Source organism: Papio anubis, chromosome 4, assembly GCF_008728515.1.
Source record: "Papio anubis isolate 15944 chromosome 4, Panubis1.0, whole genome shotgun sequence".
Lineage (NCBI taxonomy): Eukaryota > Metazoa > Chordata > Mammalia > Primates > Cercopithecidae > Papio > Papio anubis.
Window position 1 is genome coordinate 28,738,218 of NC_044979.1, and position 288,358 is coordinate 29,026,575.

The 288,358-nt window shown below is 45.3% G+C and overlaps 2 protein-coding genes across 14 annotated transcripts; both read right to left on the bottom strand.

Moving 5' to 3' along the window:
• Positions 1–80,901: 80,901 nt before the first annotated feature.
• NRF1 (nuclear respiratory factor 1) lies at positions 80,902–228,454 on the bottom strand. 13 transcript variants are annotated; one of them, XM_021936260.2, is made up of 13 exons: positions 228,346–228,454; positions 209,798–209,888; positions 180,317–180,548; positions 168,158–168,272; positions 162,288–162,414; positions 151,083–151,223; positions 131,697–131,855; positions 130,349–130,546; positions 129,352–129,453; positions 121,909–122,066; positions 111,817–111,941; positions 94,056–94,112; positions 80,902–82,967 (listed from the first exon to the last, which is right to left on the bottom strand). In XM_021936260.2, the coding sequence occupies exons 3-13, from the start codon at positions 180,537–180,539 to the stop codon at positions 82,804–82,806; spliced, it is 1,569 nt and encodes a 522-aa protein (XP_021791952.1). In that variant the 5' UTR covers positions 180,540–180,548; positions 209,798–209,888; positions 228,346–228,454; the 3' UTR covers positions 80,902–82,803. The 13 variants fall into 13 exon arrangements, with proteins under 13 accessions (XP_021791952.1, XP_021791954.1, XP_009202119.2 ...); XM_021936262.2 differs by lacking the exons at positions 209,798–209,888; positions 228,346–228,454 and adding exons at positions 195,367–195,456; positions 198,270–198,719; XM_009203855.4 differs by lacking the exon at positions 209,798–209,888 and having other exon boundaries at positions 228,346–228,451.
• LOC116274623 (translation initiation factor IF-2-like) lies at positions 226,595–228,539 on the bottom strand. Its single transcript, XM_031665850.1, has 2 exons — positions 228,422–228,539; positions 226,595–228,345 (listed from the first exon to the last, which is right to left on the bottom strand). Exons 1-2 carry the CDS (start codon positions 228,537–228,539, stop codon positions 227,633–227,635), a joined length of 831 nt encoding a protein of 276 aa, XP_031521710.1. The 3' UTR covers positions 226,595–227,632.
• Between the last annotated feature and the right edge of the window lie 59,819 nt (positions 228,540–288,358).

Genomic DNA, 288,358 nt, shown 5'->3' on the forward strand with positions numbered 1-288,358 from the left:
TGCCAAGTGCTACGCCTCCTGGGAGACGAGGACGGTGGGTTTTGCATGGGAAAACGCTTATCGCTGGATTAGACCAGCATTTCGATTGCTTTCTAAAGCGTTTGCTCTCGGTTACCACCAGATGGCGATACTGCTCAGTCTAATGGAGATGGTTTTGTTAGCAGGACCTTAAGACAAAGGAAATACTTTTGCTTTGTTCGTGTGTTCTCATTCCATCTCTTTTCCACTGTTTTCTCCTTGTTCATTCCCCTAAACTCCTTTTTCTCCTTCCCTACATCCTGATGCATTCTCCTCAGTTGGCCCGGCTTCATACCTACCTGCCAGATTGAATGAGGTGGGACTGCTGAGGAATGGTGTGCCAGTGCCTGCTCCCTCCCCACTGGCAGGGAACCCCCTAGCTACCCTGGATGCCTCCAGAGCCCAGAAGCAAAACGTTTAAGACCCTCTTTGTGGGTGGCACTCACGGGCCCTTTAGCCAAAGGACTGAACCACAGAGCCATGAGTTCAAGTCCCAGCCCTTCCATTAGCCAGCTGTGCAACTTCAGGCCCCTCACTGGGCTTTCATGGACCTTGGGTACTGAGCTGTAAAGCAACATCCCTAGACTAATAGGTTCTGACTCTGCCACCCTGTGACTCAACTCCACCCAGGCCGCAAAACAGTGCCCCGTCACAAGATAGAGTAACAGAGAGGATGCTAGATATTAACCACGAAACACCAAGGTTTGAACACAGGTTTAGAGTTTTTAGGCCAAAGAGCTTTGGGGGTGTAGAGCAGTTTCCATCCTAAACGGGACTTAAGAGGTACATAGGCCATGTGAACAGTCATTCCATTGATCTCACATAAGGCAGCTGCTTTTAACCCCCCCCCCCTCTCCCCCCACCAAGGAGAAGTCTCAGTGCAGTCGCTGGCACTTGGGTCTCCCAACCGCCCCCCTCCGCCAACCCTGGGAATCACCCAGCACCACTCACCCTCGGCCTCAGTCTAGCTGCTTCCCAAGTGGCAGATGGCTTGTCACTACCTGCCTGAGTCATCGTTCCTTTCCTGGGAAGGGGACCTGGGTTTCTGAGGCACATTGTCCTGGAAAAGAAAGCTGGTGGGCTCTGAGCCTCAAAACTTTCTTGCTGGCTCTGAAGGCTGCTCCGTCCCCCTGGGAATGAGTGCCTGTGACACTGGATTTGGGGGTGTCCTGCTCCCCACCCAGAACCAAGACAAAGGATTTTTCTGACTCCCACAATCCCTGGAGCTGCAGAGGCCTTGTAGCCTCCTGGCAGGCTGAAGCAGCCCTATTTGTAAGTGGCATCTCAGGGACTCACCCCCCGCTGAGCCCCAGACAGTGCAACTTGGGCCCAAGCCTGCTGTCTTGGGCCTCAGGGTGTACTGTGTGTATGCCCCCAACTTCTTGGAACTGAAGAGTTATCCTGACCAGGGATTTAATGTTAGAAGATAAAAGATAGGAGCATTTCCTTCTGTGTGTGTGTGGCGCGCGTGTGCCTGTGCGCGTGTATGTGTACCTACGTAGTGAAGGGTGTTTATTTTCGGAAAAAGGGCACTTCTGTAGACCTGAGCTCCTCAGAGCTCTTTGGGGCTCAAGACTTGGCTCCCAGGACCTGGTGTCAAGGGGTCAGAGGTGGCAACAATGGACTTGGACTCCCTAAGAGAAAACTACACCCTTCTGGCTGTGCCTGTAGTTGACAGTGAACCTAGAATGGGGTGCTGGACACCAGGTGCAGCTGGCATTCAGGCCTCCCTCAGCTTCCTCTCCTGGGGTCCTGGCCTCCAAGGCTGGCCAGCGCGCAGCAAGAGGCTCCTTGGAGAAGCTTCAGCCTCTTTGTGGGCAGCCTCGCCTCCGCTTTCCTCAGTTCTGTAAGCAGCCCTTCAGGACCTGCTGCACTCCACTCGTGTGTGTTCACACGCACAGGACAAGGCTTTTAAAGATGCATTTTTTTCTTTTTCTTTCTTTTTTTTTGGAAACACGATCCCACTCTGTTGCCCAGGCTGGAGTGCAGTGGCATAATCATGGTTCACTGCAGCCTCAACTGATCCTCCCACTTCAGCCTCCTGAGTAGCTGGGACTACAGTCACATGCCACCACGTCCAGCTAATGTTTGTATTTTTTATACAGATGGGGTTGTGCCCTGTTGCCCATGGCTGGTCTTGCACTTCTAGGCTCAAGCGATCTGCCCACCTTGGCCTCCCAAAGTACTGGGATTAAATTTTAAAACGAGTGTAAATTGTTCTGAAAAACAACTTTGTTTTGTAGGACCACGGGTCACTTTAAATGTTGAAAACGTAGCGTCCACATTGAGATGTGCTTTGTGAAATACTCCCTGGATTTCAGAGTTAGCACAAAAGTAAGAATGTTCTAATGAGCCACTGCGCCCGTCTAAACGATGCATTTCTGCCAATTTGAAAATTATGTGCTGGTAACAAATCAGGATTCCAGAAACATGCCCTCCTCCAGAGGGGACCACCATGGGCAGGGCTGAAGAGGGCTTCCCCTCGCGAGCCGCACTCACTGCAGTGAGCCCTTCGGTAAGTAGATCAGGACATTAACTGCTTATGCTGTGCCAGGTGACTTAGTCACACAGACAGTGGCATAACTGTGCTAGAACCTGGGTCCTCAGGCCATCCATATGTGTTCCCTCCAAGAATCATGCTGTGCCAAGCTTAATGCCTGCCCCCAATGCCCGCGGGGCTGTGGGCACCTGTGTCTGTGTGACCCTCATGCCGCCTGGGCCCTATGAGATGCTCCCTGGCTGACCTCCTGCCCAGGGCTCACTCTATGAGCATGGTCTCTGAGGATCAGGGCCTTTCCCCGTACACATCCCCATTTCCACTGACAATGGTGTCCTCGACCTCCGGTGCCTGCAGTAGGGTCAGAAAATAAAACTCTAGATTTACCTCAAACCCTCTTCCTAGTGCAGAAATATAGAAATAGAATGTGATCTACATTTATCATTTAAAACATTCTAGTAAATGTTTTTAGTTCTAGTAAATCTAGTTTTTAGATTCTAGTAAATCTAGTAAAAACATTCAAACCTTTTTTTTTTTTTTTTTTTTTTTTTTGAGACGGAGTCTCACTGTGTCTCCCAGGCTGGAGTGCAGTGGCGTGATCTCGGCTCACTGCAAGCTCCGCCTCCCGGGTTCACGCCATTCTCCCGCCTCAGCCTCCCAAGTAGCTGGGACTACAGGCGCCCGCCACCGTGCCAGCTAATTTTTTGTATTTTTAGTAGAGACGGGGTTTCACCATGTTAGCCAGGATAGTCTCGATCTCCTGACCTCGTGATCCGCCCGCCTCGGCCTCCCAAAGTGCTGGGATTACAGGCTTGAGCCACCGCGCCCGGCCTCAAACCTTTTTTTAAAAAGGTTAAATGTTTCATTTAACTCAATATATCAAAAATATTTCAGCGTGAGGTCGGGCACTGTGGCTCACGCCTGTAATCCCAGCACTTTGGGAGGTCGAGGCAAGCGGATTACCCGAGGTCAGGAGATCGAGCCCATCCTGGCCAACATGGTGAAAACCTGTCTCTACTAAAAATACAAAAGTTAGCCGGGCATGGTGGCAGGCACCTGTAATTCCAGTTACTTGGGGGGCTGAGGCAGGAGAACCAGTTGAACCTGGGAGGCAGAAGTTGCAGTGAGCCAAGATGACGCCACTGCACTCCAGCCTGGGCAACAGAGTGAGACTCTGTCTCAAAAAACAACAACAACAAAAATTCAGCATGTAATTCACAGTAAAAGAATAAGATAGTTTGTATTCTTATTTTTGTGCTAACTCTGAAATCCAGGGGGTATTTCACAAAGCACATCTCAATTTGGAAGCTACACTTTAAACATTTAAAGTGACACGTGGTCCTGCAAAACAAAGTTGTTTTGCAGAACAATTTACACTCGTTTTAAAATTAAATATTAATTAAAATTATATACCACGAAAAATGTGATGATAGCCACAGCTGGCTACCTATTCAGAAGCGGGGGCATAGCAGCCTCTCCGTGCAGTAGAGATCTTTAGAGAAGCAGGCCTGGCGCAGTGGCTCACGCCTGTAATCACAGCACTTTGGGAGGCGGAGGTGGGTGGATCACTTGAGGTCAGGAGTTAGAGACCAGCCTGGCCAACATGGTGAAACCCCGTCTCTACTAAAAATACAAAAATTAGCCGGGCGTGGTTGCACACATCCGTAATCCCAGTTACTCGGGAGGCTGAGTCAGGAGAATCGACCGAACCTTGGGAGGTGGAGGTTGCAGTGAGCCGAGATCGTGCCACTGCACTCCCGGCTGGGTGACAAAGCGAGACTCCGTCTCAAAACAAAACAAAAAACAAAAACCACAAAGCAGGCAAGTCACAAGAGCAAAGGAGCAACTTTGCTTGGGAATCTAGGGCAGAACCCAGAACCTCCCAATCCGCAGATCATGTTCCAGGGACTGGAAGGGTGGACGGCGCACCCAGTCCGGTCCCTGGGGGCGGACTGGGTGGCAGGGCCGGAGCTGGCAGTCAGGGGCGCCTGGGCAGCGCCTCGGGCCCTTAGAGGGCCGTGACTTCCGGGCCGTGAAACCGCGGCCGGCCCGGCCCCAGGGGGCCGGGTAGACGCGGGCCCCGTAAGGGAATCACTCTGTGGGTTACACCTGTCCTCCGCAGAATTCGAGCTGTCCCGGGCTCGAGGCGTGGACAGCGTAGCCCAGCAGGTGAGCAGAGCGGGGCGAGGAGGGCAGATTGGGTGGGTGGGATTGGGCGGGGCAGGCGGGGTGGGGCGAGGCTGCGGAGCCCCGCGGCCGTCCCCGCCTCGGCCACCAGGGGGCGTACGTGCCTCGTGCTTCGGCACCCGCTCGCGAGCGGGAGTCTGGGTGGGGCGGGGTCGGCCGGGGCGGGGCGGTCCAAGGAGCCCGCGGGCGTGGACCCCGGAGGCCTCTGGCATCTGCCCCACCCGAGAGGTGGGAACCGGGCAGGGAGGGACGTAGATTTCTCATCGACGTGACCATTGTAGGGAAAGAGCCCCCAAAACAGGGAGTTCGGTAGAGGCGTCAGAGCTGACATGGGCACTGCCGCAGTGCCAGCCACGGCTACCAAACCCTCCCAGCAGGGCAGGGCGGCCAAGGCAGGGGTGAGGACGAGAGGGGAGGTGGGCTGAACCGATCTGTCGGGAAAGGAGGAGGAAGGGTCATGAAAGCCTCACACATCGCTAGGAGAGGGCATCCTGGAGCAGGGGGCTGGATCAGGACCCGGCTGGATGGGAAGGAGCTGGTTAAAGGGAGGGCACCCGGGTAGGGCGTGGCCCGGGCTGTGCGGAGAGCGGGGAGTGGACTCGGGGAGGGGTCAGCGTTCTGGCTGGCCCAGGGGCACGTGACCGGGGGGCACGGTGGGAAAGGGGTGGGATGGTGGCGTGTTGGCTTGGGGCCAGGTCAGGCATCAGAGGCACAAAGCAAAGGATACAGAAAGAGGGAAAGAGAGAAAGGGAGAGGCAGAGACCTGAAGCGGGAGGGCGGGAGGCGAGGACAGTGGGTGGGGCTCGGGCTGCAGGGCTGGAGCCTGGGGGACCTGGAGCACAGGGGCAGGTGGAAGGGACGGGAAGGATACCTGGGCCTGCAGGGCGTTCCCTGCGGAGATTGATTGAGTGAAGACTGTGGCGTCCACCTTCAGGGCTCTCTCTAGCTCCCTCTTTCTGTCTCCTATCATTGCTCTGGGGGAAGCCAGCGGATTGTTTTGAGCTGCCCTCTCCTTTGGAGTGCCCCACCTGGCTGGGAACCGAAGCCCTAAACCAACAGCCAGCAAGAGTTGAGGCCTGGCGACAACCGGCGCGTGAGCCAACAGTGGATGCCCGGACCCGGTGCAGCTAGGAATGGCTGCAGCAGGCCGCATCAGCGATCCTGAGCCGCAGCAGCCTGGGAGCAGCTTCCCGGACTCCTGACCCTCGGAAACTGGGAAAAAGATGGGAATGCGGGTTTGCTGCTTTAAGCTTCTAAGTTTTGGGTGTAATCCATTATGCAGCAATAGATACCTAATAGTCTGGTTTTTCGGAACCACTGTATTTTCCCCATACTGCTTATCTCTTAACTAGGTTTATGTGAGATAGAAAAATAGGCCAGGCATGGTGGCTCACACCTGTAATCCCAACAATTTAGGAGGCCAAGGCAGGAGGATCACTTGAGCCCAGGAGTTCCAGACCAGCCTGAGCAACATAGGGAGACCCATCTCTACAAAAAATTTAAAAATTAGCCCAGCGTGATGGCACACGCCTGTGGTCCCAACCACAAGGGAGGCTAAGGTGTAAGGATCACTTGAGTCCAGGAGGTTGAGGCTGCGGTGAGCCAAGATCATGATATTACACTCCAGCCTGGGCTGCAGAACATGACCCTGTTTCAAAAAATAATAATAATTTGTAGCATATTTAAGGCACTGCTATAAATTTTTTAATTTTCTACTTATTACAACTAAACCTAATCTTAAACGATTCTATAATAAAGACTGGAAATAAGAATGGAATGGGAAATTCATTTCCTATTCTTTCTGTCTGTCATTCTAGCTTTGACTTCCATTTGCAAAGCCACTTCCTGGTTCAATATAGCTGCTGAGGCTCCAGAGAAAAAATGCTCATCTCAGCTGACAGTTCCTTTTTTTTTTTTTTTTTTTTTGAGACAGGGTCTCACTCTGTCATCCAGGCTGGAGTGCAGTGGTACAATCCCGGTTCACTGTAACCTCCACCTCCCAGGTTCGAGCGATTCTTCAGCCTCAGCCTCCCGAGTGGGATTATAAGCACCCACCACCACACTCAGTTAATTTTTGTATATTTAGTAGAGACGGGGTTTCACGATGTTGGCCAGGCTGGTCTTGAACTCCTGATCGCAAGTGAGCCACCCACCTCCACTCCCAAAGTGCTGGGATTACAGGCGTGAGCCATGGCACCTGGCCTGACAGCTCCTTTTAAGGAGTCTTGGAAGCCTCCCTCACGCTTCCACTTAAACCTCTTGGGCCAAACTGAGCCACAGGCCCACACCCTGCTTCAGGAATGTTGGGAAATATACTTCTTCACCTGGGCACACTGCCCCCTTGAATAACATTGGGGTTCTAGCGTAACGTGGACCTTGCATCTTTGGAACAAGTCAGCTCTTTAAAAAATTGTGAGACAAACAGTAAGTAGTATGTTATGATATGAATAAATTATTATTATTTTTAGAAAGGATCTCACTCCATTGCCCAGGCTGGAGTCCAGTGGCACAATCATAGTTCACTGTAGCCTCGATCTCTGGGGCTCAAGTGATCCTCCCACGTCAGCCTCCCAAGTAACTGGGGCCACAGGCGCACGCCACCATGCCCAGGTAATTATTTGGGGTTTTTTTTAGATGTGAGATCTCACTCTGTTGCCCAGGCTGGTCTCAAACTCCTGAGCTCAAGCCATTCTCCTGCCTCAGCCTCCCAAAGTGTTAGGATTATAGGCGTGAGCCACCGCACCTAGTAATTTTTTTTTTTATAGGTGATAAAGGTATTGTGTTTTGTGATAGTTATTGTGTTTTATATGATATTGTGCATATGTATATATTTACTAGCATATATGTTCAAAAATTACCTGTTGGAAATACTTACTGAATTTATGGATGAAATTATGTGTCCAGATTTGTTTCAGAATAATCCAATAATGGGGTGGGAAGTAATAGAAGAAACAAGGTTAGCCATGTGTTAAAGCTGAATGACGGCTACGTGGCTGTTCTTTAGACCATTCTCTCTTTTAAATAGGTTATACATTTTTCATAACAAAAGTTTATTTAGTCTGTTTTTTTGTTTGTTGGTTTTTGAGATGAAGTCTCGCTCTGTTGCTCAGGCTGGAGTGCAATGGCACAATCTTGGCTCACTGCAGCCTCTGCCTCCTGGGTTCAAGCGATTCTCCTGCCTCAGCCTCCCAAGTAGCTGGAAGTACAGGTGCGTACCACCATGCCCAGCTATATATATATATATATATTTGTATTTGTAGTAGAGAATGGTTTACTAGAGAAGAGTTTCACCATGTTGGCCAGGCTGGTCTCGAACTCCTGACCTCAAGTGATCCACCCGCCTCAGCTTCCCAAAGTGCTGAGATTATAAGCATGAGCCACTGCACCCAGCCTTTGGTCTGTTTTTAAGTAAAAGTCTTAAGGTCTATATTTGAAATTTTGCAATTCTAAAAAATCAGGATTCTATTAATATTACTAAGGAATAGGAGAGGTTGGCTTTGCCAACATATAGAACAGGCTCTGTCACAGTGATTAGCAGTGGACCCCAGTCCTTAACTGGCAGAAGTGGGCCAAATGCCCCTTGATCTGATGTCCTCCCTCCAGGCTTTGCCACCAGCTAGACCCCTCGATTGCCTGGGACTTACTGGATCCTGTGTGTGGCCAGATTTGCATTCCAGGCCTTGGAGAAAGGGGTTTAGCTGGAGGCATATGAGACCCTGGCCCCAGTCCCATGCAGTTTATAATTTATTTGAGCAACCATCACAAAGCAGCAACACCCACACTCCACGTAATCACTCCAAGATAGCAGCTAAGTACGTGGCAAAGTGCACGTGTGTTCTTTCAATGAGAAGGGTGAGGCCAAGGTGTGACACCTGGAGGAGCAGGCAGGGATGAACTGGGGAGTGATAAGGAGAGGAGACCCATCTGAAAGAAGAGCATGGGATCAGGAGGCTTTGCTGAGCCTCGCTGCCAACTGCATGGCCAGGGGGCTGAGGGAAACAGGCTCTGTGCCTGTTTCTGGCCCTAGCAAAGGAATGTGGTGTTCGAGATAAAAAGGCGAGCCACAGAGTCTCCCTGTTAACAGTGACAGTCATAACAACAGCAACAGCAGCTAGTGTTTTAATGTTTCAGGCACCCAGCTAAGGGTTTAACTGACAGCAAGGCCATGAGGCTGGTATGATTGCCCTGCAGTGGACACCTGTTATTTCTGCCTGCCCAGCATCTGTTCCCCCTTCTTCTGGTATCAGTACTGCAATGCTATTTGAGGGAACAACCCTGCCTCCCTCACCTCATCCAAGTGGTTTTTGGAAGCTAACTCCAAAACTCCCCGTCCCCGCAGTGGTGGAGCCCTCTGACCCAGCCAGCCAGTCAGGCCCCCTACTCAGTTCAGAGAGGAGCACGGGACTGGGGCTTCTGTTGAAACCATTGGGAAAGAGAAAAGCCTTTTCCCTCTGGGACTGCAAAGCTCCGAGCTGCTAAGACTAGAGCCAGGTTGCGGAGGGCCTGCCTGAGAACCTCCCTGGACTTCTCCTTTAGGGGAAAACATCAAGCTCCTTCCTGTCATTTGCAATCAATAATCCTGAGTAATACACATCTTTAGTATTCAAGTGCAGTTACAAGCCCAAGGTTACCATGTCCTCTTAGAGTCTGCGATAGCCAAAATGAGAAAGGCCGTATCTTGAGCCTTAGGAAGAGAGACTTCCAAAAGTGTAGATAAAAGAATTAATCTAGGCCGGGCGCGGTGGCTCACGCCTGTAATCCCAGCACTTTGGGAGGCCAAGACGGGTGGATCACGAAGTCAGGAGATCGAGACCATCCTGGCTAACACAGTGAAATCCCGTCTCTACTAAAAATACAAAAAATTAGCCGGGCATGGTGGCGGGCGCCTGTAGTCCCAGCTACTCAGGAGGCTGAGGCAGGAGAATGGTGTGAACCCAGGAGGCGGAGCTTGCAGTGAGCCGAGATCATGCCACTGCACTCCTAGCCTGGGTGACAGAGCAAGACTCCATCTCAAAAAAAAAAAAAGGGAATTAATCTGAACCTAAGCTTTAAATAGAAGAAGGTGGAACTACTTCAATTAAAAATGGTCAATGGCCAGGTACGGTGGCTCACGCCTGTAATCCCAGCACTTTGGAAGGCCAGGAGAGGTGGATCACTTGAGGCCAGGAGTTTGAGACCAGTCTGGCCAACATGGCAAAACCCTGTCTCTACTAATAATACACAAATTAGCCGGACATGGTGGCATTCACCTGTAATCCCAGCTACTCGGGAGGCTGAGGCAGGAGAATCACTTGAACCCAGGAGGTGAGGCTGCAGTGAGTCAAGATCACGCCTCTACACTCCAGCCTGGTGACAGAGTAAAACTGTGTCTCAAAAAAAAAAAAAAAAAAAGATGGCCAGTTGACCATACAGGTTAATCTCACTCCTCCGACACCAAAACTCCATTAAAATGACAGTAGAGGGTTACAAAAACAGGCAAGGCACATAACCCACAGACACAAAAAGTAAGGAAGAGTAGACATCGGCAAACCAACAAAGCACAACAACAAAAAGATTCTTGTTGTTTGAGCCGAGAAGTTCCAGGTCACCGTGAGCTATGATTGCGCCACTGCACTCCAGCCCAGCGGACAGTGAGACCTTGTCTCTAAAACAAACAAACAAATTGAAAACTGGAAAACAGGTGTACTTGTAGTAACTAACTTAATAGATTAAAAGCAAAACACTGCAAACCCCCACCCCAAAGATGAGTGGTTCCAGGTTCCTCTGATCAGTGAGGGGTAAATGAAGGACTGTGACAGGTTAGGTTGAAAGCTTAAGACAGCGTGTGCGGTGGCTCATGACTGTCATCCTAGTACTTTAGGAGGCTGAGGTGGGCAGATCACTTGAGGCTAGGAGTTGGAGACCAGCCTGGGCAACATGGCGAAACCCCGACTCTACAAAAAAATTAGCCAGGTGTGGTGGCGTAAGGCCTGTAGTCCCAGCTCCTTGGGAGCCTGAGTTAGGAGAATCACCTGAGCCCGGGGAGGTCGAGGCTGCAGTGAGCTGTGATGATGCTACTGCATACCAGCCTGGGTGACAGAGTGAGACCCAGCCTCAAAAAAAGAAAGCTTAAGACATTTTGGGGATCTAGAGCTCCTCCCCACCTTTGTGTACCCAGGCTACTGACCCGTTCCCAGCTGAGCAGAAGACTAGAGGATTCTGCTAGGAGGGGATATGGATACAACTGAGAGGAAATTACCATACCAAAAATCTAGGTTTCAAGTGAAAGTTAACGTGAGGAATGGTATCACAGTCTCCCTCCCCGACTCAGCTCCCACAAGCCTGGCAGCCAGGCTTATTCCATTCAGGCAGGAAATGGAAGGGCTCCTCTATAAGTGCTCAGACCAACTCAAGAGGAAGGACCCAAAGGTACTAACATTAGGAGTTTCCCAATGAAACAGCCCAATCAGATTACAATTGGTGAAGGTCACTGGTTGACAAGCTCACCCGTGCATGCAGCTTCTAATCAGCTTTATTTTCATTTTATTGATTGATTCATTTTATTTATTATTATTATATTTTGAGACAGAGTCTCGCTCTGTCGCCCAGGCTGGAGTGCAGTGGTACAATCTCCGCTCACTGCAAGCTCCGCCTCCCAGGTTCACGCCATTCTCCTGCCTCAGCCTCCCAAGTGGCTGAGACTACAGGCACCCGCTACCACGCCCGGCTAATTTTTTGTATTTTTAGTAGAGACGGGGTTTCACCGTGTTAGCCAGGGTGGTTTCAATCTCCTGACCTTGTGATCCACCCGCCTGAGCCTCCTAAAGTGCTGGGATTACAGGTGTGAGCCACCATGCCTGGCCTTTTTAAATAATTATTTATTTATTTATTTATTTATTTTTCAGACAGAGTTTTCATCTTGTTGCCCAGCCTGGAGTGCAGTGGCATGATCTCAGCTCACTGCAACCTCTTTCTCCCAGGTTCAAGAGATTCTCCTGCCTCAGCCACCCGAGTAGCTGAGATTACAGACCGCACACCACCACGCCCGGCTAACTTATGTATTTTTAGTAGAGACGGGGTTTTACCTTGTTGGCCAGACTGGTCTCGAATTCCTCAGGTGATCCACCTGCCTCGGCCTCCCAAAGTGCTGGGATTACAGGTGTAAGCCATCACGCCCATCCTTAATCAGCTTTAAAAAAATATGAATAAAGCAAGATTCAATTATATGCTATTTATGGGAGACATATTTTAGATTTAAGCATACAAATAGGTTGAAAAATTTTTAATGGAAAATGATACACACAGTAACCATAAGAAAGCTGCAGTGACTATACTAATATCAGACAAAATAGACTTTAAAACAAAATATGGCTGGGCGCAGTGGCTCAGGCCTGTAATCTCAACACTTTGGGAGACCAAAGCTGGCAGATCACTTGAGGCCAGGAGTTTGAGACCAGCCTGGCCAACATGATGAAACCCCGTCTCTACTAAAAATATAAAAATTAGCCAGGCATGGTGGCAGGCGCCTGTAATCCCAGCTACTCAGGAGACTGAGGAAGGAGAATCACTTGAACCTGGGAGGCAGAGGTTTCAGTGAGCCGAGATTACGCTATTGCCCTCCAGCCTGAGTGACAAGCAAGATTCCATCTCAAAACAAAGAAAATATGTCACTAGAAAATAATCGGGGACATTGTATAATGATAAAAAGGTCAATCCATCAGAAAAATATAACAATTATAAACATGTACCTAAAAACAGAGCCACAGAATATATAAAGCAGAAAACAGACGGAATTCAAGGGAAAAATAGACAATTCACAATATAGTTGCAGACTTTAATATCCCACTTTTAATAATAGATAGAGCTAGGCCGGGCGTGGTGGCTCAAGCCTGTAATCCCAGCACCTTGGGAGGCCGAGACGGGCGGATCACAAGGTCAGGAGATCGAGACCATCCTGGCTAACATGGTGAAACCCCGTCTCTACTAAAAATACAAAAAATTAGCCGGGCGAGGTGGCGGGCGCCTGTAGTCCCAGCTACTCGGGAGGCTGAGGCAGGAGAATGGCGTAAACCCGGGAGGCAGAGCTTGCAGTGAGCTGAGATCCGGCCACTGCACTCCAGCCTGGGCGACAGAGCGAGACTCCGTCTCAAAAAAATAAAAAAATAAAAAATAATAGATAGAGCTAAACAGGTAGATAGGCAGAAGATCCATATGGAAGCAGAAGACTTGAACAACACTATAAACCAACCAGAGCTAACTGACATCTGTAGAATACTCCACCCAACAACAAGAGAATAGACGTTCTTCTCAAATGCACATGGAACATTCTCTAGGATAGATTATACGCTAGGCCACAAAACAAGCATCAATATGTTTACAGGGAATGAAGTTGGACCAAGGATGTTTTCTGTTCATAATGGAGTGAAGTTTGAAATTAATAACACAAAGAAATTAGGAAAATTCAAAAATATGTGGAAATTAAACATATACTCATAAGTAATCAATGGGTAAAAAAATAGACCACAAGAGAAATTAGGAAATACTTTGAGATGGATGAACATAAAAACTCAACATGCCAAAATGAATGGGATGCAACTAAAACAGTATTTGTAGGGAAAATTATAGTTGTACCTGTCTATATTTAAAAGGAAGAACAACCACAAATCAATACTCTTAAGTTTCTGCCTTAAGACACTCGAAAAAGAGGAAGAAACTAAGCCCCCAGCGAACAAAAGAAAGGAAAGAATAAGGATTAGAGCATAAATTAACGAAATAGAGAATTTAAAAAAATAGAGGAAATTAACCACACCAAAAGCTGATTATTTGAAAAGATCAACAAACTTGACAAACCTTTAGCTAGACTGACCAAGCAAAATACAAACTAACTAACTAACTAAAGGGGGGAAAAAAGAGAAAAGAAAAAAAAATTATGAAAATCAGGAATGAGAGGGGGGACATTACAACCTCACAGAAATAAAAAGGATGACCTATAAAGAACTCAATCAAATTTACAAGAAAAAAACAAACAACCCATCAAAAAGTGGGCAAAGAATATGAACAGACACTTCTCAAAAGAAGACATTCATACAGCCAACAGACACATGAAAAAATGCTCATCATCACTCTCCATCAGAGAAATGCAAATCAAAACCACAATGAGATACCATCTCACACCAGTTAGAATGGCAATCATTAAAAAATCAGGAAACAACAGGTGCTGGAGAGGATGTGGAGAAATAGGAACACTTACACTGTGGGTGGGACTGTAAACTAGTTCAACCATTGTGGAAAACAGTGTGGCGATTCCTCAAGGATCTAGAACTAGAAATACCATTTGACCCAGCCATCCCATTACTGGGGATGTACCCAAAGGATTATAAGTCATGCTGCTATAAAGACACATGCACACATATGTTTATTGCGGCACTATTCACAATAGCAAAGACTTGGAATCAACCCAAATGTCCATCAGTGACAGACTGGATTAAGAAAATGTGGCACATATACACCATGGAATACTGTGCAGCCATAAAAAAGGATGAGTTCGTGTCCTTTGTAGGGACATGGATGCAGCTGGAAACCATCATTCTCAGCAAACTATTGCAAGAACAGGAAACCAAATACCACATGTTCTCACTCATAGGTGGGAATTGAACAATGAGATCACTTGGACACAGGAAGGGGAGCATCACACACCAGGTCCTATTGTGGAGAGGGGGGAGGGGGGAGGGATAGCATTAGGAGATATACCTAATGTAAAAGACGAGTTAATGGGTGCAGCACACCAACATGGCACATGTATACATATGTAACAAACCTGCACGTTGTGTACATGTACCCTAGAACTTAAAGTATAATTTAAAAAAAAAAAAAAAAAAAGGACGGAGCTCAGTGCAGTGGCACATGCCTGTAATCCCAGCTACTCGGAAGGCTGAGGCAGGAGGATAGCTTGAGGCCAGGAGTCTGAGACTAGCCTGGGCAACACAGTGACACGCTGTCTCTAAAATAAAAGGAAAAAATGAAAAGCGAATACTATGAACAACCATATGACAACAAATTAGACAACTTAGATGAGCTTGAGAATTTACTGGAAAGGCATAAACTAACAACTCAAGAAGAAATAAAATATCTGGATAGACCTATAACAAAAAGCTTGACTTAGTAGTTTGAAAACTGTCCACGAAGAAAAGCTTAGGCCAAACCAGTTTCACTGGTGAACTCTACCCAAAATTTAAAAAGGAAATAATACCAAATTTTGACACTCTTACCAAAAAATAGAAGATAAAGGAGCACTTTTCAATTCATTTTATGAGGCTAATAGTATTGTAATACCAAAATCAGACAAAGATATCATAGGAAAAGAGAACCACAGACCAGTATCTCCTATGAATACAGATGGAGGAATCCTCAGTGAGATACTGGCAAACCAAAACCACTAGCACGTGAAAACCATGACCAAGCAGGATTTATCCCAGGTATGCAAGGTCGGCTTAACATGGGAAAATCAATTAATGTAATACATGTATTACTAGAATAAAGGACAAAACCCACATAATCATCTCAATAGATGCAGCAAAAGCATTTGACAAAATTCAACGCCCTTTAACGATAAAAACACCTGACAAACTAGGAATAGAAGGGAAATGTCTCAACCTGTAAAGAGCATCTACAAAGACCATCTTTTGTAGATGTAGATTTTTTTTTTATAGCAGAAAAAAAACAGAAAAAAAAATTCTGTTAGAATGAATGAAGAAGTTTAGCAAAGTTGCAGGATACAACTAGCATCATGCTTACTGGAGAAAGACTGAAATATCTCCCCTACATCAGGAACAAGACGAGGATGTCTGCTCTTACCGCTTCCTTTTTTATTTTATTTTATTTTCATTTTTTGAGATGGAGTTTTGCTCTTATTGCCCAGGATGGTACACAATGGTTTGATCTCGGCTCATTGCAACCTCTGCCTCCCCAGTTCAAGTGATTCTTCTGCCTCAGCCTCCCTAGTAGCTGGGATCACAGGTGCCCACCACCACACCTGGCTAATTTTTTGTATTTTTAGCAGAGATGGGGTTTCACCATGGTGGCCAGGCTGGTCTCGAACTCCTGACCTCAGGTGATCCACCCGCCTCGGCCTCCCAAATGAGCCACCACGCCTAGCTGCTCTTATCACTTCTATCTAACATTGTGCTAGAGGTTCTAGCCAGGGAGGTTAAGCAAGATAATTAAATAAAAAGCATTCAAATTGGAAAGGAATAAATAAAATTGTCTGTATTTGCAGATCACAGTCTTGTATATAAAAAGTCCTAAGGAATAGATTGATTAAATATCTATTAGAATGGGCTGGCGGAGTGGTTCACACCTGTAATCCCAGCACTTTGGAAGGCCAAGGCAGGTGGATCATCTGAGGTCAGGAGTTCAAGACCAGTCTGGCCAGCATGGTGAAACCCTGCCTCTACTAAAAATACAAAAAATTAGCCAGGCGTGGTGGCAGATGCCTGTAATCCCAGTTACTTGGGAGGCTGAAACAGGAGATTTGCTTGAATCCCGGAGGCCGAGGTTGCAGTGAGCCAAGATCTTGCCATTGCACTCCAGCCTGGGCAACAAGAGTGAAACTCCATCTAAAAAAAAAAAAAAAAAAAAAAAAAAAAAATTCACTAGAATGGCTATAATAAAAAAGATGGACAATAACAAGTATTGATAGAGATGTGAAGAAATTGGAATCCTCATACATTGCTGGTGGGAATGTATAATGTTGCAGTCACCTTGGCAAACAGTCTGGCAATTTCTCAAAAGGTTAAACAGAGTTACCATGAGACCCAGAAACTTCATTCCTGTGTATATGCCCAGGTGAACGGAAAACATGAGTCCACACAAAAGCTTGTATATGAGTGTTCATAGCAATAGTACTCATAATAGCTCATTAAAAAACCCAAATGTCAACTGATGAATGGATAAATAAAATAAAATTTGTCCATATGATGAAGTATTATTCAGCCATTAAAGGGAATAAGAAATAGTGCTACATGCTACAACATGGGTGGACCTTGAAAACATTATGCTAAGTGAAAGATTCAGACACAGAAGCCCACATATTTGTATGATTTCTTTTATATGAAGTTCAGAACAGGCAGATCCATAGAGACAGAAAGTAGATTAGTGGTTGTCAGGAACTGGGCTGAGGGGAGAATGAGAAATGATGGCCAATGGGTAACAGGTTTCTTTTTGAGGTGATGAAAATATTCTAATATTAGATAGTGGTCACAGTTGTATGACTTTGTGAGTACAGTATACGAAAATCACTAAATTGTTTGCTTCAAAAGAGTGGATGTTGTGGAATGTGAATTATATCTCAATAAATCTGTTATAAAATGTTATTAGAAGGCCGGGCGCGGTGGCTCAAGCCTGTAATCCCAGCACTTTGGGAGGCCGAGACGGGCGGATCACGAGGTCAGGAGATCGAGACCATCCTGGCTAACACGGTGAAACCCCGTCTCTACTAAAAATACAAAAAAAACTAGCCGGGCGAGGTGACGGGCGCCTGTAGTCCCAGCTACTCGGGAGGCTGAGGCAGGAGAATGGCGGGAACCCGGGAGGCGGAGCTTGCAGTGAACTGAGATCCCGCCACTGCACTCCAGCCTGGGTGACAGAGCCAGACTCCGTCTCAAAAAAAAAAATAAAAAATAAAAAATAAAATGTTATTAGAAATGTTTCTGTGCCAGGCATGGTGGCTCACACCTGTAATCCCAGCACTTTGGGAGGCCGAGGTGTGCGGATCATTTGAGGTTAGGAGTTTGAGACCCACGTGGCCAACATGGAGAAACCCCATCTTTACTAAAATACAAAAAATTAGCCAGGTGTAGTGGCACGTGCCTGTAGTCCCAGCTACTTAGGAGGCTGAGGTGGGAGGATTGCTTGAGCCAGGAGGCAGAGATTGTAGCAAGCCGAGATCACGCCACTGCACTCCAGCCTGGGAGAGAGAGTGAGACGCTGTCTCAAAAAAACAAAAACAAAAACACAGACAGAAACGTCTCTCTTAATGAAAGGATTGGGGTGTTTGTTTTGTTTGTTTGCTTGTTTGTTTTATTATTAGTTTTTATATCCATGGTTTAATAGGACAAAATTCAGGAATAATTTTAATCTTATTTATTATTTTTTTATTGTTTGTTTGCTTGTTTTTTTGAGAAGGAGTCTTGCTCAGTCACCCAGGCTGGAGTGCAGTGGCGTGATCTCGGCTCATTGCAATCTCTGCCTCCCAGGTTCCAGCGATTCTCCTGCCTCAGCCTCCCGAGAAGCTGGGACTACAGGCACCTGCCACCATGCCCGGCTAATTTTTTGTATTTTTGTAGAGACAGGGTTTCACCATGTTAGCCAGGATAGTCTCAATCTCCTGACCTCGTCATCTGCCTCCCTCAGCCTCCCAAAGGGCTGGGATTACAGGCATGAGCTACCGCGCCCAGCCTATTTTTTTATTTTTAAAGATGTGTGCATTGAGAAACTTTGTTCACATAAATAAGGAGATGGGAATAGAAAGCACTTGAATACAGCAATTTCAATCAATTCCTGGAATTTTTTTCTGAATTATAGCCAAAATCATAACATAATCTATCAGCACAAACTATTTTTAATGATCTACCTGCTGACAAATGTATTCAGTTCTCTTCTAATTTGCTGAAAGCTAAGAAGTAGAACTCATCTGACTTGCAAAACCATTTTTTTTTTTTTTTTTACTCAATCACTAAAGTGAATTCCCTTCATCAATTTCTGGCAAGTATACCAAGAAAGCTTAACTAAGACTTATCAAGTAGCTGTAATTTATACATGTTATTTTTTTCACTTACAGGAATCTTGCTTAACCTAGCATATTCCGAAGGGTTAGGAAACTAAGGTATGCGAGGTGACTCACACCTGTAATCCCAGCACTTTGGAAGGCTGAGGCAGGTGGATCACTTGAAGTCAGGAGTTTGAGACCAGCCTGGCCAACATGGTGAAACCTCGTCTCTACTAAAAATACAAAAATTAGCCAGGTGTGGTGGTGCGCACCTGCAGTCTCAGCTACTCGGGAGCCTGAGGCAGGAGAATTGCTTGAGCCTGGGAGGCGGAGGTTGCAGTGAGTCGAGATCATGCCACTGCACTCCAGCCTGAGTGCAGTGAGACTCCATCTCAAACAACTGTAATCTTTGAGGTTACCTTCTCTACACAACAGAAATAATTTGCATCTGTCCTGAGCAAACATACACAAGTTCACAAGTACCTTCACAGAGTGTGGTCCCTAAGCAACAGTCAAGCAGTCAAACACAGACACCTTCTCCTAGAGAACTGAGTAATCCCATGGCGGACGCGGCGGCTCACACCTGCAATCCCAGCACTTTGGGAGGCTGAGGTGGGAGGATTGCTTGAGCCCAGGAGTTTCAGACCAGTTTGGACAATAAAGTGGGATCCCATTTCTATTTAAAATTTTGTTTCAAGGTGGCAGGGGTGAAAAGACACATAGCCATGCTGTTGCCTTATTTCCACATTTTGGATAATTTGTCCTTACACTCATTATTTATTGTGTATCTATGTAATTCAATGTGTTACTAAGATGGTAAATAATTTATGACTTGAAGGTTATGGGAAGAAGGTATAAAATTCCTTCAATAAATGTGTGCTCCGGTGTGTTTCATACTCCAGCGTTTCCCTTTGGGGAATAATTAACAAGAATCTTGTATTAGAAAATCAGGGGGCCAGGTTGGTGGCTCACACCTGTAATCCCAACACTTTGGGAGGCTGAGGCGGGAGGATCTCTTCAGCCCAGGAGTTTGAAACTAGTGTGGGCAACCTAGTAAGACTCCCAACTCTACAAAAAATTAAAAATTAGCTAGGCGTGGTGCACCTGTGGTCAAGGGGCTACTGTGGGAGGATAGCTTGAGCCAGGGAGGTCGAGGCTGCAGTGAGCCGTGATTGTGCCACTGCACTCCAGTCTGGGAGCATGATCCTATCTCAAAAAACAAGACCGGGTGTGGTGGCTCATGCCTGTAATCCCAGAACTTTGGGAGGCCGAGATAGGAGGATCACTAGATTCCAGGAGTTTGAGACAGGCCAGCCTGGGCAATGTGGTGAAACTCCATCTCTACTAAAAATACAAAAAAAATTAGACGGGCATGGTGGTGCACTTCTGTAGTCCCAGCGACTCAGGAGGCTGAGGTGGGAGAATTGCTTGAATCCAGGAGGCAGAGGTTGCAGTGAGCTGAGATCACACCACTGCACTCCAGCCTGGGCAACAGAGCAAGACCCTGTCTCAAAAAAAAAAAAAAGAAAGTCAGAAAGAATGCCATTAATTTTGTTAGACATCATGATCTAACTTTTACAATAACTTTAATAAAAAGAAAAGCATAAGAACTAATTAGATAATTTTATTTTTCCTGATGGGAGAAAATATTAAACACTTTATTAGACAAAATAAAATGAAGGTTAGTTATAATTGGAACAGTATTTTCAAGTCATATTTTACGACATGAGAAGATAGGTTTTAAAATATGTCACTTATCAAAGCACATGTTCATTTAAAAAACAAAACCCAGCTGGACACGGTGGCTCATGCCTGTAATCCCAGCATTTCAGGAGGCCCAGGTAGGCAGATTATGAGGTCAGGAGTTCAAGACCAGCCTGACCGACATGGTGAAACCCCGTCTCTACTAAAAATACAAAAATTAGCTGGGCATAGTGGTGGGCACCTGTAATCCCAGCTACTCAGGAGACTGAGGTAGGAGAATCGCTTGAACCCAGAAGGCGGAGGTTGCAGTGAGCCAAGATTATGGCACTGCACTCTAGCCTGGGCAACAGAGTGAGATTCCATTTCAAAAAAGAAAAAAAAAAAAAGAAGGAAAGAAAACCCAATCATATAGAATTTACAAAACTGAGTTTTGGCCAATCTATCTTGAAAAAATGTGCTAGTCTCCCAAAACATTGCAATTACGTTTAGAAAAATAAGTGTCTCTAACGTATATTGTTCCAATTATTTTAGGAAAATTTTCTTCTCAGACAATGGTCTATGTTAAGAATGGATACTGAGACGAGCCTAAAAAGAATTTCTTACATTTAAACATGGCTGGGTAGTGGGGTGGGGTGGTGTGGAGGGGAAGCTATTTTTAATATTCAGTCTTTGTTACTGATGCCAGCTTTGCCCTGGCCTCACAGAACTTTTGCTTTTCTTTTTTTTTGAGATGGAATTTTACTCTTGTCGCCCAGGGTGGAGTGCAGTGGTGCAATCTCAGCTCACTGTAACCTCCACCTCCTGGGTTCAAGCAATTCTCCTGCCTCAACCTCCTGAGTAGCTGGGACTACAGGCGCATGCCACCATGCCCAGGTAATTTTTGTATTTTTAGTAGAGACGGGGTTTCACATATTTTGGCCAGGACCTCGTAATCTGCCTGCCTCAGCCTCCCAAAGTGTTGGGATTACAGGCATGAGCCACTGTGCCCAGCCAGACTTTTTCTCAAAAGCAGTAACACTAGAGTATGAAAGAGGCGAAATGTCATCATCCCCACACCTCCCACCCCCATTCTACAACGTACCTGAATTCTGAAACCCCAACAAGGACCAAAGAGCAGGTTCTTTTTTAGAGACGGGGTCTTGCTATGTTGCTCAGCCTGGTCTCAAACTCCTGGGCTCAAGCCATCCTTCCCTCTCAGCCTCTCAAAGTGTTGGGATTATAGGCGTGAGCCACAAACTACAGGTTTTTGATGTTGTTGTTTTTTGTTTTTGAGACAGAGTCTCACTCTGTTGCTCAGGCTGGAGTACAGTAGCATTATCTTGGCTCACTGCAGCCCCCGCCTCCTGGGTTCAAGCGATTCTTGTGCCTCAGCCCCCCAGGTAGCTGGGATTGCAGGCACCGCCACCATGCCTGGCTGATTTTTGTATTTTTAGTTGAGACGGGGTTTCATCATGTTGGCCAGGCTGGTCTTGAAGTCCTGACTTCAAGTGAGCCTCCTGCCTTGGCCTCCCAAAGTGCTGGGATTACAGGCGTGAGCCACTGCGCCCTGCCAAAAGTATAGTTTTTAACCCCTGCTTCACCCTTAACAGATACACAGAAATGACAAGGAAAGGCCCAGAAGCCAGAGACTTATTTGGCCTGATTAAGCTTTTGGGAGGCATCCCCAAAGCAGATTTTCAAAGTATGCGTTCGTATGCATCTCTGAAGGTTTTTGTACCCAGAGGCAGTGAACCTTCAGAATGCCATAGATGGGAGCGGGGTTCGGCGGGGAGGCAGGCCAGGTGAAAGTGGATGTAAAAAATATTTTATTTTATTTTTAAAATTTATTTTGAGACAGTGTCTCGCTCTGTCATCCAGGCTGGAGTGCAGTGGTGTGATCATGGCTCACTGCAGCCTCAACCTCCTGGGCCCAAGCAATCCTCCTACCTCAGCCTCCCTGGTAGCTGGAACTACAGGCACGCACCACCGCAGCTGGCTAGTCTGTTTGTTTTAATAGAGACAGGATCGAGGTCATGCTATGGTTGTCCAGAGGGCGGTGCTCTTGAATGTCTGGGCTGCAGAGGTGATGGCCTCCCGCCTTGGCTGTCCCAATGGAGGGTGCTGGGATTACTTAGGCAGTGAGATACGCTTGCCTGACTGAAAGATAGTTTTAATGATGTAGTCTCCAGCTGCCATATGGAATATGTATTGGCTGGGTGCGGTGGCTCACGCTTGTAATCCCAGCACTTTGGGAGGCCGAGACAGGTGAATCACCTGAGGTCAGGAGTATTGAGAGTTTCAGAGCCTGGCTCAACATGTGCAAAACCCCATCTCTACTAAAAATACAAAAATTAGTCCAGGTGATCGGTGTCATGGGCCTTGTGGATATACCCAGCTACTTGGGAGGCATTTGCAGGCAGGAGAATCGCTTGAAAGCCTATGGAATTGAATGAGGTTACCGAGGGACCTAGGGAGAGAGATGGATAGAGATCCACTTTTCCTACCTCCCTGCTTTCAAACGTGCTTTCTCTCACATCAAATATTTATGTTCATTAGCTCCACTTCCAAACTCTTCATTTTGTTTCAATTATTGAAGCTTTTATTTTGCTGGGCACCATACTGTTTAAAATACTGCTATGGTTTGAATGTGTCCCTCAATGATCATGTGTCAGAAACTTAATCCCCAGTGCAGCAATGTTGAGAGTGGGACCTTTTGCGAGGGCTCTGACTTTGTGTGTGGATTAATGTCCTTATCAGCGGAGTGGGTTTATTATGAAAGCAAGTACTCTCTTGCATTCTCTCTCTCTCTCTCTCTCTCTCTCTCTCTCTCATATGCTTTTTTGCCCTTCCACCTCTTGTTATGGGATGACAGACACAGCAAGAAGCCCAGATGCAGGCCTTTCAGCTTTGGATTTTCCAGCCTCCAGAAATGTAAGAAATGAATCTCTGTTCCTAGCTGGGCATGGTGGCTCACGCCTGTAATCCCAGCACTTTGGGAGGCCAAGGCGGGTGGGAGGGGAAGGGAGGGGAGGGGAGGGGAGGGGAGGAGAGGGGAGGAGAGGATCGAGGGCATGCATGGAAGCCAGAGGGCAGTGTCACAATCCAGGCTGGAGAAGTGGTGGCCTGGGAAAGGGTGGGCCAATGGAGGGGGCTGGTCCACCTGAGGTTAGGAGTTCGATACTAGCCTGGCCATCATGGTGAAACCCCATCTCTGCTAAAAATACAAAACATTAGCCGGGTGTGGTGGCAGGCACCTGTGATCCCAGCTACTTGGGAGGCTGAGGCAGGAGAATCGCTTGAACCTGGGAAGCAGAGGTTGCAATGAGCTGAGATTGTGCCACTGCACTCCAGCCTGGGCAACAGAGTGAGACTCTGTCTCAAAAAGAAAAAAAAGGAAAGAAAGAAAGAAATGATTCTCTGTTCTTTATAAATTACCTGGTCTCAAGTATTCTCTTACAAAATAGACTAAGACGAATACTGTTGCTTTCTCATACATCCTGATGGTACATCCTGATGGTGTGTGCCTAGACACCATTTTGTCATGATACATGAAATGATTGCCTGGTTAGATTTCTTTTGTTGTTGACTCTGTCGCCCAGGCTGGAGTACAGTGGCAGGATCTCAGCTCACTGCAGCCTCGACCTCCTGGGCTCAAGCAATCCTCCTGCCTCAGCCTCCTGAGTAGCTGGGACCTCAAGCACGTGCCACCATGCCCTGCTAGTTTTTACATTTTTTGAAGAGATTAGTCTAGCTTTGTTACCCAGGCTGTTCTTGAACTCCTGGGCTCAAGTGATTCTTCCACCTTGGCATCCCAAAGCACTTGGATTACAGGCATGAGCCACCCCGCCCAGCCATTATTTTTAAATACTATTTTTAAATAGGTAATACATAAACACAGTACAAAATTTCACAACGAGGTCAGGCTCAGTGGCTTGTGCCTACACTGAGCACTTTGGGAGGCTGAGTTGAGTGGATTGCTTAGCCCAGGAGTTCAAGACCAGCATGGGCAGCATAGGGAGACCCCAACTCTAGAAAACAAATACAACAACAACAACAAAAATCAGCTGGCCAGGTTCGGTGGCTCACACCTGTAATCTCAGCACTTTGGGAGGCCAAGGTGGGGAGAATCACTTGAGGCCAGGAGTTCAAGACCAGCCTGGCTAATATGACGAAACCCCGTTTCTACTAAAAATACAAAAATTAGCTGGGTGTGGTGGCACGCACCTGTAATCCCAGCTACCCGGGAGGCTGAGGCAGGTGAATCACTTGAGCCTGGGAGCGGGAGGTTGCAGTGAGCTGAGATGGTGCCACTGCACTCCAGCCTGGGTGACAGAGCAAGACTCTGTCTCAAAAAAAAAAAATTATCTGGGCGTGATGGTGCATGCCTGCTATCCCAGCTACTTGGAAAGCTGAAGCAGGAGAATCGCTTGAACCCAGGAGGTGGAGGTTGCCGTGAAATGAGATCATGACACTGCACCCCAGCCTGGGCGACAGAGCAAGACCCTCAAAAAAAAAAAATGTACTTTTTTCAAAAAGTTGCAAAAAATTCTACAGTGAAAAGCAAATCTCCCTGTCCCCACTACTCCTTCATGCTCAAATTCCTTTCCTAGAGACAGCCAGTATTTACGGCTTCATAGATACCCTCCTACAGATGAGCTTTGTGTATACAAGCATATAGTAACAGATTTTTTTTTTTTTTTGAGACAGAATCTCACTCTGTCGCCCAGGCTGGAGTGCAATGGCGCAATCTCGGCTCACTGCAACCTCCGCCTCCCAGGTTTAAGCGATTCTCCTGCCTCAACTTCCCAAGTAGCTGGGATCACAGGTGCCTGCCACCACACCCAGCTAATGTTTTGTATTTTTAGTAGAGATGGTATTTCACGATGCTGGCCAGGCTGGTCTTGAATTCCTGACTTCAGGCGATCCGCCCCCCTCAGCCTCCCAAAGTGCTGGGATTACAGGTGTGAACCACTGCACCCAGCCAGTAACAGATTCTTTATGTGCAAATGAAAACAAATCACACATACTGCGTTGCATCTTGCTTTGTTTTACATAGTAATACTTTTATATCAGCACATATAGAGCTGCCTTGTTCTTTTTAACAGCTGTATAATATTCCGTTGTGTTAGATATATTTAACTAACTCTTTACTGTCTTGATGCACCATGTTAAGACTAACCAATCTTTTGTGGACTCAAATATTGTACACCAATTTACATAGCAGCCTTATTCACAAGAGCCAAAAGGTAGAAACAACCGAAGCGTCCATCAACAGATGAATGGATAAACAGAATATATATACACATGCAATGTGATAAATATACATACACAGTTATTATTTAACCTTAAAAAGGGATGAGGCTGGGCACAGTGGCTTACACCTATAATCCCAGTACTTTGGGAGGCTGAGGCAGGCGGATCACCTGAGGTCAGGAGTTTGAGACCAGCCTGGCCAGCATGGTGAAACCCCATCTCTACCAAAAATTTAATAATTAGCTGGGTGTGGTGGCACATGCTTGTAATCCCAGCTACTGGGGAGGCTGAGGCAAGAGAATCGCTTGAACCTGGGAGGTGGAGGTTGCAGTGAGCCGAGATCGCCCCACTGCACTCCAGCCAAAAAAAAAAAGGAATGGGGCCCGGCACAGTGGCTCACACCTGTAATCCCATCTCTTTGGGAGGCCAAGGCGGGTGGATCACCTGAGATCAGGAGTTTGAGACAAGCCTGGACAACATGGTGAAACCCTGTGTCTACTAAAAAAACACAAAAATTAGCTGGGCCTGGTGGCAGGCACTTGTAATCCCAGCTACTCAGGAGACTGAGGCAGGAGAATCGCTTGACCCCGGAGGTGGAGGTTGCAGTAGCCGAGATGGTGCCACTGCACTCCAGCTTGGCGACAGAGAGAGACTCTGTCTCAAAAAAAAAGAAAAGGAATAAAATTCTGATACCTACTACAACATGGATGAGCCTTGAAATCATTATGCAAAGTGAAACAGCCGTATACAAAAAGACGAATATTGCCTGATTCCACTTATATGAGGTACTTAGATAGGCAAATTCATAGAGACAGAAAGTAGAATAGTGGTTACCAGGGGCTGGGGGAGGGAGGAATGGGGAGTTACTGCCTAATGGGTAAAGCATTTCTGTGTGGGATGATAAACTCTGGAAATGGATGTGGTGATGGTTGCGAATAGAGCAAATGTACTTTATGTCAATGAATTGTACACTTAAAAATCATGAAAATGGTTTATTTTTGGTTATGTGTATTTTACCAAAAAAATTATAAATGTAAAAAAAGGTAGAACATCTGATAAACTCATAATATAAGAATAAGTTTGAAAAGTTAAAAAATAAAATAAAATAAAAAGCACATACCCTGGTGGGCAAGACAGACCCCGGACATTTATAAACACCAGTGGGATAGGGAAGGGCTGGAATAGAGTTGTGAGTAGGGCAGGGGGAGTGCTAACGCTCCGGGAGGGCTCCTTGAAGGAGGGAGGCCTTAACTGAGAAGCAGCAGTTGGGCAGGCAGAGGGCAGGGGTTGGGGGAGTGGCAGGCAAATATCCCAGGAGATCCAGGGAACAGGAAGTTGTTCCCAGCTCCTGCAGTGGGAGGCAGTAAAAGGAGGTGGAGGGGCCAGGTATGGTGGCTCACACTTGTAATCCCAGCACTTTGGGAGGCCAAGATGAGTGGATTACCTGAGGTTAGGAGTTTGAGACCAGCCTGGTCAACGTGGCAAAACCCCATCTCTACTAAAAATACAAAACTTAGCCAGGCCTGGTGGTGCACACCTGCAGTCCCAGCTACTCAGGAGGCTGAGGCATGACAATTGCTTGAACCCAGGAGGCAGAGGTCGCAGTAAACCAAGATCGCACCACTGCATTCCAGCCTGGGAAACAGAGCAAGACTCCACCTCAAAAAATAATAATAAATTAATTAATTACATTTAAAAAAAAAAAAGGTGGTGAAGGACAGGCAGGTCCAGGTGCCAGGTAGGGGCTGCAGAGCCAGGGTGGGAAGTGGGGAATGAATCCTGAGGCCTGGGAGCCAGGAATGGGCCTGCGGCAGGAAGGAGATGGCCAGACCAGGTCCTAAGCCATCATGTGCAGAGCAGATGGTGGGCGACTCTGCAGGCAGGGAGTCCAGCTGGGGCTGTCTCACGGTCCAGGAGAGGAGATTTCAGGCTTGGACCAAGGTAGAGGCCAGGATGGAGAGGTGCAGAGGATCAAAGGGCTTATTGGTGGAACTAGAAAGGCCTGGTGGTCAGGAAGTGGGAGAGGCAGACGACAACGGTGGCAGCGTCTTAACTATAGGGAATGCAGAGGTGTGGGGAGCAGATTTGGACATGGTCCAGGGTGGAGCCTGTGGGGTGTGACAGCTTGGGGGAGGCTGGAGATCTACCTCACCGCCCAGGTGGAGGCTACAGGCTGCCAGTGGGCCTCCCACGAGAAGTGAAGCGACTCAGCCCTTCTGAATTATCCAGCCACTGCCTCTCAGCTGTGACTGCCATTGGGCAGGTGCTGGGGAGGTGAGCTGCTCTTGCTGACTGCCAGGGATGCAGAAGACAGGGGACCCCGAGCCTCCATGGAGAGTCACCCGTGGCCTGCCTCAGGGCCTCTGAGCTGGGCTGAGATGCACCATGCCCTCCTCAACACCCTCCCCTCATGCCCACTTCCAAAGCTCTGAGGGCAGCTTGTGCCCTCACTCTGGTCCAGGGCTCAGCTCCCACCCTCCGTCTGCCCATCTGAGTCCCAGTCCTGCCACCACTGTCCCAAGGGTCAGATGTGATGCTGAGCAACTCCAGGGACTTGACAGTGTGGGGCACTGGGGGCAAGGTGGCCAGGTGCAGCAGGTCACACCTGGGGACCTGGCATCAGACAGTCCATCAAAACTCAAGGCCCTTGTGAAAACTTCAGCTGGAGAAGACCGTTCCAGTCCCCGTGCCCCTCAGACACTGGCCCTGCCTCCTGGCCGCCACCCATCACTGTCCTCGTACCAACCCCACGCCCACAGAGAGAGGCAGCCCTGTTCAGAGTCATCTTGGGCCACACGCAGGACACAGGTGGGTGAGCAGGAAGTGGTTTGTGCTGTCCCCCTTCCTGGGGATCGTGGCCTCTCTGAGGTCACACAGCAGGCCACCCCCACAGCCTGGGCTGGGCCCACCCTCCCATGAAGACTTGGTCTTCGCCACTGTCTCAGTGCCCTCGGCTGCCCCACACCCCCACTTCCTCCAACTGAGAGGCTGCCCTTCCTACACAGGCCTGCCCATCCCGTGGCTGGTGGCCTAATTCCTGGAGGCGCTTTCTCTGCAAGTGTGATATGAGTTCATGTAACCATGCCTTATCTCTCCGGGGAGAATTACAGGCTCTTAGGAAAAACATCTGGGGCCAGCCAGGACCTTCCCACCCAAGGGCAGCTGCCGGAGACAGGATACAGGCCCAGGACAGAGCCTGGGTCCCTCGGGGGACACCCCAGAGCTGCTGGGAGTGAAAGGCCTGTCAGGTGGGTGCAGGGGGAGAAGCAGGGCTGAAGGCCCTTCCCAGGAAGGGAAGAATAACTGCCTCTAGGCCCAGGCCAGACAACTGTCCCAGGGCTCCCCGCATCCCGCAGGCCTGCCCCCTGAGCTGAGGCCCCCGCAACTTGCCAGTTCTCTCTACATCCAGCCATCCTCCATGCCTGCTTCATCCTGAATGCCCCCACCCCCAGGAGCCTCTGCCACTGGGCCGTGTTGCTGTCACCACACACGGTCTAGTCTGCTATGGTCTGACCAGGTCCCCTCCAACAGGATGACCCCCTGCATTAGGGCAAGAACATCAGAGCCCCAGAACATCAGTGCCAGTGATGGCGTCAGAACAGACCTGACCACCCCCAGTGAGGAAACTGAGGCCTAGCCAAGGATGGCCTCACATCTGCGCAAGGTGTCCTCAGAGGCCTGCCTGGGTCTTTCCTAATGCTTCCCATCCAGAAACGTCTCTATGAAGTGACGGTGGGAACAGCTAATGCCCAGGACATTGAGGAGACATCACTGGTTTGTGTTTCTCTTCATTTCGATGCAGAGCTGAGAACAAGGAAAAGTAGAGGTGTTCAATGGCCCCAGCAACATAGGGTGGAGCCTGGGGGGCAGTGGGCACCCAGGCTCAGATTACTGCCCCACTCTGGAAACAGGGCACGGGGCCAGCAGGATCGGTGGCCATTACTAATGCATATGCTGGCTGGGGCCGAGCGGCCATCTCAGCCTCCCCAGCTGGGCCACTGGGAGGGGCCTGGAGGCCTTAGGGCCTGGGGTCAGCCCAGGACCCCCTTTATGCCAGCCCTGGCCCTGGCGCAATGCCGAGAATGACCTGGGGGAGAGGACAGTCAGTCCTTGAAGCCTGAGGGCTCAGAGTCACAGGAGGGAGGGGTCAGGCCAAATCCTGGTCTGGTGCTCTCATGTGACGTGATCCGCTGCCCCCAGATCCTCCCAAGACACATCTGTGCCCAGCTGCCTCCCCTGGCACTGATGCCACCTCAGATTTGAATTTCATCTTTGCAAGGGAAATGGCCTGTGTTCCTGGCAGGGCCTCCACCTGGAATGTCTCCTTGCTCTTCCCAGGCTGCTCTACCCTAGATGAGTAGCTTGCTTTTCCCTAGAGGCAGGATGGAGACAATCCCCAGATTCTTGGGCACAGGGCTTTCCCAGGCTGGGCCTCAGTTCCCCACCAGGATTTCTGATGCCTTCAGTTTTATTGATAGGTCTGTCTATGCCCTGCCTTGCTGTGGAAAGGACTTCAGGCATTTTGTACCTTGCAACCCACTCAGTCTCGTGAGGTACAGAGGCCGATCTCTGGCCTGTTTTCCATGTGAGGTCACATGCTTCGGCACAGAGAGCTTAAGCGACTTGCTCGAAGCCAAACAGAACTCACCCAAGGTCACAGGCTGATCTCCTTATCACCAGCCCAGGGTTCTTTCCACCAGACTTGTATACCTTCCCATGAATTATTTGCACCTGGCTGGCAGGGCAGTCATCGACCACATCCCTCTTCTCACTTCTCTGGAACATCGACACCAGCCTCTCTGCACTCCTTCTAGCTGCTGTCTAACCTCTCCCGTGAGCTGGAGGACCTGAGTGTTTAAAATTCTTAGCCAAATCCTCACCCTCCGGAAAGAAGACAGCCAAATAATGTCTCTGTCCTTCTCCGAGGAGGTCTCATCCCTTGAAAGCTGCCTGTGTCATCGTCATTAGAGTCTCATTCTAAAGTCATTCATTCAGGTCCGGCCTAAATGCAAATATGAGACATTCACTCACCGCCCCCCCCCCCCCACACACACATTCACATTGCAAGAGCAGCTACAATAAAACATCTTTAATTCATAATTTGACATTTGTGATAACAAAAGCGGGAGAAAATGTACCTTTGCACCCACTATGCAAAAAAAAAAAAAAAAGGCTGGGTGCAGTGGCTCACACCTGTAATCCCAGCACTTTGCAAGCCCGAGGCAGGCAGATCCTCACCTGAAGTCAGGAGTTCAAGACCAGCCTGGCCAAGATGGTGAAACCCCGTCTCTACTAAAAATACAAAAAATTATGTGGGCAAGGTGGCAGAGGCCTGTAATCCCAGCTACTCGGGAGGCTGAGGCCTGATAATTGCTTGAAACGGGAGGCGGAGGTTGCAGTAAGCCAAGATTGCACCACTGCCCTTCAGCCTGGGCCACAGAACGATACTCCATCTTAAAAAAAAAAAAAAGTGTTGAGTAAATAAATAGCATGACTGAGAAGAGACGTATTTAATATCCTACAAGAATCATTTCCACTGGGTTCAAGGTTGCATTCCAGAGTTATGGCATGGAGACCCAAGGACAGGAATCTGTCTCCTCAGCTGAATCCTGGCCTCTGAGACTCTTTGTATGAAACAGACCTGAGCACCATTTGGGCTCCTGCAGAGCGCTTATGAGCTTCCTCTGTGTGTGCTAACAGAGTCACACTTCCGAAATCCCAGGCTCAGACTGCCTCATGTGTCACCTTCCAAGATCAAGAGCCTAATTAGGTGGCAGGACTCCAAACCTCCTCAAAGGCTGTGGGCCTCCCTGAAGTGCAGTTTGTGGTTGAATGTCTGGCTCAAGCATCAGTTCTTGGTGCCCTCGATCATGGACAGGATGGTGGGAGAATTTCTCTGCAATCGGGGCATGTTCTGAAAGAGACGCCCAGGAGGCTTGCACAGAACACGCCTGCGGGTACTGAACCTCTCTAAAACGCCAGAATTCACTGTTTCCAGGTGCTTCAAAATAGACCTGACAGCCCAAATGTCCACCAAAAGGGAGTAGTCACAGGGATACTCCTTGAGAAGTGCATGCTTAGGTGATTTTGTCATTGTGTGAACATCATAGGGTATCCTTACACAAACCTAGATGGTGGAGCCTACTACACACCTAGGCTGCTACAAGCCTGCACAGCACTGCACCGAATACCGTAGACAAGTATAACATCATGGTTAAGTATTTGTGTATCTAAACGTAGAAAAAGTACAATAAAATATGGTGTTATTAATACAATCTTATGGGATCACCATCTTATACACAGTCCATCATTGACTAAAACATTATTTTGCAGTACATGAATGTATTTACATAATGCAATACTATGCCAGCTGGTTTTAGAAAATGGAATGAGGAGGCCAGGCGCGGGGGCTCACGCCTGTAATCCCAGCACTTTGGGAGGCCGAGGTGGGCGGATCATGAGGTCAGGAGATCAAGACCATCCTGGCTAACACGGTGAAACCCCATCTGGACTAAAAATATAAACAATTAGCCAGGCGTGGTGGTGGCCTGTAGTCCCAGCTACTTGGGAGGCTGAGGCAGGAGAATGGCGTGAATCCGGGAGGCGGAGCTTGCAGTGAAACGAGATCACACCACTGCACTCCAGTCTGGGCGACAGAGAGAGACTCTGTCTCAAAAAAAAAAAAAAAAAAAGAAAAGAAAAAGAAAAAGAAAATGGAAAGAGGACTCAGGCTATTTACTTCTAAGGAGTGACTTCCCAGATATACTAAATAAAGCTAATCAATAGGTAGAGCACTTTATTTTCCTCTTCTTTCTCATCCCTTCCCTTTCTGAACAGTTCATTCCATAAGCCATGAAGTAGGCTGAACAAGGCAACTATCCATGCTGTGGCGAAGGTGGGGGCCTGAGCCAGGTAAGGAGACAATGGTGAAGGAGGGTTGACCTGGGGTTCAGAGTTGGAGCAGGTAAGGAAGGCATCACTAGCCAGTCCTGCCACCCACTACAGGTGCCAGAGTCCAAACAGGATGAGAAGGGCATCCCTAAGGGAAGCTCACCCAGCATGGAGTGTCAGAGGACAGAGTGAGGAAGGTGCCCACATGGGAGGGAAGAATCAAATGGATTCTGAAACCCAGTAGAAGTGAAGAGGCCGGGCAAGGTGGCTCATGCCTATAATCCCAGCACTTTGGGAGGCTGAGGTGGGAGGATCACTTGAGGTCAGGAATTCGAGACCAGCCTGGCCAACATGGTGAAACCCCATTGATACTAAAAATACAAAAATTAGCTGGGCGCGGTGGCACACGCTTGTAGTCCCAGTTACTCGGGAGGTGAAGGCAGGAGAATCGCTTGAACCCAGGAGGTGGAGGTTACAGAGAGCCTAGATCACACCACTGTACTCCAGCCTGGGCAACAGAGTGAGACTCTCTCTCTTTCTAAAAAAAAAGGTAAAATATTTATAATAGTAAACTATATGAAACAACCAAAACGACTGTCAGCAATGAACTGGTTAAATAACTTACACATTTGTAGAATGATTACTATGGGGCCGGGCTCAGTGGCTCACACTTGTAATCTCAGCACTTTGGGATGCCAAGGCAGGTGGATCACTTGAATCCAGGAGTTTGAGACCAACCTGGGCAACATGGCAAAACCCCATTTCTGCAAAAAATACATATATTAATTAGCCTGAGAGGTGAAGGTTGCAGTGAGGCAAGATCGTGCCACTGCACTCCGGCCTGGACAGAACAAGATACCATCTCAGAAAAAAAAAAGAAAAGAAAAAATATTATGAAGCTATAAGAAAGAATGAGGACTTTTTTTAGAAATGACAAAGAAACAGAAAACGCTAGGCCGGGCGCGGTGGCTCAAGCCTGTAATCCCAGCACTTTGGGAGGCCGAGACGGGTAGATCACGAGGTCAGGAGATCGAGACCATCCTGGCTAACACGGTGAAACCCCGTCTCCACTAAAAAATACAAAAAACTAGCCGGGCGAAGTGGCGGGCGCCTGTAGTCCCAGCTACTGGGGAGGCTGAGGCGGGAGAATGGCGTGAACCTGGGAGGCGGAGCTTGCAGTGAGCTGAGATCCGGCCACGGCACTCCAGCCTGGGCGACAGAGCAAGACTCCGTCTCAAAAAAAAAAAAAAAAAAGAAAACGCTGACAACATCAATTGCTGGTGAGGATGTGGAGCAACAAGAACTCTCTCATTCATTGCTGGTGGGAATGCCAAACGGCACAGCTGCTTTGGAAGACAGTTTGGAAGTTTCTCACATGACTGAACTTACTCCTACCGTATGATCCAGCAATCATGCTCCTTGGTATCTATCCAAAGAAACTGAAATGTTACGTCCGCACAAAAAACTGGCACATGGGTGTTTATAGCAGCTTTATTCGTAATTGCCAAAACTTGAAAGCACGCAAGATGTCCTTCAGTAGGTGAGTGGATAAATGACCTTTGGTAATCCAGACAATGCAATATTATTCAGTGCTAAAAAGAAATGAGCTATCAAGCATGAAAAGGCATGGAAGAACTTTAAATGAATAGTACTAAGTGAAAGAAGCTAATTTGAAGAGGCTACATACTGGATGATTCCAATATATGGCATTCTGGAAAAGGTGGGCCAGGCGCGGTGGCTCATGCCTGTGATCCTAGCACTTTGGGAGGCCAAGGCAGGCAGATCACCTGAGGTCAGGAGTTCGAGACCAGCCTGGCCAACATGGCGAAACCCCGTTTTTACTAAAAATACAAAAAAATTAGCTGGCGGTGGTGGCATGTGCCTGTAATCCCAGCTACTCAGGAGGCTGAGGTAGGAGAATCAATTGAACTGGGGAGGCAGAGGTTGCAGTGAGCCGATACCATGCCACTGCACTCCAGGCTGGGTGACAGAGCAAGACTTTGTCTCAAAAAAAAAAAAAAGAATCCAGACATTACATTAATGGCTCACTCCTGTAATCCCAGCACTTTGGGAAGCTGAGGCAGGCAGATCACCTGAGGTCAGGAGTTCAACACCAACCTGGTCAACATGGTGAAACCCCATCTCTACTAAAAATACAAAAATTAGCTGGGCACGGTGGAGCGCAACTGTAATTCCAGCTTCTCAGGAGGCTGAAGCAGGAGAATCGTTTGAGTTTGGGAGGTGGAGGTTGCAGTGAGCCAAGATTGTGCCACTGCACTCCAGCCTGTGTGACAGAGCAAAACTTCATCTGAAAACAAACAAAAGGAATCCAGACATTAAAGAGACCTGTGAAAGTATAAGACAATGTCACTCTTCTTGTTAAATAAAAATCTTTGTTTTTTAAAAGTTATTTTCTTTTTTTCTTTTTTTTTGGACTGGAGTCTGGCTCTGTGCCAGGCTGGAGTGCAATGACGAATCTCAGCTCACTGCAAGCTCCACCTCTGATTCGCCATTCTCCTGCCTCAATTCCAGGCAACTGGACTACAGGCGCCATCACCCAGCGCCCGGCTGAACCTGAGAAATGAAAACGGGGGTTTCCAGCATGAGATGGTCTCGGTCTCCTGACCTTGTGATCCGCTCGTCTCGGCCTCCCAAAGTGCTGGGATTACAGGCTTGAGCCACCGCGCCCGGCCAAAATAGTTATTTTCATAAAGTGTTATTTTTGTTAACATTTAATGGTTTTACTATTGTTATTTTTCTTTTCTTTTTTTTTTTTTAAAGACACACAGTCTCTCTCTGTCGCACATGCTAGAGTACAGTGGTGCAACCTTGGCGCACTGCAACCTTGAAGCCCTGGATTCAGGCCATCCTTCTAAGTCAGCCTCCCATGTAGCTGGGACTAGAGGCACATACCACCACACTCCGCTATTTTTTAAAACTTTTTTTTGTTGTTTTTGAGAAAGGATCTCGCTTGTCACCCAGGCTGTAGTGAAGTGTGATCTTGGCTCACTGCAACCTTCGCCTCCCAGATTCAAGTGATCCTCCCACCTCAGCCTCCCAAGTAGCTGGGACTACAGGCATGTACCACCATGCCCAAGTAATTTTTGTATTTGTTCGGTAAGGACAGGGTTTCACCACATTAGCCGGGCTGGTCTCAAACTCCTGACCTCAAGTGACCCACCTGCCTCAGTCTCCCAAAGTGCTGGGATTACAGACGTGAGCCACCGTGCCTGGCCAATAGGGGCACGTTCTGAAACCAGGGCATCTTCTGAAAGAGACACCCAGTAGGCTTGCACAGAACAAGGCTACAGATACAGAACCTCTCTAAAATGCCAGAATTGACTGTTTCCAGGTGCTTCAGAAATAGACCTGACAACCCGAATGTCATTAACATGATGTTCATGTAATGACAAGAAATGCGTCGTTAGGTGATTTCATCGTTGTGTGAACATCACAGGGTGTCCTTACACAAACCTAGATGGTGGAGCCTACTCTAATTCATAATGAGGTCTGGCTGTTTCGTCCAGGCTGGTCTCGAACACCTGGGCTCAATCCTCCTGAGGTAGGAGGCAGGACTCCACTCAGGAGGCGAAACTTGATTCCAGAGGCCAGGCTGGGACACCACACCGAATTGACTTGATGACTCTAGCTACAATAGAAATGGGGTGAAAGCACCTCCCCCTATGACACACCCACAGATGCCATGGCAGTTTACTGTTGCCGTGGTAACAGCCGGAAGTTACCACCCCTTTCATGGCAAGATCCCCAAGTTACCACCCCTTCCCATGGCAATGACCTGATGACCTGGAAGTTACCACCACTTTTCTGGAAATGTCTGCATAATCTGCCCCTTAATTTGCATATACTTAAAGGGAGCATCCATAGGAGTGCAGAACTGCCTCTGACCATAAGTCACCTCATTAGCATAAACTCAAGTGGTATGGAAAGGGCTTTTTATCAATAACAAAAGAGGTTTCCATCACTCAGAAAATTCCAAGGGTTTGGGAACTCTGTGCCAGGACCCAGGGACAAAGACCAGATATTTTTCATATTATACCACACTGCCCACGAGGTCACTGGGAATAGAGAACTGAAATGTGGATGGACACCATCCTGGAGCGACAGACTTGCCATCAACAGTTTATGGCGGTCGTGGATGTTGGGGGTGTGGGTGACATCCCAGAACACCAGCTACATTCGTTTCCCGAGGCTACTATGACATGTGACCACACTGAGGGGCTTCAAACAACAGAAATTGGTTCTCACAGTTCTGGAGGCCAGAAGTTCAAAATCGAGGCATGGGCAGGGCCTCCCCCACCCACTGAGAACATCTGTTCCAGGGTCTCTCCTGGCTGGTGGGAGCTGTGGCACTCCCTGGCGCTCCTGGTAGATGCGTCACTCCAGGCTCTACCTGCACCGTCACTTGCCTCCTGCTCTACTGTGTCCACCTCCCCATGTGTCTCTTCTAAGGACACTTGTCATTGCACTTAGGGGCCACCTGATAATCCAGGGTGACCTTCTCATCTCAAAATCCTTAATTTAATTACATTTGCAAAAGGCCCTTTTTCCAAATAAGGTCCCATTCACAGATTCTGGGGATCCAGATGTGGATGTGTCTTTTGGGGGACACCATTCACTCCACTACACCAACGTTGAAGAAGAAGAACCCGGGCAAAGACCCTGGCTTCCCAGTAGGGAAAGACTCTGCAGGGACAGGGACAGGGACACTGTGGCCTGGTGTGATGAAGGCAAGGGTGTGGGAGACGGAGCTGGGAGGCATTGGGGTAATGATCTGCCTCTCTGAGGTCCCTCGACCTGGGGAAATGGGAGTCTGGGTGCTGAAAGCAGAGAAGCCCCTTGATGGAGGAACATCTTAGTGGGTTCCCCTACTCAGGCCATTGGAGGGTGTACAGATGAGCACATGCCTGGGGCAGGAAGGCCCCCTTGTCCAGTTCTGATTCCCCAGGCCTGACACTGCTTTCCCAGTGAACTGTCGGGAAGAGAGTGCACACCCCGCCTCATGCTGCAGATGCTAGTCATCAGGAAGTCCTGCTTAGCATCCCTCCTCATGCCCGCATGCTGCAGCCCTGGCAGATGGCCCTGTGTTGGGCTGGGAGACATGGGCAGAAGGTCTTTTGTTTTATTTTTACTTTGGGGACAGGGTCTTGCTCTGTCACCCAGGCTGTAGTGCAGTGGTGCAATCTCAGCTCACTGCAGCCTCGACCTGGGCTCAAGCGATCCTCCCACCTCAGTCTCCCGAGTAGCTGGGACCACAGATGCATGTCACCATGCCTGGCTAATTTTTTACTTTTTGTAGAGATGGGGGCCTCCCTGTGTAGCCCAGGCTGGCCTTGAATTCCTGGGCTCGAATGATCCTCCTGCCTCGACCTCCCAAAGTGCTGGGATTATAGGTGTGAGCCACTGCACCTGGGCAGCAGAGGGCCTTTTGGAAAAAAACGCACGTCAGGATTGGAGGCTGCTGCCCAGCTCCCTGATGACAACTACATGTCTTTGGCTTTGGGGACAGGTGGGCGGGGAGGGACCCAGCTGCCGCCTGGAAGAGACGGGCCAGTCAGTCTTGGAGCTTCATTCCCAGCCTCTGTGAACTTCAAAAGCAATTTCCTTTATTGCTGGCGCCATGGGCTGCAACTCTGGATAAGCGAATCAATGGCAGGAGCAGGTGGGCACAGTTAATACCTGTGTTCAGCTTTATGTTTTCTCAGCGGTAAACAAAGATAACCTGAACTCTAAACAGTCAGTTCCAGGCAGCCCACAGAGCTCGCCACCCACACTCCCTTCTCCCTCATTAGATGATGGGCTCATTTGAGCAAAAGGCCTCAGAGCCTTTCCTGGATGCCAGGACTGGGTCTGGGTGGGAGTGCAGGGTTTCAGGATGAGGATCCTGCCACCCCAGCTGGTGGGACAAGCAGCTCTGCCTGCGGAAGCTTCCTGCTACCTTCCCAGCCCCCTGCCTGCTCCAGCATCTCAGTGTCCCACAAGCAGGGAGTCCTGCGCCACTGCAATTGTTGCAACTGTCTTGTAACTCCTGGGGCCTCCAGGCCTGGCTGACAGAAGGGCACAGGGACACCTGGGCACCCCTACCACTTGCCCCCCTCCACTGGGCAGGGGCTGCTTCTGCATCCTGCTGAACCCAGGGCTGGAAGCTGGGGGCAGCTGTCGGCTGGGTGGGCACCTGGGCCTGTGTTCAGTCTCCTGAGGCTGCTAGAGGCGGGGTCCCTCCCCTCCCAGCCTCCTCCCCACCCATGTCTCTGAGGGCAGGACATCATCATAACTCAGCAGGCCCTCCCTGGCTGACAGTGCACAGCCCCTCAGAAGGCGCCCCTGCAACATCCCAGATGTGAACCCCAGGCCGACCACGGGGGCCCCGCAGCTGTTCCCATGGGTGTAAAGAGTAAGCCCCCTAATTACCAGGCTTTTGAACTCTTTTTTTTTTTTTTTGAGGCGGAGTCTCACTCTGTCGCCCAGGCTGGAGTGCAGTGGCGCGATCTCGGCTCACTGCAAGCTCCACCTCCCGGGTTTACGCCATTCTCCTGCCTCAGCCTCCCGAGTAGCTGGGACTACAGGCGCCGCCACCACGCCCGGCTAATTTTTTGTATTTTTAGTAGAGACGGGGTTTCACTGTGTTAGCCAGGATGGTCTCGATCTCCTGACCTCGTGATCCGCCCGCCTCGGCCTCCCAAAGTGCTGGGATTACAGGCTTGAGCCACCGCGCCCGGCCGGCTTTTGAACTCAACCCAAATGTGCTGAATGCTTTCCATACCTGGGCCTGCAAGGCAGGCAAGTTAGCCTCATCTACTCCAGGTAAGGAAATAGACTCAGAGACTGGTGGGGCGAGCCCAGGGCACTGAGGGGTTCCCTGAATTTTCCACCCATGGCTTTGACCCCATGCAGCCCCTTGAGGCGGGTATGCTTGTTATGCCCTGTGCGTAGGTCAGGAAATGCGGTGCCTTGCACAAGGTCAGCCAGCCAGGGCATGGCCGCCACCACGGTGCCACGCTGCATGGACCCGAAGGAGGTTGATTTGAATCCCACGTCTCCAGTAAGGACACCTGGACATTGGACTTTTGACACTTCTCTCAGCCCTGACCCCACTGTCAGCAGAACAGTCAATTCCGGAAGCCGCCTCTATGAAGCCCCACACACTCTCTCTCCCGTGCTCACACGCAGCATCCTCTCTGGGATTTCCAGCTCTCTCCTCCCCTCCTGCCCTCGGCTCCTGTCCATCCTCACTGCCTGTCACTGCCGTCCCCCACCGCCTACGGGATCACATGGAAAGTTCTTACCCTCCAAGACCCACCTTAATGTGACTTCCTGGGCCTCCTGCCCAGAGAAGGAAGGGTCTCACCAACCCAGGCCGCTCCTCTCCCACTTCAAGCCCCCGGCCCATCCCGCAGGAGGGAGGGGTCTCCCCCATCCTCAGTGAGGGGTCTGTCCCAGGTACTGCAGGAGGGAAGAAGCACTTCTGGCTGAGGGTCAGAGAAGCTTTCAGTAAGAAGCAGCTTTTCAGATGGGCCTGAAGGTGGGCTGGGGGTGGGACGGGTGGGTCAGGGCAAAGCTGAGGTAGGAAGGCCGGCTCTCTTCTGCCACCCAGCCCAGCTGGCCCCAGGTCCCTAGATATCAATATTGAATCGTCCATGTTTCGGTGGGTGTGGGACCCCTGCAGCCTGAGGTCGGGGGATGGCCAACGTTGAACCTGAGGACAGACAAGCAGGGCAGATCCCACCTCTCCTCCCCATGAAGAATCTTCTAGGCTCCCTAGGCAGCAGGCCCAGACCAGCCTAGCCCGTCAGCCCTCCTCGAGTCTCCGCTTGCAGCCATGGCCCAGCGCCTGCTGGAATTATGACACAGTGTGTTGCGTGTGTGTGTGTGTGTGTGTGCACGCACACACGCGGCTTCTGTAATATGAACCGATAAATGTTTTCGATTGGCACACCTTTGACCCGAAGACACCACTCATCAGAATGTATCCTAAAGAAATTCTCTCTTTTGCAACAGCCAGAAATTGGAAACTGCTCAGCTGTCCTTAGGATGGGCTTTGAATCAATCAGCCAAAGCCAGAAGATGAAACACTGTGCAGCTGGTCATTGTCATAGAATAGAATTTTCCCAAATGGGAAAAGGTTACGCAGTGAGAAAAGGAAGACACAAAAACAGTCTATACAAAATGGTCTCATTTTTATTCAAACGAAGTGCACGCTGGAAAAAAGATGCAGGAACCTGCAGCCAACGGCAGCCAGTGCTTTTCTGGTGCTTGTGTTGTCTGCCGTGGGCTTCTCTGCGATAGGCAGGACTTCTGTGATGGAGGCCAAACATACGTTTCCAAAGGAAATTAGAGAAAAAAGAAAAATAAAGTCCCAAAGCATCCAACAAATTCTGCTGGGCCACACACCCAAGGCACACAGGCATGCATGGCCTGGCACCACCCCCAACACCCTCCCACCCCCGCCCCCAGCTTTTTCCCGAGCTTCTCTCACTCAGGTAATGTGATCCCCCCCGGGAGGGTCTCCTTCCCCAGACTCCTCTCCGCAAGGCCAGCCTGTTTCCTGGGCTCAGGCCCAGAAAGGGAAAGACCTCCTCAGGCCTCGTCTAAGAGCAAAATTGTCTCTGCTTCCCACACATGGTACTTTCAGGAGTTGCAGTGGGTCTGCAGGACCCTCTGAGATTGGATGGGGGGTGCTCCCTGCCTCCCCATTGGTTAATTATTGTGTAATAAGATATGGAGTTGGCTCCTGGCCAGCAGAGACAAAGAGAAGAAATATGCCTCAAGGGTGTCCCATTTCTGTGCACTGTGCTAAGAGCTTGACCTAGGTGATTGAATTGAAGCCCAACATTCTCATGAGGTAGGTATGTTTCTAACCCCATCTTGCAGGTGAGGAAACCGAGGCTCACAGAGCTTAGGTAACTTGTTTAAAGTCACACGAGGCCAGGCATGGTGGCTCATGCCTGTAATCCCAGCACTTTGGGAGGCTGAGGCGGGCAAATTGCCTGAAGTCAGGAGTTCAAGACCAGCCTGGCCAACATGGTGAAACCCCGTCTGTACTAAAAATCCAAAAAACTAGCTGGGCATGGTGGCGCGCCTGTAATCCCAGCTACTCTGGAGGCTGAGGCAGGAGAATCACTTGAACCCGGGAGGCAGAGGTTGCAGTGAGCCGAGATCACACCACTGCACTCTAGCCTGGGTCACAGAGCAAGACTCCGTCTCAAAAAAATAAAATAAAAATAAAATAAAAATAAAGTCACACGAGCCAGGAAGCCAACACAGTGCTGGTCTCCCAGGTTTGTTCCAAGCGGTGCCAGGTCCTAGCCCCTTTCCTGGTCATCAGGGAAGAGGGACGTCACTTCTGTTGCTTAGCTGAGGGCCATGGGTGGGACAGGTCTGGTGAAGCCCTCTGTTCCCAGCCCTCGTCAGCCCTGCCACAGGCAGGTGGGACCTGGGAGCCCAGCCACGGACGGGCTGTTCCTGCTGCCTGCCCTTCTGCCAGGACAGAAGAGACAGGGCTTACCCCTTTAGGGCATGTGCCTGATTGCCCTCTGGATGAAAGAACCTGTTCCCAGGTGAAGCGGGCTCTCCCAAAAGGCTGGAGTGGGAGGGGCTGGAGCTTGGAGTCCTGGGTTTTCCCCATATCCAGGGGAGCAGGGACCAATCCCCCACGCTCCTCTCACCCCCAGGGGACCCTCTTTGGCTGTGCAGACTGGCCCTTTCGGGGGGTCTGAGTCCTCAGCACCAGGTGTGCTAGTCATGCTGCTCAGCGTCACCTCGCAAGACAGCAGGGAACACGGTGGGAGGCTGAGGAGGGACTGTCTCAGGTAGACAGTAGGGGACAGGAGGGCGAGACTCAAGCAGACAGAAGTGAGAGAGACAGAGCCCACACAGAGATTCACAGAGACACTCAAAGCTTGGGAGGGCGCCCACTGGGCACCGGCAGCCTCTGTGGGACATTTTAGCAGCAGGGACTGAGGGGTGAGCCAGGGGATAGGACCAAGGTAGAGTCACCAGACTTGGAAATAAAAATACAAGGCCAGATGCCATGGCTCATGCCTGTAATCCCAGCACTCTGGGAGGTTGAGGTGGGCAGATCTCTTGAGGTCAGGAGTTCAAGGCCGACCTGGCCATCATGGCGAAACCCCATCTCTACTAAAACTACAAAAATTAGCCGGGCATGGTGGTGCGTGCCTGTAATCCCGGATACTTGAGAGGCTGAGGCAGGAGAATCGCTTGAACCCGGGAGGTGGAGGTTACAGTGAGCCGAGATCGCACCACTGTACTCCCAGTGTGGGCAACAGAGAGAGACTCCGTCTCAAAAACAAACCAAGAAAAAGAAATAAAAGTACAAGATTCCCAGTCAAATTTGAACTTCGGACAAGCAACCAATACTTCCAGTATAAGTATATTCTGTGCAGCATTTGGGACATACTTATACTAAAAAGTTATTCATTGTTTTTCTGAAGTGCCAATCTGAATGGTGTCCTGTGTTGAACTCGGCACCCAAGACCCAGGGCCTTTTTCGTCAGCTGCAGGGGGCACTTGGAGGGTGTCTTATTGCTCCTTTGGGCCAGGGACATCCATCTCCATGTGGCTGGGAAGGGACCTCCAGTCCTGTGCATGCACAGTGGAGGCCAGGCCTTGCCCCAGTGTGGGGAAATGCTGAGCCCCATTTCCCCCATCAGGACTCCGCCCTCGAGTGCCAGCTCAGACCTAGAAGCCACTCTACACGACCTGTGCCGCACTGTCCTACGGTCCTGGAAATGTGTCAAGGAGTTTGGGTGTGCTGAGGGACTAAGCCTGTGGGTTCCTCAAGGGGTGGGACAAGTGCTCAGAGGAGACGCAGCCTCTGCTAAGGGTGTCCAGGGGCCCAGGCCCGTGGGGGAGTGACCAGGGAAATATCACCACCCCACCACCCATAGGCGGCTTGGAACAGCACAGAGTGCCTGGCTGGAAGGGAACTCCGGCCCTGTGTTTTCATAGATGAGCATCCGAAGGCTTCCAGAGGCCACTGAGGGTCTAGAGGCCAGGCCCTGGGGCCCTCGGGGCAGTGCTGTCTGCTTGTGGCATGGTGGGCTTCCTTACCTCGGTGGCCTCTGGCCATGACATGTGACTGCCCCTCATGGGGGTCTAGCATTTTCTTTCTTTTTTTGAGACGGAGTCTTGCTCTGTCGCCCAGGCTGGAGTGCAGTGGCATGATCTCGGCTCACTGCAATCTCTGCCTCCAGGGTTCGAGCAGTTCTCTGCCTCAGCCTCCTGAGTAGCTGGGATTACAGGCACCCACCACCACGCCTGGCTAATTTTTGTGTTTTTAGTACAGACGGGGTTTCACCATCTTGGCCAGGTTGGTGTTGAACTCCTGACCTCATGATCCACCCGCCTCGGCTTCCCAAAGTGCTGGGATTACAGGGTGTGAGCCACCGCACCTGGCCAGATCTAGCATTTTCTACTTAGCAAAGTTCTCTCCCCTCCTCTGTCCCATTTGAGGTGCATAGCCACTCCAGACAACAGATGAACCAGCCAGCACTGCCGTGATGTACAGCTGGAAACCGAGGCACACACGTCTAGCCCAAAGTTGTACAGAGAGATGGTGCAAGAGCTCCAACCAGAAGCAGAACCCATCTTGGCTGGGGGCAGAAGGAGGAACCCAGGGCGACGTGTTGCTCATTCTTCAGCCAGTCGGGGGTGGCCTGGGAGCCCAGAGCTCAGAATTTCCCAGTGCCTGCTGAGCTGAAATGGATTAATTTTCAACCTCTCCCTCACCTCAGTTTCCCCACCTGTGAAGTGGGTGAAACTACGCTGTCATCTCAGGCTTGTAGGGGCCCAGAGAGATGCCCTGTTTGATTACAAAATGGATTAAAAGTATTGGTGTACTTGATACAAGTAATTCTATCCTGCACACAGATAGTTTTGTTGAAAAGCAGGCTCAGGTGGCCTTTCACCGGCTTCCCTTCCCCCTGCTCAAGCCCCTACAGAATGGGCTGTGAGGGAGAGAGACAGAAAGGCGATAAGCTCCTCCTGGAGCCCCGGAAGTATCGCTGCGGCTGTGCGTTCCTACTGAGGGTTTCCAGCTGGGCAAGGGCTTCCAGGCTGGGCCCTGATCATGCCCTGCTCCTGCCCACTCTGGGAGCTGGTCTCTGTGGGAAGAGCCATGGTGGCCCTGGCAAAAGGGCTGCAGGTCAGAGGATAGGGTGCCTGCAGGACACAGGGAAACACTTGGGTACCAACCACCTGGCCAGTGTTCCCAAATTCCACTTATACTGGGCACCGTTGCCAGAGCCTGTGTCTCTCCATGCGAGAGAATCATGAGTGAAACGTGCTCAGATCCGGCATCTGGCCAAGACCTGGTCCCCTCATGTCCCCTGGACTAACAGGTGGAGGAAAAGTGTGAGTCACCCCAGGGGAAGCAGCCACGCTGCTACAAAGGCCACCTGAAGACTATTCCTTGCCACGTGTATTGCAGGGGGGCTGCTGGGTCAGCACATATGTAGGTGAGCATTTAATCACCACCATTTGCTTGAGGTTCCGTGTAACTCTGTCCCTTCCTTCAAGAGGGTTTTGCTATTCTTTTTCCATGAACAGTTTTTTTTTCTTTTTTTTGAGACCCAGTTTCTTCATCATTTTTTTTTTTTTAGATGGAATCTTGCTCTGTCACCCAGGCTGGAGTGTGCAACGGCACGATCTTGGCCCACTGCAACCTCTGCCTCCGAGGTTCAAGCAATTCTCCTGCCTCAGCTTCCCAAGTAGCTGGGATTACAGGTGCCTGCCACCATGCCTGGCTAACTTTTTTTGTATTTGTTTTTTGTTTGTTTGTTTTTGAGACGGAGTCTCGCTCTGTTGCCCAGGCTGGAATACAGTGGTGTGATGTCTGCTTACTGCAAGCTCCATCTCCTGGGTTCAAGTGATTCGTATTTTTTTGTGTGTTTTTAGTAGAGGCTGGGTATCACCATGTTGGCCAGGCTGGTCTCAAACTCCTGACCACAGGTGATCTACCCGCCTGGCCTCCCAAAGTGCTGGGATTACAGGCGTGAGCTGCTGCGCCTGGCCCGTGAACAGCAATTCTGTCGGTGGCCTTTCATTGTCTGCTCCTCAGAGCCCCTCTGGAAGCAGGCCTGAGATAAACAAGCACATAAACGAAATGTGTCCTGGTGGTTTTCAGGAAGTTGGACATTCATGGAGCAGCATTATCATCTCCACAATGACCCCCTCTCCTCCTCCCTGGGGGTGGCTGGGAACCATCGTGCTGGTATCTGGGCCTCTGGTGACCTTGGCCAGTAGCAACCACAGGCTGCAAATGGCTGCTGAGTGTGGCCTGAGACAGGCACAGGCTGGGATGGCAGGGGCTGGACTGCTGATTTCAAAATGGTTGGAAAGTCCCCTGGACTAGAGACTGCTACTTTGGAGCAGAGCGGCTTTCTCTGTTGTTCGACTGATGCTGGATTGGAACACAGCTCTAGAGTGAAGTTTGAAATTCATAGTTTGTGACCAGAATCTGTGACTGACATAGTCAGCCCAACAAGGCCAAGGTGTCTCTAGAGCCCGGGATCTCAGGCTGGTTCCCTGTCCACTGGAAGCCACTGGGCTTATCCAGGGACACCCAGACTTTCTCTCCTCACATACAATGGACAGAGGGTCAGTGTGGCATTCAAATCCTGGCTCCAACCCATCCTAGCTGAGTAACCAAATTATTGAACCACCTCAAGCTTCCATTTTCTTTCTTTTTTTTCTTTTTTTTTTTCTTGAGATGGAGTCTTGCTTTCTCACCCAGGCTGGAGTGCAGTGATATGATCTCAGCTCACTGCAACCTCCGCCTCCTGGGTTCAAACGATTCTCCTGCCTCAGCCTCCCAAGTAGCTGGGATTACAGGTGTGCGCCACCACATCTGGCTAAATTTTTTGTATTTTAGTAGAGACGGGGTTTTGCCATGTTGGTCAGGCTGGTCTTGAACTCCTGAGCTCAGGTAATTTGCCTGCCTCAGCTTCCCAAAGTGCTGGGATTACAGGCGTGAGCCACCACACCCAGCCTTAGCTTCCATTTTCTCATGCATAAAATGGCATAATAATGCTAACCTCACACAGCAGAGGTGAGGAGTGGAAAGACCTACCCAATAAGACCACTTCCATCCTCTTGGGTTTTAAAATTAATCACAGTTCAGGATAAGGAAGCTGTGTTCATTGACAAATCCCATCATTCATTCATTCAACAAACATTTAATGAATGCCTACTATGTGTCAGACAGGTACTGTCAACTCATGGGCTTTGTAAACAGCAAAGTGGCACTGTGGAGGCCGGGAGCGAGAACGCTTGGGTCTGAGCCTTCATCTGCCAAGTGCCCTCTGAGTGAACTTGGAAAATGCATACTCCCAGGAAGCCTTAGATCTTCCCGCCCTTCAGAGATCGAGGGGAAAAATGAAAAAGTGTTTGGGGCCGGGCACAGTGGCTCATGCCTGTAATCCTAGCACTTTAGGAGGCTGAGGTGGGCAGAGCACTTGAGCTCAGGAGTTCAAGACCAGCCTGGCCAACATGGTGAAACTCTGTCTCTACCAAAATACAAAAATTAGCCCAGGCAGTGGCAGGTGCCTGTAATCCCAGCTACTCAGGAGGCTGAGGTAGGAGAATCGCTTGAACTCAGGAGGCGGAGGTTGTGGTGAGCTGAGATCACCCCCCTGCACTCCAGCCTGGGCAACAAACATCTCAAAAAACAAAAAAAAAGTGTTCAGGGAAGAATTTTGTGAACTGTGACCCATCTGGCCTCAGTCGAGGTTGCTTGCTTCCTTGGCCCTCTCTTGGTCCACCTGTGCCCAGTTTCCATAGTGGTTCCAACATGCCTGGAGCCCTTCATTGTGGCACCTCACTCTGCAACATTCCCCTAACACTCCAGAGCCAGGCCTTTCTTGTCTCCCTCACACTCAGTCACACAGGCACGTAAGCCCATGGAAAGATGCTCACATCACTTGTCATCAAGAACATACAAATTAAAACCATGATGAGATTACTACACACGCACGGGAATGCCCAAACTAAGACATGCTCTCATGTATGTGATACCAGTGAATTCACATGGTGCACACCCCAGTACCAATCCAGGATGTACACCATAGCAGTGAATTTGCATGGTGCATACTCCAGTTCCAATCTTAGAGAAAAATCAACCCAACGGTTGTCTCTATAGGATAGGCAATGGGGGAAGCTATTTTGAAGCAGGAAGTTACACTTACTCCAAGATAGGCCAGGGCCAGCTGGTGTCAGGGATGGCAAGAGTGGGCAGAGGCTACTGCCCACCTCAGAGACCACCCTCTCCACTTCCAACCCTCCCTTGAAGAAGTTGGCACCCTATCGATGCTGACTGACTAAAGCCTTGTCATTTCCCCCAAAGGCTGGTGGAACAGAGATAACTAGGGTCATTGACGCTTAGAGGAAAGATGATGGGCGAGGGGGCTCTGAGTGCAGGAGGGACCAAGAGCACGCTGCCATTCACCATGTGTGCTTGGAGCGGGAGCATATGGCTAACAATGACCAGCTGTTCCAGATGGAATCAGAGAAAAACAGGCTTCCCCAGTAGCAAGAAACATTTAGGTGGGCCATAATGATGAACTTCCTGAGACGGTGTTTGAGAACAGTGGATGTGTGTGTGCATGTCCATGCAGGTGCATGTGTGTGTTGCGGGGGTGGTGTGTGCTGTCACTGGAGCAAGGGAAGATGGCACTCAGTGTAATTCTCCAGAGCACTTTAGGAATTGGAAAGACAAACCTCGAAGTGACATGAGCCTGGGTCCCTCTGGGCTGGGGACAGAGAGATGGACTCGGGCCCTTTCTTTAGGTACCTCCGAGGACAATTAGCTAGCTGGTCCATCAGTAAGACCCCCAAACCAGAAATCTGTGGAGCCAGATGGGTACTTACTTTCATGGCCTGACCCCTCCCAGACAGCCTGTTCATTCTCCTCCCCATTAGGGCAGAAGAGTCCATCCATCACCATTGCAGCTGTGATGTCACCACTGCAGGCCTCCACTGCACAGGAAGACGGTTCCAACTCCTCTGAGGCGCTAAATCATTCATGGGCCAGAGAGCCTGGGTGGCAGGAGATTTACCGCTGAAGAAACACTTTAGGGACTTGTGGAAATCAATTCCTTAAAGAGACCCCATCAACTGGCAAGTGGCCTAGGGCTGAGGCTTGGGTTTGTGTTGGGGACCCAATGAAGTAGGGTTGGAGGGGGGCAGCTCCCTAACTCCAAAACCAAGGATGGAAGGGAGCCCAAGGCTAGGCCCAAGGTTAGGATAGATTCCTGACACCCTAGCTTGGGGAGGTGGGAGGAAGAGGAAGAGCAGGGTTCCCAGAATCCAGCCCTGGCCCAGCTGCTCCTCCCATCACCTGATGGCTGCACTTATACCTATGGGGGCTCTGCTGGTGAATAAGACCGAATGAGGAGGATTGTCAGCATGTGTTTGCTGAGTCTGTAGGCTCCTCAATCTCGGACCACCCCACTCAGTCTCTGCTGGCAGGGGAGCAGGCCAGCTTTGGTTTCTCTGCAGCGGAGGCTGGGAGCATTGTCCAGCATGCTTCCTTTTCATCTCAAGGAGAATGTGAGCTCCTCAAAGGCCCACGTGGTGTCTGCTTTAAGATCCAGACCAGCTGGGTGCAGTGACTCAGGTCTGTAATCCCAGCACTTTGGGAGGCTGAGGCGGGCAGCTCACTTGAGGCCAGGAGCTCAAGACTAGCCTGGCCAACATGGCAAAACCCTGTCTCTACTAAAAATATAAAAACTAGCTGGGGTGTGATGGCATGTGCCTGTAATCCCAGCTACTTTGGAGGCTGAGGCACGAGAATCACTTGAACGGAGGTTGCGGTGAGCCAAGATCATGCCACTGTACTCCAGCTTGGGTGACACAGAGAAGACTGTCAAAAAAAAAAAGGCTGGATGTGGTGGCTCACGCCTGTAATTCCAGCACTTTGGGAGGCCAAGGCGGGCGGATCATGAGGTCAGGAGATTGAGACCATCCTGGCTAACACGGTGAAACCCTGTCTCTACTAAAAATACAAAAAAATTAGCCGGGCGTTGTGGCAGGCACCTGTAGTCCCAGCTAGTCAGTAGGCTGAGGCAGGAGAATGGCATGAACCCAGGAGGCAGAGTTTGCAGTGAGCTGAGATCCCACCACTGCACTCCAGCCTGGGCGACAGAGCAAGACTCTGTCTCAAAAAAAAAAAAAAAAAAAAAAAAAAAAATCCAGACCAGTGGGACTTGATGATTCAGTTCTTGGCGTAGCATATGCTAGTTTAACCAGTTAGAAGAGCATGTGACATCCAGAAGCAGCCTGGGACGTTTGTTGTCCAGTGCATATCTAGCAGTGGGCTCCGTTGTTCCAAGAGCTTGTCTGCCTCTGTTTCTGCCTCAACGTGTCTTAGAAAAGAAAAATAAAGGGATGAAGGAAGACAGGAAAGGCTTTTCCTTCCAGCCCTCACTTTACAAATGAGGAAACTGAAGCCTAGAGGTTGAATTGGCTTACCCAAAGACCAATATCCGTGAGACAGGAAAAAGGGAAGAGGAGAATACCCCTGAAATCATACTGAGGAGTTTCTGCCTCCCTTGAAATGACCTCCCAAGAGGAAGCTCAGGCATGGCCATTGCTAACTAAAAGGAGTAGCACAGAGCAGGTGGCTGTGATGGACAGAAAGAGCTCCAGGCCAGCATGTGCTGCCTGGCCTGCCTGAGCCTTAGTTTCTCCTCTCACTGTCCTGCAGGGAGAATCCCGCTGGCCCCTGGTTGTGACTGCACGCTGTACAGCCCTTGCTCATTAACTCAAACACATATTCATGGAGTACCTTCCGAGAAAGTCAGGCAGGGGATACCGCAGTGTACAAGGCATATGTGGCCCTTGCCCTAGTGGGGCTTGCATTTTCCATTAAGAGGGACTCATGCTAAAGGCTAGGCAGGAATTTCCCCAAGCTAGCCCATCTGGAGGCTGAGGCCCAGCATCTGCAGGGAGCTCACAGCAGCTCCAAGTCCTTGACGCAGGCCACAGGCTGCTTCCCTTAGGGCAGGGCCTGCTATTGCTGTGGGAGCTCCATCCCCGCTGCCTTGGCCAGACTCTCCCCTCCACTGGGGGCCCAGCATGTTCCCACAGCAGGTATTGCTGAGAGACTGCTGGATTTTTGTTATTGGGGGAGGTTCCTAAAGAGCAGATCAAAGGGCTGGGCACGGTGGCTCACGCCTATAATCCCAGCACTTTGAGAGGCCGAGGCGGGTGGACCACTTGAGGTCAGAAGTTCAATACCAGCCTAACCAACATGGAGAAACCCAGTCTCTACTAAAAATACAAAATTAACTGGGCATGGTGACTCATGCCTCTAATCCCAGCTACTCAGGAGGCTGAGGCAGGAGAATCTCTTGAACCCAGGAGGCGGAGGTTGTGATGAGCTGAGATTGTGCCACTGCACTCCAGCTTGAGCAACAAGAGCAAAACTCTGTCTCAAAAAACAAACAAATAAACGGCAAAGAAAAAAAAAAAAAAAAAGAAGAAGATCAAAGAAAGACCAAAGCGCTTCTGGGATTCTTGATTCTTGATCATTCTTGATCAGCCCCCTCAACCCACACACCCCCTCCCCTCCCAACAACCCAAACCACCTGTGGTCTTTCTCCTCCTTCCCCTTTTCCCACACCCGTGCATTCCCTACCCTCTGCCCTGCCTTTTCTCCAAGCAGGGGTGGCTGTCAGCCTGCAGCCAGGGACCCCATGATAACCCTCTTTCGAGGTATCCCACCAGGAGCTTCGTACCTACCCCTCAGGAGTGTCGCCAGGAAATCTCTGCAGCTTCCGAGGCCTCTGCTGCCCCACTGGTCCAGGGACTGGAGCCTGCCTAGGGGACCAGGGTGGCCCCACTCCCCAGGGCGTCTCTCTGTATTTCTTTATCTTCCGGCTGCGGGAGTTCTCTCCAGACCCACCCAACCTGGCCCAGTGAAAAAAGCCCCAGGAAAGCATCCAGAGAACTGGGCTCCGTGGGGGCTCTGTCTGGAATTAGGAGCCTAGCTGGGCTTCAGATCCCTCCTCTGAAAAACGAGGGTTGGACCACGCGACTCCCGACCAGGGCCCAGACACGAACGCAGATGCCCTGCCCCTCCTCCCGCGCGGAGCCCTAGGAGGGTCGGAGGCGGTGTGGGGTAACCCGGAGGGACGCCAAGGCAGACAGCAAGAGCGGATATTCGCGAAGATGCCGCGGCAGAAAGCAACCCCAGGAGGGCCGGCGGCGTGCAGAGAACAGAGGAGGCGTCCTGGGGAAGAGCGCACTGCAGGCTGGGGGCAAAGAGGCGGTGCGCGTCGGCGGAGCTGCCCGCTGAGAGCCGAGGGTGGAGGGAGAAAGGGACTCTCCTAGGCTCTGGACAGAGCGCATCGCCCCCTCCACAGCGGACTCCCAGCAAGGAAAAGACTGTCCCATCCCCGCGCTGGAGCCGGGCATCCTCATCCAAGAAAGGATGAGGATCCAACTATCTCCCGAATTTGGGTGGTGACTGCAGGGCTAAAAAAAATTGACCCCTGAAGTAGCGCTTTGCTGCTTACAAAGCGCTTAAAAAAGCATTTCCTTATTCGAATATTTCCAATTCCAACAGTCCTCCGACCTTGGCAAGCTACCAATTTACAGACGAAGAAACTGAGGCTCAGAAAGGTCAGGCAGCCAATCAATAAATAAATGTTAAGTGGTTAATAATGCAGATTATTCTAACTTGCGACAGAAAAATCCCAACTCTCCGAAGAATCCCCAAACGGAAATAAGAACGTTTTGCTTGGTTTGGGGTCTGAATTATTCAGCTAAATTCTGCTTGGGGCACAGGAAGTGAAACATGGCCCGCGGCCAAAACCATATCTGGGTCACTGACCTTTGGATAATCTGCTGAAGGCTGCGGGGCCCCTCCCCCAAAGACCGCAGACACAATCTGCGAGCGAACCTCGCTGGAGTCTTCTGAGCCCTGAAACCTGGTCCTTAGGGCTGGGACCCGGGGCTCCACGCATGTGGTGCGTCGAAGGCCGGCTCTTGGGTCTGGGTGCAGAGGGTTGGGGGAGCGTTAAGGGGGTGCAGCGCGGCTCCCTGCTGGGTGGTGGTGGGGAAGCTGGGTTTGTAACCCTGGAGGGACCCAGCCCGTGCAGAGTTCCGCAGGGACTGGAGGGGCTCCTCGCCAGGGCCCGCGCGCAGTTCCTCTCTGGTATCCTCCCACCCTTCTCCAGAAAGAGGCGCGGATGTTCTCAGTTTGTTTTACAGATGAGGAAACCGAGGCTGAACTCTGTCCTCTAACCTGGCAGGCCACCTTCTCCGCTGACTTGGGTAGGGGACACCTCTGGAGTGGAGGCTCATGTTTCACCTGCGCGGGGTTCAAACTCGACCCGGGTGTAAAAAGCAAGGGCCGCGCCCACGCGCTACCCTCTCCCCTCTTCTTCGCTCTGAGCGAGGATTCTGGACTCATCGAGGATTCATGGGCACCAAGAGCCCTGGCAAGTCCCGCTGCCCCAATGCCTCCGCTCTGCAGCTCGCCCTCTGATTCAACTCCGCCAGGCGTCGAATGCTTTTTATTTTATTTTATTATTTTATTTATTGAGACGGAGTTTCGTTCTTGTTGCCCAGGCTGGAGTGCAATGGCGTGATCTCGGCTCACCGCAACCTCCACCTTCCGGGTTCAAGCGATTCTCCTGCCTCAGCCTTCCGAGTAGCTGGAATTACAGGCGAGTGCCACCACACCCGGCTAATTTTGTATTTTTAGTAGAGATAGGCTTTCTCCATGTTGGTCAGGATGGTTGGTCTTGAACTCCCGACCTCAGGTGATCCACCCACCTCGGCCTCCCAAAGTGCTGGGATTACAGGCGTGAGCCACTGCGCCCGGCCCAGGTTGCTTTTTAAAAAATCAATTCCTTGGCCGGGCGCGGTGGCTTACGCCTGTAATCCCAACACTTTGGGAGGCCGAGGTGGGAGGATCACGAGGTCAGGAGATGGAGACCATCCTGACTAACACGATGAAACCCCGTCTCTACTAAAAAAAAAAAAAAAAAAGGAAAAAAAATTAGCCGGGCGTGGTGGCACGCGCCTGTAGTCCAGCTACTCCGGAGATGAGGTGAGGCAGGAGAATCGCTTGAGCCCGGGAGGCGGAGGTTGCAGTGAGCCTAAATCGCGCCACTGCATTCCAGTCTGGGCGACAGAGCGAGACTCCGTCTCGAAACAAAGAAACAAACAAATAAACAACAACAACAAAATTCCTGCAGTTTCTTTTTTTTAATTGAAAATTCAATGCAAGAATATGGTAGGCAACACATATCGGCTTCAAACAGTCCCGAAAGACATACAATGAAAAGAAAAATCTCCAACCCTCTTCGCGGAGACCTTTCGTGCAGAAAAAAAACTGATGTTTAAACCCCTGCTCCATTTATATTTTTTACACAAACAGGAATCCTCGTGCCCTTTACGTTTTTCACTGAAAGCCTAGGCGACTTTCCAAGATATATAACGACCCCATGTTTTCCTCATTCTTTTAAAGAGCTGGATCGATTCCTAAGACAGGATCTCCTTTCATTTGACAGTCCGTGTTTCTCCTTCTTTCGAATCTCCCACTGCATCCTCCGCCCCCGCAGCCGGGGCGGAACCACTCCAGCCTCCCGTCCAAACAGAACCCTACAGGGCCCCGCCTCGATCGGAGGAAAAACGCACAGAAGCACACGCATACTGTTGTTCGAAAAATGTCGGGAAGTTCGTTGGTTTTCCAGTGACTTTGCTGACCCACGAGAATCTAGATGCTAGAGCAAAGGAGCGAGGGCTAAGGGCTGGGCCAAGATCGAAAGACTCCCGCTTTGGCTTCCCCGGCACGTGGTCCTGGCAGAGGAAGCACCAGGAACACAGTGGCTGGGGCGGGCAGCCAGTGGCAGTCGCGCGGGCAAGGGTGCAGGTTGTGCTGGGGCCATCTCGCTGGGCCTGCAGTTTGCAGAGATCCCCGGGTCGCCAATTACCCGCATGCTCACACGTGCATTTTCTAGATCCCCAGAGTTGAGAGTCATTCTGCCTCAACTCCCATTTTGCAAATGGGAAACTGAGGCTTAGCGAGGTGAAGTGAATCCCTCGAGATCGAGATCACACATAGAGGAACTGGAGCAGGGGAAGACTGGAACTCTGGGTTCCTCTCACTGGGGTTATACTAGTTATGCCATGGGGCCAGGGTTAGTAGGAGAACCTCACCATTCCGAGAGGGGCCAATGGCAGAACTACCGCCGCATCAGTGGGCCTGCGTGAGGGGCTTGTATCCCGGGCACCCTTCCCCCAAGCCCCGTCTCCGGACGAACAGAAAGGGAGGGGAAGACCGATGGTTACTTCTTCGCCCAAGGTCTTCAGCACGAGTGGGATTGTCATGGAGCTGGTGAAGGGAGCCGTGTGGGGTAGGGACTAGGAGGGAGCAAGCCAGAGGGACAAGCCGCGACACCAGAAAAAAAGACGGAGCGCAAGGCTCCGAGTCTCCTAGGTGGGGGTAGCAAGGAAGACGGCGGGTCTTTCCTAAACCGGGCCGAGCGTCGAGGAACCCAAAACCCCTCGTCCCGGGGCGCACGACTCCGGGCAGCACGGGACGCCGGCGGCGAGCGGGGAAGGGATCTATCCAACGGGAGGGAATGCGGCAGCTGCCAGAAGGGCGTCGGATCTGCAGAAGAAAGGTAGGATAGATACACGCGGGCTTAGGGTGCGCCGGACAGGCCAGCAAAGTGAGGACCCGAGGTCGGCCCGAGCCACCTCGTCCCCCGCCTGAGCCCTGAGCCGTAAGGGATCCAGGGTATCAGGTCCCCGGGGGCCGCCCCCTCACCGTCAGAGTCCAGCTTCAGTTACCTGCCGGGCCTGCTCCTTAAAATATGTATGAGGCCCTTACGGGTGAAGTTTCGCGGCCCCTCCCGGAGTGGGGCTGGGGGACTCGGGGTGCGAGCGGAGCTGCGGGGGGAGGAAGCGACGCGAGCTCCCGGGCCGGGGCCTTCTCGACTTTCAGCAGCGCATTTAAGAAAAGGTGGAAATCGGATCTGTCTCGGCTGCGCCCCAGCCCCGCCCGCTCCGACGGCCGGACTGCGCGGCCCAGCGGCTAGCTTTCTGCTGCGCGGTGTCTGGTTCTCGACAGCAGGTGAATGGGCCGGGGCGGGGCGCGCGGAGCGCGGGGGGCGGGGCGCGCGCTATAAAGGGGAGTAGCAGGCCGCTGGGGCCACTCGCAGTCCGCAAGGCCTGCGCTTCCTGCTTTGCCGTCCTGGGCACACCCGGCCCAGGCTGCCCAGCATCCCATGGGTCTGAGGACCAGGTAGGGCGTGGGTGCAGAGAAGGCCAGGGAGGCTCAGGGCGACCTAGATGGGCAGGGGAATGCTAGTAGGACGGGGAGGGGTTAATGTGGAGCTATCACACCCTTTTGGCCCGTTGGGCGCTGTGACATGCTCATTATCTCCGCTGTCCGGGTTCTCGCTCAGCGTGCCCATCCCTGGCTGCATGGGGAGAGGGGCCCCGAGGCCCTGAGACTCGTTCAATTATCCACTTGGGGTGGGAATCTTGCTGCCGGATCCATCTGGCTGCGACATCTACGGCTTCAGCAGGCCCTGCCCGGGGAGTCGGGCATATTGAAGGGTTCGTATCCTTGCCGTCGCCCCTCCCGACAATGCAGGAGCGGGGGGTGGGGGACCTATAGATTCCCCGGGCCCCGCTTCCACTGCCTCACCCCCTTCTTTTGCTCGAGCCTAAGACAAGGTGTTAACGGTCTTCGAGTGCAAGGGTTAGATTTGGTGGGAGCATCGGCTAAGCACCATCCCCATTTTATAGGGGCTTCCAGGGTGTCAGATCTGCGGGGGTCGATTGGGAAGAACTAGGAGCTAAAAAGGAGAAGGGCGGATTAACGTTTTATTTTAATCTGGTTTTGAGCTGCCGTTGCCGTCTGGGGCGGCCGGGCGGGGCGGAGCTGGGACTGGCAAGGGCAGCCAAAGCAGCAGGGAGGGAGGGGGCGCTCCGGTGCTCAGGATGCTGGGGAAGAAGGAAGAGGCCACCCGAACGCTGACAGCTTGGAGGACCCTAGCCCTGCCCCTCGGCCCCCTCTGAATGCTCCGGGTGGTGTCCGATCAAAGGACGGTTGAGAAGGATCTAACCCGCGTCCGCGCCACAGCCCTGGCCGGTCCCGCCCCCTCCCTAGGGAGCCACTGTCGCAGTGGGGGGAGGGGGAGATGAGAACGGGTCTGGGGGCGGCTCCCCTGCCCCCCCTCTCGGGACAGACAGCCTTTGTTCCCAGCGGCAGCGGCCCCGGTGGCCAGACACCTGTGAGGCCGCAGAACTGGCCGAGGGTGGGCGTGTGAGGACTTGGAGGCCCCTTGTCCCCATTCCAGCCCTGCGCCCCTGGGTCTGGGTGAGCCCTCTGAGACAGGTCAGCCTTGAGCACCTTCCTGCGGGGAGACTGCGGAGATCCGTCCAGTGGCCCCACGGTGCGTCCCAGCTCCCAACGCACCTCCCCTCCCCCCTCCCAGGGTCGGATTTCCAAGCACGCCACGCCACACACACCTCGGCTAGCTCCGGGCTCAGAGGGCGCTGGGGTGGCAGAGCGTCCGGGCGCCCCTCGGCTAGCGGCACCCTAGCCCGAGGGCAGGAGGTGGGTATAGAAGGCGGGTGGCGGGACCCCTTGGGGCCAGACCGGGCCGGGTTGGGCAAGCAGGCGGGGCTCCAGGCCTCTCCGCAGTCCCGGACGGGCGTGCCCTGCGCCGCGCACCAACCGGAGCCACATTCAAGGTGAATCATCCCTGGCCCGCCTCTTTCCCCTCCCCGCCTCGCGGCACCTGAGCCAATGGCGCGGCGCGAGGGGCGGGCGGGGCCCGGTGGGGGCGGTAAAACCCTCCTGGAGTCATTCTCTCCGCACTCCGTCGAGCCCCCGCGCCGCTGTGCTGGAGCCGCAGGGCCTCCCTCCAGCCGCCTGGTCCCAGGCGGCCCGCGCCCCCTGTTCTTCCGGCCCTGGGGCCCCGGTGCCCCTCTGGCCCTCCCCCTCCTGCCGCGCGGAGTCGGATCCTCTTCAGGTGGCCCGGCCGGGGCCTTCCCCTGCAAACCTGTCACCCGACACCCAGGAAGCGCGCGGCCGGGTCCCGGCTCCCCTTTGTTCCCCCGCTGGGCTCCGCGCTCGGGCGCCGCCCCCTCTTGCGGGGCAGCGGAGGTTTTGGCCTGGGCCGGGCGCGCTTCAGGTTCTGTCCATGCGGCCCTTTCCGAACCTGGGCCCTTTTTCTCTGACTTCTTTGGTGTGGACTCCCCGCGGAGCTGGGAGGCGGCAGTGCGCCCAACCTGGAGCCGGCGCAGGTGAGTGTCTGGGGCAGTGGCGGGGGGGCCGGGCGGAGCCAGAGCCGGGCTCAGGAGAGGAGGTGGAGGCGGGCGCCCGGGGCCGGCCGCACTAGAACCCGGGTGCAGGGCGAGCGTCCCGGGGCGGCTGGCCTTCGGGGATGACGCGGCAGTGCCGACTGGCTCTTCCGCGCCTTCAGGTGGAGGCGCCCACGGGGCGTCTGGGTCCTGGGTCCCTCAGTGGCGTCTGCCCAGCGCCCAGCGCTGTTCCCGGGCGGGGGCGGGGGCGGGGGGCGGGGGCGGCCGCCATCCGAGTGCGGCCGGTGTTTGCGAGGTTCCTACCCGAGCGGACCCGAGCGCCTCCCCGAGAGGAGTTTGGCCGGGGTCGGGCCGGCGTTCCGCCTCCCTGGTGGGCCCAGGCGGAAGCGCCAGGCTGGGAAGGGGCTGCGGGTAGTGTCGGGGCCCGGGAGCTGGCTCCTCCAGCGCCTTGTTAGGGCTGCGCGGCAGGTTCGAGGCTGCTTCCGTGGCCCAGAGCCGCCCCGCCCAGTCTCTGGGGGAAAGCGGCTTTCAGACCTCCCGCGCGCCTCCACTTCACGGCCACTCATCCCGGGAACCTGGGCGCACGCGAATGAGACACCGTCCCCGCCCGTGCCTGCCCCATTCCCGTTAATAGCGCTAGCGGCACCTGGGCTCCCAGCCCTTCCCCAAGATAGGCGGCTGGACGGCGTGCCTCAGGCGCCTCACCGGTCAGCGCATCCTAGGACTGTGGGCAGTGAGGGTGTCACCCGGGGTCAGGGGTCTCCCGATTCCGCGGAGCCCTGCAGGCTGAGCCATTGTTTTGCTCTTCCAGCCCCGGCTCCCCGACACCGTGTATACCCGCCGGGGGCAGGGGCACTGAGGCCGGCTCAGAGCGATTAGGGCCGAGGGCGGGCGGTGCCCTAATCGACCTCCCCACCCCCACAGGCGAGGTGCGGCGGCACCTCCCAGGTTTGCGCCCGTCTTCGCAAAGCTTCTGAGGGCGAAAATCCTGCGAGCCAGGTGGCGGATTCTCGGGCCGGGTCACTCAGCTCTACCGGTGCGCATCACCCTCCGCCTGTCACCCAGTGAGCCCGACCGATGGGCACCGAGTCGGCGGATCTCTGATCCGAGGCCGAGACTTCGGAGAAATCTGTCCTGGTGGCCTCGTCGTGGCCTGAGCCAACGCAAAGGAACCTGCCCCAAGCCCAGCTCTCAGCCTCGACCCCCACATTCCCTGCGCGGCTCTCGGTTCGGACCTGGGCTGGGACCGGCGCGGCAACCTCCACCACTGCTCGTTTCTTTACCGCTCACGGTCGCCCCTTCATGCTCCTGCGGGGGAGTTAGCGGGACCTCTGGAGTTGGCCTTACGCAAAGAAGAGAAAATTCCAGGATGACGGCCTCACTTGTGAGGATTTCGTTTATTCGTTTTCTCCTACCGAGGCCCAGTGGCTCTTGGAGTGAGCTCCGCACCCCAGACACCTGAGTGTTTAATGGGTCTGTAGAGGCCTGGGCTTCGGGGAAAGCAGCTCTGGGCCCCTCTCCCGGCACCCATGGGGACACAGGGCGACAGGCGCAGCGTCCAGGTCATGCCCGTTCAAGGGCCCCAGCAGCCCCTAGCCCCTGGGACCTCAGGGGCATTTGATAGAGACTGGAGGGATCAGGACCAGGCCGGTTGTGGGTGGCGCGGCTGGGACTCTGGACTCCAGATTCGTTGTGTAGAGGTCGAGAGGAGAGCCGGGGGTCGAGGGGTGGGCTATGAGATGTCGAAGGACCCCGGAGTACCCACAGCCCAGAGTCCTGCAACACTCACCTCTAAAAATGTAAGGGATTGGGGGCCTGCCCTTTGCATTGGGCACCAGTGCCCAGGGAGGGACACCCCTAGGGGAAAGAGTTTTAAGAAGGCCCAGGTAGAGTTCAGGAGAGTGAGGCTGAGAGTAACCGAAGGTGGGAGGGGGAGCTTAGCAGAGACCTCCTAGGATTTGTAGGACCCCCACACCCTGTGAGTCCCTGGCTGCCCAGCCTGGCCTGCAGGTTGCCTGTCTTTTGGTCCTCTTCCATTGCCAGGCACTGACGCCCAGCGGGTGTGGGAGACCCTGTCTTCATCTTCCCACTCCAGAAGCGGATTTCTGTGCCTTTGATCTCAAGGTCAGGGCTGTGTCCTGCAGGGAGGGCAGAAGAGGCAGCTATCCCGACTTGCCCCAATCCATAGGCCTGTTTTCCCTTTTGAGATTCCAAGTGGGGATTCTGCTACTGATGTCGGAGAGCTCCTTTCACCCCCTTTTCACGAGATCTGGGAGACCTTGCTTCCCTAGGGCCCAAGCCCCAGCCTGCCTCCACCGGGATAGAGAGGCCCCAGCAGGCGTGGCATCCCCCAGGCACTGCGGCACTTGGGCTTCCTGTCGCATTTGGGTTAGGAGGGGCGAGGCAGGCGCAGGGGAGGAGCCTGACCCAGCAGACTAGAACTGGAAGCTGGAAGGGGATTTGGCTTTGTGAGCTGCTCCCTGTATTCCATCGCATGTCAGTTACAAAGAGGAGGAAAACGGACCAAAGAGTTCCACAGAGATGCCACAATTAGAAGGAGCGTAGTGTTTTGCTGCTTCCTTACAGGGCTCTCTCCTCTACCTAGGGTTCCTTTTATTCCTTTCTGGGCTGGGGAGAGCAGAATCCCTGGCTCCATCCTCTCCAGCTCTGAGGCCTCTGTGGCTCCTTGGTTGCAAGGTGCTGCGTGTTCCCCTTCACTAACACCTGCCTCTCTCCATCCCTGGCTGCCCCCAAAAGAAGAATGAAGAATTCTTTTTTTTTTTTTTTTTTTGAGACAGAATCTCGCTCTGTTGTTGCCCAGGCTGGAGTGCAATGGCGCAACCTGGGCTCACTGCAACCTCCGCCTCCGGGTTCAAGCGATTCTCCTGCCTCAGCTTCCGGCGCTCGCCACCACACCTGGCTAATTTTTGTATTTTTAGTAGAGATGGGGTTTCATCATGCTAGCCAGGCTGGTCTCAAACTTCCAACCTCAGGCGATCAACCCATCTCCCCAAGTGCCCTGGGATTACAGGTGTGAGCCAGAAGAAAGAAGAATTCTGCATTCTGTTTAATTATCCTGGGGTGAGACTTCTTGGGAAAGATTTCTCAAAGTAGACCCTTCCTACCCCCACCCCATGCTGAGCTGTGAGGATGCTATTAAAATGCAGATTTCCAGGTAGGCTCAAGAATCTACATTTCAACAGGCTTCCTTGGGTGATGCTTATGGCTACACCCTAAGCAATGTTGATAACTACCCACCCCATACCCTTTGGTAACCCCCTGCCATCACCCCTTCCCCTCCCCACCCCAAGGCTGGGAAGTCTGGTCTGTCTTCCTTACAGAGTTCAGAAAACTGTAGTAGGGGAGACTGAGGCAGAAGGCTGAGGAGTGACTTCCCGAGATCACCACCTCATCAAGCTGTATTGTCCTCTGGGGAGATGGACCGGCTAGAAGAGCAGAGCCCTGTAGTGGGGGTGTGTGGAAACAGGACAAAGAGTCCTTGGGAACAGGAAGGGTGGGGCATTAAGCAGTGTCTAGAGGAGAGCGGATGGCTTTGGCCAAGGTACCCAGATAGAGCTCTGAGTTCTGCGGGAGGTGGTTCCTGAGGGTAGCAACGCCAAGAGGACTGCATAGTTTCTGAGCCAGGGCACTTGCTCTGACCCTTCCAGGATGTTTTCTAGCCACCCTGCCTTCTGGAACAGCTGACCTAGAGTAGGCTGAGATTTTAGTGACCACTCTGCGGAGGCCCTAGCCTGCCTCCCCTGGGTGCTAGCTCCCCAGAGACCCTCCCTCCCACCCTCTCCCTTCTTCTCATCCTTCCCCAGGGCCTGTGGCACCAGAGGCAGGGCCTCCACAGCGACTTCTCTCTAGGCAGCTGCTCTGGCAACCACTGATGCAACCTTCCCAGCCCCTCCCTTGCTCCTGAGCCTCCACTTTCCTCCGCAGTCACTCCAGAGCCAGCCAGGAGCCACTCCCTTGCTAGAGTGCATCCGTGCCTCCGGCTCCCTCTGAGCCACCTCTGTGGCTGCAGAACTTCCCTTCTGCTCTCCTTTCCTGGCCTTTTCCTACCTTAATCCTAGGCCAGCAGCAGAGATGCGCAGCCTCGGCGGTTCACGATCTGGCCCAGTCTGGTCTGGTTTGGGACGGGAGTTGGGGTGAGAAGCAGATTTGGTTTGTTCCCCAGGGCTCTGTTTCTGCCACAGGGCAGGCTGGGGGGTGGGGGATAATGGAGACCAAAGCGCCTAGGAGCCTGGGCTGCTGGTGTCTGGGCTCAGAGGCTACGAGAGGCATCTTGGATGTCCTGCTGGTCACTGCCCCCGGGCAGGTTGGGTAGAGAGGAGGCTCTGGCCAGTTGCCTGCCTCTCTGAGCCAGAGTTACTCTGGCAAGGAGATGGATGGTCCTGACCCACTCCCTCCCAGCCTGGAGGGGTAGGCTGGATGATGTGGAAGGATGTGGGCCTTCAGATGGAGACAGGAGACACCTTGGTATGGTCTTCTCCCTCTACCCTCTGCAAGGCCAGAAGGTCAGTCCCTCTCCCCTACTGTCCCTGTGTCCTTGAAGGTCATCTTGGGCTGATGGGGCATGTGGAGCTTGTGAAGAGGTGGGTGGGGTGGGGGGTGGAGACCGTAGCAGCTGCTGCTGAGGGCCTGCTGGGGAGCCCCCAAGGGGGTGGGCAGGCTGGGAGCAGGGAACGGGCATCGTGGGCCACTGGTCTCTCCACAGGGTCGGCAGGCCGCAGAACGTGACTCCTGTTCTGTGTATGGCACTGGTAGAATTCACTGTGAACAGTCTCGGTCAGTGAATTACCGAAGGGCCATAAACAGAGCAGAGACAGATCCACGAGGGCCTCTGGAGCACCTTACCTACTTCTGCCTTGAGTGCTCCTGGATGTCAGAAACAGGCTGCTTCCAAGGGTGCAGGCCCCTCGTCCAGTGTGTCCCCAGAGAGCCCACACCAGTGCCATCTGCTTGGCCGATTTTGGCACTAGCACATTTTTGCTTGTGTCTCTCCGCTCTGAGCAATCATGTGCAGTGCCAATATGGGAAAAGCAGGACCTGCAGCTGCGTCCGCCTCCCCTGCATCCTTGTGTCGGGGCCCCAGCCTGCTCCTCCTCAAGGCCTCCTCACCGCCTCCCCAGCCCATCTGGCTCAGCTGCTGTGTGAGGGCCCAGCGCTGGTGGGCAGCCAGATCGCCTTACACTGCCTGGGGCCACAGTGGAGCTGGGAGCCCAGCAACCTGAGCTGGACCAGCAGATGGGGCCGCCCAGGGCAGAGGTGGGGGAGTCTGAAACCATCTGTAGGGCCATCCTGAATGGTGCTGTGGGTTGGAAAGGCCCAGCCAGGCTCACAGCGCACACTTGGGATGAGACCTGGGCTGGCAGCACAGGGCCTGGCCTTCTGCTACAGGTTCTGAAGGGGGGCAGCTCCAGGCAGGTGGGGTGCCCTTGAGGTCAGCCTGGGTGTTTCCGAGGGGGCTACCATCCCTGGAGCTGGAGCCTGCTGTGGAGTGGGTCATCTCTGAACAGCTCCAAGAGGAGGAGGACACTTAGTGGGGCTGGGAGTCGGAGGGCATGTTTCAGAGCTGCCCCTGGAAGGTTCTGAAGCAGAGGCCAGTGTTCCCTTTCACACACCACACCCTGGTAATGTAGTTTCCTGGGTCCCTGGATCTGGGCTATGACTGACTGGCCTATGCTGTCCATCTGGGTGTCAGGTGACATTACATATGTAATCCCAACAGTTCCCACCTCAGCCCTGTGGGGCTTGTAATTTTTTAAAATAGTTATCTCATATATGGGGAACCTGAGGTTCTGAGAGGAGAGGCTGAAGAGGTTGGTGAGTGGTAGAGCTGGGTCCCTGTGGCTCTTCTGCCACCAGCCACACCTTCCATGGAGGCCCCCAGGGCCTGGAGTTGTCTCAGCTCTGAATCTACAGGCCTGGGCTCCCAAGGATGCCCCAGATGGCAGAGACTGAGGCTGGGAGGCCTGGACCTAGTCTGTCAAAGCTGGGGAGAGCCTGACCAGCCAGGCTCGCCCCATGTAAAACCTGGTGGTCAGCTATCAAGCAGGAGGCCAGTGGCCGACTTGGGATACTGACCAGCTGGGAGCTGTCCTTCCCTAGGTCACTGGGCCAGCCCCTGATGGGGCTGCTTCTCCCCAGGGAACCTCAGGCAAGGGCTGGCGGACTTAGCCCAGATCAGTGAGAGTCATTTTAGGTGTCTGAGCCGGGAGTGCCAGGGTGGGGGATGTGTGCGGTTGAAGCTGGCAGCTGGAGGATGACGGGTCCAACTGACTGAGCAGCAGGAACATGGCGACCAATGCTGCCTGCCTGGGTGCCCTGGGGACTGCCTTGGGTGGGTTGGGCCATTTTTTTTTTCTTGCCAGTTTACTATCACCAAACAGGGAGGAGCCCCCAATAAATTCCCTCTGGGGTGTGGTCCCTGTGTTTCTCTGTAGAAGCTCTCCAAGCCCCTGCAGAAAAAAGGAGGTGCTTGTTTATTTCAGGATAGAAGGGGACTTCTGCCCTGGTGAGGTGTCCCTATAGCTGGGTCTCCCTTCTGATGGCCCTAGCTCTCCCTCTGCCCCTCAGAACCTGGCTGACCCATGCCCCACCCTGTCTCTGCTCCAGCTCTCCACCCCGGGTGCTTCCTTAGGGCGCCCCGCTACAGGTCCCATGGGATAGGAAAGAAGGGAGTTCCTGGCCTGAGTGAGAATGAGCCCTGGAGGTGGGGTGGGCACAGAGACCCAGCAAGTGGGGTTGGAAGGCCCCTGGCAGTGACCGGTGCTAGAGCTTGTCCCTAGAGCCTCTGAAGTGTCTGGCCAGGGTTCTGCTCCTTCCTGCCTAGCAGGGAAGGCCGGATGACAGAAGCTGCCCTCAGCCCCTGGGTGGTCTGCAGCTGGGCTCTACCCCCTCACACCTGCCCAGGTGGGCACCTTTGCTGAGCCCGGAGTGCAGGCACTGGTGTGGGGGCGTGCCTCTGCCAGGCGTCAGGCCAGGCTGCTCTGGGGCCCTGCTCCAGGAGGACCTCAGCCAAAACTAATTTCTAGTTCTCCTAATTTACCTAGATCCGGGCCAGGCCTGGGTGGTGAGTTCCCCCACAACAGTGACTATCCCAGAGAGTGGGGGCCACTGCAGCTGGCCCTCCTCCCCAAAGATGCAATTTCCCACCACCCATGCTGGGGGCACTTAGGATAGGAGAGGGCCCCTCTTCACCTCCCCACCCTGCAGAACAGGTCCTGGATCCTCCCTTGTGTGGTTTCCAGAAGGTCTGTGAGATTGGCAAAAGGTTCTGTCCATGATCTGTCCAATGGTGTCCAGTGTCAGTCAGGAACGCTGTCCTGCTGCAGCGACAGCCTTTCTTCTGGAGTGAGAGGGTCCCTGAGAAGCACGTTTTGCTTTGTTTTTCTGTTTGTCAAAAGCGTCGGCTCCCAGGTGCCCGGGTTTAGGGCGTCCCCCATGTCGGGCATCTTGTTTGGTCTGAGTGTGTGGAGCCGCAGGAGGGGCGGCTCCCTGGAAGGCTATGTGAGTGGGTTTTCCAGACTCCCAGTCCTCCCCCATCACTCCATTTGCTTATTCAATCCAGGCCATTATCCCAGTCTCTGCCTGGCCTCAGGCGGGTCGAAATGTGATCCGGCCCCATTGATCGCCCGCAGCCCCAGGCTGCCGATGGAGCCTGACTGGTGCGGCCACAGCTGGGTGGGGAGGAGGACAGGACCCCCCCCACACAACACTGGAGGAGGGTGGGAGTGGCCTCCTCACCAAGTTCCAGGCGTGGGGCTCCATGAGATCAAGAGAGTCCAGTGTTGCTGATGTCCCAAAGCAGGCCTGCCCACCCTCAGAGAGGCTTCCAGGGTTGTGCCTCTGCTCAGAGGCCAAACCTTCCCCACCAGGCCTCTCCTTTCGGGGCAGAGGTGTCCTCCCCAACACCCAAGTCTAGGCTGCCGGTCGGTTTGGGTGCCACTGAGGTCCTGGACTTGGCCCTGGGGATGGCCTGAATCTGTTTGCATCTTTTTTTTTTCTTTTTTTTTTGAGACAGAGTCTCGCTCTGTTGCCCGGGCTGGAGTGCAGTGGCGCGATCTCGGCTCACTGCAAGCTCCGCCTCCTGGGTTTACGCCATTCTCCTGCCTCAGCCTCTGAAGCAGCTGGGATTACAGGCGCCCACCACACGCCCGGCTAATTTTTTGTATTTTTAGTAGAGACGGGGTTTCACCATGTTAACCAGGATGGTCTCGATCTCCTGACCTCATGATCCACCCGCCCTGCCCTCCCAAAGTGCTGGGATTACAGGCGTGAGCCACCGCGCCCAGCCATCTGTTTGCATCTTAAGCCATCATCCCATCTCACTCCACCCTAAAGGGCAGGGAGGATGCAAGGGGTGGCGGCGGCATCTCAGTGGTACTGCCAAGTCAGCTGCTCCCCCAGCTGGGGCTTGTTTGGGAATGAGCCTGCTTATGGTGGGCTCATACTGCCCAGGAGGCTTGAGGGCAAAGAGTTCCTTCCAGGTTGCAGGGGAGGCATGGGGGTGCAGGGTGGGGGCAGGCAGCCTGCACCCTTACTAAAGACTTGAGATGCCTTCAGGGGGCTTCAACACCCTTTGGGAAAGGACCTGGCCTCATCAGGGGAAGTGGGAACACAGAAGTGTGCTGTCCTTGGGTAAGCGACTGGTGGTCTGGGGAAATGCCACTCCGAGAATCAGATCGCAGCCAGCCCTCAAAGGGTCTGGGTGTGCATGGGCAGCTGTCTGTGTACAGTGGGTTCTGTGGTCAGGAGAATGCCCTCTGGATGGGGAGGTATTTGGTTGGTTTTAGCTTGGCCCATTCCTGGGTAGAAGGTCCCGGCCCCACTGTTTGTCCACTGCTTTTAGAGAAGAGGCCTTGGCAATGGAATGCTCTTCCTCCCTTGGACTTGATAGGGAGGAGGAATGTTTTGTGCAGCACCTCCCCTCTCTCCCTTTGGGGTGGGCAGCCTGTGAGCTTTAGGCTCTGGGGAATGGCTTGGGAGCATCTCCCGGGATTAAATGGGGCAGTCACATGGGCTTAGTAAATAGCAAAACCCAGCCCACATTAGCCGTCTCTTCCCCAGTGCCCGGGGGCAGGGCTCTCTGGCCTGGCTTGTGCTGGTTCCCAGAGTCCCTGCAGTCAGGTGCTGGGAGTGGAGGTGCCCTCGGGTTCCCCTGGGAGTGGTGACCACAGCTGGGGCCTGGGTTGGATCCTGGTTGTTGCCCTAGGGATGGTGTCTGGCCATGCCTGCTCACAGGGACTGCAGGTTACAAACATGAGGGGAAGGGAGAAGAGGGGGCTGAGGAGGGACCGGGACCAGCAGGCAGGGGGACCGTGGGGTTTGGCCTCCACACCAAGGCGACCCTGCAGGAAGGACCTTGTCACAGCTGCGGGGATGGGTGCGTCTGCCCTGGCCCTGCCTGGGCCATCCTAACTGTCTCTGTCTCTTCCTTAGCACAGACCGAGGCCTCCTCAGCTCCCTGGTCCCACAGCTGCTTGCCTCCCCCTGTTTTTGGCAATGGTAGAACTCACACTGGTGAGGTAACGGGATCCGGTGGTTCTAGACTTGCCAACTACGGGGCGAGGGCTCAGCCGGCACCCTGTGAACAGCTGCCTAGGGAAAGGCCGGCCGTGCTGGACCTGCTGCTCCGCGAGGAAGGAGGGGACTCGGGTCCCAGGACTGCTGGGTAGTGGCAGAGGGCAGGTGCAGCTGGAAGTGGCACTCGGTGTTTCCCTGCATCCCCCTGAGGTCACAGGTCCTCAAGTCAGCTGGGAAGCTGTTCTCTGGCCCTCAGGTGGTGCTGCCAAGAGGAGCTGGGGTCCAGCTCTGCTCCAGGCTATGGCCCTTGAGTCTGAATTGGGGAGTGAGGGAGCTGGGGGATGTTTGGTTTCAGGGCTCTGACCTGGCTCCTCTGGGTGGTAAACCTTCTCACCTCCTCCCCTGGAAGGCCTTGTTCAGGGTGGGCTCTAGGGCCCTGAGGGAGGGTCTCCTAACGTTCCACAGGTCACCAAGAGTGGTTCCTTCCTGGGCTGCTGACTGGAAGGATGAGGGCAGGGAGGGCACGCCGTGCATCACGGACATCCGGCCATCCTTCTAAGGCCATGGAGGGCCAGATGGGATGAGCCTCCAGAGATGTGCGGGAGGAGACTGTACAAGTCACTTGTGTAAATGCAGGACTGGCCCCCTGGGGTGCAGGTGGCCCATGGGCTGGACCTCTGTGCCTCCAGCTCTCTGCTTCATGGATGGGCTCCTGATGCCTCAGAGCCTGTGACAAAGCCTCCACTCACCTTCCCAGAGTCTGTGTTTGCAGTGGGAGCTCCCCTGAGCCCAGCCACGAGGTGATGGGACCCAGCTCTGGGGTCGGAATGAGTGGCAGTTCCCAGAGAGTTGGGCTTGGTGGGCAGAACTGCTGGGGAAGCCCGGCCCTGGAGCCTTTCCTGTGCCTGCAGGTGGCTCAGGAGCCAGTATGGGAGCTGCACGTGTGGTTGAGAGGGTGTGTGTGCAGGTGGAAGTGTGTGTGTGAGTGTGACCTGACCTGCAGTGCATGGTGCAAACGCAAATGTGAAGGCCTGCCCCCTGCTCCCCAGCCCTCGGCCTGCCAGCCTTCCTTCTCTGGTGCTCCCCATCCCCCAAACCCCTCCTATCAGCCCCCATCAGCCCTCCTTTCCCCTCACCTGCCCTCAGAGGGTCATGTATGGTTCCATAACCCACCAGCCCCTGTGACGGGGCAGGGCGGGCAGACGTCCGTCTGGTGGCTCCAGGCTTGACCAGCTCAATGCAGCTCACTGCGCTCTTTTGGGAAGACACAGGCCGAGTAGGGAAGGTCTGAGCCCGCAGCTGTTGAGACAGAAAGAGAAGGGAACTGTCCTCCCGCAGGATGCACCATGCATGTTATATGCTGTGGGCACACGTGGACGCTGTGTAAATAAGCTGGCTCTGCAGGGCATGAAGAAGGCTGCCCTGAGCCAGGGCCACACGGCACCTGCTGGGACATGGGGAGGGGTGGGGAGTCCTGGAAGATGAGTGACCCTCAGGGAGAGGAGGAGACTCCTGTTGGAGAGCACACAGATTTCCTGGGGTCCATGCCGGGCTGGAAGACTGGCCATCTTAAGGCTGCATTTGTTCCCGAACCTACGGACCATGGGAGCCACACAGGCAGAGGGGGTGTGATCAGATGTGTGTTGTGGCAGGATGGCTCTTGCGGCTGTGTGCAGCATGAAAGGAGGGGTTGGACTCCGCCATTAGGTCCACGATGGCAGAGGCAGCAGGCGCCATGGGAGAAGGACCTTGGATACATGGCCAGGAAGGTGAGTGGGGGTCTGCTGGAGTCCAGGGCCTGAAATGGCTCTGCTCTCTGTTCTTAAGCTTGTAAATAACAAAACCAGGAGACGTGGGCTGAACGGTTTAGCCTAGTGATCAACAGCAGTGTAATCGCGGTGCCCAAGTGCTACTGATAAGTGCTAAGCATGGAGGAAAGGTCAGTGATTAGAATGCGTTTTACAGTCCAAGCCGGCGTGGAGGAGCCCTGCGTCATCATCGTCCCCCCACCCACATAGCCTCATTCGGCTGGTGCGGCTGCTGGTGTTCCATGCTGGCAGGAATAGAATTATTATGTGGCCTCAGCAGGGTGGGCGCTGAAGAAGAAATCGGGGGCTTTGGCAGATTGAGTCATAGTAAAGCTACTGATCTTTGAGCATGGACTGTGCTACATTTTCTTGATTTCAGTGAATCCTCACAACCACGGGCAGAGCACAGATGAGCAAACAGGATCAGGACGCTGAAGTCTTCAGCCAAAGTGACTGGTGGAGCAGGGAACTCGGGCCCTGGCAGCTGCTCCCAGAGGCTGCAGGCCCCGTGCCACACAGCCAGGGGAGGGGCTGCACTGTGGCCAGTGGACCCTGACCTCCCTGGTGTGCCTTTAGCCCCTGCAGAGACTTCTGCCTTTCCCTAGGAGACATGGTTGCTGGGGGTGGCAGAGCTGGAAGCAGGGTGGTGGGAAGGCAGGACTGACCAGTGGGATGGCCCCCACGGAATGGAATGTCCCAGCTGCCATCACCACTGCCTCTTCCCCGTCTCTGTCCTGCCCTGCTCCACTGACCGTCCTCTGAGCTAATCTGACCACAGTATCCCCACCCTCTTGGGATAAGCCCAAGCGCCTTACCTGGTTTATGGGGCCTGGTATGACCCAGCCTTGCCATGCAAACTACCCTCCCGCTCCCCCCCACACCTGTCTTCCTGCTCGCCAGGAAGAAATTATTTCACCTTCCTCATGCAGCCTGCCCTCCCTGCCAGCTCCTCCTCCCTTTGAAGCTGGTCAGGCAGCATCTCTCAAATGCCCTGTGCACACCTTCCCAGGCTGCCGGTGCCGAAACTACAGGGCTAGGGGTGAGGGTTGATGTTAGTGGGCCAGCTTCACCCATCAACTGGAGGCTCTTTGAGGCCAGGCTGCATCTCACTCACACTTTCATGCCCAGGGCTGGCCTCGGCCTGGTATGGTGCCTGGCATGTGGCAGAGAGGCAGTGGAATTCCACAGACCTGGGTGATGCATTCTGACTTGCACACTCTGCCTAACCTCTGACCTCAAGCACCTCCGAAAGTCTGGTCGCTCCCCAGAGTCTCAGTTCCCGCAGTGGAAGGGACGTTCGTGCATGGGTAGCCCATGGGCCCCCTGAAGTCATAGGAAGGGCTGCCTGGCTCTGACCAGGGTGCACAGATGGCTCCACAAGGCAGCTCTTCCAGGTCAGGCAACTGGAGCCTGGGCACCTTTTGGAGCACAGAGTAAGTGTGTGCAAAGTACCATCAAAACCACATGTGAGAATCTCCCACAAAGACCAGCTTTCCAGCAGAAAGAAAATGGCTGCATTAAGATCCATATATATATATATATTTTTTTTTAAGTGGTGTCCAACATTCCTGCAGGGGAAGAGGCAGGCTGTTAGGGCTGAACTTATCTGATCTTTTTTTCTTTTTCGTTTTCTTTTTGAGACAGAGTGTTGCTCTGTTGCCCAGGCTGGAGTGTGGTGGCATGATCTTTTTTTTTTTTTTTTTTTTTTTGAGACGGAGTCTCGCTCTGCCGCCCAGGCTGGAGTGCAGTGGCCGGATCTCAGCTCACTGCAAGCTCCGCCTCCCGGGTTCACGCCATTCTCCTGCCTCAGCCTCCCGAGTAGTTGGGACCACAGGCGCCCGCCACTGCGCCTGGCTAGTTTTTTGTATTTTTTTAGTAGAGACGGGGTTTCACCGTGTTAGCCAGGATGGTCTCGATCTCCTGACCTCGTGATCCGCCCGTCTCGGCCTCCCAAAGTGCTGGGATTACAGGCTTGAGCCACCGCGCCCGGCCGGTGGCATGATCTTGACTCACTGCAAACTCTACCTCCTGGGTTCAAGCCTCCCATTCTCTTGCCTTAGCCTCCCAAGTAGCTGGGATTATAGGTGCCTGCCACCAGGCCTGGCTAAGTTTTGTATTTTTAGTAGAAATGGGGTTTTGCCATGTTGGCCAGGCTGGTCTCGAATTCATGGCCTCAAATGATCCTCCCGCCTTGACCTCCCAAAGTGCTGGCGTTACAGGCGTGAGCCACTGTGCCTGGCCCCCATCAATATTCTTGTTAAACACTAACAGCAAAGGGCCGGGCTTCCTGCAGGAGGTATGGCACCCAGTGTTGATGGGCCTGTCCTCCTGGTACACACAGCTCAACGAGGGTGCTGGGCCGGGCACGGTTACAAGCCCCACTGGGCAATGTGGATGCGGCAGGTGTGTATGGTACAGACAGGAAGAGGTGCTGGGGCTGGGGAAAGGCGTGGCCTCCAGGGCTGGGGTGGTGCATGGGCTCTGAGTGGAGGGAGCACCTACAGTGAGCCTGAGTGGAGAGAGAAGGGGGAAGCATCAGGCCACAGGGGGAGGAATACGGGGCAAAACGTGGTGCCTGGAAGGACAGGCTGCAGCCAAGTTAGGGCAGCAGATTCCCAGAGGAGAATCATGAGAGATGAAGGTTGTGAAGGCCTTGACGTTGCCCCTCAGTCTGGGCTCAGTTTGGAGGGCACCGGTGCTGTGGTGTGAGCTGGACCAGACCGGGGTGGTCTGGCTACCCAGGGCCTTTCTGCGGCTTACTCGCTGTATTGCTGTGCACTGGAAGACATTTCAAAACACGTAAGACCCAGGATTTTTGGTTTTCATTGGGGGCCACTCAGGAAATCCAGTTCACTCCATTTCTGGAAACAACTCACCCATCTCCAGCAAAATGGAAACTGGAGATTTTAGCTATGAAAGATTTGGGTGGGAATGTGAGGCTATTTTCAAGTAGTTGAAGGAATTCTAGTTCTCGGTGACTTAAGAGAGCAGAAGCAGGGGCAGTGGCAGACCCCAGACAGGCACGTTCTGTACATCACACACAGCTTCCTGCCTGTGCCACTGAGGGCCTCGGGTCTGAATCCTCCATCTCTGGAGATGGCCAAGCAAAGGTGCTGGGGTAGGATGCCAGCCTCAGGTGGGGACCAGATCAGATGCCCTGTCAGCATGACAATCCTGTTTATGTTGAGGCTGGTTCCTCACCCAAGTTGGGGCCTCTCACAACTCCCTAAATTTCCCAGCCATAATCTAGGCATTTAAAAATGTATATAATTGGGAGGCTGAGGCAGGCGGATCACAAAGTCAGGAGTTTGAGACCAGCCCGGCCAATATGGTGAAACCCCATCTCTACTAAAAATACAAAAATTCCATCCTGGCTAACACGGTGAAACCCCGTCTCTACTAAAAAATACAAAAACAAAAACAAAAACAAAAAACTAGCCAGGCGAGGTGGCAGGCGCCTGTAGTCCCAGCTACTGGGGAGGCTGAGGCAGGAGAATGGCGGAAACCCACGAGGTGGAGCTTGGAGTGAGCCGAGATCGCATGCTGCACTCCAGCCTGGGAGATAAAGCGAGACTTCATCTTAAAAAAAAAAAAAAAGTATAAATGCTGTAATGAGAAAACTGAACACGAAGAGTTTTGCATTCACAGTGGATGTGTCTTTTCTCAAAGAGCAGAAGCTGAAAAGTCAGTCCCTGTAGTGGGAGGTGGGCAAGTCCTGCAGAGAGGGTTCTCCAAGCTCTGCTACACGTGTTGGCCCAGGCATGACCCCAACCTTCTAGGGATTGAGGCCTCTCATTGCACTGGCTTCACTGGGGTTTCCTGGGGTGAGAAGCCTGCTGGAAAAGGAGGCAGCAGGCCTTGCAGTGGCAGAGAAGGCTCCATCATCAGATGCTAAAACCGCCAGTTTCAACTTCTCCTGGAGATGGACGAGTTGTTTCCAGTAATGGAGTGAACTGGATTTCCTGAACAAGCCTCCCATTGAAGAGGAAGCACAGCGCCCACTGGAGCTTGTCAGGGGAGGTGAGCCACAGGCAGAGGTGCCCATCCCCCATATCCTTGGGGCAGGGTGGGGCTCATACTTTTATGAAAACGGATTTGTGTCTCTTAGGGTTGGGTGGAAATGGAACCTTTCATTGTCACCGACTAACTGAGGTGTCTTCTGTTCATGGAACCAAAGGCATCAGGTATCTTGATTTGGTGGATCTGGACACAACATGGTTTTATTTTCTGTGGTCACTGCCTTGACCTTGTTTGACCTTGTTCTGTTGACTTTCCCTTCTAACTCCTTTTTTTTGTTTGTTTTTTTGAGATGGAGTCTCGCTCTGTCGCCCAGGCTAGAGTGCAGTGGCATGATATCAGCTCACTACAACCTCTGCCTCCCAGGTTCAAATGATTCTCCTGCCTCAGCTTCCTGAGTAGTGATCCGCCTGCCTTGGCCTCCCAAAGTGCTAGGATTACAGGCGTCAGCCACTGTACCCAGCCCCTTCTAGCTCCTTAATGACATTTTGGGTGAATTCTGTATCTCTGTAAGCATGTACCATCATTCAGCCCATCACTTTCAAGCTTCAGTCTCAAACTTGAGTTCAAGTACATTTGCTGCCCTTTTCCTGAGGGGAGGCAGGAGCTGGGTGTTGGGAATGTGGTATGCCTGGTAGACACTTCCCTTCTCTGCTCATGGTCCAGATCCTCCAGAAGCAGGGCGTGGGGGTGTGTGTGTGGGGTAGAGGGGTTGGCAAGAAGGGAGGATGGGAAAGGGAAGGCAGAAATCCTTAAGCACTTTCCCCAGACCCGTGACCTTAATAGCTCCACCCATCTCTGCAGATCTCAGACCGCCCAACGTGGGGACCATTGGGGTGGTGGCCAGGGGTAGCTGGGCCCGTTGTATCCTTGTGCTCCCTTGGTTGGCGGTTCTCTTGAGAATGTGGGGTTCCAATATGGGGGATAACTCTGTCTACAGTTGTGGCTGTGATCACCCATCCCAGGAAATGCAAAAAGTTGCACACCATTCCTTGCTCAAGCAGCCATTTCAGATGGCCAGTTCACCATACCCGTCTCCCCTCCATCCTTTCCTTAACGCTCTGTAAATAAACACTGAAATGCCACATGAGTTTGGCCCCTCTCAGAAAACTTTCAAAATTGAAATTGAGGTGTTAAGGTCTAAGAAAATAAAGCTATTTCTTTGGCTATAAAAATGTTGTGAAAGATGCGGAATATAAAATAACTTGGCGTTCTCTTAAAAACTTAAAAAAAGAGTACTTAGTGCTTTGTTTCTTCGAGTCATTGTGTCTTGTTCTCTTTCCAGTAATTCGAACCTCTTAGCCAAGACCAGAGCTAAATGGGCACCTTCATCACACCACCAACGTTGACCCCAGGCTGACAGATGTGACCTGTTTCCGGTGCTCTTTGAATCCTCATTTCAATTTGCTTTTCAACTTTATTGTATATATCTTTTTTTTTTTTTTTTTTTTTTTTGAGACAGAGTCTGGCTGTCACCCAGGCTGGAGTGCAGTGGCGTGATCTCGGCTCACTGCAAGCTCCACCTCCCGGGTTCGGGCCATTCTCCTGCCTCAGCCTCCCGAATAGCTGGGAATACAGGCACCCGCCACCACGCCCGGCTAATTTTTTTTGTATGTTTAGTAGAGACGGGGTTTCACCGTGTTAGCCAGGATGGCCTCGATCTCCTGACCTCGTGATCTGCCCGCCTCGGCCTCCCAAAGTGCTGGGATTACAGGCGTGAGCCACCGCGCCCGGCCTTATTGAATATATCTTTTATGTAACTTACTTAAAGTTATTTTGTAGGGAAATGTGTAAAAAACCCCTGCTTTTTGGAATCATGAAAGTATTTCAAGTTAGATTATGGTGATGGTTGTCCAACTTTGTAAATATACTAAAATCGTTCAATGGTACACTTTAAACGGATGGACTTAATGGTATGTAAATTATCTCAATAAAACGATTTAAAAACATTCTTGAGGCTACTGGGGATGGTGGGAGGCGGGGACGGCACACAGCTACCCAAATGACTCCTGATTTACTAAGGCAGGCCTCCACAGACCTAGACAGGCAGTGCAGCCCGTGGGAAGCCGAGGATGCCCGCGCCGTCATTACCCGGCTGCAGCACCCTGGGCCATAAAGGCGGCCACTGGCACTCGGGGGTCGCACTTCCCAGCCCGCTTCCCCGAGAGCGGCCCCCGCCTGCTGTCTGGACCAGGCAGTCCGGAAGTCCTGCCATCGCTGATTGAGCTGCAGGGGGACACGTGGTCTCAGCCGGCCAATCGGGTGCGTTCCCCGACGGCGGCTCTGAGTTCCGGATGCGCGCTGGCTCTGAGAGACCTCGCGCTGCGCTCGCGTGCACCAGGGCCCGTCTTCGCCCCGGCCAACTGCGGGCTTCCGCGCTCACAGTCGGGCAGGTGTTGAGCCCCGGCAGGCCCCAGGCGCTTCCCTGCATCGAGGCCTTCAGGCTGGGCTGGAGGACAGGGCAGAGTCCCAGTGGCCCGCATTGGCTGACTCCTGCGGGAGGAGCGGGCGTCGGCATGGACGGGAAGACCACGGGCCAGGGACTCTCAGCTCGGCCGTGCCCCGCAGCCCCGCGCGAACGCCCTGCACCCAAGGACCTCAGCCGGGCCCGCGAAGTGTTCATCGTCCTTGTCGTTTGACCGCTGTTTTGGACAGATGAGTACCCAGAGGCCCAGGGTAGGGAGTCCTATTATGTGATGAGTTACCCCGATCTTTGGCTAACTTAAAAAACACTAGTTTTGCCGGGCGCGGTGGCTCTCGCCTGTAATCCCAGCACTTTGGGAGGCCGAGGCGGGCGGATCACAAGGTCAGGAGATCGAGACCACGGTGAAACCCCGTCTCTACTAAAAATACAAAAAATTAGCCGGGTGCGGTTGTGGGCGCCTGTAGTCCCAGCTACTCGGGAGGCTGAGGCAGGAGAATGGCGGGAACCCGGGAGGCGGAGCTTGCAGTGAGCTGAGATCGCGCCACTGCATTCCAGCCTGGGCGACAGAGCGAGACTCCGTCTCAAAAAAAAAAAACACAAAACAAAACCAAAACACTAGTTTCTTTAAAAAAAAAAAAAAGAAAGAAAAAGAAAAGAAAAGAAAAAAAGAAAAAAAGAAAAAAAAGGGTCTATTTTCATGGTTGTTTTCTGCAACTATTTTGGTAAATACCAGAATTATACATTAATTTATTTGGTGTAAACGTTGCTCTTGCTCTGTATAAAAATAGCCCTGGTAAAGAAAATACCTAAATTCTAAATTTAAAATTTCCGGTTTTGCGAATCCGAATGGTAAACCCGGGCAGGAGTTGCTGAGTAGGAAAGGGAGCAGAGTGCGTTTGGGGGATGAGCCAGCCATGTGGCCCGGGGTTTCAACTTTCATAGCACAAATGTTGAGTGACTAACTTCCCTTGCAGATTGAAGTCCATTATGGGAGGGCCAAGCTTTGGCTTGGTTTCCTGATCACCCAGGGGTTTTTGAGTTCTCCCACTTTCATTGGGCCCTGGGGTCTTTAAAGAAGACAAGCAATGCAGCTGTTAGTGACCAAGAATATGTTCAGCATCAACATTTCACTATCCTTCACCCCTGGCAGGGTATCACATAACCAGATTTTTCTTAAGAATACAATCAATGTTATTTTTACATAAAATTATTTAACATTGGATTTTTGCAGAGATATATATATATATATATATATTTTTTTTTTGTAGAGACTGGTGTCACTGTGCCACCCAGGCTGGTCTTGAACTCCTGGCCCTAAAGCTATCCTCCTGCCCTGGTCTCCCAAAGTCCTGGGATTACAGGCATGAGCCACTGTGCTGGCCAGACTTTTTTGAGCAATGAAAATGTGTAGGAATAGATGTTTTGGGTTCTCTGAATTTTCTGATTAAACAACCACTGGAAAACTAGGTTCACTCATCCTATGAGATGTATTGAGGCCCTGCTGCATGTAAGCGCGCGTTGTGTGTGTGTGGTAAAAAGGCCCAGCCACGGGAGGCTGTTCCAGGTCTAGCAAGCTCAGGACACACGTGGAGGTTACTTTATAATCCTGATGTGTAGTTTTGTCGTCTGAGTGGTTGGCACAGAGAGCAGAGCTGGAACAGACACACACATCAGGACTTGATTCTAGCCCTCCAGTTTTAGTTCTTGGGGAAGATGCCGAGTCTCAGTTTCCACCCCCATAAAATGGAGTCTCTCCTTATCGGCTTGTGAAGAGGATTAGAAATAAGGGTGTAAGGTGTTGTGCACAGTAAAATGCTAGTAGCCATTTAGTAATTGATAGTGGTAACTTACTATTTTTTGGAGACAGAGTCTTGCCCTGTAACCCAGGCTGGAGTGCAGTGGCATGATCATGGCAGTCTCAGCCTCTTAGGGGCTCAGCCTCCTGAGTAGCTGGGACCACCAAATCAGGCTGATTTTTATATTTTTTGTAGAGATGGGGTTTCACCATGTTGCCCAGGCTGGTCTCAAACTTCTGGATTCAAGCGATCCACCTGCCTTGGCCTCCTAAAGTGTATTAAGTTTCTTAAAGGGTAGATAAATTCAGAAGTTTCAGTTGAGACCCAGTAAACTTAAATTTCACTAACAATTTTATTTGCCAAGTGCATTAAATTTTGGGGGAACTTCCCAAATATTAATTAAGCTACTTAAAAAATAACTGAATGCTCTTATACCCTCCACTTTCATCCATTCCAGGTCACAAGAAAAGTGTTTCATCGGGGCCGGGTGTGGTGGCTCACGCCTGTAATCCCAGCACTTTGGGAGGCCGAGGCGGGTGGATCACTTGAGGTCAGGAGTTCAAGACCAGCCTGGCCAACAGGGTGAAACCCCATCTCTATTATAAATACAAAAAAACTAGCTGGGTGTGGTGGGCGCCTGTAATCCTAGCTACTAAGGAGGCTGAAGCAGGAGAATTGCTTGAACTCGGGAGGCAGAGGTTGCAGTGAGCTGAGATCATGCCACTGCACTCCAGCCTGGGTGACAGAGTAATGAGGCTCCATCTCAAAAAAAAAAAAAAGCATATCATCAAGTCATGTTTTTCTAGGCAGATTCTGGCACCAGCCAGCCTGCCCGCCCAAGTTTGTATCTTTGCTCTGCCTCTTACCAGCAGTGTGAACTGAGCTCAGTTGTTTAACTTAACCTCTCTGAATTTCAGTTTGCTTATCTATAAAACGGGGATAATAGTATTTTGTAAAGGTTAAATAAGTTAATATATAGGTAAATCTTTTAATACAGTACAAGGCATATTGTAAGGGCTAAGTGTTCACTGTTATCACTGCTACCATACACTGTGTAGACAGACCATAGTTCTCAGAAGCAAGCTAGCAAAGCTTGAGCCCTGGACAGGGCTCAGGGCCCAGGCCTATTCCTGCCTCCCAAGGAGGCTCTAGGTTCTCAGGGGACCTTGGCTCCCCTCTGCAGATGACTGTTATCCCTTCTTCCTCCTTTCCCCGCTATACACTCCAGGACACCAATACTCAACAAATGTTTGGTAGCAGCCCGGTGGTTTTCAGGAGGGAGAAATTCAAATTCAGAGGGGCTTGGGGACTAAGAGGAAACCCACGCTGAAAGCGATTTCAGTCGGAGCCCAGTCCCGGAGCCCTGCCTCCCCTCTCTATTGTACCTCTTCCTCCATGCTGCCGCCAGCATCCGGAGTGATCTCCAAGAGCTGCCTCCGGGAGTAAACAGCAGAGACCGGGTGGGAGTGCAGGGATGGGGCATCTGAAGCCCCAGTTGTGATGACCTAGGTGCCGCCAGCCCGCTGAGGTAGAGAGAGAGGGAAAACACGGGCTCTACTCCCTCACCCCACGTTGCTTCTGCTCCAAATAATTAAGCTCCAGTTTCCTCCCTGATGAGTTTTGGTGCTGACACCAAAAGGAAATACCATGAACCTGGTACGACTCTGCCATGCCCAGAGCTCAAGTTTCGGAGGCATTACTGAGAGTGGGAGAGAGCCTTGCTTGGGCCTGAGTGAGGCCCAGGGCAAGGAACCCCTCCTCTGCTCTGCCCTTCCGATTCTCCTCAGCTAATTTGTTCAAGTTCGCATAATGCCAGTAGTCACCTGTATCACCAGTGGGCCTTCTCAGATGCAAGACTTAAAGCCAGTAATCTTAGACCAGTCTCCTGGTTTCTGTGAGCACCAGATCCTTGTGTGGAGCCTAGATGATAAACTACTTAACAGAGGACCTTTGAGGGGCTCAAACGTGGTAACAGAGCTCATTCTGCACTAGTGCTGTGTCCAGATGGTGCCTCATCACCTTGGACTGCAGCGCTTGGTTTATGTAGAGGTCTCCTCCTCTCTCCTTGTGTCTCACAGGCCACTACCATGCTTCATTCACCTGGCACATGACAGGCATTCACGGAGTTAAATGCAGCTGACCCTCAGGTCAGGTCTGGTCTACAGATGTGTTTTATTTTGCCTGCAGAGTATGTAAATTATTTGTTGCAATCACATTTCGTACAAAAATCTGGATTCCCCAGATTCTCTGGACAATTTTGAAGATGGGGCATTAGGGTCCATCTTCAGCACCTAGGACAGGCTGCCCCATTTAGATAGATGCTGTCCACTCTGCCTGTCCCCATCACTCCCTCCTCTCACACGGGAATTGCCTCGGCTTCCCTTATTGATTTGACATCCTTGGTCCCTGTAGACAGTGGAGTTAGCAGCTCCTGTTGGTGACTTAGGCAAGAATGGAAGGGAAGGTCTCCATCGGCCCCACCAAAACCAGTTGTCAATACATGCCTGTGGCAAAGGCAGCATCTGAGGCTTGCCAGGCAAACAGCAGCTAGAAGGCGCCTCTGGAGAGGCCCTTGGTCAGCAGGTATTCTAGACAACCCAGCTAGTTCATGGTAGTCAATAGCACGGATGTGTGGTTGATTAGGCTGCATTCAATCCTTTTTCTAGTCCATTCTCTCTGGTGAAAAATAGGCGAGGGTATGCCATGTGTGCAAGAAGAAGGGGGAAAGGTAGGCAGTTGGCTTCACCGAACCATTATCAGACATCAAGGAAAAGGCTTCTTGGCCTTCCCATCCAGGTATTCTAATCATGATCACCAGGAAAGCAGCCAAGACACCCAACAATATAAAGGAAGGGGTGGTGGGGGTGGCAGCAGGTCATTCCAGGCTGAGGCTAGGGTATGCACAAGGGTGGAGGTGCAGGCCACTGGGGTCTAGGAAGGTCCTAAGGATGGGGCAGGAGGAGCAGCTGGAGAGATGACAGATGCCACGTTAAGAGAGTGAGCTGTGTGAGAAGCCAGGGAGTGAGGGTGCAGGGGAACAATTAATGGCTTGAGGCTTCTGCTTGGAGAAAGACAATTCCCTTTAATAGTAATTCCCAAGATGGAGGGGCACCATCACTTACCCTCATTTTTTTTTTTTTTTTGAGATGGAATCTTGCTCTGTTGCCCAGGCTGGAGTGCAGTGGTGCAATCTCGGCTCACTGCAACCTCTGCCTCCTGGGTTCAAGCGATTCTCCTGCCTCAGCCTCCTGAGTAGCCGGGATTATAGGCGCCCGCCACCATGCCCAGCTAATTTTTGTATTTTTAGTAGAGACAAGGTTTCACTATGTTGGCCAGGCTGGTCTGGAACTCCTGACCTTAAGTGATCCACTCACCTTGGCCTCACGAAGTGCTGGGATTACAGGTGTGAGCCACCACGCCTGGCCTAGGATTTTTTAAATTAGATTTTTCTCCCAGAACATCAGTGTAAGAAAACAAGTTATATATGAAATGTATGAAACACAGCTGGTCTGGTGATGAGGCTCGAGGCTCGCAGCGGGCTCTGGGCAATCTTCAGCGTCTTCTTTACGGAGGTCCCCAGCGTCGGAGCGGCACAGGTCGGAGACCACTGATCTCAAGTAGGACTACATTTTAGAAAGTAGAACAAGCTGCCCCAAGATGGAGTTCCTTTTGCCTAAGAAGCCAAGTGCTCCTATAGAGATGAACAATTCCACTTCCCATTGCCACATTTTGAACTATTTATTGAATGAGGCAGTCAAAGACAGAATGGGAAACAACACAGAATCCATGCTCTGCTACTGGGGTTTCGCTTTTTTCTTCGTCTTGGCAACTTCTCAAACTATTTGGAGGTTATTTCACCACAAAGGAACATGGACTTTAAAGTCCCTGGACAACTTCACAATGACGATAAAAAATAATAATTAAAAAAATAACACATTGTAGAACTAGGACTATTTATATGTAAATTTCCCTCCCCTCCCCCCATTACGTACAGAAAAGAACATATAAAGAACATTAGATAGTTTTATATAAAACAAGCAAATACAAGAATCTGAAACTTCTCTCAAAGGTTGAGCAAGACGTGGAGAATCTTTTAATGTCGCATTAAAAAAACACATTAAATACACTATCACACACGTGGGGAGAGCTGGGAGGAGGGAGGAGGAGCTGTTCCTGTACTCAAGGAGCAGAGATTTGACCTGTCGAAAAGTCAGGTGAATTCAGCCACGGGAGACTCAGGGCTTGCAGCTGAGAAAGACAGAGTTAACGGTTACCAAGAACACCCAGTCAGTCAACACCTCCGAAGAGGCAAGCTGCTCCCAGCCTGGGCCTCCAGGCTGCATCCAGGAATATGGGCCTCCAGGAGTCCCTTCTGAAGCAGGGCCTGATCCAGGAACACAGCAAACACCCTCAGCCGTTTTCTATGGCCGGGTGTCCCTTCTTCCCTTCCGTGTACTGACCAGGCCCAACCAAGCTTAGCTTCCAAGATCACACAAGATCGTGGACGTTCAGGGTGCTGTGGCCACAGACCAGGTGTCCCTTCCTGTTCGTTCCAGCGCCTCCTCTGTGAAGCTACAGACAGCTAGAGAAAATTGCTCCCACAGGTGTATCCTGGTCTAGGAAGATTTTCCTTTCCTTCCTTTCCCTTCCAACCCCTCCAACCCCCTTCCCATCCCCTCCCCTACCATGCACGCACACATACAAGCACACTTACACGCACGCACTCCTCAAACCCCTAATACTTCTGTTACCTTCAGTTCATATATACGAGCAATTCAGGACTGACCTTAAAACCAGAGCAACATTTTAATAGTCATGAGATCAAGAAGGATTCCTGGGAAGGAGAGGAGATGGGAGGCTGAGGCCCGGGAGCTTTCGAGACATTCATCTGCCTGTGGCAAGGTCAGCACCTGGGCCAGCCCGAGGAGCGTCTCAGCTGGCAGACCACGCAGCCCCTGGACCTTGCAAACACATCTCTGACCCACCCCATGCTGGAGCCTCTTTCCTCAGGTGAGTCCAGCACGGAGAGTTCTGTGTGGCCACTGGGAGGCAGCTTTGGTGAAGGGCATGGTCACCTCCGCCTGAGTTTGTCAGTAGCTCAACGCATGACCCTGGTATGAACAAAAACTGGGTGACTGTGTCTGGCCACGTACCCTACCACCCACTAAACTGGGTGAATTATTGTTTCCACAGCTCACCTTGATTTCATACAGATAATTCCATGCGGGTTTCATACATATATATATATGTATATATATACTTTATATATATGTAAATGTGTATGTCCATATGTACACATATACATATATTCACACTCACACATACACACACATAAGTATACACACACATTTCCGCAGAAAGAAGTCCTGCCACAATTTGGCTTTTTTGGGACAGTGAAATTGACAACGCAGTTTCTTACTCCACCAATCCCAGAAAATCAAGAGTGGTGCTTTAAAAAATGCAATTCCAAAATCCGCTGCCTTTCTTCCTTTTAAAAAAAAAAAGGTTAACAAAACTTTTCTTCCAAAGTCGAGAGACTTAATTCCATTTGATTGCACCTCTGCAAACGTGTAAAAAATTTTGAAGTAGACTAGAAAACAATGCCATAATATGGCTGTATGTCACTGTTCCAATGTCACCACCTCCACAGCTTGGCCGTCCATGGTGACTGCGCTGTCTGATATCCTGGTGGTCACAGGGGCCATGGCCACCTGCACTGGTCCGTTGCCCTGGGCGAGGCTGGTCACCACAGTCTGGTACATGCTCACAGGGATCTGGACCAGGCCTGGAGAGACAAAGAGAAGACCGTTAGTGGGGCTCAGGCTCAAGTTCCTGGATGCTGGCTCAACGGGGGCACCCAGCTCTTGCCTTTGGGGTATTGTGGTCACCAACCCCAGGTGATCACATACCCATGGCCCAGGCACAAAGACATCCCTTTCCCACCCATTAAAATTTTTTTCATTAATTTTTAAGATTTATAATTGATATATAATAACTGTTCATGTTTATGGGGTACAATGTGATGTTTCAATACATGTATACATTGTAGAATAATCAAATCGAGATAGTTACCATATTAATCTCTTTGAAGATTTATCTTTCATTGTGGTGACAACATTCAAAATCTAGCTGTCTTGAAATATAGACCTCATTGTTACTCACTACAGTCACCCTACTGTGTAACTGAACACCAGAAGTTTTATTCTTCCTTTGCACCTGCTGGCCAACCTCTCCTGCCCCTGTCCCCAACCATTCCCGACTCTGGTAACTATTATTCTACTCTCTACTTCTATGAAATCAACTTTTTTCCATTTTAACTTTCATTTTTTTTTTAAATTTTTTAAAGAGACAGGGTCTGGCTCTGTAGCCTAGGCTGGAGGACAGTGACGTGACCACAGGTCACTGCAGCCTCGAACTCCTGGATTCAAGTGATCCTCTCACCTCGGTCTCCTGAGTAGCTGGAACCACAGGCATGTGCCACCATGTCTGGCTAATATAATTTTTTTTTTTTGAGATGGAGTCTTGCTATGTTGCCCAGGCTGGTCTTGAACTCGTGGCCTCAAGCGATCCTCCCATCTTGGCCTCCTGAATAGCTGGGATTATAGGCGCAAACCACCAAGGCTGGCCATTTTAATTTTTTAAAAACAGACTATCAGGAAAGAAAAGTTTGGAGGAATTGTGGAAACATGCCTTAGGGTAGGGCCTCCCCAGCTTGCCGTGAGAGGGCCCTGCCTGCCTCTGCATCTAGGAAGCACAGGCCTGTCAGGTGTGAAATGTCCCCGGCCTGTCTTCTCCCTCTCAGAACAGGCCACCATTACTTTTCTTTGATATTTGGCTACACTGCCTTTTTCAACCCTCTTTCTGCCTATGCTCAAGTCTCTCTCAGCCTGAAAAGAAAAAACTTGTCCCTCTCCTATCCTGTCTTCTGGCCACTGCTCCATCTATGTGCCTTCCTTCATAGTCAAGCTTATTTTATTTATTTATTTATTTATTTTTAAAGCCTAGGTCACTTGTTTCCTGAGTTTTAGATTTCACACACCAGTAAAATGCAAAAACACGTTTTGGTGTCAACTTAAAAAAAAAAAAAAGACCCCATCTACTCCGTAATATCACTATTATTTCAGAGTAGAAAGGATGGCTTAAAGGAAGAAGCACATAACCTCCATAAAGGCAGTCCAGCCTAAAAAGGGAAAGCTGATAACTTAATATATTAAAAAAAAGGATTCCCAGTAAGTAAGGCAGTAACTAATCTATACATCAATCTCTCTTCCTTCTGAAACTACAATTACAGTGAACGAGGAAAAAAGGATATAAATGAGGGATGTCAACATTTTTTTGGAAGATGCAAAGCAAATGTGAAATGGTTCTGATTTATCAGAGAAGTGGAAGGGGCAACTCCTATGCTCACACAGGGCTCAGGATGTAGAGGCCTAGCTACTGCAGAAAGGGATGAGGCCAAAAATGAGAATGAGTGGGAAGTCTGAATTTAATTGATTAGACCAACCCCAACATCTAGACCTAAAGACCTTTGCTGACTGGGCCTCTGAGGTTCACCCACTCTATTGAAAAACTGACCCAGAGAGAGACCCTTTTTAGTTCTTTTTGACATTTAAATCATAGGGTACTTTGATGAAGATAAAAATTAATTTAAAAAAGGGTTGTCAAAATATTTTCTAATGCAAAAAATCAAATATAAGATTTTATTTTCCAATGTTAAATTGTAATGTAACTGTTTTCTAGGAGCAAGTTCTGCCAGTTTAGGGAAAAGGGATAAGCATTCGACGATGCAATGAGACTTCACGAAGTGAGACTTGCTGTTCGGGTGACAGATCACTAGAAACCCTGGCTCCTCTGGTGTGCCCTCACACAAATGGAAGACGTGGCCAGTCGCCCCCACACTTGCAATGCAGACCTGAAAGGAGGAGGAGAGAGGCCAGCCTCCATGTACACATGGGCATGGGGGAAAGCAGGCTGAAGGGCCAGGCCTTGGCCTACAAAACTGTGGGCTTCAATTTCTTTCAACTAAACCTTTGCAAATGACTCTTAACTGTCTTTAATCAGTCCCTCTTTCAGTTCACCCCTTCCCAGTCACTCAAATTATCTTTATTATTATTTTTTTATTTTTTAAATAGTGATGAGGTCTCACTATGTTGCCCAAGTTGGTCTCGAACTCCTGAGCTCAAGTGATCCTCCTGCCTCAGCTCAAAGTGCTGGGATTGCAGGCATGAGCCGCCACACCCAGCCAAATTATCTTTCTATAACGTGTTACTCTCCTCATCTCAAACATTTAAATTCCATGGTTTTAAAAAGGTTTCCAAAGCTTATAATAAAGCTCAAATGGTTTAGCATGGTCTTCAAGGCCTCTCATGATTTGCCCTGGTCCATCTTTCCAGTCTCATCTCCCTCACTCTCTCACAGGTGCCCTGTGCTCTAGGTGCCCCCCACCCCCAGACTACTCTCAGTTCCCCCAATCTATCAGCCACACTCTTTTGGGCCTGTGCTCAGGTTATTCATGAGATAGACTTATCCCACACTCCTTCCCTTTACACTGGGGTCAGCTTTCCCTCCTTGTGGAACCTGCCCCATCCCAGTCTCATCAATGCTGGAGCAGCCTCCTCTGGATTCTCAGGAGGCCCAGGGACAGCCATGGATAAGCCGGCTGGGCCAGTTGATGCATGTCTGCAACAGGCCTTCCCACTTGATAGAGGATTCTTTCAAGATCAGGCCTGGCTCTGTCTTATTTCATGTTCCTCATAGTATGAAGTACAAAGTGTGCCACAAGTTGCTATCAGCATAGCCTCAAGGGCCATGTACTGCCGGCCTCAACCAGTGTGCAGCTGGGCCCTCTCCCCAGCGTCTAGATTCAAGGCATGGGCCTGAGTATATATATGTGAAGACTGTACAACCCCGTCAGTCCCCTGCCTCCTCCCAGTGTATCATCATCATGCTCTCCTCTGGTCAAACAGGCAAAGTTAATGAAATCACCCAAAATGCCCAATGGCAAAGCCAAGACACCTGTGTACTCCTCCAGGGAACCCACGTGCTGGCAAGTAGCAAGCAAAACCAGAAGCAAAGGTCAGCTTCATTTCACTGCTCTTGCCTCTGGGCTCCATTCAGTTCCAAAAGCTCCAGGCTTGGGGAACAAGTCTGCTGTGCAAACACAGTGACTACAGTGTGCAGGGAGATCTTTTCTAACTGAGCAACCATCTGGGTTAGGGCTGGTGTGAACACAAACTAAAAGAATTGTCAAAGTTGAATTTCTTTCACCCTGGCTGTGACGTGTTTGGGTTTCCTGTGATGTGGGCCCATGCCCAGTTGGTAAAATAGTTTTTATAGTATCACGGAAGATTTTCCCCAGAATAAAATGAAGCAAGGTTCTAATGCAAAAATCTTATCTATTGGGTGATACTGCCATCATCAGAATGATCTTCTGAATATCTGACCTGATCTTGCTGTTCTTCACAATTCTTCAGTGGTTTCTAGTGGCTCACGGGATATCAAGTCCAAACCCCTTTGCAGGTATTTAAACTCTTCACGTCGGCCACTGTTGTTCGGTTAAGCCTGGTGATCCACTAATCCCCACTCACTTCACACGCCAGCCAGATGAACTACTTGACTGAGGTTCTCCAAGCACACACCTACATGGCTTGTGCCTGGAGGGGGCTCCTCCCCTTCCTCCGAGAGCTAGCCCCAGCCTCTCTCCTCCCCATCTTGGGTCCTCTTCTCCCACGCTCCTCCTCGGCATTCTGTACAGGCTCCTTGGAGGCAGTGGCCTCATTCATCCTCACTGCTTGCATGTCTTGTCCCCAAGGAGATTGTAGATTCCTTAAGGGAGGGATTAAGTCTCCATCTTTGAGTGGCCAGCAGTCAGCAGGTGCTGGAATGTTTTCTACTACCATGAATGAAACCTGCCTTCTAAGATTTAACATGTGTCCCTTTTAGGGACTGCGTGATTAAGGTGGGTGAGCCTTAGGGTGATGAGGCTGTTTTGGAACAAGAGCTTCCAGCCAAGAAAAAAAGCAACTTAAAAAATACTACATTTGGCCGGGCGCAGTGGCTCACGCCTGTAATCCCTGCACTTTGGGAGGCCGAGGCGGGCGGATCACGAGGTCAGGAGATCGAGACCATCCTGGCTAACTAACAAGGTGAAACCCTGTCTCTACTAAAATACAAAAAATTAGCCGGGCGCGGTGGCGGGCGCCTGTAGTCCCAGCTACTCGGGAGGCTGAGGCAGGAGAATGGCGCGAACCCGGGAGGCGGAGCTTGCAGTGAGCCGAGATGGTGCCACTGCACTCCAGCCTGGGGGACAGAGTGAAGACTCCGCCTCAAAAAAAAAAAAAAAAAAAAACTACATTCAAGACTCATCCAAATAAAGCTGGTTTTGAAAGATTCCATCTTCTGTACTCCACCCCAGACAGGGAAGAAGCACATTTGGCCACACCTGGGTGAGGACATGGTCCCCACCCAGAGCTCCCAGGGATGAGTAACTGGTGAGGACAGCCACACACCTTAGAAGCCCAGGAGAGGGAGGCCATAATGGGAGTCATTTCATAAACTTGCGTGCCTTGGAACCCCAATTCCGCTATTTTCTACACAGTTTCTGTCTACTGCCACCTTAAATAAATGCATGACCATCCCACTGTAGGGATTTTAAGACCTCTCTCTCTCTCACACAGCCATTTTGACATGGGATTAGATTAAATCGCCTCAGTGTCTCTGACCTAGCAGCCTTCATGTCCCTGGCAAGGGAAAGGGGGAGGGGCTGGAGGCCTGGAAGCCCAGCGTGCACTAAGTCGGGCAGCTGCCCTTGGAAGAGAGATGATTAAATGCTGAGGTACAGTAATCAGGCTGGGACTGTCCCCGCATCTGCTCAGCCTGCCCCTGATTAGCCCTAATCTAGAGGCGTATGTTAATCCAAGCTTGTATTCTGGGTCATTTCGATTGATTAAGCAACAGGAAGCCCTTCGTGTTCTACTTTAAGGGGTGGAAGCACTCCTTTTTCTTTCTCACAGGGCCCCTGTAGAGTCCTGGTAATGAGACCCTTGGCCTCAGTACAGCCCCTTTCCGAGCCCTCTCACCGCTGCTGCATGTCACTTGACTTCTGCTGAGACCCTAGAGAAGTCACAGGGCAGGGCTCCTTCCCTTTCACGAGTCAGAGCCAGAAGCAGGGGCTCATCATAAAGGCACATACTTCTAACGTCCTGAAGATTTTAGTATTTCAGAGCTACACACAACCTTAGAGTTCACTCAGCTTAGTAAATACAACCTGTCTTTTTTTTTTTTAACTCAAAAGTAAACATAAAAATTTTATTTAAAAAAAAAAAACCCTCAACACAGATCAAAGGAGGGCTGATTTTGTTCCCCAAATGACTGAGTTTATGGTAAAGTCAGGGGCCCAGGCCTTTGATTTGGGAGTTTTCCCATATATTAGAATGTCCTTAACACTTAACACTAGGGCCAGGAAGGACCTAGAAGGGAGAGAGAGGACTGTCCTCTTTGGGCCCCCTGCTGCTTTTCTTGTCAAGCTTCATGGTAAAGTTTATAGAATTGGTCAAAATGGAAAAAAGGTCAAAGGTGACTCAGAAAGTTCAGGTGCCAACACAAAGATTTCCTCATCAAGCAGCAGTTGAACCCAAATCTCTGGAAGAACTGGCTGCAGGACCACGTTTCCCTGTCAAGGACAATGAGGCCTGACATGGCTCTATTTTTTTTTTTTCTTTTTTTTAAATGAATATCATTCTTGAGCCAAAATGGGGGAAACATGCTTTTCCCAAGTCTCCACTCTTCCCAAATAAATGGCAATAACATTCTTCTAGTTGCTCAGGCCAAAAGCTCTGAAGTCATCCTTGACTTCACATTCAACGCACCAGCTGATTCTCTCCCTTCAAATACAGACCCCAAATTCAACACTTTTCCTCCTGCCTCCCTGGATAAACACTACCATCTCTTGCCTTCCTTTGTAATCACGCTACTTTAGCACTTGCCAGAGGGATCTTTTAAAACTTCCATACGAAGTGATGCCTCTCAAATCACATTACATGGGTGGCAGATTATGACATCTACTCATAAGCCTGGCCTTGCACGCTGCAAAACAAGGGGCCGTGAGGTTTTACAGTGGTCTGTCTCCGATGGTGGCACCAGGGGAGCACTGTGGTAGACCATGGGCGCCAATGAGAGTTGCTTTAAAGGTTAGGGTCACAGCCTTGCACACTCTGGATTTATCATTCATGAGCCAATCTACTCTCTTCCAGATCTCTCCTGGGGCAATGAGTTTCATCACTTGCCTATTGTGTAATGGAATTTACACACATACACATATGTGCATGTATATGTGGAATTGGAATTTATTTATTTTATTTGAGGGAATTTATTTTTCCCAAGGCTAACTTCTTTCAGTATTCAGTATTATTGGATGAATAAGTATATATATCATGGTTAACATCTTAAAATATTGTTTGGCAAAAGCAATCCCATAAAAAAATTACTTTGCTTTCTCCGATCAGGAAAATAAAGTCCAAATAGCTAATAGTTGAAGGAGTTTATGTAGCCTTTCCCGCAAGCACCGTACTCTATCCCCTCATTACAATCACATGTGTCCCCTGAGTGCCATGTGAACTTCCTCAGGCAGGTCCTTCTGTCTGGAATTAGGCCCTGCCAGTCTCAGGCCAGTTCTTCTGGCAGTTTCCACATGGTTCATGGGGTTGCCTCTGAGGGGACAGCCCACCTGGTTTCTCCCTCCTGTGACTTTATTGCCGCCACTATTCATTTGGCCCAGGTATGTGCTGACCTGTTCCCAAGGAGTTGCTGCTGTTCTTTTTATAAATCTGCACGCTTGCATTGTTGGCAGGACTTTTTTTTTTTTTTTTTTGAGACGGAGTCTTGCTCTGTTGCCCAGGCTGGAGTGCAGTGGCATGATCTCAGCTCACTGCAACCTCTGCCTCCCGGGTTCAAGAGATTCTCCTGCCTCAGCCTCCCGAGTAGCTGGGATTACAGGTGCGCACCACCATGCCTGATTTTTAGTAGAGACGGGGTTTCACCATGTTGGTCAGGCTGGTCTCGAACTCCTGACCTGGTGATTCACCTGCCTCGGCCTCCCAAAGTGCTGGGATTATAGGCGTGAGCCACTGCGGCCAGCCGAGGACTGTCTTTTAATGCTGAGCAACTTCAACACAGGAGGTGCTCAATAATTGGATACAATATGAAAATGAATCATTGATCATACTCTTCATGATTTTCAGAACCCTTTAGTCTTGCCCTCCACAGACTGAACAGCCTTAACGCCTTTTACTGTGATCCAGAATGAAGTCGAATTTTCTCCACAACCACATTCTCATGGTGCTGTAGATCAGGTGCATTTTATGTGAGAAAAAGTAGGCTGTTTGTTTCCATTAAAGGCTTCGCAGTCAGAAAGACCTACATCTGAATCTTGGTTCTGCTGTTCAATGGCTTATGAGCCTGTTTCCTCATATGTAAAATGGTGATCACTCATCTTACAGGGCTGCTGAACTAGATGGGATGACACATTAAAATCTATTACAGTGCTTGGCACATAGTAGGTATATAATAAACGCCACTGCTTTTGAAAGATGACTCTGAGTACGAAGTTTGATGAAGTCTGGCTGGGGTCACAGATGTTAGACTGAAGCTCTCGGGAAACAGAAAGAAAAGCAGAGACAACACAGGTCTCCTTTCAGCAGTGATTTTCTCCTGCCAGGAAGCACATCATTCGCCAAAGGCCTTCAAAGATGTAAAGATTAAAGATAAAAGCCATGAAATCAGGGCAGATGGACTGGCAGGCGGCTTCCCTTCTGAAACACAGCGATGGTCAGAACTGGCACTGCACATGACGTAGATGAAGCAGTTGCTAATCGAGTGCATTTGTCAATAAGCAACCAGGCGAAACCACTCCTCCTAACCAATATCAAGAATGTGAAAAATACGATCAGGGCAGTATGATGAGATGTCATCACCCTGATACGTTTCTGAAGTCCTCCAGAAACTAACAGGCTTTAGCCTAGCAGAGCACAGGACTGCAGGGCTGTCGAAGTTATCCAGCACCATAGCAGGCCCTCCTCCCCTCACCCCGACAAGATAGAGCAGGACAGACAGCCTGAGGAAGAATGGGCCTTTCATTTGCCCTCACAGTCTGGGAAACCTTTGGGAATTGTTGTTTGCTGTAACTGAATCTTTCAGCCCGAAGGCCTTCCAAGTTGGTCATGGAAATATCTTTAGTTGGGAGAAAAATATTGATGGCTGTTGAGAGAAAAAGAGAGAGCTAAACAAATAATAAACATGACGGTGGAAGAGAAGTAATTCTTAAAACCCAAAGGAAAATTTACATTATGAAATGCCTTCTTTAGTTTATGAACATGAATGCTAACTATGTACATCAAGGAAATACTGGCCCAAATGGGAACTGGGACCATGATTAGAAAGGAGGGAATACATGAGTAAGAAATGAAATTACGGATTATATTGCTTGAGTTTTTAAGGAGCCAGCAAGGGTATCTATAGGTGTTTCTAGGGGTGACAGGCAGGAAGGAAGTCCTTTAAAAATCTTCCATTTACAGGCCTGGAAAAATATTTACATCAGTGGCTGACGTCTAAGGAAAGCTACTATATGAAGAAAAACAGGCATGGTATGTGCCAGTATAGAAGTGGAAGAAGATAACAGGAAATCAGTAAAGAAGCTAGTCTAGCAGGCAGACATCAGTTAGGCTGAGGATACCAAGGACTAGAAGGAAAGAGGACATATGTAGGGCAAGAAGAGGAAGGTCATGAAGAGAACGTCAATATCAAACAAAAAGGAGGTCCAAGTAACCTCATGATAGTAGGGCAAGCGGGGAAGAGAAAAAGCATTTCTTTCCCAGTGGTTCTGTTTCTGTTCTATTAGCTCCTTCTGGGACATTTAATCTCCCTTTTCCGCGTTTCCTAAGTCCAAGGCTTTTGGGTACATTTGGAGGATTTATGGATTAAAATATGTCTTACATCTGGCAAATACGGAATATTCTCATGAAGCCAAGAGCAGCCTCACAGGTGCCTTGGTGCACAGGGTGCTTTTCAGCACCCAGTGTTTTCTTCTCTCTTGTTGGACCATCTCAAGACTAAGAAAAACTGCTTTCTGGAATAACATTCAAAGGAGTGACTCTGGTTGAGACCGGGTCACTCTATCTTTTGCCTGATTTTGCAGACCACCAGGAAGCTTTTCATGCCCCGCATCCCACAGGCCAAATATTAAAACTGAATTCATTTTTACTTTATAAGTAAAGATATCTCAAAACCTATTTTAGAGATATAATATCATGATTTCCTTTTGAAATTACTAGAGATGCCCAGGAGCATTATGAAATCAGGGTTCTGTGTTTCAGTATTCAGAACCACCATGGTTTATTATTTTGAAAATTGAGCTCCCAATGTGGGGATGAACAAGCTAACTGCAAGGCCTGTTGACCCTGCCAAGAAGGCTTTAAACTGAAGACGGCAGGAGAGAAAGCATTCTGCTAAAGCTTGTGGAATATGCCTGTGCTCTGGAGCAGCGGTCCCGAGCATTTTTGGCACCAGGGACTAGTTTCGTGGAAGACAATATTTCCATGGATGGGGGGTTTGAAGGAGATGGTTTGGGGATGAAACTGTTTCACCTCAGATCATCAGTTCACAATAGGGTTCGTGCTCCTATGAGGATCTGATGCCGCTGCCGATCTGACAGGTGGAGCTCAGTTGGTGATGCTCGCTCACCTGCCACCCACCTCCTGTGGTGCCAGGGGTTGGGGACCCCTGCTCTGGAGGACATGTGATCTGACTACAGAGAAGGGCAAGGGGTACCCAGTAAATTCCCAGAAGAAATCACTAGGAAGAAGGGTGGGAACAACACTCAGGTTGAGGTGTGTGTGCCAGAGGATGGAGATGCAGAGTGCACCAATACTTTAAAATGGAAAGTGGAACCCAGATGACAAACAGAAGAAGAAGAAGGTCACCAGGAGCCTGCAACAGGTGCAGAAATGAACAGCAGGTACAATCAGGAGTTACTCAGAGTTAGGAAGGGAGATTTGTTTATTTTTCTGTTATTATTATTTTCAAGCTTTTTCTTTTTTTTTTTCAAACTTTTTATGATGGAAAATGTCAAATAGGTACCAGGAGAGGGAGGAATACAGCGAACTCCCGTGTGCCTGTCATCCAGCCCCTGCCTCTTCTATCTGAGCAGGGATACGCTGAGGCAAGGAAGCTTCCAAAGATGTACTTGTGACTTTTCATCCCCTCACTTAGCATAATCTGTAGAGCACCATTTAGGAAAAAGCCACAGAAAAACTAAAACTTTTTAAGAGCACATAAAGGGCAGAATTAAATTTGTTCTGGGCAGTGAGACACCTGAAAAAAGCAGATCCGTAAGTGGAAATAGACAGTAATGGGGCTTTAGAGTCAGATGGAGAGAAATCTATCCCAATAAACTTCATCAAAGTTCTCTCCTGCTTTTCCTGTCTGAACTGTACTTAGCATAGCCAAATTGTTAATGGGGACAAGTTCTTTATAAATAAAGAATCCCAACTAGAGGTGGGAGGATCACTTGAGGCCAGGAGTTCGAAGCTGTAGTGCGCCATCATCGTGTCTGGGAACAGCCACTGCACTCCAGCCTGGGCAATGTAGTAAGACCCTGTCTCTTAAAAAAAAAAGAATTCCAGCTAATCAATGCAAAGGAAACATTTAACACTAGAAAAATCCGATAATCAATGGTTACTAAAACGATCAGGTGACCGAGTGAGGGGGACTGCACAGAAGAGGAATCCCACCATCCATGCAGGAAGCAGCGCCTGGAATGACAGCCTCACAGTGACTCTATCCTCCAGCTGCTTCCTTCTTTCCCCAAAGATGAACCCACCTGTGGCTTTGTCAGTCAGGATCCACTTGCGACCTGCACGATCTGCCATAAAGAGGCCTGACAATAACACAGAACTGTTAAAAAAAAAAAAAAAAAAAAAAAAAAAAAAAAAGCACCGGGCAAGATGGGCCACCAGCCCCGCTGCGGCGCTGCAGCTTCCCATGCACATCCGGTGCAGGGTGCACAGCCTCGCTCCTTCCACCCCTGAGGAAAGCCTTCGGCAAGCATGCCAGCACCAAGTGCTAATGTGCACTTAGACCACCAGATTTTAGTTCAGTTGAAGGGAGAGGAGGTCATTTCCCTCATATTTCCCCCTTGCCATTGGAATTTGTGATGTGATTTTCTTGTAGCACTTACCTTCCTAATTATGTCTTCTTTAAGCTAATATGAAAACTAATTTGTATTCCCTGAGTACCCAGCAGCTGGGTCGGGGCGGAGGAGATGGTCCAGGCTTATACTGGCTCGCTCAGAGAAATTGCCCAAGGATTTAAAATGTGTCACGAGTAATCTGCATGACAGATAATCTGTAGGTAACAAGTAAGGGTTGACTATATTCACATTTGCAAAACCAACAGGCCACTTCTGTATCTTAGGACCACTGTGAGGATAAATAACATCATGCTTACATGACTTAAGTTCTTGAGAAAAAAGACACGGTCTAAATTTGAAGTAGTGTTGTTATTTTACGTGGGCTTTCTCCAGGAGTCAAAGCAACTGTGCAGTAGCTACTAGACACAGACAAATGGAAGAAGCAAGATTAAAGGCCCTGTCCTTGGTCCCAGGAGTTGCTGGAAATGGAAAGTGTTGGCAGCCCAGTGTTCCACTCCCAGCAGCATTGTCTACACAATGCACAATTCGTTTGCACACTCTTGGCTCAAGTGTTCACATGCCCTCTTGTTTTAATAAGATGCTCCGTTTAATGAGAAAAGGACTGTCTGGTCCAACAGCAGGGCTGTGAAAGCTTAATTAGGAGAAGGCCAAGGAGAAGGTCAGCTGAAAGTGGACATTTCTAAAATTAAATTCCCTTCTCATTTTTATAATTCAGGTTTTTTTTTTTTTTTTTTTTTTTTTTTTAAAAAGGGGGGGTAGGAGTGGGAAAAGGACATGAAATCCTTGGAGGAAAAAAATACAAAAAGCTGAACAAGAACACAGTCTAGGTAACATGGCTGGAAGGAGTTGTTCCAGAAACATTCAGGCATATTTCATTTTTTCCTTCCAACAAGACTGCACTAGAAACTCCCAGGCTTCCTTAAGCAGTCGAGGCATTTCAAGAGGTTCAGACCAACCCCAAACAGTGCAGTCCACCAGAGCTTCCTGTGATGATGGGCACGTTCTGTTTGAGTGCTGTCCAACACGGTGGCTACAGAGCGCTTGAAATGTGGCCAGCATGACTGAGGAACTTCTTTTGAAATTTTATTCTGTTTTAAACAGTTTAAATAGCCAGAGCACAGCTCTAAAACCTTTCCAGAGCTTCCAGTGTGCCAACTCCATATCATAAATGTGCCTCCGACAGACACATACACTCACACTGTGTAACACTCTAAGGGTTGCCTTTGTTGAAATGGAAACTCAATCTAAATTGGATGCTTTGTATTTACCTAAAATATAGTTTTCTGGCATTTCCCTTATTTAAATCACAGGTTCTTTCCTTTACTGCCATACCTCATCAACTTATTTTAATACCCTCCAGCCCCCTAGGACTCTGCATGAGAAACTATCAGCATGTGAAAGCAATGCAGTGTAGATGCGTTACAGTGCTGCAGGAATACGGGGAGGCTGGGCTGGGCGGAGTCAGAAGACTGCTGGACGCCTCTCTAGCGAGCCAATCTGATAGCATGGTCTTTGTAGTCTCCCTCACAGCAATGTCTCAGTTTCCATATTTAGACTCCTTCAATGATTCTCAGATCCAATTGCTAGGCTTTATGATGGCAAAGTCTTTTCTTTTTTTTTTTTTTTTAAATCAATTTCACTTCGAAAATCCCATTTAGGCTCTGAAAATCTCTAAATTGGGGCCTTTCTAATAATGAAGATTTGGTGTAATTATAATGTCACAGGCAATTGTGCTGACAAAGCAAAACCAGTATGTCTCCTTGCCAGGCCTTTGCTCTCAGTCTGACCAACAGGAGGAGAAAAGAGGCTTTGTCAGGAGCAGATGTGTACTGGGAGGCCCCAGGAAAGCAGATCTGTTGAATGAAGCAGGTGCCACTTAGACATTCACTTCACTGACTCCAACCACAACCTCCCCTTCATTTGATATCCTGCTCTTGGCAGGAGGATGGAGAAAGAGCATCGCACAAAGAGGAAGCATGTTTGTCCTGTTCAGATTACTGCTTCTGCCAGGCTGCTGCTGCTGCTGGGTTCTGCACATTTGCTCTTTATTAAGCAAATGTTAGAGCTGGGTGCTGGCAAGTGAATCCCTGTATTTACACAGGTAACCTGAGAGCCAGAGGGCCCCAAACCATCCTGGCTGTGAGGGACAAGCTATTAGAGTTAATAACAGGACACTGACATTCCTTCAAAATCCTAATGGAAGCATAAATAAAAAGAGGAAAGTCCCCTTTACCCAATGACCTGAAAAACTTTATTCTATAAGAATTTTTCCTGTTCTAATATTCTGATTCCTGTGTGAACGGTGATTAATGCCCTTTTTACATGCTCAATTGAAATGACTCCAATTAAACTTGTCCAATTATGGCTTTGGATTTGGTATGCCAGAAAAAAAAAAAATTCCTTTACAGAATAGCGCTCACAATGACAGGCACAAGATTCAGTCTTTGTTTATAAGGAGCTGGAATAATCTAAGACCAAAATCTGCCTTTGCATACAAAGACTTGGAAAGAGCTGCGGACCTAAAGGGAAGGAGAATGAGACAAAGAAGCATGTAACTTGGCCTTGAGGACACCGCGGATGGAGAGGAGACCACAGTCAGTGGCGTCCATCTGCCAGATGGCAGGGACCTTCTTGGGAATCTCTCCGGAAGCCCTGTCCTGAGTTGTCTGCTTGGAATGTCCCTGGCTGAGACTGGTGTTCTGTTCATAGGATGGTGTGCTGGCTCATTGAGTTTCCCCAAGCTGAGAGTACCCAAGACAGGCAGACCAAAGAGTACATGAATTACAGAACTGAAGTACAGAAAAGCAGAGTACATGAAGGTATGCCAACGGGGCTTGACAACATGTGCTAATTCCCTGTGGGGCCCTGACACGTTGACTGGAGGCACCCAGTCTTTCACATAAAAAGTATCTGAAAGCTATATCTGAAGGACATGGTCATGGCTTAGATGAACAGTAAGAATAGAGACTGCCAGCTAGTGGCCTATCATCTCATTGTAAAGGCCCTCTATGTCCACTTTTGATCTGCAGTCTTTAAGCCTTCAAATAGCAGAGCCTAGGTTAGCAATTCCTGGCATACAAATGATGAATGCCCGAGGCCACCCCAGTTTATAATGGTAGAGACAGAATGACACATCCCCTCTGGATGTGCAGACTACACAAGGAACCTAAACCTGCAAAGAGGAACAGGAGACACTCTCATGAGGCAGTGCTGGTCTTTCTGGAGGTGTCCACAGCTCAGCATCTCTGCAGGAGGCAAAGAAAAGCACCAAAGAACCCTGGCAACTGGAAATCCCTCCACTATGGGGGGTATGCCTGAGGAGTGACAGGAAAGCCCTGGTAATTCTAGAAAACAGAATCTCAGTATGCCTGAGGGATACGATGGATTTCCACCAGGAACACAGGATTCCTGAAGTAGGGATCCTTGTGGGAGATTCACTACCACCTCTCTGCAAATGAAGACTCACTGGCCCCGGCCCTAAGCCTGTGTGTCAGAAGTACTAAGAGTGAACCTCTGAAGGTTACTTCCCTTCCCATTCAGTGTGAGTGATTAATCATTATACTGGTAATAATCCTAACAGCAGTTGCAGCAGTGGTAGTCAACAGTTACTGCGTGACTCGGATGCCCCAGCCGGTAAAGAGAGTAGGATTATAGTTTCTGCTACCCCTCAAATTAGTGCCATCAATACATCTCCCAGGATGGGGGAGACTGGGGAGTCAGGAAAACTGCCACCTCTTCCCGAGAGCTATTTTGGAAGGCACACTGGACTTCAGGAGGTCATTATGAAGACAGGGAAGGAGGACACATTTTAGAAGTGAAGAATCACCACTGAGCTGTCCCTTCCCCTCCTGAACACCATGAAAAGGTTGGGTGAGAAACACACATGGGGCAGAGAACTGTACCCCTCTTTGAGTGTCTAGAATCAAGAGCCCCAGTGAACATCTCTGTGCTCCCATTTCTCAGCAGCAGCTCTGTTTCACTGTGAAATCTGGAATTCATCCAATAGTCATGGCTCTTGTCAGCCTTGTGACCATCAGGCTTTGGATATTTAATCTTTTGGCGGGCTACTGTAAATCCATTAGAGCACCTGGCTGCAGATACCTGTAGCCTAGAAGAAAAACTTGCACTTGTGAGGAATCCAAGTGGAAATATGCACGTGGCCTGAGTCATGAATAAACTCACTAGGAAGTGAGTCTCGGTGTCACCACTGTCTCCGGTCTCAGGTTTTCCTGCTTGGACTCTGCAGTGCTTAAAAATAGATCAGTTCTCCTTGCAACCCTCCCACCCTGCTGTTTACTGGCTGTGGATTACTGCAGTCACATGGGTAGATTTTTTTTTTTTTTTAAAGCAAGCCATGCTGTTTATGAGCTGAGGAGGTCACTGGAAGACAAGGCTCATCAAGTATTCGTGTTGTCCTCCCCTGTGCAGAGGGGGCACAACTTGCCAGAAGAGCGCAGTGTTATTGATATAGCCCTTAGATCAGCACTACCCAATAGAACTGTCTTCAGCGATGGACGTGTTCTGTATCTGCACAGTCCATTAACTGTGCCTCAGGTACATGTGCCTGTTTACATTTAAATGTGAATAAATTATAATTAAATTAAAAATTCAGTATCTCAGGGCTATTCAGCACTTGAAATATGATTGTGACTAATAACTACCTTTAACATTTTATTTTATTTTAATTAACTTGCATTGAAATTCAAATAGCAGCCGGGCGCGGTGGCTCAAGCCTGTAATCCCAGCACTTTGGGAGGCCAAGACAGGTGGATCACGAGGTCAGGAGATCGAGACCATCCTGGCTAATACAGTGAAACCCCGTCTCTACTAAAAAATACAAAAAAAAAAAACTAGCCGGGCGAGGTGGCGGGCGCCTGTAGTCCCAGCTACTCGGGAGGCTGAGGCAGGAGAATGGCATAAACCCGGGAGGCGGAGCTTGCAGTGAGCTGAGATCCGGCCACTGCACTCCAGCCTGGGTGACAGAGCAAGACTCCGTCTCAAAAAAAAAAAAAAAAAAAAGAAATTCAAATAGCCACATGTAGCTAATAGCTATCCTACTGGACAGTACAGATTTAGATGTTAGGTTTTGGTATCATGTTTTTATTTGCCTCTGCTAAGATTTACCATGACTCTTTGACTTCTGAAGTCAGTAAAACATACCTGCCACCATTGCTTAAAACAATCCTGCAAAGGAGTCACCACACCAAGTACTAGCATAACCAGATGAATAATGAAGACCATGATTTTCATTTGTATTATGCCTTCTTTACTTTCTAGGTTGGATAAGCTGGCAAGAGGGAGTAAAAGGGAAGAAGGGAGTTTCGTTGGGCAGTAGAAAGAGTACTGGAGATCTGGTATGATTTCCAGTCTTACTATTTAATAGCTGACAGATCCTGGGCAAGTCCCGGCTTTAGCTGCCTCTGAACAGGGCTTAGAAGATCTGTTCTACTCAGTTTACTGGGCGAAGGTAGAATAATGCAGACATTGCTTAGCCATTTGCAAGGAGATGATGGTGGCAGTGGTGGTGGTTGTAGCAGCAGTAAAACAACAAAGTGAAAGAATGGACAATGAAAGGAAAAAGATGAAGACCCTAAATAATTACGCTCAATGCATATAGCCAAAAGGCAAAATTAGAGCCAACTGAAATGGTTATTTTCCTGGTATGACATCTACCAACATGTTTCCCAGAATGAAAACGATTCATCTTAGAGAAAAGTTAGCTGAGTTAAATGGGAAAAGTCCCCGTCTGCAAAGAAAGCCTATTTCCCAGGGGAGCGTGTGGAAGACACTAAGAGACACTGCTGTCCCAAGGTGCTGCACCACACACACTGTTCAGTTCCCAGGCACAGCCGCCAGCTCCCAGCTCAGCTGGAGCCGCAGGCCGTGCTCGTATACTGCCCTCACTCCTCTTCATTTTGATCCACAGCTCACAGCTCTCCTTATAAGAAGGAATCTTTTCAGGTCTAGGACTATCCCCTCCGTCCCCATCTATTTAAAAAAGACCTATGATTCCAAAGGAGAAACAGTTGTAATACACAGGAATCTTCATTTGCTTTTTCTTACAGAACAGACGATGCCTCAGCGCGGTCTGAGACCAGCACCCTAGTGTCTTCATTTTCTCTCAAGTCACTCTATCAACAAGGGGGTGGGTGGAAAGGACCGTTTACGTTACAGGAGGGCAGCCTAAAAATCCATAGCTACCAGCTGTGCTGCTCTTTGGGGACCTTGAAGATGAGAGGCTTATATCCTGGGGACTCACAGCTCACACAAAAAACAGTTGCTTAGGGGTTGCCTGCTACAATTCCTAAGGCACTGAGCTTACCATCTTTGGATGAAAGCTACAAATGGTATCACAGTGTCATAGAACACAACAGTACTTTTAAGGCTATTATGCTATGGTGACTGAAAATGCACTCTTACACTAGGACTATTTAACACATTTATTTAAACTTTAATTAAAATAATGAGGCAAAAGGTGATTTAGTACACACTGGAATGGCACATCAGCAACCTTTTTGGGGAGAAACAATAATACAGTTCCTAAATTAATTTAACATTTACATCTCAATGGACTCTTGTGAGAACAAGCACGTATGCTGATGTGTCCAGGGAACGAGGAGCACAGAAAAAGGTGGAAGGAGAGACGTGTTTTACAGCCCAACATGTGGAGGATTGGCACCGTCCCTCTCACTTGTAAAGAGCTGGAACAGGGGGACATGCAGTAAGTAAAAATGGATGATGGTGGTGACAAAAAGGAAAAAATGGCAAAAGCTACCTTTTGTGATGGAGGTGAAATATAATGCAGCTGTTGAGATTTGAAGACAGATTGTGCCATTTTAGGAGTAAAAAGGCCACACTCATGACTGCAAACTACGTACAGAAGAGAACAGCAGCCCCAGACGAAGGCACACGATAGGGCCTTTAAACAATGTCACCGTGTATTTTCTTCAGTCAAGGTTATAGAAAGGGCTTCTGCTCTATTCCCACGTTTACAAGATCCACCTCTGCAACGTACATCTTCAACTGCGTAAGGCAAGCATTCAGGTCTGTCTTAAAGACAGGAAAGCAGCGTCTACATAGTACTGTGCACTCTAACATACGTGAGGAATGATGGAGAAGAAATTGATGCCGACAGCTAAAGAATTTTATATTTATGATGCATCCCTGTGCCAGGCACTATGCTAAGAACAGGAATCATCTTGTTTAATGCTCACAACTTCCTTCTGAGTACAGAACTATCATTATCCTAATTTTTATAGCTAAGGCTTGGAGAGGTTAATTTGCTTGCCTAAGATTATAGAGCTTGTTACAGGTTCAGCTTTTAGGGTATCCAGCTCTGCGGGACCTCCCCTCTCCCTTGCTCCTCCTTTTATTCTCAGTGCTATACCAGGTGTCTTCAAAGTTAAATGATCCTCACCACCACCTTCTATAGTAGAGGTTCTTAACCTTTTTTTGTGGGCTGGAGATGAACAGGGGTGGGGGCGGGAGTGGGAATGCCTCTGGTCTAGTTACACATTCAATCAAAGCTATAGATACCCTCCCCGCTGCTAGCAGAGGCAAAGAAAAAAAAAAAAAGGCGATACCAAAAAAAAAAATACCTTTGTATAGAATTTCTCAGGGTCCATAGACCCCAGGTTAAGAATATCTTATTGGGCTGGGTGTGGTGGCTCATGCCTGAAATCCCAGCACTTTGGGAGCCCAGATCATTTGAGGTCAGGAGTTCAAGACCAACCTGGCCAACATGGTGAAACCCTGTCTTTACCAAAAATACAAAAAATTAGCTGGGTGTGGTGGTGCCTGCCTCTCAGGAGGCTGAGGCAGGAGAATCGCTTGTGCAGTGAGCTGAGATTGCACCACTGCACTCCAGCCTGGGCGAGACAGTGGAAAAAAAAAATCCTATTGTTCTTATAATACACATAAAGTTGGTTTTCATGGGAAATTAAAACATGTGTTGCCTCCTTTGGCTCTAGCTGGGTTTACCACTTTTATAATCAGTACAGAACAGGCTTTACAGCCATCCTGTCTCACTTGGGAGGCCTTGAAGAATAGAAATGTGTGTTCTAATCTCTCATGCAAGGACCTCACCCAAGAATCCTGCTTTCTTGTCTGGACTTCTTGTTGGTCCTCACCCATCTTCTCTCTTACCTCTCTTGCTAAAAAGATTTAATTTTTAAGGAAGTATTCTAACGAGCACAGTTGAGATTAAATTCTGCTGGGAAAACATACGTTATTTTCAGAAGTTTTTAATAAGGTAAAAGAAAACAGGGATGTGAAAAGGTGAAGATTGTTTAGTGTAAAGAGAAGACAGAATGTTTTTCCCTAAAGAAACTTCTACACTGACTTAACTTGGTAGTTAGAATGCATAATAAAATGTACGTTTGTTTTACAGTAGCACAGTAAGGCACAGTGGGGTCTTACAGTTTTATTATTTATTTACTTATTTTATTATTATTATTATTGTTATTTTTTGAGATGGATTCTCACTCTGTCACCCAGGCTGGAGTGTAGTGGCGCAATCTCGGCTCCCTGCAAGCTCCGCCTCCCGGGTTCACGCCATTCTCCTGCCTCAGCCTCCCGAGTAGCTGAACTATAGGTGCCCGCCGCTGCGCCCGGCTAATTTTTTGTATTTGTTAGTAGAGACGGGGTTTTGCTGTGTTAGCCAGCCTAACACGGATCATGAGCCTGACCTCATGATCCGCCCGCCTCCGCCTCCGCCTCCCAAAGTGCTGGGATTATAGGCGTGAGCCACCGTGCCCGGCAGTCTTATAGTTTCAGAAAATGTTATGTTGAAGTCTTAAGGTGGAACTTCAGCAGCAAGACTGTTGCCAGGACCAGCGCAGAACGTGGGACACGCCACCCTGAAGATACATGTGAAGGGCTGCTTCTTCTCTAAGTGTAATGACAATGCCTTGTCATTAGCTTATTTTAATTTTTAATTATTTATTTATTTATTTTATTATTTACTAGGGAGTCTCACCCTGTCAGCCTAGCTGGAGTGCAGTGGCGCAATCTTGGCTCACTGCAACCTCTGCCTCCCAGGTTCAAGCGATTCTCCTGCCTCAACCTCCCAAGTAGCCGGGACTACAGGTGCATGCCACCACGCCTAGCTAAATTTTGTATTTTTAGTAGAGATGGGGTTTCACCATATTGGCCAGGCTGGTCTCGAACTCTGGACCTTGTGATCCGCCTGCCTCTGCATCCCAAAGTGCTGGGATTACAGGCGTGAGCCACCGCGCCCGGCAGCTTTAATTTTTAAACAGCCCTCCAGGCCATTTCTCTTCATTCAGAACATGAGGAGGGAAGGTTGAGACCCCTAGTCTTAACTAGGGCAGCATAGGTAGTGGGCGGTTTCTGAGTCTTCAGTGCTGACCGGCGGAGAGAGATGTGCTCTTCAAAATCTCTGGGGGACCCCAAGCAAGGGCTGTAGGCAGAGCCAAGTGGAAGACCTGGTGATGAACTGGGGAAACAAATAAGCCAGTAAACTTGCTCCAGGCAAAAACGAACACGCCCCTGACCCTTTCCCCAGGCTCCACAGTCCTACCACCTTTGTGTCAACTTTGCTAGAGACAGGTGGGAAGGCTGAGAGAGTCCTGGCCTCAACTGAAGGGCAGCAGGAAGGCTTGAGCAGAGGCTTCTAGGAGCTGAGGAAACAACTCATCTGCTGGGGTTCCTTCCTTCTGAACATCATCTACTTCCCCTTAGTTTCCCTGGCTCTAAATAGCACCCGTAGCCCACCACCCAACTCCAATCAAGATGACACATTCACTAATTGCAAAGTACTCAGCTCACTGAAAATGTTTGAGGCTGACAGCCAGCCAATGATGAGTTCTGCAACCGGAGAAGCATACAGACCTGTCAGCTCCTCTGGCCAGCAAAGGCAGGCCTGTGTGTGTGCAGAGGGAGGGCTGCTGAGCCAGGGGCACTGGGCAGCATGAACCTCCAGAACACCCCTAGAGCCCTCACAACAGCTGGGCAGATGGGCGCTGTGGCTACACTAGACTAAGGCAAGCAGCCTCTGGCAGGGGTGGGCAAAGGTTTGACATTTCCGAATTTATTTGTTCAACAATGGTTATCACCTTGTATTTGTGGGGTCTAGGCAGGAACCTAGAGCTCACATCAAAAGGAGACAGTGTAGTACACTGGTTTGGAAACAAATTGCCTGAATTCAAATTCCATGTCTGCCACTCTCTATGTGAACTTGGTTAAGTTACTGAAACTTTTTGTGTCTCAGCTTCCCTATGTGTTACATCAGTTTAACAGTGTTTACCTCATAAAGTTATTATGCGTTTTAAATACAATGCATGTAAAACACTTACAATGCTTGTACATAATAAGCATTATATAAATTGTGTTAAATGAATAAAATTAATGAAACAACAAGATTGAGAGACAGAATGCAAGGTCAACAGGTAAGAAGTATGCTGATGTCCCAGGTCAGAGAACTCCATAAATGGGGTATGCCCTCCTAACATCGTTTTTTTTTTTTTTTTCCTTTTTTGAAATGGGGTCTCACTCTGTCATTCTGTCTGGAGTGCAGTGGCATGATCTTGGCTCACTGCAGCCTCGACCTCCTGGGGTCAAGGAATCCTCTCGCCTTAGCATCCCAACTAGCTGTGACTATAGGCATGAGCCACCGTGCTGGGCTAATTTTTATATTTTTTGTAGAAACAGGGTTTCACCATGTTGCCCAGGCTGGTCTTGAACTCCTGAGCTCAAGCAATCCACCTACCTCAACCTTTCAAAGTGTTAGGATTATAGGTGTGAACTGCTATGTCTGGTCTCCACTAACATCTTTATTACAAAAAATGAAACTGAAAAAAATCAAAAGAAAATAAAGGAGAAAGTGAAATTTCAAAGTGCAAGAACACTTGCTTCCTTCACTCGGTCCATCTCTGTGATGAAAACTCTCTATAGGCCGGGCGCGGTGGCTCAAGCCTGTAATCCCAGCACTTTGGGAGGCCGAGGCGGGCGGATCACGAGGTCAGGAGATCGAGACCATCCTGGCGAACACGGTGAAACCCCGTCTCTACTAAAAAAAAAAAATACAAAAAACTAGCCGGGCGAGGTGGTGGACGCCTGTAGTCCCAGCTACTCCTGAGGCTGAGGCAGGAGAATGGCGTGAACCCGGGAGGCGGAGCTTGCAGTGAGCCGAGATCCTGCCACTGCACTCCAGCCCGGGCGGCAGAGCGAGACTCCGTCTCAAAAAAAAGAAAAAAAGAAAACTCTCTATAAACCTGAACCTGGGGAAAGCTCGGGTAGAAGCAGAGGAGGACTTGAGTCAATTTTACAGTTTGTTAGTGGTTCTGTAGAAAGGCTTGGTGGGATAAAAAATGGCTAAGATAAGGTTTTACTCTTTCAAATGAACTTTAAAATCAGCATAAAGTTCATACTCCCAAAACACTCTTTGGAATTTTGAATGAAAGTTTTTTCAAATTTAAAAGATGAACCTTTTGTTCATTTGAGACAGTCTCACTTTGTCACCCAGGCTGGAGTGCAGTGGCGCGATCTCAGCTCACTGCAACCTCTGCCTCCTGGGTTCAAGCAATTCTCCTGCCTCCGCCTCCTGAGTAGCTGGGATTACAGGTGCCCACCACCATGCCCAACTAATTTTTGTATTTTTAATAGAGATGGGGTTTCACCATGTTGCCCAGGCTGCTCTGGAACTTTGGGAGGTTGAGACGAGCAGATCACCTGAGGTCAGGTGTTCGAGACCAGCCTGACCAACATGGAGAAACCCTGTCTCTACTGAAAATACAAAATTAGTCGGGTGTGGTGGCGCATGCCTATAATCCCAGCTACTCGGGAGGCTGAGGCAGGAGGATCACTTGAACCTAGGAGGCAGAGGTTGCAGTGAGCTGAGACTGAGCCACTGCACTACAGCCTGGAAAACAAGAGCGAAACTCCAGCTCAAAAACAAACAAACAAAAAAACCCCAAAGGACAAAACCCCAAAAAACCCCACCCAAAACCAGCAAATGCTACATCCTCTCTTTTTTCTTGTGGCATCATTAGGAAAAGTGTTAGCTATATTAAAAAATGTTGATGCGGCCGGGCGCGGTGGCTCACGCCTGTAATCCCAGCACTTTGGGAGGCCGAGGCGGGCGGATCACAAGGTCAGGAGATCGAGACCACGGTGAAACCCCGTCTCTACTAAAAATACAAAAAATTAGCCGGGCGCGGTTGTGGGCGCCTGTAGTCCCAGCTACTCGGGAGGCTGAGGCAGGAGAATGGCGTGAACCCGGGAGGCGGAGCTTGCAGTGAGCCGAGATCGCGCCACTGCACTCCAGCCTGGGCGACAGAGCGAGACTCTGTCTCAAAAAAAAAAAAAAAAAAAAATGTTGATGCTTTCTTAGCAGCTCTGGTAAGAGGCTTATTAGGTTGGTGTGAAAGTAACTGCACCAACTTCAAATTTGCCATTACTTCTAATAGCAAAAAACCCCACAGTTACTTTTGTACCAACCTATAGTTACGAACTTGTTCATCTATTTTGTTTTCCCCCATCTACTTTTCAGGAATTAAAGATAGCTGTCTGAATCTGCGATAAGATCTCAGACAGAAGAGTGTTTCTGAGGTGGCCAAGTGCCAACAGAATCCTTCTCTTTCATTATGTTTGCTGCAATAGGAAGGAAGAGAAAGGTCTGTAGGCCTGGTTTTCTGAGGCTTGCCAACAATGGGTGTTAAGGTCTGGGTGAGAGGTGAGAGGCACTCAGCAAAGAGCTCCTCAAGCCTGAGAGAATGTCTGTATCTGTTGGTCTTGGAGGTCAGGAGTCCTGGAACACAGGGGGTTCTGGGGACCAGCAGAGAGGAAGGGAGAGTGAAGAAAAACAAATGGGCTGAACTGTATGACTTCTGACATTAAGGTGTGTAAGATGAAAAGAGTACTGAGATAACTGTGTTCAAAAAAAGAAGTAAAGGGCTGGGTGTAGTGGCTCATGCCTATAATCCTAACACTTTGGGAGACTAAGGCGGGAGGATCCTTTTGAGCCCAGGAGTTTGAGATCAGCCTGAGTAACAAAGGGAGATCCCATCTCTACAAAAAATATAATTAAAAAAATTAGCCCGGTGTGGCAGTGCACACCTGTGGTACCAGCATCTTAGCAGGCTGAGGTGGGAGGATAGCTTTAGCCCAAGGTCAAGGCTGCAGTGAACCAGCCTAGGCACAGAGCAAGACTCTGTCTCAAAAAGCAAACAAAACAAAACAAAACAAAACAAAAAAAGAAGTAAAGAAAGGAATTCATCTGGTAGCCTTCACCAGCCTTAGACAATTCTACCTACGTCTAAATGAAAAGGCACCTGTGAAAATCTTTATATTGAACCAAATCATGAAACTCCATCCTGAGAGACCAAAGACTCTATTGAAAAAGACAGAGAACATAGAAGTAACGTGAGTGCTTGGGTAGTTCCTTTAGTGTTGGGGTAGTGTGGAGCAGATGTTCAGAAAAAAGAAGTCTTTGGGGTGCTGGGTGCAATGTCTTCGTCAGGTCTGCTTTGGTGATCCAGAATTTGAACTTCTGGCATGCATGGGTCATTATCCTTTTTTTTTTTTAGATGGAGTCTTGCTCTGTTGCCCAGGCTGGAGTGCAGTGGCATGATCTTGGCTCATTGCAACCTCTACCTCCTGGGTTCAAGTGATTCACGTGCCTCGGCCTCCCGAGTAACTGGGATTACAGGTGTTGCCACCATGCCTGTCTAATTTTTTGTATTTTAGTAGAAACGGGGTTTCACCATGTTGGTCAGGCTGGTCTCAAACTCCTGACCTCAGGTCATCCACCCACTTTGGCCTCCCAAAGTAGTGGGATTACAGGTGTAAGCCACTGAGCCTGGCTCTTTCTTTTTTCTTTTTTTTTTGAGACAGGGTCTCGATCTCTCACCCAGACTGGAGTGCAGTGGTATGATCATGGCTCACTGAAGCTTTGACTTCCTGGGCTCTAGCAATCCTCCCACCTCAGGCCCCCAAGTAGCTGGGACTACAGGTGTGCACCACCACTCCTGGCTAATTTAAAAAATTTTTTTGTAGAGATGGGGTCTTACTATGTTGTTCATAGTCTTGGACTCCTGGACTCAAGCAATCCTCCCACCTCGGCCTTCCAAAGCGCCAGGATTACCAGGCGTGAGCTACTGTGCCTGGCCTATGGGTCATTATCTCTAACTTGAAAAACACCATCCCCTAGGATATTGCTTCATAACCTCACCCGCTCCCGCCACTTCTCATTCGCTGTGGACTTCATCAGACTCCACATGCAGTGGTCCTCTATCCCTGCTAGTTCCACCCCACAAACTCTTTCTACTTCAGGACTGAACAATATCCAAATTGCTCTCAGAAGAGTCATCTGCTATTCCAATTTTGATTTAAACCATACTCTGAAATATGGGATACATGTTTTCCCCTAAGTAGTATCTGTTTCCAAGTTAGTTCTATGTCAACAAACAGTACCTTGTTCTGCTATCATCTGGTTCTTACTGATAATAAACTCTTTCTGATTAAAAAAACTTGGCTTGGCCGGGGTGTGGTGGCTCATGCCTATAATTCCAGCACTTTGGGAGGCTGAAGTGGGAGGACTGCTCGAGCCCAAGAGTTCCAGACCAGCCAGAGCAATATGGAGAGGCCTCATTTACATTAAAAAAAGAAAAAAGATTAAAAAAAAAAAAAGTGACCTACTGGCAGATACTATAAGCTTGTCTGCCCAGAAGTGACAAACATAGGCTGGGCACAGTGGCTCACGCCTGTATTCCCAGTACTGAGGCTGAGGTGGGTGGATCACCTGAGGCCAGAGTTCAAGACCAGTCATGGCCCATCTCTATTAAAAACACAAAAATTATCTGGGCGTGGTGTGGCACGTCTGTAATCACAGCTACTCGGGAGGCTGAGGCACGAGAATCGTTGGAACTTCCGGGAAGCAGAAGTTGCAATGAGCTGAGATTGTGCCACTGCACTCCAGCCCAGGTAACAGAGCAAGACTCTGTCTCAAAAAAAAAAAAGCGACAAACTCTGGCAACAGGACATAATCCAAAAGAATGATGAAAAAGAGAACCTCTAAAAGTCTAGCCAGGTATCTAAATTGCTGATTAAGAGGGAAAAATCTGGTTCCAATCCCAAAGTAAATACTATAGCACTGTGGGCAAAAACGCTAGAAGACAGGAGGATTATCAAAGTTACTTGGATTGTATCCAATGTGAGATTCATTCTTTGGGTTCCCAAGGGCAGATGAAATGATTGGCCTTTGCCTAACACTGCTGGGATACAGCACAACTCAAGGGTCTGATTTGATACAGAAATGCTGCATTGAGAAAGAGGTAACTTCCAACTCTCAAGGCCTGAGTTCAGCAAGTACTGGCAGTCACAGAGTGAGGATGGCCTGCTTTGGGGGAACTAGTGGCTTTTAGGACGTGAACCAGAATTTTCCCAGATCACAAATGTAGCCAACAACATGAAATCACACCAAATGATTCACACAACCCAATGCTACTGAAAAGAGGCAGCTTCCAGTAATCAATAGTAGCGGGTGCGGTTCAACTTTATTGTATGGCTGAACGGTTCTACTTGGCCGAGAGCCAGAGGGTCCTTGGACTTACCTATAAATTCATCCATCTGAAAAGGTGATGCTGGGGAGGAGCCAGAACTATAAAGCAGTCCGTTCTCTCCCAGACAGGTCAAGTCGATTAGAATGGATAATAAAGTTTCCTACTGAACCCACATGGGAAGTTATTTTTAGCAGTTCCATAGTGAATAAGAGCAATGACACTTCACATGAATACCACATAGCCAGACATCCTGCCCTTTGCTCAGGGTGGCTTAGGACTCTGATGAGGAATAGAAAAAGGTAAAAAAAAAATAGAAGTAGGGTTCTAGCTAGAAACAGAAGTTTTCCTTAATTCCAACCATGGTCCATTTCATCCTGAACATGTGTGGCTATAAGATGTCCTCTGTCCTGCAGCATTCTGGCTGAGATCAACTCTGTCTAGATTTAGATAAGTTCACCAAAGCCTCTTGCCCTACAGAAAAAGTAGGCTATATTAGAATTGAATTTGTTTGGTACCTTTGGAAAATGATTCTCAGAAGCCACGATGGCTCTTTGCATTTCCTATGTTATTCTTCTCTGGGGGGACAAAGGTACTTTGTTTCTTCCTATTCCAAAGGAGGACACAGCACTGTCTTTCTTCAGAGACTTTTCCAACTAACAGATAATTCAGTTCTTCAGGACCTACCATAAACAAAGTGCCAGGAACTTTTCTTTCTGCCACTAATGCCATTCAGGAACCTTCTGCCTAAATGATGAAAGTATGTTATTTATCTATCCTCATTCCAGGATTTGTTGTTTCTTTTTTTCTGAGGCAGAGTCTCATTCTGTCACCCAGACTGGAGTGCAGTGGTGCAATCTCAGGTCACTGCAAGCTCTGCCTCTAGGGTTCAAGCAATTTTCTTGCCTCAGCCTCGCACACCACCACGGACAGGGTTTTGCCATGTTGGCCAGGCTGGTCTTGAACTCCTGACCTCAGGTGATCCACCCACTTTGGCTTCCCAAAGTGCTGGGGATTAGTAGGCATAAGCCACCGTGCCCAGCCCCATTCCAGGATTTTAAAGCAAGAATTTCCCCAAAGCCATGGGGTATTTAATTTGTCCTGCTTAATTATATATTATTTAAAAATGTAACAATCACATAGGGTCTCACAGAACAGATCTGGCCCTCCTCTTTGACCCAGACTTCTGAGGCACTTCCTTGGGCAGCTTAAGTCTTGCCAACTGACTCCTTACCAATGTGGACCCAAAGAGCTGGGCTGAAGTTGTATATTTTTGCCACCATATTTCTATGAATTTTATCCCTTTTGTTTATTCAAGATATTCACCAATGTCCAAGAAGTCAAAGAGCTGGGGAAGAAGCGCAGGGTAGGGGCATATACTTGGCTAAATCCAGAGGTCCTTGGTGAGGCTACATATAACAGGAAGCAGAACCACAGTACCAAGCAGAGAGGCACCGGCATCACAGCCTGCTGCCTGACTCTGAGCACAGGTGAGACGATGGCGCCTTTCTTGATGTAGTCAGAACTTTCCACGATGGCCCTGCCCATGAGAGTCTCTGCTACAGTAAAGGACACTGATCTACCCTATCCGATGAGAGAGTAAAAGACAAAATGGGGCTCACAGCAAATTTTAAGATGCCTCTCAGCAAGTCTTGTCACAACAAGATAATTACTTTTTAAGTAACAATTCAATTAGGTAGCCATTATCATGGCATTTTCCTTCAGGAACCCCCATGTCTGCTACTAGTGAAAGGAATCACAGGCTCCTAGAATATTCCTAGGCAAGAAATGCCTACCAATGAAGAAAAAAAATCGAAGTTCAAACTCTTTCTGAAGGGTTTGCTGCCAGTCATGTCAGGAAGGTTTAAGTGGAAACAGGGAAGAAATTTAATAAAATATTTATGCTCTCTTACCATTAGCATCTTGGACTCCAGTAAGTGCTCCGACGGCTGCTGCGGTTTCCCCAGACAAGACGATCTGTCCCCCACCTTGTAAGGTGGCCTCAGCCAGGGTGGCGACAGCATGAGCGGCAGCTTCGCTGCGGGCACAGGAACAGGAGAGAGGGGGATGTGTAAGATGAATAGAGGAACAGCACTGCAGCCAAGACAAACCATCCTTTCAACGCTTTCCTTGGGTCTCTCTACTGACTCCATGGTTGTGATCCTAACAGCAAATACGTGTTAACAGTGCTAACAGATAAAGCCAGGAGTAATTCTGAAATAATATTAATGGCTAGAGAAATCTGAAGTCTTACATAGCTATAAAGCTAATGGTGAGAGTTTCTTTGAACCTCGGTGTTTGAGGACAGAAGGCACTCATTATCAGTTTCTTCCTTATCAATATCAGTTGAGTGCTTGCAAGCCATAGTGGAAGCTCTGATCCATATTCACAATGCAAAAGCCATTTTGGTTGTCAATCACAAGGTTTTCCTTTTCTCTTTTCTCCTTACAGTAACACAAGGCAGACCATCTGAGACTGTCCTTTTATAGCCAAGGATGAATGATAGTATGAGGAGTCAGCAGCAACCTGGACTCACTCTTCAATTAATATTAAATAATAATTTGATTTATAGTCATGCTTTTCAAATATAAAGTAATGGCTGATTAATATCCTGAAAAGTCCAACTCTACCCTTTGACTCACTGTATATGCAGGCAGGGCTAAAACAAAGACTTAAAATTTAAAATTATCACTACAAGTCCAAACTATATACATAGTTTGCCTCTATAAATACAACAAAATAATAAACCTCCCTATATTGCACAAATGCTCTGTAGAATAGGAAGACATTAATCATTTGTATATACAAGTACTATTTTAGCAGTGTGTCTCATTTTTCTTTCTTTTCCTTGCTATATGCTTTTACTATGTGCATAAATACCCATTTTTCTTGATTCTATGATGCTACAAACTGTAAGACATACTATTATTTTATGGGCCAGTAAGGAAGAAAAATTCCTGACAATTGTAAGATTATAATTTGCCATCCAAATTTCAGAGGGTAAAAATGTGAAAAAACAGGCAAATTCATGATCCCTTCTGGTAAAGTATCAGGTGTCAATGTGCAGTTACTGAGGGACTATCGAATTCCAGTGGGCATAGAATAGAGATGATGGTGCCATTTAGTTTAGCAGAAGTGGACAAATAAGCCAGTTGAGTCAGCTTTGCTTTGAAACTGCAGGCTTTGCTGTAACATGGCAGTGGTCTTGCAACCAAAAGCCGTAAGTGGAGATGGGTGAGGGGACAGGGACTAATTGGGGTAAACATGTTAGGACAGTGGGCAAAGCAACATGTACCAAACTCAATACTGTCTCCTTTACCTAAGACAGTCAGTACACAAGTAAGACAACAGATACAGTAATTCCCCTGCAGAAGACTTCTTGGTCACTGTAAGGATTTTAGGAAGCAGGAAAAGAAACCGAATGGCCAGAAAAGTCTCATTAAATAGAAAAATTTCCTCTTCTTACTAATTTGTCTTGCTTTTTAATTTTTATGACTGTTTTAAACAGTTATCTTTTTCTGACAATAAAAGCAATATACTTGCTTTTATAGAAAGTTTGAGCAAACTCTATTAAGTATAAAAGAAAATTTAAAATATCATAATTATTTCCTACTAATCTTAAATACAACTTTAAAAAGATACGATAAGGCCAGGCACAGTGGCTCGCGCCTGTAATCCCAGCTCTTTGGGAGGCCGAGGCAGGCAGATCACCTGAGGTCAGGAGTTCGAGACCAGCCTGGCCGACATGGAGAAACCCCATCCCTACTAAAAATACAAAATTAGCCAGGCGTGGTGGCGCATGCCTATAATCCCAGCTACTCGGGAGGCTGAGGCAGGAGAATCACTTGAACTTAGGAGGCGGAGACTGCAGTGAGCCGATATTGTGCCACTGCACTCCAGCCTGGTCAACAAGAGTGAAACTCTGTCTCAAAAAAAAAAAAAAAAAAAAAAAAAAGGTAAGATAATAATTAGGATTGTACTGTACAGTTTTAAAAACTATTTTGTTGTGATAAAATGCACATAACATAAAATTTACATTCTTAACACTAAAGTGTGCAGTTCAGGGAGTTAAATACACTCAGAATGCTGTGCAGCCATCACCATCATTCATCTCCACAACTCTCTTCATCTTGTAAAACTGGAACTCTGGACCATTAAACTTCCTATTCTACCATCTCCCTAGCCCCTGGCAACCACCATTCTACTTTCTGCCTCAATTATTTTTTCATTTTTGTTTTTATTTTTTAGAGACAGGGTCTCGCTATGCTGCCCAGGCTGGTCTCGAATTCCTGGGCTCAAGCAATCCTGCTTTAGCCTCCTGACGTAAACAGCTGGAACTATAGGTGTGTGTGCCTTTGTTGTCATATCTAAGAAATCATTGGCAAATCCAATGTCATTACATTTTGCCCCATGTTTTCTTCTAAGAGTTTGACAGTTTTAGGTCTTAGATCCACTTTGAGTTATTCTTTGTCTCTATGATTTTTACTACTCTGTCTCACATAAATACAACCACACAGTATTTGTCCTTTTGTGTCTAGCTTATTTCACTTGGCAGAATGTTCTCAAGGTTCATCCATGTCGTAGCATTTGTCAGAATTTCCTTCCTTTTAAAGGCCGAATAATATTCCGTTGTGTGTATATACCACATTTTATGTATCCATTCATCTGTCGATGATCACCTGGGTTGCTCCCATGTTTCAGCTATTGTGAATAATGCTGCCGTGAACATGGGCATACAAATATTTCTCTGAGATCCTGCTTTCAATTCTTTGGGATATATACCCAGAAGTGGATTTGCTGCAACATATGGTAGTCCCATTTTTAATTTTTTGAGGAATTATCATACTGCTTTCCACAGTGGCTATATCATTTTACATTCCCACCAATGGTGCACAAGGGTTCCAATTTCTCCACATCCTCACCAACACTTGTTATTTTCTGTTTTTTGGATCGCGACCATCTTAATGGGTATGAGGTGGTATCTCATTGTAGTTTTGATTAGTGATGTTGCATATCTTTTCCTGTGCTTATTGGCCATCTGCTTATCTTCTTAGGAGAAATGTCTATTCAAGACCTTTGCCCATTTTTGAATAGAGTTTTTGTTGTTGTTGAGTTTTAGATATTCCCTATATATTCTGGATATCAATCCCTTATTAGATATGATTTGCAAATATTTTCTTCCATTCTGTGGCTTGCCTTTTTGCTCTATTGATAGTCTTTTGATGCACAAATTTAAAACATTTTTGTAAAGTCCAATTTGTCTATTTTTCCTTTGTGATATCCAAGAAATTACTGGCAAATCCAATGTCATGAAGTTTTGCCCCATGTTTTCTTCAAAGAGTTTTATAGTTGTAGGTCATGGAACCACTTTGAGTTAATTTTTATACACAGGGTTAGGTAAAGGTCCAACTTCATTCTTTTGTATGCAGATATCCAGTTTTCCCAGCACCACCACTCACACTTCTGATTTCAAAACTTAACACAAAGCTGTAGTAATCAAAACAGTACGGTACTGGCATAAAGACAAACATATAGACCAGTGGAATAGAACTGAGAGCTTAGAAATAAACCTTCACCTATATGGTCTGATGGTTTCTGACAAGGGTGCCAACACCATTCAATAGGGAAGGGACTGTCTTTTCAGCAGGGGACCCTTGATCTGGAATTACTACTAAGGCTGTTCTTTACATTTTTCATGGTAGAATTTAATTTTAAAGTGCTTTTAAGTATTTATTAGAGAGACTTTAATGAATAAATTTTAGTACCTAGGCCCTTAATTTTTAATATTTTGTTAAGAAATTTATGTTAATAAACACTATCACCAACCACTGGGAATTTTTTTTTTTTGAGATGGAGTTTCGCTCTTGTTGCCCAGGCTGGAGTGCAATGGCGCAATCTTGGCTCACCACAACCTCTGCCTCCCAGGTTCAAGCGATTCTCCTGCCTCAGCCTCCCAAGTAGCTGGGATTACAGGCACCCGCCACCATGCCCAGCTAATTTTGTATTTTTAGTAGAGACGGGGTTTCTCCATGTTGGCCGGGCTGGTCTTGAACTCCCGACCTCAGGTGATCCGCCCGCCTCGGCCTCCCAAAGTGCTGGGATTACAGGCATGAGCCACCGTACCCAGCCGGGAAATTTTATTAATTACCTATATTGGAGAAAAAAAATAAAAAGAATAAATAAATATATGATCAGCCAATTTTACAGCATCCACCTGTCAATGATTAATGATACAAATATTTACACTGTGACCTGAGACTTTATGGAAAGTAGGAAAGTATATTCTTTGGAAAAAGCTGTGTGAGAGTCTGAAGAAGAAAACTGTAAATAAGAATTGTTTATATGGAATTAGGATCTTTGTTTATAGGCCACCTCAGTGACTGCTTATTTCCTATAATTCTTCCTACAGTTTACAATGATCTCATCTTTATGACCATCAAAGATGACATCCTGCCACTCCTGTATATCCTGAACACATTCTGGCAGAATGAGTTTCATGGACAGCAAAAGGAGAGGGCAGCTCTCCAAGCCCTGACATGAAAGTGTACCTGCAACTGATCACACTCATTTCATTCGACTTGAAGCCCTAAAAACTTGAAGTTTGTTTTTTTTTTTTTTTGAGACGGAGTCTTGCTCTGTCGCCCAGGCTGGAGTGCAGTGGCCAGATGTCAGCTCACTGCAAGCTCCGCCTCCCGGGTTTACACCATTCTCCTGCCTCAGCCTCCTGAGTAGCTGGGACTACAGGCGCTGGCCACCTCACCCGGCTAGTTTTTTGTATTTTTAGTAGAGACGGGGTTTCACCGTATTAGCCAGGATGGTCTCGATCTCCTGACCTCGTGATCCGCCCGTCTTGGCCTCCTAAAGTGCTGGGATTACAGGCTTGAGCCACCGCGCCCGGCTGAAGTTTTTTTCTTTAACTTCTTTCTAAAATATGGTATGGTAGAAGAAAAGCTGAAAACCAGCAACAACCTAAAATGATCTGGAATGCCAGGGATGAGGAGTCCAATGCAATGGGGGTGACAGGTTGACAGGTCAGTACGATTAATTATTCAACCCCCAGTTAGGGTCTTTACATGGGGCATGAAGACAACAATGATGCCTATGGTAAGCAGGGTTATCATTTCCAGAGCGACTCTACCCTTTTATACTCAACTTTATGGGAAATGACTCAACTAAACTGCTAGAAAGATTTTTTTTTTTTTTTTTTTGAGATGGAGTTTCATTCTTGCCCAGGCTGGAGTGCAATGGCATGATCTCGGCTCACTGCAACCTCTGCTTCCCGGGTTCAAGCAATTCTCCTGACTCAGCCTCCTGAGTAGCTGGGATTACAGGCGCGCACCACCACGCCCGCCTAATTTTGTACTTTTAGTAGAGACGCGGTTTCTCCATGTTGAGGCTGGTCTCGAACTCCTGACCTCAGGTGATTCACCTGCCTTGGCCTCCCAAGGTGCCGGGATTACAGGCGTGAGCCACCACGCCCAGCCTAGAAAAAGATTATGTTCACCTAAAAAGGTGAATAGGGATTAAAAAGACCCTTTACAAATTTTTAGACAAAAATTTTGTAATTTTACAAAAATTTGTAAAAAAATTTATAAAAAGACCACTTTAAAATTTTTAGACAAGTCATTTCAAAACCAAAGCTACAAATAAGAAGTTTCCATCAACCTTTTATCTGTAAGTGTCTAATCTTTACCTATAGGAAAGAAAAGCAGTTGTACCATTGCTGACCTCTATTCCAGAGAAGATTTCTGATCTAAGTTTTCCATCCCGTTTTATTGGACAAATATCACTCCGTATGTTAAAGCTCCATTTTATTTTAATAATATGTCTAATTTTAAGTCAATAATATTTTCATCTTAAAGACTAAGATCAAATTTTTCTTTCAAAATATGACTTTTAAAAAGCAAAATCTTCTCAACAAAAGAAGGACAAATTCTAAAATTCCTTGAGAAGAGGAATTAATCTAAGTATTTCCCCAAAGCACTGAGTCACAGCCCTACACACAATAGACACACAATAAATACTGTCTCAGGATTGACAATATATTATCAAGTAAGTTTCCACTACTTTAGAAACGTACAGTAAGTCTACAAAGCCAAATCGTCCTCTCTACATGCAAGGACTATACTGGCCATATTCAGGAAATGGGTTTGTAGAAGGACATGTTTAAGAGGAACTACAAGTCTAGGACAGCTTAACCAAAGAACTGAAAATTCAAATTAATCACTGCATCACAAGTAAATGGTGATATCACTGCCTTTCCTCTCTGGTTGTTCAGGCTAAATAGCTTATATATATAAGCTATCATATATATATATGCTATTATATATATATGTATGTATATATATACACACACATACACACATATTGTTTTAAAGCTGTGATGTTCTGCTTATTTGTTCACTTTGATTCCCTTCCCACCTCCTTTCCAAAAGTGCTGATTTATTCTTTATTTTGAAAATGAAAATTAACATAGTTTTTAAAGGACAACTTCTCCATACCCACTTTGGGTTGTTAGAAAGCCAGGGAGGGCTAAAGGCTGTGGAGCCCTGGGCCCTTGTGACTTGCAGTATGAAATTCTCTTAACAGCATGGCTGAGAAACAAGTCCATCCTGCAACTGTCCTGATTCCATTGTACCCTGTAAAAGATGGAGGAGCCCCTTTGCCTCCTTATTCCCCAACCTGCCATTGCACGTAGCTTCCTCTCCCTTCTCACCCTGCGCCCACATCTGCTGTTTACATTGCAGCAGAGGTGCAGCTGGTTATAAGAGAACCATGCTTGTTTTATCTGCACCCAAAACACAGACAAGCTGCAAGAGGGCAGATTATGAAACTGCTTTGTCATCATAGGAACAAAGACCAGATTTCTCTGTGTATTTCTCACTGAGATGACTTCCAACAGCAAATTATGTGGAGAGGCTCAGAGTGCAGGGACTAAATGATTCTACTGCATCTCGTCCACAAGGAAGTGAATGTTAAGGGCTTGTGACTTATATCCAACCCTCCTGACTAAGACATTAGACCATGGGTTACCTCTCTTGGGTTCAGAAAGCCCTGATGTTCCCCTAATAGTCTGCTACAGTCTAGTCTCTGCTGCCGGGCTTGGTTTCTTCATCCCCAGCAGAAGCTGTAATACACCAACCCCTAACACTCACTGGGGCAGAGAACTACCTGATTGCAAAGATATTTCAACATCTCTTTATTCCTCCTCTATGCCACAGTGAACACATTCTCCTTCCTTTGGAGTAAACACTGTAGCCACCTCAGCTGCATCTGAGTTTGTTAACAAGCCCTCAGGGGATACCATTACCCTCTTGCCTTTAGAAATAAGCCCTGGTCCTTACAACAAAGGGAGCCCAAATGTGCCTCATATTTTCCACTATGTACAGAGTTCCCAGGACACACACACTTCACTGGAATATCCAAGGTGTTGGCTGCAAGTCTCAATGAAATCAAGTTTTGCTGGTCTTTAATGAGGGCCTGTTAGGCCCCAAGCTACAGTCGGGCGGGGGATGGGGACTGTTACTGGACTAAAGGGAGGGAGAGTCACTTGGCCATGCCTTTCAGGAAGTTTATCTGGGTGTTTCTCTCAAAGACAGGGGTAGAATTGAGCCAAGTGTAAGGAACCAAATAAGACTTTCATGTTACTGAAAAGCAACATGGTGGGTATACACGTGAGTGGGGGAAAAAAAAGAAATGAAGAGCAACACATGCAACATGGCTCAATAGGCTGAAAAAAATGTTCTGATCACTAGGGACTAACTGGGTAACTCTGAGAAGACGTGTTGTGTGTGTGTGTGTGTGTGTGTGTGTCTGTGTGTGTGTCTGTGTGTTTCAGTTTCCTATTCCTAATCAGCCACCAATCTCTGGCCATACTTCTTTAAAATGAATCACTTAGGCTGGGCGTGGTGGCTCATGCCTGTAATCCCGGCACTTTGGGAGGCTGAGGTGGGTGGATCACCTGAAGTCAGGAGTTCGAGACCAGCCTGACCAACATGGAGAAACCCTGTCTGTACTAAAAGTACAAAATTAGCTGGGCATGGTGGCAGACGCCTGTAATCCTGGCTACTTGGGAAGCTGAGGCAGGAGAATCGCTTGAACCTGGGAGGCAGAGGTTGCGGTGAGCCGAGATCATGCCATTGCACTTCAGCCTGGGCAACAAGAGCAAAACTCTGTTTCAAAAAAAAAAAAAAAAAAAAGAATCACTTTACCTCCATTCTTACGACTTTACTTTCCAAGACCTTAACAAGGTGTGCTGGAGTGCCTCTTCCTAACTGATCTTCTAATCTCCTCTCACTATAATTAAATCAGAATAGATAGTTCTTAAAATATAACTTAAATGATAATAATTCTTGAAGTGCTAACTCTGGGTTGGACACTGCGATGAGAATTTTATCTATATTATCTCATATACATGATTCTGTAGGATGAGTATTATCCTCATTATAACAATGGGGAAAACAAGGCTCAGAGGTTATGTTTCTCAGGATCAAATGGCTAGTGTGTGGTGGAGCCAGGATTCAAACCCGAATATGTGACGTTGGAACCCTGCTCTCAGCCACCATACCAAACAACTTCATACAGTGAACCATGCACAAATCCATCTTAGCTCTCTAGTATCTATCATAATCAATCTAAACTTTCACTGATTTTATATTTAGGGGAGGTGATCCCCCTCCTCTGAATTTCTACAATGTTCATAGTCTTTACCATACAATTCAATAGTGAGTTACACTCTAAGTAATACTGTTTGCTAAGTGTTACTTAAATCAGTCTCCCCAATAAGAGTATGATTTCTTTGAGGACAGAGTATATGCTAGAGCACTCTATTCTCTATTTAGAGCCTTACCCAGTAGAGCTGGCATGCCGCAAGAGTTCAGTGACTATCAAGGACTAAGAGCTGCTATGGATGAGAATAGCAGCCCTTACTGCATACAAGACACTGACCTACGGATTTCACATGGAGTAACTCAGTTCTCATAACACCCCTAGAAGAATGTACTGTTATCACTCCCATTTTACAGAACAGGAGAGCCTGGCTACTGAGATTTCAAATGAACTGCTTGATGCCAAACAGCTCGTAAGTGACAGAGCTGGGCTTCAAACCAAAGTAGTCTGGCATCAAGGCTCACACTCTTGACCATTAATTTAAATGCCTGAGTCCATTAAAAATAAAATTGCATGAGGAATGAAGAAGAGGGAGAATGATATGAAGCTGATCTTTCCTGTCAACAACCAGTAGAAGGAACCAGGCAGAGAACAATACAATCGAGTTTCAGAAGCCACCTCTTGGAGCATCCCATTTGGCAGCACCCTCCCTAACATACCTGAAGAAAAAAGTTCATTATTTCCCCCAATAATCCAAAACTTACTTATCTTGAGCTCACCGATAAGCAAAGGCAACACATTTTTCTCAAAAGCAAGTGAAATCAGCCACTTGCTGCCTAAACATGGATTAATACCCCCAACAAAATGCACTTTCTTTTGTAGGGCAAAAGGACAATTACTCTGAAGCCTCTTAATTTGTTCTGTATCCCTTGAAAACATGAAGCACTCAAGCCTTGCTGCTTCTGCTTAATGGACACAGAATAGGATAAATGGGAAGGCTTGACCAGCAGTCTTGGGCTGGAAGTCAGAAAGGCTGCACTGATTGTTGGGGCTGGGTGGCGGCAGGAGTGAAGAATGATGCGGAGATGATCTTTCCATCAATAGCCAGTAGAAGGAACTAAGCAGGAAACAATACATTGAGTTTTGGAAACTACCTTTTACTAGAGGATTCCATTTCACATCACCTTTCCTAAGCACACCTGAAGGAAAGAAGCTTAATTTTTCTTGGTAAGGGCTGACCTATTATAGGCCAAACTACAATATCATATGGGCCAAAAGTGTTAAGTTCCTACTGCCAATTGTGGCAAACAGAGATACATTTCTCTTTAAGAGGCCTCCACCCACATCTGCAGGGACAGATCTGTGATCCTCATTTATTCCCGGACTCTTGCCACCACCTGTTAAGCGCCATGGTGACTGTAGCTCCCTGCTGCATCTCCTGAGAAGCTGCCACTGCGGCCTCTGCCAATGATGCCACCGCCTGGGTGGCCTCTGATGCTTGCGTCGTCTGGATGGTCATCTCACCTCCCTGTAACGTGGCCCAATTTTGTTCCACCTGAGGCAGAAAGGACAAGATAGTAAAAAAACAAAGCCACGAAAGTATAATTTTAAAAGTAATTTTCCCAATAATTGTTACTTTTTGGCTAAATACACATACTCTTTAAAATTAACATGACCTGCAATGTACAGAACAGAGTTTTAAGCATGCTACCTTTTGTGTAAAAAAGGGGGTATTAGAATATATACCTGAATTTTCTTGCATTTGCCATAAAGAAATTCTGGAAGGACACACAAAAGCCACTGAATATATTCTCTGGATTATATGTGTGGGGTTCAGAGGAGCTGGAAACAAGTTGGATGGGAGATAGAAAGCAAGACTTTCCACTGTACCTTTTTTTTTTTTTTGAGAGGGAGTCTCCCTCTGTTGCCCAAGCTGGAGTGCAATGGCACAATCTTGGCTTACTGCAACCTCCATCTCCCAGGTTGAGCGATTCTCCTGCCTCAGGCTCCCAAGTAGCTGGGACTATAGGTGTGTGCCACCACCTCTGGCTAATTTTTGTATTTTTAGTAGAGACGGGGTTTCACCAAGTTGGCCAGGCTGGTCTCAAACTCCTGATCTTAGGTGATCCACCTGCCTGTCTCCCAAAGTGCTAGGATTACAGGCATGAGTCACCACGCCTGGCCCACTCTACACTTTTAAATACGTTTCTCGATTTACCTCCCGATGTATACATACTTCAAAACAACACATTGTGCAAGATAAATATATACAATTTTTTGTCAATTTAAATAAATACATAATAAAGTTTAAAAATATATAGGCTGGGTTGTTAGAAATAGCCCATGAGAAGAAAAAAAATTCAAACTATACCAAAATTTCAAACTGTATCAAAGGGAATATGATACCAGTACTCCAGACCCTTTATCCAAAGGGTCTACTACAGTGCCTATTTTCTTTCTCTCTTATTATTTTTTTATCATTATACAATATTTCCACGTAATATACCTATTTTCTTGTGTACCTTTGTAGAGCTATTCCCACTATATGGAAGTATATTTACACAGACACACACACACACATTCACCCTATTTCCACTTTCTACTACCTCCTCTTTAAAATAAAAATGGCAGCATATTCTACATATCTTTTGTATCTTGCTTTTTTCACAAACAGTACATCTCCGAAATGATTCCATTTTGGAACATATAAAACTACTTTACTGATTCACGATTCTTAAGAATGGCTGCATGGTGGCTGGGCGCGGTGGCTCACGCCTATAATCCCAGCACTTTGGGAGGCCGAGGCGGGCAGATCACAAGGTCAGGAGATCGAGACCACGGTGAAACCCCGTCTCTAAAAATACAGAAAATTAGCCGGGCGCGGTGGCGGGCGCCTGTAGTCCCAGCTACTCAGGAGGCTGAGGCAGGAGAATGGCGTGGATCCGGGAGGCGGAGCTTGCAGTGAGCCGAGATCGTGCCACTGCACTCCAGCCTGGGCGACAGAGCGAGACTCCGTCTCAAAAAGAAAAAAAAAAGAATGGTTGCATGGGATTGCAACTCTTTCTTTTTTTTTAAAGGCTTGAGACGGAGTTTCGCTCTTGTTGCCCAGACTGGAGTGCAGTGGCATGATCTCGGCTCACTGCAACCTCTGCCTTCCAGGTTCAAGTGATTCTCCTGCCTCAGCCTCCCGAGTAGCTGGGATTACAGGCATGCACCACCACACCCAGTTAATTCTGTATTTTTAGTAGAGACAGGGTTTCTCCATGTTGGTCAGGCTGGTCTTGAACTCCCAACCTCAGGTGATCCACCTGCCTCCACCTCCCAAAGTGTTGGGAAGCATTGAATTATATAGAAAACATCATCATTTATTTAACAAGTCATCTTTCAATGCACATTTAGGTGGTTTACAGTCTTTTGCTATTAACAAACAGTGCTGTGATGAATATCCTTATATACTATTATACTTTGTATATCACATGTGAGTCTATTTACAGGGTAAATGCCTAGAGGTAGAATTATGGATCAAACTTACTTTGCATTTTTATTTTGATGGAAACTGCTAAACTCAGAAACTAATTTTTTAAAGTGTAGCAAAAACTGCTTTCTTTTCAGTAGGGGAGAAGTTATGAAGACTCTCCCACTGCCCACAGCAAAAAACCCAAAAACAAAAATCATACTCTCTGGTGATAGGGTACACGAGAATCCAGGTTTGCCAGGCCTACACAGAGTCTCTCAGTCTCGGCATGCTAACATTTTGGCCCAGCTATCCTTGGTTGTAGGGCTGTCCTGTGCATTGCAGTATGGTTAGCAGCATCCTGGCTTCTACCCACTAGTTGCCAATAGCACCCTCCCCAGTCAGGAAAGTAAAAAATGTCTCCAGATATTGCCAAATGTCCCCTCTGGTCTGGGGTACAGAACCACTGATTTTAGTACAATTCTTTGTGTTTAGAGACTTGGTTCTGAATACCTGTATCTAGTTACTTCAGTCTGTTTTGCTCAATAAATACTGGTTGATTAATTATCCACCCTCAAAACTGAAAAGTAGCAAGGGCAGTAAAAGCAGTTTCTATTCCGAAGTACGGCAGGTGATCCATCAGCTCAGGTGTATATGTCTTTGGACTCCTGGACTCAAGACCTTAGCAGTGCTTACTGCAGCTCTTGCTATCCCTGCTTCACATTGCTGGGGCCTGGTGAGTAGTTATCTTGTGCCTGCTTGTTACTGTGTCCCAAAGGAAGTGCTCCAAGCTTTAGGAGGTAGATATTTTAAATGCTTCCTGCTTTAGTTCTATCACCATACTTAGATTATGATAATGCTTTTCAGAATGTTTGCCAAAAGCCTCCCAGAGAAAGAGACATTCCTTTGAGCTACCTTCGTGTTTGCCCTGAGTTCTCATGGGCAGTGGATTGTGCCAACAAGCCTTCAGGGCCCATCACTCCTGAGGCAGAGATATCCTAGAGCTGCAAAGTTGCCCCTCAGGAACTCCAAAGCTCTTGTTTTCCAAGGTTGGTTGCTTTCATCTCATTGCTCCAATGAACATCACTGCCAACACTGCCAGTGTAAGAGGCAAGCTGTACTATCAATTCTTAGGTGGCTGATGATTCCACTCAAAACATCCACTGAAGCTGGGCAGTGCTACTGCTTACTGCGAGGGAATGGTCTTCCTGTTTCCTGATCTGCCCCTCTATTTTAGTCCGGCCCATGCTGCTATTCTCACCTGAGCTTGGTCCAGTGTGGCTCTCTCAAGTCCTCAAACTCCAAAGGCAGCAAGTCACTACAGACACATTTAGTTACAACTATACTTGTAGTGAAAATATCATTAGAATGCTGCCATATACAGTATAATTTAAGAAAGTTAAATTACATGTCATGGAATGACAGTAAACAGTGAAGAGAAAAGAGGAGGAGAAACAGAGAAGAGATTTCTAATCAGAAACACAGCAGGTGATCAAGAAATCAGTTCAAGTGCCAGCATCTCTTCGGAATTTCCTATTCCTGAGTCTCAGCGCTTTCTTAAACTGTGTTTACTTAAGCTCTTGTTGCACTCCCTTCCCCAAAGAAAGGGCCACAAGCCCTGGGAGGGGAAGATATTCAGAAGATATCTCATTGGTTACTATGCATTTCTGAGAGAGCCCCTCTACCATAAGGCCCTTCAAACTGTGGCTGTTCCACGCTTTCACAAGTTAATGCACTGAACGTGTTGCTCCCTTTGACAGGGTAGAACTCCTATCCCTCTCCTTTGTTTGGCTAGTTACCCCTCTAGTCTAAGCTCAGGGGCTTCCTCTGGGAAGTGTTTCCTGAGACAATTCCATTCCCCTGAAGTCCAGATAACGGCCTCTCCTCTGCTGTTCCACAGCACCCTGGGGGTGCTGCTACTAGACCCTTATCTCACTGCAATTGTTCTTTGCCTTTCTTTACCACCTACCTATGTGCACCTTAAGGGAAAGGGGAGTCTTTATTATCTTTTATCTATAATCTCTACAGTGCCTGGCACAGGGCTCAAAAACTGTTTACTGAAGGGATGGATGGAAAAATACTATTGGTATTTTCCTACTTGTTATTCAGCCTGCTCATATTTAAGGTAAATCGACATCCATAAAAATACACCTAAAATGAGTTATGCAATTCAAAACTGTTACATATATTAATGGTTCAGTTTAAAATTCACATCTCTAATGTTTTTGTACTTTGGCTTTCTCTTCTTCTAACAGAATTATATATACTATTATCATCAGATACCATTCTATTTCAAATTTAGACTTTTCTGACACCTAATGCAATTGATATTACCGATACCTGGTCTTATCACACAGCAGAATGGATTCTCAAACCTATCCGCGTCTTTCAATATGCCATCAAAATAAAAACTGTATATTTTAAAATCAACATAGTTTATTTCATATTATTTTGAAATTCTTTCCTTGTTCAATTATAAACATCTATGTAGGCCGGGCGCGGTGGCTCATGCCTGTAATCCCAGCACTTTGGGAAGCCAAGACGGGTGGATCACGAGGTCAGGAGATCAAGACCATCCTGGCTAACATGGTGAAACCTCGTCTCTACTAAAAATACAAAAAAATTAGCCAGCCTGGTGGCAGGCGCCTGTAGTCCCAGCTACTCGGGAGGCTGAGGCAGGAGAATGGCGGAAACCCGCGAGGCGGAGCTTGCAGTGAGCCAAGATCGCGCCACTGCACTCCAGCCTGGGAGACAGCGAGACTCTGTCAAAAAACAAACAAACAAAAAAGTCTATGTAACTTGTTCTGTGTCACTAATTAATTTTCAACTGCTTAAGGCTATAGAGTTTGTTGCTCTGTAATTACTCAGATTACTGAGTATTCTCAGCTCAGCAGGCCCCCAAATGACCCTTTCCATAAATAACCGGACGCTGAAGACAGTGTGGTAATGGTGAGAGCTCTCACTGGGAAGGCTGGGATAACAAAATGACCACACAACTTCTAAAAGTATAGGCACTGTTTGTTGTTATACTTTCTGCCCCATGGGAGAAAAGACCTAAGCAAAAAGGCTGTTTCTACTGAGTCACCTGATACAGTGTCTACACTGGCATCGATGTGGCCTTATATAGCCCACTTCAGAGAAATATTAGAGTCATTACAGTTCTTGGTTCAAAGCTAAGACACTAACAACTATGTCAACATCTAAGAGAAATCAGACGGCAAACGGAAACACAATATAATCTAAACATGTCACTTTCTGACATAACCTATGCTTCCTCTCTTTATGTCATTTTCATTTCACTGGAAGTGTAGGAAGAGTTAAGAGTATTTTTTTTCATCTGACTGAATCCAGGTATTTACCAAAAGGCTATAAAAACTTTATATATGTCATTCAGCAACCTCCACAATAGCTGGCTTAACAATGATGTTAGTGTGCCAGAAAAGCCAGACATATGCAACTGAGATTTAAAAAATATTTTCTATGAATATTTGAATATGTTGATTACTTTTGTATGTTATTTAGCAAAGTATATTTCTTAGACTTAGTCCCAGAGAAGTATTTAAGAAACACAACTCTGGCCGGGTGCAGTGGCTCACGCCTGTAATCCTAGCACTTTGGGAGGCTGAGGCAGGCAGATCACGAGGTCAAGAGATCGAGACCATCCTGGCCAACATGGTGAAACCCCATCTCTACTAAAAATACAAAAATTAGCTGGGTATGGTGGTGCATGCCTGTAATCGGCAGGTAGAGGTTGCAGTGAGGTGAGATCATGCCACTACACTCCAGCCTGGGCCACAGAGTGAGATTCCGTCTCAAAAAAACAAAAACAAAAACAAAAAAAACAAAAAAAAAAGGAAAGAAAGAAACACAACTCCATAAATATGTTATAAATATTATGTGTCAAAAACAAAATTTTTATAGAGAAGGAAACAAAGTTACTTTCTTTAAATAGTACCAAGAAACATTCAGTAGAGAGATACGGTTGATAACACTTTGTCTAAGCCAAAAACTAACACATCTTCTAACTCTACCCCTTGTTGTCTTTTCCACTTCTTTCAGACTTTAAGGAGTGTCATCTCGTTCTAGTGTTCTGGACCTGACAAATTCTTTGCTTTGCTAATCTATATCCTTTAATGATGTTTATGTACTTAGAAAGTAAGTGTTCTGTCAACCTTCACCTTTCCTCACCCAATAACCAAGTTTTTCAGTGTCCCAAACTTTCCCAGGCTCCTTAGGTGGAAAGGAGGTACATACGCTTTGCAGCATCCCTTACAGCAAGGCTAGAGTTCGTTCACGTAGACCTCTCTCTCTTCCTCACTAGACTGGAGTCCCATGAGGGCAAGGATCCTGTGCAAATCAACTCCACACAGCTGTAGCTATACAGGGTTTCGGCACATGCAGGCTGGCCAAGGAGCCTGTGGTGCACTCTCCCTCCATCTCCCAGCCATGCAGCCTTTGCCAGTTCTCCCCGTCTCCTGAGGGGCACATATGAAAGTGACTTTGTGGTGTTCTAAGGGGAAATGCGCCATGGCTCTCAACAAGGGTGAGATAACACTTTTAGCTTTATTTCTGATACTGCTCTTTGATTATCTGTTGGCTATTTTTCAAACTTCAGGACACCACATCAGTATCTTCAAGGGAAACACTCATGGTGACGTAACAAACCCCCTCCTTCACTTGTTGAATCTTCACCAATGTCTCAGAGTCTAGGTAATATTTTTCTCAATTCATTATCCAGCTTCAACACTGCTCTGGGACTTTGGGCAAATCATGTAAGCTCTAAAGCGAATCATCATCTCTAAAGTGAAGATGATAATGGAACTTACACTTCATAGGGTCGAGTGTTTAGCCCACCAAGTGATCAATAAAGGTTGGCTGTCTTTAGGTTAACGTCCCATAATTATCCCAATTTTTCTAAGGAAGAATTCTCCTAAGAAATCTTTAAAGGCATATTTAAAATGTAATAAATCATGTTACTGACTTGCAAACATATTTATCCCTTCAAAGAAGGCTTCCCTTAATTCCAGTTTTAATGCATCATTCTTTTTTTCATAAAGACCAAAGATGAAATTCTTTGGGATTCACAGCATAAAAATGCTAAAGGGATAATCCCTTCATATTGTGTATAATACCAAATGCTATACATTCAAACGTAAAATTCTAAGTTCCTGACAGTTGGGTTTGAGTTATACTAATCCATGAATCTTAATTGTTACAATTAATACACATAGCATAAGACTTTCCAAAACTTTCATGGTTTCATGTTCAAAAGGTTTAAATGAAAGAGTGCTGCAGACATGCAGGCTACTCCATCCTCTGGACCTTTGCTTCTCCCTCATTATACATTCAAGTATTTAAGAAGATGCAGACAGAATCTCTTTCTTACCTCTCCATCAGCCACGGCAGAATAATTCACTTGGGCAACGGTGACTGTGGTTGGCAATTCTGAAGCATCAGCCAATGTGGCTACTGTTGCCCCCGTACCAACCTAAAAAAAAATATGGAAAGTGATAAGTGTCGCTGGATGGATCCTTCCACTTCTTTACTCAGAAGCTAAGACTCCTTTAATCCCAAATTTAGCGCAGATAACAATGAATATGTCTTATGATGTGAAATCTAAAATCATATTCACTAAAATTATAGTTCAGAGACTATCATGAGTTTCAGAATTTTACTTCAACCAAATAAATCGATATGAGAAGAGCTATCCCACTGCCACATCCATGCCCAGTGTCGGTCAACCAACTTTCTATTCTCACCCCAATTGGAACTTCAGAGGTTCCCAATCAACAAATTGTGTTTTACCTCAGAAGAGGTCATTTAGAAGGAATATTCCCTGATCACTGACAGTGAAACTGTAAAACAGAAGTCATTTTAAGGCCGGGCATGGTGGCTCACATCTGTAATCCCAGCATTTTAGGAGGCCGAGGCAGGAGGATTGCTTGAGTTCAGGAGTTTGAGACCAGCCTAGGCAACAGGGAAAGGCCTTGTCTCTACCAAAATAAAAAAAGTCAGCCAGGCCTGGTGGCGTACACCTGTAGTCCCAGCTACTTGGGAGGCTGAGGTGGGAGAATCACTTGAGCCCGGGGGGTTGAGCCTGCAGTGAGCTGTGATGACAGAGAGAGATCCTGTCTCAAAAAAAAAAGAGCCCTTTAAAAGTGCTTTGTTTTGGAAATGTCCAGGAAGCTACTCATAGCTCTGTATTTAGCAAATGCAAAGAATTTAAACTATTCTTCAGGAATCAATTTCAGGTAGGAAGATGGTGGGGAGCTATATAAAGTTCATACAAGAGTTCGCACAAAGGAAACTCTCCCCAGTCTGAGGTGAGGTGCCCACTGATCCATCTCAGAAGCCACAGTCTGGTAGCCCTCAGGTTTACTCACCTGGATAAGTGAGACAGTGCCATCAGGGTTACTAAAGGTCTGGACGACAGTCTGTGACGGTACGAGATGAGCTATACTGTGTGTGGCTGTGGCCTGCGTTTGCGTTTGCTGATCCTCAAAGGCATACAAAAGGTCTTCCCGCCCATGCTGTTTATAACAGTTTTTAACTATGGTCCGTAGTGCCTGAGTCCATGAAACCTGTCACCAAATGACGGGAAAATCACAGTGAGCCACAAAGAACTTTGGTTATTTAGTCCCAATATGCAATAAGCAGCTACTTCTTTATCAAATCAAACCAAACCAAACCTCTTATAAACTCTCCTAGGATTATTTCCCACAGACTGTTTCTGGTAGAAAGAAGCTGAGTACGAAGTATCAAAGAGGCCTTCTCATTGGTTTCTTCTTGATCAAAGTCTAGTTTACACCCTATTCCAACCTGAGGCCAAACTCTTAAACTTCTTGCAAAGAAAGATTATTCTGATCTAGAATGGCATATTAAGATTCTCAGTAAACTTCCAAGCTAAATGAAAAATAAATACACGGCCGGGTATGGTGGCTCACGCCTGTAATCCCAGCTCTTTGGGGAGGCCGATGAGGGAGGATGACCTGAGGTCGGGAGTTCGAGACCAGCCTGACCAACATGGAGAAACCCCGTCTCTACTAAAAATACAAAATTAGCCAGGCGTGGTGGCGTACGCCTGTAATCCCAACTACTCGGGAGGCTGAGACAGGAGAATCGCTTGAACCTGGGAGGCAGAGGTTGCAGTGAGCCAAGATCGCGCCATTGCACTCCAGCCTGGGCAACAAGAGTGAGATTCTGTCTCACAAAAAAAAAAAAAAAAAAGAAAAAAAAAAGAAAAAGAAAAAGAAAAAGAAAAGAAAAATACGCAAAAAAAGAGTAAGGAATGATATGTAGTTTAGTCTTCTAAAAGTTCTGTTATTAGCAGGCTCAGCTGGCAGACTTCATATCCTTCTAATTCCATATTTACATTGTTCAACAATGATTTTTAGTAACCAGAAATAACAGCATTTCTAAGTGTTCAAGTGATTAATACTTTTACTTCGAGTTTCTTTGACGTTCCCAAGCACTTCATAAAATTAAAACTGCTCCAAAAGGCAACCCCAAAGACACAGTTTAAATTCATGAATCCACCCTAGTCTTCTCTTTACAGTATAGTGATGGAGCGACAAATGGAAAAAGCTCTAAATCAAAGAACATTAGTCTTCAGAGGGACAGGCTTAACATTACACAAAGACTTTTTAGCACAAGATGTAGAAATGACAAAAATTGAAGTGGCTAATTTAGGATGGAAAAGCAATCAGGTAACTCAGTCAGAGGAATTCTCACCCTCTGCTTTTGCTCTTCTGTGCGGACATCACTCCGGACATTTGCCCAGGGGATATCTTCAGGCCACCAGATGGGCTTGCAGCTTTCTTTCCCCCAGCCTGGTTTTCCCCGACCTGTGGAGTACTTGAGCATCTCTGGGATAAATGCCCGAAGCTGGGCCTGGAAGAGAACAGTATGGTCATCAATATTCATGAAAGACATCTGGGGTGTGTTTATGACCCCTTAAATTCTAACCTTATAAAACAGAGAGGTTTCTGGGAAGGTCCCAGAGAATTCTAAGATGTGACTGATGAAAACCCGCTGTTTTCCATAGGTTTCTATATCTCCATGGGTGGTTGAGAATTATAAATATGTTGGTAAAGTGCACCTTAGGCTGCATTTTGTAGACTTCTTCCTATAAGAGTAAGAATATCTGCCCCTAAATTTAATTTCTGCTTCCCAAGATATTACTGGTACTATGGCTTATTTCCCTTCTGTAGTTTTCATGCATGTAAGGTGCCAAACTCAGGGTGTTTTCAACACTGTTCTGGAAGTAGGAATCAATGCAATTAGATAAGAGAGAAATAACAGGTGAACTGATAAAATCGGTATTATTTATAGATGAAGTAACTTTATATCTAGAGAATTCTGAAGAGATCAAATGAAAAACTACTATAAACAATACGAGAATTCAATAAGGTGGCTGATTATAAAATATATGAAAATAAACAGCCTTTAACTTAGTAAAAAGGGAAAATAACCCTAAAACTCTTCTAGAAATTTTCCAGTAAGCTAGGCCACTGTCCATGAGTCTGACATATAGACATAGTAAAACATGTACGAATTTAAATGCATTATGGACTTCATTCAGATTTATTTTACAAATCAAATCCAGACCAAACAGGTTTTAAACCACAAAGACAACTGCCATTCTTATTTCCTGGCATAGTAACCACACTCTGTGTGTGCTGGGGGAGGGTCTACTTTGTGAATATTCTTAATCGCTGATAATGACTTTTGGCAAGAAAAGCAGTTTATCAAGTTATGGTCTATGCCTCCTTCCCAGACCTACTGTTTCCCTTTCACCTGGAGGTCTACAGCACTCCAGAGATAAGTAGCATCCTGCAACTAAGGATGCATCCATATTGCCCCTGCAGTTGAAAACCAAAAAGAGGCCACTTTTAGCAATCAATCAGACTCAGGGGCGTGGATTTATAGTTACAAAGTAAAATAAGAAAAAAACTGAAATGGGAATACTTAAGTATTAATGAGAGAATGAGTATAGCAACACTTTATTATTAAAGATTTCTATAAATATCAGGTGTTCTCATCATTCTTATAATACATATTAGATATTATTTTATGAAAAGATGATACAGATTGTTACATAACAGGGAACCAGGAACCCAATCAGTAATGTTTACCTAATAAAGTTCTGGCTGACTGTAGTCATGCTGTTAAGTCCTGTGCCAAGCCTGCCACTTCACCTCTAAGTCCCCCAATGCCCCCGACAGTCTCCTGCCTACAGGATATGATATAATATACTCCATATATATTTGGCTCTGGCATCAAGCAGCAGGCTGATAGAAACATATCCATTTAAAAACCCATCAGCTGGCTCATGCGGTCATTACTTCAGTTATTTTAAGAAAGTACATTTCAAAGTCATTTTTCCCTTTATTCTAATTTCTTGGGAGTGTGTCTTTTTCTAGGCTCAAATACACAGAGCAGGAAAGGGCTTAATCTTCACACACAATATTTTATACTTCTTCATGTCAAAAAAAAAAATGGCTTTCTCAGAGGTGTAGATTAAATAAACTGATACAGACTTTCATAAACTCCCTTTTCTTTGAACATCATTAACAGTTTCCAAAGAGGAGAATTATTTATATTCATACCTAGGACAGTCTGGAGAAAATGAAATGAGAAGGCTAAATAATTCTAAATTAACAAAATCCTAAAGTGGGTTGGGTACAGTGGCTCACGCCTGTAATCCCTGCACCTTGGGAGGCTCAGGGAGGCAGACTGCTTGAGACCAAGAGTTCGAGCCCAGCTTGGGCAACACAGTGGGACTCTGTCTCTACCAAAAATACAAAACTCAGTCAGCTACAGTGGCACGTGCCTATAGTCCCAGCTACTGGAGAGGCTGAGGCAGGGGGATCGCTTGAGCCCAGGAGGTCAAGGATGCAGCGAGCCATGATGGTGCCACTTCACTCCAGCCTGGGTGACACAGTGAGACCTTGTCTCGAAACAAAACAAAACAAAAACCCTAAAGCAGGTGACAGAGCAAGACCCTGTCTTAAACCAAACAAACAAAACAAAAATCCTAAAGTGGCCAGAAAGCATTCACTGTGGAAAATACTAGACTGATAGAGTCTGCTCAGATCTACCTGGAACCCTATATATTCCCTAATTCTGGTGATCACTTCACTTCTGACGCCTCACCCTATTTGCACCAATAGTTCCTTATGCTCCTCAGTTCTGGGTCACGTGGACACCTTTCATCCTCAAGTCTTGCTTCGGCTCTCCCACCAGGCCTTCCAGCTGAGTTCCAATAACTCAATGTTACTTGAAAGGTGGCCTCAGCATCAGCCTCTTCACTTAAACCCCATCCTACCCTCTCTCCAATCTACTTGTCTTCTCAACTTTTTTATCTTAGCAAGTAGAAAACCACCCTTTCCCCAGATACTCAAACTAAAAATGTCAAAGTTATCTTTACTTTTCTCCTTCAACACTTATCTAGTCACGCATTGCAAGTCCGATTCTTTTGTTTTCTTTGAAATGTCTCTGGTGTCTACCCCTTCTCCTCCAGCCCCACCTTTATTCTAACTTTCTGGCCCAAGGCTAGTGCATCCTTCTAGTTGGCTTTCTTGGGGAACTCCAAGTTCTCCCTTCATTCCTTCTTCCCACATATCCTTGCTGGAGAGATTTTCCTAAATGTTACCTACATAGCTCCAATGCTCAAAACACCTTCAAATGTCTTTTAACGACGGCAACTAAACTAGATCCTTCTGCCCAGCTTTTCAGACCCACTACAATCTGGCTTCACACTACAATCAGTTTCCATTAATTCTCACCACTCAGCCTTGGTCCTCCATCAGACAAGTCTCTGCACTGTCTTATGAACTACTAAGCCCATTCCTGCTTCTCTGCCTTTGTTCTGTCCCCTTGCTGGACTACTTTCCATGCTACTATACCACTCATTCTTTAGTGCCCAGAAAGTCCTACATTCTTTGTGGAACATATACTAACTATTCATTCATTCATTCATTCATTCATTATCTCTCTCTCTCTCTCTCATATACTAACTATTCATCCATTTTCATTCTCTCTCTCTCTCTCTCTCTCTCTCAGATCTTGCTCTGTGGTCCAGGCTGGAGTGCAGTGGCATGAACACAACTCAATGCAGCCTCAACCTCCAGGGCTTAAGGGATCCTCCTGCTTCAGCCTTCAGTAGTTGGGACTAAAGGTGCATGCCACTATGCCCAGCTATTTCTTTTTCTTTCTTTCTTTTTTTTTTTTCTGTAGAGAAGGGGTCTCCCAATGTTGCCCAGGCTGATCTCAAACTCCTGGCCTGAAGCAATCCTCCTGCCTCGACCTCCCAAAGTGTTGGGATTTCACGTGTGAGTCATTGCACTCAGCTTCACTTCTCTTAAGTTACCTCTTTCTACCAAAAAGAACACAAGGGCTGGGCGCTGTGGCTCACGCCTGTAATCCCAGCACTTTGGGAGGTCAAGGCGAGCGGATTCCCTGAGGTCAGGAATTTAAGACCCACTTGGCCAACATGGTGAAACACCATCTTTACTAAAAATACAAAAATTAGCCAGCCATGGTGGCACATACCTGTATTGCCAGTTACTCGGGAGGCTGAGGCAGGAGAATCGCTTGAACCCAGGAGGCTGAGGTTGCAGTGAGCTATGATCGCTCAACTACACTCTAGCCTGGGTGACAGAGCAAGACTCCATCTCAAAAATACAAAACAAAACAAAACAAAACAAAAGACCCAGAGTTGGCTCTGAATCTTAATTTTCTCATCTGTAAAATAGTAATAATAGCAAATATACAGTGTCAATTAAGAGGCTGAGATAGCAGGCATATTAATTAATAGCAGTTTTATTATTATTACCTTAGTCATCAAGCCATCCTTTTTTCAGCAACTTCTACAGTATTCATAACTTTTGTTCTAAAATTTAGAGTTTAATTTGTTATAAAATTTAGGTGCATCATAGCTCTTTGGCAACTGATTGATAATTCTGATTTTATAATAAGAAAAAATTGTTCTTTTTTTTAAAAAAGTAGATGCTTTAAGCATCCACTCTTCAAATCTATTAAATAAAACTACTCTAAATGTAAAACAAATAAGGACTCAGAAACATCATGGCTTTAATCCAGGACAGTTTTAATCCTTAATCTGCTACAGGTTGAGCATCCCTAATCTGAAGATCTGAAATCTGGAATGTTTCAAGAGTCACATGTGGAAAATTCCACCCATGACCTCCAGTGACAGGTCACAGTCAAAATTCTATTTCATGCATAAGGTGTATATAAAACACAAATAAATTTTGTGTTTAGATCGTGGTCCCATCTCCAAGATATCTCACTAGGTATATGCAAATGTTAAAAAAATCAAAAAATATATGAAATCCGACATACCCAAACATTTCGGGCAGGCAGTACTCAATCTATATTAAGTTTCTATCAAGTCTAAATGTGACCATTTGCCAAAAAGAAATATTTAAAAGATAAATAAGATTTTACTTTTAAATCAGGGAAAATAGGGAATTTATTCCCCCAATGCAAACAAATAGCTAGCTTTCTGAAACAGTTTACTAATACTGAACACACTGTAATGTACATAAAGACATTCATCGTTAGTTTTTCAACGATGGGTAAAGTGGAAAAAAGCAGAGGTGGCAGAAGAATGAGTTTATATGTATCTGAAACAAGGTTGAGGATGAGAAATAAAGGGTGCTAGAACTAAGAAGGAACAAATTGACCATTTGGACCAATTATTTGCTTTGAAGCAAGCAAGCTATTACTAACACACCCACAATGTACAGGAAGTTTAGGTGCATTGTTCTGCTGGGTCCCTGAGCATTAAAAATTTGTATTAATATAAGCAGTTCCTTCTCGCACATGCGCTCTTTCTCTCCCCTCAATTAAAAAAAGGGGTGGGGGAAATGTACAAGCAGATTACTAATGGAAATTGTCAGAAAAAAAGGTAACCATAATTAGAGGAAAGACAGAACTGGGAAACTTTTCAAAGATGATTTATGTGCTAGAAATCTCTGGATGAGAAATGTTTCAAATTCCTAGGAAGATGATCCCAGAGGCTAATATGAGAAGCAGGAGACACAGAAACAGTACAAAAAGAAGGTTACTTCCACAGGCTGAAACCCCATCAAGTCAAAAAATGGAACCAGAGTGAAATCAGCTGCTGGCATACAAGTTCTAATTCAGGAGCAGATCATAGCTCTTAAAAGTGCTAATTATCAAGCATATAAAATTTGCCCCTATACCAAAAGAAGTAAAAGGTATTTTCTACTATAAGAGTTTGTTTTTCAGGTGTGTACATTTTGGGAATGAAGGGTATTTTTTACTTTTAAATGCTTAACAGATGATTTGACTTCATTGAAAAAGGCAATCTTCCTACAGGTTATTTTTACACTGTCCCAAATAAACAGTGCTAAGGCTAAAGAGACTATTAATAAAGGGAAACTAGCAGTCCAGTACAGGAAGAGTTAAATGATTCCTTTCCAGAATTCGGAACTGTGCTCTCATTACCCGTTGAATTAATTACTGGTCCTGGAGAGTTTTGGAAACCAAAGCTTTTTGATGTGCTTGTTAAGGAAGGTTTGTCTTTAATCCACAGGGAGACAATCAACAGGATCAGCAAAGCTAAAGCCTAACCTCTCAGACTGTCCTTTAATTGGGCTGGAACAAGCTTTCCTGGACTCTCATTTTGATTTAGGGCTTTAGGTGGGCCTAAGGTACCCTAGCTTGGTCAGTAAAGCCACACCAAACCAGCAAAGAATAGAAAATACTACCACTTCCCGGGACAATCAGCAAAGATAAGGATATCAAATTCATGCCCATGTCAGTGAAAAGTAAAGATTATGTGGAAACCACAGATAGGTTTAAAATAAAAGGTTCTCTAAAACTCTAAAACGTCTAATCCAATCAAAATAAAAAAAAATTCTTGCTATGCTAGAAATTTCCTTTGTAAATTCAGTTAATTCTTTGCTATCCAACAATGCATTATCCTTACATATCCCCCAAATACCCTCTCCTCTCGTTCGCTCTATCTTTGCTCTGCATTTACCTGAGTCTAGGGATTTTGAGGCTCCTGATGTCCATTTAGGCTCAATTACCAAGAACAGGTCTTTCAAACCAACATATGTGCTACCTCCACCTCTACTGAAGAGGTCAGAGAATGCATAATAAATTTTAAGAGAAGGCAGTTGAAAGCAAATCATGCTGAAAGGTTATGTTTTGCGTAGCCTACAGAAAATAGGAATGTAGCAGGGAAGGAAAAATGGAGATTTTTCAGACTGTGGCAACACTATTTTAACTTAAAATTATTACCGTCCAGGCTGACAGACCCAATTATATTTGAATGGATAGGCCAGGCGCGGTGGTTCACGCTTGTAATCCCAGCACTTTGAGAGGCCGAGGCAGGTGGATCACGAGGTCAGGAGATCGAGACCACGGTGAAACCCCGTCTCTACTGAAAATGCAGGAAAAAAAAAAAAAAAATTAGCCGGGCGTGGTGGCAGGCGCCTGTAGTCCCAGCTACTCGGAGAGGCTGAGGCAGGAGAATGGCGTGAACCCGGGAGGCAGAGTTTGCAGTGAGCCGAGATCACGCCACTGTATTCCAGCCTGGGCAACAGTGAGACTCCGTCTCAAAAAACAAACAAAACAAAACAAATAAACAAAAAATTGAATGCATATCTAAAGGGCATTAAAGAGCTAAAGCAAAGTGATTCATTTGCCCAATGTTTGGAATTATTTGTACTACTGATCTCTGTTCAGAGAGATGACTATAGTGGTTATTATCAGAAACACCATTCCAAGCAGAAACACTGGCTTCTCTTAATCTCATTTCCCCTAAAAACACATTCCCATAGAAAACACAAGAAGAGCAAGTTTGGAGAAAAGATGAACATAACTTCAGAATTAGTGAATTTGAAGGCCAGCCAACGAAGGCACTCAATTAGACTCCTCTCTCAAGTCAAGACTTCTGCTTCTGTATCTCGGCACCCCCAACCTATCAAACTTTCTCCCTCTCATTAATCAAAATGCTCTTAAAGTCCTACTTTCTCTTTGAAGAACACAGGTTGGTTAGTTTCTGTTACCTTATGCTTGTTGTACTCTTCTGTACAAAAATGTAAATAATATAGGTAAAGTCAAAGTCCTCTTTGCCATCTATTCTCCCTCAATCCAGTCTCCTGTCCAGAGGCATGAGTCTGATGAACAGCCTTCCTTCTAGGCCAGATTCTATACATCTACATAAATACATGCTAGAAAGGCAGTTTTATGCGATTAAAGAAAAACACAAATGTATTTTTGTGTTTGTACACTATTTGATAACTTGTTTTTTCCACTTAACATTTTGTCAGAGATCTTCTCATGGTAGTGCAACTACAATAATTTTTAAAAACAGTTGCCTAGTATCCATGGTATAGAATTTCCATTTTATTTAGCTATTCCCCTACTGATAAACATTTAGATTGCTTACAGTTTCTCTTGCTGTACAAACAGTGCTTGTACATGCTTCTTTGTGCACAGAAAACTTGTGCACAGAAAATTCAGAAAAGTGGAATTGCTGGTTAAAGGGTATATGGATTTAACATTTTAATACACTGCCAAATTGTCCTCCAGAAAGACTTTGCCAATTCCACTGTCACTAAGAGTACTAGACAATACCCATTCATCCTCTTCCACATTTTATTACCAAGTTTTCTCTCTCTTTTTTAATTTTTCTTGAGACAGTCTCACTATATCACCCAGGCTGGAGTGCAATGGTGCGATCTCGGCTCACTGCAACCTCCGCCTCCCGGGTTCAAGTGAACCTCCTGCCTCAACCTGTAGCTGGGACTACAGGCGTGCGCTACCATGGCTGGCTAATTGTTTTGTATTTTTAGTAGAGATGGGGTTTCACCATGTTGGCCAGGCTGGTCTTGAACTCCTGACCTCAAGTGATCCACCCTCCTCAGCCTCCCAAAGTGCTGGGATACAGGCATGAGCCACTGCACCCAGCCTTACTATCAAGTTTTCTTATTTTGGCTCATCTGACATGGGGGAAATGGTTTCTTATTTTAATTTCCATTACCAGTGAGTTGACAATCTTTTTATATGTTTACTGGTTATTTTTCCTTTCTGTGAACTGCTTATAATGTTTGCTTATTTTTCTAATTATCTTTATCTTATGAATATGAAGAAAATATTAATCTGCTCTGGATATTAATTCTGTCATATAAATTGCAAATATTTCCTTAGTCCAGTTGTATCCTATGTAAGTAATTTATATGGCTAGTTTCTTCTCTTTAGTATTTCTGAATATACCCTTATTCTTTACTTGAAATATGCTATGTTCTATTTAAGAACACAACCAGTGTTTTTATTTGTTACGTATATATTCTCTCTTTCTTTTCCTTTCTTTTTTGAGACAGGGTCTCGCTCTTTTGCTCAGGCTGAAGTGCAGTGGCGTGATCATGACTTATCACTGCAGCCCTGAACTCCTGGGCTCAAGTGATCCTCCCACCTCAGCCTCCTGAGTAGGTGGGACTATGGATGCACCACCATGCCTAGCTAATTTTTAAATTTTTAGTAGAGATGAGGTCTTGCTGTGTTGCCCAGGTTGGTCTCAAAACTCCTGGCCTCAAACCATCCTCCTGCCTCGACCTCCCAAAGTGCTGGGATTACAAGCAAGAGCCACCACATCTGGCCCATATATATTCTCTTAATCTCATCATGCCTACTAAACATGACAAGACATCATATACGTAAACATTTTATGATAATTTCAGACAGTAAGAAGAACCTGCTTTGCCAGTAAATTCTGGAGAAGCAGTTTCGAATTGTGATCCACCATAGTGGTTTTCAAAGTTGCCTGCACACTGGAATCACTTGGAGAGTTTAAACACTGCAGATGCCTAGATCCCATCCCTGAAGGCTGTGACTTCATTGGTCTGGAGTGTAGCCTGGGCACTAGGATTTTAAGTTCCCTAGGTGATTCTATTATGCAGCCAATTTTGAGAACCACCAAACTAAAATACTTTTTATCCAGTCCTTCTTTTCAAAAAAAATTTTTTTAAACAATGGCAAAATACACATAACATTTATTATTTTAACATGTACCATTTAGTGACACTAAATATGTTCACAATGTTGTATAACCATCATCATTGTATCTAGAACTTTTTGTTTTTTTTTTTTTTTTTTGAGATGGAGTCTCGCACTGTCTCCCAGGCTGGAGGGCAATGGTGCTATCTCAGCTTACTACAACCTCTGCCTCCTGAGTTCAAGCAATTCTCCTGCCTCAGCCTCCCAAGTAGCTGGGATTACAGACACCTGCCACCATGCCCAGCTAATTTTTTGTATTTTTAGTGGAGACGGGGTTTCACTATGTTGGCCAGGCTGGTCTCAAACTCCGGATCTCGTGATCTGCCTGCCTCAGCCTCCCAAAGTGCTGGGATTACAGGTGTAAGCCGCCATGCCTGGCCTATTTCTAGAACTTTTAAAGCATCATCTCAAACAAATTCTGTGCCCACTAAAACAATAACTCCTGACTTCTACGTCCCCATAGTCCCTGGTAACTTATATTTTCTTTCTTTCTTTCTTTCTTTTTTTTTTTTTTTGAGATGGTGTCTCTCTCTGTCACCCAGGCTGGAGTGCAGTGGCGCAATCTCGGCTCACTATAACCTCCACCTCCCGGGTTCAAGCGATTCTCCTGCCTCAGCGTTCCCAGTAGCTAGGATTGCAGGCACCTGCCACCATACCCAGCTATTTTTTTTGTAAATAATACAAAAAAATTTTTAGTAGAGACAGGGTTTCACCATGTTGGCCAAGCTGGTCTCGAACTCCAGACCTCAAGTGATCCACTTGCCTTGGCCTTCTAAAGTGTCAGTATTAGGCGTGAGCCATCGCGCCCGGCCACTTCTATTTTCTATCTTTATCATTTTGCCCACTCTAGATACCTCATATAAGTAGAATCACCCAATGTTTTCCTTCTGTGTCCCGCTTATTTCAATCAGCATAATGTTTTCTACTTTTTGGGTAGAAGAGGTGAGACCTATATTTTTTTCAAAACAGAACAAAACTCTCAAAAAACTTAAGCAGATAACTGACTGGCTGTTTTCTAAGTAAAACATCTCTAAAGCCTTGTGAATAACTCCTTCCTAATGAAGCAAGCACTGTGCTGAACATTTCAGAAGGTTTACCTGAAACTGCTATAAATTACTATCCTGTTGCATCATCAAGCCACGGGAATATTAAAGCAACAAAGATTGCCCCAGTGACAGTAAGAGGAGGGCAGTAAGTTCAAGGAAGGTGAGGGAAGGGAGAAGGGAAAGAAGAGTGGATATTAATCAATAATACTGCCCAGGTCTTTCCAGTGATGCTTCTTCTAGAATTATAATATATGCCTGGATGTGTTCCAATACAGATTCCAAAGAGACCACCTCCCAAGAACAAGAGAAGCCTATAGGACCCACGTCTGGTAAAGAGCAGAATTGATTTTCCACTAGCGAAATCATAATTATTGCTTAAAGACTCTGCAAGAAGCTACGCAATTCCTTGAACTCAAAGCATAGTCTGAGAAACAGCAGCATTGACATCACCTGGGGGCTCACCAGCAAGGCAGAACCTCAGGCCCATTCCAGACCTACTGATTCCTAATCTGCATTTGAACACGACTTCTCAGGTGACTGCTGCACACTCGGAAGTTTGAGAGGCACTGACTTAGCCCATCCACTAGGCCCTGGTCTGTAGTATCCTAAAACAAATTTGCTAACCTGACTTTCAAAATCTGAAAAAGGAGACTTTACTGTAAATGAATTCTGGGGTTGCAGAACCTACCCCAAACTAAGGATCCCTTTTGCTAAGCTTTATCTCAACCTCCTCCAATTCTAAACAGATATGGAATAAGTATAGAGTAAGTTCCAGCCACTATTCTTAAAGGTGATTCGAAATCCAAATTTTCATTTTAATTACTAAAAACACCACAGACATATGTAGTTTTCTAACACACACACCCACCTCCCACCCCGCCCCCACCAAAATAAGGACTATTCCAACTCATGGCACCAAAACAAGAGACTTAAAATCTTACTATAGTTATAATAGTAAAAACAGAAACTTTTCAGGTAAAACGTCCTATTTACTAATAAAGAATCATACTTTCAACGAAACAAAAAAGACAAAAGCCAAAACCCAAGAGAGCTGCTTCCTAAAAGAACAGAGCATTTAGTTCTCACAGAACTTCAGACATCGTTATGTGCAATTTTTATCTGTGTAGGAGACAATTTTGAGAGTTTTGGGGCAAGTAAAAAATTCTCTTAAAAAGCAAATGTTGGCTGGGTGCGGTGGCTCACACCTGTGAGCCACACCTAAAACTTTGGAAGGCCAAGGAGGGCAGATTGCCCGAGCTCAGGAATTCGAGATCAGCCTGACATGGTGAAATCCGTCTTTACTAAAAATACAAAAAAATTAACCTAGCGTGGTGGCCTGCGCCTGTAATCCAAGCTACTGGGGAGGCTGAGGCAGGAGAATCACTTGAACCCAGTAGGTGGAGGTTGCAGTGAGCCGAGATTGCACCATTTCACCCCAGCCTGGGCGACACAGTGAGACTGTCTCAAAAAAAAAAAGAAAAGAAAAAAGAAAAGTAAATGTTTAGTGCAGACTGGCTGAAAGAGTCAACCTGAATAATGAATACAATACAGTTTTATACAAAAAAGATTTTTTAAAAAGCACTGGCAATATGAATGCAGCCCTAAGTTCTATTTGTCACTAGCTTCCTTCATACATTTCATTTTCTATTTATGCCTCAATTTTCAATCTGAAAAATATTTTGTTTTCGTAGACACCAGGGAAAAGAAAAAAAAAAGCCAGCTGTATTGTTCCACTTAACTGTTGAGAAAAATTAAAATTCTTGGTTCATGAACTTTCTCTAATAAAGCATGGCTGAGAGATGGTATGTTCAGGTTATTAAAAAATGAATATAGGCAATACATATAATTACCATTAATAATTAGTAATAATACCTTGGTGTGGTGCTTTAGTTTTCAAAACATTTTCCTACACCAAATTTTATTTTTCTTCCTCTGACTCCTTAAGGTAGGAGGGCATGTATTTCATCAGAAGATGAAAGTGAGAACCATGGTTATACGTAGTAGAATTGAGACTAGAAAATAGATCTTCTGACTCTGAGTTAGTATTCTTTCCAATAAATCATGCTAACTTTCTCATTTGTAAAGATACAAAATAATGCAACGCATAATATTAGAACAATATTGAATATAATTTACTCTCTTTAGACGATTCAGAATGTATCTTAGGATCCTATATAGATTTGTAAGTTAGGGTCATCAATATCAAGTCATCTCTATACCATCAAGTGCAGATAAGATGATAATAGAGCTGTCTGGTTAACCCAAGTCTATCTCTATTACAGTCCAGTTTGATAGTTCTAGAATTTTATCACTTCAAGGAAGTCATAAATTACCCATATGTTCTGAAATCTAGAATTAATGTCCAGTAAAATGTACTTGTTCTTAATGGCTATAAACCATATCTGAGCTCTGCTTCCTTGACTATAAAATAAGAATTTTTAAGACACACATACACACACACACAAACGTGGATTAAATGAGATGCCCCTGTAAAGAACTTAGCAGTGTGCCTTCCAACACAAAGTATCTATTTAAGAGGAAAATAAGGGGGGGGGAAAAGAGAGATGTTGACATCTTCATGCTAACATAAATAAAAATAATCTTTGGGCAAAACAAAGCAGAAACATTATCAAACTTTGCACTTTATTTGTTTGTTTGTTTGTTTATTTATTTATTTATTTATTTATTTATTTATATATTTTTTGAGACAGAGTTTCGCTCTTGTTGCCCCAGGCTGGAGTGCAATGGTGCGATCTCAGCTCACCGCAACCTCCGCCTTCTGGGTTCAAGTGATTCTCCTGCCTCAGCCTCCCGAGTAGCTGCGATTACAGGCATGCACCACTAAGCCTGGCTAATTTTGTATTTATTAATTTTTTTAGTAGAGACGGGGTTTCTCCATGTTGGTCAGGTTGGTCTCGAACTCCTGACCTCAGGTGATCTACCCACCTCAGCCTCCCAAAGTGCTGGGATTACAGGTGTGAGCCACTGCGCTTGGCCTAACTTTGCACTTTAAAAAATTCAAGTTTAATATAAAATAGGAAAATAGTTTTTTGTATTTCTATTATAAAAGCAATTCATGCTTATTTAGATAAAATGAAAATCACCTATAATGCCACCATGCATAGATAATTAGTGTTAATATTTTAATGTACATCCCTCCAAGTTCTATACACACATTTTATGTTATTGTTTTAGAAAATGAGATAAATCAGCTCAATTCTGTGTTCCCGGAATTTAAAAAAAAAAAAAAAAAATCTCCCAAAAGAAACAGAAAAATAAAGCCCTAAACCCCTCAAATTACGGTATATAAGAAATGCTACTTTACAATCAGTTTTTTTTTTTGAGACGGAGTCTTGCTCTGTCAACCAGGCTGGAGTGCAGTGGCATGATCTGGGCTCACTGTAACCTCCACCTCCCAGGTTCAAGCGATTCTCCTGCCTCAGCCTCCCGAGTAGCTGGATTACAGGGGCGTGCCAACACACCCGGCTGATTTTTGTATTTTTAGTAGAGACAGGGTTTCACCATGTTGGCCAGGCTGCTCTCCTGACCTCAGGTGATCCACCCGCCTCAGCCTCCCAAAGTGCTGCGATTACAGATGTGAGCCACTGTGCCCAGTGTTAATATGTGCACCCCTCCAAAGTTCTATACACACAGAGGTGGGCATATTTTATGTTAATGTTACAGAAAATGAGATAAATCAGCTCAATTCTGTGTTCCCAGAATTTTTTTAAAATCTCCCAAAAGAAACTGAAAAGTAAAGCCCTAAACTCCTCAAATTACAGTATATAAAAAATGCTACTTTACAGTTTTTTTAAATTTAACATACCACAAATATTATTCTACTGCAATAAAGAGCAAATCATCATTTTTAGTGTCTAACAGTTCACCGTATCATCTCTTTTGGGCTATGCTGCTCGTCTTCCTATATAAATTCTAAACACTATCGTAATTTAACCAATCACATTGTTCCCAATTTTCCTACTGTAGACATGCTGTAATAAACAATGTACATCTGTGTTTAATTGAAGGGCATGATATACACCTTTTAGACTTTGATATGCATTGCCAACACCAACCTGCCCTCTAGAGAAAGTGTACCAATCTGCATTCCCACTAACAGTGCATTAGACTGCTTGTAGTCCCATACCCTTGCCTATCTAGGTTTGGGTGGAAATAAAACCCTCCTTTTACTCCCATTAATAGTGAAAGTCTTTAGGATCAATTATAAAAGAGAGCTATTGGCCAGGCACAGTGGCTTATGCCTGTAATCCCAGCACTTTGGGAGGCCAAGACGGGCAGATCACTTGAGGTCAGCAGTTGGCGAGCAGTCTGGCCAACGTGGTGAAACCCCAACTCTACTAAAAATACAAAAAAAATTAGGCAGGCATGGTGGTGCATGCCTGTAGTCCCAGCTACTCAGGAGGCTGAGGTGGGATAATTGCTTCAACCGGGGAGGCAGAGGTTGCAGTGAGCTGAGATCACGCCATTGCACTTCAGCCTGGGCAATAGAGCGAGACTCCGTCTCAGAAAAAAAAAAAAAAAAGAGACAGAGAGAGAGAGAGAGAGAGAGCGCTAGCTATTTAGCTCAGATTAAGAAAAAAGTATTTGAGGAAAACAAACAACAATAAAACGCTGAGGGGAGAAAATGCCAGGATCCAAATACTTGGAAATTCCCATTCAGTTGGGAGCTGGGTTTTTCATCATCCTGCTCCCTCTTCCTCCTCATTTGTTTGTTTTATTTTATTTGTTATGTTTGACTTTTTAGTCATCATCTTTGGTAAGAAGGGGAAGGAGGGAGCATATGATAGAGAAAATGTGCACCTCCAGCAACGCATCTATGCGTTTGACAACTGAGATCCAGCTCCTCATTCACCAGCACACCAAGCTCTACCGAGTGTGGTTTTGATAAAAATGGAAAACAACACTTTCAAATGTCTTACCTCCAAAATGATAATAACTAAACTGTTTGCTGACTTCTGCGGCCACTAGCCAATTTTCATGAAACCCAGTATCCACAATGATTTAATATAATCAAAACCTCAGACTGTTTTACCCTAGCACACCAAATGTGACAAGGAATAACAAATTCCCCTCACAGGAGAGGAGTTAACCTAACACAGCATTCGAAACCAAAGGCTTAGGCAGTTTTAGATATACTTTACATCTGAGACAGAGTCGATTCTTTACATCAACCAGATAAAAATAATTCACTTTATGTTTTCTTTACTTGAATCAGTCAGAATGCCTCTAGAAACAGAATAACAGAAACTGTTAAAAGACAGTAAAGAAAAGTTTAGATTGGGGTGCCAAATCTTTCGGCTTCCCTTGGCCACATTAGAGGAAGAATTATCTGGGGCCACACATAAAATATACTAACATTAATAATAGCTGATGAGCTAAAGAAAAAAAAATCGCCAAAAAATCTCATAATGTTTTAAGAAAGTTTACGAATTTGTGTTGGGCCACATTCAAAGCCATCCTGGGTCGCATGCGTCTTGCGGGATGTGGATTGGGCAAGCTTGGTTTAGATAATGCTTTCCTTTCTGAACCATTATTTAGAGATCTTTCCAGTGTCCACAGAAAGGGCTATGAATCCAACAATCAAAAGATCACTATTTACGTTTATATTTATAAAATGTAGTATTACTTCAGACCAAGTTGCTGGTTCAGATGGAATAAAAAATAAAAGTGCCACCCCGAGCAGCAGCATCAGCGTCTGCACTGGGTCAACACCTGCCCAGGGGACTTGCGATCCTGTTCCCCACCATTACACTTAACTCATTTTTGCTCTAACCCTGAAGTCATTTACTGAACAGATACTATTATTTAGATGACATGTTATTTCAGAGGCTGAGCAGCTATACTGAACAGAAGTAAATGACAGAAACTAAATTCCTCAAATTCTAGCTGGGGAGGCCGGGCGCGGTGGCTCAAGCCTGTAATCCCAGCACTTTGGGAGGCCGAGATGGGTGGATCACGAGGTCAGGAGATCGAGACCATCCTGGCTAACACGGTGAAACCCCGTCTCTACTAAGAAATACAAAAAATAGCCGGGCGAGGTGGCAGCGCCTGTAGTCCCAGCTACTCGGGAGGCTGAGGCCGGAGAATGGCGTGAACCCGGGAGGCGGAGCTTGCAGTGAGCTGAGATCCGGCCACTGCACTCCAGCCTCAAAAAAAAAAAAAAAAATTCTAGCTGGGGAGACCACAAATAAGTATACAAGTTAACAAATGGGATTATTTCAGGTAGTAACAAGTGTTACACAGACAAGAACACAGAGGATGTATTAGTGGCTTGGTGGGGAAGAAGAAAGCTTCATTTAGGTGGGATAATCAAGAAAGGCTTGTCTCAGGAGGTGATATTTGAGCTAGACTTTGAATAAGATAAAGTCCATCATGCAATCATCTGGCAGAACAATATTCAGGCAAAGGGAATAGCGAAAGCAAAAGAGTGGATGCAGGGTGTTTGAGGAAAAGAGGGTTAGAGTGGCCGGAGCCCAGTGACTGAGGGGAAGAAGATGAGGCAGGAAGAGGCCAGATTACATAGGGTCTTCAAGGCCACAGCACAGTCTGAATTCGATTCTAGGAATAGTGGAAAACCATTAAAGGGCTTAAACAAGGAAGTGATACGGCCTGAATTAAATAAATAAATAAATTTATTCATTCATTCACTCATTTATTTGAGGCAGGATCTCGCTCTGTCACCCAGGCTAGAGTGCAGTGGCACAATCTTGGGTCACTGTAGCCTCAACCTCCTGGGCCCAAACGATCCTCCCACCTCAGCCTTCCAAGTATTTGAGACTACAGGCACACACCACCATGCCCTGGCTAATTTTTGTATTTTTTGTAGAGACAAAAAAAAAAAAAAATTCCAGCCTGCTGCCCAGGCTGATCTCAAACTCCTGGACTCAAGGGATCCTCCTCTTGATTACAGGCGTGAGCTACAACGCCCTGCATGATGTAAGTTTTTTAAAAAACTACTAGGATGGCTACGTGGAGAATGGACTGCAGCAGACCACAGTGGATAGGCTATACAAGAGATGCTAAAGGCTTGGACTTGGGTGCTGACGGGAAATGAGAAGAATGGCCAGTGTCAGAGTACATTTCAGAGGTGAACCGACATGACCTGATGCTGAATTAGATGTGGAGGATGGCAGGGGACTGTGGAGGGAGAGGGCAAAACAGGGAAATCAGGATTACTTCCATGCTGGGACTTGAGCAACCAGATGGACAGCAGTTCCATTAACTGATATGGGGAACACTTGGAGAGGAACAGATGTGGCGTGCAGAGTAGGAACAACCAAAGGTTCTGTTTGGGGCATGTGAGGACCAGACATCTAACAGTGAACGTAAGCTGGGTGAAAACAGCATATCGATGATCAGGTGAGAAGAGGAAGAGGGGCCCCAGAAGGGATGAGGGGAGCACCTAGTGAGGGATGAGGATCTTCAGAAGAGGGTGCGGTCAACAGACAGAGAGAAGATGCTTTAAGGAGTAATCAACTAGGCCGGGCGCGGTGGCTCAAGCCTGTAATCCCAGCACTTTGGGAGGCCGAGGCGGGTGGATCACGAGGTCAGGAGATCGAGACCATCCTGGCTAACATGGTGAAACCCCGTCTCTACTAAAAATACAAAAAACTAGCCGGGCGTGGTGGCGGGCGCCTGTAGTCCCAGCTACTCGGAGGCTGAGGCGGGAGAATGGCGTGAACCCGGGAGGCGGAGCTTGCAGTGAGCCGAGATCGCGCCACTGCACTCCAGCCTGGGCGACAGAGCGAGACTCCGTCTCAAAAACAAAAAAAAAAAAAGGAGTAATCAACTGTGTCAAAAGGTGCTGAAGACTGAATAAGATAAGGAAAAAAACCTGACAAGTGGATTTAGCAAGAGAAAAGTAAATTAATAAAGAAACAGGGTAGGCTGGGCATGGTGGCTCACACCTGTAATCCCAGCACTTTGGGAGGCCAGGAGGGGGATCACATGAGGTCAGGAGTTTGTGACCATCCTGGCCAACATGGCAAAATCCCATCTCTACTAAAAAAAACAAAAATTAGCCAGGTGTGGTAGCGCACACCTGTAATCACAGCTACTCGGAGGCAAGAGAACCTCTTGAACCCGGGAGGCGGAGGTTGCAGTGAGCCAAGTGCAGTGTAAGCCAAGATCGCATCACTGCACTCCAGCCTGGGCTACGGATCGAGACTCCGGCTCAAAAAAAAGAAATAGGATGGAAAAATATGTTAAAAAGGTGTTTGATTTTGATCAAGCTAAACTAAAAATATATAAAAGGGATAATCTCATAAAAATTACTGAGGTATGCTGATTTATCAGGCTAAGTACATTTTGACTTCCCTTCTTAAAGGAAGAGGAAATCAGGCTGGCACAGCAGAGTACGCCTATAATCCCAGTACTTTGGGAGGCTGAGGCAGGAGGATCGCTTGAGCCTAGGAGATTGAGATCAGCCTGGGCAACACAGTGAGACCCCCATCTTTAGAAATCACAAAATTAAAAAAAATTAAACAAAAATTTTAAAAAGGAAGATCAAATCAACGACTCAGAAGACTGTCATTCTGAGTTTTACATTCTTATTCCCTGTGGAAGGGAGCTGTACTTAGTAATAATTATGGAGGTATTCAGGATTTACATTGAAAGAGGAGCAGAGCAGCCCGAGGGCTAAAAGTTTACTTGGCCACCTTGATTGTGATTCATCAAACTCCTAATGTTCTTTTGTTCAGACCAACCCCAAGCTAAAAGTTTTTTTTTTTTTTTTTTAATCCAACCCAAAGGACCTAGTGAAAGGGAAAAAAAAACGCCAGAAGAAAGAGGACACCACAGCCATGCCCTTGGTTGGGAGCACTCTTCTGGCACTACAATGTCTTTTCCAAGGCTGCTACTGTTTCACTACCAGACACCAGTCTGCATCTCACTCCCTGGTCAGATCACTGAGGACAAAATGCAGAAAAGTGATCAGAGGCCCGCCCACACCTGTGCCACTTGCCTCTGAGTCTCTTCCTCACCTCCCACCCCTTACCTGGGTCATTTTGTCCACAGAGACTGGAATTCCGTCGATGGTGAGAGGCGGCAGTTCTGAATTAACCTCCTGTGGCGCAGGGGCGTGTTCTGCCAGAGCAGACTCCAGGTCTTCCAGGATCATGCTCTTGTACTTACGCACCTGCAGGGAATTAAGGGCAGAAGTAAACAAGATGCCCAACAACCAGGGAGGATTGGTGCCAAGCAACAAGAGAGTGGGTGGGGCTGGCCTTCCTGAGTCATAGCATAGCCCTAAGAACAAACACTTCTACAAGCAAATAAAAATACCCACTGGTCCCAAAGACATCATACTGAACAGAATTAAATGAAAAGATGATGAAATTACAGGTAACAACAAAAGGAGAAAGCCAGTGGAAAAATTTTCCAGAAATACTGCTTCTCAGTTAAAATCACATTTTCTCAAGGAGGGTGCCATCGCCTGTTCCAGGTCTAACAGGCATGGTATTCATGGTTCTGCATTTCCCAGGCCATTGGATGAACAACTAGTTGTGGCAGCTCATCATCAAAATCATTTTCAAGATCTTTAAGGACTTACATTTCTAAAACTCAAAGTAACCAATTCGTTCAAAATTGCTGCTACATTCCTGCAAAGTCAGACTACCAAACAGACAGGAGATTCAAGCATACAAGAGACTGGACTGAAAAGAATTAGAGAAAAAAAAAACAAAACCGATAGGTCTATGTTGTAGCTGAGTGCCACTATTGGTAAGGCCCGGGCCAGAGGGAGCCCCCTAGGTCAAATCTCCCTTGCTTCTGGTAGGGCTTGGTGATAGAAGTGAACCTCCAACCCAGGACGCATTTAGCTCTAGCCCAGGTCGGAACCAGATATTGTTGTTTGTTGTCTGCATTCCCACCACTGCCAGTGAAATGTCTCAACCTAACAGTAATACACTGGACATGCACACATTTTTCTATCATGAACAGAAAGGGTGGACAGACGCTGGGTCCTCCAACCACCAATATAATGGGCTCTATCAATATAATGGCACTATTTTAGGGAAAAAAATGGAAGAGAAAATGAGGTTTGTCTAGAAGTTCCAACAATGTTTGAATCCTGGGTTGTCTGCTGAGTGGGCTGGACTCTACACACTTCCTTATAAATATCTTGTTATGTGGATTAAAAAAGAAAAATTCCCATACTCTACCCCAAGCACCTGGAAAAATAAATATTATTACTGGCTACATAATGCAACTTCTGCAGCTGAAGAATCCTCCAAGTAGGTCAATAACTAAGGGGATGAGAGAAAAATAGCACAAACTGGTAGACTCATTATCTTTCCAGAGATGCAGTTGTATCCTGGTCTCTAATAAAAAAGTTTCAAAAAGTATTGCCATTATATTTATTGCAACATAAGCAGCTGATGTTGCCACAGCAACTTTACAGGATTATATTTTCTGCTATGTTTATGTATTCTAGACAGTATTTATGCTGCCTACTTACACACACACAAAAATGAATCTTACAAGCCTAGTGATATGGTTTGGCTCTGTGTCCCCACCCAAATTTCATCTTGATTGTTATCCCTACATGTTGAGGGAGGGACCTGGTGGGAGGTGACTGGATCATGGGGGCAGTTTCTCCCATGTTGTTCTCGTGATAGTGAGTTCTCACAAGAGCTGATGGTTTAAAAGTGTTTGGCAGTTCCCCTGGCATTCCCTCCCTGCACCTGTCTCTCTGTCTCTCTCTCTCCTGCCACCATGTAAGACGTGCCTTGCTTCCCCTTCTGCCATGATTAAGTTTCCTGAAGCCTCCCTAGCCATGTGGAACTATAAGTCAATTAAACCTCTTTTATTTATAAATTACCCAGTCACAGTTAGTTCTTTATAGCAGTGTGAAAATGGACTAATACACCTACCTTCTTAGGTAGATGTATTAGTAAAGGACTAATACACCTACCTTTGAAGGTCTTAGAACTTCAAAGTTGGCCGGGCGCGGTGGCTCAAGCCTGTAATCCCAGCACTTTGGGAGGCCGAGACGGGTGGATCACGAGGTCAGGAGATCGAGACCATCCTGGCTAACATGGTGAAACCCCGTCTCTACTAAAAAATACAAAAAACTAGCCGGGCGAGTTGGCGGGCGCCTGTAGTCCCAGCTACTTGGGAGGCTGAGGCAGGAGAATGGCGTAAACCCGGGAGGCAGCGAGCTGAGATCCGGCCACTGCACTCCAGCCTGGGTGACAGAGCGAGACTCCATCTCAAAAGAAAAAAAAAAAAAAAAAGAACTTCAAAGTTTATAAGGTTAAATCCTTATATGAGGTATAAGCCAATAGGAAGAATGATCATTTTAGAAAAACAGGCTGTGTGCAGTGGCTCACACCTGTCATCCCAGCACACTGGGAGGTTGAGGCAGGCAGATTCCTTGAGCCCAGGAATCTGAGACCAGCCTAGGCAACATGGCGAGACCCCGTCTCCACTAAAAATACAAAAATTAGCCAGGCATGGTAGTGCATGTCTGTGGTCCCAGCTACTCAGGAGGCTGAGGTAGGAGAATGGCTTGAGCCCAGGAGGTGGAGGTTGCAGTGAGCCGAGATCGTGCCACTCCAGCCTGGGTGACAGAGCCAGACCTTGTCTCAAAAATAAATAACTAATAATTTTAAAATAGAAACAAACTTCATCTGGCTTTTAGAAACACCTGGCATTCAAAAATGGAAAATCATTAGGTTATTACTTCTTTATTAGCCAGTTTCAAGCAATTTCAGCCATTTTTATGAGTCAGTTTATCAGCGCTATATAATTCTTATAAAATATCTTGTTTTTGTTTTTTGTTTGTTTTTTAGTGCTGGTAGAGCATCCCTAAGTAATTTGCAACAAAACAACTTCAGGTATAACCAAAGCACTTCTATCTAAGCTTGCTTACTAAAGTTAAGTAACTTTCTCAGAATTACTGACCTCGAGTTTTAATTCTATCTGATCTATCAATTCTGAGTTGCATTTTTCTTTCATATTTATCAGTCTTCTGAAATGGGGATACATCTTAAAATTGCTATGGACAAGGCAACAACAGGGCATAGCTGTCACTGCCTGCAGCCATGTGAACATGTTTGCTATCCCTGGCCTTTTTACTCAACAAATCATTTAGCACCATTTGAGAAGAGAATGTGAGTCTTGACCGTTGTCTATAACCTTCCCAATGACAATTTCTGGTAAGATCAAGAAGCACCGCCAGGCGCAGTGGCTCACGCCTGTAATCCCAACACTTTGGCAGGCTGAGGCGGGCAGATCACCTGAGGTCAGGAGTTCGAGACCAGCCTGACCAACATGGTGAAACCCTGTCTATACTAAAAATACAAAAATTAGCTGGGTGTGGTGGTGGTTGCCTGTAGTCCCAGCTACTCGGGAGGCTGAGGCAGGAGAATGGCGTGAACCCGGGAGGCGGAGCTTGCAGTGAGCTGAGATCCGGCCACTGCACTCCAGCCTGGGTGACAGAGCGAGACTCCGTCTCAAAAAAAAAAAAAACAAAAACAAAAAACAAAAAACAACAAAAAACGAATGAGACAGGCTCTTACATGTTGTCTAGGCTGAAATATTATAAAATATTTTAAATATACAAATACAGGTAATACATTAACAAACATTTTATGATTGCCAGAGATGGAGGGTGTTTACGGTATTTGCAGGAGCCATTAGAGTTTTATTTTGTTTTGTTTTTTGAAACAGGGTCTTGATCTGTCACACAGGTTTGTTCACTGCAGCCTCAAATTCCTGAGCTCCAGTGATCCTCCCACCTCAGCCTCCCAAGTAGCTGGGATCACAGGTGTGCATCACCACACTTGGCTAATTTTCAAAATGTTTGCTATAAGGTTACTGGGTTGGGTTGCAAAAATAGTCCCAGACAAGATACCGTAATTTTTTTGTATTCCTGCAGCTTGACTGGATAAAGGAAGAGTCTTTGGGAAGGTCTCATAAATTTTTTTTTTTTTTTTTTTAATTTTCTACAAGCTCCTATGAGACTAAAAACATATTGGCATCTGAGGTATGTAACAAAGAGCTGGCCTCAGACCTGTGACTGTGAAGCACATCTGCCTTCCAGCCAGGCCGCAGGCTGTGGCCCCTGAAGTTACGCTGATTTCATCCTATTTTCTCTTCAGCCCCAGTGTCTGCCTCCTTTCTTCTCCTGCCTCAGTTCAGGGCTCTCATGTCCCCTTAGTCCTTTGGGATTCCCAGTTTTGAACCCTGAAACCCCAATAGACTCAGATGGAATCTTTATCTCATACCTTGTATCCAATAGCATTAAATCGTTATATGTTGACTAAGTAAATACATGAGCAACGTGGCTTTCACTATACTACTTTCCATGTATCTTTCACATTGCATGCAACTCCCACAGTTGTTCATCACCCTAAAGACTATGATTATATATCATTAATCATCAGGGAAATGAAAATCAAAATTTGATTAATGATAAATGACTATAATAAGACTAGGGTATAAGATTAGGGAATTATTTGTACCTTAAATGTTTAACAGAAGTCAACCAAAATAATTGGGGCCTAGGGTCTCTTGAAGGGATGTAGTTCTTTAACACTTTTCCAATTTTGTATATGTTTATTACTCTATTGAGGTTTTCAGTTAATGCTTATTCTACTGAGGTCTGGATGTGTTTTGGTTATTTTATTTTCTTACTAAGTTAATCCACTTGGCTGAGTTTTTAACTTGCAAGAACAGAATTAATAGCCTTTTCTTACAATTTTCGATCTCTTTTTGTCTGCAACTATAGATATCTTGTTTCTAAAGGTACATATTTTTCTTCTCCCTTTTCCTCATTAGCATGTAGCAGTTTTTCTGTTTTATTAGACTTTTTATAGAACCAATTCTTGAATTTAACAAGTCTACTTTTCTTGTTCCCTCATTCATTTCTTTCACATGTTTATTTGTTCTATTTTTTCTTAGACTTATTTTATTATTCTCTTTCTACCTTCTTTAGCTAGATGAAGTTTCTTTCTTTTCCAACTTTCTCATATACATTTTTCTTTTTAAATAAGATCATGAATATTCCTTTGAGTACCAGTTTAGATAATAACTTCTAAGTTTTTATTTTTGGTTATCATTTTTGTTTCTAAATAACCTGTAAATTAAGATTTTCTTTTAAAAATTTCCGGCCAGGCGTGGTGGCTCACGCCTGTAATCCCAGCACTTTGGGAGGCTGAGGCAGGAGGATCACCTGAGGTTAGGAGTTCGAGACCAGCCTGGCCAACATGGTGAAGCCCCCTCTCTAGTAAAAACACAAAAATTAGCCGGGCATCGTGGCAGGAGCCTGTAATACCAACTACTCCAGAGGCTGAGGCAGAGAATTGCTTGAACCTGGGAGGCAAAGGTTGCAGTGAGCCAAGATCGCACCACTGCACTCTAGCCCAGGCGACAGAGCGAGACTCTGTCTTAAATAAAAAAAATAAAAAAAATAAAAAATTCCGGCCAGTTGTGGTGGCTCATGCCTGTAATCCCAGCACTTTGGGAGGCCGAGGCAGGTGGATAATCTGAAGTCAGGAGTTTGAGACCAGCCTGGCCAACATGGTGAAACCTCGCCTCTACTAAAAATATAAAAATTAGCCAGGCGTGGTGGCACGCACCTGTAATCCCAGTTACTTGGAAGGCTGAAGCAGGGAGAATTACTTGAATCTGGGAGGCAGAGCTTGCAGTAAGCTGAGACTGCACCATTGCACTCTAGCCTGGGCAATAGAGCAAGACACACACACACACCCCCACACACACATTCCAGGTGATTGAAATTTTTTCTTGTCTTTTGAAATTCTAAAATTCTGAATTTTCTGTAGTATGATCAGAAAATATTCTTTGGGGCCGGGCCTGGTGACTCACACCTGTAATCCCAACACTTTGGGAGGCCAAGGTGGGCGAATTACTTGAGGTCAGGAGTTCAAGACCAGACTGGCCAACATGGCAAAACCCTGTCTCTACTAAAAACATAAAAATTAGCCAGCTACTCAGGAGGCTGAGGCAGAAGAACTGTTTGAACTAGTGAGGCAGAGGTTGCAGTGAGCTGAGACTGCACCACTGTACTCCAGCCTGGGCAACAGAGCAAGATCTTGTTTCAAAAAAAAAATTTGGGGCCTGGTAACAATAAACGGTCAATTCTTATAATTCATTTATGTAATTTTTCAAATATGGTATATTAGCCCCTTGTAAGGTGTCAACGCTTCTGTATCTATTGTATCACCTTTATTCTTTTGTTTTTTGAGCCATTGTCTCACTCTGTCACCCAGGCTGGAGCACAGTGGAATAATCATAGTTCACTGCATCCTTGAACTCCTAGGCTCAAGTAATCCTCCTGCCTCAGCATCCCAAACAGCTGGGACTAAAAGTGCACACCACCACACCTGGATCAATTTTTTTTTTTTTTAATTTTTTTGTAGGGACAGGGTCTCGCTATGTTGCCTAGACTGTCAACCTTATTAAATCTGTTATTCAGATCTCTATATTCTTGTTTATATTTTGCTTTGTTGATCTGACAAGGATAGTAAATTCTTTTACTACCATTGTGTGTGTGTGTGTGTGTGTGTGTGTGTGTGTCTGTGTGTGTTTCTTTTGGACAGGCTGTCATCCTGTCATCCAGGCTAGAGTGCAGTGGTGCAATCACAGCTCACTGCAGACTTGACCTCTGGGCTCAAGCAATCTTCCCATCTCAGCCTCCCAAGAAGCTGAGATTATAAGCATGTGGTACCACATCTGGCTAATTTTTAAATTTTTTGTAGAGATGAGGTCTCACTATGTTACCTGGGCTGGTCTCAAACTCCTGGCCTCAACCAATCCTCCCACCTCAGCTCCCAAAGTGCTGGGATTATACATATGTGCCACCGTGCCCAGCCCCACTGTGGGTTTTAACTACCTTTTTTCCTTACATTTCTAACTTTTTGATCTACATGCTGTGGTATGTGTATGTCTGGTGGACTGACTGACTAACTGATTGACAGACAGGGTCTCACTCTGTCACCCAAGCTGGAGTGCAGTAGCATCATGGCTCACTGCAGCCTTGATCTCCTGGGCTCAAGCAATCCTTCTGCCTCAGCCTCCCAAGTAGCTGAGTGTGGGCCAGTATGCCCAGCTTTGTGTGTGTGTGTGTGTGTGTGTGTGTGTGTGTAGACGAGGTCCCACTATGTTGCCCAGGCTTGTCTTGAACTCCTGGCCTCAAGAAATCCTCCCACCTCAGCCTTCCAAGTGCTGGGATTACAGGCTTAAGCCACTGCACCTGACCCCATGTTTTGCTTTAAAGTTACTTGAAGAATATAAAGGTTCATGATAAATATGTACTTCTTATTTTAGCTGGGTGTGGTGGCACCTGCCTGTAGTCCCAGCTACTCAGGAGGCTGAGGTGGGAGGATCAATTGAACCCAAGACGTGGAGATTGCAGTGAGCCGAGATTGCACCACTACACTCTAACTTGGGCAACAGAGCAAGACCCTGTCTCTAAATAAATAAATTAATAAATAAATACTTCTTATCAATACTAAATGACCCCTGGTTGTCGTTAATACTTTTTTGCCTTGACAATTAGGCTTTGTCTGATATTAATGCTGTGATCCATGATTTATTTTTGTAGGCATTTTTCTGACAAACTTTTGCCTGTTATTTTACATTTAACATTTGTAACAGCTTTACTAATACACAGTTCACACACCATATGTATTTGTTTCCTATGGCTCCCACAAATCACCACAAACTAGGTGGCTTAAACCCACACAAATTTATTTTCTTGGTTTCACTTGGCAAAAGTCAAGGTGTTGGCAGGGCCGGGTCCTTCTGCAGGCTCTAAGGGTGCATCTCTAAGAGAGAATTGTTTCTTTGTCTTGTCTAGCTTCTGTCTAGCCTGTATCACTGGCTCTGGACCCCCTCCTTGCATCCAACCTCTTGCTTCCACCAACACATCTACTTCTATGCCAATCTCCCTTCGTTTCCCTCTTATAAAGATACTTGTGATTACATTTAGGGCCTACCTGGATAATCGAGAATAATCTCCCCATCTCAAGACCCTTAACTTAATTACAACTGCACTTCTGCTGTATAAGGTAACAGTCACAGGTTCCAGGGATGGGGACCTGTACATCTCTGGGGGGGTCATTATTCAGTTTGCCATACCATACAATTCACCCATTTAAAGGGTAAGACTTCATACTCGTAGGGTCCTAAAATTATCACCAAAATCTAATTTTGGAGCATTTCATTCCTCCTAAAAGAAACTCCATGCCCACTGGCTGTCACTCCCCATTCCTCCCTTCCCCTTCCCCAGTCTCTGGCAACCATTAATCCATTCTCTCTCTATAAATAAGATTTATCTATCCTGGACATTGCATATAAATGGAATCCTATAATATGTGATCTTTTGTGACTGAGTTCTTTTGGTTACAACAATGTTTTAAAGGTTCATCCATGCTGTAGTATAGTATCAGTACTTCTTCCCTTTTTCTTGCTGAATAATATTCCATTCTATGGATATACCACATTTTATTTATCCATTCATCAGCCGATGAACATTTGAGTTGTTTCCACTTTTTGGCAATTATAAATAATGCTGCTATAAACACTGTATACAAGTTTGTGTGTGAACATACACTTTCAGTTCTTTTGGGTATAACTCAGGAATAGAACTGCTAGGTCACATGGCAACACTACTTTTAACATTTTGAGAGACTGACAAACTGTTTTCCAAAGCAGCCGTATCATTTTGCCTTTTCTTTCTCCAAATCTTCACCAACACTTATTGTTGTCTTTTTGATTATAGTCATCCCTGTGGTTATGAAGTGGTATCTCACTGTGGTTTTTATTTTCTAATGATTAATAATCATAGTCATGAGGGAAATGAAAAATCAAAATGTGATTATTAATGATAAATGACTATAATGATTAATGATATTTATCATTAGTTCTCATGTGCTTTTTGACCATTTCTATATCTTCTTTGAAGAAGTATCTATTCAGATCTTTTGCCTATTTTTATTTTTATTATTTTTTGAGACAGAGTCTTACTCAGTTACCCATGCTGGAGTGCAGCGGCACGTGATCTCAGCTCACTGCAACCTCTGGCTCCGGGGTTCAAGAAATTTTCCTGCCTCAGCCTCCTGAGTAGATGGCATTACAGGTGCCCACCACCACATCTGGCTAATTTTTGTATTTTTAGTACACATGGGGTTTCACCATATTGGCCGGGCTGGTCTTGAACTCCTGACTTCAAGTGATCTACTTGCCTTGGCCTCCCAAAGTGCTAGGATTACAGGCGTGAGCCACTGTGCGTGGCCCTTTTGCCTATTTTTAAATTGGGTTGTCTTTTTGTTTTTTTTTTGAGATGGAGTCTCGCTCTGTTGCCCAGGCTGGAATGCAGTGGCACAATCTTGGCTCTCTGCAACCTCCACCTCCCGGGTTCAAGAGATTCTTCTGCCTCAGCCTCCCGAGTGGCTGGGACTACAGGCAGGTGCCACCACGCCCGCCTTTTTTTGTATTTTTAGTAGAGATGGGGTTTCACCATATTGGCCAGGCTGATCTTAAACTTCTGACCTCATGATCTGCCCGCTTTTTATTGTTGAGTTGTAAGAATTCCTTGTATATTCTCAACACAAGTTTTTTTTATGAGACATATGACTTGCAAATATTTCTCCCATTCTGCGTGTTGTCTTTTCACTTTCTTGATTCTATTACTTGCAGCTGCTTTTAACATTTGTAAGTGGCTATGAGTATGACATATACACTGAATAGAGACAGGTTTGATTTGGATTGTTGTTTCAACCTGAAAGAACATCTATGCCCTTAACAAGGCAGTTTAACCCATTTATATGTATGTTTTATAACAGAATTAACTGGCCTCACTTGTATTAGTGTTCTAGACTATGTGTTTTATTTAGTTTTTAAAAATTCCTTCCTTGTTTCTATCTTTTATACAAAGACTTGGTTTCATTTTTTTTCTTCAGTGCTCTGGAAGATATATTCTGCTTCTAATTTTACTGGTACTTGTAGTCCTTAACCTGTATTTATCAATGTCAGTCAAAGGTAAAATGCTTTTTATCTCAGTCTAGTGTATCCTGTTTAACAGAGTCTATATCTTCTTGTATTCTATGGAGGACTCCAACAGTTTTGCAAAACTTAAAAAAATGTTTTTGCAGTGAGTAATTTTCTGAAGTATTTTTCTGAGTCTTCTAGATGAATCTTTTTCATACACTGCATCATCTTTACTACTATCAGTAGTATTGTTTTAGATTTTTGGTACTAAAGAAGAGAAGACATGCCCAGATTTCGTGTTTGTCAACAGTGTGACAGTAAAGGCTATTTCTCAGATAACATTTTGAAGTAGGAGCCTTCTACTATATTCTTCTAAGGAAAAGTCCTAACACATCCTAACTGTAGGGCTTCAGGAAATTTTTGGAAAAACTCAAAATAAAACTCAAAAATGTTAAGAAATACCCACAACATTTCAGGGATGGGAAGATGGTGTGAAAAAAAATACAACAAACAGAATTTCTATCAATTGATTACTAATTCTGAACTCAAAAAATGCCTTTATTCAATATGGGAGACATCTAATAAATGTCATTTTAAGCTAATGAATTTTATCCTAATAAAAACAAAATGCAATTTAAATCTTGACAGATCATTACTCCACTGATTCAAAGTTAATTTGGCCCAAGAAGGAATAGTTCCTATTGTGTAAGTATGCAGGGGCAAAAGACTATTTTTATAAAATTAGCTCTGGATAGTTATACAATCAAAATGTTCAAATATAGTTCTATATTTGCAGCAGGGTATTAAATCAATTATTTGATAAATGTAAGAGATTTCAAATATGTAACTCAAATAACTGATCAATAAAATGCCCCCCAGGTTTCCCTTAGGAAATTGACACCTTGGAATTATCTACTATTTTGTTTCTGATATAAATCAGTAATTTTCTTACAAAATCCTGCATTGTTTCCTAACAAACAAAACCCCTTGTTTCCCCCTCCCGTGCCCACTTCCCCCGGCCACCCATTGCATCTGGGCAGGTAAAATACCTTGACACAGGAAGTAAAAACAGTAATGATCATTTTGTTTTGATATGCATAAAGCAATCTGAAAACTAGTCCCCTCTCCCATGCCTGGATTAGGGGGTAACAGAAATGCCAACTGTTATTCTTGACAGAGGATCAGAACAATGGAAGCAGCTGACAGAAAGCAAAGGGCAAGCGAGAACAGCTTGGTTGTGACTTACCACATTCTCCAAAGGTGCTGCACCAAACACTTTAAAGACAGGGTTAGGTTTGGAGGGTGAGATACAGAGGACAATAGCTTGCTGTCCCACGCGAGTAGTATATTCATCTAATGTGGCTCGAAGTTTCCTGAATCAGAAAAGGAAACAAGAATAAAAACAGTTTTAAAAAGATGGAAATTATAGTGACATAGACACAAATGACTTAAGACAGTTTACTCTGATCAGATATGCTTTCTTTTACGTAAAATGTGAAAAGGGGATCAGCAGAAACATGTACATACTTTTTTCTTAAAGACTACTGATAGAAGGCTCAATTGAAGGTTTTGCCTTGGGACACCACGACACAATTTTGAACATGGTATCATTCTTCTTGATCTGAGTAACACCACTTACTGCTACTTAAAATTATAAAGATTACAACTGTCCAGGCACGGTGGCTCATTTCTGTTGTAATCCCAGCACTCTGGGAGGCCGAGGCGGGCGGATCACTTGAGGCCAGGAGTTCGAGACCAGCCTGGCCAACATGGTGTAAAGCCCGTCCCTACTAAAAATACAAAAACATTAGCCAGGCTTGGTGGCACATGCCTGTAATCCTAATTTCTTGGGAGTCTGAGGCATGAGAATTGCTTGAATCCAAGAGGTGGGGGTTGCAGTGAACCAAGATGGTGCCACTGCACTCCAGCCTGGGCAACAGAGCGAGACTTTGCCTCAAAAAAAAAAAATTACAACCAAGATGTGCTCTTACAAAATCTATTATATCATCTCCACGCTTAATAAAAGGGGCTCAAATGATTTGCTTTTACTACCTTTTATTGATATTGTTTATATCTCATTGAGATAATTTTATCCAAAAGTACTACAAGCATACCTAGTTTTATTGTGCTTTGTTACTTTGTGTTTCACAGACACTGTGGGATCTTTCTTTAAAACAAAGGTTTGTGGCAACCCTATGTCAAGCAAATTCATCAGCGCCATTTTCCTAACAGCATGTGCTCACTGCATGTCTGTGTCACATTTTGGTAACCCTAGTAACATTTCAAACTCTTCCATTATGATTATAATCTGTTATAGTGATCTGTGATCAGTGATCTTTGATGTTACTATTTTAATTGGTTTGGGACACCACAAACAGTGCCCAACAAAAGACAGCAAACTTTACCGATAAATGTTGTGTGTGTTCTGAATGCCCCACTGATCAACTGTTTCCTGCCTCTCTCCCTCTCCTCAGGCCTTCCTGTTCCCTGAGACACAGTATTGAAATTACGCCAACTGATAACCCTATAATGGCCTCTAAGTGTTCAAGTTTCAGGAAGAGTCGCACATCTCTCACTTTTAATCAAAAGCTAGACAAGACTAAGCTTAGTGAGGAAGGCATGTCGAAAGCCAAGACAGGCTGACAGCAACACCGCTTATGCCAAACAGTTGGCCGTGTTGTTAATGCAAAGGAAAGTCCTTGAGAGAAATTACAAGTGCTACTCCAATGAACACACAAATGATAAGAAAGCAAAACAGTTTTATTGCTGATATGGAGAAAGTTTTAGAGGTCTGGATAAAAGATCATACCAGCCACAACAATCCCATAGGCCAAAGTCTAATGCAGAGCAAAGCCCTGACTGTTTCAGAGGTTGGTTCATGAGGTTCAAGGAAAGAAGCCATCTCTAATACATAAAAGTACAAAGTGAAGCTGCAAGTGCTGATGTAGAAGCTGGAGCAAGTTATCCAGATGATTTAGCCAAGTGGTTACACTAAACAACAGATTTTCAACGTAGACAAAACAGCCTTCTATTGGAAGAAGATACCATCTAGGACTTTCCTAGCTAGAGAGAAGTCGATGCCAGGTTTCAAAGCTTCAAAGGACAGGCTGACTCTCTTGTTAGGGCCTAATGCAGCTAGTGACTTTAGGGTCCTTTAAAAATCATGCTAAATCTATTCTGCCTGTCCTCTGTAAACAGAATAATAAACCCTGGATGGCAGTACATCTGTTTACAGCATGGTTTATGGACTATTTAAGCCCACTGTTGAGACCCACTGCTCAGAAAAAAAAAATTCCTTTCAAACTATTGTTGCACATTGACAATGCACCTAGTCACCCAAGTGCTCTAACGGAGATGTACAAAGAGATTAATGCTGTTTTCATGCCTGCTAAGACAACATCCATTCTGCAGCCCATGGATCAAGGAGTCATTTCAACATTCAGGTCTTATTAAGTAAGAAATACATTTTGAAAGGATACAGCTGCTATAATGATTCCTCTGATGGATCTGGGTAAAATAAATTGAAAACTTTCAAAATGGATTCACCATTCAAGATGCCATTAAGAGTACTTGTAATTCATCTACAAGTACATGGGAGGAGGTCAAATCATCAACATTAATGGAAGTTTGGAAGAACCTGATTCCAAGCCTCATGCATGACTTTAAGGAGTTCAACACTTCAGTGGAGGAAGTAACTGCAGATGCAGTAGAAACAGTAAAAGAACCAGAATTAAAAGTGGACCCTGAAAATGGGACTGAATTGCTACAATATCATGATAAAATCTGAAGGGATGAGAGGTGGTTCTTATTGATGAGCAAAGAAAGCAGTTTCCTGAGATGAAATCTACTCCTGATGAAGATGCTATGAATACTGTTGAAATGACAATAAAAGATTTAGAATATGACACAAACTGAATTGATGAAGCAGCAGCAGAGTTTGAGGGGATTAATTTTCCAATTTTGAAAGTTTTACTGTGGGTAAAATGCTATCAAACAGCATCACATGTTACAGAGAAATCATTCATGAAAGAAAGAGTCAATCCATACAGCAAAATTTATTGTCTTATTTTTAAGAAATTGCCACAGCCACCCCAACCGTCAGCAACAATTACCCTGATCAGTCAGCAGTCATCAACTCCGAGGTAAGACCCTCAACCAGCAATACGACGATGACTCACTGCAGGCTCAGATGAGCATTAGCATCTTTTTAGCGATTAAGTGTTTTAGTGGTCAGGCCCAGTGGCTCACGCCTGTAATTCCAGCACTTTGGGAGGTTGAGGCGGGAGGATTGCTTGAGCCCAGAGGTTTAAGCCCAGTCTGGGTAACATAGTGAGACCCTGTCTTCACAAAAAGAAGAAAAAATTTGCCAGGTATGGTGACATGCACCTATTGTCCCAGCTACTTGGGAGGCTAAGTGAGAGGATCACTTGAGCCCAGGAGATGGAGGCTGCAGTGAGCCATGATCGCACCACTGCACTCTAGCCTGGACAAGAGAGCTAGAATTTGTTCTCCAAAAAAAAAAAAAAGCATTTTAAAATTATGGTATGTACATTGCTTTTTTTAGACATAATACCACTGCAACACTTAACAGAGTATAGTGTTAACATAACTTTTTTATGCATTGAGAAACCAAAAAATTTCTGTGACTTATTGTGCTACTTGCTTTATTGTAGTGGTCTGGAACCAAACCTGCAATATCTCCAAGGTATACCTATGCTTTTAAAACGTTGTAGCTTCAGATTTTCATTGTGATATAAACAATTATTCTCAGTCCTACAGTATTTCACAAGTGAGGATGAAATGAAAACAGTTTTTTTTTAAGATGGAGTCTCACTCTGTCACCTAGGCTAGAGTGCAGTGGTGCAATCTTGGCTCACTGCAGCCTCCGCCTCCTGGGTTAAAGCTATTCTCCCGCCTCAGCCTCCCGACTAGCTGGGATTGTAGGCACCTGTCACCATGCCTGGCTAATATTTTGTATTTTTAGTAGAGATGGGGTTTCACCATGTTGACCGAGCTGGTCTTGAACTCCCGACCTCAGGTGATCTGCCCACCTTGGCCTCCCAAAGTGCTGGGATTATAGGCGTGAGCCACCGTGCCCAGCCGAAAACGGCTTAAAAAAATTATTTTACTTTAAGTTCCGGGATACATGTAGAGAATGTGCAGGTTTGTTACAAAGGTATACATATGCCATGGTGGTCTGCTGTACCCATCAACCCAAAAACAGCTTTTTAAAACATAGTAACAATGGATGAAACAGAAACACAGCCTCTTCCCTCTGAAATCATAGGAGATGATTTCAAAGTTCTACATTTCAGAATTCTGAAATGTGTGAGCAAAGGACCACTTATCAAACAAGAAATCTGATGGAATGCCTTGAAACAATGGTTTATATTCACTGTCTCTAATTCCCCTCTCTCCATTCTCCCTTAAAGCTATTCCAATCTTTTCACCCTTACTGCTCCTTTGAATACACTCTTGTCAAGTTCAATCGTGAACTCCATGTTACTAAATCTAATGGTCAGTTGGCATCTTTTTCAACCTGTCAGAAGCATTTGATAGCTGATCACATGCTCTCCTTCCTGACACACTTTTTGTACCTGGTTTCCAGGATACCACTCTCTTGGTTTGTTTCCTGACTCACTGGTTGCTTCTTAGACTCTTTTGCTGGCTCCTTTCATCTCTCTAACCTCCGAAAGGTGGAGCGCTTCAGGCCTCAGTCCGTACTCCCTCCCTAAGTGACCTCATCCAGTCTCCTAGTTCTAAATACTACTTATATGCTTATATCATCTTCAACTAAGGCCTCTCATTTGAATTCCAGACTCATATATCCAACTGCTTATTTTGTATCTCCACTTAATGGTTAGAGGCATCACAAACTTACCAGGTCCAAAACCAAATTCCTGATTCTGTCTCACCCTCACTGTCATGCTTGCTCCCTCTCCAGTAAATGCCATCGCAATCCTTCTAGTAATCGGACCAAAAATCACCCTGCACTCCTTTTTCTCTCGCACACTCCACGTCAACGAATCATGGTGAGTTGACTTTTGAAATACATCTAGAACCTGATCACTTCTTACTACCCATGCTGCTGCCATGTTGATTTTAAGACACTATCATTTCTGGCCTAGATTACTATAATCACCACCTAATTGGTCTCCCTGATTCCATTCTTGTATCCTCAGATTCTATTCTCAACACCGTAGCCTGAGTGATTCTTTAAAAATGTAAGTAAGATGATACCATTGCTCTGGTCAAAAACCTACACTGACATCTCATCTCACTCAGAGTAAGAGTCAAGCCCCTGATATTGGACTATAAGATCTCCTAGGCCAGGTGCAGTGACCCACACCTGTAATCCCAGCATTTTGGGGATGAGGCACAAGGATTGCTTGAGGCCAGGAGTCCCAGACCAGCCTAGACAACATAGCAGGACCGTATCTATCAAAAAAAAAAAAAGATCTCCTGGAGTGGCTCTTCTCTACTACTCCGAACATATTCTCATATCTCCCTGGCTGTTCCTCAAAAACAACTACCACGTTCACACTTCGGGGTCTTTGTTCTTGATACTCCCCCTGCCTGAGATGTTCTTCCCCTCAGTATCAACGTGTGTGCTCTTTCAGCGTCTTCAAGTCTCTGTTCAAAGGCTGCCTTATCAAAAAGCATTTCCCAGACCATCCTCATAGAAGAGAAAAATGACTATATCCCCCTACCTCCTGACTTTTCTATTTTCCTTACTCCACTGTATTTTTTTTCCCATTGCACTTATCATCACCTGACATATTGCATATCGTTTTTTTTCTTTCCCCCTTCTAGCAGGATACAAGCTCTTTAAAGCAACTTGTTTTGTTCACTCTTCTATGCCCAATGTCTACAACAATGGCTTGCACATAGCAGGCATACAACTTTTCTGAATGGATTAATGTGATATTACATATCTGTTAAATCATATTTCTTTGTTTTCATGTATTTAATTTTGTAAGAATACTTTTAAGTCTACATCTGTCATCAAGGAATCAAACCACGCATCCTTGACAAACCTAACCATATATGTTCTAAGTCTGTCATTCACAGGAAGTATTTGAGGAATAGTAATAATATGGATAAGGGAGCCCTCACCGAAGCAAACGTGTTTGTTGCCTCTTCCGGATAGATGGATTAGACTCAAATACATGAGGCCGTTTCCGTTTCTTTCCTGTTGCCACAGCAGCAGCAGCGGCCATTCCCACAGGACCTGAAATAATAACGTATGTGCTGAGATTAGGCAGCTGCCTGTAAACTGTTCAAGACAGAAACAATTAAAGGTACAAAAAAGGTAGCACTGCGTTCCCAATATGTTGTCAGTAAATATAGAATGGTCCTGATATTATCAATATACTTCACTATTGTTTAACATGATTCATATTGTGATTTACCAATAAAACATATAATGAATCTTGTAAAAAAGCAAATGATTTACACCTCCCCACCACACACCAGTTTGAATTTTGTATAATGTTGTTTTTGTTTGGCTTTGTTTTGCCAGCATGCCCATACTGTTAAGGCAATATTCTTAGAGGTGCTAGGAAAAATTGCAGCACTAAGAGGAAAAGCTTGCCAAAATTGAAAAAATTTACAGATTTTACTTCTATCCCTGTGTCCCTGTTTCCATTACTCCAAGACACTGCCAAGTTAAGGAAGTTGGAGATAATCACTCACATTTGGAACTCCAACAACACCTAAAGGAGTATCTGAATGAATACCATCGTAATTGAAAAAATTTTCTTGTATATCTGGGAATTGTGCCAAAAATGGAGATGTTTAACACAAGGTCAAGTTGATGAAGGCATTCTGGCAGAAAAGAGATAACTTTCCCACTCTGAGAAAATGTTAATAAAAGTTAGTCTGGCTTGCCCTGAAACTAATGTATAATGTCTTGTTTTGTCTTTTCAAGGGTAGATGGAGGGTAGACTCTAAGGAACTGTTGAAGTCTCTGATTCCTGGGACCTCAACATATCAAAGACAATCTTTTTTAAAAGGCATGTTACCTTTATCTTTATTTGTGAATCTTGTAAAAGGCTTAAATAAAAATTAAATTTAATTGCTCATCTGTATATTGGCATATATATTCTAAGTGGCTCAAATAAAATAAGCCTCCCTGTAAACCTAAATGAACTTTTCTACATGTTGTTAGTAATATAATCAGCCTGACTTAAATAAACCCCTCTAAAGAACCTCAAAGCAAATAAAAAATAAATGACTGCTTTTTACCTTTCTTTCCATCATAAATAGCTGTTATGGAAAAAATTTTATTGCTGCGTTTCCCAACATTTTATTTATTTTTCAAAATTGTGGTAAGAACACTCAACATATTATCTACTCTCTTAAAATGTAAAGTGTACAATACATCATTGCTAACTATAAGCCCAATGTTATACGGCTATCTAGAACTTATTCCCCTTGCATCACTGAAGAGCAACTCCCCATCTGTCCCTCACCCCAGAGCCTGGCAACCACCATTCTCCTCTGTTTCTATGACTATTTTAGTTACCTTCTATAAGTACAATCATGCAGTGTGTGTCTTTCTATGACCGGTTTGTTTCACTTATCACAATGTCCCCAAGGTTGAACCACGTTGTCACATATGACAGCATTCTCTTGTGTTTTTAAGGGTGAATAATGTTCCATTGTACATGCAGATCACAATTGCTTTAGCCATTCATCCACCAATGGGCATTTAGGCTATTTTCACATCTTGCTATTGTAAATAACACAACAATGAACAAGGAAGTGCAGATATCTCTTTGGGGTTCTGATTTTAATTCTCTTGGATAAATACCCAGAAGTGAGACGCTAGGATCATATATGGCAATTCTAGTTTTAATTTTTTGGAGGAATCTCCATGCTGTTTTTCATAGTGGCTGGACCACTGTACATTCCCAACAGTATATAAGGGTTCCAGTTGCTCTATGACCTCACTGCCACCAGTTATCTTTTATATTTTTGATGACAGTTGAGCATCTAACCTGTTGGTGATTTTATGTCTTCTTTACAGAGATGTCTATTCGAGTCCCTTGCCCATTTTTTATATTGAGTTATTTGGTTTCTTGCAGCTGAGTTGTAGGAGTCCAATATTTCATTATAAAAACTTCCAAACATATGTGCAAAGTTGAATTTTAACATCTTATTATACATATCTATCCATCTTTCTATCCATTCATCAACTCACATTGAGGTTTTTTAAATGTGTTTCAAAGCAAACTGCGAATATCAGTATGATCCCCCTAAATACTTCAGCAGGTACAGCACCAGCTAGAGTTCAATATTTTACAATTTTTTTCTTTTGAGGTAAAATTTGCATATAATGAAGTGTACAAATTCAAGTATACATTCAATAAATTTTAAAAACGTATATACTCATGAAACTCAAGATCTGGCCAGGCGCAGTGGCTCATGCCTGTAATCCCAGCACTTTGGGAGGCTGAGGCGGGAGGATCACCTGAGGTCAGGAGTTTGAGACCAGCTTGACCAAGATGGTAAAACTCCATCTCCACTAAAAATACAAAATTAGCTGAGCATGGTGGCACATGCCTGTAGTCCCAGCTACTTGGGAGGCTGGGGCAGGAAAATCGCTTGAATCTGGGAGGCAGAGGTTGCAGTGAGCCAAGATCACACCACTGCACTCCAGCCTGGGTGACAGAGCAAGACTCCGTATCAAAAAAAGAAAGAGGAGTAAGGGAGGGCAAGAGAGGGGCAGAGTGAGACCCTATCTCTAATAAATAAATAAATACCTTTAAAAATGAAAATTTGAAAAAATTATAATTTCTACAATAAACTAGTATATTTTATAAAGTCAGAGTTAAGAAGAATTCCTTAAACAAAATCCCAAAAGGATAAACCATAAGGTAAAAGATTAATAAATTTCACAATAATATAAATAAGAACCTTCATGAACAAAAAAATAAAATAAATGGAGTGGGCAACAAACTGGGAGAAAATAATTACGTATTATTTTTATGTATGCATAAAAATGCATACTGCAACCTCCGCCTCCCAGATTACATAATATGTAATATTAAATGTAATATTAAAATAATTACATATTACATATTATTGGGAAAGGAATGCAAAATATATATCAGTAATTTTTACAAATTGATATGAAAAAAGACCAAAAAAACTGAGTTGGAAAATGGGCAAAGGTATAAACAGGAAATAGGCAAATAAAGAAAATTGAGAAGTCAATAAAGATCTAAAATGGTGCTCTACTTTGTCTTACTGCACTGGCTGGAACCTCTAGCTCAAAAATGCAAATTAAACCAACACTGAGACGCCATTTCATACCTACCAGATTGGCAAAAATGAAAAAGACTGGTAACACCAATAGTGAGAATGAGAAGCAACAGGCACTACAGCACACTGCTTGTGGGGATGTAAATGAACACGATTTGGAAAGACATTTAGCAATATCTAGTAAAGTTGAAAATGGACATCTTTGGCCCTCCAATTCCCCTCCTGGGTATATCCTCCAGTAGTACTTTTCAAGCTACAGCTAGGGTGACCTTTCAGTGGCTCATGAGTATTTTTTTTTTTTTTTTTTTTTTTTGAGACAGAGTTTCACTCTTGTTGCTCAGGCTGGGGTGCAATGGCACGATCTCGGCTCACTGCAACCTCCGCCTCCCAGGTTCAAGCAATTCTCCTGCCTCAGCCTCCCCGGTAGCTGGGATTATAGGCATGTGCCACCACGCCCAGCTAATTTTGTATTTTTAGTAGAGGCGGGGTTTCTCCATGTTGGTCAGGCTGCTCTCGAACTCCCAACCTGAGGTGATCCACCCGCCTTGGCCTCCCAAAGTGCTGGGATTACAGGCGTGAGCCACTGTGCCCGGTCGAGTGCATTTTTTTCTAATAAAATAGAACAGAGCAGAACACATCACAGAGTATATAATTTGCAGTAGGGGTATTACCTCATTAAAAATAGTAGTTTTGGCTATATGTGTATTCATTTATTTTGGGTCACAATGTAAAATGTATTACTGTGGTACATTGTCAAAATAGAAAAAATTACAAACAACCTGAGTATCTACCAATATATGAAATATTCAGGCTGGATGCCGTGGCTCACGCTTGTAATTCCAACACTTTGAGAGGCTGGGGTGGGCGGATCACTTGAGGTTCAAGACTAGCATGGCCAACATGGTAAAACCCCATCTCTACTAAAAATACAAAAATTAACCAGGCATGGTGGTGTGTGCTTGTAGTTCCAGCTACTCAGGAGGTTGAGGCAGGATAATTGCTTGAACCCAGGAGGCAGAGGTTGCAGTGAGCTGAGACCACGCCACTGCACTCCAGCCAGGGCAGCAGAGTGAAACTCCATCTCAAAAAAACAACAACAACGGAGAAAGAAATATTCAGATAATGAATGGAACACCAAATAACAGTTAAAATAAAAACAGCCACATTATCAACATGGGTGAATCTCAAAAAAATGTTGAATGAGATAAACATATTACAGAAACATAGTATCACAGTGATACCATTAATATAAAATTTAACACATGCAAAACAATGCTAAGTATTGTTTAATCATACAGACACATAATAGCAAATATAGACAAATGCAAGAGAATGACAAAGACCAAACCTAGAATACTGGTTACCCCAGTGGATGGAGGGAGGGAAGGGAGCAGGATTGGAAAGAGTTCCACTGAAAATTTCAACCACATCTGTACTTTTTATTTCTTTTCTTTTTTTTTTTTTTTTTTTGAGACGGAATCTCGCTCTGTCGCCCAGGCTGGAGTGCAGTGGCGCAATCTCAGCTCACTGCAAACTCTGCCTCCGGGGTTCACGTCATTCTCCTGCCTCAGCCTCCCGAATAGCTGGGACTACAGGCGCCCGCCACCACGCCTCACTAATTTTTTTGTATTTTTAGTAGACGGGGTTTCATCGTGTTAGCCAGGATGGTCTTGATCTCCTGACCTTGTGATCCGCCCGCCTCGGCCTCCCAAAGTGCTGGGATTACAGGCATGAGCCATCGCACCCGGCCTGTACTTTTTATTTCTTAAAAAACAATTTGATGCAAACATGTGAAAGCAGTAATAACTGAAAAGCTGGGCAGTGGGTGCACATGCATTCGTTACGTCAACCTTGATACTTCTCTGTATGATTCAAATATTCAAGTATTTTCTACTTGCTGGACAATTTACCAAAACTATCACTCTCAAGATACTAATGTCTATAGACCATATGAATCTTTCTCCACTTCTTTATTACCCTATCTCTTATCATTTCAAAGAAAATGAAATAATAAATCCAATTTTGTTTAAAAAGAAGTCCTCTAGGGCTAGGCCCAGTGGCTCACGTCTGTAATCCCAACACTTTGGGAGGCCAAGGCAGGAGGATCGCTTGAGCCCTGGAGTTCAAGACCAGCCCTGGACAACATGGCAAAACGGCATGTCTGCAAAAAATTTAAAAATTAGCTGGGCATGGTGGCATGCACCTGTCCAGGAGGCTGAGGTGGGAGGATCACCTGAGTCCAAGGAGGTTGAGGCTGCAGTAAGTCATGATTGTACCACTGCACTCCAGTCTGGGCAACAGAGTGAAACCCTGTCTCAAAAAACAACAACAAAAACCAACATACTGGTGATTGATACTAAAAGAGGTCAACCAACTTGAGATATTGTTGTTTTATTACTTGAAGATTTCATTTAGTTGCACTACTTATAAACTTCTTTTTTCTTGAAAATCAACAATAATCAGAGGCTGTCTGTGCTGCAGAGAATTAGAAGTGTTTCTGAGGGGCAACACAATATAGTAAATGGTCATTTACGTTTTCTGGGTCACCTTTCAGATATGATGAATGCTACAGACCAGCTCCTCAGAAAAATTCCCAAGTTGGTTAAGTAGAGTTGGGATTCCAACCCAGGAAGCCTGATTCCAGAGCCTGGGCAGGTAAGCACTGTGCTCTGTTGCCTCTCAAAATTCCTTACCACACACAGCCCCTAGGCCCTGGGTGGTCTGACTCATGCCTGCCTCACAAGGCTCCAACCACACTGGCTTCCTTCCCATTTCCCATCTGCAAGTCCTTGCTTTCAATGTTTCTCAGTCTGAAATGCAATCCCCTTTGCTGACACCTAACTGCCTGTCAGTCACAACCTGCCTCCTCAGAGAAGCCTTCCCAGACCACCCAAACTAGCAGCAATCTGCTGTCCTTCTCTCTCCATTACCTTCTCTCATTATTTTACTCAGAAGATCCAATGCTTTCTCAAATTATTTTACTTTATTATTGGTAGCCCTCCCCCACCACTGGATGAAAGCTCCTTCAGAAACAAACTCTTTTTCTCCCCCTAATAAGCCTTTTGCACTCCTAAGAAGCAAACTCTTGCCCGCCTTGTTCATAGCATCTACATAGGTTACATATATGCACTATACATTATATTTCCTCAATAATTGAATATTAAATGATCAAATGGTAAGTCATTTCTACCAGCTGTATCTCACTTTCCGCATGTGCCACACAAAAAGTCAAATTAAAGTCTTTTCCTGGTCTTAACACTATGACAAAGCGGTACAGTAATACAGCAAAGCCATGTCTCAAAAGCATCTTCCTTCATAGAAAAGCAGTGGACCTGGATTCATGATGTTAAGATGCCCTCTGCTGGAACACATGAGCATTTCACAAAACATATTTTACAAACATTTCATGTGTTTTGCCACTAAGACTTATTTTTAAATTCACCACTCCAGAAATACACAGTGGACAGTAACTGACAGTAATAAGGGTGTTCATCATTGCATCTGTCTTCCTCTTCTTAAATACAGCATATATTCAAAACATGTAGTATTTTGGCCATTCTTCTTCATTAATTTCTTGTCCAGCTTTTCTAAATACCTTCTAAGATCAATATCTAATATCATACCCATTCAGGCATGGTTTATATGAAGTCTTTTCACCATGGTGCTAAAAGTTCAATGTAAATAGGAGAGTGAATGATATAAAATGTAGCCCAGCTTTAAGTAATTTAGTAGCCCAGAAAATCTCAAAACCTTAAATTGGATTAAGATGATCCAGGATTGCTAGTGCCCTCAGGCATCTGGCAGAAGCAAACAAAAATCCTCTCTAGAGGAAGATAACATTATACTAGACCCCAAATTATTTCTAGAAATAATTTTCCAAACACAGCATCCAGTATTCATTGAAATATAACAGTACACCAAGAAAACAGCCAACGTGAACAAGAAATGACCTTAACAACATGTAACAGAAACAGACTCATTGGGACTTGAGAGAATTACCAGGTAAATTGTAAAATTATTTGCTTAAAAGAAATGTTTTTCCACTATTGGAAACTGTTCAGTGAAAATCTGGGAGGAAACACACACACACACACACACACACTAGAAATTCTAAAACTGGAGGGAAAAAAATGGTTAGTTTTGGTTAACTACTAACAATTACCAAAATTAATAAGGCAATGAACAGATTTAAAAGCACCTTAATAAATAAAGAAAAAACAAAGAAAAGAGAACATAAAAAAGGCACCTTAAACACTGCTGATATGGTTTGGCTGTGTCCCCACCCAAATCTCATCTTGAATTGTACTCTCATCATTCCCGCATGTTGTGGGAGGAAGCTGGTGGGAGGTAACTGAATCAGGAGGGCAGGTCTTTCCAGTGCTGTTCTTGTGATAGTGAGTCTCATGAGATCTGGGGGTTTAAAAAAGAGGAATTCCCCTGCACAAGCTATCTCACTCTTTGCCTGCTGTTATCCGTGTAAGACATGACTTGCTCCTCCTTGCCTTCTGCCATGATTGTGAGGCCTCCCCAGCCACATGGATCTGTGAGTCCACTGAAACCTCTTTTTCGTCCCAGTCTTGAGTATGTCTTTATCAGCAGTGTGAAAATGGACTAATACAGTAAATTGGTGCTAGGAATGGGGTGCTGCTGAAAAGATACCTAAAAATGTGGAAGCAACTTTGGGACAGGCAGGGGTTCAAACAGTTTGGAGGGCTCAGTATAAGACAGGAAAATGTGGGAAAGTTTGGAACTTCCTAGAGACTTGCTGAATGGCTTTGCCCAAAATGCTGATAGTGATATGGACAATAAAGTCCAGGTTGATGTGGTCTCAGGTGGAAATGAGAAACTTGTTGGGAACTGGAACAAAGGTGACTCTTGTTATTTTCAGCAAAGAGACTGGTGGCATTTTGCCCCTGCCCTAGAGATTTGTGGAACTTTGAACTTGAGAAAGACGATTTAGGGTATCTGGCAGAAGAAATTTCTAAGCAGCAAAGCATTCAAGAGGTGACTTGGGTGCTGTTAAAGGCATTCAGTTTTATAAGGGAAGGAAAACATGAAAGCTCAGAAAATTTGCAGCCTGACAATGCCATAGAAAAGAAAATCCCATTTTCTGAGGAGAAATTCAAGCTGGATGCAGAAATTTGCATAAGTAACAAGGAGATGAATGTTAATCCCCAAGACAATGGAAAAAATGTTTCCAGAGCATGTCAGAGGTCTTCATGGCAGCCCCTCCCATCACAGGCCTGGATACCTAGGAGGTTTCAAGGGCTGGGCCCAGGGTCCCTGTGCTGTGTGCAGCCTAGGGGCTTGGTGCCTTGCATCCTAGCTGCTCAGCTGTGGCTGAAAGGGGCCGACACAGAGCTCGGGCCATGGCTTCAGGGGCTGCAAGCCCCAAGTCTTGGCAGCTTCCACAAAGGTGTTGAGCCTGCAAGTGTACAGAAGTCAAGGACTGGAGTTTAGGAACCCATGCCTGGATTTCAGAGATGTATGAAAATGCCTGGATATGCAGGGCAGAAGTTTGCTGCAGGGGTGGGGCCCTCATGGAGAACCTCTGCTTGGGCAGTGTGAAAGGGAAATGTGGGGTTGGGTTGGAGACCCCACACAGAGTCCCTTCTGGAGCGCTGCCTAGTGGAGCTGTGAGAAGAGGGCCACTGTCCTCCAGCCCCCAGAACGGTAGATCCACCGACAGCTTGCATTGTTTGCCTGGAAAAGCCACACACACTCAACACCAGCCCATGAAAGTAGTTGAGAGGGAGGCTGTATCCTGCAAAGCTACAGGGGTCAGAGCTGTCCAAGACCATGGGACCCCACCTCTTGCATCAGCATGACCTGGATGTGAGACATGGAATCAAAGGAGATCATTTTGGAGCTTTAAGATTTGACTGCCCTGCTGGATTCTGGACTTGCATGGGGCCTGTAGCCCTTTTGTTTGGCCAATTTCTCCCATTTGAAATGGCTGTATTTGTCCAATCCCTGTACCCCCACTGCCATCTAGGAAGTAACTAACTTGTGTTTGATTTTACAGGCTCATAGGCAGAAGGGACTTGCCTTGTCTCAGATGAGACTTTAGACTGTGGACTTTTAAGTTAATGCTGAAATAAGTTAAGACTCTGGGGGACTGTTGGGAAGGCATGATTGGTTTCGAAACGTGAGGACATGAAATTTAGGAGGGGCCGGGGCGGAATGATATGGTTTGGCTCTATGTCCCCACTCAAATCTCATCTTGAATTATACTCCCATAATTCCCACATGTTGTGGGAAGGACCCGGTGGGAGGTAATTGAATCATGGGGGCAGATCTTTCCCATGCTGTTCTTGTGATAGTGAATAAGTCTCACAAGATCTGATGGTTTTAAAAGGAGGAGTTCCCCTGCACAAGCTCTCTCTCTTTTTGCCTGCTGCCATTCATGCAAGACGTGACTTGCTCTTCCTTGCCTTCCACCATGATTGTGAGGCCTCCCCAGCCAGGTGGAACTGTAAGTCCATTAAAACCTCTTTCTTCCCAGTCATGGGTATCTCTTATCAGCAGCGTGAAAACGGACTAATACAATAGCTAAAGAAGAAAATCACAAGTTGAAAGACAGAAGAAACTACACAGAAAGATGATACATACAGAACAGATAGTAACAGACATACAAGTGAGGAAGACTAACGTAAGTAACTGGAGCCATGGAATGAAAAGAGATGGAATGCAGCAGAAGCAAAATCTAGTGGCTAAAATGTCCCAGAATTGATGACATTGGTCCACATAGTCAAGATGTACAAAAAAATCCTAAACAGAATAAATAAATAGAAATCAGAGCCAAATACATCACAAAAACTAAAGAGAAAAATCAGTTGGGTGGGGAGAGGGGGCAGGCTATGTGGGAGATAATCTTTGAAAGACTAGCAGTTAGAATGAAATAGCTGAATTCTCAATAGCAACAATGGAATCCAGAAGACAGCAGAACAGTACCTTTCAACATGAGGAAAGAATAACCACCAAGCTAGAATTCCATACTCAGTGAAAACATCCTTCAAGGTTGAAGTTTAAGTAAAAACATTCATAGACAAGCAAAAATAGAACTTGCTACTAGCAGGTCCATGCTAATGCAAATACTAAATGGTGTTTTTAGGCGGAAGAAAAACCATCTCAGGAGACCAGTTGGAGATGCAGGAAAAAAAAATGAATATTATTTATTAAATAAAAATATTGTTGGCTAGATGCGGTGGCTCACGCCTATAATCCCAGCACTCTGGGAGGCCAAGGTGGGTGGATCACCTGAGGTCAGGAGTTCAAGACCCACCTGGCCAACAGGGTGAAACCTCATCTCTACTAAAAACACAAAAATTAGCTGGGCATGGTGGCACACACCTGTAATCCCAGCTACTCGGGAGGCTGAGACAGGAGAGTTGCTCCAACCCAGGAGGCAGAGGTTGCAGTGAGCCAAGATTGTGCCATTGCCCTCCAGCCTGGGTGACAGAGTGAGACTCCATCTCAAAAAAAAAAAAAAAAAAATTGTCTTGTGGTGTTTAAAATACAGTTGTCCCTTCAAACTCTCGTGAAATTGGTTCCAGCACCTTGATGTGCAGATGCTCAAGTCCCTGAAATAAAATGATGTAGCATTTGCACATAACCTATGCACGTCCTTCTGTATCATCTCTAGGTTACTAATGCTAATATTATAATACCTAATACAATGTAAATACTATATAAATAGTTGTTATATTGTATTGGCCTTTTATTTGTATTATTTTTAATTGTTATATTGTTACTTTTAATTTTTTTTCCTAATACTTTTGATTCAAAATTGGTTGAATATACAGATGTGGAATCCACAGTAAAGAGAGCCAACTGTATACCAAACGACAATAATAGCATATAGGATGGGCGCATGAAATGCAAGTGTTCTAAGAAATTTGTATTATCCCTGTAGAGAGGTTAAAAGTTTCAAGTACATACAACTTTTTGCTTTTCCTTTTTTTTCAACTGGACACAAGGCTCTCACTTTGTTACTCAGGCTGTAGTGCAGTGGTGTAATCATAGCTCACTGCACCCTCAAACACCTGGGCTCAAGCGATCAGTCATCCCACCACAGCCTCCTAAGTAGTTGGGACTAGGGAGCACATCACCACACCCAGCTAATTTTTTTTTTTGGTAGAGATGGGATCGCACTACATTGCCCAGGCTGGTCTCAAACTCCTGGGCTAAAGTGATCCTCCCACCTTGGCCTCCCAAAGTGCTGGGATTACAGGTGTGAGCCACTGAGCCTAGTCAACATAAGACATTGATAAATAAAGGATGTATGCTATAATTTCTACAGGTATTGATAATAGTAAAAGCTTATAACTTTCAAACTAACAAGAAAAGAAATGAAAAAATAGAAAATTTTCAATCACTACAAAAGAAAACGCCAAGAGAAAAGTAAACAGAACAGGTAGGGCAAAGAGAAAGCATATAGAAAAGAAGGTAAATTTAAATCTAAATATGTGTCAGTGATTCTGTTTAATGTAATTGGAATAAATGCTTCAGTTTAAAGCCAAAACACAGGCAGAATAGATGAAAAAATAAAACCAAAGTCATAACACTGATAGTAAGTGATTCTGGACCTCAAGCCTCAGTACAACACAGGCTCAAGTTATAACTGCAAGGCTTAAAAAAGTTGTGATAAAGGCCAGGCATGGTAACTCACACCTGTAATCCGAGTAATTTAGGAGGCCGAGGCAGTAGGATCGCTTGAGCCCAGGAGTTTGAGGCCAGTCTGCATAACACAGTGAGATTTCTGTCTCTACAAAATATACAAAAATGAGCCAGATGTGGTGGTACGCATCAGCAGTCCCAGCGACTCTGGAGGCTGACTGCGATGACTTGAACCCGGAAGATCAAGGCTGCAGTGAATTGTGATTGTGCCGCTGCACTCCAGCCTGGGCAACAGAGCAAGACACTGTCTCCAAAATAAATAAATAAATAAATAAATAAATAAATAAATAAAAATTAAAGAAGAGCTTCTAATCCAAACAACATTACCTGCAGCAGCCAAATGAGCTGTCACCTCATCAGCTGCTGTGGAGTTGAGTATATCTGAGTCATCGTAAGAGGTGTCCTCAGGAGAAGAAGGCGAGTCTTCATCAGCACTCAGCATACTGTGCTCAGTGTAAGTAGCCACATGGACCTGCTGCACTTGCTGGGCCACTGCATGTGCTTCTATGGTAGCCATATGTTCAGTTTGGGTCACTCCGTGTTCCTCCATGAAGTTCTACTGTCAGACAAAAAAGAAAAAGAACAGGATTCAGTGTGTAATATAACACAATGCTTAAACTAAGAGATATTTTCTTCAAGATCAGAGGAACCTTGACAAACTTCCAATTTCGCTACTTACCATGCCATACCAAGTCATACCAAATGGGAAGCACCACTCAAATGTGACACAAAAATGACAGAGTGGTGTTCCTTATGTGAAACCATTTTGATGGAAATTCGCTGTACTAATTTTATACCTCAGATCACAAAACAACAGATACCCTTAATAATAAAAAGACATTCAAATATAACAATAAAAAGATACTCAAGATACCTCAGTGACTAGCATTTGACCTTGTGGACATAAAAACACTTAGTAAATAAGTGAAATGCTTAACATTTTCTCTGTATGTCAAAGACAAGTGAGAGTCAACTTTTTTCCCAAAAATTCAAATTGGTCTTTCTGCTTATAAAACTGCTTCTTGAGGGCATGGCAGCACGTGCCTGTAGTCCCAGCACTTTGAGAGGCCCAGGCAGGTGGATCACCTGAGGTCAGGAGTTCGAGACCAGCCTGGCCAACATGGCAAAACCCTGTCTCTATTAAAAATACAAAAAAATTAGCCGGACGTGGTGGCGGGCGCCTGTAATCCCAGCTACTTGGGAGGCTGAGGCAGGAGAAGTGCTTGAATCCGGGAAGTAGAGGTTGCAGTGAGCCAAGGTTGTGCCATTGTACTCCAGCCTGGGCGACAGAGCAAGACTCGGTCTCAAAAACAAATAAACAAACCAACCCCCTGCCCCTCAAAAAAACAAAAAACTGTGCTTCCTTTAAACCCCAAAATGATACAGTAATTTATAAGGCAGTAAAGTTAAAAGTTGGCTCTTCTATCACACTTATAATCTCCACTCCTCCCCACCCCAGAAGTTCATTATTTTTGAAAAATAAATTCGGAACATACATACATAGATTTAAAATAAAAACAGGTTCATATTATACATACTGTCTTTTTCATATTACAATATATCTGGACATTGTTGCATGTCAAAACATACAGATCTACCATATCTTTTTCTTTTTCTTTTTTTTTTTTTTTTTTTGAGACAGAGTCTCGCTCTGCCGCCCAGGCTGGAGTGCAGTGGCGTGATCTTGGCTCACTGCAAGCTCTGCCTCCCGGGTTCACGCCATTCTCCTGCCTCAGCCTCCCGAGTAGCTGGGACTACAGGCGCCCACCACCTTGCCCGGCTAGTTTTTTTGTATTTTTTAGTAGAGACGGGGTTTCACCGTGTCAGCCAGGATGGTCTCGATCTCCTGACCTCGTGATCCGCCCGTCTCGGCCTCCCAAAGTGCTGGGATTACAGGCTTGAGCCACCGCGCCCGGCCTACCATATCTTTTTCAAAGAGCTGCATAATACTTTATTATATCCATGTGTCATAATTTATATAACCAGTCACCTGCTGATCAAATATGCTTCCAAGTTTTTGCTGTTATAAAATAAACATCAATGCAGTATAAAATTTGTCCTTGTATATAAAATTTTACATATTAGTTCCTCAAAAAAAATCAAAAATAGAACTACCACATGATCCAGCTATTCCACTTCTGGATATATATACCCAGAAGAAACTGAAAGTACGATCTTGAATAGACATCCGTACACCCATGTTCATAGCAGCTTTATTCACAACAGCCAAAACACGGAAGCAACCCAAGTGACCATTGATGAATGCATGGGTAAAAAAAAAAGTGGTATACACGTACCACCTATTACTCAGTCTTAAAAAGGAAGAAAACGCTAATTAGAAAGAGGGGAGTTTCCTCAACCTGATAAAGAACAGCTACAAAAAACCTACTATTAACATCATACTTTATTGTGAAAAACTAGAAGCTTTCCCATTAAGATTACAAAGAAGGCTGGGTGCGGTGGCTCACACCTGTAATCCCAGCACTTTGGGAGGCCAAGGGAGGTGGATCACCTGAAGTAAGGAGTTTGGGACCAGCCTGGCCAACATGGAAAAACCCTGTCTGTACTAAAAATATAAAAATTAGCCAGGCGTGGTGGTACACATCTGTAATCCTAGCTACTTAGGAGGCTGAGGCAGGAGAATTGCTTGAACCTAGGAGGTAGAGGTTGCAGTGAGCTGAGATTATGCCACTACACTCCAGCCTGGGTGACACAGCAACGGCGGGACTCTGTCTCAAAAAAAAAGGTCAGGAAGAAGACAAGGAAATCGCCTCTCACCACTTCTTTTTAACATTGTACTGGAAGTCCTAACCAATGCAATAAGATTTTTACAAAAGAAATAAAGGGTACCCTGATTGGGAAGGAAGAAATAGAACTGTCCTTCTTCATAGATGACATGATTGTTGATGTAGAAAATCCAAAATAATCAATAAAAAAAACTCCTGGAACTAGTAAGTGATTACAGCAAGGTTGCAGGGACAAGGTTAATTGTTTTCCTATATACTAGAAATGAATAAGTGGAATCTGAAATTAAATTAAAAACACAATACCATTTACATTTGTACCACCAAAAAGTGAAATACTGAGTAAGGTATAAATCTAACAAAATATGTACAAGATGTATATGAAAACAAATACAAAACTCTGATGAAAGTAATCAAATAAAAACTAAATAGAGATATTCCATGTTCATGGATAGAAAGACACAATACCGTCAAGATGTCAGTTCTTCCAACCTGATCTCTAGATTCAACATTGTCCCAATCAAAATCCCAGCAAGTTATTTTGTGGATATCAACAAACTGACACTAAAGTTTACATGGAGAGGCAAGAGACCCAGAACAGCCAAAAAAAATATTGAAAGAACAAAATCAGAAGACTGATACCACACAACTTTAAGACTTACCATAAACCTACAGTAATCAAGACAGTCTGGTATTGGCGAAACAACAGAGAAATAGACCAATGTAACAGAAGGGAGAGTCCAGAAATAGACCCACATAAATACAGTCAGTTGATCTCTGAGAAAGGAGCAAAGGCAATACATTAGTTTGGCAAAATTAGTCTTTTCAATGAATGGTGCTGGAACAAGTGAACAATCACACACCAAAAAAAAAAAAAAAAAAAGAAATCTAGACACAAACCTTACACCCTTCACAAGAACTAATACAAAATGGATCATAAACCTAAATGTAAAATGCAAAACCATAAAAGTCCTATAAGATAACATAGGAGAAAATCTAGTTGACCTTGGGTATGGCAATGACTTTTAAGATACAATGCCAAAGGCACAATCCATAAAAGCAAAAAATTGATAAGCTGGACTCCATTAAAACAAGAAACTTTTGCCCTGTGAAAGACACTGCCAAAAGAATCAGAAGACAGGACATAGACAGCGAGGAAATGTTTGTAAAAGATGAATCAGGAGGATTGTTATCCAAAATAAGGAATTCTTAAAACTCAACAATAAGAAAATGAACCCGATTTAAAAAAGGGCAAAACACCTGAAGAGATCTCACCAAAGAAGAAATATAAATGGTAAATAAGCATATGAAAAGATGCTCAACATCATATGTCATGGGAGAATTACAAATTAAAACAATAAGATATCACCACGCATCTATTTAAATATCGAAAACTCGAAAGATTGACAATACCAAACGCTATTGAGGATGTGGAGCAACAGGAACTCTCATTCATTGCTGGTGGGAATGCAACATAGTACAGCCACTTTGGAAGACAGTGTGGCAGTCTGTTATAAAAGTAAACATACTCTTACCATACAATCCAGCAATTATACTCCTTTGTATTTACCCAAAGGAGTTGAAAACTTACATCCACATAAAAACCTGCACATGGATGTTTATAATTTTATTTATAATTGCCCAACCTTGGAAGCACCAAAATGTCCTCCTGTAGGTGAATGGATAAACTGTGGTATATCCAGACAATAGAATATCATTCAGCACTAAAAAGAAATGAGCTTTCAAGCTAGTAGAAGCTTAAATGCATATTGCTAAGTGAAAAAAGCCAATATGAAAAGGCTACACACTTATGATTCCAATCACATAACCTTCTGGAAAAGCAAAACTATGGGGATGGTAAAAAGATTAGAGGTTACCAAGGATTAGGGGGAAGGGAGGGATGAACAGGCAGAGCACAGAGGATTTTCAGGGCAGTGAAACTACTCTATATGATACAATAATGGTGGATATGAGTTATATATTTGTTCAAATACATAGAACGTAAAATACCATGAAGGAACCCTAATGTAAACTATGGACTTTGGGTAACAACAATGTGTCAATGTGGGCTCAACAATTGGAACCAAATGTACCACTCTGGTGCAGGATGTTGATAGTGGGGGAGCTGTACAAGTGTAAGGGAGAGAAGTATAGGGGAATTATCTGTATCTTCCACTCAATTTTGCTGTAAACTTAAAACTGCTCCAAAAAATAGTCTTATTTAAAACCAGTTTTTTAAAAAAGGAAATTCTGACTCATGCTACAACATGGATCAACCTTGAGGATATTCTGCTCAGTGAAATGAGCCAGCCACAAAAAAGAACAAATACTGTATGATTCTACTTATATGAGGCACCTAGAGTAGTCAAATTCATAGAGACAGAAAGTAGACTAGTAGTTGTCAGGGGCTGGGAGAACAGAGTTTCAGTTCTGCAAGATAAAGACTTCCGGAGATTGGCTGCACAACAGTGTGAATGTACTTAACACTACTGAACCTTATGCCTAAAAATGATTATGATGGTAAATTTATTGTTATGTATATTTTACAACTAACTTTTAAAAATCACCCTATATACCAGTGTAATTTCTGTGCAAAGAAGTGACTAATCTAGCCGGGCGCAGTGGCTCACGTCTGTAATCCCAGCACTTTGGGAGGCCAAGGCAGGCAGATCACGAGGTCAGGAGATCAAGACCATCCTGGCTAGCACGGTGAAACCCCATCTCTACTAAAAAAATACAAAAAATTAGCTGGGCATGGTGGCGGGCGCCTGTAGTCCCAGCTACTCAGGAGGCTGAGGCAGGAGATTGGTGTGAACCCAGGAGGCGGAGCTTACAGTGAGCTGAGATGCACCACTGCATTCTAGCCTGGGCGACAGAGCAAAAAATAAACAAACAAATAAAAATAAATTTAAAAAAAAGAAGGGACTAATCTTACAGTAGAATAATATAACCAGCCTGTATTATCTGTATTAAAAATTTTGTGGCCGGGCGCGGTGGCTCAAGCCTGTAATCCCAGCACTTTGGGAGGCCGAGGCGGGTGGATCACGAGGTCAGGAGATCGAGACCATCCTGGCTAACATGGTGAAACCCCGTCTCTACTAAAAATACAAAAAACTAGCCGGGCGTGGTGGCGGGCGCCTGTAGTCCCAGCTACTCGGAGGCTGAGGTGGGAGAATGGCGTGAACCCAGGAGGCGGAGCTTGCAGTGAGCCGAGATCGCGCCACTGCACTCCAGCCTGGGCGACACAGCGAGACTCCGTCTCAAAAAAAAAAAAAAAAAAAAAAAAATTTTGTATACTATTTGATGATTATTTTTAAAAATAAATTATTTTAAGAATAATAAACTCTTAAAAGTAAATTGCTGGGCCAAAAGGCATACATATTTCAAATTTTGATGTATATTAAAAAGCTGAGTGCTTTAGTTGTACAGTAACACTAATACAAATGTACTCTACTTGTATTAATACAAACCCACACAAACATATACACACATTAAAAATCTGACTATCATGTAACAGTATATAGCACTACACATCTGGAGTTTACCAAAAAATGTCAACCATATAGATATAGAAATATGACCTCTATGGCTACATGTAAAAAGAATGTAATTATTTATGTAAAATTTTTATCTTATTTTGTCCTACTCTATTATAGAAGCCTTTTTCCATCTTGAGATCTTTTGATTCTAAAATCCTTTGTTCATCTGAGTAACTGCTCTCTTAAACTAATCCTGCTATGTCTTTATTCTTTAGGTGATTTGTTTCTATGTAAATAACCAAATTTTCAGTTTTCTGAGGTCTTTGAAAACATGGTAAAATATGAACATTTGGAAAATCTGGGTAAAGGGTACATAAGAATTCTTTGTACTGTTCTTGCAACTTTTTCCAAAGTCTGATATTATGGCAAAATTAGAAAAGAATGTTTAAGCTACCTGATAAGCTACCCTTCCATATCCTGTTTTATGTGAGTTTCAGAATATCCAAGGGAATATATCCTAGCCTCCGGATTTGTACTAATCTAAAACAATTTCACACACTAAGTCACACAATTAAATATATATGAGAGAAAGATACCATTAAAAATGCTATTTTTCCATCCATTTCACTGTTCTTTGAGACAAACTGCTTAGGGCATTTTAGAATTCTGGGTAGTTCAAAATTATTTTTAAATGATTTGGGATTAGATGGCACCTAACTGCTTTTCAAAGGGATTTGCAGGCTATGCACTTGGCATAATGGATTTCAATTCTTTGCTCCAGAATGCAGTTCACAGCATGAATCAATAGGGCTGTCTGCTTCGCAGGCTTGCCATTTCTGCCTAGAGCCTCATCTCTTTCCACCTCTCTCCCTATCCCATTCTTTGGCCTCTCTAACCAATTTTTTTTTTTTTTTTTTGAGACAGAGTCTCACTCTGTTGCCCAGGCTGGAGGGCAGTGGTGTGATCTTGGCTCACTGCAACCTCCGCCTCCTGGGCGGAATTCAAGCAATTCTCATGCCTCAGCCTCCCAAGTAACTAAGATTACAGGTGCACCACCAAGCCCAGCTGATTTTTGTATTTTTAGCAGAGACGGGGTTTTACCATATTGGCCAGGCTGGTCTCGAACTCCTGACCTCAGGTGATCCACCTACCTCAGTCTCCCAAAGTGCTAGGATTACAGGCATGAGCCACCACGCCCAGCCTCTCTAACCATTTTTATTCAGTACACTCTGTGAAAAGCAAAGGCAAAGGTATTTCTGACTTCTTTTAACTAGAATGGGATACTTATGAATGATACAATGTTTCCATAAAATCAGAAAGGAAGCAGGCTGGTTAATGCCAGATATGACTGACATGTCATATGACATATTGCTGGATATCATCAGACCCCACTCTCCCAAATCAATTTAGTGAAGCATTTTAGCATTCCTCCATGAGGAGTTAGATTCCCTGGATAGCTAAAGTGATGCGAACTGTCAATAGGTAAAAACATATTAAATATTCTCCATTTTACAAAACAGCACAGTCTATCACCAAGACATCCAGAACCCCTGGACAAGTTACTTAACCTCTAAGCTACAATTCTATCTTTTTTTTTTTTTTTTTTAATGAAAAAAAAATGACTACCTATTCTCAAAAGGATGATATGAGGATTAAATGAGATAATCCAGATAAAGTCAGGAACACAGTGCCCAGCAATAAGTGCCTGACATTAATTATGATGATGATGCCAGAATCTCTGTGTCTTCCTGATCCTATCCTTCTTGACTCATTCCTTGACTAGTCTCACAAACACTGGGCCTCAATTTCTTCATTTCTAAATTAGACAGTCATCTTTGAGGATAGTTTTCTTAACTGTGTGTAAGAGACTGAATCAGGCATCTAAAAAAGCCCTATGTTAATTCCAGCAACTGAAATACTGTTCTCCTAGACATAAAATAAGGAAACTATAGGAAACCAAGGCCCCTAGCATAATTTCACAACAGTGCACAAAATGAAGAGGCAGCAGATGGACCTGAGAGTGATTCCTCTGAACTGATATAAAAAGTAAGATGAAAGTGCTGGCAACACATAATGACCTGTGACTCAACACCACATTCAAATAAAACAGCATATATATCACCCAGAGCCAGTGGTGTTCAGCAGATTAGTTTAATACTTCATTAAAAAAAAGAAAAAAGAAAAAAGAAAAAAAATTCCCCCAAACAATAACTTAACATGGTAACAATTTTACTAAAACCTTTCTTACCCTGCATCATTACCTGGGGTGCAATATATCCTTCATCTAAAGATCCTTCTTGGCCAGACACAGCGGCTCACACTCGTAATCCCAGCACTTTGGGAGGCCGAGGTGGGAGGATCACTTACGTCCAGGAGTTCGAGACAAGCCTGAGCAACGTAGGGAGACCCCGTCTCTACAAAAAATGAAAAATTAGCTGGGCATGATGGCACGTGCCTATAGCCCAGCTACTCAGGAGGCTAAGGCAAGAGGATTGCTTGAGCCTGGAAGGACAAGGCTTCAGTGAGCCAAGATCGCACCACTGCACTCCTGTGTGAGTGACAGAGTGAGACCCTCTCTCTTAAAAAAAAAATTAAATTAAGAAGTCCTTCTTTATTATATAAACTACAAGAGGTTGGGGTAGGGGTAATCTGGTACAGAAGAGTTCCTACTTTTGTCCCTCTAGGCCAGTATGGGTGGGTTAGTGGAAGAAAACAGAAAAAGATTGTCTTGGTCCAGAGCACCCTGGTACTTGCAGTCAATAATACCTAAGGAGCTACTGGAATTGAAGGAAATGTCCAAGGGAGTTAAATTTAGTCTAATCCACACATAATAGATGAGATTAAGTGTAGAGTATTTTAAAAATCAAAGCAGAAAGAACAGGCCAGGAAATCTAATCAAAGTGTAACTAAATGTAAAAGAAAGCATTAGTCTAATCAATAGCATTATCATATCAAAAGAAAAACCACAAGAACTGCCTAAGGGAAAATCTGATACCTAGCCTCCGTCTACAGTCCAAATGCAGGGGAAAAAAAAAACCTAGGCAGGCTCAACTTACATTCTTGGACATATCCAGAATATAAACTGCATAACTAGGATAGAAATTTTACCCTTTTTCAAGAAGCCTAAAGTCAACTATAGGGTTTGCTTCTCCAGGGGACACTAAGGTAATGGATGGAAATCTCACCACAGCAGTAAAAATTAAAAACAATTCCACAGCTCAAGTCAGAGTGAAAATAGAAGCAAAGTAAAATGTGCCTTAATTCTGAGTAAAAATTGAACATAAGAAAAGAAGAATCCATTTGACCCAGGATAATTCTCTTTCAAAGAGTGTATGAGTGATGATATCAGACATGGAGAGAAAAAAAATATCCTCCCACATCACTGGGCTGGCTCCACAGTTGAAAAAAAAAAAAAAATGAAGCTATAGTTGTATATGTAGTCCCATCTCCAGACTCCAACTACAGACCAAAATACAGAAAATGAAATACAATACAAAACAGAAGGTAAAAGTTATGAACCATGACAACGAAAAAGCAAAGGCTGACAGAAATTTGGAGGCAGGAGAGGGGCAGAGAGGTGAAAGAATGACTAGAATATTAATATCCTATTCCTTACATGGTGATGGAGTCAGGAGACACTATCAGGAGGAGATGGAAATGGTATTACAATGTAACTATCAACAGCAGAAGCGAAAGAAAAAGTACCAAAAAAATAAGTACCTTATATTCCATAAAAGAAAGTCAAGCCGGCGCGGTGGCTCACGCCTGTTATCCTAGCACTTTGGGAGGCCGAGGGGGGCAGGGCGGATCGCAAGGTCAGGAGTTCGAGACCATCCTGGCTAACACCGTGAAACCCCGTCTCTACTGAAATACAAAAAAATTAGCCGGGCGTGGCGGTGGGCGCCTATAGTCCCAGCTACTCGGGTGGCTGAGGCAGGGGAAAGGCGTGAACCCGGGAGGCGGAGCTTGCAGTGAGTCGAGATTAAGTCACTGCACTCCAGCCTGGACTACAGAGCGAGACTCCGTCTCAAAAAAAAAAAAAAAAAAAAACCAAAAAGAAAGAAAGTCAATAATGCCCATTTGATAAATCAAGAAATAGTGGTATAGACATATTATTTAGAGTTATGGAGGCATTACTATTTGATGATACCATAAACAAAACAAACTATAAACAAAAAACAGTTAATTGTCTCTGAAAAGTGGGACTCGGGATAGGGAAAGAATGGCAAAAGACTATTGATTTTTATTGTAAGTCCTTCTATTTGATCTTTTATTATATGAATGTATTACTTTGACTTTTAACAAAATGAGCTTTAAAAACAAATAGCTATGATATAGTAGTCTTCCAAATTCACCCTTTTGAAAATTAAAATTATGGCCGGGTGGGGTGGCTCAAGCCTGTAATCCCAGCACTTTGGGAGGCCGAGACGGGTGGATCACGAGGTCAGGAGATTGAGACCATCCTGGCTAACATGGTGAAACCCCGTCTCTACTAAAAAATAACAAAAAACTAGCCGGGCGATGTGGCGGACGCCTGTAGTCCCAGCTACTCGGGAGGCTGAGGCAGGAGAATGGCGTGAACCCGGGAGGCGGAGCTTGCAGTGAGCTGAGATCCGGCCACTGCACTCCAGCCTGGGCGACACAGCGAGACTCCGTCTCAAAAAAAAAGAAAAAAAAAAAAAAGAGAATTAAAATTAAATGACATGCTAGAGCAAACTGTCACTAGATAAAGCTCCTTTCTTACGTTAAGAACTGAGAACAGCACAGTTCAAGTTTAGAAGTAGCCTTGCCTTGGGTAAGACTAACTTCTAATTTGGGGCATCTAAAACTAACAAAATTGTATGACTAATCAAATATTTTTCATACCAACAGGTTAACTTTGTAAATATTCCTTAATATTAATAACACAATAATCCAGTTAACTTTAATAATCCAGTTAACTTAATAACACAATAATCCAGTTAATGCTTTTATATAACGTTTAAGAAAAGCAAGCTTTAGGGCGGGCGTGGTGGCTCATGTCTGTAATCCCAGCACTTTGGGAGGCCAAGGCTGGGGGATCATGAGGTCTGAAGTTCAAGACCAGCCTGGTTAACCCTATCTCTACTAAAAATACAATTAGCCAGGCGTGGTGCCGCTTGCCTTTAATTCCAGCTACTCGGGAGGCTGAGGCAGGAGAATCGCTTGAACCTGGGAGGTGGAGGTTGCAGTGAGCCACTCCAGCCTAGGCAACACAGCAAGGCTCCATCTCAAAAAAAGAAAAAAAAAGCTTTACCACACAACTTCATAATGACTTAGGGATGAGTAGATGATTTTATGAAAATACTGTAAGCGCCGGGCGTGGTGGCTCGCGCCTGTAATCCCGAGAGGCCGAGGTGGGCAGATCATGAGGTCTGGAGTCAGCTGGGCCAACATGGTGAAACCCCATCTCTACTAAAGATACAAAAAATTAGCTGGGCATGGTGGCACATGACTGTAATCCCAGCTACTTGGGAGGCTGAGGCAGAAGAATCGCTTTAACCTGGGAGGTGGAGGTTGCAGTGAGCCGAGATCGCGCCACTGTACTCCAGCCTGGGCGACAGGGCGAGACTCCGTCTCAAAAGAAAAAAACAAAATACCATAAGCTCACTGAAGTCAGGGCTTGGGTCCATAAAGTCTCTATGAATAGATCTATCATAATGTGCTCTTTAATAAATGATTGTGGGTAATCAGCTGCACATTTTAATTACTAAAGCTACACCCAGGCAGTTACAGTTTCTGTAAGTCTCCTATAAGGCTGTGCTGGCTGTTTCTCTCTCTCTCTCTCTCTCTCTCTCTCTCACTTCCAAGTCCTGTCTTCTATTCTTGTCCAAGTTGTACTATTCCTCTGGGGCTGAGCTTGCCAACCATGTTTTCCAGACTTTCCTGCCAGTATCCTGTTAGGTTTTGCCTAGGGAGACTGGAAGGGAAGAGAAGAAGGGATTTCTTTGCTGTTTTCATTGCTATAATATCAGCATTGATCAAGCAAGAGGAGTGTTGCACCTCCCAACTCCAGCTGTGCCCCTTCTCTCCTGGTGGTTGAGTACCAGCTGAATGGCATTCCACTCGGAGATCAGATTACCAGCTGCAGGAGGACCTCTCTGAGCTTCCAGGTTCTTCTCTTCTGTTCCCCCAAACCCAGGGGTGGTAGTGCTTCCTATATGGATTACCTCAGTGTCTTTTGTGCTCTTTCATCTTGTAACACCTGTGCACCCAATTCCCAGAATTAAATTCTCTGAAATGCTACACATGGTTTTCTAGGCCCCGATTAATACAAAAAGAAGAAAACACATACCTGCATCAAAAATTACTCATACAGTGCTGGTAAGCAGCAATCTGGGCTTTTCATACCCTCAATAAAGAAGTGATGTAAAAAATGGAGCCCATTTTTACAAGATTACAATTAGAGTTTCTGCTTTCAGACACTGATGAATCTCAAATTTAACAAATCATTAAAAAGATGCTAAGTTATAGAGTGTAAAATGTCTCAGAGGCCTGGCACAGTGGCTCACGCCTGTAATCCTAGCACCTTGGGAGGCAGGTGGATCACGTGAGGTCAGAAGTTCAAGACCAACCTGGCCAACATGGTGAAACCCTGTCTCTATCAAAAATACAAAAATTAACTGGGCGTGGTGGCGCACGCCTGTAGCCCCAGCTACTCCGGAGGCTGAGGCAGGAGAATCGTTTGAACCCGGAAGGCAGAGGCTGCAGTGAGCCGAGATGATGCCACTGCACTCCAGCCTAGGTGACAAAGTGAAACTGTATCTCAGAATAAATAAATACATAAAAATAAAATGCTTCATACACACAGAAATGGGACACTTAGAAGTGAGAAGGGAGCATAGACAGGAAAGTAGGCGACATCAACACAAACTTATGTTTGTGAGTCTATCTCACCTACTCTTTAAGTCTAACATTCCTGCAAACCTCAAAATCAACATCATAGTACTATATTGTCTCTTTATAGAAATAACATTGACAAACAGAAAATGATTCGTCATATTACTCGATGACTAGATCAGGTTTTTGGAAACCAAAGAAAATGTGGTAGCAATGGTACCTTTGACCTTTTTATCTACCATTCTAACTCCCTAGCGGACTGCACAGACTTACTGAAAATCAATGGTGGGTAATGGATATCATTTCCAGCATGGGAAAGAGCGATTTAGAGTTACCATTCTTTTTTTTTTTTCTTATTATACAACTGGACTCAGCATGTACAAGTGTCTAGAGAGTCTCCTCTCCATTCTACCTCATGCCTCCTTAAACACATCCTCACTTCTCCAGCAGGGTGGTACAGACTATGGAATCAGAACACTGCATTCCATTTCCTGCTCTGCCCCTTACTAGCAACCTGGAGAAGTTTCATTTGACTTTTTCTATGTCTTAGTTGTATCATCTGTCAAATGAAGGAAAACAACAGAATCTACTTCATAGAATTACTGGGGACAAAATGAGTTACTATTTGAAAAAGGGCTTAAGGGGACATGGTATATAGTGAGTGCTATATAAGTGTAACTTATTATTCCACATACAAAGACAACGGGGACAGCAAGAGATGTTGAAGGGACAGTTACATTATTATTATTTTTTTTTTACACTGGGTGAAATAATGTTTACAGATCACATTAGGAATTTTGACCATACAAATACCTCTATCATAGAGTTCTTAATCGTTTTTGAATCATAAACTCTCTTGGGGATGGGTGAAAGCTACAGAGCTCCTCCCTAGAAAAATGCATACACTCAAGCCTGTAATCCCAGCACTTTGGGAGGCCGAGACGGGCAGATCACGAGGTCAGGAGATCGAGACCATCCTGGCTAACACGGTGAAACCCCGTCTCTACTAAAAAATACAAAAAAACTAGCCGGGCGCAGGTGGCTGGCGCCTGTAGTCCCAGCTACCGGGAGGCTGAGGCAGGAGAGGCGGAACCCGGGAGGCGGAGCTTCTTGCAGTGAGCTTGAGATCCGGGCCACAGCACTCCAGCCTGGGCGACAGGGCAAGACTCCGTCTCAAAAAAAAAAAAAAAAAAAAAAATGCATACACATACAGAATTTTCCAAAATACTACAATCTTCTTCAATTCAAATCACTAGACTATGTATTGCTAGAACACTAGAGGGTGCCACAACCCAAGGAAAAAATGTAAAGAAAGTACAGGGAATTTTGGCTTGCTGGAACATCTTTCCATAGAGAAGAGTTAAATGAATGTACTTCAAATGCTTTAAAATATGTCAACCTCTTTTATAGGTGCTGGATTAGCACTGTCCAGTAGAATTTTCTGCAATGATGGAAATATTCTTAATGTGTGCTGTCCAAAACTGTAGCTGCTCATGTAGACTACTGACCACATGAGCTCATAAGGAATTAAGTGTTTAATTTTAATTAATATTAAATGGCCATATGTGGCTTGTGGCTACTATACTGAACAGTGCAGTTCTACATTCTAAAAAGTTTTGACTTGCTTCTTACCACAGGCCATTATCTAACAGTGTGAAGGTAATTTCTAATAGAGTGGGTTCATATAATTATTTAGGCCAATTTGTCCCTTGTGATAATCCAGCACTATAGAGATAGAAATAAAGATTGTCAGCGTTTTGCCCTTGCCCTACAGACATTCACAGTCAAAAGTAGGCTGTTTTTTTTTTACTCATTATAGACGACCCTACCTACCTAATTTCCTGTTTCTTTACTGAAAGATCTTTCTAAGCCCCTGGGATATAAGAGCTTAAAAAAATATATAAGTGTATACTGAAAGACTGAACTAATACAGTTAAGTAAGTAGGCTTTTGCCATTTAAAAAACAAATCCTATTCTAGTGATATTTGCTAACGGTTAAGGGAGCACAGAGAAGACAAAACTGCAAGGACATGGGGCAGGCATCCTGATGGAAAAGACAGAGTCTACAGTCAGAAGCTTCTCAGTCTTCATAATGAAAAAAAGGGTACCGCAGGCAGCAGCAGCAGCTTGCTTGTGAAAGCACATGGCACAGCAAGGGGACATCAATGAACACCCAGACAGCAGATTCAGGGGGAGTCTGGGGACCAAAGGAACACAGCTCTCAACTGCCTCCACACCAGATTCTTTCTTTCCACTGCAATTTAGTCTACTAAAAATAAATCTAATGCTGACCCACCTGTCAAAATGAAAGCAGTCTATCCACACTGTGTAACACCTTACAGCTTACAACCCCGTGTCTGGCACAGTGCCTGAATGAAGTAGGTGCCTAGTGAAGGTTGGTGACAACAATAAAAAAACATTAGAGAGTGCATTCTCAAATATGTAGACGCTTACCAGCAGCTACAAATATCAATAAAAAGCAGGTGAGTTGTTGAAGCTATCCCTGGTTTAGAAAGATAGTGAATAGGAAGTTTGGTCTACCCAAGCATTTGCAACTGGGTCAGAATGCAGCTGGCATGGCTCTTTTTGCAGAATAATTGTTTGTCCACAGCTGCTACCAAATTACCAAAAATTGAATAAGTAGTTGCCATGTGTGATAGCAGGATTACAGGCTGCCTCAATTTCCATTATGGAAAAATAACGTAAATTGCCACAAGTCCCGCCCCCCAGTCTCAAATAAGCACAAAGGACACTTTTATTCAGATCCTGCATACTGTGAAACAGCATTGTTGCCTGGCTGCTTCAGTGGAGGGTTCAATTCTGCTGGATCTGTCACTGCACAACCAACATCCAGTTAAAGCTATTTCCTAGCTTCTGCAGGACAGCTCAATTCATGATTTTTCTTCTGAAATAACTGAACTAAGGATTTGTTTCTGGATTAAATTATGAAAGTATTTAAGTGCCAATACCACAGACCTAGGAATCTCTGCTATTCAATCATTCTCTCCTTCATTCAACAAATATTTACTGAATTCTTATCAGGTACTCGCACATTATTGTAGCATGTGTATTCCAAGAAAACATGTGACTGGCAATTCTAATTTTGTATCTCTAAGTTTAAAAAGTGTATTCTCAGCCTGGATGAAATGGTGAAACCCCACCTCTACTAAAAATACAAAAACCAGCTGTGTGTGGTAGTACATGCCTGTAGCCCAGCTACCTGGGAGGCTGAGGTGGGAGGATGGATTGAGCCTAGGAGGCAGAAGTTGCAGTGACTTGAGATTGCATCACTGTACTCCAGCCTGGAAAACACTGAGACCTTATCTCATTTAAAAAAAAAAAAAAAAAAAAGGTTTTAAAAAAATGTATTCTTTTAGACATGACTTGTGTTCTTTGGGAGTAATAGAGAAAATATAGGGGCATTAAAAATAAACATAAATCACTGTAACCTGAGATAGCCACATTACCAAGTTAACAATTTTATGTATATGCTTCCAGCATTTTCCCTGCTAGCTTCTTATATGGTTGGTTTTGTTTCATTGTTTTTAAACAAAAATGAGCCTATATTGTATATACTGTATTACAAATATTTTTTCACTTAATATAAATTAAAATATTCCATGTTATTAACATTTTTGTATCATTTTTTAAACGTCTACAGAGCATTCCCTATAAGAACATAAAGTAGTTTAGTTTACTAATCCTCTGAAGTCATTTAGGTTATTTCCAATTTTTCACTATTATAAATAGCACTGTTATGATAACTGTAGTATTCAATAAATATCTCTTGAATAAATGAGTAAATAAATGGTTTAATAAGCTGAGTCTTGGCCGGGCGCGGTAGCTCACATCTGTAATCACAGCACTTTCAGAGGCTGAGGCGGGCGGATCACTTGAGGTCAGGAGTTCGAGACCAGCCTGGCCATCTGGGTGAAACCCTGTCCCTACTAAAAAAAGTACAAAAAATTAGCTGGCATGGTGGCAAGTGCCTGTAATCCCAGCTACTAGGGAGGCTGAGGCAAGAGAATTGCTTGAACCTGGGAGGCAGAGGTTGCAGTGAGCCGAGGTTGTGCCACTGCACTCCAGCCTAGGCGACAGAATGAGGCTCTGTCTCAAAAAATAAAATAAGCTAGGCAGGGCACAGTGGCTCACGCCTGTAATCCCAGCACTTTGGGAGGCCGAGGTGGGTGGATCACGAGGTCAGGAGATTGAGACCAGCCTGGCTAACATGGTGAAACCCTATCTCTACTAAAAATACAAAAAATGAGCCGGGCGCGGGGCACACGCCTGTAGTCCCAGCTACTCTGGAGGCTGAGGCAGGAGAATTGCTTGAACCTGGGAGGTGGAAGTTGCAGTGAGCCGAGATCACTCCAGCCACTGCACTCCAGCCTGGGCGACAAAGCGAGACTCCATTTCAAAAAAATAAATAAAAATAAATAAAATAAGCTGAGTCTTTAAGCACATACCAAATTACTTCCTTAGCTTTTAAAAGACAAACATTTTGAGCAATCATACACTTATTTCTGCATATGTTCATAGCAGGCAGAGAAAGCAAATGCAGTAAAAACAGCAATCTAAATATAAAGGAAAGCACACAATACTTGGTGGTGAATGGAAGACAGAATAAAAATACTAACCTTTTATAACCTAGACAATATGTAAGTTGAGTACTGGTGTCAGAAGGTAGAATATAAAAAGAGGAATGTGAAGGGGGTACTTATAATCCCATTTTCCAAAATGGCAAGTTAAGAGGCCCTACAGGAAGTTGATGGATCAAAAAATTAAAGTTTATCATTTAAAATTATAGATGATTAATAAATGACTTTCAAAGTAATATAAATATAAAATAATGACGGGTAAAAAAGTGAGTTAAATTCTCATTTTTCACATCAAAAAATTCACAGATAACGTCTAAAGTTGATAAATCAAGGAACAAAAGTCTAAATGTATTATTTAGCCTTATGGAAGTAACCACAAGGGAAGCAAAAAACAGAAATAGTAAAATAGTTTTTAAAGGCTGTCTTTGCATAGTAGGACTGGATGGCCAAGAAAAAGGAAGAGGCAGGAGGCTTATGGTTTACTCATCATAAGGTCTCCATGGCTCTGTGATTTGTTAGGATGTACAAATAACACCCTGATAAAGATTGGCTGAAAAGTCTAGAACTGTTTGCTTTGGTTTCCCAAATGATATAATCTTACCTTGATAACTGGTCAAATCCAGCTGTCCACAGAGCATTCCTTTAACCAGAGGCAAACCTAAAATGCTTAAGACTTTGGAGACTATCTAGTTTGATGTTCTCATTTTCCAAATTGTGACCAAGAAAGACCCAGTGAGTTACCCAAAGTCACATCTCTAATTGCTGGCAAATCCAAAACTTGAACCCCTATCTCCTGCTTCTCAATCAAGTGTTCCAGCTGCTCCATCAGAGACCCACCCTTTGTACCCGAGCACAGTCTCCCGTCATTACTTGCTTGGGCTCCTTAACTGCTAATGTAAGCTATTATGTATTAATAGCTTAATAATTAAGCTATTAATTATTAATCTTCAAGCCAAAATTTGGGTTTTACTGGGGGTACAGCGAATTTGGGTTTTGTCTTTTATTTTATTTTATTTTATTTTTTTTGAGACAGAGTCTCACTCTGTTGCCCAGGCTGGAGTGCAGTGGCACGACCTTGGCTCACTGCAACCTTCGCCTCTAGGGTTCAAGTGGTTCTCCTGCCTCAGCTTCCCAAGTAACTGGGATTACAGGGATGCATCACCACACCCAGCTGATTTTGTATTTTTAGTAGAGACAGGGTTTCACCATGTTGGCCAGGGTGGTCTCGAACTCCCGACCTCAGGTGATCCACCCACCTCGGCCTCCCAAAGTGCTGGGATTACAGGCATGAGCCACCACGCCTGGCCAGGGTTTTGTGTTTTAAGAGGCAGGGTCTCACTCAGTCACCCAGGCTGGAGTGCAGTGGTGCAATCATGGCTCACTGCAGCCTTGACCTCCTGGGACCCTCCTGCCTCAGCCTCCCGAGTAGCTGGGACTACAGACGTGAGCCACCATGCCCAGCTAATTAAAAAAATTTTTTTGCAGGGACCAGGTCTCACTATGTTGCCAGGCTGGTCTTAAACTCCTGGGCTCATGCGATCCTCCTACCTTGGCCTCCTAAAGTACTTGGATTACAGGCATGAACCAAAGCATCCAGCCTTGAATTTGTATTATAAAATGATATGTATGTTAAATTGATTTTTCAAACTATACCTGTGGCCACCCATCCTGGTCCCTCTAATACATCTGTTTCCTCCACCCTCAACCCCACCATCACTGCCTTAGATAACACACAATAGCTACTTTGAGAGCTGGTTCCCGCAAACTGAGAGGCCTGACAGCATGATTCTCAGCCACAGGAAAAAATGCAGTTCATAAAGTTGCCAAAGTAGTCTTGTGAAGCTACAGTCTTCTGTGAGCACCAGAGTGTTCAACTGACTTTATGTTCTTCTTCACCTATATTAACCTGTTTAGCTAACTATCCATTCCCATTTTCAGTAGATGGAAAGAGAAAAAAATTACTTTTTTAAAAAAAGGGGGGTGGGAGGGCACAGTGGCTCACGCCTGTAAATCCAGCACTTTGGAAGGCTGAGGCAAGCGGATCACCTAGGCCAGGAGTTCGAGACCAGCATGGCCAGCAGGATGAAACCCCGTCTCTACTAAAAATACAAAAATTAGCCGGGTGTGGTGGCACACACCTGTAATCCCAGCTACTCGGGAGGCTGAGGCAGGAGAATGGCTTGAACCCAGGAGGTGGAGGTTGCAGTGAGCTCCAAGATCATGCCACTGCACTGCAGCCTGGGCAACAGAGCAAGACTCCATCTCAAAAAAAAAAAAAAAAAGGGTTGGGGGGACAAGGGGCTGACTTTTTAAGGAAAATGGAGAATTGGGCATACCATTTTTATGTTTGTATTAAATCAATTTATAAAAATTATTTTAAATTGAATTTTAAAAGGTATGAAAATCTGTACAGATAATTATTTATATAAATTTAGGAAGAAGGAAACAACAAACTGTAAAACTGGAACCACGCCAATTACTGGAAATCAAGTGTATACAGAGGAGTCAAGATCAGGTCGGGTGTGGTGGCTCACGCATGTAATCCCAGCACTTTGGGAGGCCGAGGTGGGCGGATCACGAGGTCAGGAGTTCGAGAAGAGTCAAGATCAAATAACCAAAATCCCCATAAATTGTCAGGAGTTTGAGAGCAGCCTGGCCAAAATGGTGAAACCCCATCTCTACTAAAAACACAATAATTAGCCAGGTGTGGTGGTGCTTGCCTATAATCCCAGCTACTCTGGAGGCTGAGGAGGGAGGATCACTGAAGCCCTGGAGGTCGAGGTTGCAGTGAGCAGAGGCTGTGTCACTGCACTGCAGCCTGGGGGACAGAGTGAGACCCTGTCTCAAAAAAAATTCCCATATTTACTTTGTGAGTTAATTCATTGAGATAAACTGTATCTTGAATTACTTACAAAATTAAATTTAGGATGCCATATAATCAAAATTACAGGCACAGTAGTAAGAAGGAAAAAAAAATCACATTAGAATCCTACAGAAGGATGTTAAAGTAAAAAAGCATATTATATTTCAAGACTAAAACAAACAAAATTTATAAAGTAATTGAACATAAAACTAAAATGCCTTTACCTAAAACTAGGCATAACATCTCCATTTTAGAATTTGTTTAAGTCTATAAAAGATATCACTAAACTCATAGAAGGAGGGAAGAAATGCTACTTAAGTTCCTAAAGAAATCAAAACTACCTAAATAACATTTACACTGTATTTCCTGTTTAAAAAAACCCATCACCAAAATTTTTCCATGACTACTACCAATGTTGCCATTTAGAACAAGTATAAGCTAGAGAAGAACTATCCTATAAGAATAAAAAATATTTTTCTCAAAAGCACTTTCTCAATGTAATGTTTGATAAAATTCTCAAAAACAGAAGGGGAAAAGAGGCCATCAAATGTAATTTACCATACCCACATTTATCAGCAGCTACTCGGTCCTGGGCACAATGGATGTCCTGCAGCTGGCTGTCAAACCATCAAAAGCTGCTCATCATCCACCTTCCTAGTCTCTTAGAACTAAGCTCACTTGGGTCAAAACAAGTCAACCGCCTTTCTCCCCAGCAGTAATATGCTGGAATAAAGTGTCAAGTATAATTCTGGCTGCCAAGATTTTGTTCTGAAGAACAGACTTGTAACTATGAAAGGGGACATTAAATTAGAGCTATTGTCTGAAAGAAAAGGGCAATCTGTATCTGTAGCTTGACTGGGATAACACAGGTCTTGATCTGTAGTCAAACCAGAGGAAAAGGAAGCAACCAGAAAAAAATAACACATATCACAACCCCCAAAAAGAGTGAACTATTGAAAAAAAAAAAAAGTATGCCAGTAGCAATGTACAAATAAAACTAGGGCCATACTTTGGAATAGATTCCATGTGCTGTGCAACAAGGAATATTAACCCCTGGTACAGAGAAATATCACAGAAGCCTTAAAGCAGAGGTGTCCAGTCTTTTGGCTCCCCTGGGCCACATTGGAAGAATTGTCTTGGGCCACACATAAAATACACTAACACTAATGATAGCTGATGAGCTTTAAAAAAAACAAAAAAGAAAATCGCAAACAAATCTCATAATGTTTTAAGAAAGTTTATGAATTTGTGTTGGGCCACATTCAAAGTCATCCTGGGCCACATGCAGCTTGTGGGCTGCAGGTTGGACAAGCTTGTCTTAAAGGATGAAATAGATTTATGTGTATTGACACACAAAAAAATCCATAAAACGATGGAAATTGAAAACAACAGGTTATAAAATCTGCTAGAATGAGTGTGGTCTCATTTTTTAAAGTGTAAATAAATATGGTTGTGGCCAAACAAAATAATCTCGAAAGATATACTAAAACTATTAAGAATACTTTTTATCTATGCAAAATAGAATTACGGATTATAAAAACTTTATTTCTGCTTTATAGATTTATTTCTCCCTTCAAAATAATAAGAATGTGATTACTTTCATAACCATTGTTATGCCCAGGTTTGAGAAAGAAAAGACAAACAGCATAAGCTCTTCCTCCTTTTACCAAATGAAATACCAGAGGCCTCCAAACTCATGAAATCAAGGACACATACGGACTTTCCAAGTTGCCCAACGTCCTCTGGGAGCCATTTTCTTCCTTGCTTGCTTTTTTGCAGGGGTTTTCAATGAATTTTTTTTTTTTTTTTTTTAAAGCAGAGCTTTTTCTTGAAGCAGAATCCTGTACAGAACCTCAAAATGTAAGATAACCATAGAATTTCTTCTATTGAAGGGGATGGGAATGCAGACAGCTAACGCCATTGATTCTCCTCACCACTCAGAACTCTAGAGCACAAGTGGAAACACTGTGATTAATCCAAGTATTTCATTGTACAGTTGGGAAACTGAGGCCCAAGGATTACTCTCCTGGTTAAGCCCTGTCTTATTGACTGGTCTGTGAGTCATTTTACTTACTAGGCATTATAGACACAGTAACTGGGGCCTGCAAGCTTTTCAAATACATACTAAAAATTTAAGAGAAACTGAAAACATACAAATTGGCTCCAATAACTGTCAAAAAGAAAAAGAAACATAATGGTTCTTGAAGTTCAATATGATTCAAGCACTCCACACACCCTGATAGCTTTGCAATGAATACGTTTTTCTTTTTTTTTTTTTTGAGACGGAGTCTCGCTCTGTCGCCCAGGCTGGAGTGCAGTGGCCGGATCTCAGCTCACTGCAAGCTCCGCCTCCCGGGTTCACGCCATTCTCCTGCCTCAGCCTCCCGAGTAGCTGGGACTACAGGCGCTGCCACCTCGCCCGGCTAGTTTTTGTATTTCTTAGTAGAGATGGGGTTTCACCGTGTTAGCCAGGATGGTCTCGATCTCCTGACCTCGTGATCCGCCCATCTCGGCCTCCCAAAGTGCTGGGATTACAGGCTTGAGCCACCGCGCCCGGCGAATACGTTTTTCTATTGTCTGAGGTTTATGTTTAGCCATACGTATCCATCGAAGTAACACAAACTAGAATCAGCTATTGAGAAAAGACAAGTAGAAGAAAAACAGCAGCAGAGGGATAGCTTTCGAAACTGAAAAGAGACAGAAAAGATACATTGATCAAATTCCCCAAAGACCCCAATGGCTTAATGAGCATAATCTAATAAGATAAATGTTCACAGGCATAAACATATCATTCTAAACTTTGTTCTTAAAAAACCCCATTGAAAGGCCAGGTGCAGTGGCTCATGCCTGTCATCCCAGCACTTTGGGAGGCCAAGGCAGGCAAATCACCTGAGGTCAGGAGTTTGAGATCAGCCTGGCCAACATGGTGAGACCCCCATCTCTACCAAAAATACAAAAATTAGTCGGGTGTGGTGGCACACACCTGTAATCCCAGCTATTTGAGAGGCTGAAACACAAGAATCACTTGAACCCGGGAGATGGAGGGCGCAGTGAGCCAAGATTACACCACTGTACTCCAGCCTGGGCAACAGAGTGAAACTCTGTTTCAAAAAAAAAAGGAAAAAAAAACCCACTGAAGAAAAACAGGATGATGGAGACTTGTGTCATCATCACAGAGAAAGTACAAGGATTCAGAAACACTGGCTCACAGTAGTCTGGAAAAAAAGTATCACATGACAAGCAACATATGCACAATGTGAACAATGACCACTCCTGTACTTAGCCCTGGGCACTCCACTTTTAAAGGTATGAGAAAAACCCCGTTGTATTCCACTGGAACTATAAAAATGCTTAATTAACAAATAGTTAGAAAAATAAGAAGTGTTTAAATGCAAAGAAGGACTTTAGGAATCTCTCTCATAAAATATTAAAAGACCATTATGAGGAAGAGCAATTAGACTTAGTCTGTGACCCTAATTTAAAAAAAAAAAAAAAAAAAGAGGTAAGAAATTACGGTAAAATTCTGGTCAACAGATCATTTTTCTAACAGGGGTGTATAGACAAGAGTGTCTAGAAGCAGTGAGTTCTCCCATCACTAGATGTCCTCTTGCAAAACCTAGACAACCACTTGGGGGCACTGGAGACATGGGCCTTGTATGCATCCTGACTCAAACTAGCAGGCAGAAAGAAAGGTAACAAAAAAATATTCCACCCCAGGAGAGTCTGAACCCTGGGGTCCAAAAGTGTTTGTTAGGAAGACTGTCTCAGGTCATTTGGATACAGACCCCAGATAAGACTGGATACAGTCCTTGCCCTTCTCCTGGAAGAACAGAATCTACTGATATTCTGCTGCAGTTGGGGGTATGTACAAATGTACATACAAACAGAAATACACAAATAGTATGAAGCTAGCCTTAAGCAAAGGCTCGGTCCTCTTTAAAGAACTGTTAACACTCCCAAAGGTGGTATGCTTAAAAAACAAACAAACAAGCAAACAAAAACTGTAACAGTAGAAGCTGAAGAGCTCTCCCAGAGAAAGGTAGGAAAAAAACCAAAACTGTTCTGCTATCATAGTCTTAAAACATTTTATACAGCTGCCCTATAATTAACAAATTACAAAGGAAAGCAGGTTTTATTAACGTATTGTTTCCCTTTTCCCATCTCTGAAGATTATATTCTATACAGTCAAATTAATGCTCCAACAATACCTTACTTAATGCTACAATCTCAACCATCCCTAACAGCCCTAGAGACCCTGAGAAAGGACTTGGACTTGTTTTACTTTGCCTTTTAAATTTGTACACTATTCCAACAAATGTAGTCCTCTGATTTCTGAGGACAAAGCAGAAGTGGTAAAGCAAGATGAAGAGAGTAAAAATGTAAGCAAAAAGAAAGATAGATAAAGAAAAGAGAAAGCAAACAAGAACAAGCAAAGTACAACCAGCAGGTATTATTTATGTAGGGACAATCAGCGCCACAGACCTCAATTGCTTGTAATCCTATCACAGGGCAAGCATTCCATTAATATATCTGAGTAAGGTGTTTTTGAAAAACACATTAGCAACCTAAAAATATATACATCAGCCACTTTGGAAACCTGTTTGGCAATTTCTTATAAAACTAAACATACTCTTACCATAGGATCCAACAATTGCACTCCTTGATATTTACTCAAATATGCTGAAACTTAGGTCCACACAAAAACCAGCACACAAATAAATATTCACAGCAGCTTTATTCACAATCGCTAAAACTTGAACACAACCAAGATGTCACTCAGTATGTGAATGATAAGCTTGTGGTACATTCATACAGTGAAATATTATTCAGCATTAAAAAGAAATGGGTTATCAAGCCATGAAAAGTTATCAAGCCATTAAATACATATTGCTTAGTGACAGAAGCCAATCTGAAAAGGCTACATTTGTATGACTCCAACCATAAGACATTTTTGGAAAAGGCAAAACTATGGAGACAGTTAAAAAAAAGTTGTCAGAGGTTAGAGAAAGGAGGGAAGACAGGAGCACCAAAAGACTTTTGGAGCAGTGAAACCATTCTGTATGATTATATATTAGTCAAACTGCACAGACTGCACAAACACACAGAATGAGTTTGAATGTAAACTATGGACTTCTGTTAATATTGGTTCATCAACTATAACAGATCTACCACACAACAGCAAGATGTTAATAAAGGAAATGGGCAGGAGAGGATATGGTAACTCTGCATACTCTCCACTCCATTTCTCTATAAAGCTAAAAGTGCTCTTAAAAAAAAAAAAGTATATATATTTTTAAATACACATGTAAAAAAAAAATATTCCCTTAAAAAAATCACAGTCAAAGTGGGGTACTGGGATTTCCAGGCATGGTCAGGAGCTCCTCCAGTCTAAATCACCACAGCCTGCCATTATGTAATTCTGAATACTTTCACAGATTTATAGTTTATGTATTATAAATTTGTTACATATAGTTTATATATATTTATTCTTAAAGTACAGTTGTAAGTATATACACACACACATCACTTATAGTTAATAAATATGGTTATCTAGTGCTGAATACATCTGAACGTAAAGCGTGAGCAGTGGTGGAAAAAGACTAAGAAGTCAGGAGAGTGGGTCAGCTGCATCCAATGAAGATTCCATGTTGCTGGCGGAGGTCTCCCCCTACTGCCACTGGTTGAGAGAAATGCCTCAGACTGCTGCTTCTTCACTTTAAACAATAGTTTGGTGGAGCTCTTGTTTGCCAACAGTAGCCTACGGTGGCACTTGTCTTAAATTGTGTATCATGCTTTTCCTGCTCCCTCCCTGCAGTGGCATAGCATATTAATAAAGATCTAACTAAAAAGTGCACAAGAATGCAAAGGCACCTAGAACAAAAGGAGTCACAAAACAGTTCAGTAATCAGTGCTTTCCACAGTGACATTGAGTTGCCAAGAAAAGATAAAATTACAAGCACACCACAGTATTCTGGCTTAATGAGCTCAGAAATACTTGTAGGCTTCTTTTTATTTTTCTTTTTTCCCATAAAAAATGGTTAAAACCAAAACAGTACTTAACATTTAAAGAGATAAGCATCACCTATCTGGAAAAGCTGTTTACTAGAAAAATCTCATATAAATTTAAAAGCATGTTCAGTAACACAGCCTCTTTCCAGATGCCACTTCTACAGTGTCTGCATACTAAGAAACAGACTATCAATATCTGGTATAGGTAGTAAATTTACCAAGTATGTCTGATATATAATGCTCATTCATTTTCTTTCCCCGTTTTCAACTAAGAATCAATTAAAATGGGATTACAGGCTTTATGTAGCTTTTTTGCAATCTTATGTAATCCTTAAAACTGGGTTCCTTTTATATTAAAGGGTACCAAAAAATACATACATAAGTGGGAAGAGAAGCAGCAAAGGAAAAAAACAAAATATTGACTGTAGTATCTCTGGATAGGTGGGCTACAAATGTTTTATCATCTTCATACTTCCTTTTATTATTAAAATTCCCTATAAAAAACATTTATTACTTTCACACTCCATTATATCAAATATCTACAGCATCTAAAATAAGTAAAGTATAACTACATGTACCAATAAAGTTTAACCTCTTATACAAAGCTTAAAAACATATAAAACAATATTATACTTTTTAGTTTTCCCTGCAACCCAAACATTGTTATTTTTTTTCCAGTGGATACATATACATACAGAAAAAGTTTATAAAAATGCAGGAGAGAATAAATATCAAATTAAGAATAATGGTCACAGCTGGGAAGGGAAGGGACTAGGATGGGGAAGGGGTGCCCAATTAGCTTCAACGGTAACTTTTTATTACTTTAGGTAGTAGGTATACAGAATTTATTATATTGTCCTATGTCTTTTATGCCTATAGTATTTCAAAAATTGTTTAAAGTGGCAACTACTGGAGTCATACCAAAAATAGTAGGACTTAACCCTAATCTCTTCAAACTACTTAAATGGTTTTATAGTACTGAGTAAATCAGAGATAAACGTATCTATTATAATAAGAAAATTATTTTAAGAGACAGGGTCTTGCTCTGTCACCCAGGCTGGAGTGCAGTGGCATGATCACACCTCACTGTAGCCTCAAACTCCTGGGCTCAAGCAATTCTTCAGCCTCAACCTCACAAGTAGCTGGGACTGTGTGCACATCACCCACGCTCAGCTAGTTTTTAAAATTTTTTAGCAATGCAGTCTTGCTATGTTATAGCCCAGGCTAGTCTCGAACTACTGGCCTCAAGCAGTCCTCTTGCCTTAGCCTCCAAGTAGCTGGGATTACAGACGCAAGCCACTGAGGCTGGCATATAATGAGAAAAGTTTTTGAGAAATTTAAAGCAGTTCTGAAGGTCAGCAGTCATGTATATTTATAAGCAAACAGCAATCTGAAATCTGTATTCCAAAAAATATGTGTAGCAAACATTCCAATCTATGCCTTACACACAGAACTGAAATTTAAATCTGTCCAGTAAACTTAAATACACACATTATTTTGGATATGTCTTTTTTTTTTTTTTAACACACTTATAACTCTGAAAGAAGATTTTTTACTTTGGTCAGTTTTAAACAGTCTTTTAAGAATATTATAAAAATAGGGTTAATTTCTGACTGGTATTTCCCAGGTTGGTGATTTAATATGATTTCTAACCATTCCTGGTTATCAGATGGCTTCAGTTTATCATCTTAAGATATGCTATGGTAAAATCAGGCTGAGGAAGTCCAAGGAAACACTGAATAGGCTTCTCCCTGAAAAACAAGTTCCCGGTCAGCCTCCATGGCTCACACCTATAATCCTAACACTTTAGGAGGCCAAGGTGGGAGAATTGCTTGAGCTAGGAGTTTAAGACCAGCCTGGGCAACATAGTGAGACCTTCTCTCTAGAAAAAATTTTAAAAATTAGTCGGGCATGGTGGCGCATGCCTGTAGTCTCAGCTACTTGGGAGGCTGAGGCGAGAGGATGGCTTGAGCCCAGGCATTCAAGACCAGCCCGGGCAGCACAGGGAGACCCCATCTCTACAAAAAAATTAAAAAGACAGGCATGGGTGGTGCACGCTTGTGATCTCAGCCATTCGGGAGGCTTAGGTGGAAGGACTACTTGAACCAGGGAGGTCAAGGCTACCGTGAGCAGTGATCACATCAGGGCAACAAAACGAGACCCTGTCTCAAAAAAAAAAAAAAAAAAAATTTAAATCAAGTTCCTTAGGAAGATTCAGAAATATTCAAGGATGTTAAGATGTCCCTGGGTCTCTTGCTATAGTCTCACTCAACTTTATGAAAAGCAAGTAAGCAAACTGATATAAGAAACCTCATGAAAATGTCCCACATAAAGGCAGAAACTTTGGCTCAAGTATTTTAAGTATCAACTTCAAAGTTATAATATTTTCATAATATAAAAAATTTTGCTCAAAACAACACATGAGTGTTTCATTTATTGGTCCTCAGCATTCGATATTGATTTAAAATCAATTTAGGACAAAAAGGAGGTCAAAGTTCAAAATGTCTACAAAATAATTTTTTTAGGTTAACATAAAACTGGTTTAAATATTCCAAGTATTTGAACTGATCAATCTTTTTATTAATCTACTTTCTTTAAATGAATAAATAAAAATACTCTGTTTTAAAGCAATGCCCTCACCCAATTTTACATTTTAACTTCTGTGAGGACAAAATAATCTGACAATTTACCCAGTGTAGTCAGACTCTTTCTTATTCAGGAAACCGCCTCTTCAAATCCAAAGAATATCAGGATTTATAGAAAACAAAGGTTTCCTCGGACTACGTCTTACAACAAAACAAGAAAGAAGCCCAACATATTACTTAGAAAGCAGAAGAGGAACAACAAAATGTATTTCTTAACTCACTATGGAAAATCAAAATGATTTGTTTTAACATTCACCTTCTATAATCCCTTTTGAAAAGACATTACTAGATCAAGCACAAGCAGAGACCTATTGAAATTTAAATTGGATGTTTGCTTTTCAGATCAGATCCATCCTAGTTGAGGATTCTCTGAGAGACCATTACAAATTTAAAGACACAAAAAGTAGAGGACTCATTAATAGGAGCCAGGCAAGGCTCAGACTGTTAGCGCTTTCTGTAAGTACTATCACCTTATATTTTGTTCTTTTATTTCATCATTTGCATTTACCAAGTGTGTATCATCCACATTCCATTTGTTCACTCTATTCTCACAAACGTCTACGGAAAAGCTGCCTGGATGGACGGGAGACTGCCTACATTAATTTTACTCACCAAGTTTTGTCCTGTTTAAATGTCAGCATACCACATTCATTAAACAAATATCCTTTGAGCACCTTTTCTGTGTAAAGTTCTGGACCAGGAACTGAAAGGGGATATTAGGATGATTAGTTGGACCCTCAAATAGCTTAACAGCAGTTCTCAAAGTAAACCACGGGACCCTAGGGGTCCTTGAGACTCTTAAGTGATCAATGAGGTCAAAATTATTTTCATAATAACTAAGATGCTATTTGCCCTTTTTCAATGCCTTTATATTTACACTTACGATGTAAAAGCAACGGTGGGGTCAAACTACTGACACTTAGCACAATTTAAGGTAACAGCACAAAACTATTAGTACTAGTAACCATTATATCTTTCACCTTCATATGCTCACAGTAAAAAGGAGAAAACAGTCCATTTTATTTAAGAATGTGCTTGATGAAATATTATTAATTTTATTAACTCTTCTCCCCAGAGTTACGTCTTTTTACCATTTTGCACTAACAAATGGAAAGTATGCATAAAGCACTTCTGTCGCATTCAGAAGTGTAATGGCTGTCCCAAAAAGCATGTGTGCGGGCCGGGTGCAGTGGCTCACACCTGTTATCCCTGCACTTTGGGAGACCAAGGCGGGCGGATCACCTGAGGTCAGGAGTTTGAGACCAGCCTGGCCAACATGGCGAAACTCCGTCTCATTAAAAGTACAAAATTCAGGTAGGCATGGTGGTGGCGGGCACCTGTAATCCCAGCTACTCAGGAGGCTGAGGCAGAGAATCGCTTGAACCCGGGAGGCGGAGATTGCAGTGAGCTGAGATGGCGCCACTGTACTCTGGTCTGGGTGACAAGAGCAAGATTCCATCTCAGGAAAAAAAAAAAAAAAGCATGTGTGCCATGTTTTATGTTGCAAGCTGAATTAGCTGCTTTTTTTTCCACAAGGAATACCATTTTTACTTTAAAGAGTGGCTGACAAACTATATTGTTCTTCAGACCTCAGTATTTGACAGACATTTTCTCAAAAATTAAAAGTGGGTCTGTCACTTCAAGGGAAACAACTGACAATATTTATTGCCAATGATGAAATTTGATATTTGAAGTGATAATTAGAATTTTGGAAAACTTGTATCTGCTACAGTGAGCCTGATAGTTTTCCATTACTTAAAAGCCTTTTCTAATGAGATTGATGGTGGTGTTAAAGAATGTGATTTTTGTGTCAATATTTGAAATATCTCCATAAACTTGATGAATTAATATTTTCCAAATTACCAATAGATATTATGAAATCACGCATCAGTTAAAAGATCCATTCACAGGCCGGGTGCGGTGGCTCACGCCTGTAATTCCAACACTTTGGGAGGCCGAGACGGGCGGATCACTGGGTCAGGAGATCGAGACCATCCTGGCTAACACGGTGAAACCCCGTCTCTACTAAAAAATACAAAAAAAAACTAGCCGGGCGTGGTGGCGGGCACCTGTAGTCCCAGCTACTCTGGAGGCTGAGGCAGGAGAATGGCGTGAACCCGGGAGGCGGAGCTTGCAGTGAGCCAAGATCGCGCCACTGCACTCCAGCCTGGGCAACAGAGTGAGACTCCGTCTCAAAAAAAAAAAAAAAAAAAAAAAAAATCCATTCATAGAGCATGATAAACAAACAGGTTTTAATGTAAGAGTACAGTTATTTCAGATTTCATATTGCAACTCATCTTTAAGAAACTACCACTGCTGAGTTTTAATACATCAAAGAATATCCACAATTATCTGAAAAGGCTCTTAAAATACTCTTCCAACCACATATTTGGTATGAGACCAGATCTTTTTATACTTTAACCAAAGCAACATACTACAGCAGACTGAGTGCAAAAGCAGATGAGACTTCAGCTGTCTTCTCTTAAGCCAGACATTAAAGCGATTTGCAAAAACTGTAAAATATCATGTTTCTCACTAAACTGTTCTTTGTTTTGAAAGTTATTTTTCATAAAATAGTAACATAATTCAAATATTAACTTTTTAACATGTACAGGGTTATTTTTAAATTAAGAAACATTTTAAAATTTTCTCAGTTTTAATTTCTAATACAGTATCAAAAGTTGTAACACACATAAATAAAAGCTATTGTATTTGGAATCCTCAACAATTTTTATGAGAATAAAAGGGTCATGAGAGCAAAGATTAAGAACCACTGAGACGGGCGGATCACGAGGTCAGGAGATTAAGACCATCCTGGCTAACAAGGTGAAACCCTGTCTCTACTAAAAACTAAAAAAACAAAAAAATTAGCCGGGTGTGGTGGCAAGCGCTTGTAGTCCCAGCTACTTGGGAGGCTGAGGTAGGAGACTGGCATGAACCCGGGAGGCAGAGCTTGCAGTAAGCCAAGATCACACCACTGCACTCCTGCCTGGGTAACAGAGCAAGACTCTGTCTCAAAAAAAAAAAAAAAAAAAAAAAAAAACAACCACTGGCTTATAGTATAGTAAGAGAGAAAAAAAACACAAATAATAATCCAAGGCAGAATGCGATGATTGCCAGAGTCCTTCTATTCCTGGGCATTCTAGCTCTTCCTAAACTAGACCTATGCTACTTACCAGGCTCTTGAAATAATTTATTTAGCTCTGCTGTCAACGTAATCAAAATGAGTCATTCAACAACCATGAGAAGGGTACAAGCAATACCAAGATAATGTGTTAAACTAATTTCAACTGATGGGTTTTTCTTTACTTGCTTTCTCAATAAGTGACCTGAATTAAAATTAGTTTTATTTCCCTGGTAGAAACTGAGTCAGCCTATAAGGACAATTCTTTCACAAAAGACCTATGACAAGCACCTGTAGTCCCAGCCACTGGGGAAAACTAAGATGGGAGGACTGCTTGAGCAGAGGAGGCTGAGGCTGCAGTGAGCTGAGACTGTGCTACTGCACTCCAGCCTGGGCAACAGATCCTGTCTCAAAAAAATTAATTAATTAATTAATTAATTAATTAAAGCACTTTCTGGAGGACCATATGCATATATGCTATCACTTGTGTTTTAAAAAGGGAAGGACACAAACACACAATTTCTGCTTAACCCACCTGGAAGAATACGCAAGAAACTGGTAGTAGAGATGGTTTCCAGAAAGAGAAACCGGGAAATCCATTTTTCACTGTATTCCTTTTAACTATGTGCATGTAATTACTTATTAGAAACCACACTAACCTAGTCAGTTTTGAATATTTTTAAAATACCATTTCACCTACTTCTCTAGTCTTTTATATCAACTGCAAATTCCAAAAATACTAGTAGATATGAAAATCATTAGATGTACATTGGTCACTTTAGCAATGGATACACGTCACACTTGACAGAAGCATCAAAAGCAAGCTGTCCATCAACCTGAAGGTGATCAGCCATTGACTACCTGAAGGAGTACCTGATTTCCTGATTACAGGAGATTCAAGATGCATCCATCTGCCCAACATAATTGGTGTAGTTGCTACTTCTTTCCCTTTTTGTATTCATCACAGCGTTTAAAAAAATCTGATAGCACCATGGCCGGGCGCGGTGGTTCAAGCCTGTAATCCCAGCACTTTGGGAGGCCGAGACGGGCGGATCACGAGGTCAGGAGATCGAGACCATCCTGACACATGGTGAAACCCCGTCTCTACTAAAAAATACAAAAAACTAGCCGGGCGGGGTGGCGGGCGCCTGTAGTCCCAGCTACTCGGGAGGCTGAGGCAGGAGAATGGCGTAAACCCGGGAGGCGGAGCTTGCAGTGAGCTGAGATCTGGCCACTGCACTCCAGCCTGGGTGACAGAGCGAGACACCGTCTCAAAAAAAAAAAAAAGAAATCTGATAGCACCAAAGTAGGTAAGTTTAAATGCTCCTTTAAGTTACCCAGCGACATTAAATTCAGCATTCATTCAGCTCCTACTACTATACACTAGGCAGTATGACTTAATCTAATACTTGTAACACACAATGTAATATGTTAGAGGATGCCCTTGCATCTAAACACTTTAACTATCCAACATAAGTTCAATCACCAATGACAAAAGATTTGGAGGTTTTAACCAACTCTAAGTTTAATGAGCCAGTCGTATGATGGGGCTACAGATAAGCCTAATTCAAACTTAGACTACCTCACAGTTGGCTAAATGGTGTCCAGAACGCAAAAAAATCGGAGCCACTGTAGTCTGTATTTATCAGACCAGCCCTACAACTCGTGCTGGTTCTAGGCCACACGGGATACTCACGGACTCTGACAGTAGTGCAACAGGGTCACAGTAGTTTGGTATGTCGAAGGCAACATTGAATGAGTTAGCTACCATGTGCCAAGTATTTACTATTTATTTTCCTTATATCTTCACAAATCAGTAATAAAGGCATTATTATCCCTGTCTTAAAATTAAGGCAATTCAGCCAGGGATGGTGGCTCATGCCTGTAATCCCAGCACTGTGGGAGGCCAAGGTGGGAGGATCACTTGAGGCCAGGTGTCTGAGACCAGCCTGGCCAACACAGGAAAACCCTAAAACAAAAGAAAATTAAAATTTTGTCTCTAAAACAAAAAATTAAAACATGGGGCCAGGCGCAGTGGCTCATGCCTGTAATCCCAGCACTTTGGGAGGCCGAGGCAGGCAGATCACGAGGTCAGGAGATCAAGACCATCCTGGCTAACATGGTGAAACCCCGTCTCTACTAAAAATACGAAAAAATTAGCTGGGCATGGTGGCGGGCGCCTGTAGTCCAAGCTACTCGGGAGGCTGAGGCAGGAGAATGGCATGAACCCAGGAGGTGGAGGTTGCAGTGAGCCGAGATTGCACCGCCTGGACAACAGAGCGAGACTCCATCTCAAAAAAAAAAAAAAAAAAAAAATTAAAACATTAGCTGGCCATGGTGGCGCATGCCTGTAGTCCCAGCTACTCAGGAGGCTAAGACAGAAAGATTGCCCGAGTCTAGGAGTTTAAGGCAACAGTGAGCCATGACTGAGCCACTGCACTCCAGTTGGGGAAAGAGAGCAAGACTCTGTTTCTAAATAACTAATAAATTTGAAAATAAATAAAATTAAGAAGATACAGACTCAGAAAGGTTAAGTAACATGCTCAAGGTAGCAAACTTAGTAAGTGGCATTAACAGAATTTAAGACCAGAGCTCCTATAGCGGGTTGAATGGTGGCTCCCAAAAAGATACGTTCACATGCTTACCACTGGCACCTGTGAATACTCATTTGAAGAAAGGTCCTCAGAGATGTAATTAAGGATCTTGAGATCATCCTGAATTATCTAGGTGGGTCCTAAATCCAGTGACAAGTGTCCTTTTAAGAGTGAAGCAGACAGAGATTACACGGAGAGGAGACAATGAGACCATGGAGGCAGAAACTAGAGTGACGTAGCCACAAGTCAAGGAATGCCACCAAAGGCTGGAAGAGACAAAGAACAGATTCTCCCCCAGAGCCTCCTGAGGGAGCACTACCCTGTGAACACTTTGATTCCAGACTCCTGGCCTCCAGAACTGTGAGAGAATACATTTCTGTTTCTTGAAACCACTAAATTTGTGGTTTTATGGCAGCCCCAGGAAACAAATGCAGTCCACAAACTCACTCTCTCCAGCATTCCCTACTACCTTCCCAAGGTTGAAGGATCTAGGGATATGTAAACTAAAATAGGGATGACTTGGACAATAAGGAAAATGAAAACTAGACTTGCTTTTGCAAGCCCTAGAGAACAGAGTAAAATCAGTAGGTAAAAATTTTAGGGATACCACTCAGGAGGCTGAGGCAGGAGGATCCCTTCAGCACAGGAGTCTGAGAGCAGCCTGGGCAACTCAGAGACCCTGTCTCCAAAGAAAAAAAAAAAAAAGGTTCAGGGAGAATTTTCAGTTGGAAAAACTTTCCAACCATCCAAATATCTTAAAGACTAACCAGACTTTTGGTAGGTGGTTACGTTTCCTATCACTGGATGTGTTCAAGGAGATACTGAAGACTTTTAACTTCGGAGAGCAGAGCTGTCTTAGATGATTTAGAATCTCTTCCCACCCTGAGTTCCTAAAATTATAAAATGTTAGATAGTACCACAAAAGCCTAAGTAAAATATCACAAATGAGTTTTGCAGGTTTCTACAATCATTCAAATAAATACTGCTTATTATGTGTCAGGCACTGTGCTTGGTAATGAACACAAATACATAATCTACTCTCATGAAGCTTACAATCTGGTGGGACAGACACATATCAAGCAATATGCAAACAAATGTAAAATTATATATATGACCACCTATAATGAAGGAAAAATGCAAAAAAGAGGGAGACCAGGTAAAACTTCCCTAAGGAAATGATGTTTGAGCAGAGACCTGATGGATTTAGTTATCCTTTGGTACTTGGGGGTGAATCAAAATCCACAGATGCTCATGTTCCCTTCATTTGGGCCTCCACATCCACAGGTTCTGTATTCTCAGATAGAAAATACCATACCATGTGGCTACAAAATGGATTTCTTCAGAATGAAAGCAATCACTGTGGTGGATTCTCAAGTGAGAATTAGCTCTTGCTTTCATACCTTTCAGATATAGAAGTTTAAGAGACAAGAAGTTTGTACTTTTTATTCTCAGATTCTCTACCTCCCGCTACGTCTGGAAGATAGTGATTTAAGACTCTTGTCAAGCATACATTCTAAAAGCCCTTCTTTTGGAAAAGATCCTAATCTTTCAAAGTAGAAGGAAAGAGAATAAACAAGTTGGACTTTGTCATCGTCACCTCTACAGGCTTTACTATTCTTACAAAATGCAGTCACTAAGAAACTATTTACCCTAGATTTGCTTTCCATTTTGTATAAAAAATAAAAACAAAAACAATCAGCTACCAGAGGGATTAAAAACAGAATTAAATGAATAGGCAGGAAAATTGGGGTATACTACCAGCTCTAAATAGGATTTCACCGTATAAAATCTTTAAGAAAGATACCTTTGAGAAAGTTCCAGTTATTCTTTACACAGAATTAGAATCATATATATCACATATTTCACTGAGTATGAGAGTTGGATTACACAGCATTTTGTTTATATTTTATGTACACAAAATCTTTTGAATTCCCTAGAGATAATGCAAAAAACAACAACAACAACAAAAAAAAACAGGTATTTTGAACACTACTGTATTATACTATTGCTGCTACTAATACTTCATGTGCTGACAACTGGAGTAACTCAGAAGGTCCCAGGGTAAAATAAAAGACCAATGCTATCTTGAGACCAGGTTCTTCACTTCAGAAACTATCCTGCAAATAGAAATCTTAGCTCAGGAAGTATCATGGCAGAGTGGAGAAAAAGCAAGTTAATATGTGAACGAAATCGAGGTTAACCCAGGATTTACCTTTCATTCTGCACTAAGTAAGCTTTCATGGGCAAGCCCTTTACACCCTTACTCCAAGTTACCCTTACCTCAGCAAAACCATAAAGAGTATGAAAGCAAGCATTTCCTCAACAAATATGTATTGGGAGAGAAAATTTAAAAGTATCTTTTATGTTTCATTAAAAGAAATGGATCTGTAACTGTCCCATTAAGAATGTTTCAAGGTAAAAGTAAATTGATAGTGTGAATATGTATTGTGCATATCCATGTGTGCTTAGAAAAATATCTAAACCAGCTGGTCGCAGTGACTCAAGCTGGTAATCCCAGCACTTTGGGAGGCCAAGGTGGCGGATCACCTGAGGTCAGGAGTTCAAAACTAGCCTAACATGGTGAAACCCTGCCTCAACTAAAAATGCAAAAATCAGCTGGGCATGGTGGCAGGCACCTGTAATCCCAGCTACTCAGGAGGCTGAGGTGGGAGAATCACTTGAACCTGGGAGCTGGAGGTTGCAGTGAGCCAAGATTGTGCCAGTGCACTCCAGCTTGGGCAACAAAGTGAGACGCTGTCTCAAAAAAAAAAGAAAGAAAAACATCTAAACCATGCATATTAAAATATCTTTGTATTATAGAATTATTTTTAATTTTCTTCCATTTTTCCACAATGAACACATGACATACCTTTTTCCATTAAGAGAAAAATACATTTATTGTTCAGCATGTAACACAGACTTAGAATCAATTTTGGAAGAAATTTTAATTTAGAAGAAAATTTAAATATTATTTCTGTCCTCCTTTTTCAAATGGGGAAAAAGGCCCAGTAAAGATAAGTAACCTGCCTATCCAAAATCTGACAGTGAAGTCATTAGGGCCATAATTGTACTATCTGTATTTATGTTTATTTTTTTCTGCTCATAAAAGCTAACGCATGTTCATTAAGGATAACTTGAAAAACAATGGAAGGTACAAGAAAGAAAATGAAAATCACCTATAAGCTTATAGACCAAAGATAACCACTAATGGAGGGTGCTTTTCTTCTAAATTTTTCACTACAATATATTTTGGCCAGGCATGGTGGCTCATGCCTGTAATCCCAGCACTTTGGGAGGCTGACGTGGGCAGATCATGAGGTCATGAGTTCAAGACCGGCCTGACCAACATGGTGAAACCCCGTCTCTACTAAAAATACAAACACTAGCCCAGTGTGGCGGCAGGTGCCTATAATCTCAGCTACTCAGGAGGCTGAGGCAGGAGAATCGCTTGAACCCAAGAGGCGGAGGTTACAGTGACCCATGATCGTGCCAGTGCATTCCAGCCTGGGTGACAGGGCAAGACACCATCTCAAAAAACAAAACAAAACAAAACAAAACAAAAAATATATATATATACACAGAGAGAGAGAGAGAGAGAGAGAGAGAGAGACAGAGAGAGAGAAACTTAAAATAATAGAGCCGAAAATTAAAGTAGACAACAATTTTAACACTTACTCACATTACCACATAATTCTGGTAACAGATCAGAATTAGTGCTTCTTTAGACTTAGCACCTACAGCTAGTTCTGGGGTAAGAGACTACTAGTTCTATGATGGTGTTCCATGATGTGTTCTTACTTAGCAAATCTTGGCTAGTTCTTTGATTTGTGGGCTATTTTTACAGGGAAGATCTGTTACCAAAAATTTTATTTCATAATTGTTTAATGAAAGAACGAACCAAAAAAAGTTCCCAAAGGAAAAGACAAAATACTCCATTCTATCTGGGCCCTCTTTGGAGATTTACTGAACGTAAAGATCATCCACAAACACAAGCTAATTACAAATCACGTAACACAAGTTTAAGGTTACCCAACATATTTATTCATATCATTCTTGTATTTACCAAGACTACTGGTAAAATAAATAAAAGTTGTAGACCCTCTTCCCAGAAAAACCACAAATTAATCCCAAGTGGCAGTAAGTTACTTTGAGGGTGGCAAGCAAAAGTTTAGATATCACTGCCCCAGAAACTAGGGCCTAGCTGACAAAACTGCCTCCTAATCTAATTTCAAAGACCCAAAGATTAGCAGCAGGAAGCAAAAATTACCAATTATCTAAAAATTCAGAAAGAAATATTTTGGAAATCAAGATCTAGTGAACACACAATGTGCTTAAATTTCTTAATTTTATTCACGACTTTAGAAATGTGAATGCCAGCAATTTCTTAGCATTAAATCATCTTGGATCTCAAAGTATTCCATAATCGCCCTATTTCAGAAAGACGCTACGAAAACCATCAACAGTATTTTCATTTCATGGTCAGAAAAAGTAAGGAGAAAATAAATGCCTTGCCCCATATCACTAGATTGAAATATTTGTGCATTTAAAATTTTTTCCAAAGCATAAGCAACACCTAACTTAAAAATGAATTTTTTCTGACAGATGAGCCAGCTTGGTAAAAAATTTTTTTCCAACAAGCACAATCTATCAATCTGTTTTCTTTCAAAACACTTTCCCTTTAAAACAATAGTAATTTGGGCCTGGCATGGTGGCTCACACCTGTAATACCAGCACTTTGGGAGGCCGAGGCGGGCAGATCACAAGATCAGGAGTTCAAGACCAGCCTGTCCAATATGGTGAAAACCCATCTCTACTAAAAATAAAAAACTAGCTGGGCATGGTGGCAGGCGCCTGTAATCCCAGCTACTTGGGAGGCTGAGGCAGAAGAATCGCTTGAACCTGGGATACGGAGGTTGCAGTGAGCCAAGATCATGCCACTACACTCCAGTCTGGGCGACAGAGCGAGACTCTATCTCAAAAAAATAAATAAATAAATAAATAATTTGATTCCCCTACCCCACAAAGCCTACTGTATCTACAGTGCATGAATAAACATAAACTAAGTGTGAGTCCTAGAGTATAAAAAAAACAAGGAATCCAGAGACTTGACAAAATGCTGAAATTGGTTAAGCTTTGCTTTGGCATTCCTCCTACCTTCCTTCTGGTGCTCCTACTCCCATTTCTAAGAAGTTCCTCATGTCTTTCCAAAGTTCTTCACCTGAGACACCTACTCAAGAGTTCTTTCCCTTGATCGATCTCACTTGTTGAGATAACTGATTTCAGCCAGCTAACACAACCAACACTTGATTTAATCATTTAGTAAAGGTCCTTGACTTTGCTGTGTGTCAAGAGCCCCCTTGAAAATCTCATAAATGTTGTGGACCCTCTCCCCAGAAAAATCACACATGCACTCACACATAACTTTTCATACAATTTTAAGGGATTCAGGGTTACACAGCCAAAATATATGAACCCCAGAACCATAAAACACCAGGTTAAAAACCCCCTTATTTAATATATTAATATCATAAAACCTCAAAACTCTGCAAGAGTTATTTGTATTTTAAGACACTGTCAACTCAAATGAAATTTCCTATTCTCAGAATCTAAGACAATGTAAAAAAGACAAAAAACCCCCAAACAATATGGAGATTTTTAGCCAGCCTTGTCATTGGGGGTCATCTCCCAAAGCATTTAAGCTGCAACTCCCATGAGAGACATGGAGGAGCAGGACCTACTTCTAAGCATGGGTCTTCTACTAAGTTAGGTTCTGTAGGCCCTACCTCTGAATTTAGTAATGCTCTAGAAATCCATTCTGTCTAAACTATCATGGTGCCTAGCAAAACAATACATACATATGTATGCCAAGTCCAGTTTTTATCCCAATGAACTCTTTTTTTTTTTTAATAGATATGAGGTCTTGCTATGTTGCTCAGGCTGGTCTTGAAGTGCTGGGTTCAAGAGATCCTCTGGCATTGCCCTCCAAACCAATGAACTCCATGGTATTTCACACGGCTAACTTCCCTGTCAGGATTCACTTAATCCCCCTCTTTAGCTTCTTCAACCCTATAATATTACCAGTTTAGCCATTCTTTCTCAACTTACTTCATAGGTTTCTATTCTTCTACTTGACCCTCAGATGTAGATGCTCTCCAAGGTTACCCTTAGTTTTTTTTCTTCACTCCTGATATGGTTAAGCATTCCTAATCCAAAAATTTGAAATCTGAAACGCTCCAAAATCTGAAACTTTCTGAGTGCTGACATGATGTCACAAGTGGAAAATTCTACACCTGATCTCAGGTGACATGCTGCAGTCAGAATGGAATCAAAACTTTGCTTCCTGAACAAAATTATTTAAAATATCGTATAGAACTGCATTCAGGTTGTAAGATGTATATGAAATACAAATGAATTTCAAGTTTAGATCTGGGCCCTATCTCCAGGGTATGTCACTATGTGTATATCAACATTACAAAGTCAAAAGAAACTCCAAAACATTTCTGGTCCTAAGCATTTTGGATAAAAGATACTCAATCTGTACTACTTTCTCTTTCTTTTTTACAGACAGGGTCTTACTCTGACAACCAGGATGGAGCGCAGTGGCCCTATCATAGCTTGCTACAGCCTCAAACTCCTGGGCTCAAGTCATCCTCCAGCCTCAGCCTCCTGAGTAGCTGGGACCACAGGTGGCTACCACTATACCGGACAAATTTTTAAATTTTTGTAGAGACAGGGTCTCGCTATGTTGCCCAGTCTGGTTTTGAACTCCTGGCCTCAAGTGATCCTGTGCGTTGGCCTCCTAAAGTGTTAGGATTAGAGGTGTGAGGCACTATGCCTGGCTTTCTGCAGTTTCTATATGGCATTATACTGATGAATGCAAATCCCCTTATTGATCCCAATGCCCCCTTGAGCTCCAGTCCAAAATCCATGTACTTACTTGACATTTCTTGATTCCCAGATATCTAAATACATCTGGAATCATACTCTATTACCTTCCTCCTCAAATTCTGTTCTTCCTATACATTCCCTATCTTAAAGGCATCATCATCACCCACTAACCAAACTATAATCTTTAACTCCCCTTAAGTCAATTGTCACCCAAATCTGACAACTGTGAAGTAAAAATTACCCCCGGAATCTATGTCCTTTTACACTACAATTTAATACTCTCACAAGTCTCTAATCCAATCTTCACATGTCATCTTTTTAAAAACCAGAGTGGATGTCCTACTCAAACCTCTTATGGTCCCTAAATGCCTATAGAATAAAGTTCACACTCATGAGCATGGAATTACAAACTCTTCCCAATACGGCCACAACCTTATCAGTTTCACTTTCCACTATTCTCCAAGTAAAGCAAAATCCACTTGCTAGTTCTCAAATCAGACTACTGATGCCCTTCCTCTCAGCCTCCCTTCTCCATCAGTAATGCAGCTACTCGCCCTACCAAGTCCTACTCAAACTTCCCCTACATGAAAAGTCTTCCCTAACCTCACTTTTCTCTGTGTATCATTCTCCTCTTCCTAGAAGGAATTTCTCCCTCCTCCTATAATCCCACACCACTCTTTGTTTACTCTATTTTGGTTCTCTAGAAGTTATAACATAGCTGGTTGAGCCCATACCTTTTTGCCCTACATGACAAGGCCCAAGATTTGTTACTAGACCTAGCACATGCCCAGCATGTGGTGTGTCTTTAATCATTGTCAGGTGAATGAGTGGCAAAACTCCAAAGTGAGAATACACTTAAGGAGGTTATTTCTCAATGGAGAGAATGCTTCACTCTCCTTTGAACATAAAACAAGAATCAGGTCCCCTAGTCCCCAACTCCCAATTTCTAGTCCACTGCTCAAATAGATTTAAGCAATGTTTCATGGGGACATTTCCTCATTTCCCCTTGTTCTTCGTAGGTTTAGCTGCCAGCCTAACCACATTAGCATTCAGTAGCAGCAACAAAACAGACTCTTAAAGTTCTAAGACTTTACAATTACCAACAGTAAAATACATGCTCTTTTTTAAAAAACCGTCTTAATATATATACATACAAAGCTCATTCTTCATGAAGATTCAGAAAATGGCTTGGCATAGTTTATCCCAACAGGCACCACTTAAAGAGTTCTTAAGAAAATGTCCACTTAAGCTATCAGCCAAACTTTTCACATTTGTAACCACAGAAATCAGCATGCATGAATTAATTGAAATACTATGCTTACAAACAATGCAATTACTATAGGCTAAATCACCAAACTGATAATCCATTACAAAAGCAGCTGTTACAACTGTTTTTGAGAATATTTCCCCTAAAAAATTCCAGTGATCATCCCAACCTATAAAACTAGATTCTTTTACTAGTATCATCTTCTCTTTCCCCCTCTTCTCCCCACCAACACTCCCTCCAACACACATACACCCCTCCTTACGAGAAACGGCTTCCTCAAGAAATTATCTGATGGTTCAGTAGCAGTTGGAGCTTTACACAAACTATGTTGTGATTGGGCAAGGCAGACTACCAGATCTGGGATTCAGTAGACCATTCCTTACGGTCAGAATATCTTCTAAGTGACTGCTCTTAGAGAAACAACACAGATTTGCCTCAAGAGATTACAAACGTGGTAGGCCTACCTTAACAGCAACTCGTTTTGCTTGTTAAGAAACAGGGTCTCACTGTCGCCCAGGCAGGAACACAATGCCATGATTATGCTCACTGCAACCTCAAACTCCTAAGTTCAAGTGATCCTCCTGCCTCAGCCTCCTCAGTAGCTCAAACTACAGGCATACGCCACCATACCCAGCCAGTTTTTCGGTTTTTAAAAAAATATTCTGTAAAGACAGGATCTCACTACATTGCCCAGGCTAGTCTAGAATTCCTAGCCTCAAGCAATCCTCCTGCCTTGGCCTCCCAAAGTGCTGGGATTATAGGCATGAACCACCATGCCCAGCCATTATTTTCTAATATACTAGAACATCTCTGTAAAGTTGTATTTCTGGCCCTTCTTCGGGTCATAGAAAGTTTACTTGGTATCATATAAATGTTCCCATTTTAAAACATTTTAGGCCTAAAGACTACAACATGATGAAGACTTTTTGATGTTTTGCTAACTACACTGCATAAAGTCAGGCTGAAAATACATTAGCCTAATTCTGAAGTGCACTTTTGAAAAAAAAAAAATATATATATATATATATATATATTCTAAGGTATAAGCAATCCACTTATTTTTCTTGAGCAGTCAAAAATTCATTTCCCAAGTTTTGTCCATATTACATTAAAATAACTTCGAACAAAGCATTCTTGTTGCTCGAGGATTAAAAGTTTCCAATAGCTCAATATGGTTTTAATATTCTGGAAACACTTGAAATTGATTTGTTTCACCTTTTACTATTTATCTTCCAGTCTATTTACCTTAATAGAATACTGATGGATAAAAGTACTAACTGAAAACCCAAGAAAGTGGATAATCCACCCTCTAGTTAATAAGGAAATACAAGATACATAAGGCATAAAAATTAACATGTATCTTGAGACTCAAAAAACATTGGCCTTGGTCTAAATAAAATGTTTCTAAAATAACAAGTGGGTTCCTTTTTCATTGCTGTTTTACTAAGCATTCATGGAAAATTATATTTGGGTAAGCTCAGACTGAAAACACTGGCTTTAGCTATCAAGGAAAACATGAAAGAACATAAAGAAAATGTCTTTTAGTATAGAACATTATCTGAAATGTTTTTTACAAAATCAAAGATTGGTATTTTAAGATTGATTTTCCAAATACTCTATATATACATATTAATAAACATCACACATAGTCACAAACATCTAAATTCAGATATCCCACTTCCTGGATGATTACGGGCCCAAAAAGGGCGCATCTAAACTCTCGAGGTTAAAGTAGACATTTGTGAAATTCAACAGCCCACGGAGTTTCCCCTAACCCTCCAATTTTTCACAGTGGCACTGTGTGGATGAATAAGCCTGCTTCAGCATGAAGCAATGGGTTTGTCTAAAGACATCTGACAGAAGCTGAATGTATACATTAACTTCCTGTTGAGGTAGGACTGCAGACTGTTTCTAAAGACTGACAGTTAATAGTCCCTCCAGAAACCAAAAAATCAGCATGCTTTTTCAAATACTCGTGGAAAAATTTTAATTTTAGTAATTACTGTTCTTCGTTATTATTCCTCAACTTTACTGAATGCCTTACTCCATATAAGAAAAGGCATAAAAATTTAATCCCAGACCACAGGAGCTTAAATTTCCCTTAAAACAAGTCAATCATTTGTGGTTATTTCACATAAAATACTTCTAAAGACAACCCAGAGTTTTGGTTGAACCTACAGCGTGGAGGCAATGCAAATTCAGGTATTTAAATCATGGGAAGTTGGCCTTCAGTTCCCTAACAAAATTAGACAAATGACTAATTATGGTTTAATAAAACAAAAAACCTACAATTTGGGGTTCTAATGACATACACAGGAATTCAGAAGGAAACCTGAAATCCCTTCTCCTTTAAACCCTTCTATATCTGGACAAGGGCCCTCATTATCTCCTACTTCTATAGTTCCTTCTCTTAACACAGGAGCTAAATTTCCTTGAAACAGGTTATGAAGCCACTGCCAGCATGGTGGTGCTTGCCATAGTCTCAGCTACTGTGGAGGCTGAGGTGGGTGCATTCCTTGAGCCTAGGAGTTTAAGGCCAGCTTAGGCAACATAGCAAGATCCCCATCTCTAACTTTAAAAAAAAAAAAAAATTATATATATGTACACACACACACACACACACACATATATTTTTTTATAAGAAAATTATTGGGCCAGGCGCAGTGGCTCACACCTGTAATCCCAGCACTTTGGGAGGCCGAGGCCAGCAGATCACCTTAGGTCAGAAGTTCCAGATCAGCCTGGCCAACATGGCGAAACCCCGTCTCCACCAAAAATTAGCCGGGCATGGTGGTGGGCACCTGTAATCCCAGCTACTTGGGAGGCTGAGGCAGGAGAATCGCTTGAACCCAGGAGGCAGAAGTTGCAGTAAGCCAAGATTGTGCCATTGCACTCCAGCCTGGGCGACAGAGTGAGACTCCGTCTAAGAAAAGAAAAAGAAAAAGAAAAGAGAACTATTTCCACAAAAACTCCCGACCTGGGGATAAGAAATTTTCCTTGCTACATGAGACTATGACCACTGACTACTAAGCAAGTAATTTTCCCTCCTATATATGACCACTGACTACTAAGCAAAAAGTCATTTCCCTTCTATATGTTGAGTTTGAGACTGTGTGAGGAAATTGAAGGACTTCAAATAAGGATGGGCCAAAAGATTAAGTAAAGAGTTTTCTCTGGGGTTTTTTTTTTTTTTTTTTTTTTTTTTTTGGTGAAGTCTCACTCTTGTCCCCCAGGCTGGAGTGCAAAGGCACGATCTTGGCTCACTATAACTTCTGCCTCCTGGGTTCAAGCGATTCTCCTGCCTCGGCAGCCCCCGTCCCCAACCCTCCCAGTAGCTGGGATTATAGGCGCCTGCCACCACACCCGGCTAATTTTTGTATTTTTAATGGAGACGGGGTTTCACCATGTTGGCCAGGCTGGTCTCGAACCTCTGACCTCAGGTGATCCACCGGCCTCAGCCTCCCAAAGTGCTGGGATTACAGGCGTGAGCTACCGCACCGGGCCGTAGAGTTTTCTTAATCTGATTGTTTTTTTGCTCATGGGCCCTGTTGAAAGCCACTAAGTCCTATAAAAAGACAAAAAAAGCCCCTTGACACAAAAAAAATCTGCACACAATTTAGGATCTGAGTTAAGAGTAAATATTCTACATTGCATGTGATAATTATGTCTGCTTTCGGACTCATAAGGAAATTACACTCGGATGCACGGAAAGAACTAGTCATATTTTCACTGTCTTACGGGGTAAACTGTCAAGAACTGTCAAACACAATTTTAGGGAGTCGGGATACTCATGAATCTCACACACACACACACACACACACACAAACAGCATCTCCAAGACTCTAACACCCCCCTTTCCCAATTACTTACTGGTCAAGCCCAAAGGAAAAAGAATTTTTTAAAAGGCTGGGCTGAGATGGCATGGGAAAAAGGATCACACTGTGAGCACAGATGATGTCCCGGGACAAAAGCTCTGCCCAACGACTGCCTAAGCTGACAGGCTCACTCACACTACCTTTCTCCTTATGCGTCTCTCAATACACGGTCTCTGAACACTTAAGAAAATGTGAATTTTGCTTTGACCACAGAAAGAATTCAGCACGATTGACACCAGCTCTAAAATAAGCAATTAATATATTCTAATCTAATGCTTGAGAAGAATGGAGAGCAGGCAACAGCTCCTCCAACTGGTTGGAGCACATATCACTGGAAGCCCCCCAAATATTAAGATTTTTAAACAACTTCAAGTTCTGGTGGGCACAACCAAATACACTGCAGAAACTTTGGGATCAGCAGCCACGACACAACAGGTGAGAGAGGCAGCAGATATCATTGCACGGTGGAGTGCACAACATGCAATGGCAAAACCGAAAAGGTCTGGGGATATGGGAAAATACCATGCAGACGGCCATCTCAGAGACCCTGTCTTTCCAGTGGCAAAAGGTTCAGTTCCTTCGGAGGGGCGTGCCACTCCCCCTCTCCCTCACCCAGGGGACCACCACCCCAGGAACAGGAAGAACCGTGGCCCCTCCGCGGGCACATCTCAACTGGGGAAGAAAACACAATGTCGCTCCTTATTTCTGCGTACAAAAGGACTCTGCGCCCTCCTCCTCGAACTGCCGCCCCGGCCACCTCCTAACTTGCAAGAAGGTGGGCAACGCGCCATATTCCAGGGTCCCCCAGTCTACCTGGGTAACAAGCCCACACCACCCGGCAGGAGGGAAGCTTCGGAGGTCGCCCAAACAGCCAGCCTCCTTTCCCGCAGGAGACAGCGGCTCCCGCGCCCCAGCCCGGCCCCGCCGCGCCGCCCGCCCGCGGACGAGAGCCGGGAAGGGCCGAGGGGGCGAGCAGAGAGCCGCGGCTCCGGTCCCGCGCAGCCCGCCCACCTCCCGCTCCCGGGCCCGGCGCACTCTCCCGCGCCTCCCGCTCCCGAGCCGCGGGAAGGCCGGGCCCCGGGTTCCACGGCGGGGAGGAGGCCGCGGCCCCGAGAGCCCCAGGCGGCTAGGGAGGCCGGAACCCTGGGGCTCTCGGGAGGGCAGCGCCTCCCTCCCGAGCCCGCCAGGACGCCTGGGGCCTAGTGCGGCCTGCGCATCCTCGGGGTGGCGGTTTGGCTGGGCCGGGCCGGGGCCCCCCGCCCGAGGCGGGCCGAATCCGGCGGGGGCCCAGGCCCGGAGCCGGGGGCGGCAGGGTGCCGGCTGCGGGGCGGGCCGGCCGGCCGGCGGGCGGGCGGCGTGTTGCGGCTGCGCCGGGGCTGAAATAGCTGGAGATTGCGCGGTAGGGCACTCACCTCAGAGCGGCTGCGCTACCGTGGGCCTGCGCCGTGGAGACTGCGACCGCGCCGGCTCCTCGCAGCCTCCTGCCACCAGCGGCAATGGCGAGCGCTGCCGCTTCTGCCGCCGCCGCCGCCGCCGAGGAGGGGGAGGGGAGGGAGAGGGCACGCACGCGACGCACGGCCCGGCTTCCCCGCCCGGCCGCCGCCATGATGAGGAGGTCGGTGCTGCTGCTCTGCAGGCAGGCCGCGGAGAGGGCTCGCGACGAGGGCTCGGGCCTCCCCCGCCGGCGCGTTGCGTGCACGGAGCGCTTCAGAGGTTTGGTGGAGGCCAGAACCTCAAAAGCAACGGGATTAGCACAACGCGGACACCCAGGAGAAGCGGTGCAAGCGGGCCCAAAATGGTTGCTGATTAGACGAGTGGCATCTCTCGCCCCCCTGCCGTGGGAATTGGGACCTCCAGACTGTGCCTGGGGGATCGGCAAGTGGTTCCCCTCGGGTTTTTCCGGCGCTGCCTTCCCGGTGGCATCCTCACTCTCTTTGGAATGACCTCTGCTTTCCTATCTCTAACTCTTCCCAGATATTTGAAAGGAAAAGTTTTTGTACAAAGCAACATATGAATGTATTCAGCCATTCGATCGTTCGGCCAACATTTCTAGGGAGCCCGTGCTGTACCAGATATTGTTCTGTGTGCGCTGAAGATGCACCTGTATGAAGACAAAGTCCTGGGTCCCACGGAGCTTATTCGAAGCAGTAGGGACCCCCATGCAGGTGCCTGAGAAGTCGGGGAAAACAGCCTAACGGTGGAGACACACATGAGGGGTCTTTTTTTTTATTATTTTTAGAAATGGAGGTGGGTGATCTCCCTATGTTGCCCAGGCTGGTCTCGAACTCCTGGGCTCAAGCGGTCCTCCCGCCTCAGCCTCCCGAAGTGCTGGTATTACAGGCGACCATGCCCGGCAGAGGGGTGGTTTTGTTGGTTTTTTTAGTGTCGTCAGGAGACTCCCTACATCAGAATTACTCAGGCTAATTGTTTTGAGTCCTGGACCCGTTGGTATCCAGAATCTTGGCTTGTTAGCCTAGGAACCTGCATTTTCACATCCTCACCTCAACACTCCTGGTGATTCTTCTGCACATAATCACGTGAAAAGCATTGCATTAGAGAATTGCTAAAGGGTGTCGGAAAACAGATAAAATCAGGAAGCTTTAATTTTCAAGATTCTATTCACCTCAAAATTCGACATATCCAAAAATTGAATGTCTTTTTCTCCAGTGTTTTCTAGGAGAGTGCCACCACCAGCCACCCAGGTGCTCAAGCCAGAAACCTGGAAATGATCCATTGCTCCTTCCTCTCTCTCTGGAGTCCCCACATTAAGTTAGATGTGTGTGTTTGTGAGACAGATTCTCACTCCGTCACCAAGGCTGGAGGGCAGTGGTGCAATCATTGTTCACTGCAGCCTCGACCTCTCTGGGCTCAAGGATCTTCCCACCTCAGCCTCCCCAGTAACTGGGACTACAGGTGCCCACCACCATGCCCGGTTAAGTTTTGTATTTTTAGTAGAGATGAGGTTTCATCTTGTTGGCCGGCCTAGTCTTGAACTCCTAGGCTTAAGTGATCTGCCTGCCTCAGCCTCCCAAAGTGCTGGGATTACAGCTGTGAGCCACTGCACCAGCCCCAATTAGATCTTTAAAACTGTTGTTCCCTGTCAATTCTTACTCTGGTTCAGGCTACTGTCATCTCTCCTAGAGACACTGCAGTAGACTCCTCCTGGTCTCCCTGCCACCGAAATTGCCCTCTCCAAATCCACGACAGCTTGAATGGTCTTTCAAGAAAGAAAATCATGTCGTTTCCCTGTTTAAGACTCTTAAGATCCCATTAACACATAGGTTAAAGTCTAAAATTTTTTGAGGTGGCTACAGGGCCATTGGTGATCTCATCCTTGTTGCCGTCTCTGACCTCATCTGCCACAGATATTTCTCAGGCTACACTCAAAACTGGGAAGCTCTCAGGTCACTTAAGCCGGGAAGTTGTGCCTCCTTACAACTGTTCCAAGGGCTGTTCCTTTACCCATAACTTTCTTCATTTCTCTCTACTCCATCTATGCACTTACTTGAATCCTCACCTGAATAATTCCTACTATTCTTTCAGATCCCAACATTAATACCATCACCTCCAGGCAGCATTTTTTCATCTCCCAAAATTGGGTACATTAGGCCCTTTGTCATCACACCCAGTACTTACTCCTGACATTGAGCGCTCACGATGTATCAGGCCCTAGTATAAGCCTTTATGCACATTATCTTCTTTCTCATTTAATTATCAAGTAGAGCCCACAAGGTAGGTACTATCTTTTTTTTTTTTTAACTTTTGAGATAGGGTCTCACTGTGTCTCCCAGACTGGAGTACAGTGGCACAAACAGCTCACTGCAGTCTCAACCTCCTGGGCTCAAGCGATCCTCCCATCTCAGCCTCCTGAGTAGCTAGGACCACAGGCAGATGCTACCATACCCAGCTAATTTTTTTTTTTTTAATTTACTTTTGAGATGGAGTTTCACTATTTTTGCCCAGGCTGGAGTGCAATGGCACAATCTCGGCTCACTGCAACCTCCGCCTCCCGGGTTCAAGCGATTCTCCTGCCTCAGCCTCCTAAGTAGCTGAGGTCACAGGTACACACTACCACACCCAGCTAATTTTGTATTTTTAGTAGATACAGGGTTTCACCATGTTGGCTGGGCTGGTCTCAAACTCCTGACCTCAGGTGATCTGCGCACCTCAGCCTCCCAAATGCTGGGACTACAGGTGTGAGTCACCGTGCCTAGCCCTAATTTGTTAAATTTTTTATAGAGACAGGGTCTCGCCTTGTTGCCCAGGCTGGTCTCGAACTCCTGGGCTCAAGCCGTTCTCCTGCCTCAGCCTCCTAAAGTGCATGGATTACAAGTGTGCAACTGTGCCCCGGTCTGGGTAGGTACTCATCTCCCATTTTACAGATGAAGAAACAAGGACATGTAGAGGTTACTTGCCCAAACCCAGACAATAAGCCAGATCTGAAAGTCATCAGCCTGACCTCAGAGTTGTACTTTTAACGATTACGAGGGTCTCAGGCCAGTACCCACTGATGAAACACATAAATAACTTAGTGGGTCATGACCAACGTTTCATTAAAGAAACAGATAATGTCAAAGAACATCAAACTTAGTAAGGCTCTTGTTTTGTGAAACTTGTCAGATTCTCTAATATGATAAATACTAAATCTTACAAACATTGAAAATACAAAATTAAACAAAATATTACCAAGGTTAACACAAAAGTATGAATACTGCGGATCTGATTTATTTTGCCATCCTCATCTTTAATGCTGAACCTTCTTAGGATTAAATGACATTTACCATCCCAAGCAAATTGAGATTACTGCCCCAAACGGACTGGGCTTACCTTTGCAGGAGAACAGGGGAGGCTGTGTTTTGGCCAGAGATTCCTCTGCTACCACTGTGAACACATCAAGTCCCTTTCACATACATGCTATTTCCACAGAGGTCTCCCCACACCCTACCCTACAGATTAGATTCCCATGATGCCTTATTTAATTCTTGTTGGATCTATTGATTTGGTTATGAAGTAGGTGAAATTCTGGTAATCTCACCCAGGTTCCTTCCCCTCTTGATTAGATCCAGCCAATCTATTCACTAGATAATTAAATTTGGCGTTCATTTTCTGTGCTTGCCCTATCTGCTACTATCCTAAAGTCATTCTAATGACCAAAAAGGTACCTTGAGCCAAACTGCAGAGGGTTCTAATGACCTCCTTAGAATTTTTTTTTTTTTTTTGAGATGATGTTTCGCTCTTGTTGCCCAGGCTGGAGTGCAATGGTGCGATCTCGGCTGACTGCAACCTCTGCCTCCCAGGTTCAAGCGATTCTCCTGCCTCAGCCTCCCAAATAACTGGGACTACAGGCATGCATCACCATGCCCGGCTAATTTTGTATTTTTCGTAGAGACGGGATTTCACCATGTTGCCCAGGCTGGTCTCGAACCCCTGACCTCAGGTGATCCAGCCGCCTCGGCCTCCCAAAGTGTGGGATTACAGCCACCACACCGGCCAAGGAATTGGCTCTTAGTAGGCAATAGACAATTGACAATTTTAGAGCAAAGCACTAAGGTCATGCCAGTGTAGATTCCCCAGGGAGTGAGTTGAGCTTCTGGTCTCTAGAGGGCGCCCAAGGCTCCTCCCTCCCCACCCTCTTCTTTCTCCCAAGGTGAGGTAGGATGGTGAGGAAGAAATTTCACCTCCCCACCACCAAACACACACAAAGAAAGAAAATTTTACTAAAATTGGAGAATGTGGAATAACATTTTCTTGGGATGGAGCCCTTAAAAGATAACACGTTCAACAAAAACGGGGGCCGCATCTTTCCCATTCTTCAACATACTCTGAGTGGTAACAAGGGCTGCCCTTGCCCTTCTCAGAGGCAGCCCAGCCAGCTTGCTGTCTTTCCCTCTCCCACAAGGTATCCAGGCCCTAAGGCTATGGCCCACAGATAAAGTCTTAGCAAGGCCCTGGGCTTGGGGCAAAGAGGCTGCGGATTTGTCTTTCTCTCTAGTTCTTCTAGTTAGTGTGCCTCTATCCCACTCAGAAGAAAAGCTCCAAGACTCATATTTGGGCATTGATGTGGGGAGGATAGACAGAGATGACCAGAGCCCAGCCTATCTTTCCTGACTTCTGCATTGTGGTTCATACCCAGCTAATAATAAAGTGCTTCTTTCCCTGGTGTGTCATTGCACATGTACTCCCCACATTCCTCATGAGGAGTAGAGATGGCTGGCCAAGACAGGATTCAGACATTCCCACAACCCCAACCAAATATCCTCTCCATACCATCTTATTAATCAGTCCTTGAATGATTTCCTAAACTCCCTAACAGTCAGGTTGGAGATGACTGAAAGAAATGAAAAGAAGACGACCAACAAAGGCGATAAAGAAAAAGTCAACACTGCTTGATAACTGATGAGATAGTGAAGGACTAGGAGGGCAAAGGTCAGAAGTAATTCCAGGTGTTCAAGAACTAAATGCTGGAGGGATGGTAGTGTCGTTGACAGTCCTCTAATGGGAAGTGAATTTCAATAGAAAGGATGTGTTTGGTTTCAGACAGATCGAGTGACTGGTGAGAACAGGAAGGCCATGTGTTTGGAGCAGATTATTCTGGGTACAGTCAGCTGCTGGAATGGAAGTGAAGAAGGCCCAGCAGAGCATCAGACCTGAGTGCAAACCGTGGTGGTGGTGGTGAAATAGAGGGAAGGGAGGGATTTGAGAGACATTGGGAAGAAAGGTTTTGGTTTTTGAGACAGTCTTGCCGTGTCATCCAGGCTGGAGTGCAGTGGCATGATCTTGGCTCACAGCAACTTCCACCTCCCGGGTTCAAGCAATTCTCATGCCTCAGCCTCCTAAGTAGCTGGAATTACAGGCGAGTGCCACCACGTTCAGCTAATTTTTGTGTTTTTAGTAGGGATGGGGTTTCACCATCTTGGCCAGGCTGGTCTCGATCCACCTGCCTCGGCCTCCCAAAGTGCTGGAATTACAGGTGTGAGCCATCATGCCCAGCCACCAAAAGTTTCATCAAGGCTCAGAGACTGATTACGTTTTGAGTGTTTGAGTGAGTTTTCAAATAACTGTCCACTACTTAGCTAATAGCTTTGGACAGTTGCTCTTTTTAGAATGAGATCATTCAGTCATTGCATTTATTTATTCAACAAATACCTCGTAACAGTCATCTTTGGGTATGACTCACTAGTTCAACAGAGTCCCCCTTCTGTAGAAACCCCCATTCACAGAGATGACCTCCACCAGTCATGCCTGTATTTGAGACCCTCTCTCTCTCTGCCCCCCATTGCTGAGTGATTCAGGGGTGGTCACCCGACCCAAGCAATGCAAAGTTTATTCTCTGTCTTGGGAATTTAGAATGTTTGTTTGGCTAAAAGATACAGAAAATGGAAGCTGGAGCTGATGATGGAGCTGATCACACTAATGATGGAGCTATGGAGATAAGATGCATGAACACCACTGAGGTCCCCAAGATTGCCATATTCCTGCAGTGCCTTCTGGCCGCAGATGGTTGGTCCAGAAGCAGGTTCCTAACTCAACCTGGGCCAATTAGAGCCTTTCATGGAGATTTTGAAATTGAAGTTTAGATCTCTGTCTGTCTCTCTATGCCCTTCTGTGTGTGTGTACTTGAGCTGCAACTTACCCAACTTTGGAAGCTGTAGGCAGAGGCAATTTTCCACTAAATGAAGTGAGAAACAAAGTCTGTCATTAGGGAGAGAGGAGCAAGGCAGAGGCACACAGAGAAGCAGATAGAGAGGAAGCGGGCGGGAGTGGGGCAGGAGTTCCTGGAGTCCCCACAGTGCTCTAGTTTCTGATTCTCTTCCTGAGACCCACAGGATTCCTGCCTTTGGGTTTCTTAAGTTCCTGAATAGCTCCTGATTGCCTTTGCCTTTTTTACTGAAAGTCCTTTGAGCATGGTTTCAGGTGAGTTGACACTCCTAACCTAAAGAGCTGTAACAAATACGCATGGGCTTGTGTGAGGTTCCGTGAGAGGCACCCGGGATCCAGTATGGGTCAGGCGTGGTGCCGCCCTCAAGGAACTTAGTGGGGAGAAAATGAAGTCTGTACTTTAATAACTACGGTGCAGGCTAGGAAGAGAACACCCTTAGAGATGTGCAAATCAAGCTCTTTGGGGGTTTAGAGGAGGCCTAGGACTGCTAAGGTAAGGCTGGGACTAGGGAGAGGTCAGCGAGTCACTGAGGAGGCAAAATTTAAGAAGCCACCCACTCTAAGGGTGTGTGAATGCAGGGTTGGCACTTGCATGACCCTGAGAATGAGCAACCCCTTAAATGTTGTATCTTAGGCAGCTTGCCAGGCTCACTTTTAGCTTGCTGGACTAATTGTCGGGATCAGGAGGCCTTCAGAGGAAAGTTAGTGTCTGAGCTGAACTGAAGGACAGGGTGGTTTTGGACTTCGTGGCATATACCTCACGGTAAAGTAACAATATGGAAAACACTCCCGTGAGAATTCACAAGGTCTGCTCTAGGATCATCAGGCTCTTCGGTGTGACTTAAGAGTTCAGGGCATGAAGGAGGAGGGGGCAGTAAGAAAAATGGAGAGAACGTAGCATCAGATTCTGCAGCAGAGGAGAAAATTACTAAGCTGGGAAATAACATAATCAGAGCAGTACTTAAGATGAATCTAACAGAATAGCATGAAATACAGGAAAGGCTAAGGAGAGGACAAACAGGAGGCTGTTGTGGCAATCCAGGCATTAAAGTCTAAACTAATCGGCACTGGGAATGTAAATGCCATAAGAAAAATAATACATCATTAATATAACTTGGCCATTGAGTAGATGTTGGAGACAAAAGAGTAGAGAAATCAGAAACACTGCTAAACACTATGCAGCTATAACAAAGAATGAGAGAGCATTCAGTAAGATCACGTCCAAGATATGTACATGAAAAACGCAAGGGATAGAACTGTGTATGTGGTAAGCTATCATTTGCATTTTTATTTTTTAAATTGTATTTATTTATTGTTTGTTTTTTCTTCTTTTTTTGACTAATTAAAAAAATTAATCAATTATAAAATGTTCAGCCACTTGTTTTTTTTTTTTTTTTAAAGTTCCGGGGTATATGTGCAGGATGTACAGGTCTGTTACGTAGGTAAACGTGTGCCATGGTGGTTTGCTGCACAGATCAATCCATCACCTAGGTATTAAACCCTGCATGCATTAGCTCTTTTCCCTAGTACTCTTCTCCCACCATCCTCCCCTGACAGGCCCCAGTAAGTGTTGTTCCCCTCCCTGTGTCCACGTGTTCTCACTGTTCAGCTCCCACTTATAAGTGAGAACATGTGGTGTTTGGTTTTCTGTTCCTGCATTAGTTTTCTAAGGATAATGGCTTCCAGCTCCATCCATGTACCTATAAAGGACATGATCTTGTTTTTTTATGGCTGCATAGTATTCCATGGTGTATATGTACCATATTTTCCCCTGTTTTTTTTTTTTTTTTTTTTTTGAGACGGAGTCTCACTGTGTCTCCCAGGCTGGAGTGCAGTGGCACGATCTCGGCTCACTGCAAGCTCCGCCCCCCGGGTTCACGCCATTCTCCCGCCTCAGCCTCCCAAGTAGCTGGGACTACAGGCGCCCGCTACCACGCCCGGCTAGGTTTTTGTATTTTTAGTAGAGACGGGGTTTCACCATGTTAGCCAGGATAGTCTCGATCTCCTGACCTTGTGATCCACCCGCCTCGGCCTCCCAAAGTGCTGGGATTACAGGCTTGAGCCACCGCGCCCGGCCATATTTTCTTTATTCAGTCTGTCATTGATGGGCATTTGGGTTGATTCCATGTCTTTGCTATTGTGAATAGTGCTGCAGTGAACATACGTGTGCATGTATCTTTATAATAGAATGATTTATATTCCTTTGGGTATATATCCAGTAATGGGATTGCTGGGTCAAATGGTATCTCCGGTTCTAAATCTTTGAGGAATCGCCACACTGTCTTCCACAGTGGTTGAACTCATTTACATTCCCACCAACAGTGTAAAAGCATTCCTATTTCTCTGCAATCTCACCAGCATCTGTCATTTCTTGATTTTTTAATAATCGCCATTCTGACTGGTGTGAGATGGTATCTCATTGTGGTTTTGATTTGCATTTCTCTTTTTTTTTTTTTTTTTGAGGCAGAGTTTCAAAAACTTGTTGCCAAGGCTGGAGTGCAATGACGCGATCTCGGCTCACTACAACCTCCACCTCCTGGGTTCAAGTGATTCTCCTGCCTCAGCCTCCTGAGTAGCTAGGATTACAGGTGTATGCCACCACGCCCAGCTAATTTTAGTAGAGACGGGGTTTCACTATGTTGGCCAGGTTGATCTTGAACTCCTGACCTCAAGAGATCCACCTGCCTCCGAAAGTGCAGGGATTACAGGCATGAGCCATCACGCCCAGCTGATGATAATTTCTTTTGCTGTGCATAAGCTCTTTAGTTTAATTAGATCTCATTTGTAGAATTTTGCTTTTGTTGTGATTGTTTTTGGCAATTTTATCATAAAATCTTTGCCCATCCCTATGTCCTAAATGGTATTGCCTAGATTTTCTTCTAGGGTTTTTTGTAGTTTGGAGTTTTACATTTAAGTCTTTAATCCATCTTGAGTTAATTTTTGTATAAAGGTGTAAGGAAAGGATCGAGTTTCAATTTTCTGCATATGGCTAGCCAGTTCTCCCAGCACCATTTATTAAACAGGGAATCCTTTCCCCATTGCTTGTTTTGGTCAGGTTTGTCAAAGGTCAGATGGTTGTAGATGTGCGGTTTTATATGTGCTGCTAAAGTGAGCACTATTTATTTATTTTTTTTAAACAGAGTCTCACTGTGTTGCCCAGGCTAGAGTGCAGTGGCACGAACATAGCTCACATGGCCTCATTTGTATTTTTAAAAGGGAAATATATTTTGTTTTTTGAGCCAGAGTCTCAATCAGTTGCCTAGGCTGGAGCGCAGTGGCACAATCATGGCTCACCACAGTCTCGACCTCCCCAGGCTCAGGTGATTCTTCCACAAGCCACCGTGCCTGGCCCCCTTTTTTTTTTTTGTATTTTTTTAGTAGAGACGGAGTTTCACTTGTTGTCCAGGCTGGTCTTAAACTCTTGGGCTCAAGAGATCTGCCCAAGGTGGCCTCCCAAAGTGCCATAAAGGCGGGAGCCACTGCACCTGGCCATAAAAAGGAAATATGTAAACAAACATCTTTGCTTACATATGTTTGTATATCCCTAGAGAAATACATATAGAATTGATGACATTAAGTGGCTTGTTTAAGAGAAGTGGGGTGGCTGGGGGTCAGTAGTGAAAGAGAGTCTTTTTAGTGTTTATAATTTGAATATTTTAAATCTTGAACCTTTTGGATGAATTACCTAATGAAGAAAACTAGTTTAAATTGCTTTTAAAAATAAATAAATATGAGCTGGGCGTGGTGGCTCAAACCTGTAATCCCAGCACTTTGGGAGGCCAAGGTGGGTGGATCACCTGAGGTCAGGAGTTCGAGACCAGCATGGCCAACATGGTGAAACCCCGTCTCTACTAAAAATACAAAAATCAACTGGGCGTGGTGGCAGGCGTATGTAATCCCAGCTACTGAGGAGGCTGAGGCAGGAGAATCACTTGAACCTGGGGGCGGAGGTTGCAGTGAGCTGAGATCGCACCATTGCCTGGGTGACAAAAGCGAGACTTCATCTCAAAAATAAATAAATAGGCCGGGCACGGTGGCTCACGCCTGTAATCCCAGCACTTTGGGAGGCTGAGGCAGGTGGTTCTCAAGAGCTCCAGACCATCCTGGCTAACATGGTGCAACCCCATCTCTACGAAAAATAGAAAAAAATTAGCCGGGCATGGTGGCAGGCACCTGTAGTCCCAGCTACTCAGGAGGCTGAGGCAGGAGAATGGCGTGAACCCGGGAGGCAGAGCTTGCAGTGAGCCAAGATCATGCCACTGCACTCCAGCCTGGGCAACAGAGCGAGACTCCGTCTCAAAAAATAAAAATAAAAATAAATTAAATAAATACATAAAATAAAATTAAAATTAATATGTAATCCCAGCACATTGGGAGTTCGAGGAGGGTGGATCACCTGAGGTCAGGAGTTCAAGACCAGCCTGACCCACATAGTGAAACCCCATCTCTACTAAAAACACAAAATTAGCTGGCTGTGGTGCTGCGTGCCTGTAATCCCAGCTACCAGGAGGCTGAGGCAGGAGAATCGCTTGAACCCGGGAGGTAGAGGTTGCAGTGAGCTGAGATCACGCCATTGCACTCCAGTCTGGGCGACAGAGCCAGATTCCATTTAAAAAAAAAAAAAAAAAGACATAAATAAATAACCCCAAAGCCCAAATATGATACTGAAGTATGGAGCTGGGTGACAGTAGCTCCATTAACAAAAATAAAGAACTCAGGAAGGGAAGTGCACTTGAGAAAAATACTGATGTGTTGGCTTGGGATATACAGAGTCTGAGATGCCAGTTGTACACGCATAAAAGAAGCCCACAAGTAACAGAGGAAGGCAAGCAATCCAATAGGAAGTTTGAAAGAGCTTTGTCAGAATAGTTATTGTTGAGTGGTGTGAGCAAAAGCCAGAATTCAAGAGGCAGCAGGATGAAGGGAAAGTGGGAATATAGCGGTAACTGGAGTAGAATCCTTTAAGAATGGTGGATGGAAAGGGAGTGATGGAGAGGTTGTGATAGCTAGAGAAAGCTTGGGATCAAGGCAGCATGTATGTATTGGGCAGGAGGGAGATTGGAACCTAGTTAGAGGCTTCTGGAAAGGAACCGTAGAAAAAGAGGTTGAAGTGATGGTTAAAAAAAAAAAAGGGGAGGAGCATTATGAATACAGGGGTTAGAAAACAGAAAAAAGAGGAAGAAATTGATGGAGAAAGTGTTCTAAGAAGGTGAGAAAGCACAAAAATGGCGGGGGACTGAAAGGATGTGGGACACCTCCACGTTTGAGAGACTGGAGGGGAAGAAGGAAGGACAGGAGACGGTGTAGACTTGAGTGTTTGCAGGGGCCCTGGGAGGGAGAGAGATGTCAGGCTGGTTGGTCCCTGCTTTTCTATGAGGCAAGAAACAAAGTCATCTGCTGGAAGGGCCCCCCACTGCCAGTCAACAGGGAGCAGGGAGCAATGGCGAAGGTGTGGAACAGGCCTTGTGGAGGGAGAAGACGCCAAACAAGGGCAGGCAAGAGAGCTGACCGCCAGCATTGAGGACCCAGATGAAACTAGGACCCACTCAGATATGTTGACACCAGTTGACATGGCTCATTCTTTCTGGAACCTTCAAGAGCAGACCACAGACATTCAGGTGGCTAATGCATACTTTCGTTTGCTTGTTTTGAGCTTTCTGTTCTGTTAAGTGTCAACTTAGGGTTTTCTTGTTGGTTGGTTGGTTGTTTGGTTGGTTGGTGGTTGGTTTTTCTAACTGTGGTAAAATATATTGTATTAGTTTTCTAGGGCTGCCTTAAAATCCCACAAACTGGGTGGCTTACACAACAGAAATGTATTCTCTCACAGTTCAGGAGGCCGGAAGTTTGACATCAAGGTGTCAGCAGGGTTGGTTTCTCCTAAGGCCCCTCTCCTTGGCTTGCAGACACAGTCTTCTAACTGTGCACATGCGTGTCTGGTATCTCCCTCCCTCTCTCCCTCTCTCTCTCTCTCTCTCTCTTCGTGTCCCAATTTCTTCTTTTTTTTTTTTTTTTTTTTGAGACCGAGTCTTGCTCTGTTGCCCAGGCTGAAGTGCGGTGGCATGATCTCAGCTCACTGCAACCTCCACCTCCTGGGTTCAAGCGATTCGCCTGCCTCAGTCTCCCAAGTAGCTGGGATTACAGGCATGCGCTACCAGACCCGGCTAATTTTTGTATTTTTAGATGAGACGGGGTTTCACTAAGTTGGTCAGGCTGGTCTCAAACTCCTGACCTTGTGATCTGCCCACCTTGGCCCCCCAAAGTGCAGGGATAACAGGCGTGAGCCACTGCGCTTGGCCCAATTTCCTCTTCTTATGAGGATGCCAGTCATACTGAGTTAGGGCCCTCACTCCATTTTTACTTAATTACCTCTTTAAAGGCCCTATCTCCAAACAGTCACATTCCGAGGTACTCAGGGTTAGGGTGTCAGGATTCAAATTGGCAGGAAGTGGGACGCAATTCAGCTCATAACATACGCGTGACATAAATGTACCATGTTAACCATTTCAAAGTGTACAGGTCAGCGGTTTTTTGGGGTTTTGTCTTTGCTTTTGTTTTTGTATGTATTCATGATGGTTCGTGTGTCTTACTGCTTACTTGGTTTCTGTAGCATGACGATATCCTGGGCAAAAATAAGATGTCTCAGGCTCATTCTGGCCACATACTAACAATCAGCATTCCTATAAAAAGCCCAGGTTCCAGTTAGTAAGGAATATTTATAGACTGCAATTTAGACACTGCAAGAGATCATGACTACTGGGTTGTCATTTCAATGGACAGTGCTATGAAATAAGTGTTTCTGAAAACAACGAAAATAGTTTATATCGATATATCTGATTCAAATTTAACCATACAATTGTTTAATTAACCTTACTGATTTTATACCTATATCACTTTTCTCTTGCACTGAAAATATTAGTCCTATTAACATTAAGACAATTAGCTATTTGCTTTATAATGTATATAAAATAGCTTCAAAGTAATAATATCAATATTACTATTTACAGCAAGACTATTGAGGAAAGTGTGAGATTTCTTTGCAGCTTTGTGTGCTTTAAAAAAATATTCCACTAAGGATGCATAGTCAAAATACTATGGTCTAGGCAGGGCACGGTGGCTCATGCCTGTAATCCCAGTGCTTTGGGAGGCTGAGGCAAGAGCTTGAGCCTAGGAGTTTGAGACCAGCCTGGGCAACATAGGGAGACTGTCTCTACTAAAAAAAAAAAAAAAATGTTTTTTGTTTTGTTTCTTTGAGACAGAGTCTTGCTCTGTCGCCCAGGCTGGAGTGTAGTGGTGTAATCTTGGCTCACTGCAACCTCCACCTCCTGGGCTCAAGTGATTCTCATGCCTTAACCTCCTGAGTAGCTGAGAGTACATGCTTGGCTAGTTTTTGTTCTTTTAATAGAGACAGGGTTTCAGCATGTTGGCCAGGCTGGTCTCGAACACCTGACCTCAAGTGATCCACCCGTCTCAGCCTCCCAAAGTGCTGGGATTACAGGTATGAGCTACGGCGCCTAGCCAACAAAAAAAATTTTTTTTTTTTTTTGAGATGGAGTCTCTCTCTGTCGCCCAGGCTGGAGTGCAGTGACGTGATCTCGGCTCACTGGTAGCTCCACCTCCCGGGTTCACTCCATTCTCCTGCCTCAGCCTCCCCAGCAGCTGGGACTACAGGCACACGCTGCCACACCCGGCTAATTTTTGTATTTTTAGTAGAGATGGGGTTTCAATTTTTGTATTTTTAGTAGAGATGGGGTTTCACCGTGTTAGCCAGGATGGTCTCGATCTCCTGACCTTGTGATCCACTCACCTCAGCCTCCCAAAGTGCTGGGATTACAGGTGTGAGCCACCACGTGCAGCCAAAAAAAATTTCTTTTAAGTATCCAGGCATGGCGGGATACACCTGTAGTCCCAGCTACTCAGGAGGCTGAGTCAGGAGGATTGCTTGAGCTCAGGAGTTTGGGGCTACAGTGAGCCATAATCGTACCACTCCACTCCAGCCTGGGTAACACAGCAAGACCCTGTCTCAAGAAAAAAACAAAACAGAAAAGACTATGGCCTAAAGACACTTGAAATAATCTTTTTCTCTTTGTTATAATACTAACTTGAGATACACTTAAGCTCATTATTCCTGTTGTGTTAAAAAATGTGTATTGCCCACCTAAGTGTCTGCATACTAGGATGGAAAGTCATGCAACGTTTTTAGTGTAATTTTTGAACTATTTTGGAATTTTTTCTTCTTCTTTTTTTTTCTTTTTACTTTCCTGTGTTATTTTAGGAGGGATAATTACTTTATTGGTTGGTATTTTTTGAGAGACAAGGTCTCACTCTACCCAGGCTGGAGTGCCATGGTGCAATCATACTTCACTGCAGCCTTGGCCTCAAGCAATCCTCCTCCCACCTCAGACTCCTGAGTAACTGGGACTACAAGCACATGCCAGCTAATTTTTCCCTTCCTCCCTCCTTCCCTCTCTCCCTCCCTTCCTTCCTTCCTTCCTTCCTCCCCTCCCCTCCTTCCTTTCTTTCTTTCCTCTTTTTTTTTTTTTTTTTTTTTTTGAGATACCGAGTCTTCTTATGTTGCCCAGGCTGATCTCAAACAATCTCCTGACTCAGCCTCCTAAAGTACTGGGATTACAGGTTTCAGCCACCATGTCCATTCCATCTCTACCTTTTCACTGGGATATGTACACTGTTTCTATTTGATTGATGATTGATATGGTTGGCTTTAAATTTATCATCTTTTCCTTTTTTGAGACAGAGTTTTGCTCTTGTTGCCCAGGCTGGCATGCAATGGCGCAATCTTGACTCACTGCAACCTCCAACTCCTGGATTCAAGCGATTCTCCTACCTCAGCTTCCCGATTAATTGGGATTACAGGCATGCACTACCATGCCCAGCTAATTTTTGTATTTTTAGTAGAGGCAGTGTTTCACCATGTTGGCCAGGCTGGTCTTGAACTCGTGACCTCAGGTGATCCACCTGCCTCAGCCTCCCAAAGTGCTGAGCTTACAAGCGTGAGCCACCGCGCCCGGCCTAAATTCATCATCTTTTTTTTTTTGAGACGAGTCTCGCTCTGACCCCCAGGCTGGAGTGCAGTGGCGCGATCTCGGCTCACTGCAAGCTCCGCCTCCCAGGTTCACGCCATTCTTCCGCCTCAGCCTCCAGAGTAGCTGGGACTACAGGTGCCCGCCACCTCGCCCAGCTAATTTTTTTTTGTATTTTTAGTAGAGACGGGGTTTCACCGTGTTAGCCAGGATGGTCTCGATCTCCTGACCTCGTGATCTGCCCGTCTCGGCCTCCCAAAGTGCTGGGATTACAGGCGTGAGCCACCGTGCCCGGCAAATTCATCATCTTACAAGTTCTTTTCTTTTTGTTCCATGTGTTTCTTGTTCCTTTTCCCCATTTGCTTGTTTTCTTTGGGACTGAGGGTTTATTTTTCTTTTACAATTCCTCGTTTCTCTACTATTGGCTTATTAGCTAAACCTCCTTGTTTGTTTATTTATTTAGTTAGTTATTTTTAGTGATTGCTCTAGATTTTACAAATGTACACTTTTATCACAATCTCCTTTCATTTGATATCACTTCACATTTAATATAAGAACTTAACTGTAGCCGGGCACGGTGGCTCAAGCCTGTAATCCCAGCACTTTGGGAGGTCGAGACGGGTGGATCACGAGGTCAGGAGATCGAGACCATCCTGGCGAACACGGTGAAACCCCGTCTCTACTAAAAAATACAAAAAATAGCCGGGCAAGGTGGCGGGCGCCTGTAGTCCCAGCTACTCGGGAGGCTGAGGCAGGAGAATGGCGTGAACCCGGGAGGCGGAGCTTGCAGTGAGCTGAGATCCGGCCACTGCACTCCAGCCTGGGCGACAGAGCGAGACTCCGTCTCAAAAAAAAAAAAAAAAGCATGACTAAAATCCAAACAACTAACAATACTAATTGCTGGTAAGGACAACAAGCACAAGGAACTCTTATTCATTACTGATGCAAATGTAAAATGGTACAGCCACTTTAGAAAACTGGCAGTCTCTTACAAATCTAAACATAGTGTTAACATATGATCCAGCAAACGCACTGCTAGGTATTTACCAAACTAATTTTAACATTTAAGTCCTCTCAGAAACCTGCATGCGATTGTTTATAGCACTTTATTTTTATTTTTTTGAGACAGAGTCTCACTCTGTCACCCAGGCCGGAGTGCAGTGGTGCGATCTCAGCTCACTGCAACCTCCACCTCCCAGGCTCAAGTGATTCTCCTGCCTCAGTCTCCCGAGTAGCTAGGACTACAGGCATGTGCCACGATGCCTGGCTAATTTTTGTATTTTTAGTAGGGATGGGGTTTCTCCATGTTGGCCAGGCTGGTCTCGAACTCTTGACCTCAAGTAATCTGCCTGCCTCGGCCTCCCGAAGTGCTGGGATTACAGGCATGAGCCACTACGCCTGCCCTGGATGCGCCTTTTTAAATTGTAGTTTTTAGTTTACATAATAATTGTACATATTTTATGGGGTACACGATGATGTTTCAACATATAATGTATAATGAGATCTGAGTAATTAACATATCCATCATCTCAAACATTTATCATTTCTTTGTGTTAGGAACCTTCAATATTCTCCTTCTAGCTATTTGAAACTATATATTATTGTTATCTATATTATTGTTAACTGTATTGTATTCAATATGTATATTGAAACTGTATATTATTGTTACCTGTAGTCATCCTACAGTGTTAACTGTAGGGCATTCTAAGTGCACTAGAACTTAGTTATCTTATCTAGCTGCAGTTTTGTATCCTGAGCCTGCAATATCTTACAGTGCCAGAAAGAAGGAAGTACTCAAGAAACACACACACATACACACACACACACACACACACACACACACCACACACACGATGTGGTTATTACAAAGGGACATGGGAACCAACTCAAAGACCTCCCAGTGGCCAAAGCTTGAACAATGTGGGGCAATAAAAATAGATGACGTGGCCAGGCATGGTGGCTTACACCTATAATCCTAGCACTTTGGGAGGCTAAGGAGGGAGAATCTCTTTAGCCCAGGAGTTCAAGACCAGCCTGGGCAACATAGGGAGAACCCATCTCTAAAAAAAATTAAAAATTATCTCATCTGAAGGCTCTAGGAGATAAGAAAAATAATAATAAATTAAAATTAATTAAGAAATTGGCCAGGCATGGTGGCCCATGTCTGTGATCCCAGCTACTTGGGAGGCTGAGGCAGGAGGATCACTTGAGCCTGGGAGGTTGAGGCTATAGTGAGCTAGGATTCCACCACTGCACCCCAGCCTGGGTGACAGAGAGTGAAACTGTGTCTCAAAAAAGAAAAAAATAGATGAAGTGGTATTGGATTGTAATTCAAAGTATAAAATAGATACCCATGAGTTCATAGTGATATAAACAAATGAATGAATGAATGAGGAAAGACAAAGTTTCTATGCAGAATTCTAAATAATATATGTAGATACTCTGCCCTCAAGGAGATGGAGTATAACTCCCCCGTCCTTAAGTGTGGGCTGAGCATAGTGACTTCCTTCCAAAAAATGCAGTTTGGAAAGGGACTGGGGAAAGAGTGATTTTACAGACTGAGCCAGGCAATTGAGATCAACATCAGCAGTGATAATTCACATTGAAAGTATGTACCCTTGATATGATGTTATGTGAATGGTACTTGACTTCTATGGTTTTCCTCTAAAAAACGCATCACCCAGTCTAATCATAATTTTCTCATGAGACAAATTCCAATTGGGGAACATTCCACGGAATACCTTATTGGTACCCCTCAAAACTGTCAAGGTCATCCAAAATAAGGAAAGTCCAAGGAACTGTTGCAACCAAGAGGAACCTAAGGAGACGTGATGGATAAATGTCATATGGTGTCCTGGATGGGATCTTGAGACAGAAGAAGAACATTAGGTAAAAACTAAGGACTTTTGAATAAGGTGTGGGCTTTATTTATGTATTTATCTATCTCTCTATCTATTTATTTATTGAGACAGGGTCTCACTCTGTTGCCCAGGCTGGAGTGCAGTGGCACGATCACGACTCACTATAGCTTGACCTCCTTGGGCTCAGGTGATCCTTCTACCTCAGCCTCCTAAGTGGCTGAGACTGCAGACGTGTGCCACCATGCCTGACAAATTTCTGTATTTTTTGTAGATATGGGGTTTTGCTATGTTGCCCAGGCTGGTCTTGAACTTCTGAGCTCAAGCAATCCACCCACCTTGGTCTCCCAAAGTGCTGGGATTACAGGCATGTAATCCATGTAAACCACTGGACCCGGCCCTGAAATGTGGACTATAGTTAATAATAATGTATCAAGGCTTTTGTTTTTCAGTCCGGCATGTATCTTAGAAGTCATCTCTCCCATTCATACAAGAAAAAAGCTGAACGAACTGGAAATTAGTAACTCTTCTTAGACCCATCAGAGAACTGAGGTCACAGGGCAAACCACTGCCCCCAACACTGTAGGGGCAGACTGGAAAATACAGAGAAACAGAGGCGTGGATGTGTGTGTCTCTGTGTGTGTGCGTGTGTGCATGTGTATGTGATGGAGTCTTGCTCTGTCACCCAGGCTGGAGTGCAGTGGCTCAATCTCAGCTCACGCAGCCTCCGCCTCCCAGGTTCAAGCGATTCTCCTGCCTCAACCTCCCAAGTAGCTGGGATTACAGGTGCACTGCCACCACACCTGGCTAATTTTTGTATTTTTAGTAGAGATGAGGTTTCACCATGTTGGCCAGGCTGGGTCTCAAACTCCTGACCTCAGTTGATCCACCTGCCTCAGCCTCCCAAAGTGCTAGTATTACAGGCATGAGCCACTATGCCCAGCCAGATCATCAGAATTTTTTTTTTTTTTTTTTTTGAGACGGAGTTTTGCTCTTGTTGCCCGGGCTGGAGTGCAATGGTGTGATCTCGGCTCACTACAACCTCCACCTCCTGGGTTCAAGTGATTTCTTGCCTCAGCCTCCCAAGTAGCTGGGATTACAGGCATGTGCCACCACGCCTGGCTAATTTTTGTATTTTTAGTAAAGACAGGGTTTCACCATGTTGGTCAGGCTGGTTTAGACCTCCCAACCTCAGGTGATCCACCTGCCTTGGCCTCTCAAAGTGCTGGGATTATAGGCCTGAGCCACCACACCCAGCCCAGAATCAGAATTTATCGGAGCAGAAAGCTCTGCAGCCTGGGATAGGAGAACCTCAACTGTAATTGCAGGATTGCTAGAGGCTCAGCATGGACAAGTTTGTGAGCTTAAAACTCCAAAGGAGCCCAGTTTCAGTGGGGCACCCACACTTTTGTGAGTTTTACCTCTACCCTGTTCTCACAGTGAAAATATGACAAAAATCCTCTCATGCTTCTGTCAGGGGAAAGGGGAAAAGTCGCCATTTAGAAATACACCTAGAGCATTCTGCTCTTCCTAACAAGACCAGCCCTCAAGGGAAACTATTTCATTGTAGCCTGACTGGGGTTTTACTACAGCCTGACTGAGCTGGGGAAAGGAAAGTACCCAACTCTGGCCCCTTCTAGCCTTCTTGTCTCGTCTAAAGGGGATAGTGGAGACTGACAGGCACTTATGAAGATCACAGCTCAAGGGCACAGGCTCACTAAAAGACTGAGACCTACTCGTAGGACTTGAGAATGCTTCCCCTATCCCACAACTCAGGCATCCCAACCAGACTCAGATATGTCAGGGATGCTGGAATGATCAGACCAAGAGTTTAATGTAACTATGACTAATATGCTAAGGGTGCTAATGGAAAAGGTAGGCAACATGCAAAAACAGATGGGTAATGTAAGCAGAGAGATGGACATTCCAAAAATGAATAAAAAAAGAAATGCTAGAAATAAAAACATTGTAACAAAGATGAAGAATGTCTTTGATGGGCTTATTAATACAGTGGACACAGCTGAGGGAAAAATCAGTGAACTTGAAGATATGTCAATAGAAACCTCCAAAACTGAAATGTGGTGGAAAAAACTGGGCCAGGCAGTGGCTCATGCCTCTGATCCCAGAACAGTAGGAGGTCGAGACCAGCCTGGGCAATATGGCAAAACCCCGTCTTTACAAAAACAAACAAACACAAATTAGCCAGGCATGGTGGTGCACGCCTATGGTCACAGCTACTTGGGAGGGTGAGATGGAAGAATGACTTGAGCTTGGGAGGCAGAGGTTGCAGTGAGCTGAGATCGCACCATTGCACTCCACTGCACTCCAGCCTGGGTGATAGAGCTGGACCTTGTCTCAAAAAAGAAAGGAAAGGGGAGGGGAGGGGAGGGGAGGGAGAAGAAAAAAGAAAAGAAAAGAAAAGAGAAAAGAGAAGAAAAGAAAAGGAAAAAGAAAAAGAGACTGAAAAGAATAACAGAATATCCAAGAACTTAGGGACAATTAACCAAGGTGTAAGTACACATGATGGGAATACCAGAAAAAGAAGAAAGGGAGAAAAGAACAAAAGAAATATTTGAAGCAATAAAGACTGAGAATTTCCCAATATAAATGTATGAATAGTGCCTTTCTTTTGGCTCTTCTCCAGCTAAAGATAGGCCAGAAGTGCTGGGGAGTTACACCTCCAGAAATGGCCCTCAGTCAACTATCAGATGGGCATTGAAGGATAATGACCCCAGCTTCTTTCCTCCTTTGTTGGGACCATGTGAAGTGAGTTCTCCACTGTCTCTCCGAGTTCTTCAGCAAGATCCAGCCTCGATGCCCACAAGAACCTTGCCCTATCGAACACCCTCTGTTGGCTTAACTTCCCTTCCCTGTCTCACTTTCCTATTCCCAACAGAGCTTACCAAGAAGTGTCCAAAATAAAATATTGCATGAAAATTATTGCCCACAGGATTGCTTCTGGGGGAATCCAACTCAGTCTAACAAGATATATTCATTAAGATTTATTACCTTTATAATAGAGGACGATAGGGGAAAAAATCATCACATGTATAAGGTGTTTTCAAGCATGAACCTAAAGATAAGATTTTAGCCAGACTCTAGTGTATTCATATTATCTGAGTAACCAGGCATTGATGAATTTGGACAGCAGGGAATGGAAAGGATTTCTTAGCTAAATGAGTTAGAGTACTCTAAGTTGCATATTTGATATTTTGGTAAGAGGCCTGCTGTAATGCAAAAGCTGGATAGGAAAACTTGCATTCTGGGTGTAGTCTCATTACCAACCATGTGCCGTATTTTTCTTACCTAAAGGGTAGAGAAAATGAAAGTATCCCCTTTATGTAAATAAGACTATCAAGAGTGTAAACTCTTCAAGGTACTTGGAATTTAAGCTATATTATTATGCTATTTTTTGAACAGCTAAGTGAAGTTTACTTTGTATTTTTATCCGACATACATTCACAGTGCTAAGTATTTTAGAGATGACCATAAATGCTGGGTAAATAAACATATTTTCAAATTATAGGGAAAGTGACTAAAACTCTGAATGAGAAAAATAATGTATTTTACTTTTAAATACATTAATGTGGAGGAAGAAAGATTAGAAGAAAATGTATCAAAATTATAAAGCAATTTATGTTTAAATGGATGGAAGAGGTTAGGGGTTTTTTTTTGTTTCTAGTTTCCAAAATTTTGTTTGTATGATTATGTTATTTTCATGAGGAATACAGTATTTTAGAAGAATGATTTGTAGAAACAAATGATAGCAGATTTAATCAAAGGAAAGCTATTCTAAGCCAGGCATGGTGACTTGCACCTGTAATCCCAGCATTTTGGGAGGCCAAAGCAGGCGGATCACTTGAGCCCGGGAGTTCAAGACTAGCCTGGCCAACATAGCAAAACCCTGTCTCTACTAAAACATACAAACATTTAGCTGGACATGGTGGTGCATGCCCATAATCCCAGCTACTCAGGAGGCTGAAGCATGAGACTGTCTTGAACCCAGGAGGCGAAGTTTGCAGTGAGCTTAGATGGTGCCACTGCACTCTAGCCTGGATGACAGAGCAAGACCTTCTCTCAAAAAAAAAAGAAAAAGAAAAAGAAAAGGAAAACTACTCTAATATTCTGCTGTCCTCTTGTTTACATGTGACATTTTTACAATAAGGAAAGAAGACTGGCTGGGCGCGGTGACTCATGCCTGTAATCCCAGCACTTTGGGAGGCCGAGGCGGGTGGATCAGGAGTTCAAGAGCAGCCTGGCCAAAATGGTGAAACCCTGTCTCTACTAAAAATACAAAGATTAGCTGGGCGTGGCGGCAGGTGCCTGTAATCCCAGCTACTCAGGAGCCTGAGGCAGAGAATTGCTTGAACCTGGGAGGTGGAGCTTGCAGTGAGCCTAGATGGTGCCACTGTACTCCAGCCTGGGCGACAGAGCAAGACTCCATCTCAAAAAATATATATAAAAATAAATAGAGGCCGGGCGCGGTGGCTCAAGCCTGTAATCCCAGCACTTTGGGAGGCCGAGACGGGCGGATCACGACGTCAGGAGATCGAGACCATCCCTGGCTAACACGGTGAAACCCCGTCTCTACTAAAAAAACCCAAAGAATTAGGCAGGTGTCTGTAGTCCCAGCTACTCCGGAGGCTGAGGCAGCGTAAACCCGGGAGGCGGAGCTTGCAGTGAGCTGAGATCCGGCTACTGCCCTCCAGCCTGGGCCACAGAGCAAGACTCCGTCTCATAAATAAATAAATAAATAAATAAATAGAAAACAAGACTCAGGAAACCACTGTGCATAATTTTGTCAGCCACTGGATTATTAAATAGGGTCTCATCATTGATTTTTAAGTATGTATCTCTTTTTTTTTTTTTTTTTTTTTTTTTGAGACGGAGTCTCTCAATGTTGCCCAGGCTGGAGTGCCGTGGTGCTATCTCTGCTCACTGCAAGCTCAGCCTCCCGGGTTCTCGCCATTCTCCTGCCTCAGCTTCCCAAGTAGCTGGGACTACAGGCGCCTGCCACCATGCCCGGCTAATTTTTTGTATTTTTAGTAGAGACAGGGTTTCACCGTGTTAGCCAGGATGGTCTCCATCTCCTGACCTAGTGATCCGCCCACCTTGGCCACTTACTGGCGTGAGCCACCACGCCCCGCCTCTAATAAATTTCTTAAATGACATTTAACACGTAAAGAGAAGTACACAAATCAGAAGAGTAGATGTCAATGAAGTTTCAGTTAACTCACCTGTGTAAACTTCCACCCAGGAGAACTATTAGTAGAACCTCACTAGCACCCCAGATTCCCCCTTCAACACCTGACTTCTAACACCATATATTAGTTTTGCTTGCTTTTGAAGCTTATATAAACAGAAATTTACCATATGAATTATTTTGCACCCTGCTCCTTTGTTTAACATAGTTTGTGAGAGTAACCATATCCTATGTAGCTGTTAGTCATTTGTACCATAATTTATCTAGTCTATGATTCTGGACATTGAAGGTGTTTCTGGTTTGGTATTATTCATGAAGAATGCCTGTATATTCTTGTGTGTGTCTCTGGATGCACATAAACATGCAGTTCTGTTGGGTGAATACCCAGCAGTGGAAGTGCTTGATCATCAGCTATGTGTATATTCAGTTTAGTAAATATTTCCAGTTTTCTAAGGAGGTTGCACCAGTTTCCACTCCCATGAGCAGTGTGTGAAAGTTGTCATTGGTCCACATTTTTTTTGCCAACACTTGACATTGTCGTCTTTCTAAATATAGCCATGCTGGTAGGTGGGTGTGGTATCTCATGGTAGTTTCAATGTGCATTTCCTTGTTAACTAAAGAGGTTAAACAGCTTTCACATCCTTACTCTTTGTATAATTTCTCTCTCTCTCTCTCTCTTTTTTTTTTTTTTTTGAGATAGAGTGTTGCTCTGTCCTCTTGGCTGAAGTACAGTGGTGTGATCTCAGCTCACTGCAACCTCTGCCTCCAGGGTTCAAGGATTCTCCTACCTCAGCCCCTCCAAGTAGCTGAGTCTACAGGCACCCTTCACCACACCTGGCTAATTTTTGTATTTTTGGTAGAGATGGGGCTTCACCATGTTGGTTGTCCAGGCTGCTCTTGAACTCCTGACCTCAGGTGATCTGCCCATCCAGGCCTCCCAAAGTGCTGGGATTACAGGCGAGAGCCACCATGCCCGGCCTCGTTTAAGGGACTTCTAGCCTGGAAAGGGAGCCAGACATTTACACAGGGAAAGGTGATCAGCAGCACTGACTGGCAGGGTAGTGAACACGAGGCCAGAGGCTTCATTCTTCCCTGTAGTAGTCAGAAGGATTCACAGAGAAAAGGAGACTGTTTTGTGTGCATGTGTGTGTGTGGTTTTTTGTTTTTTGTTTTTTTTTTTGAGACTGAGTCTTACTCTGTCACCAGGCTGGAGTGCAGTGGCGCTATCTCGGCTCACTGCAACCTCCACCTCCCAGGTTCCAGCAATTCTCTGCCTCAGCCTCCTAAGTAGCTGGGATTACAGGCTCCTGCCACCACACCTGGCTAATTTTTGTATTTTTAGTAGATATGGGAATTCACTATCTTGGCCAGGCTGGTCTTGAACTCCTGACCTCATGATCCACCCACCTCAGCCTCCCTAAGTGCTGGGATTACAGGCGTGAGCCACCGTGCCCGGCTCTGTTTTGTTTTATGTCTTATTTTAGTAGATAGTATATTGACACACTGACATGGTCCAACATTCAAAAGGTACAAAAGGGCATACCATGAAAAGCCTTCCTTCCAACCTATTCCCCTGAGCCTCTCAGTTCAAGACTGAAGTTTGATGGATCTATAGGATTGGCACCATAAACTGGGCTCAGTGGCCTGTTCCTATAATTCTAGCTACTCAGGAGGCTGAGGTGGCAGGATCACTTGAGCCCAGGAGTGAGAATCTAGCCTGGGCATCACAGCAAGACCCTGTCTCTAAAGACAAAAACAAACAAACAAACAAATGACACCTGAGGCTAGAGTCTTGGGGTAGGGAGTAAGGCACTGGTGGTGAATGTCATTTAAGCCAACGTTATGAGTGAGCATTTAGAGGGCTAGGCTCAGGTCCTGCTGCCAATGGCCCAAGCCATGGAGGATTTCCGGTGAAACTGAGGGAACTGTCAGTTTCAAATACCCTCAGTCTCAGTGAGCACAGGGTCAGTGAACACACAGAGGGGCCATCCTGTGCTACGCCACAGACTCCAGGGAAACAGCACTCTCTGGCCCAGTGAGAGTAGTATCATTTTACTGAGAGCTTTGTTTTTAAAATTTACTTATTTATGTATTTATTTACTTTTTAAAATACATATTTTATTTTACTTTAGTTCTAAAAATAAGTATCCTTAAATTTGGTTTGTAAATTTTAGAATTACAGAAAAATTATAAAGATAGTACAGAGTTCCCAGATCCACAGCCAGCTTCCCCTGTTATTAGTGCATTTTACATAAATCTTAACCAGTACACATTAACATCATATGGTAGCAGTACGAGCTGCGGACAAAACCCCTCAGACACGGGGTTAAAGAAGGAAGTGGCTTTATTTGGCTGGGAGTGTCAGCAGACTTGTGTCTCAAGAGCTGAGCCCCCCAAAGAAAGAGTTCCTGGCCCTTTTAAGAGCTTATAATTCTAAGGCGTCCACATGACAGGGTCATGATAGATTAAGCAAGCATGGGGTATGTGACTAGATGGGGGTAAGCGAGGCAAGTATTTCTCTATACCATTGTCTGTGATCTATAGATAGCACAAGCGATTAGGATGGGGGTTAATCTTTAACCTACAGGCCTGGCCAGTGGCACCGATCAGTCTATTATTTTTCAGTTTTTACTTCCCCCTTTTCTTTGGAGACAGGAGACAGTAAGAGAAACGTCCTCTCTCCTCATTCCCCTCTTTGAGAACCTCACTCACTAGTGGGAGTTCTCACTCTCATCCTCACTATCCAGGTCTTCCTGTGAGACAGATCGATAGTGATTCATGTAATACACTTGTGCTGAAGTTTTCTGATGAACCAAGGTAGCAACAAAACTTCTTAGTAGTTGGGGAACTATGGGTAACAAATAAGGGAGCAATAGGCAGGTTCCTAACACTACCACTATACCTATTATAAGAGTTTTAAATCCTCCAAGAGCTGGAAACCACTTTCTAAATGGGGATCCAGGATCAAACCCATGTCAAACCTGCACGGGCACATGTGCCAGCTTTGTTATGTCTCTATTTTTGACTACTTGTCCTTGATCGTCTATTTGCAGACAGCAATTGGTCAAGTTGAATTTTCCACAGACTCCTCCCTCAGCTGCCAGCAAATAGTCTAAGGCTAATCTATTCTGATAGATGGCATTTCTCATTTGGGTTTCCTGCCGGACTAAAACAGTCCAAGCTCTGCCAGTTTCATTAGTGATTATTTCTAAAACAGCCTGTAACTGTATGATCTGGTTGAACATGTAGATGGAGGTTCAGTATCCCCACGAGCCATCTTGTGCCCATGTGGCAGGCCCATAGTACTGTATGATTCTTTCAGGGGGCCACTCATCATCTTTCCAATTACCTATGGCTATGCTTCTTTTTTCTTGGGAGGTATAGACAGGCAAACCTAGAAGCTCACCTGTCTTTATGGGTAACAGGGAAAAGGATGGCTTAATGGTACCAATGACACAACTCCCTGTCCATTGGTCAGGTAGTTTGGTGTAGGCTCTATGCCCACATATCCAATACAGTCCAGTGGGAGCCGTCCACTCCCGATGAAATTCTGGATGAGCCTCAAAAGTTTGCAACTTAGGAAACTTACTGAATGGGTTCTTTTCAGTATGGGTTTAAGCCTCAACAAGTGATTGTCTTTGCTGTTCTGTTATACAGCTTTTGTCCTAGGCAACTGAGCTTTCCTACAGGGACAGTGAAGTTTTTTCCTTCTAGCTATGCAATATTGTCCAATAATGGAAGTTTTTTTGTTTTTTTGTTTTGTTTTTTTTTAGATGGAGTCTCACTCTGTTACCCAGGCTGGAGTGCAGTGGTGCAATCTCAGCTCACTGCAAGCTCCACTTCCCGGGTTCACGCCATTCTCCTGCCTCAGCCTCCTGAGTAGCTGGGACTACAGGCACCCGCCACCATGCCTGGCTAATTTTTTGTATTTGTAGTAGAGACGGGGTTTCACTGTGTTAGCCAGGATGGTCTTGATCTCCTGACCTTGTGATCTGCTCGCCTCGGCCTCTCAAAGTGCTGGGATTACAGGTGTGAGCCACCGCACCTGGCCAATAATGGAAGTTTTTAAGACCCAGAAGTTGCTAGTTTGGGCCTTCTGGACTGAAATTATGTCAGGAACTGGATCAGTAGGCACTAACACTCAGGCTTCCTGAGGCCATCGGTCTCCCACAGTGGTCCCCCCATGTACCTGTCAGGAAGTAACATTGAGGAAATGAGCTACATTTTCTGCCAACTAGAGAAACAAGTTCTTTGTCTTTTTCGGAAGCTTGGGTGCTGGCAGATTCAGCTCATCATAAAAGGTCTGAAACACTGGTTCAGGAGAGCACCTGTGGACCTCCCCTTGGACTGAAATATTTACTCAGGGATCCAGTTTAGTTCCATCGATTCCTAGAGTTACGCACTCTCCTGTTTTCCAACAGGGACCAAGGGGATTGGTAATTAGCAATTCTAATGGGTTACAGTGACCACTAGTGCAGGAAGAGTTACTCCTTCCTTTTTAAAGTCAGGGTCCTTCTCATCTTTTTTTCCAGGTGGCCTAAATGACACAGGATCAGTAACTACATTCATCACTACACAGTCCCAATTCATGTCAAACATACTTATTTTCTACTATATAGCCCCTTTCCCAATCTAGAGAGCCACATCTTATTCTATTTCCATACGGGTCACTGTTGATTGCTGCACAGGTGTCAAATTTTAAGATAATTTGTTTGGGGACTCCTTTCTCTTCTGTTCTAGTTATTACTTTACTCATAGCAGCTTTTCCCCAGCTGCCAGTCCTCAATCTTATTTCAAAAACAGTAGTCATAGGGGGCTCAGATGTGTTATAGCACACATCAGGCTGGTTACTTCCTGGGCTACATACCTTGTATAGAGTAGCATTATGCAAACAAGTTCCTTTTAGAGTCCCAGTACACTCATAATAACTATAAAATAATAGGACTGCAGCAACCTTTTGTCCTACCTAGGTGACTTGATGTATACACTGGGAACAGTCCTCAGTCTGAGGAAGGTCAGTTGAAGTCCTTACTGTACAAGTCCAAAATTTAAGGAAAATGAGTCCTGCGATGAGTTTCCTCATGCTTTGGCCGTGAGTGAACCAGTCAGCTTCCGGGTGTGACTGGAGAAGGGCTTATCGTCTTCTTCAGAGTCACTTTGCAAGGGTTGTCCGGGCTTGGTCTCACCTACCAGGTCTCAGGTGCTGCAGGTTTTATGCAGCTGTGGTGGACCCAGGCTGGGATTCCCTCTACCTTCACAGCTGTGGGAGTGGTCAAGACGACGGTCTGGGGTCCTTTCCACCGTGGCCGCAAGGGAGCTACGTTCCAGTCTTTGATCCACACTCATTACCTTTGCTGTCTTCTGTACCAAGTCAGCCACAAACACCGGCCCGTTTTCTGAGCCGATCCGTAAGGGCAGTCCAAACCTAGGGATGAGATCTCGGAGAAGCACACGGGTTACTTCACAAGCTTTCTCGGTTCGTGTTGGATAGGCCTCCACCAACCCTGCGTATGTACACACTAGAACTAGCAAATACTTGTTACCTCCACATTTGGGTATCTCGGTGAAGTCTACTTGGAGATTTTCAAATGGGGCTTCTCCATAAACTTGTATGCCGGACAGGACAGTTGGACCTTGCCTAGCATTGTGCTGACGGCAGGTGACACACTTCTGTGCCACCATTTTGGCAAGGGCTGACAGATGTGAGATACACAAGTACCGGCCTAACAACTTTTCAAGTGACTCTTGGCCTAGGTGGGTGGTCTCAAGCACAGTCAGTACAACTGCGGCTCCTAGCAGCTGTGGCACGGCTATTCTTCCGTCCAATAACCGGATCCATCCCTCTTCTATCACCTGCCCTCCTTCTGCCTGGAGAAAGTCCTTCTCTTCTTTAGAATAAGTAAGTACGGCCAGGCGTGGTGGCTCACGCCTGTAATCCCAGCACTTTGGGAGGCCAAGGCAGGCAGATTGCAAGGTCAAAAGATCGAGACCATCCTGGCTAATATGGTGACACCCCATCTCTACTAAAAATACAAAAAATTAGCCGGGTGTGGTGGCAGTCACCTGTAGTCCCAGCTACTCAGGAGGCTGAGGCAGGAGAATGGTGTGAACCGGGGAGGTGGAACTTGCAGTGAGCCGAGATTGTGCCACTGCACTCCAGCCTGGGCGACAGAGCGAGACTCCATCTCAAAAAAAGAAAAGAAAAGAAAAAAGAAAGAATAAGTAGGTACAAGGTCAGGTGTCTGAGGGAGCAGGGGGACTGTGACTGATGCCTGGTAGGGGGTGGATACTGCTTTTTGAGCTTCTAAGTCCCCCCGGGAGTTCCCTAAGGCAATCGAGGTGGAAGCTCGCTGGTGTCCTCCGCAGTGTATGACTGCCACCTTTTGGGGCTTCCACACTGCCTCTAATAATTGCAGGATCCCTTGCTGATAGTTTATGTCTTTGCCCCCAGAGTTCAACAGACCTTTCCCCTTGTATAACGTCCCATGTACTTGGAGGGTTAAGAAGGCATACTGAGAGTCAGTGTAAATGTTTACAATCTTACCTTCACTCAGCTCTAAGGCCCAAATTAAAGCAATGAGTTTGGGCTTCTGGGCTGAATTGCTCTGGGGCAATGACTTGGCTTCAATAACAGCGTCCAGGTTTACCACTGCATATCCCGCACACCTCTCCTTGTGGGTTGATGAAGCTGCTCCTGTCCATGTACAGCTCCTAGTCTACTGATGTCCAAGGATGGTCTCGGAGGTCGGGCCTGCTAGAATAAACTGAGTCCAACACCTCTATACAGTTATGTTTAACTGGGCTCTCTGATACAAGGAGCAAGGTGGCAGGGTTTGGGGTGTTGCAAACTTCAATAGTTATGTGGGGATTTTCACAGAGCAAGCTTTGGTACCTAATTAGTCTAGCATTTGTTAACCAATGATGTCCTTAGATGTTCATTAGTGTTACCATCATGGGCCTTTATGTTTAGGTTTTGCCCAAGAGTTAGCTTATCTGCTTCTTGCGCTAGCAGGGCTGTTGCTGCCAAGGCCCTCAAACATGGGGGCCAACCCTTAGAAACCTCGTCTAGTTGTTTAGAGAGGTAGGCCACTGGCCACAGCCAGGGCCCCACAGCCTGGGTCAAAACACCAACCACTATTTTTTCTCTTTCTGACACATACATTGTAAAAGGTTTTGTCAGGTCAGGTAGCCCCACAGCTGGAGCCGATATGAGTTTTTTTTTTTTAAACTCATGAAAAGTTCATTGCTGTTGGTTGTAATAGATGTAGTTTATCCAATCTACATTTTTATTAACTGTCACCCACCAAAATATTGACTCAAATCCTGCAACTATTTGATTTCAGGTTTTAAATTGATCTGGTATTCCCTGTGGGACTCCAATTGCATCTAAATAGACGTGAGAGTTGAAAGACATATAAGGGGCTTCTCTCACTTTACAATGTCTTATTTTCCTCCCTCTGGTTGATGAAATGCCAGGGTGAAAGGGATAGCCAATTGGACTAAAGCACAACTGCCGCTCCAGTTATTTGGCAGAGTGTCCAGTAAAGGTCCACCACAATACCACCACACATCCGCTCGGGGACGAACAAGGGCTGACTGATTGATAAGCTTTTGAAAATTCTTAAGCTCACTGCATCCCTTCAGGTCTCCAAGGAATGCTAAGTTTCCTCCCTGTCACAAGAGACACGAAGTGAACTTAGTGTTGGGAGATGGAAGCTGGATGGTCCTTGGGGGCTGACCCACAAGATGCCAAATTTCAGGATATAGCAGAGAGAGAGCTTTGCATGACTTATTACTCCAGGCTGTAGAATCCTGGAAAAGAGCTGCCATGCAGTCCACGCCTGGTCAACTGCAACTTTCCACCTTAGTGGAAAGGGGACAATCTGGGCCTCTGGTCTACCATGTGCACAAGCATAACAAGTGCTTTTGTTTAACGTGCAGATGGAATATTTGATCTATTCCAACTAGGCATTTGCGTCTTGTTATCCTGTCTTAATTGCCAAAGTTTGTTTTAAGTCTGTATCTTCTATGATCCTCTAGTAAAATGAATGTATGCTTTTAGGAAATTACAAAAACTGGCTGGGGCAGTCCATCCTTGCTCTTTAGTGGTCCACAGAATGTTGGACAAACTATGGCATAAAAGCTCTACATCAGGGGACAAGACTCCTGATTGACACTGGGGTCTTTATTGAAATCTCCCCAGATTAAATGGTCCCAATTTACTAATGCCCAGTCTGAGGAGAGTCAGGAGGAACAGAGGTACTTTTCTGAAGTAGAGAGCTGTCTTTGACTTGGCAAGTCCCCACAGAGTATAACAAGGCAAGCATTAAATGCAATAGTTTGAGGCGAAATTGACTTGGTTATGTTAATAACTAGATGGTCAGCAATAGAGCAAGGAAAGAAGTAATAGAGTAGATGAAAGAGTTCAATTTCTCTTAGCTTTAGTTTGGTAGGGTTTTCCCCTGGGACTATGGCCCACACTCTGGAGGGGGTGGTGCTTTCTTGACTCGGGTGTGATGAGTCCATCCCTTTTTCACTATATAAACAGCAATCTCAGTGGTTAGCAGCACAAGGTAGTGTCCTTCCCAGGCTGACTCGAGTTTTCCTTCTTTCCACCCTTGGATGAGAACTTGATCTTCAGGCTGGTGCTGGTTTACCGGAAATTCTAGGGGTGGTACATGTGCTGAAAGACTTTTAGTTTTGAAGGAAAGTAAAGTGGAAGATAAACCAAGTATAGAATTTCTAAGAAATTGACCTTTTGTTTTATTTTTATTTTTTGAGACGGAGTCTTGCTCTGTCGCCCAGGCTGGAGTGCAGTGGCGCCATCTCGGCTCACTGCAAGCTCCACCTCCTGGGTTCACACCATTCTCCTGCCTCAGCCTCCCAAGTAGCTGGGACTACAGGCGCCCACCACCTCGCCCAGCTAGTTTTTTGTATTTTTAGTAGAGATGGGGTTTCACCGTGTTAGCCAGGATGGTCTCGATCTCCTGACCTCGTGATCCGCCCACCTCAGCCTCCCAAAGTGCTGGGATTACAGGCGTGAGCCACCATGCCCAGCCGACCTTTTGTTTTAAATATGGAGACATCAGCAGTGGACTTTACAGTCCTTGGTGCCTTCTTACTGAGAAATTTCCTTTAGCACCATTTTTATTAGTTTTTAGACCAAAGAAAGCCAAACACCATTTTTTATTTGACAGTGCTTCCTGTATGATTTTTATACCAGATAAGCTGAATTTCACCTTTATATTAGTGTGTTATTAATGTTAAAGTTAGTTTTAATAAAACTTTGTAGACATATTTATTCAATTTTTAATGTGTGACCATAAGGTAAGATTTTTATAGACTCTTTTTAACATTTTATACTTGTTGTTAAAGAGCAGGTTAGTGCTTTAAGAAAAACCCATTGTGTTTTTATTTTAATGTCCAGTTCACAGAAAAACTGGATGATACCCCTTTAACTTTAGCCAATATGTTTACACACAGAATTTCCTTTACAATTAATGTTTCAAAACTTGCTTAAACCTTCAAAACAAAAATGTTTTTAACCTTTTAATGTAGGTAAAAATCTACATTCTTATGCCTCCTTATAATCCTTTTATTAAAAGTATATTTTACTTTCCTTATACACCTTGCACATAAAATGTTTCTTCAATAGTTTTACATTCAGGAGGCCTAATTATTTTAAATTATACAATGTTTCTTGCATAAATTCCTTTTTATGACACACATTCTTTTTTTCTTTCATGACTTTCACAAACGATTCTTCGACATGCCTCAACTTTCTCACTTATGGCAAACATCCCTTTCTTTAAACAACAAGTTAATTTATTTCAGGACAAGAATTTACCATATAACATTCTTTTTACATAAATTCTCCCCACCTTTGCCACTAGTACAACTGCTGCCTGTCCTCTTAACCACTGTAGGGATTTAAAACCAGCTGTAACCAAGTGTCTATGTACAGAAACTGGTTTGGGTATCCTGGCTTACCAGCTACCTTGTGCCATACCTTTGAAACAGGGGACCTGTCTAGGCTTCCTTCTGATGGCCAATCCACTTCTAATGCTGGCCAATCTATCTCATGCAAGGTCCTAAGTTTTCCTGGGGTATAGTATCCCCGTAATCTCCATTAAAACCTTTTTTGAAAAATTTTTTTAACATAATCCCTAACGGGGTGGGCTTACTCTGTGTTTCACCCATTTTCCTCCCCGAGACAAAGCAACACTCTTGCCACAAGAAGGGAAAGAAAAAGGGCAAAGAGTAAAAGGTCACTCACTCGTCAAGCAATTCACACCAAATCAGAATCAAAACCAAAACCAAAGTGCCGATAAAGGTGTGCTTGTTCATCAAGCAATTCAAACCAAGTCAAAATTAAAATCAAAACCAAAGTGCCAATAAAGGCATGCCGTGGGTGATCAGGCCACGCTTCCACTTAAATGGAGTGGGCAAGTTCCCAAGACTGGTCCTACTGTATTCCAGATGTCCAGACTCCAAGTGCCAATTCCTTCCTGGTGTTCAGCCACTGAATTGATCCTCCGTGGGGGCCTGCCATGCACTGCTCTGATGAGGTGTTCCACCCGGGCAAATGCCTACCCGGGAGAGCTCTCAGGATCTGCTTCGCTCAAGCTGGCTGGAGTCCCCCTGCAGGGATGCTCCGCAGGGCAGGCCTAAGCCGCCTAAAGGACTGCCTCAGCCGTCTGTCAACCACCTCACTTCCCCGTCAGGGAACCAAAAAATGTAGCAGGTCGAGCTGCAGACAAAACCCCTCAGACACTGGGTTTAAGAAGGAAGTGGCTTTATTCGGCCGGGAGCATCGGCAGACTTACATCTCAAGAACCGAGCTTCCCAAAGAAAGAGTTCCTGGCCCTTTTAAGGGCTTATAACTCTAAGGGGTCCATGTGACAGGGTCGTGACAGATTGAGCAAGTGTGGGATATGTGACTAGGTGGGTGTAAGCAAGGCAAATATTTCTCTATACCATTGTCTGTGATCTATAGATAACACAAGCGATTAGGATGGGGATTAATCTTTAACCTACAGGCCTGGCCAGTGGTGCCCGATCAGTCTGTTATTTTTCAGTTTTTACTTCTTCCTTTTCTTTGGAGACAGGAGACAGTAAGAGAAATGGCCTCTCTCCTCAATATCATCTTTTGTGGCTGAAAATCACCCCTCTGTGTTACATGTACTGATCTGTGGTTATACGTACTGATCCCTAGATTTTTACCTTTTTAGCTTACATTTTCTCCACCTGGCAAACACCTATGGTTGGTTTGTTACCAGTTCAAATGTCACCGCTGCAATAAAAAGATTTTCCTGTCTTCTTTGGAAGTTACTTTTACTGCCGCTGTGTTGCCATCTTCACAGCCCCCTCTCTGTGACTGTGTCCTTGGAGGCCCTGGCAAACACCATGTTCTCTGTTCTCCCAGCATTCTCCCACGGTTCTAGGTCCAATTCCCATCAGGATTCAGCTGCAAGCCACAGAAGAACCCCAGCTTCAGTTTCCTTACTTGAGAGATGAAGGGGTTGAGTCAGGACTGGGGGATCCCCATTTCTGATATCTTCTGCTTTTTAAAAACAGAATTATAGGCCAGGTGTGGTGGCTCATGCCTATAATCCCAGCACTTTGGCAAGGCTGAGGCGGGTGGATCACCTGAGGTCAGGAGTTCAAGACCAGCCTGGGCAACATGGTGAAAACCCATCTCTACTAAAAATACAAAAATTAGCCAGGCATGGTGGAAGGTGCCTGTAGACCCAGCTACTCAAGAGGGGCTGAGGCAAGAGAATCACTTGAACCTGGGAGGCAGACTTTGCAGTGAGCTAAGATCGTGCCACTGCACTCCAGCCTGGGCAACAGAGTGAGACTCCATCTCAAAAAAAAAAAAAAAATAGAATTATAGAATTTTAGTATTGATAAGTGATCTCTAAAAAAAATCCTTTTATTACTATTATTATTTTTTTTTTTTGAGACGGAGTCTGTCTCTGTCACCCAGGCTGGAGTGCAGTGGCACAATCTCAGCTCACTGTGACCTCCACCTCCCAGGTTCAAGGTATTCTCTTGCCTCAGCCTCCTGAGTAGCTGGGATTACAGGCGTGTGCTACCATGTCTGGCTAACTTTTTATATTTTTAGTAGAGACGGGGTTTCACCATGTTAGCCAGGATGGTCTCAATCTCCTGACCTTGTGATCCGCCCACCTCGGCCTCCCAAAGTGCTGGGATTACAGGCACAAGCCAAAATTGACCATCTTAACCATTTTTAAGTGTACAATTCAGTGGCATCAAGTACATTCACACTGTTGTGCAAGCATCACCATCATCCCTCACCAGAACTCTTTTTGTCTTGCAAAACTGAAACTCTGTACCCATTCAACACTAACTCTGCATTCTCTCCTTCCTCAAGCCCCTGGCAATCACCATTCTACTTTCTGTTTCCATGAATTTGACTGTTCTAGGTACCTCATATAAGTGGTATCATACTGTATTTTCTCCTTTTGTATTGGGCTTATTTCACTTAGCATCATGTCATCCAGATTCATCCACGTTGTAGCATGCATCAGAATTTCCTTTCTTGTAAATTTTCCTTCCTTTTAGTGAATAATATTCAGTAGTGTGTATATACCACATTTTGTTTATCCATTCCGTGTTTTGAGAGTTCTTGCAGATCCTGCTATTTCACTCCTTCATAATGTGCACCATCAAGTACTTTCCTAGGAGGCCAAAGGCCTTATATGTTTCTTATTTATTGGGCAGAGGGACCAACTGGTGTGACTCTCTTTTCCTAGGGACCACAAGCTGACCTCTGACACCTCCAAGGCCAGAGGCCATGTCTTTGGTTGACTTGGTTTCTGGAAAGAAACACTTTCTTTCCAAGCCCTTTGGGATCTCACCCCTGTTAGCTGGAAACGTCCTTCTGGAGCTGGACTGGTCCATGGAGATCAGGAGTCTGCCGACATCCTGCTGGGAAGCTCCTGCCAAGGTGCTCGGGATGGTGTTTTTTCACATTCCCCACAAGGAGCTTCAGGTGTGCTGCCTTTTTTCACCTTGCCCTTCTTTTTGGGGTCCTGAGGCACAACCTTCTCTGCACCCACCCTCGGCTCCATCTTTTCAGATATTGTGTACCCTACGCGCCTGGGGCCTTTGCTGAAGCTTTCACAGGAAAATCTGGAACCCTCAGCCTCAATTCTTCTACCTTCTTAAAAAAAACAAACAGCCGGGTGTGGTGGCTCACGCCTATAATCTCAGCACTTTGGGAGGCTGAGGCCGGTGGATCATCTGAAGTCAGGAGTTGGAGGCCAGCCTGGCCAACATGGTGAAACCCCGTCTCTACCAAAAATACAAAAATTAGCTGGGTGTGGTGGTGAGCACCTGTAATCTCAGCTACTCGGAGGCTGAGGTGGGAGAATATCTGGAACCTGGAAGGCAGAGGTTGGAGTGAGCTGAGATCGCACCATTACACTCTAGCTCAGGCGACAACAGCAAGACTCCATCTCAAAAAAAAAAAAAAAAAAAAAAGGAAGAGAGCACCATTATCAGGAAATACACACTGAATATTTAGGGGTAAAGGAGCACCATGTCTCCCGGTTACAAACAGTTCAGAAAAACATGCATCTGTATAAACATATTCAGAGAGAGGATGACAAAGTGAATGGGGTAAAGTGCGGACAACTGGTGAATCTTGGTAAAAGGCTTACTTACAGGAATTCTTTGTAACTGTAACTTTTCTGTGTTTGAAGTGACATCAAAATTTAAAAATTACAAAAACAAAATTTCTCTTTTAGAAACAGTACTACTCCCCAAAAATTAAAAAGACGTTTTTTAAACCTTTTTTTAAAATATAATATTCCAAATTACAAATAAGGTATTTTCACATCTGTGCTCACCTTTGATGTTCCAGATGTTTGTTGAGCAATTAAAAGATGGCGTCCCGGCCTTCAAGGCCTTCACGGTTTAGCAGGGAACACAGGAAGTGTTGAATGCCATCCACATCCATGCCAGGGCAGGGGATGATATTCCACTGGAAAGTGGTGGAGGGGGCCTGGAAAGTTCTTAAACTTCAGCTAGGTCTTGAAGAGTGAAAACATGGTCGAGGGGACCTGGAAAGTTCTTCAACTTCAGCTAGGTCTTAAAGGGTGAAAACATTAGGGAGGCAGATGCAAGGAGAGAGGACAGAAAGCAGGGCAATTCACTGGGGAGAGGAACAGTGTCTGTTGAGGTGCCTATTATACACCAAACGCTGTGCCAGCAGCTGTCCTCTGTGGGGCTAGCAGCTGTCCTCTGACTGAGACCCTGGAAGTCAAATACGATGATCTCACTTTACCAGGAAGTCTTGGGTGTGGAGAGAAGCCAGTAACTTTCCCATTCGGGATGTGACTCTCTGAGTTCCAAGCAGATATGCTTAATTCCAAGCCATGCTGCTCTGCTTGTATGCAGAGGAAACAGCCATTATTCTTGCCTCTATTTTACAAATTGTTGTTGAGTTTCCTCATTTTCCCCAAGGATCACTGTGTTGGAGACCATGAACAAGAATGGATATGAGAAAATGCAGTGAGCCCGGCCGTGCACGGTGGCTCAAGCCTGTAATCCCAGCACTTTGGGAGGCCGAGACGGGCGAATCACGAGGTCAGGAGATAGAGACCATCCTGGCGAACACGGTGAAACCCTGTCTCTACTAAAAAAAAAAAAGAAAATACAAAAAACTAGCCAGGCGAGGTGGCAGGCGCCTGTAGTCCCAGCTACTCGGGAGGCTGAGGCAGGAAAATGGCATAAACCCGGGAGGCGGAGCTTGCAGTGAGCTGAGATCCGGCCACTGCACTCCAGCCTGGGCGACAGAGCGAGACTCCGTCTCAAATTTAAAAAAAAAGAAAGAAAATGCAGTGAGCCCAAGGTGGACTGGCCCTCTCTAGGGACTCACCACTCCCTGCCAGGGTGGGAGTTAGGGCAGTCTACCAGAAGTCTGCTTCTCTAGAACAAAATATACATGAGGTGCTTAGAACAATACCTGGCACATAAGAAGTGCTATATTCATAGTTGCCAGTGTTATTATTTTATTATTATATATATATATATATATATTTTTTTTTTTTTTCTTTTTCTTTGAGATGGAGTCTTGCTCTGTCGCCCAGGCTGGAGTGCAGTGGCCCATCTCAGCTCACTGCAAGCTCTGCCTCCTGGGTTGATACCATTCTCCTGCCTCAGCCTCCTGAGTAGCTGGGACTACAGGCACCCGCCACCTCGCCCGGCTAATTTTTTGTATTTTTAGTAGAGAAGGGGTTTCACTGTGGTCTCCATCTCCTGACCTCGTGATCTGCCCGCTTCCGCCTCCCAAAGTGCTGGGATTACAGGCGTGAGCCACCGCCCCCGGCTATTATTATTATTTTTTTAGATGAAGTCTCGCTCTTGTTGCCCAGGCTGGAGTGCAATGGCGCGATCTTGGCTCACCACAAACTCTGCCTCCCAGGTTGAAGCAATTCTCCTGCCTCAGCCTCCCGAGTAGCTGGGATTACAGGCTTGCCCCACCTCGCCCAGCTAATTTTGTACTTTTAGTAGAGATGGAGTTTCTCTATGTTGGTCAGGATAGTCTCGAACTCCCAACCTCAGGTGATCCATCCACCTCAGCCTCCCAGAATGCCAGGATTACAGGCATGAGCCACCGTGCCCAGCTAGTTGCCTGTGTTATTATCTGGGAAACAATAGCAACTGCCCCATGGACCTAGCCACAGTGAAACATTTCCTAGATCAGAAACTGGCTCTCCGGCAAGGTCGAGGAGGGCAGATCACTTGAGGTCAGGAGTTTGAGACCAGCTTGGACAACATGGTGAAACCCCGTCTCTACTAAAAATACAAAAATTAGGTGGGCTTGGAGGCGCGTGCCTGTAGTCCCAGCTACTTGGGTGGCTGAAGCAGGAGAATTGTTTGAACTTGGGAGGCAGGGTTTGCAGTGAGCCGAGATCGTGCCACTGCACTCCAGCCTGGGCAACAAAGTGAGACTCCATCTCAAAAAAAAAAAAAAAAGAAAGAAAGAAAGAAAGAAAAGAGGAACTGGCTTTCACCCACAGCTGGCCTTTTAAGTGCTCTGTGTTCAGGAGTGGGTCCTTCCGGCTGAACCCTACTTGAAGAATTAATGGCTCCACAAGAAGGGCACTAAATCTTCTCAAGCTACACTGAAGATAAATGTACAGCTGACCTTGCAAATGTCGACTGCTGGAGAAAGGACCCGATGCGTGCCTGAGGTCCATAATAAACATAGGAAGTCTTACCTGGCTACAAGGTAGGGATCATTGTCTCTGCAGAATAGATTAGACTGAAAAAGCCCAAATAACCTATTCAATTTCAGAGTAAGTGGTTGATCTGGGTCCTGAAACCAGTTATCCCTGACTGACATTCATTCCACTAGACTGAACTGATCCATGTCTTAATCCACTGCAAAAGCTTTACTCACAATAATGACAAGGACCCACGAAACCCAGCTAGGTCTCTGCTGGCAGATTCTCAGGCAAAAGATAAGATTCCTTAGAATTACTTTAGAATATTTTTTATGCTAATTTACAGCTATTCACACTAATCAAGTGGATTTTCTCACTCTCTGAGAAAAATGGAGGATGATTAAATGCAATTTTCATTGCAGGACCAAGCAAGAGGGCCAAGAGAATAGCAGACCCGCATCTCTCCTGGAAGTTTCTCTCTAAGTACAGCACCACAGCCACCCGGGTTTTCCCAGGACAATCTCATTTTCAAATTCTGTCTAGTTACATTATCTTGCATTTTAATTTTTAAAATGCAGTCATTCTGAAGAAATGGAATTCAGGAAATATTTGTCAAGCACCCCGTAGGTACCAGGCATTTTTCTAATTGCTGTGGCTGCTAAGGTGAATAAGACTGACTTGTAGGGGAGACAAAAATGAAAGGCCCCTAAGTATCACCTCAAACTCTGCCTGTCTTCTAATATCCAACAACTATATCTTCCCCAACATCTCTCCACCCCCACTAGTCACCATTATCTCTTACTTGGGTAACTGTAACCTCTTCTATCTGTTTCCCTTCCAATCCATTTTCCAGACTATTGCCACAGTAGTCCCCTTTTAATGCCTCCAAAGGCTCCCTTTGCTCTGCAAGATCAAAGGAGTTGGGACTTGATCAGGGCTCCTGTCAACCTCTCTGGTTTTGTATCTCACAGCCTACCACTACCCCCTTCTAAATTCCACAGGAATTTATTTGTTTGTTTGTTTGTTTGTTTGTTTATTTATTTATTTATTTATTTATTTATCTATCAAGATAAGGTCTCGCTCTGTCAACCAGGCTGGAGTGCAGTAGCGCATTCGGACTTACACTACTCCTAGGCTCAGGAGATTCTCTCGCCTCAGCTTCCTCAGTAGCTGGGATTACAGGCATGAGCTATTGCACCTGGCCCAGAGAAATCTTGAGGTCCTCGAAAACATCCTTCTTTCTCCAGTCTCCAGGTATGCATAGATTGCTGCCTGAAATGCCATTTCCTATACTTCTTTCTATTCCCAGTCTTCCTTGACTTGTAATGCAGCATATTGGAATTGACAAATTAGTTGTTTCCTTCTCTAAACTTCAGTGTGAAGGTAGAGACCAAGTCCTGTTCACCTTTGTATCTTAGAGCCTCGGGCAGTGCCTAGAGGATCTGACATGCTCAGTCAATACTTGCTGGATGAACACATTAATGGGTGACTGTAGTGATGCTATGGGGCTATTAAAGGCAAACAGAAGAGGGATGCAGGTTGAAATCCAAGGAAGACAGAAAGTTTCCCAAATTAGTCATTTCTTTATTTTATGTTTATTTTTTGTTTTTTCTTTATTTGGATCTCTGTTCCTGTGTTAAGTAGTCATTTACTTTTGTTGTTGTTGTTGCTTTTTGTTTGTTTGTTTGTTTTTGTTTTAAGATGGAGTCTTGCTCTGTCGCCCAGGCTGGAGTGCAGTGGTGCAATCTTGCCTCACTGCAACCTCTGCCTCCCAGGTTCAAGTGATAGGCAGCCTCCCGAGTAGCTGGGATTACAGGCACACACCACCACACCCAACTAAATTTTGCATTTTAGTAGAAATGGGGTTTTGCCATGTTGGCCAGGCTGGTCTTGAACTCCTGACTTCAGGTGATCCACCTGCCTCGGCCTCCCAAAGGAGGCATGAGCCACCGCGCCTGGTCCCATTTCTTGAAATAAGTCTTGAAAGACATCTTTTAGCCAGGAGGAAGAATGGAGAGAAGAGCATTCCATCCAAACAGAGTCACAGCTGCAAGGGAATGTGCGCTTTGCTCAGCAAAGAACTGTGAATGGCTGGTACACTGGAAGCATGCAAGGTGAACAATGAAAGGATGAGATTGCAGTGTCTGCTAGAACAGTCACACAGAGACGTGCTGGAAACAGATATTACCTGTGTCCAGGACTCAGGAAAGAGGGCTGGACTGGAGATACAGATTTGGATATAGGTAGAGGTGGAATTCTAGGGAATGGGTTGGGACTATGCAAAGAGAGTGTGCTCATGGAGAAGAGAATGGTCTACGACAGAATTCTGAACAGTGCAGACATCTAAGAGACAGGTAGAGGAAGGAGTCAGCATAAAGACCAAGAATTCTCTGGCCAGGCGTGGTGACTCACACCTGTAATCCCAGTACTTTGAGAGGCCTGGATGGGAGGATCACTTGAGGCCAGAAGTTCACGATCAGCCTGGTCAAAATAGCAAGACCCCATCTCTATTATTTAAAAATGTTTAAAAAAAAAAAGACTGAGAAGTCTCAAGAGAAGCAAGGAAAACAGAAATATATTGGGGGCAAGAAAGCCAACATATGGAATGAGATATTGTAGGTTGAAAAGTATCTATTGATATCCATTGGTCTGTGTGTGAAATTCCTATTTTTGATATAACAAATTGCCACAAACTTAGTTTGCCCTCTGGTTCCCAAAGATTCACATCTGTCCTAAGTGCAAAAATATATTCACCCATAAAGTCTCAACCCATTGCAGCAACAGCTCAAATGCAAAATGTCATTGAAGTCTCATCAGCTCAAAAGTCCCAAATCTCATCATCTATATCATTTAAATCAAATACAGGTGAGGCTGTTGGTACAGTCCCTCATGGAGCAAAACTTCTCTCCATCCGTGGATGTTTGAAAATAGAAAACAAGTTATCTGTACCCAAGATACAATGGTAAGACAGGCATAAAATAGCAATTGTAGACATTCCCATTCAAAAAAGGGAGAAAACAGAAGTAAAAAAGGAAGCACCAGTCCCACACAATTTCAAAATCTATCCAGGCAGGCCAGGAGTGGTGGTGTTCACACCTGTAATCCCAGCACTTTGGGAGGCCAAGGTGGGCAGATCAGGAGTTCAAGACCAGTCCGGGCAACATGGTGAAATCCCGTCTCTACCAAAAAAAAAAAAAAAGTAGCTAGGCATGGTGGCGCATGCCTGTAGTCCCAGCTATTCAAGAGGCTGAGGTGGGAGGATCACTTGAGCCTGGAAAGTGGAGGTTGCAGTGAGCTGAGATCACGCCATTGCATTCCAGCCTGGGTGACAGAGCGAGACTCTGTCTCAAAAAAAAAAAAAAAAAAAAAAACCATATATATATATATATATATAGAGAGAGAGAGAGAGAGAGAGAGAGAGAGAAAGAGAGAGAGATCTGGGCAAACAACATTAGTTTTCAAGACCTGGCAATGTGGTTCAAGGCTCCACCCGACCCTCTGGGCTCAAACCTTGGCCCTCTGAGTCATCATTCCTTTTTCACAAAACGTAGCTGGTATTTGCAGCTGAATAGTTTTACCAGCCTGTTTCTTGCCAGTAGAATTTTGGGGATCCACAGCCTTCTTACATTTCATCCTTTCTCTCTCCCTTTCAGTCCAAGCTGGCAGTATTTCTACTGGAATAAAATTCTCAAGAGCCTAGTGGGTTTCCTGTGAATATCATGGGGATTCATTCCATTAGATAAGAGGCTCGTGCACAAATCCTTTCAAGATAACCTTTCTCTATGTTTGGTTTTTGCCGAGATGGCTGGGATTCTTGTGAATCCCACACTCTTTAAACAACCTTCTTTTTTGTTTGTTTGTTTTTCTTTTTTTGATCCAGGATCTCACTCTGTCGCCCAGGCTGGAGTGCAGTGGTGCTATGAGGGCTCATTGTAGCTTCAACTTCCTGGGCTCATGCGATCCTTCCACCTCAGCCTCCTGAGTAGCTAGGACTACAGACACGTGCCACTGTTAGGCATGTCACTGTTTTTTGTTGTTGTTGTCAGAGACAGGACCTCACTCTGTTGCCCAGGCCGGTCTTAAACACTTGGGTTCAAGTGATCCTCCTACCTCGGCTTCCCAAAGTGTTGAAATAACAGATTTGAGCCACTGTGCCTGGTCTAAAGAGCCTTTCATGTGACTTTTTTTTTTAATCTTTCTAAGGTATTCCCAAAATGTTGTCTAGATACCTTTGGGTCTTCCTATACAGCATGCTTTCCTGATAGTGAATATCTTAAAATTAACATCTTTTGCAATCTAGCCTGGTAAATTCCCAAATAATCCAAGTCCTCAGTCCTCTTTAACAATTTTCCCCTCATTCGATTTATTTCCTCTTGCATTTTGCCATAAACAGCGAGAAGAAACAAGGCTGCATCTTCAATGCATTGATTGGAAATGTCCTCAGCTAAATGTCCAATCACAACATTTATAAATTCTGCTCTCCATATGACTGTAGTACACAATTCTGCTCAGCTTTCTGCTACTACATAACAAGGATTCCCTTACTTCTATTCCAATAATTGACCCCTGCTGTCATTTAAATGTTCCTCCAAAACTCATGTTAAAATTTATTTGCCATTGTGACTGTATTAAGAGGTGGGACCTCTAAGAGCTGATTAGGTCATCAGAGCTCTGCCCTCATGAATAGATTAATGCTGTTATGAGAGTGGGTTAGTTTCAGTACTTAGTTATAGTCATAGTAGGAGTGGGCTCTTGGTAAAAGGATAAAACTGTCTCTCTTACATGCTCATTTGCCATGTGATGCCTCCTACCACAGGATAACCCTCAACAGATGCCAGTGCCATGTCTTGGACTTCCCAGCCTCCAGAACCATGAGCCAAGTAGACTTCTATTATTATTACTATTATTATTGAGACAGAGTTTCGCTCTTGTCACCCAGGCTAGAGTGCAATAGAGATGGATATCAGCTCACTGCAACCTCCACCTCCCGAGTTCATGTGATTCTCCTGCCTCAGCCTCCTGAGAGGCCGAGATTACAGGCACCCACCACCATGCCTAGCTAATTTTATATATATATATATTTTATATACATATATATAAAATATGTGTGTGTGTATATATATATTTTTTTAGTAGAGAGGAGTTTCACCATGTTGGCCAGGCTAGGCTTGAACTCCTAACCTCAAGTGATCCACCCACCTCAGCCTCCCAAAGTGCTGGGATTACAGGCGTGAGCCACCATGCCTGGCCGACTTCTATTCTTTATACACTACTCAGTCTGTGGTATTCTGTTATAGCAGTAGAAAATGGACTAAAACAAGCCCTCATCAGCAATGTCTTTAATATCCATATTTCTACCAACAGCTTGTTTGTGATGATTTTGGTATTCTCTGGGGTGATATATGTTTTCTCTCCCATGCCCCTCACTTCTTTCTGGGGCTTGACTGGCAGAATTACTAACATTCATATTTCTACTAACAGCCCGTTCAAGGCAATTCAGGTTTTTTCTTTTTTTTTTTGAGACAGAGTCTCACTCTGTCGCCCAGGCTGGAGTGCAGTGGCTGGATCTCAGCTCACTGCAAGCTCTGCCTCCCGGGTTTATGCCATTCTCCTGTCTCAGCCTCCCGAGTAGCTGGGACTACAGGCGCCCGCCACCTCACCCGGCTAGTTTTTTGTATTTTTTAGTAGAGACGGGGTTTCACCGTGTTAGCCAGGATGGTCTCGATCTCCTGACCTCGTGATCCACCCCCCTCGGCCTCCCAAAGTGCTGGGATTACAGGCTTGAGCCACCGCGCCCGGCCCAATTCAGGTTTTTTCTATCAAGCTCCTCAAAACTCTTCCAGCCTCTTCTCACTGCTCAATTCCACATTTTTAGGCATTTGTTACAGCAGCACCCCACGTCTAGGTATCAAAATCTGTATTAGTTCACCTTTGCTGCCATAACAAATTATCCCAAACATAATGGCTTAAATCAACACAAATTTATTATCTTGTATTTCCATGAGTCAGATGCCTGAAATGAGTCTCACTGGGCTAAAATCAAGGCGTCGAAGGACCATGTTCCTGCCTAAAGCTCTACAAGAGAAATCATTTCCTTTGCCTTTTCTTCCAGAGCCCTCCCACAGTTCTTGGCTCATGGCCCCATTCCTCCATCTTCAAAGCAGGCAATTTCAGACTGAGTCCTCAAGCTGCTGCCATCTCTCTAGTTCTGTCTCTTCTGCTTCCCGCTTCCATATGTAAGGACTTTTGTGATTGTATTGGGCCTGCTAGGATAATCTGGATTAATCTACCCATACCAGCAACTAGCAACCTTAATTCCAGCTTGTACCTTAATTCCCTCTGCAACCTTAATTCCCCCTTGCCATATAACCTGACATATATTTTTTGAGTATCGCTCTGTTGCCCAGGCTGGAGTGCTATGGAGTGATCTTGGCTCACTGCAACCTCTGCTCTCAGGTTAGGTTGTCATCCCTCTGTCTTGGACAATTACAAGAATCTCCTCTACGGTTTCCCTGCCCAGGTTGGAGTGCTGTGGAGTGATCTCAGCTCACTGCAACCTCTGCCTCTGGGGTTCAAGCGATTCTCCTGCCTCAGCCTCCTGAGTAGCTGGGATTACAGGCGCATGCCACCACACCCAGATAATTTTTGTGTTTTTAGTAGAGATGGGGTTTCACCATGCTGGCCAGGCTGGTCTTGAACTCCTGACCTCAGGTGATCCACCTGCCTCAGCCTCCCAAAGTGCTGGGATTACAGGCATGAGCCACTGTGCTCAGCTGACTATAAGTTTTCTGAGACCTCCCCAGCCATGCTGAACTGTGAATCAATGAAACCTCTTTCCTTTATAAAGCACCCAGTCCAGGGTATGTCTTTATTAGCACCATGAGAATGGACTAATACACAATCTAACACAATGTGTGATCCTGGATTGGATTCTGTCCCATTAGCAGAACAACTGACAAAATTTAAATTAAGGTGTATAGATTAGTTAATGCTATCAGTGTTAATTTTCTGGTTTTGTTAATTGTATTGAGGTTATGTATGATGCACTTTAGGGGAGCTGGGTAAAGTATATGTGGGTTTTAGGTTTTGTTTTTTACTATATTTGCAACTTTTTGTAAATCTGAAATTATTTCTAAATTAAACATTTTAAAATGCAAAGAAAAGTATCCATCTGGGCATGGTGGCTCACGCCTGTAATCCCAGCACTTTGGCAGGCCAAGGCAGGCGGATCATGAGGTCAGGAGATCGAGAACCTCCTGGTTAACACGGTGAAACCCCATCTCTACTAAAAACATAAAAAATTAGCCAGGCGTGGTGGTGCGCACCTGTAGTCCCAGCTACTCGGGAGGCTGAGGCAGGAGAATTGCTTGAACGCAGGAGGCACAGGTTGCAGTGAGCTGAGATTGCACCACTGCACTCCAGCCTGGGCGACAGAGCAAGACTGTGTCTCAAAAAAAAAAAAAAAAAGAAGGAAAAAAAGAAAATTATCCAATGGTGATGTTAGAAGAGTGGTTTCTCTGGTGTTTTGGGGACAGAAGCCAAATTATCCAAGAAACAAACAAGAGCTGAAATGATGCAGAGGCACCTTTCTTAAGAAGTGTGACTATGAAATGGAGCAATGCAAAGACATCAGTGGGTGGCTGAAGGAAGCCTGGTTGGGTACTGTTTTCTTAAGATGTAACTGGATATTGTCTCCTGTACATCATCCACGTTCTAAAACCTCCAAATTCAACTCTTCTCTCCTGCATCCTGACATGCTAAAGGCCTTTTGGAAATTAATCTGAAAGCAGCAGAGGAACTCTTGATGGATTTAAAGAGGAGACAAAATAATCAGGTTTTTGCAACTTAATACCAGTTCTGTTGCCAGCATAGGTATTGGAGGGTAATGATATTGGAGTCAGGGAAATCATTTAGGAGATTCTTGTAATTGTCCAAGATAGAGGGATGACAACCTAACCTAAGGCAGTAACAGTAAAAATAGAAAGGAGGGGATGAAGGGTAGGTGTGATGGCTCTTGCCTGTCATCCCAGCACTTTGGAAGTCCGAGGTGGGAGGATTGCTCGAAGTCAGGAGTTGGAGACCAGTCTAGGCAAAAGAGTGAAACCTTGTCTTTAATAAAAAAAAATATGTATTTTTTGAGATGGAGTTTTGCTCTTGTCACCCAGGGTGGAGTGCAGTGGTGCAATCTCAGCTCACTGCAACCTCCGCCTCCTGGGTTCAAGCAGTTCTCCCGCCTCAGCCTCCTGAGTAGCTGGGATTACAGGCGCCCACTCCCACGCCTAGATAATTTTTGTATTTTTAGTAGAGACGGGGTTTTACCATGTTGGCCAGGCTGGTCTTGAACTCCTGACCTCAGGTGATCCGCCCACTTTGGCCTCCCAAAGTGCTGGGATTATAGGTGTGAGCCACTGTGCCTGGCCTATTGATTTATTTATTTTAGAGACAGGAGTCTTACTGTGTTGCCCAGGCTGGACTCGAACTCCTGGGCTTAAGGGATCTTCCTGCTTCAGCTTCCCAAGTAGCTAGGACTACAGGCCTGCATCCCTGTGCCCAGCTTACTTATTTTAGAGAGCTTTTGGAAATAAAATTTTCATAGCAAAAGTTTTAAATTCAATAGAATATAAAATTGTGGAACTCTTCTATTAAAGTTAGAATAAAAAATAAAGAAATAGGTGGTATAGGCTGGGTGTGGTGGCTTATGCTTGTAATCTCAGCACTTTGGGGGGCAGATCACGAGGTCAGGAGATTGAGACCATCCTGGCTAACATGGTGAAACCCTGTCTCTACTAAAAATACAAAAAGTTAGCCATGCGTGGTGGTGGGCACCTGTAGTCCCAGCTACTCAGGAGGCTGAGGCAGGAGAATGGCATGAACCTGGGAGGTGGAGCTTGCAGTGAGCCGAGATGGCGCCACAGCACTCCAGCCTGGGTGAGAGTGTGAGACTCCATCTCAAAAAAAAAAAAAAAAAAAAAAGAAAGAAATAGTGGTATGGAATCAAATAACAAAACGAGTGACACAGACCAGGAGGTTCAGGTTCTGGCTAATAAGAGTTCTGGGGGCAGGCAGGGAAGCAAAAAAGAAAGTAGAAGAAGCTTTCAATGAAGAAATGCAAGAAAACCTCTAGGACTGAAGAACATGAGTTTCTAGAATGAAAGACTCACCAATTACTTAGCACAGTGAACAAATGAAAAAGAAAAAAAATACCTATCATCAAGGCATATTTTCATTAAATTTTAGAACACTGGAAATAAACAAAGATCCTGTGATGGGCAGGATAACTGCCCCTTGCCCCAGGATATCTATGTTCTAATCCCCAGAACCTGTGAATTTGTTAGGTTATGGCAAGGGAGACTTGAGCTTGCTAATCATCTGATTTTAACACAGGGAGGTTATCCTGGATTATCTGGATGGGTCCACTGTAACCACAAGAGTCCTTAAAAGTTGCAGAGAGAGGCACAAAAGGTAGAACTGGACAAATGGCAGCCTGTGAAGGACTTGGCCCAAGGCTGCTGGCTTTGAGATGAAGGAAGGGACCATGAGCCAAGTAAAGTGGGCAGCTTCTGGAAGCTGAAAAGGCAAGAAGACAGATTCTCTTCTAGAGCCTCTGGAAGGAATGCATCCAGCATCACTTAGATGCATCACTTAGATGGCCCAGTGAGATCCATGTTGGACTTCTGATCTACTATAAAATAATAAGTTTGACCAGCGTGGTGGCTCACGCCTGTAATCTCAGTACTTTGGGAGGCCAAGGAGGGCGGATTGCTGAGGTCAGGGATTTAAGACCAATCTAGCCAACATGGTGAAACCACATCTCTACTAAAAATACAAAAATTCGCCGAGGGTGCACGCCTGTAATCCCAGCTACTCAGGAGGCTGAGGCAGGAGAATTGCTTGAACCTGGGAGGTGGAGGTTGCAGTGAGCAGAGATTGTGCCACTGCACTCCAGCCTGGGTGACAAGAGTGAAACTCTGTCTCCAAAAAAAAATGTTCGTGTTGTTTTAAGTTGCTACATTCTTGGTTATCTATTACAACAGCAACAGAAAACTAGCGCAGCTCCTAAAATCTTTCACAGAGAAAAAGCCGATCACATAAAAAGATCAAGAAATTAGAATGACATCAGACTTCTAACAGCAGTAATGAAAGCAAAAACACAGTGGAGCAAAGCCTTCAAAATTATGAGAAAAGATCATTTCTGACACCGACTATATACCCAGCCAAACTATTAATCATTATGAGGGTGGGTGAAGATATTTTCAGTCTGCCAGGCATTGGGAACTTTGGTGCCATGCACCTTTTTTTTTTTTTTTTGGTAAGCCACTGCAGGCTGTGCTCCACTAAAATGCAACCTAGGGAACAGGGAATGCAACAAGGAGGGAGGTGAGGAAATTCACAAGGTGACAATGAGGGAAAATCCCAGGATAATAGGGCTAGAGAGTCACCCTTGCAGGCTGGTACAGAGCTCCAGGAGGTGAATACCAGAGGGAATAGAAAGGAACTAATAGAGGGCCAGGCGCAGTGGCTCACGCCTGTAATCCCAGCGCTTTTGGGAGGCCAAGGTGGGCGAATCGCTTGAGGCCAGGAGTTCAAGACCAACCTAGCCAACATGGCGAAACCTCATCTCTACTAAAAATACAAAAATTAGCCGGGCGTGGTAGGGCGGGCGCCTATAATCCCAGCTACTTGGGAGGCCGAGGCACGGGAATTGCTTGAACCTGGGATGGGGTGGTTGCAGTAAGCCAAGATCGCACCATTGCACTCCAGCCTGGGTGACAGAGCAAGACTGTGTCTCAACCAAAACAAAAAGCAACTAATAGAGGAGGAGGAGAAAGATCCTCTGTCTCTTCCCTTTCTCTAATCTGAGCTATTAATAGGAACTTCCATCCTTCCAAAAGTGTTAGAAAGAGTAACTGTGGCCTTTCTCTCAGCCCACTTGCCCACTCCCTCCCTATTCCCAGGGGAAGAAGGTGAGAATTATTGATTGGTGATGCCACGAAAGGCCTCAGCATGTGAGGTGCCTTTCTTCCCTCTGGAGAGGCTTGTTATCTGCACAACACTGTCTTGCCTGCCTGTGGTGGGATCCCAGAGCACGCCCCGCCTCCTTGGAGGGGCCGCCCACAATTCCAAGAGGAGGTCTAATGCAAGGAGTCGGCTGCGGTCAAAGATGCTTGGCTACCAATCTAAGTTCTGTCCTCCATGCCCCTTTATCTAACAATGTGGATATTTTATCTCAATTTATCTGATTCCTGCATTGCTTTTGAATGCAGAGGGGAATTTAAACACAGCAGATTATCTGATTCATTTGTATGAACAACTTGGATTGAAGGGCTGTTGGAGGATGTGCTACATACAAAGCAAAGTGAAAAACCAAGACAAACATTAACTTTGGGGAGAGGAAGGGTAGGAAATTGTACAAACAACAAAATTAAAGCACAGGAAGTCAACAGGCTTAGCATTCCTTTACTCTAAAAGGTTTAATGACAGCTGTCTATGCACCAGGCATGTTTCCAGGCCCGGGGAAACCTAACAGTAAACAAAGTTCCTGCCCTCAATAAATATGTAATTGATAGTCAAGTCAATAAGTATATAATATGATGTCAGGGTGTCTGTGTGTGTGTGTGACATCTGTGAAGAACAGTAAAGCTGAGTAAGTGGATGGCAGTAAGGGTATTATTTTAGATAGGAGAGCCAGGAAGTTCTCTCTAATCAGGTGACATTTTAACAGAGTCGGGAATGAAATAAGGAAGCGGACAGGAAATGTCAGGGAGGGGCGCACTCTGATGGAGAGAAGGGTGAGTGCAAAGGTCCTGGGGCAGGAGTGTTCTCAGGTCTGAAAAGCCAGGGAGGCCAGTGATGCTGGAGATGAGTGAGTGAGAGGGAAACAGCTGGAGGTGAGGGGGACAGGGAGCCAGGAGCCAGATCCTATAGTGGTTTTTAAGACGTGGCAAAGACTGAAATAATTTGTAATCACAATAACTATACACCAAACATTTATTTAACTAAAATGTGTGATCAGAGGATGGAGGTTGTGCGAAAACATCAAATCCTCATCTACCAATAACAGAAAACTAACAGATATTACCTAAAATTGATAAACGAAGAAATATATGAGTGAGCACATTATTTGGAAATGTGGAGATAAGAACCAGAAGAAATAGCTAGAAGAGTTGCCTCTGCAGAGGAGCCTGCCTGGGTGGGCAAGGAGTGGGGAAGGAGACTTGTTTATTGTTGGGAGTCTTTTATTATAATTGAATTTTCAAACTACACGCTATATTGCTTTGACTAAACAAAAAATCAAAACAGGCCAGGCGTGGTGGTTCATGCCTGAAATCTCAGCACTTTGTGAGGCCGAGAAGGATCACTTGAGCCTAGGAGTTACAGACAAGTCAGGGCAACATAGTTAGACCTTATCTCTACAGAAAATCAAAACAATTAGCCAGGCATGGTGGTATGTCCCTGTGGTGCTAGCTACTTGGGAGGCTGAGCCATGAGGATTGCTTGAGCCTGAGAGGTCAAGGTTGCAGTATGCCATGATCATGCCACTGCACTCCAGGCTAGGCAACAGAGTGAGACCCTGTCCTAAAAAACAAAACAAAACAAAACAAAAAAACAGGCCGGGCACAGTGGCTCACACCTGTAATTCCAGCCTTGGGAGGCCAAGGCGGGTGGATCGCTTGAAGTCAGGATTTTGAGACCAGCCTGATCAACATGGCAAAACTCTGTCTCTAGTTGAAATACAAAAAATTAGCTGGGCATGGTAGCACACACCTGTAATCCCAGCTACTCGGGAGGCTGAGGCAGGATAATTGCTTGAACCCAGGAGGCAGAGTTTGCAGTGAGCCAAAATGTTGCCACTGCACTCCAGTCTGGGTGACAGAGTAAGACTCTGTATCAAAAAAAAAAAAAAAAAGAACAAAAACAGGAGCCAAAAACCACCCTAAAGACTGAGGAGTGACTTCCCATGTCTTAGGTCCACAGGCAATGGCCAAGATGGCCTCCTTCTATTACGTTGAAATCTGCTCCCTGGAATTTTCAGCCATTGGCCTCGTTCATCTATTTGGAAAGACCCTGATAAGCTGCTCCCTCTTTCCCATGAGGGCTATCGGATATTTGAGGGTGGTTCTCTCAGGAAACAGATCTCCTGAGACTGCCAGCTCCTCTGCCTCTTCCTCCCAAGACAAGGTTTCCACACAGAACCAACTCAGCAATAAGCAGTGGCTGCAGATGGAGCAGCCAGGCCATGATAAGGGAGGAACAAGGGTTTGAACTTCAGCCCCAAGCCCACCGAGACCTTCTTGCTCTCCTTCACAACATGGTGTACCACATATAGCAGGAGGAATCCTGAGAGGGGCCCTTGTATCCACGGAGCACTCACTGTACTCTAGTTTGCATGCTAAAGGTTTTATATATATTATTTCACTTAATCCTCAAAAACGACCCTGTGTGTTTAATACCATTGAACTATCCACTTAAAATAGTTAAGAAGGTACATTATCCAACCCTCGCAACAGCGAGACCCTGTTGCCACAAAAAAATTTAAAAATTGGCCAGGTGTGGTAGCACTTACCTGTAATCCCAGGTACTCTGGAGGCTGAGGCAGGAAGAACGCTTGAGCCCGAGAGGTCGAGGCTGCAGTGAGCTGTGATCATGCTGCTGCACTCCAGTCTGGGCAACAGAGTGAGACCCTATCTCAAAATTAAAAAATAAAAAAGAGGCCAGGTGTGGTGCACATGCCTGTAATCCCAGCACTTTGGGGGGCCAAGGCGGACAGATCACTTGAGGCCAGGAGTTTGAGACCAGCCTGGCCAACATGGCGAAACCTCATCTCAACTAAAAATACAAAAATTAGCCAAGCATGGTGGCACATGCCTATAATCTCAGCTACTTGGGAGGCTGAGGCAAGCAAATTGCTTGAACCCGGGAGGCGGAGGTTGCAGTGAGCCGAGATCGCACCATAGCATTCCAGCCTGGGCCACAGAGCGAGAACCCATCTCAAAAAAATAAAAATATAAATAAATAAATAAATAAGAGACGGTACATTTTGTGTTATATGTATTTTACTACACTTTAAAACCAAAGCCACAGCCTTGTGTGGAAATTATTGTCCCCATTTCTGAGAAGAGGAAACAAAGGCTCAGAGACGTTAACTCACCCAAGCTATCCAGCTAGTCAGTGGGTGTCTGAGCCAGGTGTGAACTCACGTTTGCCTGGCTTCAGAGCTAATGGCTTTCTGCCCTGTTGAGATGTCCCGGGTAATAAGGTAAATGCTCAGTGAAACTGAAGGAATCAGTTATGGGCAGGGATTGTGATCTTTCTTTAGATCCTCACCATGCTGCCCACTGCCAGCTTGGCCCTCCTCCCTGGAATAGTGAACAACTGCCCTGAGAGAGGCGACCCATCTGCCCGTTTCTCACGCACGAAGCCCACGTCAATGAGGCCATGAAGTTGCAGCAGAAATCGAGCCCAGGTGATCGTGCAGCTCTGAGGCTTCTTCAGTACTTCCCAGGACGTTTCCTTCCCTTGATTTCAGGCTCTGAATCAGCTGAATTTTTAGACGATGCAAATCGAATTCTTTCTCTGCAGGAGCTGGGGAAAATGACACCTGACAGAGGGCAGACAGAGCAGCAGCGGATCATCTAAACCCAGCTGCAAGTGCCAGAGCTGGGGGCGGGGGTGGGGTGGGGTGGGGTGATGACGCAGGAGGACAGGTGGAGGTGTGAGGAATCATTATAGTAATAAAGCGGACAAACACGTTTCTACAGTGGGCCAGGTGGCAGGCACTGTTCTGAGCACTTTATATGTATTAATTCACTTAATTCTCATAACCATGCTATGAGGTACCTGACTGTTATTGTCGATTAGCTAAAGGGTACAAAGTGTGAAAAGGTCATTTGACCATGTGGGGTGGCTCATGCCTGTAATCCCAGCACTTTGGGAGGCTGAAGAGAGAGGATTGCTTGAGCTCAGGAGTTCAAGACCAGCCTGGGCAATGTAGGGAGACATAATCTCTACCAAAAATAAACAAAATTGGTCAGGCATGGTGGCACGCACCTGTGGTCCCAGCTACTCAGAAGGCTGAGGCAGGAGGAGTGCTTGATCCTGGGAGATCGAGGCTGCAGTGAGCCACGATCGTGCTACTGTACTGCAGACTGGGCAACATAGGAAGACTCTGTCTCAAAAAAATAAAAATAAAATAATTCAAAGTACTGAATTAGTCTATATTTTCACAAAGAGTATTGTTTATAATACACAAAAACTAAAAACCACCTAAATGTTCAACACCAAGGAATATTAAAGCCATGGAATTAAGGCAGACAAAAAGAATAAATAATCATAATAACCGTGATTTACTGGGTGCTGCCCATGTCCATGCGTGCTTTACATACGTTATCTCCTGTCTTTATAAGGACCTTGTAAGGGAGGTGTTAATAGGAGACCATTGTGCAGGTCTGGAGACTGAGGCTCAGAAGCTTTTGAAGGCTAGGGTAGATTTGAAACCCAGCCCCATCTAACTTCAGGACCCAAGCTCTTACCTGCTATGTCACCCTGCCTCTGAAGACTAGAAGGCAAAAGGCATTGCACAAAACTGCTACCGATTAGGATGGCAACCACATGAAACTTGAGGCCATGAGAAAATGCCAGTGAGGACTCTGATATGTGATCTAGGTACAGGGTTAATTTGAGTGCAATGAGTGGAAGTTATTATCTCTGAATACAACTGTCAAGGGAGGCCCGGAGCAACACTCTTCCTCGGTTGCACGGGTCACTGTTCCCCTTTAGCTGTCAACATGCTCTCTGCCACTTTGGGCATCTGGTCCTTCATATCCGCGGTTCCTAAAGGAAGAAAGAGAGGCGGCAGAAGGTAGTATTTGTCCTTTCCCAGGCTTCTTTGCACTGACACATTCCTTGTAGAAGACGTCTGCTAGTGGCAGCTGACTGCAGCCAAGCTGTCTCTGCCACCTGCATTTCAGATGAGACCCAAGCGTCCTCTCACCACTTGCACAGCCTCCTCTGTCTCCTGGCTGCTGTGTCCTTTGATGCATCTCAGTTGCACAAGGCGTCTCAGAAAGGAAACGTGGCGCTCTCTTTGACTTCACTCACCAGAGTTCTGTCAACAGCGTGGAGTTTACTGGTGACTTCAGAGGGGAGACAGGAGAGGCTTACATCGCAGTCGTATAGTGTCAGCCCCTTCAAAGTTCTCTGCCCTCTCTCACCAGTCCCAGCCTCTCTCTTCCCCTCTGGCTCTTGTCCATGTCTCCAGCTCGTCCCTTTCACCGCCCCCCACCCCCCTTTCTTCTTTACCAGTCTCCTCCCTGGTCGGGAGCAAAACCAGGGACGACTCCTTTTGCTTCCTGAGAGTTGCTTCTCCTCAGCCACCAGCTACCTCCATTCCCACAAGTCATGCATCTTACCCCAGGAGACTTATCAAGGTTCTTTTCTTCAAAGACACGTCTTTTCCTAAAAAGAATTCTAGTAACAACTGTTAACAAAAAATATTTTTAAAAAAAACTTTTTAATATCTGTGATTATCTTAGGGCAGCTTTCCCAGAAAACAGACAGAAATGTGTGCAGGAGGTTCATTGGGAAAGAGCCACCGTAAGGAGGGAAGGCAGCAAGACTGAACAGAGGGAGGGATGAGGCTGGGGAGCGTTGCAATGACAGCCTTTGCCGGGTCCCTGGAAAGCTCTGCAGCTGGAGTGGCCCTTTGGAGTTATACCACTGAGGCACGGGAACCAGGCCTTTGTTCACCCCACTCCACACACACATTAACCACGTCAGGCATGGGGTGTCAGGCAGCCCACTTGGCTGAGGACAATTCCATATGGGGACATCAGCAGAACTCCCGTCAGCTGGGGAAATGAGCGCCCCAGTCCTGAAGGCGGATGTGGATGGCACAGCACAGCACCCACTATGGTTGTAATAGTTTTTAAAAAGTAGGAAATCCCAGCCAGGTGCGGTGGCTCACGCCTATAATCCCAGCACTTTGGGAAGCTGAGGCAGAAGGGTCACTTGAAGTCAGGAGTTAAAGACCAGCCTGGCCAACACGGTGAAACCTATCTCTACTAGAAATACAAAAATCAGCCGGGCATGGTGGCACGAGCCTATAATCCCAGCTATTCGGGAGGCTGAGGCAAATGAGCCGAGATCTCACCACTGCACTCCAGCCTGGGCGACGCAGTGAGGCTCATTCTCAAAATAAATAAATAGGCCGAACGCGGTGGCTCACACCTGTAATCCCAGCACTTTGGGAGGCCGAGGCGTGAGGATCACAAGGTCAGGAGACGGAGATCATCCTGGCTAACACAGTGAAACCCCATCTCTACTAAAAATACAAAAATAAAATTAGCCAGGCGTGGTGGCAGGCGCCTGTAGTCCCTGCTACTCAGGAGACTGAGGCAGGAGAATAGCGTGAACCCGGGAGGTGGAGCTTGCGTTGAGCTGAGATCGCACCACTGCACTAGACTCTATTAAAAAAAAAAAAAAAGAAGCTTTTCCCTTTCTTTCTTTCTTTCTTTCTTTCTTTCTTTCTTTCTTTCTTTCTTTCTTTCTTTCTTTCTTTCTTTCTTTCTCTCTCTCTCTCTCTCTCTCTCTCTCTCTCTCTCTCTCTTTCTTTCTTTCTTTTTTTCAGACAGGGTCTCATTCAAGCAATCCTCCTATCTCAGCCTCCTAAGCAGCTGGGACTACAGGTGTGTGCTACCACACCCGACTAATCTTTTTAAATTTTTTGTGGAGATGGGGTCTCACTATGTCGCCCAGGCTGATCTCCAACTCCTAAGCTCAAGCAATCCTCTTGTCTCAGCCTCCCAAAGCACTGGGATAACAGATGTGAGCCACTGCCCAGCCAAGATATATTCCTAAGTGACAAAAGCAATTTGCAAAACAATATCATCTCATTATCCCATTTTATATTTTAAAAATACATATACTTGACCGGGCGAGGTGGCTCATGCCTGTAATCCCAGCACTTTGGAAGGCTGAGGCGGGCAGATCACCTGAGGTCAGGAGTTCGAGACCAGCCTGGGCAACATGGTGAAACCCCTTCTCTACTAAAAATATAAAAATTAACCGGGCATGGTGGTGCATGCCTGTAATCCCAGCTATTTGGGAGGCTGAGGCAGGAGAATTGCTTGAACCTGGGAGGCAGAGGTTGCAGTGAGCCAAGATCGCGCCACTGCACTCCAGCCTGGGCGACAGAGTGAGACTCTGTCTCAACATCAAATAAATAAATAAATAAATAAACTAACTTTTAAAATATACATACAATATAGTCTAAAAATATTTAGTCTAAAGTTAATCCTGACCACCTTTGGGTAGAGGAGTATGCCCAAAAAATTAACAATAAACATTATTTGTATTATAATAATCTGAGAGTAAAACTTTTCTTAAAACAAAAAGTCTTAGGCAAATGCGAGCAGGTAGCAGATGATCAAATTTAAGGAAAGGAAATGAGTGTTCTTGCCGCCGACTTGAATTTCTCTCCCCATGCATTTTCTGTAAGAAATGGCATTTCTCTCCACTTCCTGCCTTAAATTGCGCTGCAGCCTGTGCAGCTGCTGAGCAGCTGTCTCGTCCTGCTCTGACACAGAGGTGGCTGTGAGTACCTACCGGGCAGGCTGCGGGCTTTGTATGTCACGTGGGAGGTGCAGGATGAGTCGGGGTGGCCTCGATTCCACAAAACACGGACAGACTCCCAGGCAGTGGCCAGAGCTCGGCATCCTTTTAGAGGTATGAATCCCTGCTATTCCTCTTCATCCATCATCCTTGTCATCCTTATCGTGGAAATAATAATACCATTTATTAAGACTTGCCCGCATGCCAGGCAATGTGCCAGCACTTTACATGTAGCTCATTTCTCTCTCACAACAATCGCATGAGGTTATATACAATTATCCCTGTTTGACAGACAGGAAACTGGTATTTGCAGAACTTTGTGAATATACTGTACTAAGAACCACTCACCTGTATACTTTATATGAGTGAATTTTATGGTATGTGAATACTTTCTCAATAAAGCTTTTTTTTTGTTTAAAAAGACAGAATAAAAATGCACTAAAGTCTGGCTGGGCATGGTGGCTCGTGCCTGTAATCCCAGAACTTTGGGAGGTCGAGGCAGTCCAAGAATTTGAGACCAGCCTCGGCAACATAGTGAGACCCTGTCTCTATAAAAATTTTAAAAATTAGCCAGACATGGTGGTATGCACCTGTAGTCTTAGCTAGTTGGGAGGCTGAGGCAGGGGGATCGCTTGAGGCCAGGAGGTCAAGGCTGCAGTGAGCCATGATTGTACCACTGCACTCCAGCCTAGATGACAGAGCAAGGCCCTGTTTCTAAAAAACAGCAAACAAACAGAAATCCCACAAAATTATGGACAGGCACGGTGGCTCACTCCTGCAATCCCAGCACTTTGGGAGGCCAAGGCAGGCGAATCACTTGAGGTTAGGAGTTCGAGACCAGCCTGGCCAACATGGTGAAACCCTGTCTCTACTAAAAATACAAAAATTAGCCGGGCATAGTGGCAGGCACCTGTAATCCCAGCTACTCAGGAGGCTGAGGCGGGAGAATCGCTTGAACCCAGGAGGCAGAGGTTGCAGTGAGCTGAGATCGCGCCACTGCACTCCAGCCTGGGCAACAGAGTGAGACTGCATCCCAAAAACAAATAAACAAACAAAAACTCCACAAAATTGAAGTCCATAAACATGACAAGAGCTGCCCAAGGTTACAGTTAGAAAGCCGCAGGATTTTGTTAGTAAGGAGGCAGGGGGTGGACAGTAGGTAGTGTCTGTGATCCCAGTGCCTCCCGACAGCGCACTGCAAACCCTGGTGCTCAGAGTCACCGACAACCTCAGTTCTTGGGGATGGTGGGGGCTCTGGGGTGGGCAAGCCCTTCAGGCACTCCCTTCCAGCTGTGTAAGAGCATTTGGTCCTCAGAGAGGGGCCCAATCAGTGTGGGGATGGAGAGGAGGTGGTATCAGAGGAGGTGAGGAAAATGGGGACAGGTGGCACTGGAAGCCCCATGCCCCAGCACTAGGTCAGTAGCTGCTACAAATGGGTTTGGCACAGGTGGAGATGAGGGGGCTGGAGGAGGTACTGGGGTGTTAGGGAGCCCAAGTGGGGAGAGTGGGCCATGGGTAGGCTGGGCTGGAGAAGCAGCACCAGTCTGGGACCTGATTCACTTCAGCTGGAATCTGTCCTTGTGCACCCATGAGCTCTTTGAGTGGTACCCAAGCCAAAGCATGACACTGGCTCTATAGGAACATGCACAGCTGCTAAACCAGAGGGCAGGCATTATCTTGAAATACACGGTATGGCTGGGCTCATGCCTGTAATCTCAGCACTTTGGGAGGCCAAGATGGGCAGATCACCTGAGGTCAGGAGTTCGAGACCAGCCTTGCCAACACTGTGAAACCCAGTCTCTAGTAAAAATACAAAAAAAAATTAGCTAGGTGTGGTGGCGTGCACCTGTAGTTCCAGC

What these genes read in the sequence shown, in the direction of transcription:
- LOC116274623 (XM_031665850.1), bottom strand. Translation starts at nt 228,539, where the DNA reads ATGGCGGCGGCCGGGCGGGGAAGCCGGGCCGTGCGTCGCGTGCGTGCC. An exon ending in AGCGCTCGCCATTGCCGCTG is followed by an intron (nt 228,346 to 228,421) that starts GTGGCAGGAGGC and finishes AGCCGCTCTGAG; the next exon opens with GTGAGTGCCCTACCGCGCAA.
- NRF1 (XM_021936260.2), bottom strand. Translation starts at nt 180,539, where the DNA reads ATGGAGGAACACGGAGTGACCCAAACTGAACATATGGCTACCATAGAA. An exon ending in CAACAAACACGTTTGCTTCG is followed by an intron (nt 162,415 to 168,157) that starts GTGAGGGCTCCC and finishes TTTCTGATTCAG; the next exon opens with GAAACTTCGAGCCACATTAG. An exon ending in TGGAGTCCAAGATGCTAATG is followed by an intron (nt 94,113 to 111,816) that starts GTAAGAGAGCAT and finishes TGTTATTGTCAG; the next exon opens with GCCTCTTTATGGCAGATCGT.